The 254,636-nt window shown below is 40.8% G+C and overlaps 12 protein-coding genes and 3 long non-coding RNA genes across 38 annotated transcripts; 9 read left to right on the top strand and 6 right to left on the bottom strand.

The window, feature by feature from the left end:
• The first annotated feature begins 36,737 nt into the window (after positions 1-36,737).
• On the top strand, positions 36,738-102,044 carry fam222aa (family with sequence similarity 222 member Aa). Its single transcript, XM_058635597.1, has 3 exons — positions 36,738-37,795; positions 63,964-64,106; positions 98,502-102,044. Exons 2-3 carry the CDS (start codon positions 64,010-64,012, stop codon positions 99,974-99,976), a joined length of 1,572 nt encoding a protein of 523 aa, XP_058491580.1. The 5' UTR covers positions 36,738-37,795; positions 63,964-64,009; the 3' UTR covers positions 99,977-102,044.
• LOC131463705 (uncharacterized) lies at positions 78,018-79,608 on the top strand. The gene is made up of 3 exons (XR_009241106.1): positions 78,018-78,423; positions 79,398-79,513; positions 79,593-79,608. It is a non-coding gene; the product is annotated as an uncharacterized LOC131463705 (long non-coding RNA).
• Positions 87,416-94,327, top strand: LOC131463703 (uncharacterized). 2 transcript variants are annotated; one of them, XR_009241105.1, is made up of 8 exons: positions 87,416-87,501; positions 88,108-88,206; positions 88,829-88,978; positions 89,104-89,226; positions 92,174-92,215; positions 92,456-92,548; positions 92,893-93,006; positions 93,448-94,327. XR_009241105.1 is itself a non-coding variant. In XM_058635596.1 (5 exons), exons 1-5 carry the CDS (start codon positions 90,539-90,541, stop codon positions 93,657-93,659), a joined length of 1,818 nt encoding a protein of 605 aa, XP_058491579.1. In that variant the 5' UTR covers positions 90,320-90,538; the 3' UTR covers positions 93,660-94,327. The 2 variants fall into 2 exon arrangements, 1 of the variants encoding a protein (XP_058491579.1); XM_058635596.1 differs by lacking the exons at positions 87,416-87,501; positions 88,108-88,206; positions 88,829-88,978; positions 89,104-89,226 and adding an exon at positions 90,320-91,895.
• Positions 102,045-108,530: 6,486 nt separating the features above from the next.
• On the bottom strand, positions 108,531-153,779 carry trpv4 (transient receptor potential cation channel, subfamily V, member 4). The gene is made up of 17 exons (XM_058635065.1): positions 153,687-153,779; positions 152,342-152,422; positions 151,339-151,787; positions 150,742-150,917; positions 149,227-149,379; positions 148,300-148,440; positions 146,297-146,595; positions 146,030-146,209; positions 145,213-145,371; positions 144,449-144,541; positions 144,279-144,352; positions 143,830-143,995; positions 143,677-143,743; positions 141,552-141,856; positions 110,445-110,572; positions 110,096-110,208; positions 108,531-109,981 (listed from the first exon to the last, which is right to left on the bottom strand). The coding sequence occupies exons 2-17, from the start codon at positions 152,348-152,350 to the stop codon at positions 109,890-109,892; spliced, it is 2,604 nt and encodes an 867-aa protein (XP_058491048.1). The 5' UTR covers positions 152,351-152,422; positions 153,687-153,779; the 3' UTR covers positions 108,531-109,889.
• A 2,123-nt stretch (positions 153,780-155,902) lies between these two features.
• gltpa (glycolipid transfer protein a) lies at positions 155,903-159,629 on the bottom strand. The gene is made up of 5 exons (XM_058636832.1): positions 159,503-159,629; positions 157,248-157,306; positions 157,024-157,157; positions 156,789-156,939; positions 155,903-156,512 (listed from the first exon to the last, which is right to left on the bottom strand). The coding sequence occupies exons 1-5, from the start codon at positions 159,603-159,605 to the stop codon at positions 156,330-156,332; spliced, it is 630 nt and encodes a 209-aa protein (XP_058492815.1). The 5' UTR covers positions 159,606-159,629; the 3' UTR covers positions 155,903-156,329.
• Positions 159,630-160,668: 1,039 nt separating this feature from the next.
• Positions 160,669-165,178, top strand: tchp (trichoplein, keratin filament binding). 4 transcript variants are annotated; one of them, XM_058637115.1, is made up of 13 exons: positions 160,669-160,821; positions 161,088-161,236; positions 162,060-162,270; positions 162,366-162,422; positions 162,687-162,755; positions 163,096-163,269; positions 163,362-163,474; positions 163,577-163,643; positions 163,741-163,913; positions 164,002-164,083; positions 164,170-164,355; positions 164,493-164,636; positions 164,718-165,178. In XM_058637115.1, exons 2-13 carry the CDS (start codon positions 161,193-161,195, stop codon positions 164,748-164,750), a joined length of 1,353 nt encoding a protein of 450 aa, XP_058493098.1. In that variant the 5' UTR covers positions 160,669-160,821; positions 161,088-161,192; the 3' UTR covers positions 164,751-165,178. The 4 variants fall into 4 exon arrangements, with proteins under 4 accessions (XP_058493098.1, XP_058493096.1, XP_058493099.1 ...); XM_058637113.1 differs by having other exon boundaries at positions 161,088-161,282; XM_058637116.1 differs by having other exon boundaries at positions 160,682-161,236.
• Positions 165,179-165,274: 96 nt separating this feature from the next.
• git2a (G protein-coupled receptor kinase interacting ArfGAP 2a) lies at positions 165,275-180,706 on the bottom strand. 12 transcript variants are annotated; one of them, XM_058637097.1, is made up of 21 exons: positions 180,333-180,706; positions 177,533-177,666; positions 177,065-177,177; positions 176,820-176,925; positions 176,632-176,718; positions 176,416-176,546; positions 176,224-176,318; positions 175,929-175,974; positions 175,192-175,243; positions 175,035-175,107; positions 174,143-174,240; positions 173,944-174,055; positions 173,713-173,855; positions 173,473-173,622; positions 171,592-171,843; positions 170,203-170,292; positions 168,547-168,629; positions 168,273-168,467; positions 167,879-168,010; positions 166,738-166,801; positions 165,275-166,603 (listed from the first exon to the last, which is right to left on the bottom strand). In XM_058637097.1, the coding sequence occupies exons 1-21, from the start codon at positions 180,382-180,384 to the stop codon at positions 166,391-166,393; spliced, it is 2,421 nt and encodes an 806-aa protein (XP_058493080.1). In that variant the 5' UTR covers positions 180,385-180,706; the 3' UTR covers positions 165,275-166,390. The 12 variants fall into 12 exon arrangements, with proteins under 12 accessions (XP_058493080.1, XP_058493082.1, XP_058493081.1 ...); XM_058637099.1 differs by having other exon boundaries at positions 168,273-168,464; XM_058637098.1 differs by having other exon boundaries at positions 175,192-175,240.
• Positions 180,707-181,253: 547 nt separating this feature from the next.
• ankrd13a (ankyrin repeat domain 13A) lies at positions 181,254-188,608 on the top strand. 2 transcript variants are annotated; one of them, XM_058637111.1, is made up of 15 exons: positions 181,254-181,603; positions 183,120-183,255; positions 183,351-183,475; positions 183,564-183,609; positions 183,855-183,998; positions 184,102-184,291; positions 184,527-184,593; positions 184,705-184,786; positions 184,879-184,940; positions 185,017-185,147; positions 185,240-185,397; positions 185,481-185,607; positions 185,698-185,857; positions 185,950-186,014; positions 186,155-188,608. In XM_058637111.1, the coding sequence occupies exons 1-15, from the start codon at positions 181,496-181,498 to the stop codon at positions 186,357-186,359; spliced, it is 1,806 nt and encodes a 601-aa protein (XP_058493094.1). In that variant the 5' UTR covers positions 181,254-181,495; the 3' UTR covers positions 186,360-188,608. The 2 variants fall into 2 exon arrangements, with proteins under 2 accessions (XP_058493094.1, XP_058493093.1); XM_058637110.1 differs by having other exon boundaries at positions 181,257-181,603; positions 185,481-185,612; positions 185,697-185,857.
• A 441-nt stretch (positions 188,609-189,049) lies between these two features.
• Positions 189,050-190,639, bottom strand: LOC131464561 (uncharacterized). Its single transcript, XR_009241184.1, has 2 exons — positions 190,400-190,639; positions 189,050-190,258 (listed from the first exon to the last, which is right to left on the bottom strand). It is a non-coding gene; the product is annotated as an uncharacterized LOC131464561 (long non-coding RNA).
• A 3,306-nt stretch (positions 190,640-193,945) lies between these two features.
• On the bottom strand, positions 193,946-205,009 carry slc6a4b (solute carrier family 6 member 4b). The gene is made up of 14 exons (XM_058636348.1): positions 204,928-205,009; positions 202,477-202,706; positions 201,733-201,867; positions 200,855-201,074; positions 200,591-200,729; positions 200,358-200,492; positions 198,986-199,089; positions 197,791-197,918; positions 197,575-197,687; positions 196,934-197,065; positions 196,726-196,825; positions 196,549-196,649; positions 195,162-195,329; positions 193,946-195,061 (listed from the first exon to the last, which is right to left on the bottom strand). Exons 2-14 carry the CDS (start codon positions 202,700-202,702, stop codon positions 194,981-194,983), a joined length of 1,782 nt encoding a protein of 593 aa, XP_058492331.1. The 5' UTR covers positions 202,703-202,706; positions 204,928-205,009; the 3' UTR covers positions 193,946-194,980.
• Positions 205,010-205,735: 726 nt separating this feature from the next.
• Positions 205,736-241,550, bottom strand: LOC131463580 (uncharacterized). Of its 7 annotated transcripts, XR_009241069.1 has the most exons (15): positions 241,465-241,550; positions 238,694-238,906; positions 237,216-238,090; positions 233,368-233,599; positions 233,095-233,250; positions 232,671-232,768; positions 228,341-230,457; positions 220,850-221,049; positions 220,412-220,582; positions 216,213-219,252; positions 214,925-215,031; positions 212,331-212,391; positions 208,311-208,372; positions 207,442-207,548; positions 205,737-207,096 (listed from the first exon to the last, which is right to left on the bottom strand). It is a non-coding gene; the product is annotated as an uncharacterized LOC131463580 (long non-coding RNA). The 7 variants fall into 7 exon arrangements; XR_009241067.1 differs by having other exon boundaries at positions 205,736-207,096; positions 214,925-219,252; XR_009241064.1 differs by lacking the exon at positions 216,213-219,252 and having other exon boundaries at positions 206,535-207,096.
• Positions 209,371-238,863, top strand: sgsm1a (small G protein signaling modulator 1a). 2 transcript variants are annotated; one of them, XM_058635351.1, is made up of 25 exons: positions 209,371-209,586; positions 209,720-209,763; positions 219,624-219,699; positions 225,547-225,709; positions 225,987-226,139; positions 226,235-226,302; positions 227,159-227,304; positions 227,820-227,957; positions 229,178-229,302; positions 229,829-229,896; positions 230,274-230,437; positions 230,813-230,948; positions 231,656-231,785; positions 232,252-232,316; positions 232,562-232,707; positions 233,170-233,298; positions 233,387-233,557; positions 235,258-235,329; positions 235,499-236,587; positions 236,712-236,836; positions 237,030-237,112; positions 237,256-237,365; positions 237,450-237,546; positions 237,969-238,136; positions 238,724-238,863. In XM_058635351.1, the coding sequence occupies exons 1-25, from the start codon at positions 209,568-209,570 to the stop codon at positions 238,810-238,812; spliced, it is 3,774 nt and encodes a 1,257-aa protein (XP_058491334.1). In that variant the 5' UTR covers positions 209,371-209,567; the 3' UTR covers positions 238,813-238,863. The 2 variants fall into 2 exon arrangements, with proteins under 2 accessions (XP_058491334.1, XP_058491333.1); XM_058635350.1 differs by having other exon boundaries at positions 209,372-209,586; positions 233,387-233,569.
• gatc (glutamyl-tRNA amidotransferase subunit C) lies at positions 241,008-242,786 on the top strand. Its single transcript, XM_058635353.1, has 5 exons — positions 241,008-241,386; positions 241,481-241,531; positions 242,184-242,353; positions 242,449-242,552; positions 242,641-242,786. Exons 1-5 carry the CDS (start codon positions 241,207-241,209, stop codon positions 242,700-242,702), a joined length of 567 nt encoding a protein of 188 aa, XP_058491336.1. The 5' UTR covers positions 241,008-241,206; the 3' UTR covers positions 242,703-242,786.
• Positions 242,787-242,945: 159 nt separating this feature from the next.
• Positions 242,946-245,466, top strand: LOC131463578 (polyubiquitin-like). Its single transcript, XM_058635352.1, has 2 exons — positions 242,946-243,669; positions 244,052-245,466. The coding sequence occupies exon 2, from the start codon at positions 244,064-244,066 to the stop codon at positions 244,559-244,561; it is 498 nt and encodes a 165-aa protein (XP_058491335.1). The 5' UTR covers positions 242,946-243,669; positions 244,052-244,063; the 3' UTR covers positions 244,562-245,466.
• Positions 245,467-248,122: 2,656 nt separating this feature from the next.
• On the top strand, positions 248,123-250,287 carry isg15 (ISG15 ubiquitin like modifier). The gene is made up of 2 exons (XM_058635241.1): positions 248,123-248,620; positions 249,027-250,287. The coding sequence occupies exon 2, from the start codon at positions 249,039-249,041 to the stop codon at positions 249,534-249,536; it is 498 nt and encodes a 165-aa protein (XP_058491224.1). The 5' UTR covers positions 248,123-248,620; positions 249,027-249,038; the 3' UTR covers positions 249,537-250,287.
• Positions 250,288-254,636: the final 4,349 nt, after the last annotated feature.

Here is a 254,636-nt window from a genome sequence, read left to right as displayed (position 1 = left end):
TGCCATTCATCACTGCGCCGTGACAGGCAAATTCAACTGAGCAGGAAAGAGGAGCTGATCCTCTGGATCTGAGGCGGTGATAGCTCACCGCTTCACAGGACGGCTGCGGGAGCAATGAAATTAGGCTAAAACTGCTGTGGGGTTTCACAGGAAATTGGCCTTGCCAATCACACACTGCGACCCGGTGTGTACCAAAAGCCTTAAATTTAACGTCAATCCAAACTGCATCGGTTCATTTCCACTGCCGTATTTTCATAACGCGAATGTATCCAGCTCTGATTTTTGATTGCCCTCTCGCTGCAAAGTTATTGCTTTCTCTAATGTGATGAAACGGATGCAGAATGTTTCTGAATCCACAATCCGCGGCATCAGAGGTAAATGGCAGCCCTATGTGCATATTAGAGGATCAAGTATATATTATTTTAGATCTCTGCAGCCTAGTTCCAACCCATTTTACTGATGAGTGCCTCAGTTCTGACGCCCACATAGCTTGTCATAATCACAGTGGTCAGCATGTAAGTGGGCTCTCTACCGGCAACTCAGCGCTATTGGAAAGTGAAAATCTATTCATCAACATGTTTTTCCGTTAACTACATCTGATTGCAGAGTGGAATTCCCAATTGAGTTGAGTCATTACTTTCAGAAAAATAACTTGCATGCAGCCTCTACTTCTCCCCGAGCCGCAGTCCCTCCTGCTGTCTCCCACAGCTCTGGGTTCAGAAACACTAACACTCGCTGCCACTTCAGTTCTACATAGATTTGTGAGGAGACCAGAGGTGATTATTTCTTCTCCCCCCCTTTTCTCCCCTCAGGTGACACTCTGAAATATATTTTGTGTGCCCTTTCACTTCAGACGAGCTCAGTGTGGAGGAAGCCCAGAGGAGACTAATGAGAGAGTGCAGGGCCACGGCTTCGTCTGCCTCCATGCCTCATTTTTCTTGATTTCAGCCACTCTCGTGTCGGCATGGGCTCCTGCTGGTCAGGTGATGGTGGTGCCAGCTGGTGCATCCAGCTCGGACGGACAGCGATTCATTTCCCCGAGCTGGTGATTTATGGCACGGCAAAGCGGAGAGAAGCTGGTGTGCATGGCACCAGGCCGCCTGAGTTAGTGCACTGTCCGGCCCCGTCATGCTTTACCACACAGCGGGCTGGACTGCCTAATTTACGCTGGCAGACAGTCACATATATCACACCCCGTCTGGCCAATGAAGATTGGTGGTGTTTGAAAGGCTCTGTACACAGTCGATTTTACCCACATGTTACTCCCTTCCCAACGCTGCACCAAGGAATATTGTTTTTCTTTTCCGCTCCTTCTTTGTCTATTTGATCTTTCATGCTTCATTTCCACACCTCTTTTCGTTCCCCTCTCATCTCCGTCGCTCCGTCTTTCAGTGTGCGGACCTAATGTGAAGTGACTGTGTTGGAAGGGGGCCCTCTCTCACTGGACCGGTCTTCTGAGAGCTGTGCCCTTCTGCTCGGGGAAACTGGGGGAGGTCACAGTATGTAGCTCCCTCGAGCCGCGGCGTATTAATGCCCGGGCTGACCTCAGTGATAAGAAGGAAGCTTCGGGCACATGTTTGATTCATGAGTCCATCCTCAGTGGGCCCTGGGGGGCTTTTTTTTTTTTCCAATGCTGTCCTTTTACTGGCAGGGTGGAGGGCTGCTGCAGGGGAGATCAGTCCTGTCTGTCACAGCGAGGTTGGGTTGGGATAAAGGCACAAGGCTGGGAGTGGGCCATAGCACAGATTGGCCCCTATGTTGGACACCAGCGATGGCTTAATGGTGGGTGGTGACGCGACAGCCATGTGTTAAAGGAATATTAGAACGGATATCAGCAATGGGGCCAGACATCATGAGCAACCCTTTGCCTGGAGGAGGGTTTGTTCAGGAGTGGAAAGAGAAAGTGAGTCGAAGGGCACTCGGCGGCTTCACTTCTTCCACATTTGTTTTTTTCGGTTATCATGTCCATATTTTACATTTTCAAAAACGTTGGCCTCAGTGCTGACAAGACGGAGTGGAAGATGGGGTTTGTGAGCGTAAGCCGACACGGTTTCTAGCGCATATCTCCAAATTACATCCTCTGGAGTTTGGTTAGGGATTACTCTTGTCTAATACTGACAGACGCTGCAGAGTGAGACACATCTCTGACAGCGGAGTGACTACATGGTCTGCGATGACCGCGGTGATCAGTTGAAAGAAGCGTTGACTGCACAACACAAAAACCAGCTGGAACGAAAGAAGAAAATGGTCATTGCAACATTAAAATAATTCCGAATGGGATTATTCAGGATATGGGTGCATAAATTCATAATAAATTGTTTTAAAGAGAAGCTAAAATCAGAGTAATTTCAGTGCAAACACACAGCGCGCGCGCGTGAGAGAGAGAGAGAGACAGAGACAGAGAGACATCCTTGAACAACGCCAGTGCTCCTAATGCCAGCTGTTTAAATATGGATGTAATACATAATCCTGATTTGTGTTCCTTTCAGTCACAGAAAGATCTGTACATGCCTCAAAGAAACTTGTCAGGGCTTTTCAGCACACATTGCCTTCTCACAATCAAGTCAATGCTTGTCAAAGGCACTGCTATCAAAATAGTCACAGTAGGGAGGGCAATCCACTTTTCACATATCACATTGCTGTCACCTCCTTCTGCCCGTCACTAATCTTTAAAAGCTATTTGCAGTTTTAATATAGATCTCAAATCCCGTTTCCATTTCTCTCATTCCTCCTTGTTGTTGTTCCGCGGTTTACTGGAGAGCCGGGGTTTGATGGGTAGAGTGAGCCTCCTCATTCCTCCGTGTGTTCCCATGGTCTTGCTTTTGTTTTAGCTAAGCTGGTGCACTCGGATTAAAGGGAAAATAATCCTTCATTCATTGTTTGGTTGTTTGTTTTTTTTAAACCTACTGAAAAGCGATCTGTTGATTTTTCTCTCATCTTTCATGGATTAAGTTTAAATTAAGCGACGAAAGGGGAATTTTCTCTTAATGTCTGTTTACGTTTGTGTGCACCGAGGCGGAGGTAATGTTGACTTAGTTTTTTTTTTATTCCTAGTGTTTTGGTTTGAGCGTGGTTTAGAGAAGGAGCACTACAGCCCCCTTTTTCCACTTTTACAACCGTGTAGTGCACAATTGCTGCGAAATGCACCGTATGTTTAATTCATCCATTCCCTGATCCAGTTGAATTATTGTCTGACCCAGCAGCCAAGCTACCCATTTGTGTCAGATGGTAGACTAATGGTGATATTAATGAAGTCATTGCTTCAGTCAGAAAATCAATAGTCACTCGAAACAGTCAATGCAAGCGAGTGGGCTTGAATGGTGACCTAGTTCCCATGTAATGACAGCTTCAAACCTATTCTGTATTGTTTGATGCTCACAGCATCTGCTACCATGCTGCCATACAAACATATTTATGCAGCGACACACAGTAGCGCACAATGCACGGCAGTGCAAAGTATGAGTATGAGGAGGAATTGGGGCAACAGTAATTTCTTTATTTGTGTGTCACAATCAACACTGCCAAATACAAAAAAGGAAATTCCCAGTGCTCCACACGACCATTGAGAAGAATATTATTCCACATCATTAGCTGTGAAAAACAGGCTCGACGAAACATCAACCACATGGTATTTCTTTGGCCCCAGACTGTAGGGGACAAGCGGGGCCAGGAGGTCAACCTGGGTTTTGGCATTAAACAGCCTGCGTGTTGTTGTTGCATCTTCTGAGTCTGTAAGACACAGCGATGGTGGAGATTGAGTGGGGGGCCACGCAGAGGTCACCAGGCCTCAGTGGTCAACTGAGCAGCGAGGAGAAAGAAGGTAACGTGGCCTGCGTACCAGCACTGGGTCCTGCTCGCAGAGGCAGTCCTGCGCCTCACTGACATCAGTCAAAACTTATGAGTGTGTTATTACTGCGTTCTGTTGTGTGCTCTGAGATGAATAGGCTCTGCAGTCAGTCTAACAAAGAGCCTTGGCATGCATGCAGGAGCAGGAAGTGGGAATTCTAATACTGCTTTATCACAGGCAGTAAAAAGAGGACAATACAAGCTGTCCCCTCTGAACTGGCTCAGTGAATGCTCACGTCCCGATCTTCTGTTGAGAGACACTCCCTGCAAGTCATGTCACAGAGACACAGTTTCTTTCCCAAAGTGGTTTACAGTGGCATGACTGCATACCGTATGTGTTTCAGCACTGATATCTCCATTGGAAATCCGAGTTGGAAAGTTTCCTTTTGTATTAATGTAGAACGGGAATTTTTTGGATAATTTAGAGAAATAGACAAATATAAACATTTTGTTTTGTCATAGACTTGTATGCAAAATAGCTTTTTTTTTCTTTTTCTTTTTTTTTAGCCTATATTATGTTACAATATATTAGTCACTAACTATATTTAACTTCTCAACCTTCAGTCTTGAAAATTTCCATTAATTCCTGTTAATTCCTATGGAAAGTTCCCCCAAAATTCACTGCATACTAGGAGCAGGGTCATGCCTCATATAGGGATGGGTACCATTTAAATACAGTCTTCTGAATGTCAACTTTATAAGCCCTTTTGACCTTTTGTGGCGGCGTCAGTAATAATATTGATGTGACTCATGTGTCTTATTAAGTCACTACAGTGTGACAGTCAGAAAAAAACAACACCAGAGCCTTGACACTGAGGAAGAGAATTCCGCCATCATTCATTTGCTTTTCTGACTGTGTCTTCAGCTGCTTTATCCACACAGCATGGCCTCCAGTTTTTCAAAGATAATTCAGTCATTTGGTGTTTAGCCGAGAGTGCTCTCTGGCACACGCGTCTATTGGAGTGGCTGGTTGATTGCGGCGACTGCAAAGGGTATAGAATATGATTGACGTTATTGTGGGACTCATAACAAACATTGAAGTCAATGACTCCTCGCGCCCGCTTTATGGAAACGGATTTCCCGAGCTCTTCATGGTCATGTTTTTCATTGGTGCTGAAAAATGTATAATGTGAAATATGTATGGCGCCTCCTCACATTCTATAGAGCACTCTAAATGATATGTGCCGGCGTGTAGCTGCTCGCTGGGCAGCCCTCGCTCACGAGCTAGAATAGGTCAAATGCTAATCACAGGCTCGGTGGAGCCTCAACAGTCAATGAGTCAATATTTGGAGTCATGAAATGTGAAGAACATATTTAGCGTTTTAATTAAATGTATATAAACTCACTCTGTATATAAAACTGCCAAATTGATGAATAAATGCAACTAATCACCTGCTCACAATGTTGAAGTCTTGAAAAGTCAGAGTTATCTTTGAAGGAGTGAACAAAAGTTAAAGGTACCTCTCAAACTTCAAATGGGATCGATGTGTTAGAGACAGAATATCGCTTGACTTTAAGTTGTAACAGATTCACTTGCAAAGCTCAGGTGCTGGTTGGTGCTACACTTCTATCTCATACAAACTCATGCACTCATTTGTCTGTAGATTGTAGGTTTCATGGTTATTTTGATCATTAAACCTCCTACACTGAACAGTATAAATAACACAAATAACAAGTCTTTGTCTTTGTCTCAAAAAATGGAAACTGTGCACAGGTGTTTTTCCAACTCTTTCCTCTCTTGTGACAAAGACGCTGATTCGCCGGGGTTGTTTCTTGTACGTGATATACTTAGAAGCCATCTCTTCTTCCACTTTTCTGAGATTTCTCTCTAAATCCTCTATTCTAGTGAAAACTATGGGAACTGTGTTGAAGGGTAAAATTATTTCCAGGGTTTCACAATAAATTGCATCATAGTCATTTCACAGACTTCAGCTGTCACAAGTTCCAATGTTTTTGGTTTTATTTTGAAATGACCATGGGCGTGGTGACTACAGGACGCCGCTCTAATTAAATGAATCAGTAGGACTTGTAGTTTTGTTGAAGACGTTTCAGCTCTCAGCTCAAACAACCTAATGACCAGTGATAGATGTTTGAACTAAACCTCAGCCTCACCTGTGCTCCAGCAGGTGTTTCGATGAAAGTAACGCAAAAGTAACATAACTAAAACACAAGCAGTGAGTACTATGTAATATATCCTCCTCTACTAACCTTTCTTTTCCATTTTAAGGGATACAAACTGCCATATTTGTCCTTGAATGTGAGAAAAAAAAAACATTTACAGCCAGTATATGGTGGTATTGATTAAATACATTCAGCATTCTTGCTCAAGGCTTAACTGCGGTCAAAATGTTAAGAGCTTAATAACAATAATAATAATAATGACGATTGTTTGTGCACAGAGGGCCATCATCTGTGTTTGTAGGGCTAACTGCAGAAGAGTGGCGCAGGTCAGGGCCTCCTCTGTGGGCTGCAGAGCAGATGCAGCTAAAATGCTGTTACCAGAGACAAGCCTGGTCCTCGGGCTAAGCTCAAATACCCAAATGCTAACCCCCCCCCGCTCCTCTCTTCACATCCCCACCCCCTCACCCTTTCAGCAAAACTTCCACATTTAATCCAATAGTGTGCATAGAGCTCAGGGAAATGATATTTAGGAGACAATGAGTGCCCTGCAGAGAAAAAGAAGGGAGGGGGGATTAGAGTGTGTCTCTGAAGTGGCTTTGACTCCCCTACTGATGGAGAGTAATTAAAGCAGCCTACTGTGTTGTCGATGTTGCTGAAGGGGGATAATAATGAAACATCACAACTCGCAGAGTTTGAGCCTGCAGCACCTTATGTTAGCTTTGGAGCAGGGTTACTGTCTAAGTTGTTCCGAGACTTAATACTTAAAACAATGTGCAACGTGAAACTGCTTTGAAGATGCCGGGTCTTGGGTAGAGTTTTACAGTAAATCACTTTTTTTAAGCACGCGCAGATGGAGTGGCTGTGTTCTCATGTTGTCTCCTTGTGAAAATTAACGTTTTTTTAAACCAGATAATACCTCAGACACAGAGGCAGTGTCCAATTATAACGGAGTCGAGAGGGCATTTGTAAAATAAATAAAAAAAACAGTTACACACAAACCTGTGCTGAATCTGTGAGTCACCTTTTCAGACAACGAGGCTGTCAGACACCAGCTCTCCTCTGTCTCCTCTCTGCAGGTTAGTAAAGGTCACATCATCTGTGGGCCATAGAAACATTAAAGACATCAGAGCATTTTAAAATAACTTACTGTGTATGACAGTCATGTGGCTTTTTTATTTTTATTTTTTATTTTGGGATGTTAAGTTCACGTGGGTCTTTTGCTGTGTCACCATCATGGTTTGGTACGGTTTGGAATGGTGTGGGCTGTGCCCGATGGCTGCATAGCACGACGAACGAAGACGGTGAACAACTGCAACTTTTTGTCCTGCTCCGTTTGTGGCTGCTTGTTTCAACAAGACGTCAAACTTTGTATGAGAATAGACTGCGGGCCGTTTGCCTTGGATATTTACACTGATCGCAAGGGAGTGATGTTTTTCTGTCGTCCAATCTGTCTGTCGTGGGTGCAGTAAGTCTAACTGTACTCTACCATGTTACTCTGATACCCTAAGGGAAGGGTACCAAGGAGTGGAACAGTTGGGGCCGGTTATTTTGGTACTATTCCTGATGGAAAGGCAAAAAAAAAAGAAGTACCGTACCGCACTCGGCGAAAACACAACTTTATTGTCCATATTATGTTCACTTTTGGGATTTTTTTTAAAGGTATAATTTGTGACATCTAATGGGGAGACTGCAGATTATAACAAAAGGGAGACTCCTCCACACACCCTTCACTTTCCCAAAGACGTCAGGGAACAACCGTGGCCTTCACATACCAGAAAGGGTGTTGTTCCTCTTTATTTGTTTAGTGTGCTCCCATTTCAAAACGTAAACAGTTCCATGGAAACATGGCAGTGCAATGCAAGGCCTTCGCCTAAAGCACATTTAAAAAAACAGAACAGTATGGTAAGTATTATTTGGCTTTTCTATTGGGAATAATACCAAAATAACCGTCTCCAACCGTCCCATTCTTTGGTACCCTTCCTTTGGGACACCAGAGTGAAATGGTACGGTCACCCCCTTGTGATCTGTATAAATATCCCATGGAAGTCGAGGCAAACGCTTGCAGTCTATTCTCATACAGAGCTTGACGTCTCGTCTTGACAAACGCACAGTCCACACTCTCAGGCTTCACCATTCCAAACTGTACCGTACCCTGATGGAAACACAGCATAAGGCTAAGAAAACCAGGTGTCTTTCATTTTAAAGCAGTTCTACGGTTATACAAACACACTTGTGAGCAGTGCATATTCAAGTTCTATTGATAATCCCCCAAATGTTGTCATTGGACCTTAAATGGGAGACTCTGCAGTCTGCAGGTGAGACGTTTCACCTTTTCTATTTCTGCCAAGATCAACAATTGCCTTCTCATCAGCGCTTTGGTTTGGTTTGGACTCAGTTCAGGGTGTATTAAGGCAGACGTAGCAGTTCCAGGAAGAAACAGCTGGGATTGAACTCACTCGCTCCAGACACATGTTGATAATGGATCATTTTCATTCGAAGTCCCATGTGTTTGTACAAGTTAGGGGGTATAGAGCAAGGATTTGAAGTCAGCAGATGTTAAATTAGACATGTTGTGAATACATAATGAGCTATTAAGGCACAAAAACATGGTCTGAATATGACTGTATTTCGCATTTACATCCCAATTGGTCGAAGATGTTGATCTCAAAGATCTCATGGCAAGGAGAGAGTTGATGCTTTTTCAAGTGGGCAATTCTGGTGCTTTTTTTCCAAAAGAGAAATTTGGGATTTTAGCATTTAGGTCAAACTTTACCACAGTTCTTGCAACCATCTGCTCCTGGGATGCAGGCCAAGGCCACAGGGCAGAGTGCTGGTAGCAAAGAGGAAGCCAGCACCATCTATAAAGAGGCCTTATAGAACACAGCGTGTCCCTGTGATGTGCCCTCTCTCTACCCTGTGTTTCAGGTGTTTTCCCTTTTTAGCTGCATCCTCCAGGGAGGGAGCTTTAAAATGGATGATTGCCTGCGACCGTCGCATTAAAAGCATTAATCCCGCTCTTATCAAGCAGAGAATGATGAATTAGGAGTGTCAGCTCTGGACTCACCTTTGTTGTCATTTGAACAGAATCAAAGCTTTAAATCACAGGGCTGCACCGGGTAATAGGAGGGGGGATGGCGTTCTAATACTGCGTGTGACAGAGCCGCACTGCTTCCAGCTGATTTAATAACTCCAGAAGGAGGGGGTGGCACTGGGCTAAATGAAAATTTGAGCAAGGTTTTTTGGGAATATATGACTGGGGAGCGAAAAGCCATGCAGTTGTGCTCATTTCTCTTTTGTGGATACTCCTTTTCTTTGTTGTATAATACAGGTCAGAAGAGTCGTTTCGATGGGATGTGTAATGCAGCAGCGTGGCGCATGAAGCTCAGTGTGCAATATTTGTGTTAGTCTTTTTTCCTGCATGGGGCCACCGGGAATTCAAGTCCTCTTTTAATGACCAGACTGACTTGCTGATGTTTTTGACAGCTTCCCACCAGGGAGGGCTTTGTTATAATCAAGGTTGATTTGTTTAGAAATAGAGAATGTGTCATTACAGGAGCGGAGAACATGCATTACTGGGGCCAGGACATTCACTCCCCGTAGTGCTGAACCGCTGCAACACTATTTGCAACTGATAACAATAGCAGGTCATACTGTTCTTACAACACACACTAGTGAGCTGACTCAAAATTGCCATATTACTGACTGCATAATGAATGGTTGTGCAATTTAATCATTTTGAGCCTTTCAACGTCTTTTTGATATGGAGGGAGGTGCTGTGCAGCAAATAAACATCGCCAAACAAAAGGCCTCTACCTTTATTTGTACATTGTTTGCATATTGGAGTGAAACGGAATTGTTTAAGCAACATTAAAGCGGCTAACCTCTCCTCTTGTTTGTGAAGTGCTGCCAATAAAACCATGGCATGGAATTAAGCAACTCTTTTTAATGAGAAAAGACAATGTAACTCGATTATTTAAATTATTTCGCCACATTCATTTTCTGTAAATTCCCACATCAAAGCAACTCATTACGTCTTGTTAATTAGACCCAGAATAATTGAACCTTACTTCAAAATGCAGGAACAGGAGAGTACATTTCTGTTGTTCATTGAAATGGATTGGACTTCAGTCGCCTAGTTTTCCCCAACATCTGAGGCAGCTAAAGGTGATTTTCCACTTTCTAAATGATATTATCATTCCCCTGTCCCCAACGTCTATTCTCTTCCCATTGTTCCTTTTTTTTTTTCTCTCTCTGGCTCTGTCATTTCTTTTCCTGAACACCCAGAAGGCCTGTAAAGCTCAATCCATACTCTTCAAGTAGCGTGGAGACCATTCTCCTTTGAGTCTGTAAACGCTGCAAAGAAATATGTGAAAAGACAGTTCTGTTGCAGTGAATATTAATGGCTCTTTGAGTGCTTGCTCCCTGGTAAACAGAAGGATTGAGTTGACATGTAGCCAAAGACATAATTTAAATCTGGGGAGGTCACAGGAAACATTAGCAAATTATCTATCCCATGCCTCCCAAGATCTCGCTGCAGATAATGGAAAAGCCAATCTATTTGGCTGATCGGTATCTTATCGGAATAGGCCGAGAAAAGCTCACAGTAATTTCACTTGATATGATAGAAGATTTCCCTTCACTTTGAGATTAGGTCTGCCTCAGGGGCCTGTGCAATAATTGTAAGCTTCTAACAAGGTGAAACATTAGTGGAAGTCACTACAATTTCCAGGAAACTTGCAAAAAGCAGCAGCGCTGTGTGACATGTGCATGTAAGGCCACATCTGTATGTCCTGTGCTCATGAAATGAGGGAATGTTTACTCAGTGCTTTATTTTTTATATGTTTTATTGTGACTTGTAAACGCTCCTGTAACCTAAGTTGTGTTTGGTCGGTAAATATAATTCACATTTTGAGCTGAATGCTTAAACATTAGTGTTAGAAGCTAGAATGTTACATTGTCACTCGGATAATCCTTTAAACGTCGCACAGTGGGTACATTTACACATTTGCACTTTGGTATTTTACCATGTTAGCATATTAGCATGCTAGCATGTGCAAAGTAGTAGTAAAAAAAGGGAGTCACTGACTTAAGTATCAAATCTGAACTGATGATCATGAATAACCAATACATATTTAAGATATTTAACTAAAATATAACAGGATATAAATGAAGAGGACACAGGATTGAAGCTATAATGTTATATTGTCACTCGGATAATCCTTTAAACGTCGCACAATGGGTACATTTACACATTTGCATATAGGATATAAATGAAGAGGACACAGGATTGAACCGGGGAAGATACTGCACATGTATTGTTTTTATTTAAAGGACCAGAGATTTAAAGGAGACAAGGAATTCCCAAGCACACCAGGGAACTACGGTGGCCCTCACATACCAGAAAGGAAAACTCTCTCTAATCTCCCAACACTTTGCGGCCAATTACTCCTTCTTATTATTGGTTTATGCGTTAGGTTTCTGTGGGTCGAGCCCTTCTTCTTCAATTTGCATATAAACTTCTGTCTGTTGCAGCTGCCATAGACACATGGTGATGCAAGATGGTGGTCTCTGTAAAGCCCTTCCCTAAAGTACACATGAAAGGCTGACTCTAAAGCAGTGGCTCTCAAACTCTTTAGTACCACCCGAGAAAATATTGAGCTCTTGAAGTAACACCATTATCACCAACATTAAAATACAGTGGTGTAAATAAATAGGTCGAGCAAAGTCAGCGACAGACAGGAGGCCGACTTATTCCCAGTAAGATCATTTGCTCTCTCTCCATCCTCCTCTTCCTCACATAGACTGTACTATACCACACTGCTAAAATGACATTAGATTAAGATGGAGCGAGAGACTCTGGACTCTAATTAGTATTATTATTATTTATTCACATACCCTGGTATATACAGTAGAAGAGTGTATCTGATTTTCCTCCAAGTACCACCACAGAGGAAGCTCCCGTACCACTGGTGGTACCACATATCCCACACGCGGCTCTTTTGCTCGGCAGCAAAAAAAATTCAACAATATCATGTAACATAACATCTCATCATTCAGATTTAAAGGTGCTGGAAAAATGTCAAGAGGTCAGAAGAAGGCGGACGCACTAAGGAGATGCAAAACAACTGAGCCGTACCGCAGTTTCGAGAGCCGTGGGTTCTAAGGCTATGAAAACACAAACATGTTTGTATTTCTGCCATAAACCCTGCCAGATGTCACACACTGGATCTTTTACAAAACCTCTTAATTAGTCATAACGTAATGGCCGCAGTAACGCACCATCTGCATCTTCTAAACCGATGTTGTCTCACCATGACGTGGTCATTCGCGGTGATAAATGGTTGCACTTGGTGTTGGTGAAGCAGTTGTCTGTGACCTTTTAAAGATGTGGAAATGAACCGTCAGTGAACCTGAAGCCATCTGTTGCACATCTGCTGACTCCAGATCCGTCCACTTCCAGAGGAAGAGCAGAGGCGAGAGGGAGAGACAGATGGGCAGAGACAGACAGAGGAGAACTTTACCTTAATCTTCTGTCTATTCAGTCAGATTCCATCAGACTGTCCCAGATTACTCTGCCCTCTAAGGTTTTGTTTTAGTTAAGCCCAGCTGAGCTACCTTCAGAGACAGAGATCTGTCTTGATGGGAATGAGCTTTGACAGCTGTGGCTATAAAGTGGAAACCGATCTGTGGCCCTCTGTATGGCCTCTGGAATTCCACAGCTCTCTGGGGCCAAAGCAGTTGTCCTTTACACTGATCGATCTTGGATCATTGATTTCTCCGCCAATTTAATTTTCTTTCTTGTGTCTGATTAGTAGTGATTTACAGAGCCCTTTGTTCTCCCCCGCATAACCTTAAAACACTCATTTTGATGAAATATCTCTCTCCTTTTTTCTGTGCCCTTCCATGCATGAACCTTTAAAATACAAAGGTTCTGACCCTGCCACGGAGAGGGGAGCGTGTTCTGCCCTCTGGTGATCAGTGGGAATTGGAGGAGCTTGTTTTCACCTCAACACAGTAAATCAGGTGGCAAAGGTCATCAGCTCAGTAGATACTGTCATCAGAGGAAGAGCAGACAGGTTTCTGCTGTTTTCGCCCTCTAAACTTTTCACAAACTACCTCGGTTACATGTTTTTGAAGAAGTGATTCGTTGACTGGCTGTAGTATTTTATTTACTTTCTGTGGTGACTATATATTAGCACGGGGGTCAGCGACCTTTGAGTGAGCGTTATATATCCAGTAGTATGTTAGTCCAATGGCAGTAAGGACTGACATATTAACATGGATTTTAAAAGTCTGCTTTTCGTTGGAATAACACAATAATATCTTTTTTTTCTTCCTCTAATGTCATGTAAACGCGCTGATTTGCTTAAGTAGGATTACTTGGAGATGAAACAAAAAAATACAACGACTTATTTGATCCTTCCTTTATTTGTGGCAAATTAAGAAGATAAGAAGTAACATCCTTTTGGATCTTGTGTAGTTCATGCTGGAGAAAACCTGCTGGCATAAGTACGTGCGTCCATAAATGTACGTATACATGTCCTTAAATGGCATTCTTTTTCAGGTTTGTGGACGTTTTCTACATCACTCGCTCCTGGATTAGCAGCAAATACGTGGTGCTAATCAATTTCAATAGATTATAGAGGGGTATATGTAAGATTATTCATGCATAAGTCCTTTATTTGATGCCAGTGAATGAACAGACTCACGTTAAGCTCTTTTAATAGTGATATGATGAGAATGTTGATTATTTTAGAGGTGTTGATGGTTTTAACAAACACATTTGATGTTTACTTTGGGTTTACTCAGTCCCACGATCTGAACTTTAATACGTTTCAGAAACATTAGAGAGTCATACTGGTGACTGTGTGCAAAAGTAGTCTACTTTAGTTAAAGAGAAAACAACAATGCACGCCACGCTCTCCATTCAGTGTAACCTCCTCCCACCATGCGGTGCAGAGAGCTCTGAGGTCACAGCTGTAGTGTGCGGGGGATATCAGCGCAGGCCCGGGCGGAAACCTGGGCCTGAGAGGTTTTGTTGAAAGGAAGATTGAGAGAATCTCTCCCGCTGTCACCGTGGAGGGCAGGAAGTGAAACCTGTACCAAAGCAGCATCATATGCAGAGGCCACGGCAGAGGCCTGCGGGTAAATTGAGCTTCACAGCTGGAGAACCCTTCCTTCCTCCACCATGACCCAGTAACTCCTGCTGCAGGTTTCTCTGGTGTTTACATCTCAGGGATGAAATCCTGAGATGAGCTTTTATAGTGTTAGCACGGAGCTCGACAGTACAGGGACGTTTTGGCACAGTATCACTTTTTAATTTGCGTTGTAATTCAGAAATAATATTTTCACAGTTAAAATGTATTGTTCTCATATATCAAATATAGGGTCACATTTACTTGTGAACAAGTTTCTGGCTTATTTTTTTTTTTTAGACTTCATGAAAAGCTACGTTAATCACCCGTTTGGTCTTTAGCTTTATTGTTTTTGTACAAACAAACCCTCAGTGTGAAGTTGAGTAATTGTTTTAATTCACTGAAATATCTGCAGGCTTGCAACTGAAGCGCAAACATTACACTGGCATCACTTCTGACAAGTTTTTTTTTTTTTTTTTAAACCAAACAACTTTTATTTCTCAAAATTCATCGCTCAATGAAGTGATCACATAACTTTTACGTCACCATTAAACTCAGGTAGAACATCTACAATGTCGAATGACAGTTGCCGAACCCACAGGTATGTTTTGTATATAAGTGTATAATCACTTTCAAACATAAGGAATAACGTAGTCTGGTCTTTAGGAAAGCAAAGCCATCTTGTGCGACCATGATTCTTCAGCAGCCTAGATGGAGAAACTAGCCCCAGAGTGCGTTTTGCAAAGTAAATCATACACTTACTATGCAAACAAAGAAGAATGATGTTGTTTTTACTATGTAAAGGCCACTGTAGTTCCCAGGCTTGCTTTGAAAAGGCAAGGGTGAGTGGAGAAGTCCTCTCTTATCCACCCTTATCTCTTATTCTTACACACAGGATCTTTAAAATGATCTGTAAATATCAATCTTGTAAAGTCAGCATAGTCCAATAACATTGGTCTGAATATCAAAAAGTGTGGAAAATTATACATTTAACATCAATGCAAATGCAAAAAAACCCACAAAAACCACATAATAATAAAAATAATAGGTATATATAATAACATATTTTTACTAAGTTACTGCCCTTTAACTACGAGTGTGGATAAGACGAGCTCTTGACGTGGAATAGGGAAAGGCACGTAACCTCTGGTGTGTGAATGTGAATGTTTGCCCCCAAGTCATTTGCTTGCCAACAGACACGAACACTCGGGGGAAATGAGGTGTAACACACGGGCCCACACACACACAAGGTTGTGGCAGTTGTTGCTTTGATGCTGCTGCTGCTGCTGCAAGCTTATGGGTCTCCAGGTGAAACGCAGCTCCTTGTCCCAGACGTTGACTGTAAATATCCTCGTGTTGTCTACACCGCACGCGTAGGGGTTTGACTTTCCCTCCACGTCCTCTTGTGTTATTTCACTTTATGTGTTGTTCACAGTCTTCCCGAGTAACTTACCTCATTTGTTGCCTCACGCAGCAGCAACACAGTCGCCTTTTTACCCTTTGTTTTCTGCGTCCCGGACGGTCCGTGTGAACCAATACGGTGGAGGTCGTCTCCCGATATTTGAAGCTACTGATAATTGACTATGATATTTGAGCTCTGTCTGGGTTAGGGTTAGGCCACCGGATCGCAAGCTCTCCAACCAGCTTCACGATAACGCCACACCTGGCCTGATGGTGAGATAGAAACAAAAGGAGCCTTGATGAGCTCAAGATTCCCCGGCTTCAGTGGAACAGATGAGCAAAACAAACGTCTCAGAGATGAAAGCAGTCTATCTTTGCGCGTTCGCCAAAATCACAGACCACCTATGCCTCTTTGGAATGCGAGATCATGTGAGGTGACATCAATAATAAAATCCAGCTTGTTTTCAATCAGAGAGAACATCTTGTGCTGGGATTTTTCTGTGTTTTCAGATACAAGCCTTGATTATTGTTCTGTCCTTGCCTTCAAAGTAAGCTTCTATAACGCTGCCTCACTCACAGGTGTCAGAAGTACAAGGCTTCTGAATACACATCGCCACATTCCTGTCTTCTGTCAAATTATTCCACTCTGCCTCTGCACTTTGTTTTCCATCTCACACGCACACACACACACACACACACATCACAGGCAGGGCGGGGGGTTTCGTGTGTTGTTTTTTAAGGGTTTTGTTTGTGTTTGCATGTGACTGGGTGCATTTTATGTGCTCAGTAGTTGGGCACTCAAACACACAGTAAAGCCAATGATGGCCTATAATGGTGCCATTGATTTTTGTCCAAACTAAAGTTGCAGTGAAACCCTGAGACAGCAGGTGGAGATTTGTTTTATCCGGGGAGAGCGGCCCAGTCGCACTCCACTGACACACCTGGTGCGGGGAGAAAGCATTTTAAGGTCAGCGACCAAATCTGTGCATGTATGTAATTTGCATGTTGAACACACACACACACAAACAAGCCGAGTGGCCGGAGCACAGCACGAAGTGTTTTGTTCATTCCTTTGATAAGAGGATACAATTCTCTGCAGAGCCTTATCCAATAATAGCTTTATTTAAGGGTTTATCGATAGATAGATAGTCAACAATCTTCATCCAGCTAATTGTTTTTGTAATTTTTTTTGTGGTTTTTAGTAAAATGCTGACATAGGAACATGGATTTTTATGACATATTGCGATAATTAATATTATCAGTGAGTGGGTGTTGTTTTTGTGTGCGCTGTACAAATAATGTTGGAAATACACAAAATGCTGAATTTATAATATTTTTGTTACGACTTGAATGTCAGAGCCATGGTTTTCTTTTATGTTTAAACATTTTTGGAACACGGTGTGTCTCAACTAAAGGAACTGGAAGTTAACCTGGACTCACACCTTCACGGTGGAGGTGTTAACTGAAACACGTCTTGAATATGTGCCACCTGCTGCTGTAGACTGTGGATTTTCTGATTTCCCCTTTCAATGACAAATACAGAGGGAAATAGTTTCCTCTCATATATATATATACAGGAATATACATATGTGTATATATATATATATATAAATATATATATATATATATATATATATATATATATATATATACACATATATATATGTATGCTAGTCAGCTATCGTCGATGCGGTGCAACTTTTTGCACAGATTCACACAAACTGAGGCAGCTGGTCTTCGTTCTTTGCCGTTGGCTGGCTGTATGGACGATGTGTGCACGGGGCTTAAAATGCACCCATGTATTTATATAAATATAGAGGTGTCCTCAGTGTAGTGTTGAACAGCAGTGCATACATGCTCACAATTCACTTATGTAACTCGTGCCTTTGGCTCTGCATCGATCCTGCACTTAAGTTCTAAGTTTAAAAATGCGCTTTAGTCGAAGACATTTGTGTCTTTTCGGGGGCAGCTTCCTGCCTCCACACACACACACACACACACACACACACACACGTGCTTCTCCTCTTTCCTTTTCCTCTCCGTTGCTGTGGCTGTAGCGACATTGGTCGGGTGTCCTCTCACCCCCCCCCCCGCCCCCCCCCCCGCCCCCCCGAGGGCCCTCTCCCTAATTCGGTTCCTCCTTATCTGCCACATCAAAGGATTTCATTACGCACTGTGACACCAGCCCCACCCTGAGCCGACCTGTTCCAAGCATCACATTTAAATAGCATCACATTGTGTTCATAATAGGTAATGTCATGCACTGTGGTCTCTGATGTCTCAGATCCTACATTTTCCTCTCCTTTCCTTTTTTTTTGCAGCCTCTCTCTCTCTCTCATTCAATCCCACATGCACAGCAGCTGCCCCCTCTATAAAATTCTCTTTTATTTATAGCTTGTTTGCTTTTTATAAGGCAGCTGTGTAGACCAAAGTCACTCTTCTCATTTGATGTGTACGTCTCTCAACTGTGATTACGCAGTGAAGCTTTCAAAAAAAAGAAAAAAAACCCGGCACAGGCTGTTAAATGAAACGACTGGAGTGGAGCCGCCTTAGCAAAGATTATGCTACACACATTTTATCTGCCTTCTCTCCATCAACAGCACATAACTTGTGTGTGACATCCTTTCCCAAGAGTCTCAACAGTAGAGGGGCCGATAGTTGGATAACTACCTGGAACCTTCGCTGTCCCACACTCCCTCACGGTTCCCAAAGCTGCAGCCGAGGCCATGATTAACTTATTGCTTTCTATTTACCTTACTCTCATTTAGCCGTTTCATTTATTTACTTAACAGAGCGGTGGCGCTCATGTTCCCGGCAACACGCTCCGCCGTAGTAGCTGTAGGAAAGCGGAACGGAGCTTTCTGCGTGTGTCGTAAATAATCTCTGCTGAGGCCACTGAGCACAGCCAGAGATGAATCAGATTGTAATAGTGGATGGGGAGCGACCGTGAGCTGCATTTATCATGACCAGTGGGAACGAAAAAAAAGAATCAGCCATGACTGATGATGGATCTTTAACATTGTCTTCTCTTTGTGCTCACTGGTCTGACAGATATCACTCATTCTCCGTCTACAGGCAGCCAATTATACTGGTATATGGTCTAACCTTGGTGCTCTCACCTGACCAACACGGCTAGTATACAAGTGTGTGTCCAGCAGTGTGTGTGTGTGTGTGTGTGTGTGTGTGTGTGTGTGTGTGTTTGGCGTGGGCAGCTGCACGGTTTGAGGTAGAGAAAGCACAACCGCAAGGACAACTTCTCCATCTCTTCCAGACATTTATCTGACACTTGAGAGTAATAGATGAAGGTTGCAGCAATTTTGGAAGGGGATGCTAGAGTTTTATTTCACAGGATGTTTTGTTTTTCCCGTGGAGAATTTATTTTGGCAGGTCTGTTACTCAGAAGTGCTGCTCTTTCCTCCCTGCTCTCTTCCTCTCCATCTATCTCTGTCCTCTCTTCATCTCCATCCTTTATTTCTCTCCCAGGCACTGTCTCTTTCTTACAGCCTCCTCTCTGTTTGATAAACTTTTGAGATTTTGTTTAACAAAGCACAAAAGAAACAGCAGCCATGAGGAGGGGATGGGGGGGGGGAAAGGGCAATCACACTGTCAAGGTGCTTTGAAGAGCAGAGCACTGCAGCAGCAGATTAATGTCCTCATAAAGTGAGAGAGCTGATTTTGATGGAAGACTTTATAGATTTTGTAGGTGGACCACCTCCTTTGGGTGATATTTCTTTTCTCTTTTGTTCTACATACTTGAGGTAAAAGTGAGAGTGAGTGGAGAGAAGTAAGAGCGGGTGGCGCTGACGCTGACAATCCCCAGATCACCAGCGCAGTCCTGTACGTGAAATCTCTGTATTGTGGGTCTCAGTGATTATTACGTCTTAGGAACAATACACCCTACGCCTTTAGCCTCACACACACACACACACAGTTTTCAGACAGCTGCTACCGACGTTGCACCATTAGGAGGCAATTATGATTGGCCCTTACAAACAATAAATAGGTAGTTACTATGGAAATAGATTTAAAAAGGAACCGGCAGTGGCTATTGATGTGGGCAGGTAATGAAATGATGTTACCTCACGGATGGAACGGTTGTCAAGGAGTCATTGACCTTGATTCCGTCCTGAGTTTCACTCCACTCCACTCATGGTTGATAAAAGCAAACACAAACATGCAGGATCAAAAGATCTGTCAGGAAAAAAAACCAAAAAACAACAACGTGTCTCTCTCTACTCACCTTTGAAATATCTCAGGATTTTTACCCACGTCGTGAAAAATGTCCAAATTTGTTGAATACTGACAAAACAAAAGTCTTTTCTGCCAAAATGTTATTTTTTTAAATAGATAATTAAAAGCAAACAGGAACTTTTTTTTTGCACCGTATTGGAAGAAAGAAGATGGAAAGTCTGTGGCATACAAAAGCACAAAAGAAAGCCTTTTTGTTTTGTTGCGACCTTCTGATAAAATTCAATTTGATGACCCAAACAGGAGTAAAAAGAGAAGCTTGATGGAGGAGCGTTGAGCCCGAGCCACACAAGCCAGTGTAAGGAGACCTCCCTCTGGACCTGGCAGCCCAATTCAGTTTATTGATTTTCTGTCCTCTCCTTCAATATCTGGAATGCACCATACCCAATAGATTATGACAAACGTGCCCACCAGAGACCACTGATCCTCTAATTGAACTTGATGGAGTACAGCTCAGGATCAAAGGTTGGGAAAATCTGGTGACAGAGCAGATTCTCTCCAAACCTGCCAAAGACACATCCTCAGTTTATGTAGGTAAAAAAAAAAGTCTTCCTATTCTCCAGCCATTTCTCCTCTCTTGTCTTCTCCATGGTGGTGGACAGCTAGACTCTCAACGCACTGCTGAGCACAATGGAGTCAGTGCTTTACAATAACAACCTCCTGCCAAAAGCACAAAAAACAAGGCAGGAGAAAGCTCAGTGCTCTATTTTGATGAAAGTAACAAGCACAGCTTGTTGTAAATAGGCTCTCTGAAGCCTGAGGCAGCTTTTCTCCCCAGGGGACATGCTTTCTGCATATCTCTCAGGGTTGCTGTCGCCAAAAGGCTCTTTCTGTAAAGGGAAAAAGGAGACACAAACAAGAAGTTGCCTCAGCTCTTCTGGCAAGAAGAAATCAACCCTCAGTAGGGCACACTAGCTGGGATTTACCATCCATTCAGATCAGGAATAAGATGTTTGGGTTACAATACTCGATTGTGTGTGTGTGTGTGTGTGTGTGTGTGTGGACCTTTTTGTCAGCTGTATTGGTAGGATTACCATCCGGTGCACACAGAGGCACATTGTTAGCCGAGTGCGTCGAGGTGTTGAGCTACTGAGGGGGGGAAAGGTAGTAGCACCCAGCCTGTCTGTGAGATCTTCCTCCTGATCCCTGATAACTCGGATGTGTACCTATTCAAATGAGTTGTGCTCCGGGCACCCTCTTGCAAATCAGGTGCCATCCGCAGTGGCATTGTCACACAAATTAGGAACGGATGTTTTGGATAGAGTGCAGGGTGCAGAGTCTGTGGACAGAGTCGGCCCAGTGTTCACGTCTCTCTCTCTCTACACACAGGAAAGGCCCAACCTCCCTCACCCACTGTCTCCCTTAAAAGAGGGAAAGGGGAGCATAAAAGATGACTGTCTCCAACGTGCCACCCACATTTGAGAAGAGTACATTTTTCTTTTAATAAATCTCCTCAAACCTCTCTCTTCAGTTACCTTTCTCCCCAATGCTTATAAGCTCCTCTGATCCTTTCCAATAATAATGGCATTGCCAGCCAATCTCTCTGAAAATGGGTTCAGCGCATACCTAATCCCATTTAATTACTTAGACACACAGGGCTCAGGACACACTCCTCAGGCGGCGCCCCACCCCCCCCCCCCCCTCTCTGTAAGCATGCCCTGTTTGCACCCCATCCACCTTTTCTCATGAATTATGGATCCCTGGCTGCAAGGCGAGGGGTGATCATTCTGCCTGCTCTGTCATAAGGCTCAGGGAGAGCCTCAGCTCAGTGTAAATATGGTGGCTGTCTGGGGTTGAGGGACCCTATTGTGCTGCGTATTAAAAGCTCACCACTCTACCTCTCAGTGCCTCCATCGCTGCAGTGCTCGCAGCGGGGGGGGGGGGGGGGGGGGCAGGGGTAATCGCACAGCCTCTCCAGCACTCTGCAGTCCAGTCGGACTCACGCTGACCAGCATTATGGCTGGCAGTCATACAAGGGAGAGGAGAAATGAAAAGGAGTTGGAAGCTGAAAACTTGGAAAAAAAAAAAAAAAAAAAAAGGGCTGAATCAGGCCCCAGTTCTGCTGTTGATTTGTCAGCACAAATGCCTGTTTACACAGTGAGAAAGCATCAACACTTTCAGGGGGATCCAATGTCAGAGTCCGCCCGACCCTTGTGCTCCGGGTGATGTCATGCTGATAGGACTCGAACCGCCAGTTGCTGAATGATAAGGGGGTTTTAAATGCCAGGTCGAGGCGATTTGCTTTTTCAACAGGAGTCTCTCTCTGTGGTATCCTTGCACTCTGCGTCGGTGCTGTTCCATTTGCTTTGGTTTCCATTAGCCTTCACAGCTGAATAGAGCGGAGGGACAAGCAGGAACAAAACCTTCTGTCGGTTCCTGAGGACGATCACACCTCTCCTCACCAGCTACCATCGTCTCTGCGCCAGTTGTCTCCTGGTTGCTGTTTTGAAGCTTCGAGATTCAAAATGGGATTGGTGTCATGTCATGTTTCTAAAACAGGAAGTTGTCACAGAGAAACTGCTACTTCAGTCCTAAATGTGATGACACCTGTGTTGTAGAGAGAGGCCTGAACAGACTCTAGATCAACATGGTGTACATTCACAGAAACAGCCAAATAAAGAACAAAATGGCCACCTAAGGACTATAATTGGCAATGTCACAGTTCTCCCCTTGCCCTAGGAAAAGAAAAAGAAAGATGATGTCTGTGTCAGCTCTGAGATGGCTCGATGCTGTCTGTCAGGGCCCTGAGCACATTTCCCTGAGCTTGATACAGACAGGGCTTGTCTCGCTGCCCTCAGCAGCAGACAGACGTCTCATCTTTATCTCTCCAGATTTCTACCTAATCTGTTTCTCTCCCCTTGGCCTCTCTTCATGAATCTGTCATAAATCATTTTTGGATTCTGGCCCCGTTTGCACAGACGGTTTCATAAAGGGAGAGGAATGGGCATCAGATATCCAGACTAAATAGCGATCAAATTACACGGGATATGAAATGCTGTAGTTTGGAATCCATTATAATACTCAATAAGAGTCTTCCCACTGTAATATGTCAGCTCTGGCCCTGGAGGGACAAAAGCACAGATGGTACTGTATATGTGCAATATGCATATGACTGAGCAGTCTAATAACTATGGCTGACAGCTGAGTGAACAACATACAAGCTTAGTGCACACAAGTTGCTCCAAATGCGAGCCTGCCTCCGTCTTGGTCTTGTCACTTACACATCAAAGTTTGCCTTATTGTCGGTAATTTGGTATCTCATCCACAAAAAAGATGAAAATCACAATAGAACAGTTGGGAACCTTGAAAATTCATATGCAGTTATATTTGCAATTGCTTTCAAACCACCTGGGATCCCCGATGCTTAGCCTTCTCCACCAGTCACATTGATTCTGCAGGTTAATTGCAACATTTCTTTCGCTCCTTCTTTTTTTTTTAATTCCAAAGTTCACGTGAAAACCGCTAATTACATTCAATAACAAACCAAATTGATAATTGTGCTAAATGGACCGGACCTATCAGCTTCCATCTGTAAAAAAAAACACCGGCTATTTTCTCTCCTCTTCTTTTTTTTTTTTAAGAAGAGCTCTTCATTTTAAGTATCATTGAAAAATTCCATCACCATGGCAACGGCAGACTCATTACGTTTAATCCACTAATTGGTAACTAGCTCCACAATTGGCTGTAATTGCTTTGGGGACACAGTTAACCCCTTGGTTGGTATGCAGAGCAAGGCTACGTCTGCTGGCGTCGGACAAAGGCCAGAAATGAAAGATGGTGCAGCAAAAAAAAAAAAATAAAATAAAAAACCCAGTCCACAAAATCCTACCCCCACCCTGAGGCTCCTAAAAATCTGTGTGCACACTTTGTCCTTTCCCTCCACGCATTGCTAAATCTCCTAGTGCAATATTAATTAATGGGGATGGTTGCCATGGTGATTGATCACCATATTCTCTGTCAGCAGTATTTAGCCAAATGGGCCCTAATGTTTGTTTGTTAATGGGGCAGTAAACAATACTGCTTGAAGTCTTTTATTACCTCCTGAGCGGCTCTGCTAGCACCTGGGCCATTCAGCGGCGCGCCGTACGCCGCGGCATCAAATGAAAGAGAGGAAATACTCGTTCTGATAAATCATATTTCTTCTTGGCTCCTTCCGGTTTAAGATATTGTAAAATAGAGCACGCACAAAAGTCCCTGCCTCGCATAACAATATTTCTTTTGGTTGTGTTCATGATAGTTTCTGTTAAAATAACGCCAGGTATTATCGGATAACAGGGCTTTCTTTAGCATGTGTATGTAGAGATGTTATGTTTTAGGTGTGTATGTGTGTGTGTGTGTGTGTACGTGTGTGTGAGTCATGGCACTGAACAAACTCAGACCCCTTTGAAGAGTGAAAGGCTCAAAGGATGGAGAGGCAATCCGCAAACTTCACAGGCACACAGGGGAAATTGCCTTGAACCTTGAGGTGTATGAAAGTGCAATTTGTGTCCCATCTGTTCTGCTTCCCTTCCATTAGGAGGAAGGGTGCTCTAAGGCCACCGGGGAGAAAATGCCCCCGTGCAGGGTCTCTGGGTACACAGACGCTCTCAAAGATTTAATTTGCCAGACTAGTCATTCCTTTTAACTCTCTGTTTTTTATGAGAGCTTTGAATGTTATTACCTTGGTCCTCCCTTGTATTTTCTATTTAATGAAAGAACAATGTGTTTTTGTTTTAGACGTGAAAACTCACATGTACCTCACATAGGTGCCTTTTTGAATGTGTATCCGTGTGAGCCAATAAGCAAATTGGCCTGTAATATTTCCGTGCCATTTTTGCTGTCCAGAAGAAATGGGAACACCGCAGACAAGAGAGAGAGAGACATAAATGAAAGCGAGACAACCCTGCAGCTCTGCTGAGAGACGGGTCCCTCCACCTCCTCTGAATTCTGCCTCTGTCATTCCACTCTGCAAAGTGGCTGGAACCTGCTTCCTTAACTTTTTGTCCTTTCTTCCGAGGGATTTGCATGACAGAAGCCAGGGGTTTGTTGCCCGGGCAACGGATTGCCTCCATTTGCTGGAGCAAAGGTGTTACTGGAGGAGCTTGAAACCATGGCATCAGAGATTAGATGGGCCCAAAGGATACATATTTTTGTCAGGGTGAGGAGAGCAGAGTGCATACAATATTCAGAAAGATTGATTCCGATTAGGAATACACTGTAGGTTGCTGCTGGCGGGCGATCACGCAATCCCATCATGCAACACTCGGAACAAAAACAGCACCATTTTGGCAGGAAACAAGTTAGGGAAACTATCATTATATCATTACTATCTCCACTAATTTCCCCTTACCTTAGCTGCAAGTCTTTATTTTCTTACATTTTCTCAATTTGTTTATGCTTTTATTTTGACATGCAAGTGGAGTAAAATGAGGGAAAGTTTATCAGAAAGTTGAAGATGTCTTCATGCTGCAGGACTGGAATGACATATTTGGGCAAAGCATTGGCTGGCAGTGCAAGAGTAAGATATATTCAGTCTGTCAAATTCTGTGAGTTATTGCTCAATCTCTGTGGAGTTAAAGCGTCCAGTGAACGCTTAAACTTTGAAACCCACTCAGAAGCTTTTCCTGCCAACATGGCGGCGCGAGCAAACAGGGTCACATGACAGTGTTACCAGTGCTGATATGTCACATGCCGTAAAATCTTGCAAAGTGCAAAATTCAGCAGGTCATTTGTGTAAAAATCTGTGACGTCACAGTTTTACCTTCTACAAACAATGATTCAAACCACCGCTAATGTTACAGACAGTCACAACATAGTCGACGCTTTGGCTGAGACTTGTCGTGAGGATCTTAAAATGGATTGCACACCGTGAAGGGAGCAAAAGACACTATCTGTGTTTATTTTCGTCCCCCATAAATCGTGCTTTAATCACATTAGTCGTCTGGATAACAGGGTGCAGATAAAACACTTTTATGCGGCACAGAAATTGCGTTATTCTCTATCCAAAATAATAATGAAGGGAATTGCATTCACCTCATTTGGGGCTCACGACAGGGTTACTTATAATGTCACAACACCGGCTCTGAGGAAAAGTACCTGTGTTCCTATGGGCATTTATAATAAGAAAAAGATCTGTTTAAAGCCGTGTTTACACAGGTCGTTTTGACCTGAATGGGACAAAACACACCTGCAACCACCAAGGACTTCACACTCGTTTGCTGCCTCTTTAAAAACAGGCATGACTGTTGCATGTGTTATGAAAAACAGTGTGTTCTTACAGGCCCCTTCTCCCATTGCCTTAAAGAGCTTTAGTGGTCATAATTATTACTTTAAAGATCATTTTTCTTTACGTACTTGTTCGTATTCTTATATAATGCTCGACTATGCTCAGTGTTCATGAAGTATCCGTATGTCTTTTTTTACGTGCATCAACAGTGCATAGTTTTGCTGTGTGCTTTGTGGAGGGAACCTATTTACATAGTGTAAGGTCAGGGATGCAGACACCTCAACCTATTCCCTGCTGATTTGAGCAAATCCTTTCAGTGAAACGCTCCTCTCTCGACAAATTGATTTCCATGTGTGAAACACAGACTTGTCCCCGGTGATAACAGCTCCTAAAACCCTCTTCACACATCCCGTGCATGCCGCTAATTCAGGGGAAAGGACAGCAAATGAATGCGAAGAAGGAACGGGGGCTGCATTGTGACACAATATTAACAGTCGAAAGGGGGTGAGGTGGCTGCGTGCAGTTGGTGATTAGAGCCACAGTTTATGTAGAGGAGAGTGCACGCACTCCCTATTGCCAGCTGTGAAACAAATGGCATCTAAATTGAATAAATCAGTCTGGGGGAGAAAGATGTGGGATTTGCACACAAAGACTGACTGACAGATAGAGTGAGCGGAGAGGCAGCCAACCTTTAGTCGAGCTGCAGAGAAAAGACAGTAAATGGCAAGTTAGATTAATAGATTGGCAAGGTCTCGCTGAAGATGGGATAATAATTCACTAAGCAAAAGAAAGGCAGCTTTTCTGAGGTCAGAGTTGAGTGAGGAGGAACGACGAAGACGGAAATATGAATACTGAATGAAGCAGTTAAGATACTTTCTCGAAACAAAAAGGAAAGGAAGATTCCGAGCGGTGGAGAGAGTCAAAAGGCTAAAGCAGTTGTGGAGAAAGATTGAAATGAGTCAGGTGGGAGTAGCGTTGGGGGGGAGGGGGTGGAGGGGGGATTCAGGGAAGGAACTGAAGTGAGACACAGAACAGGTGGAGATCGAAGAGTGTGCAGCAGTGGGCAGAGGTCAAGGTGTTTTTCTGATCCACACCCAGCACCAACCGTCACGTCTGAACATTCGTCTGTGTGTGTGTGTGTGTGTGTGTGTGTGTGTGTGCGCGCCCTTTAACCTGCGGGCCGACGCACAGACATGTAAATGAACACCTGGATTCCCGTGAGCTTCTGTGGACCCCGCTCTCTTACACGGGGCGTTCTTTTTTTTTTTACGCTAAACATATACAAATCACTCCAAAAATCAATTTATGTACGAAAATGAGAATTTAACGGCATGCTGCTTAATCTCTACGGCTTCTCCTCCCTTGTGAGTTGACTGTGTGTTTCTTTGCTGCACTGTGGCTTCATGTATATATATCTATATATGTGAAAGAAAATAAAATTATGTATATATATGTATAACAACAGTGTTTTTTAGTACTGTGTCACCCTTTATGTCAACTTGTATTTATAATGTGAAATAGGTTTTTCTATTTCTCATTTCCTTTTGTATTACACAGTGTTTTGTGGATTCTAACTGCTTTGAGCTTTTCTGTTTTATTACTCTTATAACTCTCTCTTTTATCAGTATCATTTGAACAAAGAATGTGGGCTTCTTTTGTTGTTGTCGTTGTTGTTACTTTTTAAAGCAAAACACTCCAAAAGCCCACTTTGCACTCGTATGCCCAGAGCTAAACATAGTATTTATCATTTAGCAGCCTCGGAGAATGGAGAATGGAGAATGGTATGTCCCACAGGTGTTGGTGGAGACCAAAGCAGAGCTAAAATGAGAGAAAATCTGTATACATAAGGCAACTTTTCACCTCAAAACACTTAAATCATTAATAAGTCCCAATCAGCTGGTTGTACGCGACACAAGTTAAATGAAATGTAAGAAGAGTGTATTTTTTTTTATTCTCCCAATGAATGAATACATCTAACAATTTCCTCTAAAAACAACAAATGCAAACACAAAGGCTTGCAATAATAATAACTCAGGAAACAACGAGCTTAATATCATGGTAATCATGATTGTAATTGTTGTCATCATGTTTATGCCATTAGACCCCACGGCTTCAACTAGTGATCATTTAATTATCAATCCGGTTGCACAGAGGATGATTTGTTTGGAGTTAAGTAATTGGAGCGAGTCTTCACTGAGAGCTTCAGCGTGGCGACTGCAGACGGCGGAGCTCCAGCGTTGTGGAGAGGTTTGTCTTTAATGTGATTAGTTGTGTGTTTCAAATTAAGCACAAGCCGACGATTCAGCCAGGGACAACATAACCCATTGTCTTCGGCATCCCTACAGATATCTTCGCTTAAGATCCTTTCTTTTACTTTGACAGCCATTGTTCCACCTTTCATTCTCAGCCCTCGTCCTTTCAGGAGACAGACAGCGTAGAGGAGGTGAGTGTGTGTGAGTGTGTGTGTGTGTGTGTGTGTGTGTGTGTGTGTGTGTGCGGGGTGCAGGGTGGGTGAAAGGAGGGATCACTCAAAGCTCAGTGGCTCTGGGGAGCTGTCAGAACTGATAGTGCTCCATCCCTTGTGAACGGCGGCTGCAGAATCGGGGCTGAGCCGAGCACTGCGCAAAAAACAGAAGATGATCAACTCTCTGACCACTGGAGCTTGACTGACTGAGATGGAGAGACAGGGAAAGTGTTCAACCAGCTGCTGTCACAACTTGAAGTGAACAAGCCTAAGCAATTTAAAAATGCAATTGTGAATACACTAACTGGCAGCAGGGATGGAAAACCTCCTCCTGTAATTCCTTAAGTGCTTTATCCAGACATTTAGTTTGTTTTGAAGGTTTTTACAGAAGAGGATTAGGCAACATTGGAAAATTCTGAGACTTTTTCATTTTATTAATGTTGTTTCCAAAACAATTCACATTTGGCCTTATCCTCTTCCATAGTTTTCAAACTTTTAAATGTGAACAAATGTCCATTATGTTCATTTTCATTTTACTTTAGTTCAGCTAGTTCTGGACGGTATACCAGTTCATACCAAAAAGTATAATTTGAATATTTCGTATACCACAAGCCCCGTACATGTGCTTCAGACTTAGCTGAAGAAGTAACTGTGGTCGTGATTGCACGAATGATCAGTTTACTCCACCACCTAAGCAGAAAACACGTCTGAGAGATACTGCGCTATAGATTTTTTGGTCATACCGCCCATCAATGCTATCAGCTCAGCATGAATCTCCCTGTATTTCTCAGTATAGAGGTGTTTAGCTCTTGTGTCGCAGACACAGAGGAGCACCCACAAAAAATGTAATGCGTATATCGCGCCACAGGATCATATTGTTCACATGGATACGATGGGAGCACTGACTTGCGTCCGGTGTGAACACAGCATAAGAAGTGAATTCTGCTGAAAAGGCAGTTTGATGGGACAAATGCTTCTTGCTCACGTTCCGCCCCTGCACTGCTGGTGTATAAACACAAGAGCTCCCTCAGTCAGGTCTGATAGTATTGCTTGGCAGAGCCCAGTTTCAGATGAAGAATCCATTTCTGTTTACAAAGACTAAACAGAGGCAGAATAACAACATCAGCAACAATAACAAAAATTCACCAGGAGTTGCACACTGCAGCTTTAAGTTTGATGGTCCACACGTGTTTATGTGTCAACTCCACTTTTCTACTTCTTCACTGAGAAAAACAGAATTCTTGCTGCGCCAACATCACTCAGTGAGCCTCAGGTTAGGAAGAAGTTTGTTTTTGTTCTTTTTTTAAACACTGCACCTCTTTCATAAGTGTCCACAACATGTTTTCTTCAGCTAGAAGCAGCATCTCCTCCAGTCTGCATCACACTGTGCTACAAAATGTCCTTCAGTGCTACGAGATCATAGTATTCAATTTGCATACGAGCAGCACACTTTGCTGTGCTTAGTGTACTCACTTTTGTGAACAGAACATACTTGAAATATGCTTAGAATAGGTAACAAGACACGGTGAAGGACTTTCATCAACGTCTATTGAAATTACAGTCGCATTTACGGGAGATTAAGGTAACTGAAGCAGAGGTCACCGTAATCCTTCATCACCGAGCAGCGAGCAATAAGAACAGAAATCTGAACGGAAATGCACTTTCCTCTCACGTCGCGGGTTATTTTACACATAATATTCTCTCCACCTGATTTCCCGTGTTGTGGCGTTGTCGTCCCTGGTGCTTCTCTAAAAGTGGACCTCACCTCAGAAAGTGGCCCCTCACCTGTCACAGACACCAGTGCCACGCCGAGTCTGTTATGTATGGAGAGGGGGAGATGCAACATGTGAAACTCTCAGACAACGGGAAGAATAGCTGTGTTCTTGGCAGATCTGTCTCAACCAGCTGCTGCTTGGAAAAAGACAACAACAACATAAATGGGAACTGTATGTGTGGTCAAGGCAGCAGCCGAGCTGTTAATAATCTGCACATGTTGTGTCATATCATAATATATTATATTATCTTTCAGCATATTGTGATTTATTTGTAGCACATTTGGATTACGATTATGTTCTTGATTGATCGAGTACTTGTACTTTGAAAGTCTCGATCAGCGTTTACAAAAGCTGCAAATTGTGAAGTTCTCAAATGCCTTGTTTTGTAAATAATGATTCAATTTGAATGATTTCTTTGTTAAGTGGAGCAAAGAAACCAGGGACTATTCACCTTTAAGATGAATCAATTATCAAAATAGTTGACGTAATTGATTAATAATCCATTAATAGAATGCAGCCCTAGTATTATGTTATAATTAAAAGAGTATTGGTGTGTTTGAGCGTGTGTATTTTAGCAATATTATGTGCTGCTAGAAGATGCCCAAAGCACAAAGGTGCCGAGAAATATCATGAAAGCGGTTTTAAAATGAAGGTGATGTCAATTATATGTAATCATCTCCACTTCAAAGTGTTGCAGTTACTTTGAATAGTCTGCATGTCTGTCTACTCCTGTGTGTGTTTATGAGGAGGAAGAGCTGCCATGAGGCTTAACTGGTTTAACTGTGGCTAACCTCCCCACACTCGCTGTCACACTTCTACTTTAATGAAGACACTTAAACAAACAACCAAACGGTTTATGGCTCTGCTCACACCCGCTGATCTGGTCACATGTGGATAACACTCAAAAAGTGTTAAAAGTCCAATTTTAGTCGGACTGAGACAATCATTTGTTTTTTTTTCAGTGTCACGCAAACATGTTAGTCCGACTAAAATCGAGCTAGTCTTAGTCGGACTAACGTACATGGATAATGCGATTCATAGTCTGATTACTGCGCGCATACGCTTAGTCAGACTGGAGTTGGACTTGGCGTTCTGCACATGCACCAAAATTTCGGAAGTAGAAGGAGACGATGTATTAATGTATGTAATGTAATCAATTTTCTCCTCCGCATGTATACTCGGACTGTGCAAGTTGTCTGATTGTCTGTCTTAGTCAGACTATGGCCTTTGCGTGATTAAACTGTGCATGCAAACGTACTGACTATGTTCGGCTGTCCACGCGTGGTATTATAATTCAACCTGGATATGTCTCCTTTGACTACGTGAGATTAGATCTGGCTTCCCTGCCCAGTATTCAAATACACCGTGACATCATGTTTGTTTGCAAAAAACAAAAATGTTTTTAACGTACATATGAGTCTGATGTCAACGTGTTAATGTGTCTACATGAATGGCAGAGAGAGAATGAAAGCTTTACTCGTGCCGCTGTAACATTAAAATAAGAATTCAACCATTAGAAAAAAAGAAATCCTATCGGTGTTAATATTAGGATGTGGACTCAAAATACATCGACGCACAGTGTGTTTGCTGACTAGTGTAAACAATGACCGCCTCTGAGGACACATTCAGGATGACTCGGGAGCGTTCAGACTTCACTACTTACTGCAATCTGCTCGTAAATCTGAACGAGGTCTGCGCTTTTCCCTTGATGTCTGGACCTTTTCCTGACGTTTGTCAGCCCAGAGGGGCTTTAAGTGAGAATACAAATGTCTGCAAATCTCACTCCACGTATCATGTGGAACTTTTCATGCCAGGCCACTGGTCAGATTTCTACAGATAATAACTACGTTGTGAAAATGTTCTTACCCAGACGAGCTATTGTGTTTTTTTTTATTTGTACTACTATTTCAAAAACTACTGTCATCATGACCCATGATGAAACTTTTGGGGTGGACCAGATTAAGGGGACAGATTTGTACAACATTGCAACATCGGGTGTTGGCGGAGACATTTCCACTCTGAGCACATTCCAGTATTAAAAATGAGGAAACATTGATGGTTCTTGTTTATAATCCAATTTCTCCTTTTCACACGCTTCCACTGATCCTGCCATTTGATTTTGCAGATTATTTAAGCAACGATTCCGTCCGTGACTGTAGCTGCAGTCGTCACATTTATCCTCACGACACCACATAACCTCAACTCCATCTGTCTGCAAACGGCTTCCTGTGCGCAACCTGTGCTCGTATGTATACGGTTCATGAAGACGCCTCTGACAGGGTCACACACAGGAAACCAGATGCTTTCGAGGTTTGCACCAAAACGCAGTGTTGGGGAAAAACAGCCTGCTAAGACATAAACAGGTGACAATCTTTGTGTTGAGTCAAGTCGGCTTCTTTCAAACTGCAAACCTTGAATAAAAGAAAAAAGAAAAGAAGAAAATCAAGGTTACAAAGCACAGAGTGTCACTCAACACAAACAGTTCAGGAAGTGCTTGTTCTTTTTCAACACAAACAAGTGACAATCACATTTAACGGTCATACAGAGAACGTGACAAAGTTAAATTAAAGAAGCAAAAAAAAAAAAAAATGCTTAACACTAACCACAAACACTTTTTTCAAGGATTCTTCACAGCTGGGACCACAGTACATATACTTCTCCTCCAGTTTCTTTGTAGACACATGCTTTTTAACAGCCACAGAAGAGACAGAGGGATGGTGTAAAGATTCCAGAGTTCAGGACTAACACTTCTTCGTCTGGGTCTGTGTGGCTGCACTGGCCTCTGATCTCTGTCCTGACTTCCCCTCGACATTTGGCTGTCAGTGTGTAACGTCTCTGGGGAGACGTCCATTTGCCAATTGCTGAGACTTAAAATATTGCAAAAGATGCTTGTCTTGTCAAGCACTTGCAACAGTGGGATTTGATATATGCTTACTCAAATGGTGTTATTGCAGCCAGCAGTCTTTGACTTCACGCTGAATAAACTGGCGATGGCTGACACTGTTGTGCTTACAACAGTGAAAATAAGGGTCAGCAAAGTCTTGTTGACTTACGGTGTTGCTATTGTCAACAAGACGGGGAAGTCTTGCGTTTAACCAGTGAGTATGTTTCCATACACAGTTAAGTCAATCTACAGCTGTAGCTCAACTATGCTGGTTAACTGGACTACTGTCCTTTTCCCAGTACACTAGTGGGGAATCACTCGGTCACGGTCGGGGCGCTGGTGCCAATACAGTTATCCTACAGTTATTATTTGCAAATTAAATGTTCTATTTATATGTTTTTATTGTGAAGTATATATCATTGTATATCACAACAAGCACTTTTACTTTGAAATTCTGCCTAATATCATCATGAATATCAAATATTGCCCACCCTATACTGAAGAGTTGTTTTCTCTAGACCCGCCCCCACTTGACCAGACTAAATGCTTATTGGCCCCCAGGTCATTTGAGTTTGACACCCCTGACATAGAGTGTCCACTTTACCTCATCCCCATATTGCATTTTTTTGGACTGTGGGAGGAAACCAGAGAAACCAACGCACACATTCAAAAAGACCCTTGTCCAGACCAGGTCAAGAACCCGGGTCTTCTTGCTGCAAAGGCAAGAGTGCTAACCACAACACCAACCGCGTGGCCCTAGCGGGGAATGAAGTTATTAAATATAGTCATACAGTTATGTAATATAATATATGCACCCTTTCAGCTATTATCATTTTTTAATAAACTGTATTTGAAACTGTCCAAACATTGACAAAGGCACAGAAACCCTTCCACATCAACGGATCTGAACAAAGAAAGAACATTAGAAAGAAGAAAAGCATAAACTAAAGACTCAGAAGTAAATAGACAATAAAAGCCCCGTGGCAGACCCTGCCTTTCGCCCTATGTCAGCTGAGATTGGCACCAGCGCCACCTGTGACCCTCATGTGGAGGAGAAAGAAGACTAACATGTTTATATGTATCTTCAAAGTCCGGTTAGTCAGACAAACACAATAATTGTAGTTTTTCATTAGTATCATGTGAACTTGTATAGAGCATTTCAGCTTCAGGCTTCGTCCTCTTTCACCAAGCTCTCTGCTTTTAATGTAGATCTTCTCTTTCATCTGTCAAACACGTTTAAAGCAACTCTTTGGAGACTCAACCCGTCATCCGCGCAACATCATCCCCCTCTTATCCAACCTTTCGTCTCCTGTCTGACACTTCATGCCCTCACTCCCACTCCCGTCTGCTCTTCCTCTCCGACCACCTCTGGCTGCCCCCGATCTCATCCTCCACCACTGTGTCCTCTAACCACTTGACACCTTTTCAGATTCATCCCCATCAGTTGGCAGACAGCGTGCATTTCGCCCGGAGGGCACAATGCGGCGATTCTCAGGAATCAATGGCAGATAAATCAATGCTATCTCTTTTTTCCATGCCTCTGCTGCAATTGATTTTTTTTTTTTACTGTTACTTTGCTGTTTGTGGAGACTTAAACTTTGCTCAATTAAACAGAATCCACTTTCAGGAACAAATTGTAGCAGCATCAGGCTTCCCATTTGGAGGACAGTCATGATGTCGGCTCTGTACGGGTGGTATTTATTGGACGCCCATTTCAAAGAGAAGCTGCAGTGGCTTTTATCAAAGCCGTAGTTCTAATATCATGAGAGACGTGACAAAGGCTCACCTGGATGTCCAGGACTTTCATTTTGAAAAGGAGCTCATATCTGCAAAAAATATCCTTGCTTTGGTGTTTTAGTTAAATGCTCATATAGGTTTACTCGCAGGGAGTTATCTGTTATGACTTTATATCAAATCTCCAGGCTGTAGATTGATTTCTGGGGAAAACGCAGACGCATTGTTTTGAAAACTATATTTAATATATCCCACAGAAAATTATCCACTGTGATATTTCACTAGTCTCCCCCATAAATAATTCATTGTTTTTATGTGCCCTCATGCTGCCTTGGGGATTGGAACAGCTGAGTGTTTTCGCAACGTGTTTGTGTCCAATCTTCTGCGGATTGGGCGTACTCTAATCAAACCACAGTAAACATGCCTTGAATGTTTGTTGAGTCATCTGGTTATCAGCTAATCAAATGGCTTATTTGTCTGCCTGCCTCGCAGGAGCACAGCACAGCACAGCACAGCACAGCTCTGGTTGAGTATTTTTCAATTAATCGCCCATATGTTGGATTGTCTTGCGCAGCCACGTCGCGTAGGTGATATGATTGAACTCCACAAGCTTTAATATATGCTCTGTAGGCCCACTGCAGCGGGGAGAGGGGACGGCGTGATTGCAGCTAATACATTTAAGGGATTGACTAAGCCCGAGCGCTCGACTGTTCTGGAAATCTCTCTCGGAGAGCAACTGCACACTGTTTTATTATTTGCCATGTAGGTGGAAGATCATTTGAAGATCCCACACACATACAGACTGTTTGCCTCTGTATTTCTGTAAAAGGACTAGAAAGAAAGTGCAAGTCATAGAGAGTATTTCAAAGGCAGAGGCCAGGACAGCGACATGGAGCTGCCAGGGATTGGTGAGCAATCAGATAGGGCAGAATTGATGACCTGGCTCAGGATGGATTTCTTGGAGCGGGCTGCCAGACTGAGGTAATACTTTCAGGCTCTTATCAGCACTGGCATAAGCTGAGTGCTGCATCACCCACTTCCCAGCGTCAGCTTATTATGAGAGTCCATGATGTGTGATTGCTTGTACTGCCTTTGTGTATCCTGGGGTCTGTGTGCACTGGACACAGTTGGCAAAGACGATGAAGAAGAATACCAAGGTCCTATGTCAAAGTGAGCCTCCGACTTCCTCACTGTTGTCGTGACATTTTGCAAAAAAAAGAAAAGAAAGAAAGAAAGAAAGAAAGAGAAAGGTGTTTTGCAAGGTTTCCTGTGGCTCAAGGTGTCACCGACGGAATTGTGCAAAGTGAAGCAGCCACAGATATGTGGCACTTACGCTTAAGATACAATCTTGGTGAAGTGAATGTAACAGACGGGCGTGGAGTTCAGGAACATTAATTTAGAAGACAAAAGTGCCTCATATGCATCTTGATAGATCACTAAATACATCCGCGCTCATCAAACACAATAAACTTTGTCCCTGAGGTTGCCCCTTCATGATCACACCGCAGTCCGACTTTTCATATCATAAAAAGATTATTGCGAGGCTTATTATCTGCATGGGATATTTGTCCTGCAGGAGTTTCAAACTAATTAAGTTAAATAGCATTTTCAAGTCACCAATTCATAAACAGCGGATTCATTGTGCATGCTAATCACATTTAATTTTATGCAGGTTGCATAATTATACTTTATTTCTCCCTGCAGAGTCGCACTTGCAGCTAGAGGTGATTCAGTTTGTTGCTCAAAGGTTTGAGGTGTCCAAAACCTTCAACTAAGCTGCTGGGAAGAAAAAATAAAAGCCATAAAGGGATAAAAGAATGATTAAAGATCTCAATCTTTATTCTGCCACAGCAATTTATGTCCGTTTTCTCCTTTTCCGCGAATAAACAACGTGGTTTCAGACGCTTGGACGCATCTCTATGGAAACAGCCCTCAATTACCGATGATTGGTCAACCCGTGGGAATGTTTCTATTCCCTCAGTGCGGTGATTGGTCGGTGGGCGGTCTGTGCAGCCTGACAGTCTGCAGCGTTCCGGGTTATTGTCAGTCTCGGCAGCTCGGCACAAGGGCTGGACCGCATCCCGGAGCTGCCTGAAGCAGCTGGCTCGTTCTTCGCACTTAACCGTGTCCCATTTTGGTTAAAACACCAAAGAGAGCATCGCGCTGCTTTGCTCTGGACGCGACTCCACAGCCTCAGCGGGGAATCTGAGTCGGAATCTGGAGACGAGAGGCTGCCGACACCGCGGAGAAAGTGACGGACGGAGCAGAGCCTGGTCGCTGGGATTTTTTTTTTCTAATCGCGTCGCATCAGTTAAGGATATTTCAGGCAGCGGCTTTGGCCCTGCTTTGATTTCTTTCAGGGTACTTTTACACGATATTGCCTACATAATAACATTCTTCTAACAATTGCATGGTACAATTCCCATTCCCGTTCCCAGGCGGACCACTTTAAACCCGTGCGTAACGCCCGGGGATTTGGGGACACTGCGTAGCCGTCCAGTCGTCCACTGTTCCGATTATCAGCTCCGCTGATAGGGAATATATCCGCACGCAGGTCAAAATAAGAGCGATCACAGGAACAAGATCGCTTCTTATTTCTGTTCCGGAGGCTAAACGTCAGAAACCCCGACGCGTACTTGGTGCGCAATCCTTCCGAGGACGCTCCTGTAATTGTCGACCTGCGCTTTTGCACCCGACAAAAATTGGCAGGCGAATCCAGGGAGAAGAAAAGACGAAGCTTATTAACTTTGCATGCCAGAAGCGAGAGTGTGGAATCTAATTCGCGGGGTTACCGGCACATTTGCATACCTTCCGAAGAGGATAAACTTAATCAGCGTTTGACATCGACAAAGCGGCCGCTGCTGGATTTGGGGGGAACAGAATGAATCCGTTTTAATTTGGACCTCAGAAGTATCAGGCAGATTGATCAGTGAACACTACAATCTGCATGGAGTTCTAGTCTACACCACGGAGCAATTTATGGTAAATATATTTCACATTTCTTCTCCGACGTGTGTGTTGTGGGTGAATCCGTGTGTCCTGTGCGGCTCAATGAAACCTTCCGGGGGTGAAAAGTAGGAGAAGAGCAGAAAATCATGAATGAATGCCCTGTTTTTTTTCTCTCCCAGAATGCTGCTGCTGCTGCTGCTGCTGCTCACATAACGATGTCTCAGATTTAAAGCCTTTGTTTCCATGCGTGACCCACAATAAAGGAAGTGTTGTAAAAATCGACTTGTTAGAGAGCCACTCCCGAGTGGCTTTGGGAACTGCTTTGATGTGCGATGCTGGTCTTTTCAAGTGTGGGTAGCAATTAAGTGTATTGTCGAGAGCCCTGGCACCGCAGGCAGCGCAGACAGCGCAGCGCAGGCAGCGGCAGAAGTGCATGTGCCACTGGAGGAGTCGCGGCGCGGAGCAAAAGGTGCGAATGTCTCATCTGTAGGCCCCTTGCGTCACCGACTACAGCGTCTGCGGCAATTAGTGATTTCCACCCCGGATGTTAATGATATACTATCTCTTTTTATAGCGTGCCTGCATGTCGTGAGTGGCTTTTATCAAAGGACTCATAAAATTCACAGGCATATGTGTGTGTGTGTGTGTGTGTGCGTAACGCTGTAAAAGTTTCCCCTCTGGATGATGCTCTGTGCTGCAGTGAGGTCTGAAGGTAATTTGTCATCGCCCTGTGAAGACGGAGAATGCAACGCGAGAAATGTCGTAATATGTTTTATTGTAACGGAAGTTCATGTCTTTATATGGGAGGCTGCTGAAAGTTCACTCCGTTTCATTGAACTCCAAAGGCGCGCACAGACATGGGGGGGAAAAGGGCAACCCCCCCCCCCCTGAATGATACAGTGGCAGGATCTTTATTTATGTATTTATTTCAAATGCAGTTTTGGTTTATTGTTACATTGTTAATTAAGAACTGCTGCTATGGCCGACACAAAGCAATATAACATTAGAAAAGGAAAATGTTGAGAGGGTGCAACACAGGTAGCCAACTTACAGGAATGAAACTTTCTGCAGCAGAACATTTCTAGACTCTCACTCTCAGTGTCTCATTCTCAGTTTCTTCTCATTTAAATCATTCACACAGCCTTTTTTAAATATGGTTAAATATCTTTTTGCTATTTACCTGCTCAGAGAGCAAAAGGGCAGGTGCTTGAGCACCACCTGCAGTCTGTCTGTGCACATCCACGTCTGTTCACTTGGTGAACTTTGAACCCTCCTGCTTTGCAGTGCTCTCTGCCTCCTTGCTGACACTGTACCCAAATGAGCCTGGATTTTATGCTGACTGTGCAGGGGTGGAAAAGTAGAAGAAGTTTTATCATTAAGTATCCTCAAAATTGATCTTCCTCACCAGCTCCAGTCCTCTTTCTCCTCTTTCTCCTGCTGCTCACTGAATGTAATTCGGGCCCCTGCAGCAGGGCAGGCGCCCCCACAGTCAGGGCACCTGCCATAGAGCCTTCCTGGCTGTATTGAATAAAACATCCAGTGATGTATGAGGCAGGGGCTGCACCCGAGGGGGCAGAACTGCCTCATTTACTTCCTCCACTCTGCGCCTATGACCTGCTGAGCAAATTGTGCTCATATTAGCTCTGCGGCTGCTCCTCACCTAAACAAATAGTCTCCCCAGCATAATGCTTGCCTTAACTCAACATGATGGTTGGACAAGGCAGGGGAGAATGGAATGGCAGTAACGCTTTAATATCTAGGTCACTGAATTACCTTTTCAGAGTTTGTAGCGCTTGTTTTGTCTTTTTTTTTTCTTTCCTGGCGTGCTGTTAGATCTTTATTTTTTCTTGTAAGACTGGAACTTGACGTGTCCCGCTGCAGGCTGCTTAAAACTTAACTCATTTCTCTTCCTGTTGCTGTAACAAAAACAAAAGTCCACAGTATGGTCCTAAAAGGACAGTTAATTGTGATTGTATGAGGTTTTTGCTGCAGGTTTTTTTTACATAGTACTGACTTTGGTTAGTGTGCTGTCATCTCAGACGGACCCAGTCCGGCACACAGATGCAAACTCTCACTGAAAACATGGCAGGGACGCAAAGGAAAAACAGATTTTAGCCACTTATTTAAAGGCTCACCTTATATAACCTGCTGCCTAACCTACTTAAGTCTACAATATCTTAAGAATACCCTGTTTTATGGCATCGTTCGACGGCCCTCTCCAGCTGGAACCTGACGTTTGTAAACTGCCCACTCCTAAAATCAGTGGTTTAAACATGTGGGGACACAGGAGCTGCTGGTCCACTGCTGCCATGTTTGGAAAGTGTCACTCAGGTAAATCAGAATGACACATTTATGATGGAGGCGGCAGTGGATCAACTCCTGTGTGCTGTGATGTAAAATCGCTGGTTTTCTCTATGGAGTTTGGCGTGGGAGACACGTTTAAGAGAAAGTAGGAAACATATTCTTCAGATATCGTAGATTTAGGTCGACATACATTTTTATTTGGTGAGCGTTTCGTTAAGTAGCTAAAATCTCTTTTCCCCTGTGCACCTGCTGGCAGCCGTGTCCCAGGCTTGTGCCAATGCCTCAGTTAACCTTAAATATTTGTTAGAAATGCATCATATTTTTTGTCTCGGTTGAGATCTTGTGTCGCAGTTTTGCATATGTGTCGGTCATGCCAGCAAATTTAGCTCCCTGATAAAAGCAAGAAAACTGAAATGATGAAAGTAAAATCCAGACTGAGGCTGCCAAGAGTTACAGAGAGAGAGAGGAACACATTTTAGCATTGTGTTAATGAAAGTAATACCCTTAGAGAATAGTGGCATTTTATCAATTTGCAACTCAAATTGCATATCACTTTGATTGATTGATAGCTTTTGGGCTCCTTACTGTAATCTTTGCTTATTAAAGTGCCTGCTCCCAGTGAATAAGGGGCGCCCCACTCATGAATATTGTTAAAGTCACTGAAGTTTAATTTCCTGCTCTGTGTATTAATCTTTTTTAATCCCTGCATGGCTTGATTGTCTCAACACCTTCCCAGAGGCAGCAAAACTCATTTTGGCACTTAAGATGACTAAAATAGCAGATACACGTGTGTGTGTGTAGTTGTGTGCAACCAATGTGTCGCTTAAGATCTGCCGTCCCCTAAAGTGTCTCAGCTGTGCGTGTCCATTCTTGTGCAGACTGTGTTATTTGAATGTGTTAATCAAAAACATTCAGATTCCCTCTTCACAGTCTCCATTTATAGAACTATTGAGTACACATGTAAAAGACTGACAAAGAGAATAAAAGACAGTTTCCTCTCTCTAGATTTGCTGATGTGAGCGCACAAAGCTTTGTATGTGGAAATTCCACTGGACACTTCAAGGAACACGAGTGTTTCCTCTCAAAGCCGCGTCGACCCCGCAGCTCATTAGGAGCCTGATCAAAGTGTTTCACGCGAGTGGAAAAGTCTCTTCACTGTCCTCGTGTTAACAATTGTCAACGTGCAGGCAAACAAAAATGACACCGCCTTTCTTGTACGTTGCATTACAGCATGATTTTAATATAAACTCTGCTGTCCCCGCGCTGCAAGGCTTGTCTCACGCGTCATCGTCTCGGATCTAGAAGACGGAGCATGAAAAAGGCAACATAAGACAACAAGCACTACACTACACTACACTATGCACACACGCGTGCGTTACTGTGGGGGAAACAAACGCACCCTTCAGCCAGTCGGTGTGTGGAAGTGACAGATGTTGTGATGATGTTAATGAGAGTCAACGTTCAGTGTACATGCAGGGTCAGCGGGGAAGTGTTTTCTGAGTGTGCTTGCAGGTCGCGGCACATGCTTAATGCATCTGTTTCAGCACACATTCATGGACCCTCAGTCTTATAAACTCTACTCTGTAATGTCAGAGGAGCGGCTCTCCTGTTCTCCCCGCTCTGCTGGCGATGTCTTCACTTCAGCATCAAATACTTATTCACCAATCTGTGCAGACACAACACTGGTCATCAGGTGTGACTAGTTTGTTAGCGATATACTGGGTGAGGAAGAAATAAAAGAAAAAGAAGCTGTTGACCTTCTGCAATTTTCATTAGGTGTATACATCTTATGTATAAATGAGATTCTACTTGCGTTCTGTCATACCACAAAGGAAAAATGGATTTATTCTGACAGTAATTGTATGGAAATTTAAAATCTGCAGCCAGTGTAGTATATATTATTCTATAAACATGCTCTTAAGCACATTTTGTTTGATGTGAAGCGGCTTCACTCAAAAAAAGGTGACGGCTGCTGTGTTATTGCGAGGATACAGCAGTGTTTCTGATGACTGGTACTGGGCTGCAGGACTTAATCCACAAATGATTTCCTCTTACCTGACCACAGTGATGCCAGACGTTGGCAGCTCTTCATCAGGGTTATCTGCAGTGACTTAGTGCATGATTGACAGCCACGATCCTCCCTCGCCTCCCCTTTCACCCTCTGTCAGGTTGCATGGAAGTCACGTCTCGCCAGGCCTTGAGGTTAATGTATAGCCTTTAATTTGGAAAGGTTGACGCGCTTGGTCCATTTGAAGCTGCTCAGTAGAAACTGTGCCGTTTATATGTGGTGAATGAGTACTTTGGTATATGGAGAGCTTGACTGCTGTGTAGTTTACGGTTTGCTCCATAACCCAAGTCAAAAAAAAAAGAAGAAGGGAGAAGCCGAGGCATGCTCCTTCCAGAGTGTTCTTGGTGGAAGAAACAGAATAAAGCAAATCTGACAAGCTCTCCAACAGCAAATTTGCTCCCCTTAAAAACAATGCCGCTCTTGCCTTCCTCATGGTCACATTGATTTGTTCTGGGTGACAGTGCAGGCTGCTGTGAAATCACCCCAGCGCCATTGATCTCAAGAAGAGGAGGAGGAGAGGGAACGAGAGCCTGGCGACAGTGAGCAACATGGGAAAATCCTTAGCGTGTCCTCTTCAACCTCAGCCAGTAATAAAACCAAGGCCCTGGTTACTATCAGATCAGCCTCTGCTGTACTTCTCCAGCCACTGTAAAGTCTAGTCTGTGCTTTGATTTGTTTTGGACGCCCATACGTGCCGTTTGATTTGCTATTGTGCGTCGCCATGTTTCACATTATCAGCTGAACTCTTTATTGCCACTGTTTTCCATGCCAGAAGCGAGGCTGTTTTTATCTCACGCGGGCCTCTGATTAATCTCCCCCTCTATGCTGGTGCACTTTAATCTTGAATGGGAGATATCTGATTTTCCTCGGTTATTGAGGAAGATCAAACTTTAATGGAACAAGGAACTGCACATCATCCTAATCTCCATCTCCCCTGCATTTTGGTTGACTGTTCTCCCTCGGGCTTTGTAGCTTTCCGCAGAAGCAGGAAATACATCAGACAGATAAGATGTTTTCTCTTCATGCTTTGGTAATTTATTCCCTGTTGACAATGGCCACCACTTTACATCTGTGCCTTTTGATTACCTGGTTGAAGGAACAGCGGGTAATAGCAGGGGGGAGTTGATTGACACTTACAAATGGCTGTCCCGCATGACCTGAGCACGTGGAACTTTCCCAGAAGCTTTAATTGGGGTTTCTTCAAAGTTCAGCCTTATCGCGGGAGTATGTGCTAACTCTCTTTATTGACATGTGAGAGATGGGGCCATGTGTGACCCACGTCACCGGTCTATAACAGCCTGAGGAGAGATTCGCTATAGCTGCGCGGCTGTATCAAGGTTCAGTGCATTTGATTACACCACAGTCAATCCAGGAATTAGCTATTGACTCCTGTTTTCCTCCATTCAGCTCCTCCATCTCACTGAGTGCACGTTACGCTGACCAGCGTCTGCTCTGCGACTGACGAGAGACACGCCATAAGTGTTCCATCCATTTGCAGCGGCGTGTCTCTCGTCACGCCTCCCACAGACGGTTTGCGACTTTAACAAAAAGGGACCATTACCTAATTCTAAGGCGGCTGCTGCTGCTGTTGTTGTAAGGTAATGACATTTCCACCGACTGGAGAGAATAACGTTGTCTGCTCTCGATTGTAATTGCAGAGGCCACTTGGCCATTTTCCTGAGTTCAGCGTGAATGCAACACAATTTAATAAAACTCTGAGGATTTTTTATTATTATTTATTGCCGCCGACTGGCAGCTGCATCAGGGAGAGTGAGCCCGAGACTCGCGCAGACGAAACTCATTAAATGTACTTGTTGATTGTTTTTAACGGCGCCAGAGAGCGTTTACAAGAGAGCCGGCACATAGGGAGATGTTTACGTGTTAGTGTGTGAGTGTCAGGTCACACTGTGTTGTTAATATAAAGCCACCATTTCCCTTGATCTTGGAGGAAGAGTTGCCCGGAATTTCCGTCATTTTCTACCCCCTTATTATTTGTGTTGAGAAAAGGTTGGAAATCTGTGGGATATTAGGGCCCGAGGCCAAAGAGCTTCTATGTGCCTGCCTTCACTCACATACAAAAACATAGGCATACTGACATGAGGACATGTACGGGCACACACACACACACACACACACACACACACACACACACACACACTCCCAGCCCTGTTTTATTACCTCCTGCCTGCTGCTGGAATTGCTTTCCTCCCTCGAGTGAGCCAGGCAAAGCCGGCTTTATTGTGTTAACCTATTTGTGTGTCAAGAGCGATTGCAGCGTTCTTTATCTCTGTTTGTATTTGGACGGGGAGACGGCAGAAAGAGAGGGAGAGAGAAGAGCAAGCGAGGGAGCGAGCGAGAGGGAGAGTGGCGAAGGGAAGGAGCGAGGGGAGGGGAGGTGGTGGTGGGGCGGGGGGGGCGCGCTCTGCACAGGAGCCAGGCGAGCCACCGGAGTTAGACGGATGGCCGGTCACTGTGCTCCAGTCTGGAGGATAATGACTGGTTGCTTAGCAATAACCCACCCCCACCTATTTCCAGACTTGCATCCAGAGTAATCACTTTTTTTTTTTTTCCTCTAAAAGATTTTGTATGTAATTATAAGCCCACTGCCAGCTTTTGAAATCTGCCTAATGGGTCTTTTCATTTATTAAGCAGAGTGGGTAGAGGGTATGAGATTTTGGTGTGGGGGTGTAAACTCCTGGTTGTTGGAAGGTTACAGCACGATGCATGTGTGTGTGTGTGTGTGTGTGTGTGTGTTTGTGAGCATGTGCTTTGAGTCTGACCGGGATTACGATGAGGCCACAGCTATACTTCCTGCTCGATGGCTGCTGCTGTACAACCTTTGACCTCCGCCGGTGGTCAAGGATTGAAGAGTGCAGCAGTGCAGTGGTAACATTGTACTCAGACACTTGGCATCCACTGAACATTTTTATTTTCTGTGACCGGAGCCTTTGAGTGCTTGATTTTGTGAGCTCTTAGTTTTATTAACATTTTTATTGAGTTGAACAAATTGCTGACCTTTTGTGGCATAATGAATCACCCGTCTCGCTTAGGAAAAATGAACGTTTTGGCAGAAGTGACTGGCGTCAATCCAAGCTGTTTAACTCATGATTTGCTGCGTGTTTATTCAGCAGGTGAAAACATTTAATACTACTGAGTGTTTACCAACATATAAATTCCTTTTTTCAACTGTTTGTTTTTCCTCAAATCTCAGAGTTAGGGTGGTAATATATGGGTTTGCGTTTAATCACGCGGTTTCTCCTCCCGGTGACTATAATTTTAGGCAACTGTGTTTTTAAGTGGCAGAATAAAAGAATGATATCAGAACACGGCCCCACTTTTAACTGCCTTCCATCACCAGCGCATCGCTGATGTTGGCACCGAGTCCACAGTGGTTTTAATGTTCAGCCAATTATTCTCTCTGCTTTAAAAAAAAAAAAAGAAAAAGAAACACAGCCCCCTCCTCTCTTATTTTACCAAGAGGTAAAATATTAACTTGAAATTCCCTGTGAAGTTCACATTAAACTTTTATTTGTTTTGCTGATTTAGAAAAAGTCATGGCCACTCACAGAGCTCACTGATCAAATAAAAGGCCTTGATTCCTGCCAGTAGTAATCCAGCTGGTATTACATTAAACTCTGGAGATTTGGAGTGACAAATTACAAAAAAAATAATAATAAAAAAATCTGTTTTGGTACTGAAGTGTCTTTAAATAATGCACTTTATTTTATTTACCCATCCGTGCTCTCTCTCCATATCCTCTTTGATGCCGTCTTTCCTTATCCGGGCTCATGCACCACTGCTAAAAGTGACAGCTTTGCACGTCCTGGGAACTTCATACAGATAAACTAAACATACAGCATTAAACCCCCCCCCCCCACACACACACACACCCCCACCCTCATCTTCATGGCATGCTTCTGTGGCTGCATCTATAGGAACAGCTGTCCAGCTGTCACCGCAGCCAGCCAGTCAGCCGCTCTCCAAGGCAACATCTGCAGAGACTGAACGCACCGGGGCAGCCTGCCATCCTCGGCTCGTCCCCGAAGACGAGCGGAGCAGAGACGGAAGTGTGTCGGGCCTTTTGGCTGCACGTTATCACTGACCACATCAACCGTATCGCTGGGCTCTGATTGAACGTTATCTGCACCCGCGCCACATAAATAAGCTCAGCGAGGCACCGGGGCTGTTCCGCTTTGTCGCCAACTTAGAGCGATGTGTTACTGTAAGTGATTGTTATTATCACAAAAAATAAAAAAACGCAAAGAGAGAGAGAGACCGGATTCAAAAAAACACACATCATCGTATCCATTAATAGCCATCTGCCTCTGTATGGATGTGTGCGTGTGCCTGTGTGTAAACAAAATCCCAGCGAGCAAGGTGCAATGGCCTGGAACTGACGAGAACCCACTGGGAGAGTCTCTCCTTGATGTAGCCTCCCCCCCCTCCATCCCTCCCCACCATCTTTTCCTCCTGGCAGTGGAGTACAGTGAGGCAGAGCCATGCAGTGGGGGAGATGAGCAGAGCTGCGGTCCCCTCCGTCAGCCACAAACTAGGATCAGAGAGATCGCATGGGACTCTCTCCTGGGATGAGCAAAAGGAAGAGGAGAGAAAGCAGCTGTTCATAAGGTGTTTTTTTTTTGTACTTTTCCACCACCTCACTGTTGTTGTTTTTTTGTTTTTTTTACTTTTGCTGTCTCTGCTCTGGGGCTGTCATTAGCTTCTGTCATGCCTTTTTTTTTTTTATCTTTGAGTGCGAGGGCTTTTGAGTGTTTAAATTTACACTTTAAACGTGTTATAATCATTCCTGTGGCTCTTCTGCGATGCTTTTAGGAACTATTAAAGGAGTTGATTTCTTCATCAGTCCTCCTAATAACTAAAGGGGCTTCTCAGGCATACTGTTCTGCTCCCCACAGACAGCTGCAGAGTCATACAGGCTCTGGGCAAAGTTTGATGGATCCTGTTTACTGGAGCCGAGAGAATGTCTGGGTATTTCAAATTAAGTGTCACTTAAAGCTTGTCTTTTAGTCAGCTCTCCGTTTTTTGTTCCCCCCATCTCCTGTGACAGCACTGTGCTGCCAATTGTAACAGGGTTTGAGAGGAAGACATTTGGTGATTACACATGCTGTCATGATTGAGGGGTTCAGCCAGCAAATCGAGGCAAATCCAAAATTCCATATGGCTGCGGGGAAATCTCTCCGCCAACACTAAGTTACACTCAAGCAGCCTGTGTCCTGATGACAGGAAAGTCGCCCACTCAAAACTTATCGTTTTATCCTCACATTTACCCCATTGATGTTTCGCTGCTTTGATTGACAGCTGGACTTGAAAGCCATCGCTATCTCAGTGGCGCTGCAGCAGTGAGTAACCGTGACAATGGTCTCTCCTCTTTGCTCTGTGAGCACACCCTCTCGTGTCTTTCTGGGAACGTCGCGCCTTTATTCCACTTTGCCGTTTTTATATAAAGGGCACAACAGGGAATGGGAATCATTGTTGTTCTACCATCATGCCAGCAGTAAGGTAGTCAACGAGCTGGATCGATGTCTGCGTACAAGGGACGCCGACTCTGTTGTGTTACACGTCATGCCCCTCAGTTTGGAGCGCGGGCGTGCGACGTGAAATCACACATGGGGGAAGGCTTTATGTGGGCTCGTTTAGTTCAGTGTAAATAAGCAAAGGTGGCATAACGAGGGCTTTTCTTAACAGCAAGATAGCAGGATCTTTTTTATAATGGGGGCCGCAGAAACCCCGCGGACTGCTTCTCTGCCAAGACAGGATCCTATTAATCTTTTAAATAAGGGCTGCAGCCCAGCAGTGTTGTTTGCAGAAAAGTAAGAGGGCTACGGGAGACCACACTGAAAAGGGAGCGGAGTGGCAATTGGACCTGAATCCGTCTCATTGTTGCTGGGAAGCCTGAGCCTATGCAAAAACCAACATTAGAAATCTGCTGTGCTTTAGCGGTTGTGGAGATTACTCCTGCTTTCCACACAAACGCGACGTTAGAGCCCTTAAAATTAAAAAATGTTTAAGTCCGGGCAGGCAGACATGGAAAAACGTTGGAAGCAATGACGCATTGACCCATATTTACATCCTGATGGGTTCTCATGCGACACAACTGTGAACAAAAAGCTTCATTAACGTTTGTGTACACAATAGTTAGTTGCGTTAGTGTGGATGTAGAATTACGTCCGATATGGAGCTGAAAGTGTTGTTTGGACGCAGGCTGTTTGATGTGAAAACGCTGTTTTTTAGATGTCGTCGTATGGATGTAGCCTCAGTGTGTCCTCTTGCTCTGTGCCACACTCCAGGCATATTCTGTGTTTTTTTGATTATTTCGAGAAGACAGAAACATGAATAGAATAACTGTCCTTGCACAAATGTGTTTCTAACAACTCCGTAAAAATGGGCTTTTATCATGAAAAGGCTTTCTGATCTCTGATTTCATGGACTTGGCTTTTGCCTTTAATCGGATGTGATTTAGGAAGATATCCTAAGTGGTAAAAAGACTTCTTTTGAGTCTTTGTACTGTCTTGTCAAGTAGTTGTTAACGTAGAATTGCTGCAATGCTCTTGACACCTTCTGTTTTGTAACGGATGCTTTTCTCTGTGAAAAATCTCCCCATAAACCAAACTTTTGAAGGGCGGGCGAACATGTGGTGGCAGTATCTGGCTTTTCATCGGCGTATAAAGATAAAGGTTAAGGGATTATTGCATACCTTCCCTTCTTCATGTCTTTTTTCCGAACATTAAAACCAGCTCAGGATCACGAAGCCACCTGACATCGGACTTCACGGCTGCTGGTTCATAGAAACGGAGACACTTTCTCGTAAAAAGGGACAAGAACAATATAAGCCTTTTTCTTTAACACGGTTCTTTGTGGCACAAAATCGAGAGTCTGAGCAATATGAAAATGTCGATGGGAGACGTTCTCTTTGAAATGATGTGCTTTAATAACCACAAAGAATTGTCACTGAGTTTTGGAATAGTTTTCAATGTATCCACTTCAGTATTATTATAAAAGAAATGTCCTTGGGGCCCTGCAATTGTTTTGCAGGTGTAAAGGTTTTCTTTGGGTATAATTTCAATGTGGTGCTTTTATTTATTTATTTATTAATTTTAATCAACAACGGCCTTGTGTTTGCTTTTTGTGCAGTTTGAGTGAGTTTCTGTAGCGGATGGTCGTGTTAAACACGTGTATCGTAAGCACAGGGAGGCCCTTTTGTGCTTCATTGCTGGTTAAAGACAAAATTCTGCTGTCGTGGATTCGCACACTTCACCTGAGTGTGGCCTGCGACTCGCCGCGGGCCCCTCTCAGTTCTCTCAGCGCCTGCACTTTCAAAGTGCTCGCATAGCTCGACTGTGTCAAAGCATGTCCCGCCCTCCCTGACCCCCTCCTCTGAGAGACAGCACTCTTGACCTGCTGCCCCATTGTTTCCAGCGGGGATGGATGGGGAGCCGCCCCTGACGGCGTGATCCTTCACTCAATGGCGGCTCCATCTGTTGACTGCGTGACTCTGGGTTACAAGCGGGGATTTTGCTCCGTCTGTGAGGGGTGTGAAAGGAGCCATCTTGAGGGGGGGCGCTTCCTGAATAGGGTTTTCAAACTGCGGTAGCAAGGGTGTCGCAATTGCCCCACACAACCCACCCTTCTCCCCTCCACCCGTCATCAGCCCAGCACAGCCGGCTGGGTTTGTGCAGGATGAGAGGCTTTCATTGTGCCTGTTCACAGGCCCCTAGGCAACAGGGTCACCTTGTCCCCAAACAAATGCTGCCCTTAGAGGGATTGTTGGCACTGTGGGTCTGTGTTTCCATCTGTGTGTGTTTGTATCTGTGTGTATGTGCATGCATGTGTGCGTGCGTATAAAGGGGGTGTGAGGATTGGAGTATAAGAATGCTTCATCAGGCAGAGGGCAGAGGCCTTGGCTGTGAGGACATTTATCTAACATCGCTGCCTTTCACATCAAGGCCTATTCAGTGCAATCACTCTGCATCGCGCTTTCAAAGGACACCGCAGAGAGAGAAACACACATTTACAGGTCAAACTGATCACAGTGAGCATTTAGACCAACAAAGCTGCTGGTGTCATTTCTATTTGGCAAGAAAAGAGGCCGAGGGGAGAAGAAGAAAAAACTCTTTTGACATTATCTGTGTTCCAGTCTCTTAAAATGGTGGCAGAGAGCTTTGGGTTTTTGAGGCTGGTCTGTTCTGTGGTTCGACCTCTTAAGTTGAAAGTATTTGTGAACTAAAATTGAATCTATGGCTGTTTTTAACTTATGACAGAAGCGTTCTTCTGTCTGCATGGCATCGTCACATAGGAATTTTCTCTTAGGTGATACTAAGCAGAATTCATTTCCTCATTCCACAGAATAATCTTTTTCTGGTCTTTCTCCTGAGTAAAATTCCAAACATCCAAATAGTTGCAGATCCAATATTTCTAATGTTTAATCTCTAAAAAGGGGCTCGTCTCTCTCCCCAAGCATGAACTTTCTTTTGACGGTATCAAATAGCCAGCTGCTGTTTGATTCAGGTCTTTTGTTTGGAGCTCATCATACTTTTCCCCAAACACCCTCATCCCATCATTTCCTGTTCTTTTCCTATATCACGGGGCCACAGTCACAGAGCCCGCTTCACTGCGGGGGCCCAAACCCATGAGCTGTGAAATGATGTCCCCAACTAAGAGGCCGTACACACGAAAACAAGTTCAGGAGAATCTGCTAAAGGTTTTTTTTTTTCTTTATATCCACACTGAACTGGTGTTTTGGGAGCAGTGAAATGTTATTTTTTGAAAAACAGGTCCCAGTGTAGGAAAATCTGAAAATGCCATCCTTGCATTTTCATGTACACAACCAATAAGCTACATCGGGCTGTCGCTACCTTCGTCGTCTATGATAACTTTGTTATCATCTTTCCTTAGTCGCCCTGGCTTTCTTCCTTCTGTCTCTGTGACTCTGTGACTGTATGCATAGTGATGTATACTTTTCGAGTGGATGGAGACATTTTCGTGAAATGATGCCGTGTTTATGAAAAACTTTGTGAAAAGATCTCATCGGCGAAGTTGGCCGTACGCAGTCTTACCCGATTTCATGGGTTTTAAGCAAAGAAGCAGTGTTGCCTTCCTCGTGTCTTTTGCACATATTATTTCGCCTCCACCTTTCTCTTCAGTGTGAGAAAAAAACAAGTGAGTGAGCAACAGTATCAGACAGAAAAGCAGGTGGGCTGGTGCAGACAGAGTTAAAGGAGGAGCGGGTGTTGAGTGGAATGACTGAAGGTAGAAAACTGCAGTGACAGCAGAATGAATAAATTGAAAAATTCTCTCATTGTAAATTGTCTATCGCTCATGACAAACGATCTGATAGGCGAGCCGCCCGGGTTCCCGACGCATCCGTCCCAATAGAGCTGTGAATAACTGGTCTATCTCCACACTGCTTAGCACTGGCCCCACACTTAATAATTCATACAGTGTGAAATATTTTCCCCCAGTACAGAAATGCCAAAGAGCCGCCGCCAGCAGGCGCGGGGGGGGGGTTTGGTGGTGAGGGGAGGGGGGGTGTCCCTGCGGTGCTAATTTGGGGGATGGTGACGTGCATAGATTTCTAAGGGGGTTCTAGTTTACTGGAGATGCCTCAGACACATTTGCTCTCCTGTGCTGCTCTGCCTGTTGTTGGAAAGAGCTGAGCGGGAGACGCACAGTGAGGGAGAGTGCGGATGACATTTAACTCATGGCTGATCTGCCTGCAACTAGGAACACAGGCAGGGAAAAACATTTCCATTTAAGCTGACTGAACACAGTTATCAGCTGCCGTGGGGACAAAGGGAGGCTGTAAACCTGCTAAGTACTTTTTGCTGTTTTCCCGGGTGAGTGTTGTGACATCAGTGGCAGCAGGTGTGTGTGGACACCTGGTTGGTGTCTCCTGTTTCCATCAGGTGACTCCCTCCTGCCTCAGGGCTCCTTCAGGAGCACAGCAGTCAAAAGCAGCTCTCATGGTCCCTGACCTTATTGTCCCCTTCATTCACAGAGCTGAGTTCATGTCCCCTAATTCTCCACAGTAATGGACACGAGGCTGTAATGGCCTCTCTCTCTCGCTCTTACACACACACACACACACACATGCAGACGTGTGCCTATCTGGGATAATGTACTTTTTGTGCCGCTATCATGTGCAGTTATGCCTTGCTTATTCCGCAGCTCAGTCCAGTACAAACTGGGTTTTTATGATTCGCATTCAGGCCCTGATACCAATTATGCAAACTATTAAAAATTTAAGAGGGACAGTCTTTTATAATTTAATCCTAAAGTAATAGATTCTATTAAAAATGCATGAGAGGAGCTTTATAGATGGAGCTAGAATTAGTGTCTATCAAAGACTCCAGTCAAGGATGCTGGGGGACTGGGCAGAGGGAGTGGTGGTATTGCCTCATTATTCAAATAGGATATGATTACCATAGAGCAGGAGTCCCTCAGAGCTGTGGCAGAGCTCCATGACCACTGTGATCACTAACAGGAGGAGTCCAGTCGGGCTCCCCGGGGAGAAAGGGAGAGATCTTCCTTTTTTCGTGTGACTTGAAACCGGTTTTAGATTTCCCGTCTTAACTTTCTCAAATGGGATCCAAAGTGACATGTGATTTGTTGTGGTTTAAAGCATCCCGGCATTGCATTACTCCCTGTCCTCTTGGGTTTCTGCTCCCCGGTGTTTCACTTGAGATTGTTTAGTCTTGTCCTTGCTGAAAGCATGTAGAAGGTGTTCAAGCATGAAAACAGGAAGCCTGCAGTGTTGTAACTTAATGGCTTAGGCAGCGAGCGAGAGCGAGAAGCAGACCTCTTACTGGCCTCAGTGCTTCTTGGTTTACCCCATGGAGCTTCCTGAACAGGTGAAAAGCTGAGTAAAGAAGTCTGACTCTCTACAATATGTGGTCGTGGTTTTTTTTTTTATTTGCAAACACAACATTTGCACTTTTGTAACTTGAAAACTTTTTAGTCATTTAGTTCCTTGCTTTATCCGACACAGGCAGGCGAGAAAACTGTTTTTCTGCATCACAGGTTTGAAGTTTGAGTGCAGATCTCTGTTGTCTCCACTTCAATTCTCCTCAATAATTACAGATAGGTAACTGAAGTGATTCAGTTACCTAAACAGCTTCTGGGCAGGAAATGTGGTTGTTAATGTGCTGTAAGAGAGAGAGAGCGAGAGAGAGAAAATGCAGCTTATATGGATTTCAAGTTCTGCCTTGGAGGAAGTTTCCTTGCTTTTTTGGAGTTGTGGTTGCTTGTTTAATGGAATAAATCCAATGAGCTTAATCGATCACCATCGTGGAAAGGTCAAGAGGAGAAGCTGTGGTGTTTGGAGTGCTTATCCCGTGGAGGAGTGCCAGAAATGTGACACCTCCTTATGAGGGGTGGTGGCATGAAGATTAGTGACGGACACGGTGGCCCAGGGGATGATTTACGCAGATCAGCTCTAAATACTCTGTGTATATCAGACAGGAAGAGGAGGGAGCGAGAGAGAGAGTAAGAGTAAAACTTTAAGCCGCCTTCCTCCAATCCCTAATTCGACAAAATAAGCATATTAGTAGATTTAAACAAAAATGTTTAGAAAAAGGAAAGCGAGGGGTCACAGTCGGTGGTGAGAGGTGAACTAAAGTGTATTGATTTTAACCTTCAGCATTAGTCCACACTCTAAATATATTGTCACTCGTGGTCGGTGAGTATTCAGTGAGTTTTATCCCCCCTGTAGTCTAATCTAATCTGGAGTGGGTAGCTGTGGGTATAAACATCTGTGCTTCGAGTTGAAACGGGGCTTTCTTTCTGCCTAATCCTCTATCCAGGGATCACTCAGGAGGGTGAAGACAATTACCAGCCTGCTTTCTCATGCTAATGGAATCTCTAACTAGATCTTACAGAAAGAGGAAAAAATAGATGGAGGACGCAGAGAAGCAGGGACAATGGTGCAGAAAGATGACCCAACTAAAATGGGTTTTTAGATTACCATTTAATTATTGATGGAGGCCCAGTTGAGGATTTGGAAAGCGTTTTCTGGAAAGGCGATGGATTATCAAGTTATTTTGGCATGTGTGTGTGTGTGTGTGTGTGTGTGTGTGTGTGTGTGTGTGTGTGTGTGCGCATGCAGGTGTCACATGAGTAACTTGCTGAGACAGAACTGATGTCACTGACATATCAGCAGCTGTGTGCCTTTCACCTTTTTATCACCTGCCTACAGCAAGGTGTCTAGAGTGGTTTTAAATTGCATTAATATGCAGGAATTTATAGATTGCCTCTCTTGGCATTTCTGCAGGGAGGGGAAGAGAGTATTACAGTCTCCATCTGCACTAATTACTGGGTCTTGGCAGTATTACCTGTCTCTTGTGAAGGACAAACCAAGGCATGGAGCAGTAACACACGGAGCAGAAGGAGCTCATCTGCTGGGGAGTCTTCACGAAGACGGATGTCTCCGGGGGCATTTTTGCGCTGGTATGTTTGAAGTGCCAGGAGCCTCGACTAACATAAAATAATATCTGCGAGCAACATTGATAAACTAAATGATATTCGTCCAACAAGAGCTTAGGGGGGGAAAATCTAACGGGCTTTGCACCTGATTTCAGTGACGGTTGCATATCCACTCAAAGCGCTGCGTACATATACTGTATATCAGCATATATCTCGCGCTAATCCCGGTGGAACCTCAAAAGTGGCTGTCTCCAGGGTGTCGGAAGATTTAAAGTCATGGCGGCTCGAAAATAAATCTTAACAGGTGTACACCCGCTGCGTTCTCCTTGAAGTGTAGTCCTGAAACCTGAAGCAGAGCGCAAGTCTTTGTTCTACTAAATAAATCACAGGAGCACTGAGCAGGTATCAAAAATCCTTGGGAGGGAAGAGATAATCAGGCTCCACATATGCCGTTATCTCCATGATGACCTCGCTTCTTAATTCTCTCCTTGGCTGGACAAACTTGCTGATAACAGGAAGCTTTATCAGGTTGCCTTTGTCATGGAAAGCGTCTATTATTTTAAATCATTACGGCCTGCCCACTTTTCACCATCACCAATCACTGAGTGACACCCCGAGGCGTTGCCTGTTAACACAAGAGATCGATGCGTTAACTCTGTGCACTTCGGGCAGCTCGCTCACTCACAGGTTGCCAGGTTTCTGCATCCAATCTGCATGCGGTAATCCCCGCACTCGCTGTGGCTTTTCTCGGGTTCCTGTGTTTTGTCTGTCAGCCTGTCAGGAAGACTTCTCCAAATGCTGCTGCACAAACATCTTGCCGGTGTCTGTGCCATCTGTGCTTTTAGCCAGCAGGTGATTACCAAGCGAAGCCTCACCTCCCACTATGTCCAACTGGATTCCCTGTGCTGGCACGGTGTAGGCCAGCTTCAAGAGCGAGCGGGATGACAACAGCTGGATAGCACACATTATGGAGTCAAAGGAAAGACTGCTGAGCCTCGGTGACGGAAACTGCGGCGAGGAGGAAAATATGCAGGGAAAAATGTCTGCTTCCTTCCCAGTTAGCTTAGCTTTGAGCTGCTGTGTCATTCTGTCTTTTATAGTTCTTAATATCCAGCAGAGCAAAAATGGCTTTGTCTCACTTCAAATATATCAAATGAGATCAGTGTCAACATTTCGGCAGTGCACCGTTTGATTGCCTTGTGGGCTTCACGACACACTAATGTTATGCATGACTGACTATTGGATCGGTGACACCCTCCAGTGAAAGACGGCAGAGTTGTCCTTTGGACCATGGGAATTGGGGTCACCTTAGGCCCTGCAGAGAGCCATACTCGGAGTCAGGTTTCAGCAAGTGAGAAAAGAAATCACATTGTTGTGAATTTAATTATATTCCATTGATTTATTGAACGCCCATTAATAAGCATATATTTTGAGGCAGGGCCATTTAGCGTGAAGGTTTTCTCTGCTCCACTCTTTCCCTTTTTTTCCCCCTCTCGCCTGCTCACTCCATTTCATCATAAATTGACATAAGCCTTTTTCTTTGAAGTTCAGGAGCCAATCTGAGGAATGACAGCACAACAAACAATGAACAAAACACAAAAAGACAATGAACACTGTTTGAATATTCAAGTGAGCCACCATAGGATGGGTAGAGGGGGGGGGGAAGAGCCCTTGTTTTATTGTTGTTGTGTTAAGCTGTGAATGGACCTGTCTAGAACAATAAAGAATTGTGTCAGATTGGGATAAGACATTTTGCAATATCAACAATGCTTTAACAAATGGTGTGTAATAAGGTTTACTGAGGAAAATATAAATCCTAGCATGAAAACCAACAAAGCGCAGCTCATTTTTCACATTTGGCTGAAGTTAGTGTGGAGCGTTGGGTGATTTATGTTCTTAAGTCCTGCCTGGTGAGGCAGCATCTGCTGCAAAAATCTCACAAAGAATCAGTTTGATATTTTTTTTTTTAGGGCAAAATTTTGTTTTTAACATGGTTGTGTATCTGTGATCAACATCTGTGATGATCTCCGCGGCTGCCCTTCACATCTGTTCAGCATGTCACAGCGTTCGCAGGGTTTCTGCGTGAAAGCGGTAATAGATGACGACTGACGCTACAGCGGTGCAAAACAATACAACAAAGGTTGTGGCAATAAGAGGTGGAGAGGATGCGTTTCCCCTGTGGTTTGTCTGACAGTCTTCAGCCAAGCACTCATTGCTCAAAGTCAGTGGCTGGCATCCGCAGGAGCACAAAGACTGTGGTTGTACTGTGCTGAAAACGGGCAGATTTAAGTGAGGGGACTCTGCAGCTTGGGGACACAAACATGATATGGGTTTTAGGCTGGTGATTAGTGCACACAATACACCAATTTTTCTGTCAGGGCTTCTGTAATTAGTTTGGTGTAATTCTCTTTTACATTCACTTGAATTTTGGTCATTTTAGGACTAATTATATTTTTCCCTGTTGAAAGATAAATATGTTTAATGTTGGTTTTAATTAAATGTGGTCATTCTTGTTTAAATAGCCCTGACAGATTGCTATTGCCAGACCAATTAAACAGCTCGGGATATTTTACATCCCATCATCAACCCTGGCTCCGGCGGTGACCGATGGACAGATCACTGCTCACCATAGTTCCAAAGCCATGGTTGCTACTGGCTATTAGCACGGCTATCACTAAACTATAGGACAATGGCTATATTGACCCAGTTAAAGGCCACTGTAAACGTCCACATTGTGTTCAGTCTAGAGATGCATTCACTGAACCTCGTAAATGTAATTTCTCACGCAAAAACACATGCTGTCCACTTATCAAGTATTTGATGCTGCTGCCACCTAGTGTTAATAGATGCAATTCTAATAAGGTCGACTTTATGTCATTGGAGAAGTAAGGAAATATCCTTTTTTTTTTTTAATCTATTGCAGATTTTCTTGGATTACCTCAACATTGAGTGACATTTATTCATTTCTGATGTTTTTTTTTGTAGAAATGAGGGTGGGGCTTATCTGTGGATTAATCGGCTTTTATATGCTTTGACTTCTCATACGTCCATATAACACACATTTCCACCCAGTTAATATTACTCTTTCATTTAAAGAACATTTGCAAAATACTCGTCTAGGTTTCAGTTGACTGACTCATGTCCAGGTTTAGCTGATGAGGCTTGAGCTTTGCTGTTGTCTCTGTGCACTACTCACTTTTATTGCAGGGGTAAAAAAGAGCAGCACACTGAGACTTCTGTAGCTGGGACCTCAGGAAAATTGGTCACTTTGGTTGCTTCCAAGGATTGCAGTGAGCAGCAAATTGTTTCCTGTTGTAGAGGAACAAGCCCACAACAATGTTTTCTGATATATTTTTCTTTTTCATACCAGGGAGCAGAGTATGTCAGGAATCCAAGGTACTGGTGCAAAAAAAAAACCACTGAACAATGTGAGGTGTAATGTAGGAAACAATCCCAGAGCTCGCTCCATCTTAAGATGCCATAAAACATTTGTGCTTGAGTTGTGTGTTTTGTACACTGTGTCGTATGTACAATTATTATGGTTGAATCTTAAAATATGAACCTGTAAATGTCAACCACACGCAGGCTCGTATAAAACAAAACTCTCACGCTAATAATTTTCTGTGTTAAGTGACGGCTCAACACCGGCTCGTCCACAATTCATCGTGAGAGTGCATCCTGTGTGATGGCTGAAAACATATGCTTTAATACAACATAATAGCCTCTATTATTCATAGGACCGTCGACATTTGTCACTTCCAGCGTTTGTAACACATCCATCCAATCTGCGTCTGGTTATAGGTTCAAACTCACAGCCTCAGTATAAATCTATATCTACATTTCATGTTTGCTGTGTGTTTTGAGTGTGGTTGCCACATAGCAATAATGCTTTTTGAGCCTAGTAGTTACTATTGATGAAACCTAGCCCAGCACAAGGATGCAGCAGTTGGCTGTGAAGTCAATTAGTCTTTATTGCTATTACGGGGTTGACATTAGTCTAGGCAGGCGTGTTTTGATTAGATATGACAGACGACTCGTTTCCATTGGACCGCCAGACATTCCTCACCCTTCATCCCATGGGTGAAGATATTGAAGCTGACTGGAATATGGAAAGCAAACAGCTGAGTGTTTTTTTGCCAAGATGCCTTTCATCTGCACAGAAACCTCTTATAAATATGACTGCATACGGCGCACAAGGCTGCATATAAACCCCAATAACATCGTATATATAAGACTCAGCTGCCAATATGTTGCTCTGGCACTGTATATCATGGCAATAATGCCTAAACTGTAGGCTTTTACACACAATGGCCTTTTGTTGTGCAGGTTATTTATTGTGCTGGTGCGAGGTTGTGCCGAGCTGGTGGGTGAGTGCATCCAGGGGCTTGTATTGTGAGGGAATCAGTGGCTCTTGTTTGTGGAGCTGGGTGGGTTTATTAACAATGCCTTTTTTATGTCCCAGTGTGCGTGCCTGTCAGCAAACGTCCCCTCAGAATTTTTGTTTGTGTGTTGTTTTGTTAGTGTGTGTGTGTGTGTGAATCAGGGATGGCAAACATAACCCTTTCATTGTGTGTCATGTCCAAAGAGACCAGTCTTATCGGGCACATGTGAGCGTTTGGGTGTGTGTGTGTGTGTGTGTGTGTGTGTGTTTTGAATATACAGTATGAGTGCAAATTATTTAGTGTGGGTGTGTTGAAAGTGCCGAGCCGAGGGGGTTTACAGCCAGTCCTTCCTAATGGAGCTTTTCACTCTCCCTCCATTCATGTGACGGTATGGTGACGGAAAAGGGGGAGCTGGGGATTAAGGGGGTAGAGGCAGTGCCTTGTTAAAGAAAAAGAAAGGGTTTGAGTGTGTCGATTGGATTAACTTGTTTGGGCTTATTAAGAGGGGAGACACAGCAGCTTGTTAAAAGCACTGCATGGGGTGTCCCACAGTGAGACAGTAGGGTCACCATTCAATTAGACTGCAGCCCCACCCCTGCTCATTGTCGAGGCAGTCTGCCAGGCTCCCGGTCCATGGCTGATCCTACACGGCGAGGAGGAGTTTCACTGGAGACAGATGGGCCACATCCACACTACTCCATTTTCATACTATCCCAAAGATTTCCAGAGTTTTTTTCCAGGAAAGAAAACACAGCCGTGGCGTTTTCAATCTGAAACTGTGTCGGCAGCGTTTTAGTCTGGACGGGCTGAAACTGGAACCTGTGAAAACCATAATGGAGTTAACACGAAACACTCGTCTGGTAGTAACCCGAGTAGTTTCTGATGTAGCCTTAAACCTCCTCTGGATGAGGTAGAAAAGAAATCCGATTGCAACATTTATGACATTTATTTCACATCTTAGTAGGTTTTTTAAATGATTGCACTACTGCATGAGGGCAACGCTTGAGTGGAACTTGTTTATCTGGTAAAAAATTGCTGCAAAAATAGTTCAGGTGTAAGGGTTAGGCAACTAAAATACTTGATCACTAAGCAACTAAAGCACCCAGCCTACAGTTAATAAAAAGCATCGTTTTCAGGCTGAGTTGTGAGGTTCACTCACTTTTTTTAAACTTTCATTACTGTAAGAAATGCGACATGTCTGTCTCTCACCCCAATCCTCTTTCTCTCACAAAACCCAGTTTTAATTAATAAAATGGAAATGAAACTGGCATGATTTAGTTTGAACGCAGGAACTACCTGATGAATGAATGAGTCAAAATAACTTTAAATCTATCAACTATTGTTGATATTGCCTGCACTGCAAATGTACCGCGTTTCAAATATTCTGCTCTCTTTCGGCTATACCACATACATATAGCTCAAAACACACATGCACTCTGCTCATTCACCCTTGACCACCGTGTTACACTGCACACTTGGCAGGATGCTTATCTGAGCAGGCAGCTGTGGGCACGGGGAGCTTCTCTTCTGATCTCCCCTGAAGTTTAAGAACCTTTTAACTAAGAAAACAGCCCTCTGCCAAGCCCACCGCCTCTTGATTCTGCCTTATTCCCTCATCTCATGGGACTGATCTCCCGCCCCCGTTGCAAACCCTGCAGCAGCATTTGCAGAAAGAACCGATAGCCATCCTGGCTTTTGAGATATCCCGCACTGGTGTAATAGGAGACCTGTGAGTGGATTTGATGAGTGAGTGGAGTGCAGGTGTTTTTTCTTCAAATCATTTTTTTCTACGCGTGGTGTGTCGAGGGCAGCGTGTGTGTGTGTGTACTTATATTTATATGTGAGGTCCAAAAAAAACATACATTAATTTTAAGTGCTTTTTCAGGGTTAAGACCTGGTTTTATGGTTAGGTTTAGAATTAGGTTATGGTGAGGATAATGCATTATGGTGTCCTTAATGTGTGTGTGTGTGTGTGTGTGTGTCCTCACTCACACATTCTGCAGCACCTTCCCGGGGATTGACCTGGGCTTGACGGGCTGTTTTAGGGCAGCTGGATGATGGGTCACAGGGTTTTGGTTTGGAGATAATTTCCTGCCATTGAGAGACATCTGCTAAGTAGAACAATAACCTAATAGGAGGCGATGAGGGGGAAAAAGGGGGAACACGGCAAACAAGTCAAAGACTTGCTCCCTCTGCCTCGCTCTTAAAGGCAATAATAGGAGAAAATTGGTTCCTGAAATTGAATTGAAAAAAGCAGGTCTCTCTCAGTGAAGTATAATGCCTCAGAATACATTTGGTGAGCAGCAAATGGATAAAAATGGAGGGTAGTTACACGATTGTCTTTCATTTCAAAGATGGGGGGGAAACTGCAGAGGTATGCCCGCTTAAGACTAGCTTTTAGTCTCAATCTGCACCATGTGTCCCTTTTCTCTCTTTCAACCACTATCTTTTAACAAATGGGCTGTGAGGATGGACTTGTTGTGAAATTAGTATCCTCGCAGAGAGGACACAGAGAAAGGATTATGTGAATAGCCAGTAATGAGCTCAAAGTGCCAGTGTGTTTGGGCCAGGCCTGCCTGTGTGTGAGAGGAAATGGCACCGCGAGCGACCTTTTTCGCTCGAGCACCTGGTGAGAAATAGAGTGGCCCCTCTCTTCCATCTGCAATGTGAGTGTATGTATGTGTGCGTTTGTGTGGATAAGGGAGAGCTAACAAAAAACTGGCTATTAACTGCAAAGTCTTAGTCTGGAATTTGTATTTACTTTATTTTTATAGTAGGTTTTTTGACTATTTATTATCAACAGTTTTTTCACATCATCAGGTTTGTGTTAAAGGTGTTGTTTTGTGCCGTGTCTGACAGGTTTTTGTTTTTAAAAAAAAATACATGTGTTAAGTGTTTTGTACAAGCCCTCAGGGTCTGAGGTCACATTTAATGTCTTGGAAAAAAATGTTTTATTAAACAGGTTTTTTTTTTATGTATAAAAGACGAAATTCTTTGTCGGAATGATGCATTTTTCTGAAATGCCTGCTTCAAATCTTCAACTGCTCCGACAAGAAAAAAAATCATTTAACCTTAATTACAGGCAGCAAGATGGTTTATTATGCTTTCTTTTTTTCATTTTTAAATCCGTGCTTTTTTAATCAGCTTTTACTTTATCTGTGTGTGTGTGTGTGTGTGTTGGGGTGGGTGGAAGCATGTTTGTGAAACAGTAAATTAAAAACATGCACAGGCTCTAAGCTCTGTTGTTCACAATGTTCACAAATGCACCTGTGACATGAAAAGTGAGCGAGTTCGGATTTAAATTACAGGATGTGAAGATAGATAGATAGATAGATAGATAGATAGATGGACAAAATCAACTATTAAACATAAATAAGGTGCAGTACAATATGACACTAAATATAATATTCAACATCAAGTTTCCACCTTGGTAAATCCAACAAGAGCATTTTTCTCATTTGCAAAGGTTGTTGTTTTGATGTTTTTCCACTCATGATCTATATTGTCGCTTCAGTCTCTCAATGAGTTAAGAACAGGACCCGGTGCGTCATGCACTGACATTAATTTATGTTGTAATCATTGTAATTGCTTTCTTTCATATTAAAATGATAATCTATAAAGCTAAGTAATGGACTGATGGCAGGTGGCTAAATGTTCATTTAGTGATTCAGTGAGAAAATAAATAACAGGGGACAAGCCTGTGACAGGCACGTTAGAAATCATTTTTCAATAATCTGCCACGCATCGTGGCAGGAGACGCTGGCGCTGACGGCATAGATGAAATATTCGCTTCTGTTCTTTGTTTTAATATGGGAGGAGGCCCAGATGGAAGTAATAGTGTTTTTCCATCGATGCATTTCTTGGACAAGAGGCTCCGACACATAAGAGTCCAGATTAGAGTTGCTTTGGTTCGTGCATTTGAGGTGTGGGAGGGCTGCTCCGCTCTATTATCTTACTGTACAGTGTAACACGGTAAGAGCACATGTTCCAGGAAACCAAACGGCAGCCTCTAAGTGAACTATGGACGAGTGAATCTTGATCCTTATCATATAAAAGCACTTCATGGTCTGGACCTAAATGGTTTTGCTTTGGCTTTTCTCATTTGGCACATAATCCAAGTAGAAGACTTTGTAATCAGTCATCATTGTGCTGTGTGACATTGGTATCTTGCTGATGAATGATACCCTGCAAGCTCCTCGATTGCTGAAGGTTCATATATATATATAATTTCTTCTTTTTTTGAGAGGAAACTAGCAGCAACTGCCTCCCTTTTCCTGAGTGAAGGTGGAAAAGGGGGAGTGTAGAGCTAGAGATTTATGGCCTGGAGGGAGATTGATTAGTGCCGTCACTAGTCCTGATGTACGGTTGGCAGTCTCCCCCTCCCGAACCATCGCATTTGCTCTCGCACACACACACAACATTCACACACAACCATACAGTTCAGCACGCAGCTACACATACATCCAGACACCGCTCAGTCCCCCAGGCCTTTCCTGACAGTCCCCCAGAGCTGTTGCATGTTAAGTTGGAGTAGACAGACTGCTGTTTTCTCAGCATTACCATTTTTTCTTTCTGTCCATAGATAATGCCATCAATCACCACATACACACTGCCCTGGAAGGAATGTGCCAAAGTGTTGCTACTCTGTGTGTGTGTGTGTGTTTGTTTTGGGGGCCGTTTCATAGACAGGAGATGTGGTTGAATGGCTGTGTGGCTGTGCTGTTTGGGGCTGCAGAGTGACTGGCCTGGACTGTGCTCTGAACCCGTGTCAACTGTGTGGCTCCGGTGCAGGTGTGCGTTTATCATTCAGCACACAGAGCTGAGAGGCAGGCAGCTGTAGGCATACTTTCCCAATTAAATCCTGGGTGAGAAACCTTGCCCATCTAGCCCAGAGCCAGCTCCTGCCGGCTTACCAGACACAGCCATGGAGCTTTGACCTTGAGTCATTCTGCCTCGCTCACTGAACGCTCATATCTTTCTCTTTTTCTTGCTCTTTTTTTTCCCTGATCTAGGTTGGCCTTAGAACTCCCCCGGCTGTCGTACTGTGCCCACCTCGCCATGCTGGCCTGTCTGCAGAGGAGGCAAAACCCTCCACCCCAGCACCCGGTGTGTGTCAGCAAGACCCTGGAGCCTCCACAAGCCCTTGGACGGAAATGTAAGTGGACAAAGTGACATGTAGCGATGGAGTTCAGCATTGCTCACAGTGAGGAAACGAGCGGGGCTTGTGTTTGTCGTTTGTGTTTTATCTACTGGTCATGGTGAATGATGGAAACGGGTCGTTAACCCTGACTGTGAATAAGTAAAGGAAAACTGACTCTCCGGTTTCCGTTTGTCTCCGTGTTGCTTTTTCTACTCTGAGGAATTCTAAACAGCTTCATTCGCTCTGCACTTAGACCTTGTATTGCAGTGCTGTTTGGCTACTCATTGAGAGGAGGGCTGTTTAGCTGAGCTGATTGTGCAGTTGTGGCACACGGAGCTCGGCAGACAGTGTTTAACGTGCCTCGCTGGCCCTGCGTGACCCTGAGGGTCTGTAAACATTTACAGTGTCTGGCCCTGACTGTGCCGGCCGCCTGTAAAGCATGACAGCTGCTCTGTTTGCTCCCCGAGCACCACCCTCTCTGTCCACTCACAAAATGGTGTAAAGGGACATGAGATGAGCGAAGGTTGAAAACGCTCACAGAGCCGACAGAACTAGTTCGTACCAGTTTGGGATTAGAGAGAGTTGCTGCGGTCAGGAATATGGATAGGGAAGCGTTTCAACGCGCCGACCTCCAGTTTTTCTGGCACGAGAAAGAAACGTCGGTCCCCCTGACCTGAATGCTCATCAAGTCTTTGTTTACATGGAAAACATCCAGTTTAACTCAAGTGAATTAAATAGTCTGATGGATGGAGAGCAAGGGGGAGCACTAACCCATCAGTTTATACCTCAGCTTATAGAGAAGCTTACTGGGAATAGCACTGTACTTCTTCATCAGAGCGTTATTGACGCAGGCCTATAACCAGCCCACTGAAAGGCATTAAAGAGACTCTGATCGGCTCTGGGTGAAGAAATGAAACAACTGTGCTTGAGCGTGTTCTCGCTCAGCGCCTCACTGGCCAATTAGTTACTTCTCAGCCCAGAATCACACTCCAATTTCCTCGTACAAAGACAAAAAGAGTCAGAAACAGGCCAGGTGACTCGGTGCTACCTCCCTCCTCAGATCTGGAGTTGTTTTCGCTGGTCTGTATGGATGTTTCATCCTGAGTCTGTAGTTGTTTGTGAAACAGAGAGGCAGGCAGTGAGATAAACAGTGCTCCAGGTGCATCTGAAAGGGGCCACACTTCAGCTGAGTGGGGTTCAACAGGGCTCACTAATGAGGATTCTTAGAGTGCTGAAGTGAATGGGAGGACAAAGAGAAACAGTGCAAAATAGAATTAGAGAAGGTAAAGATGGAGAGGAATGGAGAGAAATGGAGGGAGTCTTCAGCAGTCTTAATCGATTCCCTCCTTCCAATTTCACAGGATTAGCCCACTTCCTCTCAGGGTTCTTTTATTGAGGAGCGACCAGTGGGAGTCAGGACTCGAATCAATAGATAAAAAGGACAGTCTTTTTACTTTCCTGCTGACCCTCTCTGTCTGACTCTCCAACTCCACCTGTTAAACCTTTGATTGACAGACTACCACAGTGACTGGCTTAAGGTGCATAATGAGGATATTTGAACATAATAGGCTCCTTTCTGTCCTTGGAAGCAAGAGGGGGGGAGCAAGTGTTGGATTTCTACCACGGTGCAACTTCTTGGCCTCAATAAGGCAATTGTTCATCCAGGCCCAGAAGCGGGGCAGATAGGCACACAGTGGGTGTGGCTGGGGAAGTGGGCACACTCAGGTCACCGTGCTGAGTGGGTCCCCATGATTGATTGTCCATGGCCCAGTTTGTGCCAACATGGAAGGGGGGTATGTGGGTAAGGTGACCTGGTCTCACAATAGGAGGCTGAATACCAGAATTCTCCCCCAGAAAGAGACGGAGCGAGTGAGGGCACAGAAAAAGGAATTACCTGGAAGTGAGTCTGTCATTTGCATGTACTGTCCTTTATCTGTGTGTGTGTGTGATGACTTGAGTGACAGAGAACATGAGTGGGCAAGTTTGGGGGTTTTTTTGTTTGATTTTTTTTTTTTTTTAGAAAAAAGCCCCTGCATGCAGATGCCAAGTGGCTGCACAGTTCATTGATGCGATTCCCATTAAAAATCCCTCATACCCTCAATAAAAAAGGACTTAACTGGCTCTACCATCAGCTGGAAGCGTTGAGATCGGCTCGCCAGACAATCAATTTCCCCCAAGCGCACAGAGCTTAGCAGGAGAAATGGGAGGCGGAGAGCGGGATGTTTCCATTATCACAGCCCGCTCTGTGTCTGGGCTCGAGGGGGTGGGGTGAGGTACTGTAGAGCGGAAAGTGCAGGGGAGAGAAGGAGGGAGCGGCAGAGGGAGATGGGGAGACGCAGACAAGTGAGGAGGGAGAGAGAGAGAGAGAAGCAGAAAGGGAGACGGAGAAGCTGGCTTTTCAAAAAGCCATTGACCGCCTGCCCTTAAAAATATCATATTGGATTAGCCTCACAGGGGCGGCCTTTTGATATTTTTTTCTTTGGCCGTAGAATTAAAAGGAGAGCAGAGCATTACTTGAATTATAAATCATAGGCACTTGCTTTCACTGTGCCCAAATTCTGCGCATATGTGGCTGCACTCTCCAGCGCCAGCCCCTGTCATTTTTAATTAAATCCCCCCTTATGGGTGACATTTGTAGCTTACCCTGGCCCCCCCCCCGCCTCCCCCCTCCGTCCTCGCCTTCACGTCTCTCTACCACTGCCCTAGATGGAGACATGAAAGGCAGAAATGGCAGTGGAGCCAGGGCCTCTCATCGTGTTGTTCCCCAAAGCGAGGGCACCCATCCAGACAGATGACAGAGAATGGCCCTGCAGGGGGAGAGGGGTGAATGGATGCCACTGACCCTGGCCACCCTCATCCAGCGACAAAGGCCCCCCCCCCCCCCTCCTCGATTGTCGCCCTCCACTATGTGTCTGAAAGTTCAGGGGTGAGTTTAACAGCCCTGCTCCTGGAGCAGAGAGGGAGGTGCACCAGTGCAGTTACGAGTAACACTGAGATGACAGGACAGGACTCACCACTCAACCTCCTTCCTTCTTGGCCCAGACTGTGAATCGTTTGCCTCCTATTAGCTGAGAAAGTTGCTGTGTCAAAATCCTTTAATTTGCCTGGTTGATGGCGATAATTCTGCTCGGATACGTTCCAAAACAATTTTGGATTTTTATTTGTTTATTCATTACTCAGCAGATACATTTGTGCCGGCTTGACATTTTCTAAAAATGCCACCGTGTCACTGCGTGTGCATGTCTGTGCTCTTTACTCGTTCCAGCTGCAGATACTGCGTTGGTAAACCACACAGACACCTGTGATTGGACCAGACTCTGGGCTTAACACAGGCGTTCCCTCAGTGCCTTATACACACCCATGATGATTTAACATACTTTTGGTCACATTGCAATGACTTTTGAACCCCGTAATTAAGACAGCAACGATTTTGCATCATGATTAATGCAACTGTGGTGAAATCAAATTTCAGAGACTGCTCGTGGCTCTGATTTACCGAGTGAAATACCTCAAGTCTGCTGGCGCGTGGACCGCAATTTGTCCTCGAATCTGGCTTGTAGCAGAGACGTGCACACATGTACGAACACATGCAGGTGAACACCTGCAGCCACAACCTCCTGTGACACCACCCAGGGGGCCCGAGGTGCCAATCAGGCAGGTGTAGATGAGGAGCTCTCAGAAGGCCTGCTATCCCGGGTTCATTCTGTGTCAGTCCTGTTTCAACCCTCGCCCAGCTTGATCGACAGAGACAACCTGGCCTTGTCACACACAGCCTCGGGACATGACATGTGCCTGTGCACACTGAGCTGCCAGAGCCATCAGTTTGCTTTGCTTTTAGTCTCCAACCTCTCTTCCTATGCTGCACCACCAGAATGAGGGAATATGCTCAGGTAATGACCTCCAGCCACCTCTCCTCCACTGCGGCGCTGTGAAACACTACAGTGGAATTAGCGCTCCATAGAAAACTTCCAGTGGCTTATATGTGTGTGTGTGTGTGGGGGGGGATTTTTAGTTTGAATATTAAATGGTCAGGGGCAGCAGCAGAAATAACAACCTTTACCCCTGATAGCTTCAGTACTCTAGAAGGAGGGGGTGCATAAAGTGGAACTAGGGGAATAGGAATGAAGACGGCGAGGGAGGGAGGGATGGAGGGAGGGAGGGAGGGAGGGAGAGAGAGATTCTGCATGCACTTGACCTTTTCCCACTGATTGAACTGCCTCTTTTTCTGACTACCATTTGGAATTCCACAGAGTGCCCACAGAGATTGTCATTATTCCACCGTCTGCAGCAGGGAAGCAGAGGTCATGAGGTATTCTTCACAGTGGAGGTTGATTGACAGCCATCCATACCTCCTTCATTGTCTGCTTATGAAATCTCCTCTTGGAGATCACTCGGTTTGCATAAGCATATTAAATGTGCCGTCCTCACCTCTCCGTCGCATTGCTGCCTTTACAAAAAAAAAAAACCCACGGTATTTGAAGAATTGCGGTGTCTCTCTGAGAGACAGGAATGTGATATGGGGCTGTTGGGTTTGTCTCTCCAGCATGCTACAGCCTCTTCTGTCAGCACTGGCACACAGAGGATCATTTCCGGCCCGTGGCGTCCAACAGAGCCATGCCTTCGCTCTGCCCTCTGCCTTCTGCTGTGAACACAGGGGGCCATGCAATCTTATTTCCTTAGGAGGTGAGCTTGAGGAAGAGGAGCTCAGCTTTAGTTTTTTTGGTCACAGCAGGACTTTGGTTCAAAAACAGGTTACTGGTTCCAAAGCCGCCGAGCTGGCATTTGGACATCCCAGGTGCAAGGCATCAACACCCTCTGTCTTCGCCTGCCAGAGACTGGGGGCGGGATGGTGGATGAGAGCGAGGCTAGCGAGAGAGAGAGAGAGTGTCCGCAGTCACTCGCTGTCCCACAGGAAATGACACGCAGCCTTGTGCCATCACAGCACTGAGCCCAGTACAGAGCGACCAAGAGAGCCATTGAGAAAGTGCTGCACGCTCCCTGTCGGATACTGGAGGAGTTTTTGAGTGGACTCTTCATTATAAAACTCAAAATGGAAATGAATTTTTATTATGCACACTCATGGTTCAGCGATTGTGCTTACAGGGTACATAATAAGTTTTCAAAAAGTTGTTCATTCAAATCACTAAAAAGTAATCTACATTTCAAAGTCAGTTCACAACCTTATGCAGTATTTGTTGGGACATAAATGACATGTGCTATGGAAGATATTTCCTGTGAAAAGATGAAAACCAAAGCTTTGACAGTATCATAGTTTGGTGTTAACTAGTTGTGAACTTTTTTCAGTCTGTGCTAATGGCACAGAGAGGGTTTGGCAAAATGGTAAAGTCATCGTTTTTCTGTGGTTTGATCCTTGATCTCATCTTCACATCATTTCAGGTCACAGAAATAGGTGTTTTGTTTGCTTTGTTTAGGGTTCTTCTGACATCTGAGACCGAACTTCCTCTACACCACACGGCCTTTGAACAGATTTCAATCAACCGACTTTTACCAAGTCTCGCTCAGCAGGAAATGCTACAAACCTAGGCCAGTGTGTGTACTGTGGTCAATCATGGAGCATTATCTAATTTGTAAAGTTGCTTTCATATTTCTGTTGTTGCTGGGCAGTGAAAACATTATTACCCTCTCAGGTAACTTAAAAGAAAAATGCTTTGTGAAGTTATTAAAAAAGTGTGTTGGACCCAATAAACCCCAAATACCTCAAGAGACTTAATACACATTAATGATTCACCACATGGATAAATGAATAGAATGATACAATATTCATTTATTGTCTGCCGCTTTATTCTCCACATGAGCGGCGCGGGGGCGAAAGGCGGGGTCACACCCTGGACGCGACACTAGTCCATCACAGGACCAACAACAGAGAGGAGAACAGGAGAACATGCAAACTCCACGCAGAAAAGCCCTTCTTAGGACCAGGTCTTTTTGCTGCAAGGCAACAGTTCTAGCCAATACTGTGGCCCTAATACCATATTAATAATTGAAGAAAAATTGCAGGTTTCATTTGTAAGAAATGCTTGAATTCAAACATGCTAAACCCCTGCCCCCTAAAGTCAGCTGACATTAATTCTTTAAAATTCTCATTTTATTCTGTTTCCTCTCCTCTCCTCTCCTCTCCTCTCCTCTCCTCTCCTCTCCTCTCCTCTCCTCTCCTCTCCTCTCCTCTCGTTGGCATGTGTACTGCAGTGGAGTGCCTTGTTGTCTGTACAGTGTTAAATATTAATTGGGAATCAGTGGAGGACTTGTCTTCTAAATGATAGAACAGAAGGGCCCAGGCTTGCCTCAGGCAGCCTGCAGGCGCCTTTCTTCTCCCATTTACCTGCAGGCCTGTGCACCAGCACTTCCTCCGGTCTGACAGGCCTGCCCAGGCGCCTCCAGCCTCCCCTCGTCTCTCCCACTCTCTGGCTTTTTTCTTTCCTCCCTGCTCTGGTTCCTTTTCTTATCTCTGTTCTTATCTCTGTGTGCACTTACAAACTCTACCTCTGGGGTCCTTCACTTTCAGCGCTGTGTGTGTTTTGTTACTGTGTCCGTTTGAGTTTATGCATGACCATGTGCACGCTGCTGGCTCTCGTCGCCTTCAGTGTAACAACACGGCATATTCTCCTTAAGACAGGAAGCGAAGGACCTGACATTAATCTTTCAGGTCAGGATTTTCGCTCGCTGTGTTTCTTTGTTAGCTCTTTGTCGCGGGTTGCTCGTCGTCTTTGTGACGTTTCCCCATAACTCGCCTCACAGTTTGTCTTTCTTTCCCCCATGAGCCGCTCTTTGTTCCTCTCTATCAGCCTTGTCATCTGCAGAAAGGCACTGAGACAAAACAATTTTGGCACCGACTGCTTCTTGGTTGAACTGGCTCGCTCTAACATGTGGATGACCCTCCTGCACGAGGTCAATTGAGCTGCAGAGATTTGTTTTGGAAATAAAACCAGTTTAACTTGTCGTATTTTGACGCGTTATCTGTTTCGTGGCAGAGCACAGGTCCGCTGTGGGCGCACTGTGAGATGACGCGGCTGAATGGAAAACGGAAAGACCTATAGGGAAAGATGAGAGGGCACCAGAGAGGATATATAAATGCAGGGGAGGAGGGGACGGGGGTCGACTTTGATGCCACAGGAATGAGTTCACGGGCTCATGAGCACAACCCTAATCGCACATGACAATATCAGCTGGTGTGCCAGTCGCAACGCATAACCACCCCGCTGCTTGTGCTGACTTGGGCTATTAGATGCTGATAAAGCTCTGCTTTCTAGACCATGTTGTATGCACAATGAGGGTGGCCCAGGCAGGCTGCAGGGCTGGCTCATCACAGTCCAGGGCCACAGTATATGGAACCATGCACTCCACTAAGCCCTTTGGCTAAACTTAACTATTAAACAGAGAGCAGTTCTGTGATATTTTATTCATTTTTATTATTATAATTTTATTTTTTTTGCATTTTGAATCGCTTATGTCAACATTGTGTTGCCAATAAGTTGTTGGAAATGGAAAAAGCCCTGTGAATTTTTAAAATCATTTCCTTGTCTCTGTTCCCAGTGTGAAAGTATACAACATTTTTCTGGTAGAATTCCATATTCAGAGGGCAAGTAGAGTGATTTCGTTAGTATGTTTTATGATGTTGACTATTAAAAAGAAACCAGAGTCAGAAATACTTCATTGATCCTCAGGGTGCGATTTACTTAAGAAATGACCGTCTTGGTCTGATGAAAATTGGAATTGTAAAATACATGTGAAAACCTTTCCCAGAGTGAAACTGTACCAAATCCAAAAAAGTCGCACTAAAACGCCAAGACAATGCAAGAGGGAGTCTAATTACTATTGCATGTATACATATGCTCGACAGTTCCCAGCCCCTGGCTTTGACCTGTAAATAATAGAAGAATCAAGTACACAATAGAAGATGAAAACACTGAGAAAAAAAAATGTCAAAATCCAGAGCAATGCATTTTGGGACTGACGTAGAATTTATGTTTTAGGTCAACTGGAAAATACCGAATACTAACAAGCTGAAAGGGGGCACGTCGCCACCTAGTGGAGTGGAGGCGGACACACTTTATTTAATTCCCCACTAGTGCTTTCACACTGACACAAGAACTGAAGTCTGCAACTGTAGCTTGATGTATCTGAGCATAGAAGTCATCCAATCCAATCCAACTTTATTTATAAGGCACTTTAAAAAACAACAACAGCTGAAACAAAGTGCATGTGCTTGTACATCAGAGATAAATAAGACAAATAAAATATAAACCTAACAACAAACAATAAAACAATAAAATACTGTAGAAAGTATAAATACAACACAAATGAACAAGTCATACAGTAAAACTATAAAAAAGTATGAAGCTGTGGTTTTCATGAAGCGTGTGTTGTGAGCTAAACATGTTACCCCAGTTTCTGTATTTGTTTGGTGCGTCAGTGGTGGTCAGTGGTGTTGTGTTGTGTTGTGTTGTGTTGTCTCAGCTCGGCTCAGCTGGGTCATCAGTAATTAACACATGCATTGGATTTTGGGGAAATCCTATACTGCATTTGTTTACTTTGTCTACTGATTCCTTACACTTAATATAAAAGACCGAGACTAAATATCTCCCCTTTTCATCACTTCATGAGCTACTTCACAAAGTGCAGTGCTGCTGCTGCTGCTGCTGCTGATGATGACGATGATGTTTTTAATTCCCCAGAGAGGCAGTAGGTCTGCTCTGCTGGTGCCAGTGGTGTTAATGGGCGAGGAATGCAGGACGAGTGCTTTCCCACGCTGTTAGTTTTCCTCTGCCGGGCGTGTTTGAGATGAGGCTCTGGGCCGGCTGGGCTCTGCTAATGCAGCCAGAGTGCAGACAAATGGAAAGTGACACTTGTGTGTGTAGAATGGTATTTGTGGTGACGCTTTGACTACAGATAATAAAGTGTTCGCCCCGAGGTGATTTTGCCCGGCAAGCACCCCAGATGAAACTCACTTACTCAGAGAGGGAGACAGAAGAGACAGAGAGGGGGATTGAAGGGGGAAGGAGGAGGGGGCGGGGAGTGGGATAGAGGTAGAGTAGAGGTAGAGAGGATGAAGAAGAGAGAAAGCAGTAAAAAATAAAACAAGAACAAGAAGGCACGCAGAGAGAAATTCATCCATTTTGAATGCAATGTTGTTGTTTCTGACGATTTTAGAGGCCGTAAAATCCTATATATGCTAGCTTTTTCAATATATGGTTTATTTAGATTATTAGATTTTAACAGATAGGAATTAATGTTGTGGATATTAAGAGAAAGGACGTCAGGTTTAACCTGAAGGGTAAAATGTTTGAATTAGTTGTTTTTAGCAGGTTTAAATGTCTCTCCCTGTCTCTCTCTGTCTCTGTCTCTCTGTCTGTGTGTGTGTGTGTGTGTGTGCGTGCGTGTGCGTGTGCATGTGCGTGCATGCGTGTGTGTGCGTGTGTGTGTGTGTGTGTGCACCTCTGTCTGCCAGGCCATGTGTACAGAGGAGTCCTTCAGGATCAATCAATTCTCTGTAATTTCCCCCACAGCCCATAAAAGCCAGGTCTGTCTGGAAGGAGCACAAGGTTGCCACATCAGACCAGCTAATTAATTTTCATGGCCGATTCAGTAACATCTGGCATTAGAGATAAATCCTAACGAGGAAATGTAAACATGACAGTGCTCTGGTGGCCGGATTTCACATTTCTCTGGGATGAAACTTTTATTATTGAAACCAAATTAGCTGTTTTGATTGGACCCATTGTCCGCCGTCACCATCAGACTGTAAAAGAATATTATTAATAAATAGTGTGGGGTTTTTTTTTTCTCCGTGTCAGCTGTCAGCTGTGGACCTTATCTCTGTTTCAGTGCACTGTATTAACCACACATGAATTATCTCACTACAGGCTCCTTCAGTGTCCTCCTGCTGCAGCCTGTGGTGAGAAGCAGGCGAGAAATGAGCTTCTCAATTTGGTATTTCATTCTATCTGCAGGAAGTAGAGAGATTAAAATCTTAAATGTGATTGACTTTGATGAAATGAAAGATTAGATTTGTCTATTTTCGGTCCATTTTCTGACTTTGAGCCATGTCTGCACGCCTTTGACAGATGAGTGGACTGTTTAGTGAAACCCGGTTGCAGTATTTTTACCCGTGTTGTCCAACACCGTATTTTGTTTTTAAACGTGTCATTTTCCAGCTTTCCATACTTTAGTCTGACGTTGATTCCAAAGCAAACCATGTGTGTATTTTTAACTTGTTTAAGCGTCATGTGTTTATCCAGTTTGTTGATTTATGTTACATTAAGAGTTAGATGTCTGATTAATAATACATAGAGTGACAGAGAGAAGCGGAGCGAAGAGCACATTTTCTCCGGCTGTCTTAGAATATGCATGTGTTTGATGATTGTGATGACACAAGCAGCTGTGAATTCAGACAGCTCTATCCTCTGAGAAATCAGTGCAGTTTGATTTTTATCTTTGCAATTATAGATAGCGAAGGCCTGACAAATAATTGCCTTGATTTTTTTCTTTCTCCCCTCGCTGTGTTGTTGCACAGAAAATCAACCATCAGAGGAACAGAGAGAGATGAGTGTTCCTAAAAATGGCTTTTCTGATATCAAGCAAGCAGCAGGGTTTCCTTTTCCCCCCCTCACATGCACTTGAATTGATTAGTACCCTGACTGAGGGCATATTCAACATGTCTGCCCCCCTGCGAGGCTCCACTACCCTGTTGATCACTGGCTCATACATGTGCTTCCTCTGCGCTCTCTCTCCTCAGGAAGCTCCTGTGGGGCACCGAGGCTTTGATTGACTGGCAGCCGAGTCCACATGACGCCTCTATTATTATCATCTCTACCTTGGCAGAGGGGCGGGGGGCTGCGTCCAGGGGGTCTGGCCGACAGCCCCTGCTTTGTGAGCCTGATAGTCAATTAGAGGCAGCGCACTGCCGGAGACGAGTGGGATGCAGGGTTAATTGCAGAGGACCAAACAGCTGGCTCTATCAGGGCCCATTGTGTTTGCAGCAGTTGTCACGGCAATTGAGGCCTGGCTGTAATCGCTGACTAATCAGCCCTGTGCCAGATGACACCTCCATTAGCACAAGGCAGGTATTGTTCAGGACGCAAAGCTGCTTCTGCGTCCCCCCCCCCCCCCCCTCCCCGTCATTGACCCCTTCCTTTTTTTTAGAGGGGACTTAACGGAGGTGGAGAGAGAGGATGTCATAGACCTTGATCCTATCTGTTAAAAACTAAACCATAGCCACAGGTCAAGGGTTCCTCTAGGGAACAATAAAGGCTGCAATGCATTTGACAGGTCAAACTTTCACCAAGCTAAATGGATTTGAAGAATCTTTGGATTAATAATTAGATTGATTTAATTACGGTAAAGGCAGAGGCGAAGTGTCCTTTGCTGGTGAAAGATTGGAAAGGAAGACCGGCCGGCCGGGTCTTAAATGTGTTAATTGAGGACTTAAAACTTGAGGAAGCACACATTTCTGCCAAGGGCGCACGGTTTCACACAGTGTCAGTACAATCACCTATCTACAGAAGTTTTAAAAAAGAATCCTGAATCCAAGACTTTGGCCAGATCATCACCAAAGTCATTTCTTTCTTGGACCATAACCTACATCCCTAGAAACCTTCCTCAAAATCCACCTCTTACTGCTCAAAGTCAGACAAACTAACAGAGACTGTGCAGTTTTCCACTCACGGAGTTGTTGTACCCAATAAAGCGGCCAATTTATTGGGTACAAAGGACACCAGGGTGGTCTCCTGTTGCCCCGTCCATGTCGAGGTTTGACATGTTGTGTTTTCAGAGATGGTCTTCTGCTTAACATGTGTCTTCATTTTCTTTATATAGTTTCCTATCTATATGATTTTTCCTTTGTTTTATACTAAATCAATTTGTGGATTTATTGATTTGTATGGTATTGATTCTTCTGTGTTAAATGTGAAGCCCTCACTGAATATTTCCTCTTTTTCTAAGCCATTCTCTTCCGTTTCTGGCATACACAGACCAGCCTGAGTGGCACCTATAACCAGGCCATGTTCAAAGTCACTTAAATCCCCTTTCTTTCCTGTTCTGGCGCTCAGTTTGAGCTTCAGCAGGTCACCTTGGCCATATGTATGTGGCTAAATTCATTAACTTGCTGCTTTGTGATCGTCTGATTAGATATTCGCTTTAACAAAGAGTTGAGCAGGTGTGTACCTAATAAAGCGCCTGGTGAGTGTACGTCCCCTGGCTTATACACATTTAACACCGTCACTCTCGGGGGAAACAGCTGTCAGACTGTGGCTTTGGCCTTGGACTGAAACTGACCCCGTATTTCCCTTCATCTCTGTGCTAATCTCATGCCTGATGTTGTTTTTGCCTCGACCTCACCGCAGTCTGCTCTCTTAGTTTGATCAGAGTTATTATGCATACGTTTTCTCTGAAAACTTAATTGCAGTTTCACTTCATCTCAACGAGCACTCATGAAAATGGTCCGAGGGAATCAAAAGCTCGCAGTAAATAAATGAACTTGCAGACGGGTGAGTGAGAAAAATGCTCGGGGATTTTTGTTGTGTCGGAGCATTTTCTCCACTAATAAGATAAAACCTCTCCAACCTGCTCATAATTTTTGCCTTGGAACACTAATAAATGGGTATTTCGGTCATTCCTCCCAGACTTTTTACTCTCCTTATTCATTTAAAGCTCTAATTAAAATGCAGAGCATTCTAATGGTCTTCTGGATTTGGTGCTGCACTCTCACATAGCTTCTGACCCCTTCTTTTCCCCTCTCAAGTCTCCTCCCCACCTATAACTCCCTCTTCTGTGTCTGCTTCTTGCTTCTAGTGATCAACACGATTTGACCTCTCACTTAGAAGAAGTGTACAAATTTAATGGATTTTTTTTTTTTTTTTTTTTTTACAGTCTAATCTAGCTACTTCCCTCTTTATTGCTGTTTCGTACCCAGTGGACCTCATCTTTACCAGAACACACACACACCAAGGAAATTAGTTCATCAGAATTCAAAATGTACTGCTGGCTAATTAAAGGAGTGTTAATTGAGTGTTCAGAATTGGGCACCCCCTTCACCACTAAATGTGCACAGATACACACACACACAGTCACAGTGACAGCAGTGGGTACACCAAGGACGTTGCGCTTGGGGAGTTTCATGCCAATCAAAAAAGGGAGAGAAAGAAGAGTGCCCATCCTCCAAGTGAAATGGGATTTCTAGATCATATCATGGTGCACTGCAGCTCAGTCCAGGCCTGTGCTGCCATGTTATCCTATCCCAGCCTCACTATCTCTGTCTGACCACTGGAGAGTGTAACAGCGCGCAGATAGCCTCTCTCACTGTGTTCATCGTGCTAATGAGGGGTGGCATTTAGAGATGTGCTCCTCTGACACACATGGGCATTGTGTGCCAGGCACTGGGTGATTAAGGACGAAGGTCAACCCATTAATTGCCTCCCTGCTATCTCCGCTCCCTGGCGCGTGATCTCTCAGAACTAATGCATGTGTTTGCCTCAGCTTTTATCTGATCTCTAATGCAGTTCAATCATATGCTTGGTTTGTTTACATTCCTTTCATGTGAAAGTTTTTTTTTCTTTTTTCTTCTTCTTCTTCTTCTTCTTCTTCTTGCCTGCAAAGAGCGGCGCTAGCCTCGGCTCCTCTGTTCATTTACTTTAAGCTGTTTCATGTGCTCGCGAGTGCTCATAGCCTCCTGCTCTCAGGAAGGGAAAAAGCATATTCTTCCATCCCCAGGGGAAATAATTAATCCTTACAAGGCTGTCGCATGTCGAAATGAAGCGAGTGTGAAGCATTTAGCCCAGGAGGCTCTGCAGGCTGTCGCCCGCACAGGCACCTGTTGTTGTCCCTGCCCTACATTTCATGAGAGAGCGCTGAGCAGAGGATAACAACATGCTTCACTGATGGCAAATGAGACACACAACTGCGTCTGTGTGTGTGTGTGTGTGTGTGTGTGTGTGTGTGTGTGTGTGTGTGTGTGCGTGCACTTACATTTCTTACTTCATGGGGTCCCACCGCAGGGAGCACACCAACCGCGGGGGGCCCACAACCGGTATGGGGCCCTAAATGGTGGGCCCCACACCGGTTTTCATTCAAAATGAGCTTTGCAGCCCCCCCTGATGCCCCTCTTGCTTTTTTTTCACTTGGCCCACAAGGTCAGAAAAACTGGAAATGTGTGTGTAAGTGTGTGTAAACTTTTTGCTCACTACCGCCCCCCGGAGCTTGTAAGGTGGAAGGTACGGACACACACACACCGGAAGTTTGTTTACACACTTCAGGAAGTGGGTAGGGTTTTAACAAGAAGAAGAGGAAGATCAAGCTCAAGATCGACAGCATGCAACAGGTAGGTGTGAATTTGTTGGATTTATATCGTTTATATCTTAGTTATGTTAATTAATTTATTACAGTAACTGTTAGCTGCTACTGTAAACTAGTTGTGTTTAGCTGCTGGCGTAAGCTATATAATACGCGTGCTAACATTAGCAGCTCGCGATTTTCTTTTACAGATTATTACAATAACTGTTTGCTGCTACCGTTAGCTACTCGCGGTTAGCTGCTAACTTAGCGATATAATGGGCGAGCTAACATTAGCGCTAACGTTAGCGATCGCTAGCTGCTAACATTAGCAGTTAGCGATCGCTAGCTGCTAACATTAGCAGCTAGCGATCTTTTTAAGACAATTATATAAGACAAATTATATAAGGCACAAAGTCTAATAGTCTAGAAATGTATAAATATAAATGAAATTATAAATCTATAAATTTGGACTAGCCTTTCGTCTAAGTTTATAAAAAAATACCCATCTTTACATGCTACTATAATGAAATTAAACTGTATATCAACTCCCTAAAATTGAAAATGAAATCCAAAAGTGCTTAAGAGCTTTATAAATTAACTCTTGAACTAATTAAGTGACCTCTTTTTTTATCTTTGCTTAAATTAGATAATTAATATCATTATTAATTCAAATTAAACATGGGAAAAGTGACCTGAAATTACATCTTTTGAAGTTTTTTGATAAATGAAATTAACTTGACATTCAGTATGGGAAAATAATGATGTTATTGATCTAATTAAAGCAAAGCTATTTCATTTTTACACACAAACAAACGCATAATCACACACACCTATAACCTGATAGAGAGAGAAGAGGACAACATGCCATAAACCCAGGGGAAACACTACTGTTTGTTTTCAATAATTGTTTTATGTATATCAGCAGTTAGCAATCTAGGCAACTCATGACAATATAAACTTGACTCACTGAACAAATCTCTTATATCGTATGTGTAGTAATAATTAAAAATATTTTCACAGAGCCATTATGTCCAAAAGGAGGAGAAGGATAAAGCCTGTAGATGATGCAAAGACATATATTCTGTCTTGCACTGACAAGTCTGGATTTATGTCAAGACTCATAGACAGTTTCAAAGGTAAGTTGTAGAAGGTTCCTTGACAGAACTTGTGCATTTCAAAAGCAAATTAATCGTTTTCTTTGTTATATTCTTCTAGGAAGAGGAGTGTTTGCGACGCAGCCCATTGAACCAGGGGACTTTGTTTTGGAGTACAGGGGTAAACTCCTCACACAGGAAGAATGCCGGTCACTACCGTACTCAGAGATTGACTCCACATTTCTCTTTGACTTTGAGTGGCAGAACCGTCACTTGTGGTGAGCATGTAAAGAGATGTTTTTTATAGATTAGAGAAATTAACCTTGAACCCTGAAATAAACTTTTAATAGTTAATGATTGAACTAAAGCACGAGTACTAAAATTATGTCTTCCAACAAAACTGATTTCTTGTACTTTTCAGCCTTGATGCATCTGAAGAAGATGGATCTCTTGGAAGATTAGTCAATGACAACCACAAAAATCCAAATTGTGTCATGAGAAAAATCATAGTAAACAACAAGCCGCACTTGTGCCTTTTTGCCCTGAAGAAAATAGATATAGGATCTGAAATTGACTACAGCTATGGTGATGCAAAATGGCCTTGGCGCAGTATGGTGAGTTGGTTAGATTCAGCATGAATATTTTTTTTGACAAATGAGTGTGTAAAAATGTGCCATCTTGTAAAAGCAAATTTTGTCCAATATTGTTTCCCATATGAGTTTATCTATGGGAATGCATGTGATCTTTGATCTGTGTGATATGATTTAACATCAGTTTGTTTGATTCTTGTTTAATTGAAATCCAGGTGAAGACTCCTGCAGCAACAGAGACAGAGACCAGCCCTCTACCTCAGATGTTCCACATGGAATCAAAGCCAGATGAGACTAACGCACAGGTAAAATGACATTGTAGACGCATCCATCACCAATATCTGTGGTGACTTGTATGAAGCTGTTCTACTTTCAAATGGGCCAATGTACACATTGTCAGATTTCCTTTTTGGGTGGTGTGATAATGGCCAGTTAATGTCCCACACACACGCATGTTTCCAGTCATGTCCTTATGGGGCCTTTTATGTCACAAACACACTTGTTCTCTTGTCTCTCCTCGATGAGACCAGGTAACATACTGTAACACACCACTCGTATGTTTCTAGTCTCACCCATGTGGGGCCCTTCCGTGTGGTTCTCACTCAAACTGTTCCTATGGCACTGTCCAGAACCTGGCATAATCTCAAGTTTGATTTTAACATTTGTAATTGCACACTGTCTGAGCTGTTATGAGTTTGAAAGCAAACTTTACAATGTGACCCACTGCAAATCCTTATCATAGGTTGTGAGAGGTGCCTACTACTTTTAGAAAGACTATGTTGTGCTCTCAGTTTGACGGTCTGTGCTGTTTCAGAAACAGTTTAACCATTAGGTAACCTTATTAGCCTGTAAATGTCTCCACATACAGTTGTGATTTCTGTCAGTTCTAATTGTCTTCTTGTCTGCTATCTAAATTTCAGGTGAAAGACCCTCAGACTCCTGCAGCAGCAGAGACAGAGACCAACCCTCTACTTCAGATGTTCCACATGGAATCAAAGCCAGATGAGACTAACGCACAGGTAAAATGACATTGTAGATGCATCCATCACCAATATCTGTGGTGACTTGTATGAAGCTGTTCTACTTTCAAAATGGGCCAATGTTCACATTGTCAGAATTACTTTTTGGGTGGTGTGATAATGGCCAGTTAATGTCACACACACACGCATGTTTCCAGTCATGTCCTTATGGGGCCTTTTATGTCACAAACACACTTGTTCTCTCGTCTCTCCTCGATGAGACCAGGTAACATACTGTAACACACCACTCGTATGTTTCTAGTCTCACCCATGTGGGGCCCTTCCGTGTGGTTCTCACTCAAACTGTTCCTATGGCACTGTCCAGAACCTAGCATAATCTCAAGTTTGATTTTAACATTTGTAATTGCACACTGTCTGAGCAAAGCAAACTTTACAATGTGACCCACTGCAAATCCTTATCATAGGTTATGAGAGGTGCCTACTACTTTTAGAAAGACTATGTTGTGCTCTCAGTTTGACGGTCTGTGCTGTTTCAGAAACAGTTTAACCATTAGGTAACCGTATTAGCCTGTAAATGTCTCCACATACAGTTGTGATTTCTGTCAGTTCTAATTGTCTTCTTGTCTGCTATCTAAATTTCAGGTGAAAGACCCTCAGACTCCTGCAGCAGCAGAGACAGAGACCAACCCTCTACCTCAGATGTTCCACATGGAATCAAAGCCAGATGAGACTAACGCACAGGTAAAATGACATTGTAGATGCATCCATCACCAATATCTGTGGTGACTTGTATGAAGCTGTTCTACTTTCAAATGGGCCAATGTTCACATTGTCAGAAGTACTTTTTGGGTGGTGTGATAATGGCCAGTTAATGTCACACACACACACGCATGTTTCCAGTCATGTCCTTATGGGGCCTTTTATGTCACAAACACACTTGTTCTCTTGTCTCTCCTCGATGAGACCAGGTAACATACTGTAACACACCACTCGTATGTTTCTAGTCTCACCCATGTGGGGCCCTTCCGTGTGGTTCTCACTCAAACTGTTCCTATGGCACTGTCCAGAACCTAGCATAATCTCAAGTTTGATTTTAACATTTGTAATTGCACACTGTCTGAGCTGTTATGAGTTTGAAAGCAAACTTTACAATGTGACCCACTGCAAATCCTTATCATAGGTTGTGAGAGGTGCCTACTACTTTTAGAAAGACTATGTTGTGCTCTCAGTTTGACGGTCTGTGCTTTCAGAAACAGTTTAACCATTAGGTAACCTTATTAGCCTGTAAATGTCTCCACATACAGTTGTGATTTCTGTCAGTTCTAATTGTCTTCTTGTCTGCTATCTAAATTTCAGGTGAAAGACCCTCAGACTCCTGCAGCAGCAGAGACAGAGACCAGCCCTCTACCTCAGATGTTCCACATGGAATCAAAGCCAGATGAGACTAACGCACAGGTAAAATGACATTGTAGATGCATCCATCACCAATATCTGTGGTGACTTGTATGAAGCTGTTCTACTTTCAAAATGGGCCAATGTTCACATTGTCAGAATTACTTTTTGGGTGGTGTGATAATGGCCAGTTAATGTCACACACACACACGCATGTTTCCAGTCATGTCCTTATGGGGCCTTTTATGTCACAAACACACTTGTTCTCTCGTCTCTCCTCGATGAGACCAGGTAACATACTGTAACACACCACTCGTATGTTTCTAGTCTCACCCATGTGGGGCCCTTCCGTGTGGTTCTCACTCAAACTGTTCCTATGGCACTGTCCAGAACCTAGCATAATCTCAAGTTTGATTTTAACATTTGTAATTGCACACTGTCTGAGCTGTTATGAGTTTGAAAGCAAACTTTACAATGTGACCCACTGCAAATCCTTATCATAGGTTATGAGAGGTGCCTACTACTTTTAGAAAGACTATGTTGTGCTCTCAGTTTGACGGTCTGTGCTGTTTCAGAAACAGTTTAACCATTAGGTAACCTTATTAGCCTGTAAATGTCTCCACATACAGTTGTGATTTCTGTCAGTTCTAATTGTCTTCTTGTCTGCTATCTAAATTTCAGGTGAAAGACCCTCAGACTCCTGCAGCAGCAGAGACAGAGACCAACCCTCTACCTCAGATGTTCCACATGGAATCAAAGCCAGATGAGACTAACGCACAGGTAAAATGACATTGTAGATGCATCCATCACCAATATCTGTGGTGACTTGTATGAAGCTGTTCTACTTTCAAAATGGGCCAATGTTCACATTGTCAGAATTACTTTTTGGGTGGTGTGATAATGGCCAGTTAATGTCACACACACACACACACACGCATGTTTCTAGTCATGTCCTTATGGGGCCTTTTATGTCACAAACACACTTGTTCTCTGGCCCTCCTTAATGAGACCAGGTAACATACTGTAACACACCACTCATGTTTCTAGTCTCACCCATGTGGGGCCCTTCCGTGTGGTTCTCACTCAAACTGTTCCTATGGCACTGTCCAGAACCTGACATAATCTCAAGTTCAATTTTAACATTTGTAATTGCACACTGTCTGAGCTGTTATGAGTTTGAAAGCAAACTTTACAATGTGACCCACTGCAAATCCTTATCATAGGTTATTAGAGGTGCCTACTACTTTTAGAAAGACTATGTTGTGCTCTCAGTTTGACGGTCTGTGCTGTTTCAGGAACAGTTTAACCATTAGGTAACCTTATTAGCCTGTAAATGTCTCCACATACAGTTGTGATTTCTGTCAGTTCTAATTGTCTTCTTGTCTGCTATCTAAATTTCAGGTGAAAGACCCTCAGACTCCTGCAGCAGCAGAGACAGAGACCAACCCTCTACCTCAGATGTTCCACATGGAATCAAAGCCAGATGAGACTAACGCACAGGTAAAATGACATTGTAGACTCATCCATCACCAATATCTGTGGTGACTTGTATGAAGCTGTTCTACTTTCAAAATGGGCCAATGTTCACATTGTCAGAATTACTTTTTGGGTGGTGTGATAATGGCCAGTTAATGTCACACACACACGCATGTTTCCAGTCATGTCCTTATGGGGCCTTTTATGTCACAAACACACTTGTTCTCTTGTCTCTCCTCGATGAGACCAGGTAACATACTGTAACACACCACTCGTATGTTTCCAGTCTCTCCCATGTGGGGCCCTTCCGTGTGGTTCTCACTCAAACTGTTCCTATGGCACTGTCCAGAACCTGGCATAATCTCAAGTTTGATTTTAACATTTGTAATTGCACACTGTCTGAGCAAAGCAAACTTTACAATGTGACCCACTGCAAATCCTTATCATAGGTTGTGAGAGGTGCCTACTACTTTTAGAAAGACTATGTTGTGCTCTCAGTTTGACGGTCTGTGCTGTTTCAGAAACAGTTTAACCATTAGGTAACCGTATTAGCCTGTAAATGTCTCCACATACAGTTGTGATTTCTGTCAGTTCTAATTGTCTTCTTGTCTGCTATCTAAATTTCAGGTGAAAGACCCTCAGACTCCTGCAGCAGCAGAGACAGAGACCAACCCTCTACCTCAGATGTTCCACATGGAATCAAAGCCAGATGAGACTAACGCACAGGTAAAATGACATTGTAGACTCATCCATCACCAATATCTGTGGTGACTTGTATGAAGCTGTTCTACTTTCAAAATGGACCAATGTTCACATTGTCAGAAGTACTTTTTGGGTGGTGTGATAATGGCCAGTTAATGTCACACACACACACACGCATGTTTCCAGTCATGTCCTTATGGGGCCTTTTATGTCACAAACACACTTGTTCTCTTGTCTCTCCTCGATGAGACCAGGTAACATACTGTAACACACCACTCATGTTTCTAGTCTCACCCATGTGGGGCCCTTCCGTGTGGTTCTCACTCAAACTGTTCCTATGGCACTGTCCAGAACCTGGCATAATCTCAAGTTTGATTTTAACATTTGTAATTGCACACTGTCTGAGCTGTTATGAGTTTGAAAGCAAACTTTACAATGTGACCCACTGCAAATCCTTATCATAGGTTATGAGAGGTGCCTACTACTTTTAGAAAGACCATGTTGTGCTCTCAGTTTGACGGTCTGTGCTGTTTCAGAAACAGTTTAACCATTAGGTAACCTTATTAGCCTGTAAATGTCTCCACATACAGTTGTGATTTCTGTCAGTTCTAATTGTCTTCTTGTCTGCTATCTAAATTTCAGGTGAAAGACCCTCAGACTCCTGCAGCAGCAGAGACAGAGACCAACCCTCTACCTCAGATGTTCCACATGGAATCAAAGCCAGATGAGACTAACGCACAGGTAAAATGACATTGTAGACTCATCCATCACCAATATCTGTGGTGACTTGTATGAAGCTGTTCTACTTTCAAAATGGACCAATGTTCACATTGTCAGAAGTACTTTTTGGGTGGTGTGATAATGGCCAGTTAATGTCACACACACACACACGCATGTTTCCAGTCATGTCCTTATGGGGCCTTTTATGTCACAAACACACTTGTTCTCTTGTCTCTCCTCGATGAGACCAGGTAACATACTGTAACACACCACTCATGTTTCTAGTCTCACCCATGTGGGGCCCTTCCGTGTGGTTCTCACTCAAACTGTTCCTATGGCACTGTCCAGAACCTGGCATAATCTCAAGTTTGATTTTAACATTTGTAATTGCACACCGTCTGAGCTGTTATGAGTTTGAAAGCAAACTTTACAATGTGACCCACTGCAAATCCTTATCATAGGTTATGAGAGGTGCCTACTACTTTTAGAAAGACCATGTTGTGCTCTCAGTTTGACGGTCTGTGCTGTTTCAGAAACAGTTTAACCATTAGGTAACCTTATTAGCCTGTAAATGTCTCCACATACAGTTGTGATTTCTGTCAGTTCTAATTGTCTTCTTGTCTGCTATCTAAATTTCAGGTGAAAGACCCTCAGACTCCTGCAGCAGCAGAGACAGAGACCAACCCTCTACCTCAGATGTTCCACATGGAATCAAAGCCAGATGAGACTAACGCACAGGTAAAATGACATTGTAGATGCATCCATCACCAATATCTGTGGTGACTTGTATGAAGCTGTTCTACTTTCAAAATGGGCCAATGTTCACATTGTCAGAATTACTTTTTGGGTGGTGTGATAATGGCCAGTTAATGTCACACACACACACACACGCATGTTTCTAGTCATGTCCTTATGGGGCCTTTTATGTCACAAACACACTTGTTCTCTTGTCTCTCCTCGATGAGACCAGGTAACATACTGTAACACACCACTCATGTTTCTAGTCTCACCCATGTGGGGCCCTTCCGTGTGGTTCTCACTCAAACTGTTCCTATGGCACTGTCCAGAACCTGGCATAATCTCAAGTTTGATTTTAACATTTGTAATTGCACACTGTCTGAGCTGTTATGAGTTTGAAAGCAAACTTTACAATGTGACCCACTGCAAATCCTTATCATAGGTTATGAGAGGTGCCTACTACTTTTAGAAAGACTATGTTGTGCTCTCAGTTTGACGGTCTGTGCTGTTTCAGAAACAGTTTAACCATTAGGTAACCTTATTAGCCTGTAAATGTCTCCACATACAGTTGTAATTTCTGTCAGTTCTAATTGTCTTCTTGTCTGCTATCTAAATTTCAGGTGAAAGACCCTCAGACTCCTGCAGCAGCAGAGACAGAGACCAACCCTCTACCTCAGATGTTCCACATGGAATCAAAGCCAGATGAGACTAACGCACAGGTAAAATGACATTGTAGATGCATCCATCACCAATATCTGTGGTGACTTGTATGAAGCTGTTCTACTTTCAAAATGGGCCAATGTTCACATTGTCAGAATTACTTTTTGTGTGGTGTGATAATGGCCAGTTAATGTCACACACGCACGCATGTTTCCAGTCATGTCCTTATGGGGCCTTTTATGTCACAAACACACTTGTTCTCTTGTCTCTCCTCGATGAGACCAGGTAACATACTGTAACACACCACTCATGTTTCTAGTCTCACCCATGTGGGGCCCTTCCGTGTGGTTCTCACTCAAACTGTTCCTATGGCACTGTCCAGAACCTGGCATAATCTCAAGTTTGATTTTAACATTTGTAATTGCACACTGTCTGAGCTGTTATGAGTTTGAAAGCAAACTTTACAATGTGACCCACTGCAAATCCTTATCATAGGTTATTAGAGGTGCCTACTACTTTTAGAAAGACCATGTTGTGCTCTCAGTTTGACGGTCTGTGCTGTTTCAGAAACAGTTTAACCATTAGGTAACCTTATTAGCCTGTAAATGTCTCCACATACAGTTGTGATTTCTGTCAGTTCTAATTGTCTTCTTGTCTGCTATCTAAATTTCAGGTGAAAGACCCTCAGACTCCTGCAGCAGCAGAGACAGAGACCAACCCTCTACCTCAGATGTTCCACATGGAATCAAAGCCAGATGAGACTAACGCACAGGTAAAATGACATTGTAGACGCATCCATCACCAATATCTGTGGTGACTTGTATGAAGCTGTTCTACTTTCAAAATGGGCCAATGTTCACATTGTCAGAAGTACTTTTTGGGTGGTGTGATAATGGCCAGTTAATGTCCCACACACACGCATGTTTCCAGTCATGTCCTTATGGGGCCTTTTATGTCACAAACACACTTGTTCTCTTGTCTCTCCTCGATGAGACCAGGTAACACACCACTCGTATGTTTCCAGTCTCTCCCATGTGGGGCCCTTCCGTGTGGTTCTCACTCAAACTGTTCCTATGGCACTGTCCAGAACCTGGCATAATCTCAAGTTTGATTTTAACATTTGTAATTGCACACTGTCTGAGCTGTTATGAGTTTGAAAGCAAACTTTACAATGTGACCCACTGCAAATCCTTATCATAGGTTATGAGAGGTGCCTACTACTTTTAGAAAGACTATGTTGTGCTCTCAGTTTGACGGTCTGTGCTGTTTCAGAAACAGTTTAACCATTAGGTAACCTTATTAGCCTGTAAATGTCTCCACATACAGTTGTGATTTCTGTCAGTTCTAATTGTCTTCTTGTCTGCTATCTAAATTTCAGGTGAAAGACCCTCAGACTCCTGCAGCAGCAGAGACAGAGACCAACCCTCTACCTCAGATGTTCCACATGGAATCAAAGCCAGATGAGACTAACGCACAGGTAAAATGACATTGTAGACTCATCCATCACCAATATCTGCGGTGACTTGTATGAAGCTGTTATACTTCCACTGTCTACTGGGCCACTGTTTACATTTCTTTACTGTATTTAGCTTTTTGGTCAGATCATGTCATGATCAAAACTACTTAACAATCCTAAAATCGTAGGTTAATAATCGCGATATGGCCTTTTATTAATACAGCGATATTTTTAGACCATGTCACGATACACGATATATATCTCGATATTTTGCCTTAGCCTTAGGTTGAAACCAAACCAACACCAGACGATGGATCCTGTGCTGTTTTTCTTCGGAATTAATTCGTCCTCCTCTGCTGGGCAAGGGCGTGTGAAGTTGCACGTATCAGACTGACGTATGTAACTAGGTGCGTTTGTTTTGTCTGTCTGTGAGAGGGAGAGACGAGAAAGCATTTGAGAGTCAGCGGCTAAAAGCAAATGCGTCACAACACTCGAGTTTCATGATGTAGTCATTTTCTACATCGCACAGACAACAAGCCGCGATATATCGAGTATATTCAATATATCGAGTATATTCAATATATCAAGTATATTCGATATATCGCCCAGCCCTACTTGACATACTTTTTTTTTTCTTTTGCAGATGGACAGTGGACCAGAGGTTTCTCGTCATTCGTGCGATTCAGATGAAACTGTTCTGAAAGAAACCTGTGATGAGGCTTCTCCAAACAACCATTCCAGAGAGCAATCAGATGATGAACTTCCACCTCTGAGACGCACAAAAAGCATTATGGTAAGCTCCTAAAATCTATTTAAAACAATATGAGTACATAGCTGATGGGCACTTTTCCCTGCAGTTTGTTTTTCTATCGTGTCAACAAAAAGGGAAAATCATATCTCCATGTTTTCCCTTTGCAGATGGATCGACTACAAGATTTTGCTGGCTGTCTCTACGATTCAAGTGATGACAGCACAGAGGGCACTTTGATTTCTAAGCCTGAAAGGGATTCACAGAGGCTGAGAAGAAGCTCTCGCCATCCTGTAAGTCTTTAATTGATTCTTGTATTTGTATCATTTTGAGGCTTTATTGTGTGTATATATGACATATTCAAATTGTTTCAAGGTTTTAATGAGGGATGGGCACAATTTAGATTTCACCAGCTATAGGCAATATTTGCTTTTTCTCACAACTTTATGCACAATGGTGTAGTACCGGGGCTTGGACTTTATGTACTCTAACCGGGTCGGATCGGGCCTTAATTTTCATGTCCGTTGATACTCTAACCCGTGCAATACATGCAATATGATCGTGTCTGACTGGAAACGCTGGCAGAACCAATGTTAACGGTCAGACAGACCTCCTGGTTCTTTTCATTTAAAGTAAATGAAAATGGCAATACCTAGTTTTTAGTAAAAGTTTTAGTCTAACATTAATTAGCAGTATGTCTTTCTATTTCTTTACACTTACTTGAACTTAAAATACTCAGTATAGAAGGCTCCATAGAGAATTTATCTTCACGCTGTATGCATATACAATTAAAGTGTACTCAGATTGTTTACACTTAATGTTACAAAATGAGTTACATTTTTTTTTTCTTTTTTTAAAGATTCAGATGCCTCTTGTGGAATCAGATAACTCTAACATTGGCAGTGAAGATGAGTACATTCCATGTCCCAAGGACGAAAGCACAGAAAGTGATAGCAGTTTGGAATTAACCCTGGAAGATAAAAAAAGGAACAAAGGTGCATCTAGTGAGAGCAGAAGAAAGTCTTCCAGTCGGAGCAAGTTTAAGCCCAGGGAGAGTGGAAGTGAGTCCTCCAAGCAGAAAAGAAGCAGGTCTTCCAGTCAGAGCCAGCTTGATTTTAGCCAGAAGAGACCCTTTAAAACAGGTCATGACCCCACACAAATATTTCCAAATAGCAGAGTTGATGGTAATGAAAAGAAAATAGTTGCAACATATTCTAAAAAGGATGTGAGTGTTTCAATGCCCCTGGAAGAAGAGCAGTCTATGTATATCAATCCAGTTTTAAAGAAGATGGATGGGTCTAGAAGCTACAACAAAAAACATTTCTGCTTTTATTGCAGAAAGTTTGTCCAGAAAATGTCAAGGCACTTGTGGCATAACACCAAGATGAAACAGATGTTGCAAAAGCATTCAGTTTGCCAAAGAACTCAAAAGAAAGGAAACTGCAGTTGGACTACATACGAAATAAGGGGAACTTTGAGCACAATAGTGAGGTTTTGGAGACACAGAAAGGCAAACTCATCCCATGGAAGCAACCACAGAAAAAATCTGAAGGACAGGAATTTGCACATTGTATTCACTGCTATGGTTTGTTCTCAAGAAGAGCAATGTGGCGGCATTTTCAGGTTTGCAACTTCAAACCTGAGAGTAGTAAACCCGGTAAAACTCGTGTTCTTTCTTTGTGTGCTTTCGCTGAACCTGCTCCACCTGGATTTAATGATGCTTATTGGAAGTTCTTAAGTGTTATGAATCAAGACAGGATTGCAGTTGCTATTAAAGAAGACCGCTGTATTCTTGAATATGGTTACAGACTGTTCAGGAAGAACGAGAAGGTGGTCAGTCAACACCAGTATATTCGGCAAAAACTGAGAGAGCTTGGCAGGCTGTTATTGAAAGCAAGACAAGTTACACATGTGAAGACCATCCAAGAACTCATAAAACCTGAACAGTACAGTCAGGTGGTCACTGCTGCAAAGAGCCTATCTGGATTCAGTGAGCAAACTGGCAAATACCAATGTCCGTCTCTTGCTCGCAAGGTTGGACACAGCTTGTATTCTTTGGCCATGTTTATCAAGTCCGAAGGCCTGAAAAAGAAAGATAAACAAGCTACTCAAGATGCTGAGGAGTTTGCGCTGCTTTATCAAGAAAGTTGGAGATTTGACATTGCAAGCCAAGCATTAACTCAACTTGACCAGACCAAATGGAATGCTCCTCTACTGTTACCTTTCACACAAGATATTCAAAAGTTTCATTGTCATCTAGCTGAGAAACAGCAGCAACATTTGAATGATCTGCAAAAACACCCATCACCATCAAACTGGAAGGAGCTTGCAAAAGTTACCCTCACACAAGTTGTACTGTTTAACCGGCGGAGAGGAGGGGAAGTGTCCAGGATGCTTCTGTCTGCGTATCTATCAAAGGACACATCAGACACACATGGTGACGTTAGCTTGGCCCTTACACCGCTTGAACAGAAGCTGTGCAAACATTTTGTAAGGATTACAATTGTAGGAAAGAGAGGAAGAAAGGTTCCAGTTCTTTTAACCCCAATCATGAGAGAGTCACTTGATGCTCTGACTGAGAAGAGAGAAGAATGTGGAGTGCTGTCTGAAAATGGATATCTGTTTGCATTACCTCACTCTGTCCATTACATAAGGGCTTGTGACTGCATAAGGCAGTTTGTGAAAGAATGTGATCACCTTGAAAATCCTAAAGCCTTAACATCAACAAGACTAAGGAAACATATCGCCACCCTCTCTACTGTATTGAACCTTAAGACCACAGAACTCGATCAGTTGGCAGACTTCCTTGGCCATAATATTGCTGTGCACCGAAAGCACTACCGCCTTCCGGAGGGCACCCTCCAGTTGGCCAAAATCAGCAAAGTGCTTCTGGCAATGGAACAGGGACGCCTAGGAGAATACAAAGGAAAGAGCCTGGATGAAATTCAAGTTGACGTGAATGGTACTAAGACTTATTATATTTTAAAGGTGCAATATATGATATTTAGTCTTCAGCATTCAGTAAGTGACTTAAACTGGATTTTTTAAGTAATTGAATTGTATGCAGGTAATTTGCAAGTTTAAAATCATATCCTCCTCTGTAAGACCATACATATGCAAAAATGCGTGTCAAACTTAGACATGCACACACAAACTGTATTTTTTTTCTGCTCTTGATTGCCAGATTGCCCACAGTCTCAGCTTTCCAACTCAATAATACTATATCAATTAATATTTTAGAGACCATTGGCATAGAGGGGCCTTCAGAAGAGGACATTGAAGGTATGTGATGAATGTTTTTAAATTTGTCATGGAGATTTATGAGCTTTGCATTTGTATTTTATTTTCAGGGTTCCCTGATTCACTATTTCCTGACATTATGTGAAGACAAGGATACAAAATATAGTACATTGTCTCGGGGGTGCAAGTCTGGTTCAGCAAGACAGGGGTCTGGGATTGAAATCTACTCTATGATGCACTGTATTGTCAAAGTATAGTAGTAATATTACATTTCTCTGCCAGGAGAACAGGGGTCAGAAGATGAGGAGAGCATGTCATCCCTGAACATCTGTACCTCAACATCACAAGTCCAAAACCAGGGAGTGTCTCCAACGGGTGAGCTTGAACGATGAAAGAAGATTGATCTTGAACACTCCTCTTTAAAGACCCCCTCCGATGAAAATTGTGTTTTTCATGTTGTTTATGTGGCATTTCTCTGATGCTACAGGACATATCAGCAGAAAAGTAAGTGTGACATTTTATTTCTGAGTATTTCTGCCTTCAAATTGCAGTGAACTAAAGGCAGACGCAAACTGGCAGTACAGATTGTAAAGCCCTCCAAGGCAAAATGTGATTTGTGAATTTGGGCTGTACAAATAGAATTTGATTTGATAAAATAATCACTGTACTGACTGTTTCTTCATATTTTATGTCTTTTAATAAAGTTCTTTCTGTTCTAGATGTCACTATGCCAGGACAACAGGGGTCAGAAGATGAGGTCAGCACGTCATCCCTGCAAGAATGTACCTCCACATCGCAAGTCCAAAACCAGAGTGTGTCTGCAAGAAAGAGAGGTAAGCTTTGGGACTTGCATCCTCTTTTGGGCCAGTGCCACTCAATTGCTTTTAACGTCTTTTACCTTGTTTTTAGTGAAAATGGTCTATTGGTTGCCTTAAAAAAAATAATGTTGATGGTTATATCATTGAATAAAAGCATGTCTCTGAATTCTTAATACACCTAACATAGCTTCCTACCCAGAAAGGGAATAAGACCCAATGTGTGACAATGGTTCGAAAATATATATGTGAAAAAGTATTTGCCCCCTTTCTGATTTCCTGAGTTAATTGCAAATTTGTCACACTTAAAAGTTTACGATCAGCAAACAAATTTGGAAGAATTTACTTTCAACAAAGAGTGGAAGCTAGTTTTGCGCAGTTAGTGGCCTTGTGAGCTACAGATCACAGCTCTGCAAATTGTCAATTTAATCAAAATGTGATCTCTTTCTGCCTACTTAGGTAAGCAAGCTCCTGTGAGACGTTGGACACCAGAGGAAATTGCTGCAGTAGAAAAACATCTGAAGAAGTTCATTGTGAGGCAAGATGTTCCAGGTAAAGCGGACTGTGAGCGCTGCATTGCTTCAGAACCGCAAGCGCTACAAAATAGAGACTGGAAAGCAGTCAAATATTTCATCAAAAATAGAATAACTACCATGAGAAGAAAATTATAATGAAAGCAGTTCAACGATCAGAGGTATGGACACACATTTTCAGTTTGGGTCCTATACTTTGTTTAAATGTTTTGAAATGTACTGTAGTTTAAAGTAGCTGCTGTGGTTTTAGCAGTCAACAACACATTAAACAAGTACATGTTTGGCAAAGTCAAATGTTTGATTATCTGGTTAACTTTGCAGTAATGATTGTTTTGTTTTCCTGTAATCATTAGTTGCAGCATTAGAGTCTCAATTTTGTCTCAAGCATGTTCTATGTTTTTTGTGAAACAATACACGGGCAGATGTGTACACAAATTATTCATATTTGATACACTGACCTTTGTGGTCCACATTATTTATTGGTACAGCAAACCTGCATTCATTCCATGCTAAAGACTGACAGGATGCTTCACAGCACTTATTTTTAGAGGATGGAGTCATAGAACTATCTCTTACCTGTGAAGGAATGCATAGCTGCAGCATGTATTGGTCACTGATGAGCCTCTGTGACAGGTCAGTATTAAAAACATCTTCATGTTGTGTGGACTAAAGTTTCATGGTTTAATTTTTTGATTGATTGTCACTGAAGACCTGAATGTTTGCAACCGGACACCAAGCAGATGGGTCATCCTGAGCACATATTAAAAATTTCTCTACCAAATATGAATGACAGTACGTTGTAGACTTCCGTGTTTCAGTTTGGCTATAAACAATCCTTGGTTTTTGTTCAATTTAAAGGTCCAGTGTAACAGACTTAGTAAGACTGCTGATTGTAACAAAAAGAGGACTTAAAGGATGTTGTTCTTCATAAACTATGTTTACATGGACACAAGCAATTGGAATAAAAGCCCGATCGGAATAAATATGTCATGTAAACATGTCAATCTAGAAACACTGATTCCAGTCCACAACACCACAGAGATGAAATCAGCATTAGAATACTCCTTTTTCTACCTTGTTTGTTTATCTGGTTAACTTTGCAGTAATGATTGTTTTGTTTTCCTGTAATCATTAGTTGCAGCATTAGAGTCTCAATTTTGTCTCAAGCATGTTTTATGTTTTTTATATACGGACAAAAAAACTTATTTTCGTTTTGTGTAAAAAGTAGTCAGATGACTGACTTGTTAGCAAAATAAATACATGTGCCTTCAGGATAACTTGTTGAAAGCATTTTATTTTATTGTTAGCATATAGCATATCTGTCTCAAGTCTTATTAAGTGCTGGTGCTAACGATCATCATTGATTACCATGCTACTACCCTGTCTTCCTGTTGATGTTGTAAGATGATAGCACATGCAGTAGTTAATGAGCTAACAAGGCATCGAAATTTGCACGTGTAAAGGGAAATGAGATGGAATGAAGGAAGAAGAGTATTTAATTTGAAATATAGATCCTTAATGCAGTCAGAGTCTATGTGCAGTAGAAACCATTAATGGGCCCCAGATAGTAACCTAACACCCCACAAAGATATAAAAACAAGAGAAGTGTATGTGTGTGTGACACTGGACCTCACAAGTACTGTATGTTAGAAACTGGGCCCACAAGTGACCAAAAAACTGGCATGGAGACAAAAGTTTAGAATCTTGGTACATTGAAGTGATTTTTGTGATTGGGATTTTTTTTTCATCTTACCTGATTTTTTACAGCAGTGTAGAACCACTGGAAAGGGTGGATCCCATAAATGACCAAAGAACTGGTGGGCCCCCTGAGGGGCAAACACCAGTATGCGTGCGCGCGCGTGTGTGGGTGTGTGTATATGCCTTATTTTGTGTTGTGTTTGCATGCGCCATCCACTCTGCAGAGTGTGCACAGGTGCAGGAAACCCCCTACTGTATGAGGAGGTGAGGGCTTGCACAAAGGGGGCAGTGCTGGCTGCCTGTGAGAGTGTTTATCAGCCAGCAGCATCTGTATGCTCCTGCTCTCAGCTATGATCTACTGCAGCCCAAACCAATAAGTCACAAAGTGTCAGCCTAAAAGAGACTATTTCCTTTAACCCCCATGTCCTCACTTATAGACTCGCTGCTCTGGAGGAGAGAGATGTGGAGACCCTGCACATCAAACACACACACAGAGAGAGGGTGAAATGTTGCCCCGTGTTGTGGCCGTACTTACTGTAATCAACTTTGCTATAAAATTTATACCATGAAACTTTTTTCAAGAAGAAGCTGGAATCAGAAGCATCCAGATGCTCATTTGCCTCCTCCTCCTCCTCTTCTTCCTTTATGCCTGTGGGTTCTAATAACCGGAAGCCTTTGTGGAGCTGAGATGGGTTTTGTAGGCCTGAAAGGCCTCTAATCCCTGTGGCCTGTGAAGTGTGAAACCCTTTGATGCCAGGTTGGTGTGCCAAAGGCTCTGCCTATTGACAAACAAGGGGCAAGCTGGGAAAAGACGGAGGGAGAAGGCTTCCTCCTCTCTCTCAGATGAAATGCAGGCTCAGGCATGAAAAATATGGACTCAGTCAGTGAGAAGGAATAGAATTAGCCACCCTTTAATGAATTTCCAGGCTGTTTTTATAGGCTTTTTTCTCATGTGGCAGTAATTAGGTGGAATGATGGGCATATTGCAGCTGGGAGCTTGTAGGGGCGGCAGGGCAGAGGGCCTTGATATGCCTGAAAGCCAAGTATCTTTTCTCATTTAGACCATATGATGATCAAACATGTTTTTTTTGTTGTTGTTGTTTTTTTGCCCTCGTGTAAAGAAGATCAGAAAAAATGCTGCCATTCCATTTGCATGAGGACCAGCAGTGTGCTTTGAAATTAGCATGTTTTTTTTTTTTTTTTCTTTTGAGCAAATGAAATAAGTCTTCTGTCAGTTTTCCAGAGCAAGTCAGAACATCAAAGCACATGGCACTGCCGTCACCAGGGGAGCAGAGCATTTGGTTAGATCTCAGATAGACTGGCCTGGCACACTCCGCATCAATACTGGGTTCCCTTTCTATGATTGATTGATTGATTGATATATTGATTGATTGATTGATATATTGTGTTATGCATAGAAAATATGCCCCTGCCCAAATGGAAATATGACACATTATTTAGAGATACAGACGATTAAGAAAGAGTAGTTTTTGTCAAGGCTTTAAACACATAGATTTCAGACTTATATACATTTTACTCAGAACAACAAAATACATTTAATCCAATACAGGTGTCCTCAATTCACCATAATGAGGACAATTCCAGAAAAAATCTCAATACATATTTGAATGGTAATATTTCCTATTTTGTAAGTAAAGTGTGCAGTCGCTCTTGCGCTAAATTTGGCTTGGGACAATCTGTGTCTCTTGTCTTAGCTATTAAATTCTCAATTTATTTCCTTTATGATATGAATCTTGTAGATTTAATCATGTTAACAGTGGGGGACCCATAGGGTTGTTGAAATGAACTCCCCGTGTTATCTGTAACGGGAGCAAGGCAATGAGAACTGTGACTACTTGGCTGTGGAGTCGCTTTAAAATGATTTTGCAATGGGAATGGAAATGGAGTGAGTCCTACTCACAGGCTGCACCCTGCAGACTCCTTAGGTCACCAGAACGTTTGCTGACAGCACAGTTAGAGCAGGGTTTGTTTGTGTGTGTGTGTGTGTGTGTGTGTGTGTGTGTGTGTGTGTGTGTGTGTGTGTGTGTGTTTTGTTATCTTTTGCATAAAAACTGTCTTTTTTGAAGGGGTTGCAAGTCATTTATGGCACCTGATATATTGCTTGTAAATTGAGTTCTTTTTCCAGCCCCCCACCCTTTTTGTTGCACTGAGCTAAGTAGGCATGAAATTGCCTGAATAATGTCGTTTAAATCCAATCTCGCCGCAGCCCCTCACCTCTATGCCCAGCCCCCAAACAATGACACATGGTAGGGTTTTTAGAAATTGCCATTTTCCTGTTTGCCACCTCAGTTCACAATGGCAAAGCGTTGGCTCATTGAGCGAACGCTCACATACCGCATGCGCTGCTGAATTGAATTTTTGGAATGGTGGTGGTTTTAAATGGCAAAAAAAGTGAAACGGAGCATTTACATGTAGATTAACAGTGAAGTCTTTGTGATCGTGGCGTGCATCAGCATTTTCTCTGTTCATTTAATTTATCATTTCATTTGAACAAGTTTGTCAACCATTTTTTTATCCTCATTAAGTTTTTCAAAGTAGCTTCTCTGATCTAGTTCAACTTAACCTGGCTAGTGATTCCCTGTAGATGTTTAATTGGTTTTTTGTGATGGTCTCCACGTTCTCCTGCGTTGTGTGAATGTGAAAAATCTATGGCCAAGGGTAAGACCCAGTAAGTGATACCACTTATAAATCTCAACTGTGCCACTGCAATTAAACAAGGTTTTATCCCCTCCCTTCATCCCTCCGTGCCTGGTATCCAAGGCTAACCCAATTCAATGCTAAAGAGAGTCAGAATTAATTTCAAAATGCACTGATATAACAGCGCCTAAGGTACCAGGCTTCAACAGAATGAGTTTTTAAAAAAGATCCATTTGTCTAGGGATGAACTTCCACGGGAGAGTGAAAATGAGATTGAAAGAAAGCTCAGATGGAGGAGGGGGAGTGAGGGAACATAAATGGTTGTCAGTCCAGATTTGCAAACTCTTCTCGGGGTTGTTCTGCTGTTTGTGTCTGTTTTCATTCACCTGCTCTTGTGCAGAAGGGGGACTGACGTTTTCTCTGTGTGCATTGTGATGTTGCCAGGTTTTACTGTTGCAGGAAAGTACAGGTTATGGCAATTGATTGATCTGCCTTTGTGGTTGCCACTGCTGCAGGCTCTTTAGATATTCCTCGTAATTAAACCTGGTGTGTTGCTTTGTTCCTTTATGTGTATTCCTGTATTTGTTCACTTCACTCATATTTTTCTCTCCGTGTGTCTTGCAGGTGAGCTTCTGGTGCCCACGCATTCCCCGCGCTACCCCACTGCGGCAGAACTTGATGCCTACGCTCAGAAGACGGCCAACAGCCCTCTGTCCATCAAGATCTTCCCCACTAACATCAGGGTTCCCCAGCACAAGCACCTTAACCGGACTGTGAATGGATATGACACCACAGGGCAACGCTATGCTCCCTACCCACATATCCACACGGGAGGCTCCCAGGGACTGCTCGCCATCCTCAAGGCCTCCTCCTCGTCATCGTCGTTATCATCGACTTCCACTTTTGTCCCTTCAAAAGGTGTTCTCAAGAATGCCGAAGGCAGACGGACTAAACTTTCTCCAGCCCACATAGCTATTGCCCCATACCCACCCCCTAATAATAGCACTTTAGCCAGTGGCCACGGCCAAATGGTTTACCACGCTGCGCCCTCAAAGCCTCCAGAAGGCTCTGGACTGTCGGTTCCCCCAAATGTCACTGTAGCTGGCTCAGTGATTCCTGTAACAGGGGGCCGAGGCCTTGCTCTGCCCGCACAGTCCAACCTCCCCTCAATCCAGAGCATCATCTACCAGATCAATCAGCATTGCCAAGCCCAGGCTCTGCAGCAGGTGTGTCAAGGGGCTACAGCTGCGCCATCAAATTCCAGCCCCTCCAAGCAGGGAACTACAACTATCATGGGGCTTTCTTCTAGCTCATCAGGTGGAGGCTATGTGGTAGGAATGGCTCCCCAGGCTAACATGGTGTATGCAGGGCCGGCGCTGCCAGCACAGAATGCTGAGGCAATGAAAACTGGTGTGTACACAGACAGTATGGACTATATCCTTTGGCAGAAACAGCAGCAACAACAACACCAACATCAACAGCAGCAGCAGCAGGCCATGCTCCGCATGTACAGTGGAGGCAGTGGAGGAGGGGCCGCCAACAGCAAGTCCCCAGAGTCTTGTGTTCCAGGTGGAGGGATCATGGCTGCCCAAGTGTCCTCCTCCTCCTCCAGACCTTATCACCTGACAGCCAGTGGCGGAGGCGGTCTAGACAAAGTCAGCTCTTCCCCTTTGAACTGTGTGGGTATGCATGGAAATTTCTCAGTGGGTCAGTACTTTGCTCCGCCGTGGAACAGTGTGCTGGTGACACCGGACAGTGACTGCTACAACCCCCAGGAGCTTTTGGGCACCTCCGCAGGAGGGCCAGCCACGGGGCACAGAGAAATGGGCTATCCCCACCACCATCACCACTACCACCACCCTCATCATCACCACCCTGCCATAGACAGTGGGGGAGGTTTGTGCTGCAGCCTGCCCAGCAAGAGCCTGTGCAACACGTCTGTGCTGAGCAGCAGCTTGCAGTCTCTGGAGTACCTGATCAACGACATCCACCCGCCCTGCATCAAGGAGCAGATGCTTGGCAAAGGCTACGAGACTGTGTCTGTGCCACGTCTGTTAGACCACCAGCATGCACACATCCGCCTCCCTGTTTACAGATAGAGGGGGCAGACGAAGAGGAAAAGAATCAAGGGTTGTGAATTTGTGAAGTAAACCATAAAAAACACAGATGTTTTTCGGTTGGGGTACAGAGTTGTTGTGAGTGGCACTGCTTTAACTAGTGTGGGGGCTTAGACAAGCACAGTTGTGCTGTGTGACTTTAGGTTTGGTGGTTTCAAGGCAGGCTGTGTGAATCCCAAATATGAAAAGTGTTAGTGAATACCAGAGGGAGAGAAAAGGGATTTCAAGATTCTCCAGATGTTCCTTTGTGTGGTTTGCCAATAGGAATTTTGGATTGATTATTATTTTTTTTCCTCATTTTATTTTTTTTTTTGTGTGTGTTTTTGTTTTGTTTTCTTGTTTTACTTGCTTGAACATTTTTGAGAATCATAGCTTGACATGAAGTGCATACGCCACTTGTACCCCCACCCCCCCCCTTTCCCCCCCCCCACCCCTTGCAAATACTAAGGATGAAGCTACTGTGTAGGTTGTCACTGAAATGGTCCTGAAAAGGTCCAAGTTTTAGGGCTGCTCTCAAAATCCAAAACTCTGTAACAGTGTACACATAAACACACACACACACACACACACACACACACACGCGTAAATTGACTTCTAGGAGAGGAGACAGACAACATAGGCAGTAACCGGGTGTTATGTACAAGGATCATAAGGTGGAATGAAAAGGTTAGTACAATATTAGATATTATTGCTGTTATAATTGATACATAAATTGCACTGCTTGAATCTTGTTAACTTTGAAGTTTGGAATTGGGTAGTTTGAATATGATATATTTAAGAACCTTGAAAAACTTGAACCTATTTTTTGTTGTTGTTTTATATATTTGTAGGTATATTATATGCATTGGCTGCTATGGGGAAATGTGACTCAAATGCTTTTTTTTTTTTCTTCTTCTTCTTTTTTTTCTTTCCACTTTTGTTTTTATGATTTAATAATTCCTCCTCAAGCTGATGTGCAGTCTCTTATGTCCCGCTGTGAGGCATAGTCGCTGCATTGGTTCTGTAAGAACCTGGTCGCAGAGTTCCGTTTTCCTAACCAACACTGGAATCTACAATAAATCTTGAAATACTTATTTAAAAGAGAAAAATGTCACAAAAAAACATACAAAAAAGAAATGTTACAATGAAGAATGTGATGGGGAGGGGGGCGGGGTTATCTACATAACCTTATGTGTATGTTAATCGTGTGTATGTGGCCGAGTGCATGTGCGTGTGTGCATTTCAATTTGTGTTCTTCAAAATCCTCAGACTTTTTTATGAAGTCATTACAAGATTTTTACCACCAAGACTGAACAAAAAAAAAAAACAACAACCCACAGATTCACCAGTCCCATGAACATCATATTCAAGTAATGTAAGGGAGATCTTTTATTGGAGGCTACAGGAAATCAAGCTCTAGTACAAAAGTAAAAGTACTCCAGCTCCTTCCTGTGCCAGGTGTTATCAGAATGACAGGGAGAGGCAGGTACAAATGAAAATCCTATTTTCGTGGCGGGGCGCTCTTCTGCAAACGAAAACAAAATTAAAACAATCATGCCCTGTCCTCCTATATAGTGTCAGATGAAATGAGACAATGCTCACTGCTTTTCCTTGTCCATTTCAGCCCCTGGATGGGATGCATTTAACCTGGGCCAGTCTTAACTTGATGATTCAGAGCAGTGAAATATTTATAATGACTGTGAGATTCCCTTGAATGTACTGCACTTAAATTACTGCGATGTTTCGTTGCCTTGTGGGACTTAAGTGAAAGAGAAAAATTGGATCAGTGCAGCAGTCCTCTGGTCTGAAATTAGCATTTCTTTTGTCAGTCAAAATTCACTAGAAAATTGAATTTATTAACTGAAGAGAGAGGGGGCTTTGTTGTTGGGGAAATACTGGCATCAGTCTAGATTTATGAAGTGCAATTATTATGACTGTATTAACATTTTTTTCTCTGAGCTTACACCAAAAAAATGTAAACTACAGTTGTCAATACATTCCCAATGTACCACATCCCTAATCCCTATTCTTTTTTTTGTTTTGAGGTGTAAAATAAATTTCTTTAAGACTATATTCAGAGGCCATATGTTGGCTTTGAAGTCTGTCATTATTTTTTTTAACCTGCAGTATGTCCTCCCAAAGAACGTGGGACATTTGGCCCTTGTTTAATTCATTCTGTGAGATCCAGGTTGAACTGTAACGTGTGATGATGCAAACCCCGCGATATTCAGTCCCTCATATTTTTAAATGTTTACACGTTTGGCCATCCAAAGATAAAGGACAGACAGCATTGTTGGAAGAATTAACATGTGATTTACACATTTTGTTTTGAAGGACAAGCATGAATTAATGTTCCCTAAGGATCCAGAAAAAGACATTTTTTGTCCTGCAGAAAACCTTCAGTCAATCTTAACGATGAGCCTTACATTTCTGAGTCAGTGGCGTTTCTCGACACGCCACTGTCTTTGAAGGCTGACAAAGATTGGAGTCTAAAGAAAACCAAGCCGCTTGGCTTAAATTTGCACAGTAAGCCTCCTTAACATTCCACTGAAAATTTCTCGTGTTGTTTCAACAGCTTAATACCCCAGTCACAGTCTGATTCCAGCATATTTTCTGTCTTGTAGAAATATTTTGACAGATCCACAGATACATATCTGTCCCTAAATCCCCCTCCATTTGGCTGCTGCGTCCAAAAATGAAAGCCTGTCACATGACATGGAAGGGAACACAAGATACTTGAGGCAGTGGAGTTTCTGGTGTCTGGCCTTTCCCACTGGTTGACGTCTCGGGCACCAGTCCTCTCTGCTAATGGGAATATTGGGTGACGCCTGCTGTTGGGCACTGCCAGTAGAGCGTATTCATTCACTCTAAAGGGGTTGAAATCAAACCCTTTTTAAACAACAAGGGATTTCCAATTAGGCTCCGAGAGGAATTTGGCCATTTTGAGCCAAGCACGCATGAGAAAGATTAAAACAAAAATTGAGATTTCAATGCCGTTCTATTAAATATAATGCCATCTTTTTAGTATGTTTGCTTTGTGGCCACGTTTCCTACTGTGCTGGCTCCAAACTGTCTGTCCTCATGGTCCTTTTCCACACATCACTGAGTACCTATTGATGGGACGCTTCGTAGACCTGTACCTCTGCTCCATTCCACTGTTACCGATTTGGACAATAGACGTTTAGCCCTTATTAGGATAATAGAATTAAATTTCAAATAGATTTGTGCCTGAGCCGATCCGTGCGTGGCTCACTCAGCTGCAGAGGCAGAGTGGCATATGGCATGTCATTATCCAAGCCCACCCTCCCCCTGTCCGGGGCCAACAGGGTTCATCGGTGCTTAAACAAACTGAAGGTTAGGACTGGCTGGCTGGCGTTGAAGGGGAGGACAGCAGGGTTTGTAGAGGGGGGGTTTGTGAAATCACAGCCTCCACAGCATCTCGGAGGGCCTCAGCACCGCACCATGGCGCCTGGGCTCAGAGACCTGCTTTAAAAGCTGGGCTGTGTTTGATCGAGGGGATTTGTTTTCTACTGGATTATACATGGCTGCTCCCTGCCTCGCTGAGGGGCCCTGTGCAATGTGACAGATCTCAGTGAAAAAAGAAAAAAAAAACAGAAAGAGAGAGAAAGATACGGGGAGGGATTTTGGGGTCAGAGAAGCCTCGAAGCATCAGTAATCAGGATAATTGCCATGTTCCTGGTACTGGTTTTAGCTTCCCCTCCTTGGCTCTGCAGTCACATATTCAAATTCAAGCTCTGGAGAGAAATCGCCTTTCATGCTGAAAGATGCATTGTGCCTCATTGTACTCAATTCTAACAAAAACAAAAAGTCCTTAATTTGGAATTCATTTTTAATGCTTGGGAAAATATTTTCCCTTTTTGTTGCCCAGGAAATGATAAACGACGCCGTTCGTTCAAAGCTGAATGAGGATGTTTAGATCTATCACTCTATGGGCTCTCTCTCTCTCTCTCTCTCTCTCTCTCCATCTCTCTGGCTACAGACTATTGACTGTTAACGTGTTTTCAAGGGCAACGAGACACTCACGAGGAAAGCCTGGGGGAAAAGTGGAAGGGGAACCGACTCGTGCTGGTTGTAAAAATCCCTTAGTAAATCCCAATAAGTCCATGAAGACCTTAACCTAGTGCAAAGGTCTTGTTGCGTGTTATGCACCTTAAATACTACTTAGGAGGAAGGCAACCACACGGACCTGTTCAAAGAAGGGTCGTCTCTTTCACTCTCAAAACAGGGATGGAGGGGGGGGGGAAGGCGGAGTGTTAGAATAAATAAAGACAGCTGCTTGCTCTGTAGAGTCTTGGCGCTGCTACTCTAACCTACAGATGACAGAGGGGGGGCAGAGAGGGTAGGGGTGGGGACGGACACCGCCTGCTTTGGTCTTGCTTTGGTCTTCCTCCTCGTCCCCTGGCTGCCCTTGGACCCTTGGGGGCTCTCATCTCAGAGCTCTTCCCAGCATCCCTTCTTAGTCATGAGGCCAGTCGTACCTAGGAAGAAGATACTTAAATCAATAATTCAGACGGTCACGAGGATGCTTGTCTAGTTAACCCACGAGCCTTATAGCTGTATTGCACAATAACATTGAAAGAGTTGCAGTATTTTTAGAGCACATTCTTTTGTGCTACTGAACAGAACGGTCAGCACCACCATACAATTGAAAGGTTTGTATTAAAACAGCATTTCTTAAATGCATCACAAAGCAAAACTAAATCAATCAGCACAGATAACACAGTGATTCAGGATTGTTTTCCAAAGGCACAGCCCAAAAGCTTCTTCTTTTTTTTTTTCCACGAAGGCAAAGCAGCAGGTTGTTATTCCAGGAGCTTAGAGCATTTCATTTCTTTAGAATCACAACGGTGTATGTTCAGCTGAAAAAGCTTATGGCTTCCAAATACTCGTCTGGTTTACGTGGTGGGGTATATTGCTGTATCCAATCTAAACACAAAAGTCTGGGGATTTTGCTTTTTCCTCTTCCTGTTTCCTTTCACTGTTTGTTTGGTTCTCAGAATGTTCCTGTGGACAAACAGGGCTGGTTTTTTTTTGTTTTGTTTTTTTTCCGCCCAAATGATCTTCAATGCACCAACGCTGCCAAAGTCTGAGGGTGCTGCAACCTTGAGAAAATAATATATATGGAAATGGGAAATCTATAAAGCATCTCTCTCATTGTTCTCCCTGCAGTGTTGTATTTACGTTTAAAAAAGAAAAAAAAAAAAGGTTTTGTCTCCTCAGGATGAAAAAATGTAAAGGATACCTTGCTTTTTTAAAATGACAATATATGAGTCTTAGATTTCGAGACGAGAAGTCTGAATATTAAAAAAAAAAAGAAGAAAAAAAAAAGCTGTAAAATCCTTTAGTTGTGGGGTTTGAAACTTTGAATGTGCCTACAGCCAAGCATCCCAGTGATTGCTTACCTTCTCCTCCCTCTGCAGAACTGCAGGCTCCCCCTAATCTCCCAACAACCATCATCTTCAATTTGCTGAAACTGCCACTGTCTCCCTTCCATCCCCATGACCACGGTAGATATTTTGTCTGTTCCCTACTTTTTGTCAATCTCAGGACTGAAATTTCTTTATTTTAATGTAGATGGTTGTTTTCATTTGACCTCTCCTCTCTTATGTATTATTGTTTGAAATAAGTAAATAAAGCAAATTACTTCTATACCTGACCTGTTTCTCTACTCCTCTGTAGTAAACTCCCTCTTTCTTTCTTTCTTTCTTACAAAGAACGTACTGTGAGGATGTGTTAAGCATATTATAGTCTAAGGATTCACTTTGCACACACAGCCATATGCCCGCCGCCTACAATCCTATTGTCGTGTTGTTCATCTGACCTGTTTCACCTCCCGCAGCAGTACAGTGTGGCATCACGACTTGGCCTCATAGTTAATTTAAAACATCCTCAACAATTCAAATGATCAAGGAATAATCATTTTTAAAACAAACCAAACTGGGATTGACATTTTTCCAGGATGAGGATTTGGAGAAACCGCTCCTAAGCTGAGGCTAAGACGAGCTGTCACTATGCACGCAATTTACCAAAGTGGCCCATGCAGCAAAGTGTCCTTTTCTGAGGCACTGATGTTTCAGCCATCACTTGTCCCATTTATCATCTTTTTGAACCTAATTTGTCAAAAAGAAAATCAAAGCACAGCCACTGATGTTACTCATATAATGCAGCTCACAACCAGCTCTCATAGAAACTATATTTCAACTTCATCTTTGCTCATCTATATTTTAATATCAAAACATAAGAAAAAAAAAAAGTACAACCTTTTATCAGTAGTATGTTGCCAGTCCTTCTACAAAGTCCAAATCTAAAGGTTGAACAACATGAGTACCTTGAAGAACTCAAGGCTGAGGGTTTTTTTTCTTCCCTCATTTTCTTTCCTCACTCCCAACCTCTCCACCCACCTAAAACATCAGATAAGCCGTAGACTGATGAGCCAGCCGCCTCCACCGGAGCGTGTGGTACTGGGAGACTACACACTGATTTCATACACACTCGCTGAGACAGAAAAAGAGCTCTGTGGAGCAGAAATGGCTCTCTTATTAGCAAAACTCATTCACCTGCACGCCACATTGAGTCCCCGGCAATTTCACAATAAATCATGAGAGATGCCTTCAGAGGCCACGGCGGCGGGGCCGGCGCTGTGCGGCGGCCGTGCCCTCGGCTGTCAGTTTAGACACTCTGAATCATTTCGGGTTCAGCGGCCTCGTTTCATCTTAGATGAACTGAAAGGTCATCTCGCACGCCACCCGACCAATATGTCTCTGGCTCCTCATCTCCCAGTGCTTCCAGTGATTGCTCATTCCATTTAGAAATACCACGCCTTGGTGAAATATTTCACTGGGGTTCATGGGGAGAGGCTTCAAGGAAGAGAATTAGCACGGGCCTGAAAACTCCTGGAATTCTCTGTCATGTCATGTCTGATTTTATCTTTCAGCCGCGCAGGAAATTATTTAGCGATGATCTTTCCACCTCTTGTGCAACACTTTGCTTGTGAAATGATTAAGCGAGAGTGTGAGCAATAGATAGCCAGGTTTCATCCTGTGTGTCAGGCTGCTGGACCTCAGGCAGACAGTGAATGTTGTGCTTGAAGCCATCAGACAGTCTGTGAGTGTTGTTTAGTGACTAAAGAATGAGTTGGCCCAAGTCCACGCCAGTATCCACTTGAGTCTCATCTGCCTAAACACATCGAAGCTTAACTGGCCCGGACAATAGCTGAACAATTTGTACCGCCAATATCTGAGCTCTAGTTGGTTCACTTAAGAGCTCTGAGACTTCGTCAACTTTCCCTTATGTGCTGTTAGGAAATGAAGGTCGTTACGGCGCGATGCTGCCTGGCTGTCACTCGGTTCGCTGTGACACATTTTGTGGCAGGGAGCACAAACGCACCGCAAGCAAGTGGGCCATTTTGTTAACAGCTCACACTTCCTGTGCAAGTGTGGGGTTCCAGAGTTGCTGACAGTGACTCTTGCAGGACCGAGCCCTGCCCTACTTAACAGGCTGCAGGGAGGAGGGCAGGCCAAGTTGTCAGCAGCGCTAGGTGCTCACTGCTTAGATAAACCTGGAGGATTAGTGGCCCAGTTAAAGTTGGGGCAAAGAGGATTAGCCTCTTCTCTGAGGTGGTGAGAGATTCCGTGTGTCCTTCAGCCCTGCTGGCCTTAGAGAGAGAGTGCGTGAGATGAGTGGGAGGCAGGTGGGATGTGAGAGGTGAGGCCCTGGTTATCGTGAGCAAAGAATCATCACGTTTTAAAAGGGAAATGAAAGGTGTGGCTTACTGATGAAAGGTGAAAAAGCAATGAAACACTTCAGAAACCGTGCGCTCGCTCGCTCGTGGTTTCATTACAAAGGCAAAAACCCATAATTATGCTGCTACAGGTCAACAAAGGCCCGAGAACCAGGGGGGGGGAAAAAAAAGTTAAGTGGACCACTTTCTACAAATGATATCCTAATATGGTAATAAGAGTTAACAGTGAAACTGCAGCATTCACAGCTGTAATAATAATAAAAATGAATTTGTGCCCAACAGCATCTGCAGGAGAGGACCAGACATGGCTTCTCCTGGTTTGTCCTCATCAAGGATGTGGAAGACAGAGGAAGTTAGGCCTCTGCCGCCATCAGCAGGCCGCAGGATGAACTGCAGGCGATCTTGTGCAGAAGACGAGTGGAGAGTCAGATAAAAGGACAAATATACTTATCGATGTATGGATCAATTAGAAAGGGACAGAATGTTTACACCTGTAATGGCATCAAAACCTCCTGGAAATTTTAATTGTTAACTTAATAATATGAGATGTATTTCTTCATATTCTGGCAATAGGGATTTTACGGTTTGTCCATTTATTCTAATGTTGCTTTTGTTAAAATGCAAATGAAAACAGAAGCAGGCAACATTTTATGATCCATTTTCCGTGTATATTACTAAAGCGGTCTGCTGCACACTTCCAGCAGACATTCTAGGACACAATGAGTCAACTGATTATTTAAGTATGCACTGAGTGGCAAACATCTACATTTTTGGGAATCACACGGCCGTGCTGTATAGAAATGAATTCAGTGTTTATTGTTCTGTGCGGCAATATACAAGTAACCATATAAAATGCATGGACATGTTCTCTTATAAAAGCAATGTAAACATGGTGAACAACGACCTGTGACCTTCATCTGTATCGCGTTAATCAAAAGGAAACTGAACGGTCTGTTTGCTGTTAATCAATCCCTGTCATGTAGCGCAACAGCACAAACACATGCACACATATACAGTAGAGACACAAAGAAAGGAGATGCTCTATAGGGGAATGAGCCAATTGCAACAAAAACCTTGCAGCAAATGTACATAATGGCAAGGCCAGAGAGATGATTATGCAAATACCCCAGCTGCAAAAGAACAATAACGGTGGAAATTCAAAGACAAGCCATAGCACACAAGGCTATTGTCTCATATTTGCACATTTGCTTGACAACTACAACCTGCTCATCATGCCCATCTTGTTCAAAACAATGTCTTTGTATTCATGTAATAATGCACACATCAGAAATTGGCACAGTGCATTGTTTCCGTTCGAATGAACGCGCCGCTGCCTGAGCCGACCGTCTAAGCCTGAGACTCTTTTTTTTTTAAACTATCTAATAGAACATAGAAAACAAAAGAGGAAAATATTTCAAATTAACGATTCTGTTTCTATACACTGAGCCTGGAAAGCTGAAAGCATTCAAATCAGCTTTAATATTCACGCACACATTATATACTGACCTCAATCTTAAATATAAACAAGCAACTAAAGCTCAGTTCTATAAATCTAGATTTATTGCAATGTTTTCTCTGGGAAAAAAAACAAAACAATCCTATAAATGGCCCTTTATTCACAACTGTTGTTCACACTGCTGATGCAGTGATGCAGTACATATGCTATATTTGTCACAACTGCAAAAAAACTGATAGTGAAATAAAGCGAGTGTGTAAGAGGGTAACAGTTCTGTGTTTGTGTTTCGACCTTTTCATTATATTCAAACTAGAAATGGAATGGAATATATTTTGACTTTGAAATCCCTGAGTGATCAGCTTCTGATGATGATGATGGTGATGATATGTGGAGATTCAGTAGCCTACATTTTCATGACAGCTCATCGTGTCATTAATGCCACTTTGTCATCAACGTGTTGTGTTTCTCCACACAGCACAGATCGTGTCAGCGTTATATCTGCGCGCTCTTAGTCCTCTGTGCCTTCACACCCCTTGATTGTAAAATTTATTATACATCCGTGTGAGAAAAAGGCATGTGACATTTGTGCAAATTAGTGCACTGATCGGCCAAATTGTCTCCAGCAGAGTCATGTCACTGACGCTGACGGCTCTCTGCGGCCTCTTAACAAGAAGGACAGCACTTGTCCTCTGCAGGCATTAGCGCCTGCGTGTCAGGGGCTCCATCTCTATCAAAGCCTCGCGCCCCTTACTCAGCTCCACCACCCGTGGGATAACTGTGGACCAGCGGTCTGGAAGGGGGTAAAAAGAGAAGAGGGAATTTCCTTAATATATGTGAATAAAACAGTGTGTGTTCGCAGTGTTTTAGTGTGCATTTATTCATGAGAGCGCAGTGAGAATCTCACCTCTCCTCAAGACTCCAACACCCTGCTGCAGCACATTGGTCTCACTCTTGCCTGGATCCTCGTTGATTATTGCCAGGTTTTGATTCCAGTGACACCAGTTAACCTCATCCACTCTAAGTAAAAAAAAAAAAAACACAGCACAGGGACAGTCAGTTTTTTTTGTTTTAGGTGGCATTAACCCTTAGTGCTCACACGGAACGGGTCTGTGCCGCAGGTGTCGTCCAATTTTTTTCATCAGATTGCCTATAGGTTGTCAAGACATTCTATGTTACACATTCTTATAGCCTCTGTATATACTGTACATACATAGCTCTGCAGAGTGGCCGCGATCATGAGTCACGAAAAATACCTGAAGCACCAGCGTCGGTCGGGCGTGTCATCCCAGTTCTTCCCCACAGTCACCATCTCGCCTGCTCGAAAGGATTTGCGGAGGCAAACTGGGAACGAGCGCTCGATGTCCAAGATGGTGGTTGCCCACTGTAAGTAAAAAAAAATGTAAACATGTTGTTATTCTATTCCACGTAGAGAGGATAAAACACCTCTTGTGGCATCTGGATATACAGAGATCTTTGCTCCTATTTGTCCAGGTAATGTAACATCATTAGGCTTAGATTTCTGTACCCACCAACAACAACAACCAATGGATGTGATTGAAATTTACTCAGAGGAAAGTTCAGACTTGTCTTTTTAAGGGAAATATAACAACATCTATTTAATACGTACAAAACGTTCACCGCACAGTACAAATTGTAAAAATATCTGTTTCCTTACTTTTTAATCTGGTAATGTTAAAGACTTCATTTGATTTCTGCATTCTGCATTGGACTCATGTTGATATGGTAATTATTTTTCATATCTGGGGTAGACTAACATTAGTTTTTGGCAAGGTGTGTAAAGTAAGGAGATTCTAGGAAGAGGAGGAAGAAGCCAACTGTTCTAACAGTTAACAAATCAACAAAAAGACATGAGCTTTGAATAAGACTAAAATGTGGGGGGGGGGTTTGGACATCATACTGTAGTATGAATTTTTGGTGACTTTTTCGACGACATACTAAAGTATGAATTTTTGGTGACATTTTGGACGACATAGTAAAGTATGAATTTTTTGTGACATTTTGGACGACATACTAAAGTATGAATTTTTGGTGACATTTTGGACGTCATACTAAAGTATACATTTTTGGTCACATTTTGGACGTCATACTAGAGTATGAATTTTTGATGACTTTTTCGACGACATACTAAAGTATGAATTTTTTGATGACTTTTTCAACGATATCCTAAGTTTGAAATTTTGGTGACTTTTTGGACGACATACTAAAGTACGAATTTTTGGCCCAATTTTGGACGACATACTAAAGTAGGAATTTTTAGCCCGAATTTTGGATACCATACGAAAGTAGGAATTTTTGGTGACTGTTTAGAAGACATACTAAAGTATGAGTTTTTGGCCCAATTTTGGACGACATACTAAAGTATGACGTTTTGGCCCAATTTTGGACGACATACTAAAGTATGAATTTTTGGACAAGATTTTGGACAACATATTAAAGTATGAATTTTTGGTGACTTTTTCGACAACATACAAAGTATGAATTTTTGGCCCGATTTTGGGTGACATACTAAAGTATGTATTTTTGATGACTTTTTCAACGACATACTAAACTATGAATTTTTAGTATGTTGTCCAAAATCGGGCCAAAAATTCATACTTTGTATGTTGTCGAAAAAGTCACCAAAAAATCATACTTTAATATGTTGTCCAAAATGTAAAATAAAAGTCATAGGCAAGTATGTCGTCCAAAATTTGACAAAAAAGTCATACTTTAGTATGTCGTCCAAAATTTGACAAAAAAGTCATACTTTAGTATGTCGTCCAATATCCCGCAAAAAAGTTATAGGTTAGTATGTCGTCCAAAATGTGACAAAAAAGTCATACTTTAGTATGTTGTCCAAAATGTGACAAAAAAGTCATAGGTTAGTATGTCGTCCAAAATGTGACAAAAAAGTCATACTTTAGTATGTCGTCCAAAATGTGACAAAAAAGTCATAGGTTAGTATGTCGTCCAAAATGTGACAAAAAAGTCATAGGTTAGTATGTCGTCCAAAATGTGACAAAAAAGTCATACTTTAGTATGTCGTCCAAAATGTGACAAAAAAGTCATACTTTAGTATGTTGTCCGAAATGTGACAAAAAGTTCATAGGTCAGTATGTCGTCCAAAATTTGACAAAAAAGTCATACTTAAGTATGTCGTCCAATATCCCTCAAAAAAGTCATAGGTTAGTATGTCGTCCAAAATGTGACAAAAAAGTCATAGGTTAGTATGTCGTCCAAAATGTGACAAAAAAGTCATAATTTAGTATGTCGTCAAAAATGTGACAAAAAAGTCATAATTTAGTATGTCGTCCAAAATGTGACCAAAAAGTTCATAGGTTAGTATGTCGTCCAAAATCACTCAAAAAAGTCATACTTTAGTATGTTGTCCGAAATGTGACAAAAAGTTCATAGGTCAGTATGTCGTCCAAAATTTGACAAAAAAGTCATACTTAAGTATGTCGTCCAATATCCCTCAAAAAAGTCATAGGTTAGTATGTCGTCCAAAATGTGACAAAAAAGTCATAGGTTAGTATGTCGTCCAAAATGTGAAAAAAAGTCATACTTTAGTATGTCGTCCAAAATCACTCAAAAAAGTCATAGGTTAGTATGTCGTCAAAAATGTGACAAAAAAGTCATAATTTAGTATGTTGTCCAAAATGTGTCAAAAAAGTCATGGGTTAGTATGTCGTCCAAAATGTGACAAAAAGGTCATAGGTTAGTATGTCGTCCAAAATTTGTCAAAAAAGTCATACTTTAGTATGTCGTTCAAAATTTGACAAAAAGTCATACTTTAGTGTGTCGTCCAAAATGTGACAAAAAAAGTCATGGGTTAGTATGGCGTCAAAATTAGACAAAAAAGTCATATGTTAGTATGTCGTCAAAATTAGACAAAAAAGTCATAGGTTAGTATGTCGTCAAAAATCACTCAAAAAAATCATAGATTAGTTTGTCGTCCAAAATGTGACAAAAAAGTGATAGGTTAGTATGTCGTCCAAAATGTGACAAAAAAGTCATAGGTTAGTATGTCCTCGAAAATTTGACAAAAAAGTCATACTTTAGTATGTCGTCCAAAATCACTCAAAAAAGTCATAGGTTAGTATGTCGTCAAAAATGTGACAAAAAAGTCATAATTTAGTAGGTCGTCCAAAATGTGACCAAAAAGTTCATAGGTTAGTATGTCGTCCAAAATCACTCAAAAAAGTCATAGGTTAGTATGTCGTCAAAAATGTGACAAAAAAGTCAATGGTTAGTATGTCGTCCAAAATGTGACAAAAAAGTCATAGGTTAGTATGTCGTCCAAAATCACTCAAAAAAGTCATAGGTTAGTATGTCGTCCAAAATGTGACAAAAAAAGTCATGGGTTAGTATGGCGTCAAAATTAGACAAAAAAGTCATAGGTTAGTATGTCGTCAAAATTAGACAAAAAAGTCATAGGTTAGTATGTCTTCAAAAATCACTCAAAAAAATCATAGATTAGTTTGTCGTCCAAAATGTGACAAAAAAGTCAAACTTTAGTATGTCGTCCAAAATTTGACAAAAAAGTCATATTTTAGTATGTTGTCCAAAATCACTCAAAAAAGTCATAGGTTAGTATGTCGTCCAAAAATGTGAAAAAAAGTCATAGGTTAGTATGACTTTTCGTCATTCTTTTCGTCCTTTTCGTCCAAAATGTGACAAAAAAGTCATAATTTAGTATGTCGTCCAAAATGTGACAAAAAAGTCATAGGTTAGTATGTCGTCCAAAATCACTCAAAAAAGTCATACTTTAGTATGTTGTCCGAAATGTGACAAAAAGTTCAAAGGTCAGTATGTCGTCCAAAATCCCTCAAAAAAGTCATAGGTTAATATGTCGTCCAAAATGTGACAAAAAAGTCATAGGTTAGTATGTCGTCCAAAATGTGACAAAAAAGTCATAGGTTAGTATGTCGTCCAAAATCACTCAAAAAAGTCATACTTTAGTATGTCGTCCAAAATTTGACAAAAAAGTCATATTTTAGTATGTCGTCCAAAATATGACAAATAAGTCATATTTTAGTATGTCGTCCAAAATATGACAAATAAGTCATAGATTAGTTTGTCGTCCAAAATCTGACAAAAAAGTCATACTTTAGTTTGTCGTCCAAAATTTGACAAAAAAGTCATATTTTAGTATGTTGTCCAAAATCACTCAAAAAAGTCATAGGTTAGTATGTCGTCCAAAAATGTGAAAAAAAAGTCATAGGTTAGTATGTCGTCCAAAATGTGACAAAAAAGTCATAATTTAGTATGTCGTCCAAAATGTGAAAAAAAGTCATAGGTTAGTATGTCGTCCAAAATCACTCAAAAAAGTCATACTTTAGTATGTTGTCCGAAATGTGACAAAAAGTTCATAGGTCAGTATGTCGTCCAAAATTTGACAAAAAAGTCATACTTAAGTATGTCGTCCAATATCCCTCAAAAAAGTCATAGGTTAGTATGTCGTCCAAAATGTGACAAAAAAGTCATAGGTTAGTATGTCGTCCAAAATGTGACAAAAAAGTCATAGGTTAGTATGTCGTCAAAAATGTGACAAAAAAGTCATAATTTAGTATGTTGTCCAAAATGTGTCAAAAAAGTCATAGGTTAGTATGTCGTCCAAAATGTGACAAAAAAGTCATGGGTTAGTATGGCGTCAAAATTAGACAAAAAAGTCATATGTTAGTATGTCGTCAAAATTAGACAAAAAAGTCATAGGTTAGTATGTCGTCAAAAATCACTCAAAAAAATCATAGATTAGTTTGTCGTCCAAAATCACTCAAAAAAGTCATACTTTAGTATGTTGTCCGAAATGTGACAAAAAGTTCATAGGTCAGTATGTCGTCCAAAATGTGACAAAAAAGTCATAGGTTAGTATGTCGTCCAAAATGTGACCAAAAAGTCATAGGTTAGTATGTCGTCCAAAATGTGACAAAAAAGTCATAGGTTTATATGTCGTCCAAAATTTGACAAAAAAGTCATAATATAGTATGTCGTCCAAAATCACTCAAAAAAGTCATAGGTTAGTATGTCGTCAAAAATGTGACAAAAAAGTCATAATTTACTATGTCGTCCAAAATGTGACAAAAAAGTTATAATTTAGTATGTCGTCCAAAATGACTAAAAAAAGTCATACTTTAGTATGTTGTCCGAAATGTGACAAAAAGTTCATAGGTCAGTATGTCGTCCAAAATTTGACAAAAAAGTCATAGGTTAGTATGTCGTCCAATATCCCTCAAAAAAGTCATAGGTTAGTATGTCGTCCAAAATGTGACAAAAAAGTCAATGGTTAGTATGTCGTCCAAAATGTGACAAAAAAGTCATAGGTTAGTATGTCGTCCAAAATCACTCAAAAAAGTCATAGGTTAGTATGTCGTCCAAAATGTGACAAAAAAAGTCATGGGTTAGTATGGCGTCAAAATTAGACAAAAAAGTCATAGGTTAGTATGTCGTCAAAATTAGACAAAAAAGTCATAGGTTAGTATGTCTTCAAAAATCACTCAAAAAAATCATAGATTAGTTTGTCGTCCAAAATGTGACAAAAAAGTCAAACTTTAGTATGTCGTCCAAAATTTGACCAAAAAGTCATAGGTTAGTATGTCGTCCAAAATTTGACAAAAAAGTCATATTTTAGTATGTTGTCCAAAATCACTCAAAAAAGTCATAGGTTAGTATGTCGTCCAAAAATGTGAAAAAAAGTCATAGGTTAGTATGTCGAAATTGTTGGTGTTACGACCATACTCGTCGCTACAGATCGTTTGAGTCATTTTTGTTGGTGTGTGTTTTTGTATTTGTTTATATTTATTTGTTTTTGTGTTTTCCCTTTCCGTGTTGTGTTACCGGGTTTGTAGTTTGTACAGTGTGAATGTATTTGTGGGGATGCCACCTGGATGGGGGGTGGGGGGTGGGGGGCAGTGTTAACAACTTGTGTAATAAATGCTTGTATAAATACTTTTGATATGGAAAAATTATAAATAAAGTGGGGATAAAAAAGTCATAGGTTAGTATGTCGTCCAAAATGTGACAAAAAAGTCATACTTTAGTATGTTGTCCAAAATGTGACAAAAAAGTGATAGGTTAGTATGTCGTCCAAAATGTGACAAAAAAGTCATACTTTAGTATGTTGTCCAAAATGTGACAAAAAAGTCATAGGTTAGTATGTCGTCCAATATCCCTCAAAAAAGTCATAGGTTAGTATGTCGTCCAAAATGTGACAAAAAAGTCATACTTTAGTATGTTGTCCAAAATGTGACAAAAAAGTCATAGGTTAGTATGTCGTCCAAAATGTGACAAAAAAGTCATACTTTAGTATGTTGTCCAAAATGTGACAAAAAAGTCATACTTTAGTATGTCGTCCAATATCCCTCAAAAAAGTCATAGGTTAGTATGTCGTCCAAAATGTGACCAAAAAGTCATAGGTTAGTATGTCGTCCAAAATGTGACAAAAAAGTCATAGGTAAGTATGTCGTCCAAAATGTGACAAAAAAGTCATAGGTTAGTATGTCGTCCAAAATGAGACAAAAAAGTCATAGGTTAGTATGTCGTCCAAACTTTGACAAAAAAGTCATACTTAAGTATGTCGTCCAAAATCACTCAAAAAAGTCATAGGTTAGTATGTCGTCAAAAATGTGACAAATAAGTCATAATTTAGTATGTCGTCCAAAATGTGACAAAAAAGTCATAGGTTAGTATGTCGTCCAAAATGTGACCAAAAAGTCATAGGTTAGTATGTCGTCCAAAATGTGACAAAAAAGTCATAGGTAAGTATGTCGTCCAAAATGTGACAAAAAAGTCATAGGTTAGTATGTCGTCCAAAATGTGACAAAAAAGTCATACTTTAGTATGTCGTCCAAAATCACTCAAAAAAGTCATAGGTTAGTATGTCGTCCAAAATGTGACAAAAAAGTCATAATTAAGTATGTTGTCCAAAATGTGTCAAAAAAGTCATAGGTTAGTTTGTTGTCCAAAATGTGACAAAAAAGTCATAGGTTAGTATGTCGTCCAAAATTTGTCAAAAAAGTCATACTTTAGTATGTCGTTCAAAATTTGACAAAAAGTCATACTTTAGTGTGTCGTCCAAAATGTGACAAAAAAGTCATAGGTTAGTATGTCGTCCAAAATTTGACAAAAAAGTCATAGTATAGTATGTCGTCCAATATCCCTCAAAAAAGTAATAGGTTAGTATGTCGTCCAAAATGTATCAAAAAAGTCATACTTTAGTATGTTGTCCAAAATGTGACAAAAAAGTCATAGGTTAGTATGTCGTCCAAAATGTGACAAAAAAGTCATACTTTAGTATGTTGTCCAAAATGTGACAAAAAAGTCATACTTTAGTATGTCGTCCAATATCCCTCAAAAAAGTCATAGGTTAGTATGTCGTCCAAAATGTGACCAAAAAGTCATAGGTTTGTATGTCGTCCAAAATGTGACAAAAAAGTCATAGGTTAGTATGTCGTCCAAAATCACTCAAAAAAGTCATAGTATAGTATGTCGTGCAAAATCACTCAAAAAAGTCATAGGTAAGTATGTCGTCCAAAATGTGACAAAAAAGTCATAGGTTAGTATGTTGTCCAAAATGAGACAAAAAACTCATAGGTTAGTATGTCGTCCAAAATCACTCAAAAAAGTCATACTTTAGTATGTCGTCCAAAATCACTCAAAAAGTCATAGGTTTTTATGTCGTCCAAAATGTGACAAAAAAGTCATAGGTTAGTATGTCGTCCAAAATTTGACAAAAAAAAGTCATAGTATGTCGTCCAAAATGTGACAAAAAATTCATAGGTTAGTTTGTCGTCCAAAATCACCAAAAAAAGTCATAGTTACTGTCAGGGGTGGGATTCGAACCAGTGCTCTCTGGGGAAGGATGGCATCCAAAAGGGTACGTCATAGAACACTAGGCCAATTGAAACTACATACATCATAAGGCACGGTATTCATTTGAAACAAAAAAACACTATGTCGTCCAAAATCACACAAAAAGTCATACTTTAGTATGTCGTCCAAAATCACTCAAAAAAGTCATAGTATGGTATGTCATCCAAAATTTGACAAAAAAGTCATAGGTTAGTATGTTGTCCAAAATCACTCAAAAAAGTCATAATATGGTATGTCATCCAAAATTTGACAAAAAAGTCATAGGTTAGTATGTCGTCCAAAATGTGACAAAAAAGTCATAGGTTTGTATGTCATCCAAAATGTGACAAAAAAGTCATAGGTTAGTATGTCGTCCAAAATCACTTTAAAAAGTCATAGGTTAGTATGTCGTCCAAAATGTGACAAAAAAGTCATACTTTAGTATGACGTCCAAAATGAGACAAAAAAGTCATAGGTTAGTATGCCGTCCAAAATTTGAGTAAAAAGTCATAGGTTAGTATGTCGTCCAAAATGTGACAAAAAAGTCATAGGTTAGTATGTCGTGCAAAATCACTCAAAAAAGTCATAGGTAAGCATGTCGTCCAAAATCATTTTAAAAAGTCATAGGTTAGTATGTTGTCCAAAAAGACAAAAAAGTCATAGGTTAGTATGTCGTCCAAAATTTGACAAAAAAGTCATACTTTAGTATGTCGTCCAAAATGTGACAAAAAAGTCATAGGTTAGTATGTCGTCCAAAATCACTTTAAAAAGTCATAGGTTAGTATGTCGTCCAAAATGTGACAAAAAAGTCATACTTTAGTATGACGTCCAAAATGAGACAAAAAAGTCATAGGTTAGTATGCCGTCCAAAATTTGAGAAAAAAGTCATAGGTTAGTATGTCGTCCAAAATGTGACAAAAAAGTCATAGGTTAGTATGTCGTGCAAAATCACTCAAAAAAGTCATAGGTAAGCATGTCGTCCAAAATCATTTTAAAAAGTCATAGGTTAGTATGTTGTCCAAAAAGACAAAAAAGTCATAGGTTAGTATGTCGTCCAAAATTTGACAAAGAAGTCATACTTTAGTATGTTGTCCAAAATGTGACAAAAAAGTCATAGGTTAGGATGCCGTCCAAAATTTGAGAAAAAAGTCATACTTTAGTATGCCGTCCAAAATGAGACAAAAAAGTCATAGGTTAGTATGCCGTCCAAAATTTGACAAAAAAGTCATACTTTAGTATGTCGTCCAAAATCACTCAAAAAAGTCATAGGTTAGTATGCCGTCCAAAATTTGAGTAAAAAGTCATAGGTTAGTATGTCGTCCAAAATGTGACAAAAAAGTCATAGGTTAGTATGTCGTGCAAAATCACTCAAAAAAGTCATAGGTAAGCATGTCGTCCAAAATCATTTTAAAAAGTCATAGGTTAGTATGTTGTCCAAAAAGACAAAAAAGTCATAGGTTAGTATGTCGTCCAAAATTTGACAAAAAAGTCATACTTTAGTATGTCGTCCAAAATGTGACAAAAAAGTCATAGGTTAGTATGTCGTCCAAAATCACTTTAAAAAGTCATAGGTTAGTATGTCGTCCAAAATGTGACAAAAAAGTCATACTTTAGTATGACGTCCAAAATGAGACAAAAAAGTCATAGGTTAGTATGCCGTCCAAAATTTGAGAAAAAAGTCATAGGTTAGTATGTCGTCCAAAATGTGACAAAAAAGTCATAGGTTAGTATGTCGTGCAAAATCACTCAAAAAAGTCATAGGTAAGCATGTCGTCCAAAATCATTTTAAAAAGTCATAGGTTAGTATGTTGTCCAAAAAGACAAAAAAGTCATAGGTTAGTATGTCGTCCAAAATTTGACAAAGAAGTCATACTTTAGTATGTTGTCCAAAATGTGACAAAAAAGTCATAGGTTAGGATGCCGTCCAAAATTTGAGAAAAAAGTCATACTTTAGTATGCCGTCCAAAATGAGACAAAAAAGTCATAGGTTAGTATGCCGTCCAAAATTTGACAAAAAAGTCATACTTTAGTATGTCGTCCAAAATCACTCAAAAAAGTCATACTTTAGTATGTCGTCCAAAATCACTCAAAAAAGTCATAGTATAGTATGTCGTGCAAAATCACTCAAAAAAGTCATAGGTAAGTATGTCGTCCAAAATGTGACAAAAAAGTCATAGGTTAGTATGTCGTCCAAAATGAGACAAAAAAGTCATAGGTTAGTATGTCGTCCAAAATTTGACAAAAAAGTCATACTTTAGTATGTCGTCCAAAATCATTTAAAAAAAGTCATACTTTAGTATGTCGTCCAAAATCACTCAAAAAGTCATAGGTTTGTATGTCGTCCAAAATGTGACAAAAAAGTCATAGGTTAGTATGTCGTCCAAAATTTGACAAAAAAAAGTCATAGTATAGTATGTCGTCCAAAATGTGACAAAAAATTCATAGGTTAGTTTGTCGTCCAAAATCACCTAAAAAAAGTCATAGTTACTGTCAGGGGTGGGATTCGAACCAGTGCTCTCTGGGGAAGGATGGCATCCAAAAAGGCACGTCATAGACTACTAGGCCAATTGAAACTACATACATTACAAGGCACGGTATTCATTTGAAACAAAAAAACACTATGTCGTCCAAAATCACACAAAAAGTCATACTTTAGTATGTCGTCCAAAATCACTCAAAAAAGTCATAATATGGTATGTCATCCAAAATTTGACAAAAAAGTCATAGGTTAGTATGTCGTCCAAAATGTGATAAAAAAGTCATAGGTTTGTATGTCATCCAAAATGTGACAAAAAAGTCATAGGTTAGTATGTCGTCCAAAATCACTTTAAAAAGTCATAGGTTAGTATGTCGTCCAAAATTTGAGAAAAAAGTCATAGGTTAGTATGTCGTCCAAAATCACTCAAAAAAGTCATAGGTTAGTATGTCGTCCAAAATCACTCAAAAAAGTCATAGGTTAGTATGTCGTCCAAAATCACTCCAAAAAGTCATAGGTTAGTATGTCGTCCAAAATGTGACAAAAAAGTCATAGGTTAGTATGTCGTCCAAAATCACTCCAAAAAGTCATAGGTTAGTATGTCGTCCAAAATGTGACAAAAAAGTCATACTTTAGTATGCCGTCCAAAATGAGACAAAAAAGTCATAGGTTAGCATGCCGTCCAAAATTTGAGAAAAAAGTCATAGGTTAGTATGTCGTCCAAAATGTGACAAAAAAGTCATAGGTTAGTATGTCGTCCAAAATCACTCCAAAAAGTCATAGGTTAGTATGTCGTCCAAAATGTGACAAAAAAGTCATAGGTTAGTATGTCGTCCAAAATCACTCCAAAAAGTCATAGGTTAGTATGTCGTCCAAAATGTGACAAAAAAGTCATACTTTAGTATGCCGTCCAAAATGAGACAAAAAAGTCATAGGTTAGTATGCCGTCCAAAATTTGAGAAAAAAGTCATAGGTTAGTATGTCGTCCAAAATGTGACAAAAAAGTCATAGGTTAGTATGTCGTGCAAAATCACTCAAAAAAGTCATAGGTAAGCATGTCGTCCAAAATCATTTTAAAAAGTCATATGTTAGTATGTCGTCCAAAATGAGACAAAAAAGTCATAGGTTAGTATGTCGTCCAAAATTTGACAAAAAAGTCATACTTTAGTATGTCGTCCAAAATGTGACAAAAAAGTCATAGGTTAGTATGTCGTCCAAATGTGACCAAAAGTCATAGGTTTGTATGTCGTCCAAAATGTGACATAAAAGTCATAGGTTAGTATGTCGTCCAAAATCACTCAAAAAAGTCATAGTATAGTATGTCGTGCAAAATCACTCAAAAAAGTCATAGGTAAGTATGTCGTCCAAAATGTGACAAAAAAGTCATAGGTTAGTATGTCGTCCAAAATGAGACAAAAAAGTCATCGGTTAGTATGTCGTCCAAAATTTGACAAAAAAGTCATACTTTAGTATGTCGTCCAAAATCACTCAAAAAAGTCATACTTTAGTATGTCGTCCAAAATCACTCAAAAAGTCATAGGTTTGTATGTCGTCCAAAATGTGACAAAAAAGTCATAGGTTAGTATGTCGTCCAAAATTTGACAAAAAAAAGTCATAGTACAGTATGTCGTCCAAAATGTGACAACAAATTCATAGGTTAGTTTGTCTTCCAAAATCACCTAAAAAAAGTCATAGTTACTGTCAGGGGTGGGATTCGAACCAGTGCTCTCTGGGGAAGGATGGCATCCAAAAGGGCACATCATAGACCACTAGGCCAATTGAAACGACATACATTACAAGGCACGGTATTCATTTGAAACAAAAAAACACTATGTCGTCCAAAATCACACAAAAAGTCATACTTTAGTATGTCGTCCAAAATCACTCAAAAAAGTCATAATATGGTATGTCATCCAAAATTTGACAAAAAAGTCATAGGTTAGTATGTCGTCCAAAATGTGACAAAAAAGTCATAGGTTAGTATGTCGTCCAAAATGTGACAAAAAAGTCATAGGTTTGTATGTCATCCAAAATGTGACAAAAAAGTCATAGGTTAGTATGTCGTCCAAAATCACTTTAAAAAGTCATAGGTTAGTATGTCGTCCAAAATGTGACAAAAAAGTCATAGGTTAGTATGTCGTCCAAAATCACTCCAAAAAGTCATAGGTTAGTATGTCGTCCAAAATGTGACAAAAAAGTCATAGGTTAGTATGTCGTCCAAAATCACTCCAAAAAGTCATAGGTTAGTATGTCGTCCAAAATGTGACAAAAAAGTCATACTTTAGTATGCCGTCCAAAATGAGACAAAAAAGTCATAGGTTAGTATGCCGTCCAAAATTTGAGAAAAAAGTCATAGGTTAGTATGTCGTCCAAAATTTGAGAAAAAAGTCATAGGTTAGTATGTCGTCCAAAATGTGACAAAAAAGTCATAGGTTAGTATGTCGTGCAAAATCACTCAAAAAAGTCATAGGTAAGCATGTCGTCCAAAATCATTTTAAAAAGTCATATGTTAGTATGTCGTCCAAAATGAGACAAAAAAGTCATAGGTTAGTATGTCGTCCAAATGTGACCAAAAAGTCATAGGTTTGTATGTCGTCCAAAATGTGACAAAAAAGTCATAGGTTAGTATGTCGTCCAAAATCACTCAAAAAAGTCATAGTATAGTATGTCGTGCAAAATCACTCAAAAAAGTCATAGGTTAGTATGTCGTCAAAAATGTGACAAAAAAGTCATAATTTAGTATGTTGTCCAAAATGTGTCAAAAAAGTCATGGGTTAGTATGTCGTCCAAAATGTGACAAAAAGGTCATAGGTTAGTATGTCGTCCAAAATTTGTCAAAAAAGTCATACTTTAGTATGTCGTTCAAAATTTGACAAAAAGTCATACTTTAGTGTGTCGTCCAAAATGTGACAAAAAAAGTCATGGGTTAGTATGGCGTCAAAATTAGACAAAAAAGTCATATGTTAGTATGTCGTCAAAATTAGACAAAAAAGTCATAGGTTAGTATGTCGTCAAAAATCACTCAAAAAAATCATAGATTAGTTTGTCGTCCAAAATGTGACAAAAAAGTGATAGGTTAGTATGTCGTCCAAAATGTGACAAAAAAGTCATAGGTTAGTATGTCCTCGAAAATTTGACAAAAAAGTCATACTTTAGTATGTCGTCCAAAATCACTCAAAAAAGTCATAGGTTAGTATGTCGTCAAAAATGTGACAAAAAAGTCATAATTTAGTAGGTCGTCCAAAATGTGACCAAAAAGTTCATAGGTTAGTATGTCGTCCAAAATCACTCAAAAAAGTCATAGGTTAGTATGTCGTCAAAAATGTGACAAAAAAGTCAATGGTTAGTATGTCGTCCAAAATGTGACAAAAAAGTCATAGGTTAGTATGTCGTCCAAAATCACTCAAAAAAGTCATAGGTTAGTATGTCGTCCAAAATGTGACAAAAAAAGTCATGGGTTAGTATGGCGTCAAAATTAGACAAAAAAGTCATAGGTTAGTATGTCGTCAAAATTAGACAAAAAAGTCATAGGTTAGTATGTCTTCAAAAATCACTCAAAAAAATCATAGATTAGTTTGTCGTCCAAAATGTGACAAAAAAGTCAAACTTTAGTATGTCGTCCAAAATTTGACAAAAAAGTCATATTTTAGTATGTTGTCCAAAATCACTCAAAAAAGTCATAGGTTAGTATGTCGTCCAAAAATGTGAAAAAAAGTCATAGGTTAGTATGACTTTTCGTCATTCTTTTCGTCCTTTTCGTCCAAAATGTGACAAAAAAGTCATAATTTAGTATGTCGTCCAAAATGTGACAAAAAAGTCATAGGTTAGTATGTCGTCCAAAATCACTCAAAAAAGTCATACTTTAGTATGTTGTCCGAAATGTGACAAAAAGTTCAAAGGTCAGTATGTCGTCCAAAATCCCTCAAAAAAGTCATAGGTTAATATGTCGTCCAAAATGTGACAAAAAAGTCATAGGTTAGTATGTCGTCCAAAATGTGACAAAAAAGTCATAGGTTAGTATGTCGTCCAAAATCACTCAAAAAAGTCATACTTTAGTATGTCGTCCAAAATTTGACAAAAAAGTCATATTTTAGTATGTCGTCCAAAATATGACAAATAAGTCATATTTTAGTATGTCGTCCAAAATATGACAAATAAGTCATAGATTAGTTTGTCGTCCAAAATCTGACAAAAAAGTCATACTTTAGTTTGTCGTCCAAAATTTGACAAAAAAGTCATATTTTAGTATGTTGTCCAAAATCACTCAAAAAAGTCATAGGTTAGTATGTCGTCCAAAAATGTGAAAAAAAAGTCATAGGTTAGTATGTCGTCCAAAATGTGACAAAAAAGTCATAATTTAGTATGTCGTCCAAAATGTGAAAAAAAGTCATAGGTTAGTATGTCGTCCAAAATCACTCAAAAAAGTCATACTTTAGTATGTTGTCCGAAATGTGACAAAAAGTTCATAGGTCAGTATGTCGTCCAAAATTTGACAAAAAAGTCATACTTAAGTATGTCGTCCAATATCCCTCAAAAAAGTCATAGGTTAGTATGTCGTCCAAAATGTGACAAAAAAGTCATAGGTTAGTATGTCGTCCAAAATGTGACAAAAAAGTCATAGGTTAGTATGTCGTCAAAAATGTGACAAAAAAGTCATAATTTAGTATGTTGTCCAAAATGTGTCAAAAAAGTCATAGGTTAGTATGTCGTCCAAAATGTGACAAAAAAGTCATGGGTTAGTATGGCGTCAAAATTAGACAAAAAAGTCATATGTTAGTATGTCGTCAAAATTAGACAAAAAAGTCATAGGTTAGTATGTCGTCAAAAATCACTCAAAAAAATCATAGATTAGTTTGTCGTCCAAAATCACTCAAAAAAGTCATACTTTAGTATGTTGTCCGAAATGTGACAAAAAGTTCATAGGTCAGTATGTCGTCCAAAATGTGACAAAAAAGTCATAGGTTAGTATGTCGTCCAAAATGTGACCAAAAAGTCATAGGTTAGTATGTCGTCCAAAATGTGACAAAAAAGTCATAGGTTTATATGTCGTCCAAAATTTGACAAAAAAGTCATAATATAGTATGTCGTCCAAAATCACTCAAAAAAGTCATAGGTTAGTATGTCGTCAAAAATGTGACAAAAAAGTCATAATTTACTATGTCGTCCAAAATGTGACAAAAAAGTTATAATTTAGTATGTCGTCCAAAATGACTAAAAAAAGTCATACTTTAGTATGTTGTCCGAAATGTGACAAAAAGTTCATAGGTCAGTATGTCGTCCAAAATTTGACAAAAAAGTCATAGGTTAGTATGTCGTCCAATATCCCTCAAAAAAGTCATAGGTTAGTATGTCGTCCAAAATGTGACAAAAAAGTCAATGGTTAGTATGTCGTCCAAAATGTGACAAAAAAGTCATAGGTTAGTATGTCGTCCAAAATCACTCAAAAAAGTCATAGGTTAGTATGTCGTCCAAAATGTGACAAAAAAAGTCATGGGTTAGTATGGCGTCAAAATTAGACAAAAAAGTCATAGGTTAGTATGTCGTCAAAATTAGACAAAAAAGTCATAGGTTAGTATGTCTTCAAAAATCACTCAAAAAAATCATAGATTAGTTTGTCGTCCAAAATGTGACAAAAAAGTCAAACTTTAGTATGTCGTCCAAAATTTGACCAAAAAGTCATAGGTTAGTATGTCGTCCAAAATTTGACAAAAAAGTCATATTTTAGTATGTTGTCCAAAATCACTCAAAAAAGTCATAGGTTAGTATGTCGTCCAAAAATGTGAAAAAAAGTCATAGGTTAGTATGTCGAAATTGTTGGTGTTACGACCATACTCGTCGCTACAGATCGTTTGAGTCATTTTTGTTGGTGTGTGTTTTTGTATTTGTTTATATTTATTTGTTTTTGTGTTTTCCCTTTCCGTGTTGTGTTACCGGGTTTGTAGTTTGTACAGTGTGAATGTATTTGTGGGGATGCCACCTGGATGGGGGGTGGGGGGTGGGGGGCAGTGTTAACAACTTGTGTAATAAATGCTTGTATAAATACTTTTGATATGGAAAAATTATAAATAAAGTGGGGATAAAAAAGTCATAGGTTAGTATGTCGTCCAAAATGTGACAAAAAAGTCATACTTTAGTATGTTGTCCAAAATGTGACAAAAAAGTGATAGGTTAGTATGTCGTCCAAAATGTGACAAAAAAGTCATACTTTAGTATGTTGTCCAAAATGTGACAAAAAAGTCATAGGTTAGTATGTCGTCCAATATCCCTCAAAAAAGTCATAGGTTAGTATGTCGTCCAAAATGTGACAAAAAAGTCATACTTTAGTATGTTGTCCAAAATGTGACAAAAAAGTCATAGGTTAGTATGTCGTCCAAAATGTGACAAAAAAGTCATACTTTAGTATGTTGTCCAAAATGTGACAAAAAAGTCATACTTTAGTATGTCGTCCAATATCCCTCAAAAAAGTCATAGGTTAGTATGTCGTCCAAAATGTGACCAAAAAGTCATAGGTTAGTATGTCGTCCAAAATGTGACAAAAAAGTCATAGGTAAGTATGTCGTCCAAAATGTGACAAAAAAGTCATAGGTTAGTATGTCGTCCAAAATGAGACAAAAAAGTCATAGGTTAGTATGTCGTCCAAACTTTGACAAAAAAGTCATACTTAAGTATGTCGTCCAAAATCACTCAAAAAAGTCATAGGTTAGTATGTCGTCAAAAATGTGACAAATAAGTCATAATTTAGTATGTCGTCCAAAATGTGACAAAAAAGTCATAGGTTAGTATGTCGTCCAAAATGTGACCAAAAAGTCATAGGTTAGTATGTCGTCCAAAATGTGACAAAAAAGTCATAGGTAAGTATGTCGTCCAAAATGTGACAAAAAAGTCATAGGTTAGTATGTCGTCCAAAATGTGACAAAAAAGTCATACTTTAGTATGTCGTCCAAAATCACTCAAAAAAGTCATAGGTTAGTATGTCGTCCAAAATGTGACAAAAAAGTCATAATTAAGTATGTTGTCCAAAATGTGTCAAAAAAGTCATAGGTTAGTTTGTTGTCCAAAATGTGACAAAAAAGTCATAGGTTAGTATGTCGTCCAAAATTTGTCAAAAAAGTCATACTTTAGTATGTCGTTCAAAATTTGACAAAAAGTCATACTTTAGTGTGTCGTCCAAAATGTGACAAAAAAGTCATAGGTTAGTATGTCGTCCAAAATTTGACAAAAAAGTCATAGTATAGTATGTCGTCCAATATCCCTCAAAAAAGTAATAGGTTAGTATGTCGTCCAAAATGTATCAAAAAAGTCATACTTTAGTATGTTGTCCAAAATGTGACAAAAAAGTCATAGGTTAGTATGTCGTCCAAAATGTGACAAAAAAGTCATACTTTAGTATGTTGTCCAAAATGTGACAAAAAAGTCATACTTTAGTATGTCGTCCAATATCCCTCAAAAAAGTCATAGGTTAGTATGTCGTCCAAAATGTGACCAAAAAGTCATAGGTTTGTATGTCGTCCAAAATGTGACAAAAAAGTCATAGGTTAGTATGTCGTCCAAAATCACTCAAAAAAGTCATAGTATAGTATGTCGTGCAAAATCACTCAAAAAAGTCATAGGTAAGTATGTCGTCCAAAATGTGACAAAAAAGTCATAGGTTAGTATGTTGTCCAAAATGAGACAAAAAACTCATAGGTTAGTATGTCGTCCAAAATCACTCAAAAAAGTCATACTTTAGTATGTCGTCCAAAATCACTCAAAAAGTCATAGGTTTTTATGTCGTCCAAAATGTGACAAAAAAGTCATAGGTTAGTATGTCGTCCAAAATTTGACAAAAAAAAGTCATAGTATGTCGTCCAAAATGTGACAAAAAATTCATAGGTTAGTTTGTCGTCCAAAATCACCAAAAAAAGTCATAGTTACTGTCAGGGGTGGGATTCGAACCAGTGCTCTCTGGGGAAGGATGGCATCCAAAAGGGTACGTCATAGAACACTAGGCCAATTGAAACTACATACATCATAAGGCACGGTATTCATTTGAAACAAAAAAACACTATGTCGTCCAAAATCACACAAAAAGTCATACTTTAGTATGTCGTCCAAAATCACTCAAAAAAGTCATAGTATGGTATGTCATCCAAAATTTGACAAAAAAGTCATAGGTTAGTATGTTGTCCAAAATCACTCAAAAAAGTCATAATATGGTATGTCATCCAAAATTTGACAAAAAAGTCATAGGTTAGTATGTCGTCCAAAATGTGACAAAAAAGTCATAGGTTTGTATGTCATCCAAAATGTGACAAAAAAGTCATAGGTTAGTATGTCGTCCAAAATCACTTTAAAAAGTCATAGGTTAGTATGTCGTCCAAAATGTGACAAAAAAGTCATACTTTAGTATGACGTCCAAAATGAGACAAAAAAGTCATAGGTTAGTATGCCGTCCAAAATTTGAGTAAAAAGTCATAGGTTAGTATGTCGTCCAAAATGTGACAAAAAAGTCATAGGTTAGTATGTCGTGCAAAATCACTCAAAAAAGTCATAGGTAAGCATGTCGTCCAAAATCATTTTAAAAAGTCATAGGTTAGTATGTTGTCCAAAAAGACAAAAAAGTCATAGGTTAGTATGTCGTCCAAAATTTGACAAAAAAGTCATACTTTAGTATGTCGTCCAAAATGTGACAAAAAAGTCATAGGTTAGTATGTCGTCCAAAATCACTTTAAAAAGTCATAGGTTAGTATGTCGTCCAAAATGTGACAAAAAAGTCATACTTTAGTATGACGTCCAAAATGAGACAAAAAAGTCATAGGTTAGTATGCCGTCCAAAATTTGAGAAAAAAGTCATAGGTTAGTATGTCGTCCAAAATGTGACAAAAAAGTCATAGGTTAGTATGTCGTGCAAAATCACTCAAAAAAGTCATAGGTAAGCATGTCGTCCAAAATCATTTTAAAAAGTCATAGGTTAGTATGTTGTCCAAAAAGACAAAAAAGTCATAGGTTAGTATGTCGTCCAAAATTTGACAAAGAAGTCATACTTTAGTATGTTGTCCAAAATGTGACAAAAAAGTCATAGGTTAGGATGCCGTCCAAAATTTGAGAAAAAAGTCATACTTTAGTATGCCGTCCAAAATGAGACAAAAAAGTCATAGGTTAGTATGCCGTCCAAAATTTGACAAAAAAGTCATACTTTAGTATGTCGTCCAAAATCACTCAAAAAAGTCATACTTTAGTATGTCGTCCAAAATCACTCAAAAAAGTCATAGTATAGTATGTCGTGCAAAATCACTCAAAAAAGTCATAGGTAAGTATGTCGTCCAAAATGTGACAAAAAATTCATAGGTTAGTTTGTCGTCCAAAATCACCTAAAAAAAGTCATAGTTACTGTCAGGGGTGGGATTCGAACCAGTGCTCTCTGGGGAAGGATGGCATCCAAAAAGGCACGTCATAGACTACTAGGCCAATTGAAACTACATACATTACAAGGCACGGTATTCATTTGAAACAAAAAAACACTATGTCGTCCAAAATCACACAAAAAGTCATACTTTAGTATGTCGTCCAAAATCACTCAAAAAAGTCATAATATGGTATGTCATCCAAAATTTGACAAAAAAGTCATAGGTTAGTATGTCGTCCAAAATGTGATAAAAAAGTCATAGGTTTGTATGTCATCCAAAATGTGACAAAAAAGTCATAGGTTAGTATGTCGTCCAAAATCACTTTAAAAAGTCATAGGTTAGTATGTCGTCCAAAATTTGAGAAAAAAGTCATAGGTTAGTATGTCGTCCAAAATCACTCAAAAAAGTCATAGGTTAGTATGTCGTCCAAAATCACTCAAAAAAGTCATAGGTTAGTATGTCGTCCAAAATCACTCCAAAAAGTCATAGGTTAGTATGTCGTCCAAAATGTGACAAAAAAGTCATAGGTTAGTATGTCGTCCAAAATCACTCCAAAAAGTCATAGGTTAGTATGTCGTCCAAAATGTGACAAAAAAGTCATACTTTAGTATGCCGTCCAAAATGAGACAAAAAAGTCATAGGTTAGCATGCCGTCCAAAATTTGAGAAAAAAGTCATAGGTTAGTATGTCGTCCAAAATGTGACAAAAAAGTCATAGGTTAGTATGTCGTCCAAAATCACTCCAAAAAGTCATAGGTTAGTATGTCGTCCAAAATGTGACAAAAAAGTCATAGGTTAGTATGTCGTCCAAAATCACTCCAAAAAGTCATAGGTTAGTATGTCGTCCAAAATGTGACAAAAAAGTCATACTTTAGTATGCCGTCCAAAATGAGACAAAAAAGTCATAGGTTAGTATGCCGTCCAAAATTTGAGAAAAAAGTCATAGGTTAGTATGTCGTCCAAAATGTGACAAAAAAGTCATAGGTTAGTATGTCGTGCAAAATCACTCAAAAAAGTCATAGGTAAGCATGTCGTCCAAAATCATTTTAAAAAGTCATATGTTAGTATGTCGTCCAAAATGAGACAAAAAAGTCATAGGTTAGTATGTCGTCCAAAATTTGACAAAAAAGTCATACTTTAGTATGTCGTCCAAAATGTGACAAAAAAGTCATAGGTTAGTATGTCGTCCAAATGTGACCAAAAGTCATAGGTTTGTATGTCGTCCAAAATGTGACATAAAAGTCATAGGTTAGTATGTCGTCCAAAATCACTCAAAAAAGTCATAGTATAGTATGTCGTGCAAAATCACTCAAAAAAGTCATAGGTAAGTATGTCGTCCAAAATGTGACAAAAAAGTCATAGGTTAGTATGTCGTCCAAAATGAGACAAAAAAGTCATCGGTTAGTATGTCGTCCAAAATTTGACAAAAAAGTCATACTTTAGTATGTCGTCCAAAATCACTCAAAAAAGTCATACTTTAGTATGTCGTCCAAAATCACTCAAAAAGTCATAGGTTTGTATGTCGTCCAAAATGTGACAAAAAAGTCATAGGTTAGTATGTCGTCCAAAATTTGACAAAAAAAAGTCATAGTACAGTATGTCGTCCAAAATGTGACAACAAATTCATAGGTTAGTTTGTCTTCCAAAATCACCTAAAAAAAGTCATAGTTACTGTCAGGGGTGGGATTCGAACCAGTGCTCTCTGGGGAAGGATGGCATCCAAAAGGGCACATCATAGACCACTAGGCCAATTGAAACGACATACATTACAAGGCACGGTATTCATTTGAAACAAAAAAACACTATGTCGTCCAAAATCACACAAAAAGTCATACTTTAGTATGTCGTCCAAAATCACTCAAAAAAGTCATAATATGGTATGTCATCCAAAATTTGACAAAAAAGTCATAGGTTAGTATGTCGTCCAAAATGTGACAAAAAAGTCATAGGTTAGTATGTCGTCCAAAATGTGACAAAAAAGTCATAGGTTTGTATGTCATCCAAAATGTGACAAAAAAGTCATAGGTTAGTATGTCGTCCAAAATCACTTTAAAAAGTCATAGGTTAGTATGTCGTCCAAAATGTGACAAAAAAGTCATAGGTTAGTATGTCGTCCAAAATCACTCCAAAAAGTCATAGGTTAGTATGTCGTCCAAAATGTGACAAAAAAGTCATAGGTTAGTATGTCGTCCAAAATCACTCCAAAAAGTCATAGGTTAGTATGTCGTCCAAAATGTGACAAAAAAGTCATACTTTAGTATGCCGTCCAAAATGAGACAAAAAAGTCATAGGTTAGTATGCCGTCCAAAATTTGAGAAAAAAGTCATAGGTTAGTATGTCGTCCAAAATTTGAGAAAAAAGTCATAGGTTAGTATGTCGTCCAAAATGTGACAAAAAAGTCATAGGTTAGTATGTCGTGCAAAATCACTCAAAAAAGTCATAGGTAAGCATGTCGTCCAAAATCATTTTAAAAAGTCATATGTTAGTATGTCGTCCAAAATGAGACAAAAAAGTCATAGGTTAGTATGTCGTCCAAATGTGACCAAAAAGTCATAGGTTTGTATGTCGTCCAAAATGTGACAAAAAAGTCATAGGTTAGTATGTCGTCCAAAATCACTCAAAAAAGTCATAGTATAGTATGTCGTGCAAAATCACTCAAAAAAGTCATAGGTTAGTATGTCGTCCAAAATGTGACAAAAAAGTCATAGGTTAGTATGTCGTCCAAAATGAGACAAAAAAGTCATCGGTTAGTATGTCGTCCAAAATTTGACAAAAAAGTCATACTTTAGTATGTCGTCCAAAATCACTCAAAAAAGTCATACTTTAGTATGTCGTCCAAAATCACTCAAAAAGTCATAGGTAAGTATGTCGTCCAAAATGTGACAAAAAAGTCATAGGTTAGTATGTCGTCCAAAATGAGACAAAAAAGTCATCGGTTAGTATGTCGTCCAAAATTTGACAAAAAAGTCATAATTTTAGTATGTCGTCCAAAATCACTCAAAAAAGTCATACTTTAGTATGTCGTCCAAAATCACTCAAAAAGTCATAGGTTTGTATGTCGTCCAAAATGTGACAAAAAAGTCATAGGTTAGTATGTCGTCCAAAATTTGACAAAAAAAAGTCATAGTACAGTATGTCGCCCAAAATGTGACAAAAAATTCATAGGTTAGTTTGTCTTCCAAAATCACCTAAAAAAAGTCATAGTTACTGTCAGGGGTGGGATTCGAACCAGTGCTCTCTGGGGAAGGATGGCATCCAAAAGGGCACATCATAGACCACTAGGCCAATTGAAACGACATACATTACAAGGCACGGTATTCATTTGAAACAAAAAAACACTATGTCGTCCAAAATCACACAAAAAGTCATACTTTAGTATGTCGTCCAAAATCACTCAAAAAAGTCATAATATGGTATGTCATCCAAAATTTGACAAAAAAGTCATAGGTTAGTATGTCGTCCAAAATGTGACAAAAAAGTCATAGGTTTGTATGTCATCCAAAATGTGACAAAAAAGTCATAGGTTAGTATGTCGTCCAAAATCACTTTAAAAAGTCATAGGTTAGTATGTCGTCCAAAATGTGACAAAAAAGTCATAGGTTAGTATGTCGTCCAAAATCACTCCAAAAAGTCATAGGTTAGTATGTCGTCCAAAATGTGACAAAAAAGTCATAGGTTAGTATGTCGTCCAAAATCACTCCAAAAAGTCATAGGTTAGTATGTCGTCCAAAATGTGACAAAAAAGTCATACTTTAGTATGCCGTCCAAAATGAGACAAAAAAGTCATAGGTTAGTATGCCGTCCAAAATTTGAGAAAAAAGTCATAGGTTAGTATGTCGTCCAAAATGTGACAAAAAAGTCATAGGTTAGTATGTCGTGCAAAATCACTCAAAAAAGTCATAGGTAAGCATGTCGTCCAAAATCATTTTAAAAAGTCATATGTTAGTATGTCGTCCAAAATGAGACAAAAAAGTCATAGGTTAGTATGTCGTCCAAATGTGACCAAAAAGTCATAGGTTTGTATGTCGTCCAAAATGTGACAAAAAAGTCATAGGTTAGTATGTCGTCCAAAATCACTCAAAAAAGTCATAGTATAGTATGTCGTGCAAAATCACTCAAAAAAGTCATAGGTTAGTATGTCGTCCAAAATGTGACAAAAAAGTCATAGGTTAGTATGTCGTCCAAAATGAGACAAAAAAGTCATCGGTTAGTATGTCGTCCAAAATTTGACAAAAAAGTCATACTTTAGTATGTCGTCCAAAATCACTCAAAAAAGTCATACTTTAGTATGTCGTCCAAAATCACTCAAAAAGTCATAGGTTTGTATGTCGTCCAAAATGTGACAAAAAAGTCATAGGTTAGTATGTCGTCCAAAATTTGACAAAAAAAAGTCATAGTACAGTATGTCGTCCAAAATGTGACAAAAAAGTCATAGGTTAGTATGTCGTCCAAAATCACTTTAAAAAGTCATAGGTTAGTATGTCGTCCAAAATGTGACAAAAAAGTCATAGGTTAGTATGTCGTCCAAAATCACTCCAAAAAGTCATAGGTTAGTATGTCGTCCAAAATGTGACAAAAAAGTCATAGGTTAGTATGTCGTCCAAAATCACTCCAAAAAGTCATAGGTTAGTATGTCGTCCAAAATGTGACAAAAAAGTCATACTTTAGTATGCCGTCCAAAATGAGACAAAAAAGTCATAGGTTAGTATGCCGTCCAAAATTTGAGAAAAAAGTCATAGGTTAGTATGTCGTCCAAAATGTGACAAAAAAGTCATAGGTTAGTATGTCGTGCAAAATCACTCAAAAAAGTCATAGGTAAGCATGTCGTCCAAAATCATTTTAAAAAGTCATATGTTAGTATGTCGTCCAAAATGAGACAAAAAAGTCATAGGTTAGTATGTCGTCCAAAATTTGACAAAAAAGTCATACTTTAGTATGTCGTCCAAAATGTGACAAAAAAGTCATAGGATAGTATGCCGTCCAAAATTTGAGAAAAAAGTCATAGGTTAGTATGTCGTCCAAATGTGACCAAAAAGTCATAGGTTTGTATGTCGTCCAAAATGTGACAAAAAAGTCATAGGTTAGTATGTCGTCCAAAATCACTCAAAAAAGTCATAGGTTAGTATGTCGTCCAAAATGTGACAAAAAAGTCATAGGTTAGTATGTCGTCCAAAATGAGACAAAAAAGTCATCGGTTAGTATGTCGTCCAAAATTTGACAAAAAAGTCATACTTTAGTATGTCGTCCAAAATCACTCAAAAAAGTCATACTTTAGTATGTCGTCCAAAATCACTCAAAAAGTCATAGGTTTGTATGTCGTCCAAAATGTGACAAAAAAGTCATAGGTTAGTATGTCGTCCAAAATTTGACAAAAAAAAGTCATAGTACAGTATGTCGTCCAAAATGTGACAAAAAATTCATAGGTTAGTTTGTCGTCCAAAATCACCTAAAAAAAGTCATAGTTACTGTCAGGGGTGGGATTCGAACCAGTGCTCTCTGGGGAAGGATGGCATCCAAAAGGGCACGTCATAGACCACTAGGCCAATTGAAACTACATACATTACAAGGCACGGTATTCATTTGAAACAAAAAAACACTATGTCGTCCAAAATCACACAAAAAGTCATACTTTAGTATGTCGTCCAAAATCACTCAAAAAAGTCATAATATGGTATGTCATCCAAAATTTGACAAAAAAGTCATAGGTTAGTATGTCGTCCAAAATGTGACAAAAAAGTCATAGGTTTGTATGTCGTCCAAAATCACTCAAAAAAGTCATACTTTAGTATGTCGTCCAAAATTTGAGAAAAAAGTCATAAGTTAGTATGTTGTCCAAAATGTGACAAAAAAGTCATAGGTTAGTATGTCGTCCAAAATCACTCAAAAAAGTCATAGGTTAGTATGTCGTCCAAAATGTGACAAAAAAGTCATAGGTTAGTATGTCGTCCAAAATTTGACAAAAAAGTCATACTTTAGTATGTCGTCCAAAATGTGACAAAAAAGTCACAGTATAGTATGTCGTCCAAAATCACTCAAAAAAGTCATAGGTAAGTATGTCGTCCAAAATCATTTTAAAAAGTCATAGGTTAGTATGTCGTCCAAAATGAGACAAAAAAGTCATAGGTTAGTATGTCGTCCAAAATGTGACAAAAAAGTCATACTTTAGTATGCCGTCCAAAATGAGACAAAAAAGTCATAGGTTAGTATGCCGTCCAAAATTTGAGAAAAAAGTCATAGGTTAGTATGTCCTCCAAAATGTGACCAAAAAGTCATAGGTTTGTATGTCGTCCAAAATGTGACAAAAAAGTCATAGGTTAGTATGTCGTCCAAAATCACTTTAAAAAGTCATAGGTTAGTATGTCGTCCAAAATCACTCAAAAAAGTCATAGGTTAGTATGTCGTCCAAAATCACTCAAAAAAGTCATAGGTTAGTATGTCGTCCAAAATGAGACAAAAAAGTCATAGGTTAGAATGCCGTCCAAAATTTGAGAAAAAAGTCATAAGTTAGTATGTTGTCCAAAATGTGACAAAAAAGTCATAGGTTAGTATGTCGTCCAAAATGTGACAAAAAAGTCATAGGTTAGTATGTCGTCCAAAATCACTCAAGAAAGTCATAGGTTAGTATGTCGTCCAAAATGTGACAAAAAAGTCATAGGTTAGTATGTCGTCCAAAATCACTCAAAAAAGTCATAGGTTAGTATGTCGTCCAAAATGTGACAAAAAAGTCATAGGTTAGTATGTTGTCCAAAATTTGACAAAAAAGTCATACTTTAGTATGTCGTCCAAAATGTGACAAAAAAGTCATACTTTAGTATGTCGTCCAAAATGAGACAAAAAAGTCATAGGTTAGTATGCCGTCCAAAATTTGAGAAAAAAGTCATAGGTTAGTATGTCCTCCAAAATGTGACAAAAAAGTCATAGGTTAGTATGTCCTCCAAAATGTGACAAAAAAGTCATAATATGGTATGTTATCCAAAATTTGACAAAAAAGTCATAGGTTAGTATGTTGTCCAAAATCACTCAAAAAAGTCATAATATGGTATGTCATCCAAAATTTGACAAAAAAGTCATAGGTTAGTATGTCGTCCAAAATGTGACAAAAAAGTCATAGGTTTGTATGTCATCCAAAATGTGAAAAAAAAGTCATAGGTTAGTATGTCGTCCAAAATGTGACAAAAAAGTCATAGGTTAGTATGTCGTCCAAAATGTGACAAAAAAGTCATAGGTTAGTATGTCGTCCAAAATCACTCCAAAAAGTCATAGGTTAGTATGTTGTCCAAAATCACTCAAAAAAGTCATACTTTAGTATGTCGTCCAAAATCACTCAAAAAAGTCATAGTCGTCCAAAATCACTTTAAAAAGTCATAGGTTAGTATGTCGTCCAAAATGAGACAAAAAAGTCATAGGTTAGTATGTCGTCCAAAATGTGACAAAAAAGTCATACTTTAGTATGTCGTCCAAAATCACTCAAAAAAGGCAAAGTATGGTATATCATCCAAAATTTGACAAAAAAGTCATAGGTTAGTATGTTGTCCAAAATGTGACAAAAAAGTCATAGGTTAGTATGTCGTCCAAAATGTTACAAAAAAGTCAAAGTATGGTATATCATCCAAAATTTGACAAAAAAGTCATAGGTTAGTATGTTGTCCAAAATGTGACAAAAAAGTCATAGGTTAGTATGTCGTCCAAAATGTGACAAAAAAGTCATAGGTTAGTATGTCGTCCAAAATCACTCAAAAAAGTCATAGGTTAGTATGTCGTCCAAAATTTGACAAAAAAGTCATAGGTTAGTATGTCGTCCAAAATGTGACAAAAAAGTCATAGGTTAGTATGTCGTCCAAAATCACTCAAAAAAAGTCATAGGTTAGTATGTCGTCCAAAATGTGACAAAAAAGTCATAGGTTAGTATGTCGTCCAAAATTTGAGAAAAAAGTCATACTTTAGTATTTCGTCCAAAATGTGACAAAAAAGTCATAGGTTAGTATGTCGTCCAAAATCACTCAAAAAAAGTCATAGGTTAGTATGTCGTCCAAAATGTGACAAAAAAGTCATAGGTTAGTATGTCGTCCAAAATTTGAGAAAAAAGTCATACTTTAGTATTTCGTCCAAAATGTGACAAAAAAGTCATAGGTTAGTATGTCGTCCAAAATCACTCAAAAAAGTCATAGGTTAGTATGTCGTCCAAAATGTGACAAAAAAGTCATAGGTTAGTATGTTGTCCAAAATGTGACAAAAAAGTCATAGGTTAGTATGTCGTCCAAAATGTTACAAAAAAGTCAAAGTATGGTATATCATCCAAAATTTGACAAAAAAGTCATAGGTTAGTATGTTGTCCAAAATGTGACAAAAAAGTCATAGGTTAGTATGTCGTCCAAAATGTGACAAAAAAGTCATAGGTTAGTATGTCGTCCAAAATCACTCAAAAAAGTCATAGGTTAGTATGTCGTCCAAAATTTGACAAAAAAGTCATAGGTTAGTATGTCGTCCAAAATGTGACAAAAAAGTCATAGGTTAGTATGTCGTCCAAAATCACTCAAAAAAAGTCATAGGTTAGTATGTCGTCCAAAATGTGACAAAAAAGTCATAGGTTAGTATGTCGTCCAAAATTTGAGAAAAAAGTCATACTTTAGTATTTCGTCCAAAATGTGACAAAAAAGTCATAGGTTAGTATGTCGTCCAAAATCACTCAAAAAAGTCATAGGTTAGTATGTCGTCCAAAATGTGACAAAAAAGTCATAGGTTAGTATGTCGTCCAAAATTTGACAAAAAAGTCATACTTTAGTATGTCGTCCAAAATGTGACAAAAAAGTCACAGTATAGTATGTCGTCCAAAATCACTCAAAAAAGTCATAGGTAAGTATGTCGTCCAAAATCATTTTAAAAAGTCATAGGTTAGTATGTCGTCCAAAATGAGACAAAAAAGTCATAGGTTAGTATGTCGTCCAAAATGTGACAAAAAAGTCATACTTTAGTATGCCGTCCAAAATGAGACAAAAAAGTCATAGGTTAGTATGCCGTCCAAAATTTGAGAAAAAAGTCATAGGTTAGTATGTCCTCCAAAATGTGACCAAAAAGTCATAGGTTTGTATGTCGTCCAAAATGTGACAAAAAAGTCATAGGTTAGTATGTCGTCCAAAATCACTTTAAAAAGTCATAGGTTAGTATGTCGTCCAAAATTTGAGAAAAAAGTCATAAGTTAGTATGTTGTCCAAAATGTGACAAAAAAGTCATAGGTTAGTATGTCGTCCAAAATGAGACAAAAAAGTCATAGGTTAGAATGCCGTCCAAAATTTGAGAAAAAAGTCATAAGTTAGTATGTTGTCCAAAATGTGACAAAAAAGTCATAGGTTAGTATGTCGTCCAAAATGTGACAAAAAAGTCATAGGTTAGTATGTCGTCCAAAATCACTCAAAAAAGTCATAGGTTAGTATGTCGTCCAAAATCACTCAAAAAAGTCATAGGTTAGTATGTCGTCCAAAATCACTCAAAAAAGTCATAGGTTAGTATGTCGTCCAAAATCACTCAAAAAAGTCATAGGTTAGTATGTCGTCCAAAATGAGACAAAAAAGTCATAGGTTAGAATGCCGTCCAAAATTTGAGAAAAAAGTCATAAGTTAGTATGTTGTCCAAAATGTGACAAAAAAGTCATAGGTTAGTATGTCGTCCAAAATCACTCAAAAAAGTCATAGGTTAGTATGTCGTCCAAAATGTGACAAAAAAGTCATAGGTTAGTATGTCGTCCAAAATCACTCAAAAAAGTCATAGGTTAGTATGTCGTCCAAAATGTGACAAAAAAGTCATAGGTTAGTATGTCGTCCAAAATTTGACAAAAAAGTCATACTTTAGTATGTCGTCCAAAATGTGACAAAAAAGTCATACTTTAGTATGTCGTCCAAAATGAGACAAAAAAGTCATAGGTTAGTATGCCGTCCAAAATTTGAGAAAAAAGTCATAGGTTAGTATGTCCTCCAAAATGTGACAAAAAAGTCATAGGTTAGTATGTCCTCCAAAATGTGACAAAAAAGTCATAATATGGTATGTTATCCAAAATTTGACAAAAAAGTCATAGGTTAGTATGTTGTCCAAAATCACTCAAAAAAGTCATAATATGGTATGTCATCCAAAATTTGACAAAAAAGTCATAGGTTAGTATGTCGTCCAAAATGTGACAAAAAAGTCATAGGTTTGTATGTCATCCAAAATGTGAAAAAAAAGTCATAGGTTAGTATGTCGTCCAAAATGTGACAAAAAAGTCATAGGTTAGTATGTCGTCCAAAATGTGACAAAAAAGTCATAGGTTAGTATGTCGTCCAAAATCACTCCAAAAAGTCATAGGTTAGTATGTTGTCCAAAATCACTCAAAAAAGTCATACTTTAGTATGTCGTCCAAAATCACTCAAAAAAGTCATAGTCGTCCAAAATCACTTTAAAAAGTCATAGGTTAGTATGTCGTCCAAAATGAGACAAAAAAGTCATAGGTTAGTATGTCGTCCAAAATGTGACAAAAAAGTCATACTTTAGTATGTCGTCCAAAATCACTCAAAAAAGGCAAAGTATGGTATATCATCCAAAATTTGACAAAAAAGTCATAGGTTAGTATGTTGTCCAAAATGTGACAAAAAAGTCATAGGTTAGTATGTCGTCCAAAATGTTACAAAAAAGTCAAAGTATGGTATATCATCCAAAATTTGACAAAAAAGTCATAGGTTAGTATGTTGTCCAAAATGTGACAAAAAAGTCATAGGTTAGTATGTCGTCCAAAATGTGACAAAAAAGTCATAGGTTAGTATGTCGTCCAAAATCACTCAAAAAAGTCATAGGTTAGTATGTCGTCCAAAATTTGACAAAAAAGTCATAGGTTAGTATGTCGTCCAAAATGTGACAAAAAAGTCATAGGTTAGTATGTCGTCCAAAATCACTCAAAAAAGTCATAGGTTAGTATGTCGTCCAAAATGTGACAAAAAAGTCATAGGTTAGTATGTCGTCCAAAATTTGAGAAAAAAGTCATACTTTAGTATTTCGTCCAAAATGTGACAAAAAAGTCATAGGTTAGTATGTCGTCCAAATTTGAGAAAAAAGTCATACTTTAGTATTTCGTCCAAAATGTGACAAAAAAGTTATAGGTAAGTATGTCGTCCAAAATCATTTTAAAAAGTCATAGGTTAGTATGTCGTCCAAAATGAGACAAAAAAGTCATAGGTTAGTATGTCGTCCAAAATTTGACAAAAAACGTCATAGGTTTGTATGTCGTTGGTGACATTTTTGATGACTTTTTCGACGACGTACTAATCTATGACTTTTTAGCCCGAATTTCGACGACATACTAAAGTATGAATTTTTGGTGACTTTTTGGAAGACATACTCAAGTATACATTTTTGGCCCGATTTTGGACGACATACTAAAGTATGAATTTTTGGTGACTTTTTGGACGACATACTAAAGTATGAATTTTTGGTGACTTTTTGGACGACATACTAAATATGAATATTTGGCCCGATTTTGGACGACATACTATACTATGAATTGCTACCAGTGGAGGAGCAGGAATAGAAGTTGTTCCTGCTGTAGTTGTTCTGGTTGCCCTTCCCAAAGGGGAGTTTATTGAGCTGCAGTGAGCAGTTTAGTAAACACAACATACACCACATCACCTGAAGCTTCCAGATCTTCTTGCTTTCCTTCGACACCTGTCCCACCGTCTCCCCCATCAGAGCGATCAACATGTTGAGCAGCAGCACAAATGTCAGGATAATATAAGTCACCAACAGGATGAGGAAGACTGCAGGATACTGTGCGCCATGGATCATATCCAGCTCTCCCATCCCAATGGTGAGTTTGAAAAGGTCCAGCAGGAAGGTGCTAAAAGTGTCCGGCTCCCTGCACTTGGGGTAGGTAGGACAGTCCCCGTCACACTCGGTTCCTGGTGGAGGACACTCCATCAGCAGGGACACCAGAGCTGTGAGGGGAGGACAGAGGAGGCAGGGTTATGCATCTGTGACCAGTGAATGGAAAAGAGAAGATATAGTTCAACATTCTGTAAATCACAGGAATACACCGTGTAACTGAGAGTTAGATGCAGAAATCCACACAACTCTCATATTCATTTTAAAGCCAGTCAGGCACAAGGACTATTAGCAGGTCGAAACAGCCACATAACACCACAGCCCCACATGACACAGTTTCTCTATGAATCCACAAAGTGTTTTTCAATAATTGAAACAAGTTTTCAGAGTTTTCAGCTTCTAAAATTCAATCATTAAAATTGAATAGTTTTGGTTTGTGAACAAAAGAAGACATTTGAGAACATCATAATTTTCAGGTTTGGGAAACACTGATCAACATTGTTTGGGAAAATAATGGACAGATGAATCGACTATGAAAATAATTGCTAGTATGGGTGGTTTGCATTAACACTGGAAACACATTATTTACACACTATTTACTTTAAGTAAAGACATTTAGCTTGGATTAAAAGAATTGAAACTTCTTCTTCTTCTACTACTACAGCTTCAATACATCCATAATGTAATGGTGCATAATTCCCTCCTTCTCATTCCTTTGCACAGGTTATTTATGTGTGAGCAAGGGCTGATGACTGGTTTCAAGGTATAGTGGTGGTATTGAAAAGTCAAGGTATCAAAACCACTAAAATGTTCTGTCATTCTGTGCCTAGGGGCCGTTCTTAATGACTCGTCAAAAAGAGAGTGTTAAGAGTCCGTCAGGTTGTGTGCAGCACTGAGTAACACAATCTCTCCGCCTCCAGATTCGATTCCAGACTCGGTTAGTACGAAGGCCAAAGGAGGTGACATTTTAGAAAACTGTGATCATTTTTCTTAAGGTTATTTAACACTGTATAAGTATTGAATTCAGGTGTTTCAATCAGGCTTTGCCCCTTATCCCCAAATAAGAATAATCTTAACACTTCAGCATACAAAGACATTTTGGCTTCCAACTTCGTGGCAAGAGTTTCGAAGAAGGTCCTTTTCTATTCTAACATGTCCCAGTGCACAAAGCAACGACTATAAAGACGAGGTTTGACTTGACACTTGACACAAATTCACATAGAAACACATAATCATAATGTTGAGGAAAGTCTTCCAAGAAGAAGTGTGGAAGCTGCAAAAGAGGGACCAACTCCATATTATAGTCCTGTATATGTATTTAAATATGTCATTACAGGTCAGGTGTCCAAATGCTTTTGTCAACATAGTGTCCCATCAGGATTAAAGATAAACGATATTATCGTCACGATATTTGCTTTAAAATGTATCGTCGGATATCGGCAAACACACCAAGATCTGACAACAATATACCCTAAATAGGTCAATAGGTTTTTACGTTTATTTATTTTGATCAATGAAGACAATTTATATATTCTACCTATCAGAAGAGACTAATGACCTCTGCAGTTAGGTGCAGGGAAACCCGTGTATCGGTTATTGACCCAAGCACTCCTTAGATATCGGCAAAATGTCCAAATTGTGCATCACTGATCAAAATCTCATATGTCTTCATCATCTTTTCTTTTCCCTCTGTGATTTACCACAGTTGATAATCAATATTCTGCTTGTGTGTTGATACAATCAAATGTTAGATGTTGTTTCTGTCCACTTCTTCTTCTCAAACACCCTGTTTGCTTAACGCTTAGCTCGGTCAACCATGTCTGAGCTGAACCTTAATAACCTCTCAGCGAGAGAGCAATTCGGGAAATGTCCCATAATGCGTTCCTTGACATCATGACACAGATCTGTAAAAATGAGATGGACATAAGCCTACCTGATGCATATCCAATCATGAAGAGCACATACACCAGCAGGAATCTGAAAAGGTCTTTGAAAAGAATCTGAAAATAATAATCATAATAAAAAAGGGTTACGATTTATCAACAGTGATATTCAGCACTGACTCATTTTCTGCCACGTGTCTCACCTTCTGTATCATTATACTGTAGGTGCCAGTGAGCTTTAGGCCTCTGGTGAAGTAAAGTGTGTTCATCCAGCCCAGCACAAGTGCAAACACCATCACTGACACGTAGGCTTTAATGCCAGACAGGTAGAGAGCAGCTGTGACTACGATCAGTACAGAGTAGATGAAACTAGAGAGGACACAAATGGGGAAAAAAAAACACACGTTGTTGATTTAAAGTGAGACGGTTCAGAGAGGCACTTGACATTATCTGCTCTTTGTTTGGATCACGGGTTTAATTAAAGATGCAAAACTATTAAAACATGCCAGGGAGGAGGCTGAGATATCAATTAGAGGACTCAATTGAGAGGAGGCAAACATTTGCCTTGGGTAAAAGTTGTCAAGATGCAGCAGATGAGGAGGAGGAAGTGGAGGAGGAAGGATGAAGGATGGGGGGGGGGGGGGGGACTTACTACAGCAGCTGAAAGGATCCATCAATAAATAAAGACTTCACCCCAGGACACTTCTTCAGGAAAACGTCTTTAATCTGCAAAGAGCAGGAGACATTTTTCAACAATGACAACTCAGCTTAAAACAGCCAACGAGCAATCCACCGAAAAAGTGTGGGCGCGCCGTGACTCACGTTGGTGAGGAAAAAGAAGATTCCTGACGCCAAGGTGACGATCTCGCCCGCCATCCGCAGGTAATCAGAGGAGGAGATGTAGGGGTACGGAGGCTAGAGGGTAGGAAGGAAGGAAGGAAATAACAAATGAATTACATTATTTTTTTATATAATTAAGTATATAAAAACTTATATTATTATATATATAAATATTTAATTTAACATTCATACATTGAACAATGCAAATATAATTTGTCAATTTGAGAAAAACAAATAATGAATGCTTCTATTCATAGAGGATCTGAACTAAGGACGCAATGGCCAGTGTTTTGCAATATTCAAATCAAACACACACAACGAAACAAAACATCATTGGAATGAAAGTCTGCAGTGCTGGAGGAATTAAAACAGCCCAAAAATCTTGTTTGTGTTTGGTTTGTTGACAGGCTCCAAAAATGTCAAATCCTAATGATTTTCATCATATTTTCTTTTATGAAAATGACGAGACGCAGCTGCAGACGGTCGTTTTTACTATATTTACTTCACATGAGGGTTGTATTAATGTTAATCTCATCCTGCAGAATATACATTTTTTTTGTTCTGGTACGATGTATGATGTTAGTGCTGCATAACCATTTTGTGTGCAAACACTATAGAGCTCTAAAAAACCACAGCATATTGTGTATACTTTATATGTATATAAATATATATATATATATATATATATATATGTGTGTGTGCATGTGTGAAGATTCTACAGCGGTTTTCAGCAGTTTCACACCCACCGTGCCGTGTGTCGGGTGGTAATAAGCCACGAGTGTGAAGATGATCATGGTGATGAGGTAGGAAACAACGCTGATGTAAAAGGTGACAGCGGCAAACTTCTGCCACTTGGCTCGCAGCAGCTCATTGATGGGCTCCACTGCCAGCATCTCGTGGCGGTTCTGACGACAAGACCACAGACACAAAAAAGCAGCAACGTCGTTAAAACACACATGTAATCTTTAATTTTTGATATTTTTTTTTTCCATCAAGGAGGACATCTTTCTGTTTGAGAGCGACACATTTTCATGAGGTTTTGACCTGGACGTGGATCAGTATTCAAGATTTAGGGGAGTGTTTGAAATGAACCATACCTTTTTTTTTTTTTTTTAATAATGTAATAGTACTTCATACAGATCTGTGCCTGAATTTTGATGTCTATGAAATTGTAATAAAATGTCACTCAACCAAAAATTGTGTGAATACTTTATCGCCCATGTTGATGGAACGATGCTTTTCAGTGTACTAACAATATAAGAAAGAAAACTAAATGGGTTTGTGCTGTCTGAGTGCTTTCTCTAAAGTACTATATATCCATCCATCTTCTACGGCTTTATACTCCACACGAGGGGGCGCTTGTGCCAATCCCAGCTGACATCCACTCTCACGCTCACACCTGTGGTCACCAGGTGTCCAATTTCCCTAATCCCCAAATCTGCATGTTTTTGGACTGTGAGAGAAAACCCAGACACACACGGGAGGAACATGCAAACTCCAGGAAGAAAGATTTGAAGACAAACTACGTTTCATTTCAGGAGTTGATAAAAAAAAAAAATCCACCTCATTTCGACTGTTGTAGACAAGGATTTCCAGCACTGATGGTTCCTCTCCACATGTGTCCAGTGAAGACAGATCATAGAGAGATGAGTAAACTGGACCATAAGCCCAGTCCTTAAACTTCCGTGACAGGTGACGGACCTCCTCATCTTTGATCTCCCGCCGGATGATGTGCTGAAAAACCTGGAGGAACATGGAGAAGCTGAGTAAACGTATAAACGTGGCCATAAAAATCTGTGCTTGACACACTGACGTGACCTATATCTTTACCCCTATTTTGCCCAGTTTGGCCGCCATCATGAGCGGTGACATGCCGTCACTGTTGAGCACCGTCTCCAGGCTGCATTCTGGGTAGAGCTTTGCGCTCTTGATGAGCAGCACGTCGTACATCTTGGTGAGGAAGCGCGTGTTGTCCTTGGTGTTGTCGGCGATGTGCACCAGAGCGTGCAGCACTGTGTTTCCACGTGAGTCCTGGCGCCGCAGGTCAGCTTTCTTGTGCGGATTCTCGGTCAGGTAGTGCACTATGTCGGGCTGGTTCGTGCATGCAGCCAGCGACAGAGGCAGCTCACCTGGGCAAAGCAAGAAAGAGAGAGAGAGAGAGAGAACTCTTCACAATAAAAATAAGCCTGTCAACAAGAGGGTTATTTAAGAACTGTAGATGATGTATGTTTTTGCAAAGCGTACTAAACACGGATCAAAGGTTTGACTTAAACCCCTTGCTATAAAATCTGCACAATTAGCAGTTGTTTGAGGGCGGGGCGCAATAAGGCCGGAGTGCCAGAAGCAGCTGCTGAAAATGAGCCGTTGCCATGGGTGACAGATTACTTTGTCACCTCACAGAGAAACGCTCCTCTTCATGGATTTGCACGGGTGCATGCAGAGTGTTAGCGTGAGTCTAAATCCCATTAGCCATCGGCTCTGCCAGGTTCCTGTTCACCTCGCTGCAAAGCTCCGCGGCAAATTACTCACACTGTGCCCGGACACGCTGGGATTGGAGAATGACAACCGTGTTAAGTGCAAATAGAAATCATCTCCTCAGTGATGAGTGGGGAATATAATGCTTGAATGTAATCAAACAAATAATTCCCAAAGCAGGTTGTCTAAAAATAAAGAAAAAAAAAACTACCTTTAATGTGTTTGGGAGAATGATAATTCAAATCAATTATATCTTAAGATATAAGATGGCATACTGTCAAACGCTGCAACACTTGTAGTATGGTAATAATCTTGTATTAGGGAGTTAATATTATGGGGATAACATCTTATTTCTATTGCAATTTCCAATTTTTTCATTAATAAGGAGATATTATTACAGCAATGCAATGTTATTTCCAAAGATAATAAACTACAAACTTCATTTTAGTCCAAGTAATGAATTTTCTTACATAAAAAATACATTTTAGAATTAAAAGTAAAACACAAAAATTGAGTTTAAAATCCCAGATCTTAAATATCCAGGTTTTCACTCATCAGTGTAATAACTTCAATAACTGAAATGTTTGTGAATCAAAAAATCAAATTTCCTCATTAAAATAGATATTTATCCTCCCTTATGTCCCACACACACTTTCCATTGTTCCTACCATTATTGCAAATTATTACCATAATGTAAAATGTTGCCGGAGATTTCTCTGGGTATAACCCTGAAGCGATGGAGCGGGTAGGACCTTTTAAATTAGCCAGCAGAGGGCAGTGTTGAGTGTATTTATCATACTTGGTGTGGAGGTCACAGTGAGATCCTTCCCACCAGCACAGGGTGATGTTTACTTTTTTTTCACTGCAGAACACAGACACCTTTCACTGGAGGCAAGTCTTGAACAGATGCCGTAATGCTTTCTTTGCTTTTCATGTGTTTTTGAAGCGTTACTATTCATGGTTAAACATGCAAACATTTGGGTGTAAGGTGGAGTTCACCACTTAGACCACAGCAGCATCCTGAACTCAAAGACTGTGCCACGTTACAAACTAAAGAAGGTGTGGGCTCTCGTTTATTTTCCAGGAAAGTGTGCAGTGGCGTGGGTGAGCTACTTAATCTTGGCAGCCGCTCTGATAGACATCAAAAACTGTGACGTATACTCATGAGAAAAGCAGACACTTACAGCCAACTTGGAAGCAGAAAAAAGTGACCATGATGTCACAAAAAAGACACCACATCATTACAAAAGCATGGGGCAGAGCAGAGTGAAAACAGCTTTCCTCAGTCATTTGCATCATTTGAGGTCAGAGTATAAAGAGGACAAAAACGCCATCGTGCTGACAGAGGGCGTCATTACCAAAGTAGAAGTAGCCTCCTTCATCTTTAGGCTGGAAGAAGCGTCCTCGTGCCTGGGCATGAACATCAGCTCCCTTCTCCACCAGCAGCTCCACGTACTGTTTGCAGCGTCGCTCTATAGCGATGTGGAGCGCCGTCTGGCCTGAGAGAAGGCAACAGAACAGGACACAGACATTATTTCATACCACAGCGCTGTGGGCTGTGTGGGAGACATGGGGGTAATTATGATGTTAGTGTAAAAGGCATTCTGAGGAGGAAAGCCACTCTACATAGAGAGTGTTTAAACAGAAGTTTATCCTACCAATTAAGCGACAGAGTGTGAAAGCTAAATGTACATGCAGGTTGCTTCTCACAGGAAATGAGTCCTTAACACAAATGTATTGTTTTTTGTTTCCTGAACGCAAGAAAAAAACGTCAAACTGACAACCATGAAAGCTACAGGGATGAAGTGAACATGTAGAAGGATTTTCATGAATATAAAAACAGAACAGAATAAACAGAATCCAAATTAAGCTATATATTGTTACAATATAGTCTCTCGCAATGATATAAGCTACATGTGAATTATTAAAATAAAGACAACACTGTGGAGGCTCTGTTGTCCCGCAGACATGTTTTATCTTTGTTGACATGGTGATTCTCCGGTGACATTTATCAATGTTTACTCTTTTACAGTGTTTTCTACACCTGCTGGTTTGATTGATTGGTGCTTTAACTGTGTTTGGTGAACATAAGAAGGAGCTTTCAGTGGACTTTCTAACGGCTCTGTGGGTATGCAGCATGTCTGTGTTTGTAAAGGTTAGACGTGGCAGCTTCATGACGTGTTGGTTGCTACGTGTTACGACGGTTAACAATTACACTTAAACCTCCTTTAATCCTTCATGAATACGTTGGCATTAACCTTGTCATTATTGGGTGATTTCCATACCTCTGTAGTAGAGATCCCTGAATGGTGAATTCATGAACTCTCGGAGGTTTCCAGTCTTCTCCGCGATGTGCACCATCAGCGGGATGGTGTCGTTCCGACCACCGTAAAGGTTCATCAGGGCTTTAGGCAGACACGTCTTACCCGTGGATGGTTCTGGTGGAAAAAGTTAGATGAAAAATATCATTTGGAATTTTAGTTTAAAGTCAACACTTAACTTAACTAATTAACATTAAATGTGTTTGGCAAAGTTTGCATTTGTGGCCTAAAAACTAGACATTTATCACCGTGAACTCATCTGTTTGTATTTTTAAAAGAGCTTTTCCATTTGATAAATTATGTTGATATGTTTTTAATCAACATTAATGCACTCTTAAATGCAAATGACTCAGTATTGTTTGGTTTTTTCAAATCAAGTAATCATTTGTTTTCATTTGTGAGGTTACTTCACAACCTGTTCATGTGTCCGCTGCTAAAATGTGACTTCCTGTTCATCTGAATATACTGAGTTAATAATTGAATATGGCCAGAGCTTTGGGAAATTGTTGCAGGGAGTATTCATGGTTCTTAAAAAAATAAAGTGTAAAAGACAGGGGTCAAGTGAGCCATTCACTATTTTAAGTCTCTGTTGGAGAGAAAGTGGGAGCCTTGTTTAAGTCTCCAACAGTTTGCTGTGATTTTTCTCAGCTCCTTGTTAAAAGCCTAAAAAAAGAAAAAACCCAGAACCCCCGAGAGACAAAGAAGCTTTCCATCTGCCTTTGGCAGGACAAAGACTCTGACATCACTCCACCTTTCCTTCTCACATCCTCTTGAGGAAGAAACAGCAGCGATTACAAAAGGTCAAAGGTAAATACAGTACAGCCAAGCTGAATTTCTACTTTTGAACAAAAGCAAGAGTGAAGAGTGGGGGCGGTATTTCAACCCAGTGCCCAGAGAAGTGAGTGAGCTGTAGATTGTGAAGGAAACAGCGTCACAACACAGAAACACCACATTAGCGCACTCAATCGGGCCAAACATTGTTTTGGCAAGAACACGGGATGATTGCTCACATAATGCTGCGAGCATCACAATGAGGCGGCAGTTCATGTCACTAAGAACCTTTTTTGGAACTTACATTTAGCTCATTTAAGAGTTCATTTGGTGACATGACGTATAAAATGGTGTAAAACAGAGAAACTTTTTGTATATTACTGACATCTTAATCGCTTTTTTTTGGCGAGGTTTGAGTGTTTTTTTTTTTTTTTGTTTTTTTTAATAATTAGAAGAAGCTCTCTGATTTTTCAACTTGTTAAATGTGAACATTCACTGGTATCTTTGCTCCATATAACAAAGAAATAACTTTGGTTTGTGGACAAAACAAGACATGAACATTGTTATTTCCAGGTTTGGGAAACACTGATCAACATTTTCTGACATTTTACAGAACAAATCAAGTGTTGATCATCATAACATCATCATATCATCATTTATTGGTTGCTTTGGACTGAATCGGAGAATCGCTACACATGTCAGTCTCACCTCTGAACTCCTCGTCAGTCAGCCTCTTGTCGTGACTCTGCAGGTACTCCAGCAGGCCGTCGAGCGCCGCCGGGTCTCCACGCGAGACACAGTCAAAGAGGACAGAGCGGTTGAATGTCTTCACGACCTTCGGCGGATCTGAGCTTTGATCGTCTTCACCGGATGTCGCCGTTTTACTGAGGATATTAAAAAATGAATTTCTTATTTTCCATCCCCCACACCCACTTTGATAAATGGACCTCTGTATATGTGTACAGTATTGGACAGGTAAGGCAGCCAGAAACAGAACGCAGCCTAAATATTACCTCAACGGCTGCAGTGGAACCAACAACACGCTCTCTGTTGGATCAGTGAATGGACTGTGTGTTCCTGTGTGTACACATACTTCCTAATGTGGCACACCTCTGTCTACAGAGAGGTAGTTGTGGGAGATTTTTTTCTTTTAATGACAGCACTTTTCCCAACCAGCCCTTTTGTTTCTGGTAAAAAAAAAAAAAAAAAAAGTCCAGTCTAGGTTTGCTACTGCCTGGATGAATAAAAGAAACCCCTTAAGTGAGAAGATAAAAGAAGCAAACATGAGTTTTGAGATCTTCTTACCCTCTGGGAAGCTTCTTCCTGCGTCTCTTTTGGTTGCTCATGTGACCATAGGTGCCATAGTCAAAGAGTGAGTCCATGGGTGCTTTCTTGGGGCCTGGAACCACGTTTGACTCGTATATGGTGGACTCCAGTAGGTCCATGGGATTGGAAATGCCCTTCTTGAAAGCACCCTGGAACTTCATCCGCAGGTTCTGTCGACCGTCGGCCACCTGGCCGGGCTGAACCACCTCCAGGGCAGAGTCCTGACTCGTGTCCTGGGTCGACGGGGCGGCATCCTCACTCTCAAACAAGTGCGAGAGCTCAGAGAGGGGGAACGCCGCCTCGCTCTCCAGCTGAGCGGACCCACCATCGCCCGCGTCCACAGAGAGCTCGGCTTTGGCCGGAGCAGAGGTGAGGGTGTCTGCCTTGGACAAGGCAAGGTGGCACCTCCTGAAGAGAGCAGAACGACCCTGGAATAAAAACAAAATGACAAAATGTCAGTAATTCAAACAAGTTTCCTAAAATAAATCCTTTTAACGAGAAGCTTAAAACTTTTAAGATCTTCTGTCATCTCAAATACTTGAGTTTTACTTTATTTAATTCTCTTTTTTTCTTAATTGGACACTCTAAATTGACCGTAGGTGTGAGTTTGAGAGTGAATGATTGTCCATCTCTGTATGTTGGGCCTGCCATGGACTGGTGACCTGTCCCCCTATGTCAGCTGAGACTGGCTCCAGTGACCCCGCAACCCTCATGTGGAGGATAATACAGTAGATGAAGAATGAATATTAAATATCTGTGTAGTTAATGAATGTCAAGTTTTAAAACACTTGTCACTCATTAACTTCTTTGTCATTTGCTGTGTAAAATAGTTTTATTCATCTCAATTTACCATCATTGCTGTTTTAGAATAATTCAGTGTATAACTTAAATGCTAAGGTTAAGGCTACAGCTGACGAATGGACTGTGAAGGTGTGACACACATTTATCTAAAGTATACTACTGACATTTAACCTCTTTGTACCTCATTCATCCCTTTTATCACAATGATGTGTCAAATTCCTCTTCAGGGAATCCAGGGAAATGATGCTGAAGCATGTGGACACTGAAACAGAAGCAGAAGAGAAGAAGCCATCGCATGAATTACTGACACAGAGTCATTCAGACAAAAACAACCAGAGCTGTCGTTTATGGGGGGAAAATAAAAACACAGAAAAAGGACTGGTGCCAAAACTAATGAGAGCTCTTATTGGTCAGAAAAACCTGGTCAGTGTGGGACGTAGAATGGTACCACCTCTTTCAGACAGGACACGTGGAAAGACTCAATCTATGCCCTTTTTTATTTACTCATTACAGAGGATGTGTAGTGTTATATTTCAAAGCCTCTCAGAGTCCACAAACACACATCCTCACATCCCTCCACCACTTCCTTTTTCAAGGCTGCTCTTTCCTGAGTTTGTTCATGACATTGACAACTTATCTAGAGCAGACAGGAGCAACACAAACAGGGGAGTTGCTGGGGTCCTGCTCAGGGAGAGGAATGACTCATAGCCCAATCTGACACATGGGATTATCATACCCTTACACTTCAGCAGGCATTTGGAGAGTAAAAAAAAAGGTAGCGCCAGCCCTTTCTAAACTATTATAATAGAACAAAAACAAAGCATTAAGTTGTTCAGTGGAGAGAGAGAGACAGAGAGGTGGTCCAGAGTGTTTTAAAACTGTCGGGGTGATAGAATGGGATCATAAAAGACCACATAGTGTAGACCCAACGTCCCCATATTTCCCCTTATTGGTTCAGAAAGTCAAAATCCACTTGTTAACGTTTCTAACTGTGAGTGACTCTAAGCTGTGGGAACTTCCTGTGCAGTTACTGATGTGACTTTACCCAGACCAACAGAGACCAGAGGGTCTGGGGCCCAATATCTGCTTTACACTCTCTGTGTGTGTGTGTGTGTGTGTGTGTGTGTATGTATATCTTTGTGAAGTCCATAAAACATACAAACCTATCTTTATGAGGACATTTTGGCCATGTGGGGACACTTTTCCTGGGCCCCACAACTTTAAATAGCTTTTTAAGGGTTAAGACCTGGTTTTAGGGTTAGGGTTAAAGTTAATGGTTAAAGTTAGGGTAAAGGGCTAGAGAATACATTATGTCTATGAAGTGTCCTCACTAAGATATGAAAACAAGTTTGTGTGTGTACAATCTTAATAAAATGTTACTTTTGAATCTCTCTTACTAATTATTGTTATTAAAATAAGACTAGAGTAAAATACAACAATATCTATCTATCTATCGGGATAAATATGTTTAAACAAAAAGCTGCATAGAGAAACCAGAAAACACGAGAATCAGAAACGTTACTTACCTTGCTACAATGAGTTGACCTTTGCTTTCTTTTAAAACACTTTAAGGTGTCGTCTTTTCCATCGTTTAGAAAACGCTCAAACTAACTGAGTCTCTGCTCTGGTCCCTCCTCAGCGGGTCTAACGTGACTCCTCTCAGAGCGTTGACTTCACTGCGGCTTTGCTTTGCTCCATGTGTCCGGTAAAGTCCAGCAGAACAACGGATGCTTTCACAGGCTTTGGGTGGGACAAGTTTGCCTGGAGAGCTGCAGCCAAGAGCAGAGTAAGATGCAGTTCTGCTGGCGGCCGCTAGGTGGTACAGAACTGTATTGATCTATTCATCAAGGTGTGGGTGTGGGCTTCTCTGAGGCCCCCTCATAGATCCATGAGTCTTCCTATATGGAAGTATATAATCCATGATCCTCACCAGTGTGTAGCTACAGTTTATATGTCTTCACATATTATAGTCTGTAAAATGTGCTATATCACAGCTGTCGGCTGTGACAGGCTGGGAACTGATGAATGATTAGTAAAAACACTGTTAATGTTCTTTTTGTGTGTTGTGCTCCTCAGAGCCCTGTTGTTTGAATCACTTAATCTGGATTAAATGCATACAAATACAAACTTTATTTGTATAGCACCTTTCATACAAGCGTTGCAGCTCAAAGTGCTTCACAATACAGGGAAAATAAAATTTAAAAAGCAAATACAACAAAGTTTTAACTTTGAACTAAAACAATAGATTGCAAATAAAACAGTAAAATACAACACAGGGTGGGATAAAATGGGAAAAGGGCTAGAGACAAGAGGTTAAAACCCTATTTTAACTTTAAAATGAACTAAAAAATGCAAATAAAACAACACAGGCTGGAATATCTAAGGGTAGATTGTGTTCCAAAGTTTAGTGGCATTTAGAAATCGTATGTCTGGTTACTTATGTGCCACCTTTAGAGAGTGACATTTGGGCTGATCATTGACCTTTGCCCTTACACAGTAAAATATGCAGGTGTCAAAGTATGAATCAGTTTAACACCGTTTCAGATTACAGATACAGGTTACAGTTACATACACTCTATAATAGTTATAAAACAAAAACATTCTGTGTTAAAATGACGTCAAAATTGCAAATTGACACGGCAAAATGAACTGTGTATACTGTGGGTGGATGCAGTAAGTAATATTTGACAAATTCTCGGTTATTCAACATAACACAATGGAGTGGACAACTCTATTGTGTTATGTTCTTTTTTGTGTGGAAGCAGGGTGTGGTGAATCAAAGAGCCACGCACAAAGAAACATAAGCCTCCCTGTTACTTATTGTTAATACTCAAAAGTCCCAGTGAGGAAAATTTTAATATTCCATCTGTTCAAGATGACGAGCGTCAAACTTTAGTTTAACTCATTACAAAGCATCATACAGAAAATGTGCCAATTAATATTAAAGTGTCTAGTGCCATTATTTATGTTTAATGTCAAATAGAATGGTAAAAATTCAATTAACCAAAACTCAAATAGTGTAAAATCACAAATATATAGTTTATATATTCATATAGTTTAATGTGCTTCATGGATGTAATGAAAAATAGTATAAAGCGGCAACAAATAAGTAACTGTAAACAGTAAAGGTAAAGAACTGGATATAAATGCATTAACCCAGTGGTTCTCAATTATTTTCTGTTTTCTGTATAAATAAATAAAATAAATAAAGGTCAGTGTACATGCATATTTAAAGTGTGGGGTAAAAATAAATACAAGATCCAATGAGGGGGAAATCAAACAATGTAAGCAATAACAATAATTGATCAACTGGCTATGTTTTAACTTGTAGTAAATATTTTAAATACTTTCAGTCAAAGTAATACATTTAATTTAATTCAAAAGTTGAAAATACCATGGACAAATGTTCAGTACAATACAGCAAATTGATTCATTTGAAATAAAAGCCATAGCCCTATATTGTGGTGGGATATTTTAATATTTTAAAATACTGCTGAACAGTACAACAGTGGAGGGAAAATCAAATACATTCAGGAAATACATTTTCATGTAATACTCTGATTACAAAATAATACAGACTCTTTGTCTTTAAAGTATACACATAAAAAGTTACACTATACAAACACAACTTATATACTATATATACTATACTGCTATTATTATATTATTATTTATATTTTTATACTGTAAATAATGTATATTTTGAATTGTGCTTTGTAGTTGTATGATTTAGTAAAATCTGTCCATATTAGACACGTGTTTACTGTATTTGTAACAATCCTATAGCTTTTGCTTGTTTGTTTGTTGCATATTCATACATTTAAATAAATATGCCACTTGGGTCCTGTTCTCATCAATAAATAAATACAGAAATAATTGTAAATTGCATTAAACATAGCATGTTTTTTTTCTGAAAAACACATGCAAGGACATTAAGTTTAAACATGCATATGTTTTGGAAAATAGGAATTAAAAGATTAAAAGTGCTGATGTGTAAGTGATGTGCCTTCTAAATGCACTCCCACTGAGCTGTCAGGTGACCTGAAGTGAGCCGAGTCAACCTGTAGACAAGCACAAGTGTTGTCTGCATAATGCATCATGACTTTGTAAACTAAGTCGATCACGGGAGGACAGCGGTGCGTCCGTCCGTCCGGCAGTCGTTCAGTCAGTCACACAGTGTATTCAAGGTCAGCATTCATCTTACTGTACATATCATAGATAGAGTCAACAGTGGCGGAGAAGTTGATGAGGAACTTCTTGATTTTCTCCAAGCATTCCTCGTCCTTCACGTCTCGACCTTTGGAGAGGGCCTTCAGGAAATCGGACTTGTATGGAGCCGCAAACAGAGCTGCCTGAAAGAAAGCACATGTACAGTACAACACTACATTTTAACATCTACACAGACCAAGCCAGGATCTCTGAAACACAAATCTCTAATCTGTCTTTGAATACTGAATATTATTGTATACATTTATTATTATACATGGCTCACTTTTTTAAGAGGGTAGTAATCTAAAGTGAAGCCTGAGGATAAAATGAATTGGACTGGATTTAATTTGTTCATGTTAATGTTGTCTGTGAACCCTAGCATCCAGGGTTGTAAATAGATAAATATACAAATATCTTACCTTGAAAAGCTGCTGCACAAACCAGCCGTGGTACCTCTTCAGTGCTACTTCATAGGCTTTGGAAACGTTGACTCGAATGAGGTTTGGGTTGCTGTCGTCCTTCTCACCGTCCACCAGGCTCTGAAGAAAGACTTGGATGAATCGCAGAGCCCTGTTGAAAAAGAAAACAGACATGCAGTATACATACTTGTTTATGGATACTGAGTTTGCCAAAAACATGTAAAGTTACTCAAACCTTTTCAGCCACATGAGAGCGAAAGTGGCTCCCACTTTGGGCCACTCAGCTCCATGCATTTCCTTCTCTGCCTCCACCATTTGCTGCAGAGTCTTGAAGCGTCCTGGGTTGGTGTCATAAACGGCCTTGATTTTCTGATGGTTAAAACAATATATTGTTTATGAATGAATGAGTTTTTTACGACTTTACTGAACCCCTACACGTTTAAGAATAAACATACTTACTGTGATGTTGCCGGATATGTCAGCTTTAATTGGTGCAAAAATGGTAGAGCCAAGGCAGTCTAAAGAGAAATGTTTACACAGGGTGTGAGTGAGGATTGAGAGTGGAAAACTACATGGAACACAGGTGAAGAAAAATGATTGTTAGTGATCGCTGTGGCTGTCAAAGCTTGACTGTATCGTACATGACTTTATCATCAGGGAAGTTTGGATTTCTGCTATTAATTGGCAAATAGGAAACATATTTATACATGTCAGTGACTCAGGCATATTCCACGGCACCACTAAAAAAATGTTACATTTACAGTAATTTTCCCTTCATGAATTTTTGCTGCGTCTGTCGTTAAAATCCTGAGTGACGCTTGAACTCCACTGCTTCAGAGAATCATCACACAGTAAAGGCTACAGTAAATGAGGAATGTTGGAAATGATGTGCACAATCTGTGCTATTTATTGCAGTTGTGTAATTTAATGTAATTCTGTTCTATTACTGTAGTACTGCAGTACCAACTTTTGGAGATTATTTGTTAATGTTATTGTTGTTATTCTGTTACAGCATTATTCACATACTGTTTCCTTCATCTTCCTATCAGACCTGAGCATTTGTGTGAATACACCAGCAGTGGAAGACGGGTGGTGTCGAGAAACATTTACCCCATCAAACTGGATTTTTTTGAGTAGTAGTGGATTTTCTTAGGCACTTCTTTGTGTTTCCAGTCTTACTCCAACCTGTTTGCTTTATTAGTACAATGTCGCTGACATCCCCTTCTGTCTAGACATAAAAAAGACGAGAAAGACGTTGGGCAACACCAGATCTAAATGCCACTATATAACACGGAGAGAGTCGTGTGGAGTTTTTCAGCTAAATCATCATTGTGTGAACTCATTTGACAACACTTTTGAATGTAACAGACATTTGTTTATGTTTAAAATGTATGCACTCCAGGTTTTAATGACTTGAAGTTAAACACTGCTGCCCACAATGACACCGGAAGGCACAGCTAATTACTTTATTATGCCATATTAGGCAAATCATGACAGTACTATCATCAAGTGTCTTTTTAATTGCGCTGCTGAAAAGACCTGCGTACAATAGGACATCTCGAGTCCCGACCACACACGGCTCCTGGCAGATCCACTGACACTACAGACAGCTTTCAGCCCCTGAGCTGTTAGTGGAAACTACTCATGACAAAGTCCACTCTTTTGTGCGGACGTGATGCATCGTCACAAGTCTGATGGCATCATATCTTGTTTCAGAGACACCTGCATCTTCTGCGGCTCTGTCTGCAGTTATTATTGGATTATGCATAAACTACTAATTCTATTATAAATAGTTGGATGCAGCCACAGTGAGCGATGGTGCACAGTTGCAACAACACGAGGAGGAGAGTGTTGGAGTTGTCAGTCAAGTCCTGTCCACACACTCCAGACACAATCATTTAAAATACACAGTGAGACTGTGCAGTACTTTAATGGCTTGTAGGAAAGTTGGCTAAGACATTTCTAGGTCAGAAAACACAATGGTGTCAAGGAGGAAAAGCTTAATATCGGCATCAGACTTGGTTCCTCTCAAGGGTTTCACATGGCAAATTCAATAGAGGACCTTTAACATATTAATACAAAATGAAGCTGCACAAAGATGCCCTGGCGCACCATGCCACCAGTGAATGGGCATGGGGAACTCAACACCGTACTAATCAATTTTCACAACTTAAAATCCAGGCCAGTGGATTAAATTATGCATGCTAAAGGATTGTGGACAACTTGATGGAGAGAAATACGATCCCAAAAAAAGATTATGTTTTGGAAAGAGCAAAGTCGTTTATTACAGGCTTAGCAAAAGTGATGTGACAGATTTCCCTGATGGCAATTTTGTGTCAGTTAATCAAAGTTGAACAAATCCCATTTAAAATATTAACAGTGTGTGAAAATGGTAATTTGCACAGGACTTCTTTCGAAAAATAAAAACCTCTTTTTCAAGCATTCTCATGCCTATTCAGCTTCTGTATAATCCATACAAATCCACATGCTTGAACCTTATCAATTTCACTTGTACAACAATGCTTGTACAAACTACCAGCCTCTGACATTTCAAACATTATAATAACCTGACTAGAAATAAACTTGTGTCTAAAGGAGCATCAGTTCTCTGCAGGCAGTGACAACTGAGAACTTTCACATTTATTTCCCTTTGTATCCAGGAAATGTCACCATATAGTCTCTACTGTGTGTCACACTGTGGAAAATTAACTTACCAAAGAACGGTGGAAGGTATGACACAGCCTCCAGAAATGGTCTTGTTTCCACCTGTCTGTCGGCTGGCAGCTGCCTGAACTGGTGCTCCATTAGCAGAGCCATCTCTTGGGTTCAGACACACACTTGCCTCTGAAATGATAGCAACAGGCTGTCAAGGCTGCACTGCACATTTACAGTGACACCAGGGGGACACCAGGAGAGAGGAGAGGCTGTGTGTGTGTGTGTGTGTGTGTGTGTGTGTGTGTGTGTGTGTGTTACCTGTTTAGGACCTTTTCTGGCATACACACATTAACCTTGTCAGGACCATTAGAGAGCAACCCCTGGTCCTAATGAGGCTGAACATAATAATTGGAATAATTGAATAAATGGAAACAAGAGATAATATTTGGATTTATGTTGTGGTTATGGTTAAGGTTAGGGATAACACTTTGTTTAGGCTGTCTAAATGAATGGAAGTCAATGAGAGCCCATAAAAAGAAAGCTGTAGAAATTTCTGTGTGTTTGTGTGCATGTGTTATTTATTTTTGTTACCTCCTTATATAATGATAATAATATAATGTTGCTATTTTCATTATTATTATTGTTGTTGCTGTTGATAGCGGTGGCAGTGTTGCTGGGGTTGTTATTGTTATCTTCATTAGTAGAAGTAGTAATAGACTATTACTACTTCTACTAATAGTAGTAATAGACTATTACTACTTCTACTAATGATGATAAATGACTTCTTAATATTAGTAGTAACATTAGCAGTAATAGAATTAGTAGTAGTTATGGTTAAAACATTTAGGAAATACATTACATGTCACTCATCAATATTGATATTAATTATCCAAGAAGATTACTGTTTGGGATTCTATTAATTCATATAATAATAATAATAATAATAATAATAATAATAACAACAATAATAATAATAGTATAAATACCAATATTAATAATTATTATAATAATTGTAACAAACCTTATTATTATTATTATTTTTTATTATCATTATTATTGTTATTATTATTATTATTATTATTAGTAGTAGTAGTAGTAGTTTTGTTATTATTGTTAGTCGTTGTAGTAGTAGTAGTAGTTGTATTCCAAATGAGGTAATTCCTTTTATGACGCTATACTACTAATTTCGCGCTTTGTTTTCCCGGTTCTCTGTTAAGTTTGACCGTTACGTCGTCCCGTAGCGTGCGAGTAACCAGGAAGTGTAGATCGGTAACTAAGGGACACTAGGTGGTTTAGTCGTTTCTGCGTAAAAAGATAGAAATAACGGCTGAATTCAACAAACGTCGATAAAAGAGGCAGCCACTCCTCAACCGTTAAGGTAAATACGTGACATTTATCGAGCTATAACGACTCTAAACTAAGATACGCGCTTGTTATCGGCTGGATATCAGGGGCTGAAACTCTTGACTCGTTTGTTTCCGAGTAAAAACTTAGCATGTAACAAACATAATATTCTGGATACTTTGTTTAAATTAATGCTCTTTAGCGTTAGAAAACCACTGTTTGGCTGAGGCATGATTAAGTTGACCAGATAACTGAAGTGAGGATTATAGGTTAAGGTCGTTAATAATAATGAATATTTAGGTATATGGCTTTGCCGAATCTCTCGGCCCATGCACCCAGCCGGTCCCGGGTCCTGGCCAGACAGTTGGTTCGGCAGCGGGAGCAGGAGGCCCGGTGTCGGCAGCAATGGGACCTGCATGCTCGATACTTCAAAGAGCAGACTATCTGCGGTAAGAAACAGGAGGTGTGGAGCTCCCAACAGTCCTACAACCAGAGGTAACTCCCCCCTGCAAGCAGCACACATGATCATAACACACAAACATGCACATCTTGACACTTATTTGTAGACTGGTTGATCTACGGTTGTGTACAGTGATTTAGTTAGGTACCAAGGTTGGTTCACATAAAGGCTACCTTTCTTTCTAAAATACTGTGTCCATTTTATCTCTGTCAGATTTTCTTGTTTCAATACAAATCTTTACTTAAACAGTACAGCGTACATATAATTCTCCAGGTTCTCCAGTTCCACCCACAGTGCAAAAACATGCAGATTTGGGGATTAGGGAAAATTAATCATAGGTGAGATTGTGAGAATGAACCAGTGACCCCTCATCATGTGGAGGATAAAGCAGCAGTAGAAGATGAGTGAGTGTACAAAGAAATACAGGTTATCCTTAGCTGGGATGGATTATGAGCCACTGGGCCCCTGGGCACAGACTGGAAAAGGGCCCCCCCTGCTAATATAGAGATCAAATTAAGATTGTACAAGTCTTTATTTAATGTCCTTGAATAGGAAGCCATTGTATTTATCCCCCTATATAAAATCATATAAAGTAGTATAATGCATAGTGTTATAAGTTGTAGATGAGAACAACATTTGAATACCTAGTTTTTGTCATTATCAACCAGTTTCTTTAGAAACGGTTTATGAAGTCATTAATTGGATGAAAGAACCCACAGAGAAGGTGTCACTTTGGGCTCATTCACAATCAATGTCTGTCTACTCTGTCTGTTAAATCAACTATGTAACGGAAGACTTCACTGTTGTGTCAGTATGACGTCATACCATAGACAGAGAATGAAGGAGGAAGACAAGGCCAGGCTGGAGGAGCGCAGAAATCGTCTCAGGGCCATGCTTCAAGAGGAGCAACAACAACTGGAGGCGGAGCTCAGGGGCGTGGTTCCTGACAACAGAACATTGGAGAGGCAGTTGGTGCAAAAAACTGACGAACTCCGTACAGCAAGAGAGGAAAGAAGAAAAAAGGTAGCGACATTGACATAAGTGCATGTGTTTTTGTTTGCAATGAAATGTGCAGTGTTTGATTCCTGTCGTTTCTGTTTTTTTCCGTTTCTCCTCAGCTTGCACAAGAGCTGCTGAAGGAGCACTGGAAGAAAAACAACTCAGAGTTGCGAGAGGTAGCCCAGTTTTAAGTACTAATGCAAATCTAACAGGTTGTTTATCGCTGTTGACAAAGTGATAAATAGCTGAAGAGGAAACTGACACTTATTGACAAGACGTCCAATTGATCTGGAAACAAATATTGACTGGATACTCCATGACGTTCTGTTTTCAGTGCAGTGTTGACTTGAGATAATGAAATATTCCGGAACAGTGGTCAGGTTCATCAATATCCCTCTATCTCACCTATAACAGAACTTGTTCTGCTAATCCGTCCACAGGTTGAGTCGACATTACATCAAGACCATGTTGTCGGTCAGTGGCAGGAGCAGATATCTGAGAAGAAACAGGTAAGAAATTCACCAGCGTTCTAGAAAAATAATACAAGGATAAGAAGTGTTTTTTACCTGCAGGAGTTAGTGCACAGTAACCAGACCGTAGAAAAATGCCTCCTTGTTGCTTTTACGTATTACTTTCCCTCAGGCCAGTGTGGTCAACCACAAGTCATTAAACTTTGTCATGTGACTAATTATTTATGTAAGGAATACATTTTTAATTGAGCAGCACTGGTGTCATCTGTGACCACAGTATCAAGTCTGAAATGCTCTCGCGGTAATCCTCTCAACGTTGTCACATCACTTTGAAAGTTGAGACACCCGCTGTAAATGACCCTTCTCTTCAAACATGCAGCAAGAAGAGGCCGAGCAGGAGGAGAAGAGGCACTTTGAAAACGAGTACGAAAGGACCCGGAGGGAGGCTCTGGAGAGGATGAAGCAGACGGAGGAGAAAAGGAAAGCAGAGGAGCGCACGCGAGCACAGGAACTCTGCAAACAGATGGAAGAACTGAACCTAAGAGAAAGAGAGGTACACATTTTGGATTAAATATTGTATATCTGTGAAAACATTGCTGATTTAATTATTTATATAAATATATTTTTTTCCCTTTTTTCTCCCAGGCTGCTCGTTTAAAGAAGGAGCAGGAGGATCTGTTGTTGCAGCAGTGGGAGCTAGAGAAGATAGAGGAGGAGAGAATGAAGGTGGAGGAAAGGCAGCAAAAGTCTGAGATGGGGTAAAGGAAACTCTTTCTGCTGATAATAGTGTTCTATTATATTTAGAATGATGATGATGACGTGGGTAGATAACTGGAATCAACTCGTTTGTTGTATTACAGGAAATTCCTGATCCGCCAATATAGGACTCAGTTGAAGAGAAGAGCCCAGCAAGTGCAGGAAGAACTGGTTCGTCTGCTTTACCTGTAGATACTGGAGTATATTCCAGAAAGAATCCATAATTTTGTTTTTGATGGGATGCTTGAATTTCCTTTGTGTCCACCAGGAGGCGGACCGTAAGATTCTGGCAGCCTTGGTGGAGGGAGAGGAGGAGGACAGGTGGTTGGAGACGGCACGGAGGGAAAGGGCTGTTGCTGATGCTGCCTGGATGAAACAAGTGATTGAAGAGCAACTTCAGTTAGAGCGAGAACGTGAGGCTGAGTTCGACATCTTACACAGGTGGGCATCAGGATTCAAGCACCGACTCTGCGGGAGGAGACTCCCATCTTCTCTTAAAATGTAAACCAACGTATCTCATCCATTTTAGAGAAGAAGCTCAGCAGGTATGGGAGAAACGAGAAGCTTTGTGGGAGAAAGAGAGAAAAGCCAGGGAACGACTCATGCATGAGGTAAGTTTCTTTTGAATACTTTGATGCTTCGAGTGAAATGAAAAGATTTAATTAGAGAGAAATGTGTGTCTTGTTTTCTTGCTAAGGTTCTCGCTGGGCGACAGCAGCAGCTGGAGCAGAAGATGCAGAAGAACCACGAGGCTCAGGCAGAGTCGCTGAGGAGGCGAGAGGAGTTGATCCAGGAGCTGGAGCAGGAGAAGGAGATCAGACGGCGGGAGAAGGAGCACGAGGAGGGGCGCAAGACAGCACGTGTACAAGAGTTAGATGCTCAGGTCAGGACATGCTTCAATGGTTTACTTTTTGAGAAATTAAATTATTTCATGCTGCCATAACAAAAGCTTACTTATGAGAAAAAACTATTTAATAGCACAAAATCAGGCCTAATGCTGTTTGCATTTATGCCCTGTAGGTGGCGCAGCAGCATCAAGAATATTGGGAGGAGCAGCGTTGGAAGAATCAGGAAGAGGAGCAGGAAAGAGAGGCCATGCAAATCCAAGAGGAAGAGCTGAGGTCAGAGGTGCAGAGGATGGCCAAGAAAGGACACCAGGAGAAGGTACAAAGATGAGTAATTATTCTCAAAGCTCAAATTTACAACGGTCAATAATCAATAATAAAATGTGCTTGAAACTTTCAGATTCACAGCAGACCTCGATCCGCCTGGACATGAGCATTCTGCAAGAAAACAAGCATAAGTGTTTCTTAAAAACAACTTCCACATGGCGATTGCAAAACCTCATGAGTCATCACAGGCTCCAGTTCAACAGATAATATTTAAATTTAATAGGTTTGATTCTCGAGATGTGCCTCTTTTCTCCAGATATTTCAAACAAGTGCCAAATAGATTCTTTTTAAGCTAGATATTATTGTTGGTTCATTTTTCAAAATATTTCTGCATAGAGCATAGAACAGAGAAGATTCTCATTGATGGACGTGTGTATAAAAAGAATGTTAATTTGCCCTTTAATATATTTGATTCATTTGAGTCATAAGGCTTGATGATAATTCAGTGCTGGGTGTTCATATGAAGTGTTTTGTGTTTTTTTACTTTATGTTTTAATATCCTGAAATAAGATTTTTGATAAACAATAAAAAGATACTAAAAAAATGTTTCAGTCAAATAAACTCAGTGTTTTATATCGACGCAACACAGATGAAAAACCATAAATACAAACTATGGCAAACCACTGCAGATTGTAGTTATAAATTAAGTTTATTTAGAAAATAATTTTTCCCCCCCCCCAAAAAACAACTTAGGAGTCGCACTCAATTACAGCACCTCGATCAGATTTCGAAAAGGTTTGTGCTCCGTTTGGTGAGGACGAACATTGGGAAGCACAATAACAACAGGAGCGGTCCACAGGTTTGTCCCACACGTTGCAATTTAAATACAAAACCAGCAGCAATGGAACCGAGCACTCAACACATGAATGGATGCACAGTCTGGCTCTTCAATAAATATCACCAACACTGCAACGACACACGACTCCAGAATACAATTTGAGCCCGTTTGAAACAAATCATTACGACATCTTAGTGCTGGTGATGAATAGAACTCGACACCCAAACTAGTGTTTGTTTTTTTTTCTCCCCCTCATTCATTGACATTGCAAATGGACACGGGACATAAACGGCTGTAATAGGTGCACTGCAGATTGGATCCCACCGGGGAAAAGGAGACAAACCATATCAATAGCTTATTCTTTTTTTTTTTTGATGCAACAAACATTAGCAATGAGCAGAGCTTCAACGTGTGCACAAATGAAGTTTCCCAACATGTAATGGTAGTTACCTAACTGGTCAGTTTGTTTGTTTTTAAATGCAGTATTATGGTTATATAGTGTTAGTAATGAGAGGAAGCTCCATTTGCTAAATTAGTGTCAACTAAAGCGTTCAATGACAGATTTCATTCATGGCTTCTTTTGTTTATATCTTGACTTTGGACAGAAAAACAGCCGTTTCATTCAAATGGTTGACTGTACTGTGCTTAAATCCTAAGTTTGAGTAACTTACTTAAGTTGGAGTACATTATTACTCCAATTTGTGCAGATTAAAGGAGAGAGAATCGTATTTCTCTGGCCTTCTGCATGTCGTCTTTGCCTGAAGAGAAATTGTGCTACTGCGACAGCTGGGCATCTTCAAGTAAAGCTGCCGACTTTAAATTTTGTCAATACTTTGTCATAAATTTAAAAAAAACCCAAATGCATGCATATACCACAAATACAAAAAACAACAACAACAAAAAAAAACATTAAAAAAATATAAGAACGACGTTGAGATGCTCAGGGCTTTGCAGTCCTGTAAGTGCTACTAGTTGGTATTCTCCTTTGTGGTGATGGTGACAAGCTGCTTGGCAGCCTTGGCAATGTCATAAGCACATTGGATGACCTGCTGAGTGACCAGCTGCATGTCCGGTCCCGGGCAGCCCTCTGAGGGCGCTGCCTTCCTACACTCGCTCTGAAGTCGGTACGCACTGGAGGTCAACAGACGCAGAGAGCCTCTCACAGTCTCCGAGCGTGGCTTCTGCAGAGGAAGGTGAAATTATTCCAACGTTATCTTGATGCTGTCCGTTTAAAATCAGCAGATAGTTCACATTTAAAATAATAAATAAACTAGCTGATTAATCCACATTCTAAAGGATGTGGTTGTTTTCATACCTTGGGAAAGAGGGCAGCCATTTCCGTCACAGCCACATGTATTCTTTCCGAGCAGGGTATGAAGCTGTGAGGAGAAGAACTTTGTCAGTGAGTTCAACATAAAGATGCCACATCAACAGATATTGATGAAAGACAATTTTACCCCAAGTTATTACATGCAAGTCAACTCACAGAGCAAGGTATTTTTTGTTGTGTTCAAAAGACATCATGCATGCTCTAAGTGCAGCTAGAAACATGTTATAGAACAGGTTACACACGTAAACACGCACTATGTAACAAACTAAAACTGCCTTTTAACATGAAATACACTGTTCAGTTACTGCATGTTTTGAAACTTTTATCTTTTCAGCAAATACATGGAGTGAATTTAGAGTTAATTGTTTTAGTTTTAACTGCACTAGGGCTGGGGGCAATAGTTCAGTAACAATATATATCATTTTCTTCACTTTCAACATAAAACGATTCCACATATATCAACAGAATCGGAACTTCCTGTGAAGTCTCCAGAATTGCAATAAATAAAAGTTCAGAGGCATCACCTGCAACCAGGCTCTTATTGGACCCTACAAACTGTCAATCACACTGGTGTCAACTCATACTTTATCTGTCTATTTTCCTCTAAATGGCAACATAATTTACAAAATTGACATCATGTGTTATTACAGAAGACCTTAAACTGGTGATTAAGACTTCTTGGGCATTATATCACATTATAAATCAAGTGAGACCTCCCCTAGACCTCCATGTAAACAGTTATTTTAGCAAACAGAGGCGCCCCCTGTTGGCTATTCAATATATTCTCATTTTCTGGTCAAATGGGGCCTTCATTTTTATATACAGACTATGATATCCATACTATATTTATGCATTGTGCAAACACACACCTGATATGTTTTGCCTCAGATTTGCAAGATGTATCTGTTCAACGTGTAATTGTCCTTTTCTGTCTAATTATAAGAATCATAGTCACTTTTTGGCCATATCAGTTTCCCGAAAATGATTAGTTTCAAGCTTTCATCAGCACATGAGAGAAAAGGAGTGAGCTTGTTAGAAGGTGAGAGAGCAGAAAGGATGAAGCAGAAACAGTGATGGAGAGGAGAATGAAACTGTGCCTGGGAGGCAGGGACAGAAGCCAGAGTACCAGGAGGAGGGGTCAGGGGACCGGAGGCTGAGTGGCTGAAGGGGAGGAGAAGCTTTCTCAGCCCAGGGAACCAGAGTGCTGAAACATCCCAGACTGTGCCTGAGCCGACGCACACCTTCACGTTCACATGGTCTGCTCACAGGAGTCAAGTGGGTGGGTGGGGACGGGGGGGGGGGGGGGCATCGCAACACCAAAACAACATCACAACAGCACAGTGAAAGTAGAATGAGGAGGGAAGTGACATTTGCAGAAAAAAATGAGGAAATTATAGAGAGTAAACTTAACGGAATACACAAAAATGAGAAAGGAACTTAAAGTTTTAAATGGAAGCAAGGAAATGAAAGCTAAACACCACGTCCTAACTTCATATGTAAGACTTTTGTAAGATTCTGACCTGTCGTGTTTGTTCTCCTGAGCTGCTCGAAGCAGCTCCTGGATATTCTTGGTGATCTGCTCAGTTTTGCGGATGACGTCTTCAGTGCTGGGAAGTGTGGGGTCCGACTCCGTCTCCAGATTGTCCAGCTCCGGGATAGAACTGCCCTCCCCCAGCCAGCCACTGCTCCTCAGCCTCCCTCTCCTGCACAAACTGCTGGAGGAAAATCAAAATGACATCTACTGCCAAATCTCCTGCGTTTTGTTTTTACACCAATTTAAAAATGTACTCTTACCTCGAATCATCTATCTCAGAGTCATAGAAAGTGTTGTCATAGTCACTTTCTGGCATGCTGCTTTGCTTCTCTAACTTTGAGGCCTAGAATAAAGAGAGACAAGACAAAAAAAAAAAAAGAATCTGATGATGTGTCTCATACATCACAAATGAGAAACAGCTGCAGTGAAATCACAATTTGACACTGAAAAATCAGGTCCACAGCAAAAACATATGCTGTAGTTGTTCCCTTTTTCCGTTTGTGACAACGATGGACTGGAATATAAACGTGTAAAAGTGGCGCAGATGTTCGGCACAAGTCAATAAAGCTGTGAAGCAAGACAAGAACACATAATACATTTACAGCATCAACAATGGGATTAGTTAGAGAGAATTGGCAGCGCCCAGATACTTTACCGATGACCTGATCTTCTTTAAACACTCAACATGTTAATTTGTGCATGACAAATTACAGTTGACTGGTGGACCATGATTAAAACTGTTACGACTAGTTCTCAGCAACGTGTGCCTGAACCATGTCCCACTAATCACTAAAGTAAACATGAAAGGGGATTTTATTTGGGAACAGGATGTGAATGTTGTAAGAATGAGTGTATGAAAACTAAACACATGCAACACAAATACTAAGTGTATCACAGAAAATGGGATTGCATCATTGTCCTCCACTAGATACACTGTGGCCTGAGCTGTTCATTGTCAGTGATCAACAGCTACAAGCAGATTAAACTACACTCATGAACAATGTTAGAAATAGGCTTTAAAAACCGTTAACATGTCACTGACTGAACCTTCCACTCTGGTTTGAAACTATTCAAATTTCCAGAGAACTTTTTTAAAGACTCTTATCTCTGAGAATTATAAATCATAATGTCCTGAAATGACTGGAAAGATGAAGTTGAAGTACAACACTCATGTCTCATAACCCAAACATATACATATTACCATCTTTCAATCTTTGTCCAAGTATCATAACAAAACTCTCCACTTGCTGCACATATTAGCTCGTCTCAGGAAAAGTGATTTGTTTACTCATGTTTGGATAATTCTTTGTTTTGCCTGAAGAGATGATGTGTGTGTGTGTGTGTGTGTGTGTGGAGGGGGGGGTCCTGGACAGTGATGAGGCCATGCTGCTGGAAGCTCACAGTGCAAAATGGGACAAGCAGTTGTTAGAGACAGAGTAAAGGAGACTTTTCTGTGTAGCCAGTGTTTGAAATGAGAAATTTATATACTGTATATATAAATGTATATATTAACTTGGCTGGAGTTCAAAAATGAACAAAAATCCTTACAATCAAACCCTTTCAACATCATTTGCTACACAGGTTTCCATGGCGTTGACAGGAAGCTATAAAATTTAAAGATGCTACGTAGCAAAACACAACTTTTTTTTTGCTCAGTGTTCAGCATTCAGGCAGGTTTTGTCTTTCCAAAGCCACACAATTCCACTTGTGCGTAGCTGCAAAATGAGGACGATGCTGGTGAAGAAAGGCTTCTGGTGATTACAGCAGCCCATTCTGGCTCATGCAGCAGCAGCAGCAGTGCACATGGAGAGCAGAGGAGGGTGAGAGAGGAGGAAGAAGAGGTGGAGATGGTAAAAGGCTCCATGGTAGGTTGGGCGTGTCCCACAAGGTGTGGAACAAGTGAGGATGTACTTAACCTTGTGAGCACTTTCGTCCTTCGACCAAGACAGGGTTGATGGAAATGAGGGGAGGGATGAAGAGGTGGTCACAAAAGTGCCTCTTTCGCTCTGAGGACAGGGTTCAAATCACATTTTAAGGAAACATCTCTTAAATTAAGAGTTAACACAAACCAACGATTTTGATTTGATTATACTTGACGTCCAACAAACCTCCTCAAGTCAGCTGTTGCGTTATCAGATAGTGTGTATTGAGAATGGAACTGAAAGAAACCATTACCTGTGACCGATGTCAGGGTTAGACAGTCCTAATATTTCAGAGATGTTAGCAGTAGTTAATAAATGTTATGTGGAAAGATCTTAGTTGTTTTTACAGAAAATCCTCCTAGATTTACTCCCCGAGTATCAAGAAAATAAAAGGAGGATTGATTTCATCAAGAGAAACAATTCATAAATTCAAGTTTAACTGGAAAGAAATATTATCCGAACCAAAGACAGCAGTTAAACTAGGGATGGGCATTTCTAGCAAAAGTGCTATACAAATATGCAAAGGTATTTATATTCATCTAATAGTTGAATATTCTTAACTCCAGCGCATGAGAGCTAGTGAAAGTACTGCATGGGTCACAGCTAACGAGATGCATTCAAGGACCCTAGTATATTCCATGACTTCTGCGGGATGTACATTGGGTTGAGCTTGCTTCAAGGTGCATTCAAGAAACCTCATAAATTTTATCACTTCTGCAAAGACACATGCTGCCACCTTGTGATAATAGACACACTAAAAATGAGGTACTCATTGGGTTATAGATATTTGTTTTTGTGAATGCAATCACTGATAAAACCTTTGTTTTTTAAATATATTGCCAATAGTCACAGGAACTGATCAACTTTTTATGATGGAGCGAATAATCCGGTGCTCAAGCCCATCCCTAATTTAAACAGGTGACAAGGAAAAGTGAGAAAGTGTGTGAATTTATCATGCATTACAAAAACACAGAGTATTTGTATGGTAGTTTTAATGCTTCATCAACATAAAACACAGTACAAACGTTCAAAAAAATAACATTAAAAACAGCATCACCTTGCTTGTACAGCTACGTTTTGAAGTTGGGTCTCTTGCTAATGAACAAGCAGCACTCCAGCACAGCTACATACATACAACGGTGTCGTGTATAACGAAATGCAACGTGACTGGCTCATCTCTAAATGCACGGCATTGTGATTTTTGAATGACTCTGGACGTTACAGATATATACCCAGTGATGAATGAAAACAGAAAAAACAAGGTGGAGAGAAACGTTTTGCAGACAAGGTGGAAACAGGAGGAGAAGTCATGGAAAAAGGAGGCAGTGGAGAGGAAAGAGCAGAGGAGAGCAGGGAACAGGTCTTACTTACATTCTTACTTACATGAGTTGGGAAGGGTTGCAGGGTGGGGATGATTTTCTCCTCAGGGTAAGAAGTTTCCCCTTTAGGGAGATAGGGCTTCAGGCCTGAGCCGGTCTCATACATAGACATGGGCCGACTGGCCTGCGCAGACTGCCGGCGTTTCAGGGCAGAGGGGCTGGAGGGGTCAGGGTAGTCTGAACCGCTGGGGGTCTGATAGATAGTGGTTGTGACCTGCCGCTTGAGAGAGGTGTTCTCGCTTTGCAGAGTTTGCAGCTGGAAGAGACGCAGCAACACACTAAGAGGTGCACTCAGCAAAGCAAGCTTTTTTCCCCTGCCTTTAGCTCCCTTTATTCCTATAAATATTTATGTTATTTATTCCCAGGGTAGAAAAAAATTCAGTCAATATCTAGAAATGTTTACCAAAAAAAAACATTTGCTTGTATTATGTTTATTATATTTCTGTTATATTTAGCTGAGGATGTTCTATTATTCTATTCTATCCTGAAAGAATAAACGTGAATAGTGCTACGATAGGTATACGTTTTTACAGAAAAATTATCCTCTATTCTTGTTTGGGCATAAAATCCACTCAAACTAATTGATATCACCATAGTTTCATCTGAACGACCTATATCCACACAAGAATAACAATTTCTTTTTGCCATGGTCTAAAAATGCAAAGCAGGTGACAAGCAAGCAAAAGGTCGTTTCACAGGTAAGCAACACAGATGCAGTTAAAGTCAAGGTGCAGCTACAGTACAGACAGACTGAGAGGCGTTCAGGAATGAACAAAATCAAGATGATTTTGTCAGAGATACACTGGCGTTAATCTGTGCAACTAAGACCCTGGTTCCAATTCAACGAGAAGACTGCGTAATGTTGAAATGTTGCGTACCTCTATTATGTGAAATGACAATCTATTAGGACTACGTCAAAATGTCATGTCCATATGTTGTTGTGTCCACAGTCAGGAGCGAAACAGTGACCTCAAGTGCAACCAAGAGAGTTGCTCCAAAACAAGATGAGATGCATAATCGGCATCCATCATCCAAATCAAAACACTTTTACCAAACATGTCACTATAACATTTGTGGACAACATCGTCTAAATGTGTCATATGAATCAGCAGTTTGGTTGAAGCAGAGAAACAACATTTTAGACTTTTGTCAGCTACTGTAAAAGAAGTATGATCACCACCTATCAAATGTAAACAAGTCAAAAATGAACAGCTAAAAACATTCTATTCCATAAAAACACAGCATCTGTGATGAAGCAAGGTGCACACACATAATTTAAATGAATCACTATGAACAATAAAAGGGATTAAAAAAACAGTCATTTGACGTCATGCTCTTAATACATGCTTGTTAGTAACATTAGACAAAATTACTTCCATCTGAAGTGCGCAACTTTTGGAGATTTTTGTGCACAGTGACACAATATCTCAACACCGTTATGCACAGAGAGAGTCGTGTGGAGCAGAGAGGCTTAACCAGCACTGACAATGGTTTGAATAAAACAGACATTTGTTTATATTTCAAAGTTACGCACTACAGTTTGGACTAGAATTTATATATTACAAAAAAACTGGCGCAAGGGTGCTTTTTTTTTTTTTTTTCTCAAACCAACAAAACAAACAATACTCTCCAGGTTACATTCAAGCTTTGAAATTGGACATGCTGGCCAAAACAGAGGGTGGACCAGCAGGGTGTTACAGCAGCCTTATGTTGCAACAGAGCATCCTTATATAAGTCGCTCTGCCATCATTATAAACCACAAGCTGGGCCTGCACACCAGAGAGTGAACACACTGGGTAGGAAATGAGCTCTGCTGACCACTGTGGTCCCCCCCTCAGGCTGGCCCCCGGTGTTAGTGATCTTACAGGTGGAGCTCGGTGGATACCTTTTTCTGCATCAGTCTCAGCTCATCACTCAGGTTGTTGTTGGCTTTCATGAGCTGCTGGATCTTGCTTTCGGAAGCAGACAACGCATTTTTCACCTCCATGTATTCTTGCATAGTAATAGGGCCGTCTGAGAGGTCAGAGTCCAGGCTCTGTGGTATTCAAAACAGAACAGGAATGGCACCAACACACAACTATCGAGTCTAATGTGGTTTTAGTTTGTCAAAGTGGCGCTGCGATACCTTGGTTCTATCGCCTTTGCTCGATGGGAGCTCCTGATCTGTATCCTCATCGGATGCCACACTATCATAGTCGGGCTGGTCATTATCCTGGCTATCACTACAATGCCTGACAGCTGCACTCTTCAGGATCAGTTCAACATTGTCTGAAAAATAAATTTAAAAAACAACTTAAAATCAAGAAACCTTCAGTGCCAGTAAGAACTTGGAGCAAAGTAACAATTAGACACTAACCTTTGGGACTAGATATGGAGTTGCCTTGTTGTCTGCGCTTCGCATCACTTAGTATGTCGATCACGAGCGTTGCAAATTCATGTGCGTTAAATCTTGCAAGCTTCTGTCTTCCCTATTAATAAAAAACACAAAATGAATATGTGCAGTATAAGAAGAAAAGACAGAGTAACTGCGTGTGAGTTCTGTTGAGCTGACTCGCCTGGTTCCGTGTGGATGAATACTCCGGATTCACCGGGAGGAAAGGCACCACCGTTGTCTCCGTCACCAGGGTGCTGTGATTCTGTGTGGCCAACCACACTACAGGAAACACAATCAGCTTTAACGGATGAAGAACTGGACACTGAAGGTTTTTGTGGTTTTTGCCATTATTATTATTTTGCAACTTCCCATTTTTTAAGCTTAAACTGTTTGGACCCCATTGTGAGTTTAGAATAGAACATTTGCAATAACAGGCCACATTTACTACAACACACTAACAAGACCAAATTTACCTTAGTGTGCAACCATGGGTATTGTTTTAGCAATTGTGGCGGACAGTAGCACTTCCTCAGTGGATTTCTCACCTGCACTTCTGTGTTTGTTTCTGTCTAAAACAGTCATCTCTCATTGGCACTTCCTCTCCACTAGCCTCCACTTCTTTTTCCTCTGTTTATTTAATCACTAGCTAATAACCTTTTAATACCCAGAATACAGAAACTGTTAAATTGATTTTTGTTCAAGTCATCATGATAAAAACGTGCATAATCGCATTATTGACATCCTTCTGCAATCAATGCTGCATTTAAATGATAACATTATTATATCTTTAAGTATCACTAGTCTTATTGTCATGTCTGCCAGGACATAAATAAAACAGTCACACAACGGTTACTCAAAGTACAGACTGGAAGAGTGCAGGAAGTGAGGAAGAAACTACTACCACTCGACCATGACAGTTAATGCAGTATCCATGCTGGACGTTCAATAAAACAGTCTAATTATCAGAAATGCAACCATGTGAATTTTGCCAACTCTCAGAAAATAGCTCTGTATGTTGATTTTGGTCTGGAGCCCCCGTGTAAGGATACAAGACGACACGCGTAGACTTTTACCTGCATCGGTCTCTCGTCGGTCCACCTCATCATACACGTCCATGGCTAGCTCCTCGAATAAATGATTACTGAGCTGCATTTAAATGAGAAAACGATGATTAAGACACAGAAAGAAACAACATTCAGTACAAGAAAAGAACAATGTTTCATGACTTACAGACTGCAGTTTCTTCCTTGCAGCTTTGGCCAGTTCTGATATATCTAAACTGCTATAAACAGAGAAATAACACCGATTATTATAGCCGGGCTGAAAGGTGAACACGACCCATAATTCATTCTCATGAATACTTACATGTTCCTTATTCATCACAAGTAAGCAGTGAAAAACATCAAACATGACATTTCAGTTGTAAGTGGAACAGGGGGTTACTTTGTCACAGTGTAATGGTTTGACATTAGAGTTGTTTCATTAATTAGCAACTACACAGCTTTTGGGTAAATCTACCAGTTCACTGGGTTTGTTGCTATCAACTCAGAGAACAGATGTAGCAGGGACCTCGAGTCGACAGCATGTCAGAACAGGCCTCAAAGCAACAATCGTAACATTACTTGTATGCTCTGTCCTTGCTGTGACTAGTCATGCAATGCAATCAGACTTTGACTGAGGGAGGACTTGTCTGTAAACAGCATGAGTGCAAGAAACTGCTGAATGACTGCCTCACTTCACTAGCACAGTGTCGCTGTCCCCGCCGTCTGTCTCTCGACATAGAAACAAATCACTTCCTGTGTGCAGAGCGGGAAAGTCTCTGGGTGACACAAGATCTAAACACTGCTATATATTGAGAAACACAGAGAGAACTGTGTGGAGCCGATTTGACAATAGCTTGTATGTAACAGACATTTCTTTATGTTTAAAAGTTAAGCCTTTCAGTTTTAAAGCTTATGATTCCTTACCTGTCGGCCATTTGTGGAACAATAAAGTGCTGGCCATTTTTATGATCTGAAAGGAACAAGAACATTCTGAATGAAAATACATACAAAATGTCATCAGTGGTAGTTTTTTATCTGACTGCAGTTTTACATAGATTAAATTTTACATTCGATTTCAACCAAACATGACACATTAAATGGGAGTAGAGCCAAAACTACCTCTCTCCTCAACTAAGCAGAATAATCACACAAAATTACGTGCACATATTATTTCTATGTATTTTACACACATATACCTTTCAACTCTCTCACAACATACCTGGTTTCCTCCCACACAAGTAGAAAGCCAGGCGATCAGTCAACTCATACTGAATCTCCACCAGTCTTTCAGCCAGGTCGTGGTGGTTGGCATCCCTACAACAATGCATTTTTTTTTTTTTTTTTAACATTTCAGAAGGGGGGAAAAAAAACATTCAGTTTGCATAGTAAAATATGTTAGCAAATAGCTTACCTTGCTAAGTCGATAGGTGTTTTGCCACTGCTGTCAGGGGCTCCAGGATCTGCCCCATAAACAGTTAATAGTTCAGCCTGAGATACTTGCCCTGCCTTTGCAGCTACATGCAAGGGTGTGTTACCTTTTTCCTACAGAAGAAGCAGACTTCAACTCAGCAGAACAGCCAGAGCACAGATGAACGTTAAGTTTTTATATAAAGTGGATGAATCTTACTGGGTGAAAAAAATTAGCTTGTGCTCCCAGGGATAACAACCTTAAACATGTCTCCAGATTCCCAGTGCGTACACTCGAGTGAAGTTGCTGTGGTAATAAAAACAGAAAAATTGTCGATAAAGCTTTTTTATAAAAGGTTTTTTTTTTCAGTTTTCTTCTCATCACTGAGGGTAGCTTTTTCTCCTCACCTTACTTAAATCTTTAGCTGTCAAGCTGTCATCCTCTCGACAAGGCATACGGTGGACGAATGCCAACATTTGATATTTGGCTCTTATAAACTCGGATTTGTTTGGGCTTGTGGGGCGATGTGAAATTCAGGGGTTCAAAAAGAAAACAGAGAGACAGTGGTTGATAATGCAGCACATATTGACAAGGTTTATTATAATTATTATTATCAGAATTATTAGTATTAGTAGTTTTTTTTTTTACTCACTGCACTTTGTCCTGAGGGTTGGCCTTGCGTTTTCCGCTCATCACAGACGCAGGGTCCAGAAGGGAGTGCTCCCATATTGAATTTGCACCATTGCTGTATAATGTCTGAACCATCTGAGCGAAAACAAACAGAAACCTTTAAAATGCAGCCCATTGATTTAGCCTGTAAAATGCAGGCTGGCTGTTCCTGAATAAACACCTTCTATATTTGGATTAAAATCAATACAGCTTAGTGGGATCTGATGCACAACTGTTTATTTACAACACAAATGATTTATCTTGGGGGGAAAAAGGGACGGGGTTGCTGAATTTAAAACTACAGTAACACAGACTGTGTCCAAGGGCAACATGACCTCAAGGCATTTCAGGAGAAATTCAGCCTCAACAACAACAGCGTCTCCGCTCAAATTATACAGAAATGCATCTGAATCAAATGTAAGTCTTCAGAGTAAGAGAGTGGGAATTTTACCTGCAGCTGTGTATGAGGCCATGGTGTGTGTGTCAGGTGGCGGACTTGAGAGCTATGCCTTCCCAGACTTCGATGCACGCTGCAGCATTCGTCACAAATCAACACGCCCCTGTTCACAGAGGCCCAGCGAGGTTCTGAGAGGTAAGAAAACAAACATATCACAAGTCTGCTTCTCTTTTAACATGTAGTGCCATCATTCTAATCACATATGTGCTAATCTAATTTAAAGTGAGTGTCACTTCTCCATTTTCTTTGAAACAGCGCCAGTCTTAACCAACCATTCCTAACCAACCATTACAGACTGGTAATAAAAGCTTAAGAATACATCCAAGTGTCAACAGATTCTTTACCATAGACCTAAATAGTTCTCTAGAAATCATTTTAAAAAAGCAACAGTGAGCCACCCCATTGTACATTGCCACATTACCTCATTACATAGCTGATTTTGAATCTATCCCGCAAACACCACCATGGTCCCAAATAACTACTAACTCAAGAACCAAATGTGCATAAACACATGGCTACAAACAGTACCAAAGAAAATAAGTTAAGATTTGAAAAACTTATCTTCAATAAGATCATAAGAGGTTAAGAGCAAGAGACCAGAAAATAAACTATTGGGAGATGGATTGTTTTGATAAGAAAATAAAAATAAAATAAAAAATCAGAAGAAGAAGAAGTGCCTGGCTACATACAACCATAAGCAACATCATTCAGGCTAATGATACATACAAATACTAGACACAAATTAGACACACATGCAGCATATTTAAAGAAGAAAGTAACAATAGACATTTGAGGCCTTTTTGAACCCAGTTACAGCTGCAGCCTTGCACTGTGAGAAAAGGAAGTGTAGGCTGGAGCACCACATCAACTGTATGGTTGAGAAATCAAGCAGCTTCCTCTTTCAAAACATTGTAAAAAAAAAAAACACCCACAGATATCCGTTATATACATATATATGGCAGGTAATGCCTGGTGTTAGAAATTGATTGCAAACGATAAAGTATACACTGTGACCAAAATAAATGTGTACTTAACCTTGACCAATTAAGCACACTTTTTATTTTTGTGAGATTGTGTTGTCTTTTATCTAATCTCTCCTATGACTCTGATGGCAGCAAATATCGCAAGACCAAAACAACAACAAATTCATTAGGCACACCGGTAACCAATCAACTATTAAGCAGACTGAAAGTCTGGCACAGTGACGCCACGGACAGTGAAGATGGTAAATATCTTAGCAGCAGCTGAGGAGTGGGAGGAACAGCTGAATGGTTTGCTGGTCAGATTCTAGCACATGAGTTTTCTCCAAAACATACTTACTGCCAAGACGTGTTAGAGCTGACATGCCTCTTTTACCCTTTCCTCGACAAGTGCTGCTAAATTTAATACCACATCTTTGAAACTCTAAAAATATTCACAGCCAACAACTGGCAACAGTTGTCTGGAAGAGCAATCCGGTCCAGCTGCTGTGTAGACCTGGGGGTAGGGGAGTTGGGGGGGGGGTTAACTAGTTTGACATGACATGATGAGAAACAAGGTACTAAAACCTGAGTATTCCTGAATACTTGGCATGCTATTGCTTTCCTTCATTTTCCTTTACAGTGCAATGAATGAGTAGTTTTATATTGTTTAAACAATCACCGCTTCTGATTAAAAAATGTCTGATTTACTCACACGTTACACTACATGGTGCCAACAAGGAGAAAAAAAATCTTTTGCATTGAATGCCTGCAGTCAATTCACTCAGCATCCTGTTTTGCTTCCTGTGCCTGCCGAAAAACATCACGTCATTTCTATATAAACAGGACCTAGACACAATGCAGCCATTACTTGTTCAACTTTCACAGAAACAATTTTACTAATTTTATTTCCCAAGCTCAACTCAATTTTTTTCCATCTCATTTAAAAGGAGCCGATGTAGCTCTGATGACACATGTTGAACACATATTATTAGGTTGAGTCTAATATTTCAGATAGAGATATCAGTCTAAATAAAAATCTGCTGCCAACTACCACAGAAACAGAACAGATACTACATACACACCACAGTCCAATCTGACACAAATAAGAGATTTGGATTAAGGAAGTAAAAATGTATTTATGTACAATAAATCTTAACTTATGTAACTTATTGAGTCCGTAGTTCTCCTTAACATAGCAGAGAGAACGTGGTTGATACTAGTCGAATTATCAGTAAATGTTGAATAATTCAAGACAGAAACCAGCTGAGCAGTTTCATTCTACTTTTTGGACAGACATCAACAAACACTTGTGGCTCAAAGGCATTTGACAAATCCAAGGTAAAACTTCCAGAGTCATTTTATGTTAATGGTTGTGTTTTCAAAATACATACACATTACGGTATTTCTATCTATCCACCTATCTAAATACATATTTACTAGTATTTGACACAATACAGAGATCTGGTAGTGCAGTTTCCTGATGATCTGGTTTCAACGATAGACACATTCTAATGTGCTACTTAAAACAAAACTACGTTAAAAGCAGCTACACGCATCGAAACGGATCACAAATCAAGCAACAGTGGATGGAAACGGTTAAAGAGACAGCTGCTGCAGGTCTGATTGCAATCCAGAGCCCCCGTGATAATCCGATCTGACAACTACACCGACAACTTGCCCAGTCAGTAACTAAGCCGACTGAGCCAGCACCGATTTTTAACTTTATAGTAAGAAAAGTGAAGAGAGCGAGGCTTTGGCTTATCTTGAAATACAACACCTCTGGACATAAATAATGTCAAAAAAGACTGCATGGATTGTGTAAATTCGCTTACCTGGGACACTACAATCGGCGCAGACCTCGGTGTTTCGCAGCCGTTTTGACATCCTTATTGAGCAGAATATGCCCTCAATATGAGCAGAGTGGGCTGCTGGGCGTTAAGCTAATCATTGATTATTCTGTGCGGGTGCCTTCCGCATTAGCAACACCTAAGTTAGCAAATTTAAAAAAAAAACTGCTGCTGCTTCGTTTAACCGTGGACTAACGTTTGCGTTACGAACATTATTACGTTGCACCACTTGGACGAGGTGGTACAGCACTGCTGCCCTTTAACTTAGCACCTGACTTACTAACTAGTCCTTCGTCCGTTAGTTGAGTTTATGGCCAAGTCTTTAGTCCACCACGGCCCAGAGCTACAGCAGTGACAGGCAGCCAGCTTATAGGTGCAGTACCGCCACCTACTGGGCTGGAGGGTTGGGACAAGGGATTTAGCTCTTATTCAAGATGTCAGTAACTCTTTCTGAAAATGTGTACACCTATAGGGAGATTAAAAAAAATGTTTCAAACCATAAAATATCAGTTTAAACTGTGTGACATATAATGGTATTATAAGACAAAAGTTGACAAAAAAGATACAATATTATCACGATATTTAAGTCACTATACATATATATATTATATTATATTATATTATATTATATTATATTATATTATGACATTTTTAACTTTTTTCCCATGGAGAATGATAGGAGACGAAATCCCCCAGACACCCCGCGGCTGTAATGAATGGTTGCGTCCAAAGCTGGCTATTCTTTTATCTTTTCTTTTGAAAGGCGGTTGTTTTCATGAGATATCTACGTATGTAACTGTGCACGATCTTGCACACATATATACATATGTAGGTATATATTAGTAAACTGTCTCAATAATATGTAAATAATATGTTAATGATTAGGTTGTGACAGTCCCCCTGTCATTAGTGGTTTGTTCTGCTCGCACTTCCTTGTTCAAAAGTTTTGTTTAGGTGAGGGCTTTAGCAACCGGTCACCGGTTTTTGGGTGATTTTCATGCCGTTATTTTGTAAATATTAAGCGCATGGATCACACTTGTTGTATGATTTGGTAACAACAACAGCGCGCAGCTACTGCAGTTTCTTCACATGGCTGGAACCACCAGAGGTTGGCTAACGTTGCTCTGAGAGGGACCGTAGAGAGGAAGATGTCCACGGCTAACATTAGCGAGGACATCCGAGTGCAGTTTCCCCTGCACTCCGCGGTGTGGGAGAACGATTACAGGAAACTAGAAAACGAGATCACGACGACACAGGTTGGTCAACACACCGAATATCACGTCGCTAACACCGCAGCTGTGGTGCTGCTTGTCAGCTAGCTAAAATTAGCCGACAAATCTACGTAGCATCCAGTGAAACAAGGCCAGTCCTGTTGACAGATGCACTACTACTGTCTCACTCTCACACACACACACACACACACACACACAGTCAGCTGATGTCTGAAATACCATTGAAGACTAAACAAACTGTCACACAATCAACAGGTTTGTAAGTTAACTTGGTTGGCAGTTTTACAGCTGTTACATAATCTAACAACATCTAGGAACAAGGTGTCGATGACCTAGATAATCTTAAAACGAAAGGGAAAGGGGAAAGGAAATAATTGAGAAGTAAAAAATGATGGATTATTCAACCTAAAAGAAGGCAATAAGTGTGATAAAACTGATAAAGTGGTGAATAATTCTTCAATATAAATATTACAAAGGTTCAGCATACGGCAATATACAAAACACATAATTGCTGTAAAAGGTTTGGTTCAGATTTGAGGATTATTTTATGTTTAACAAGTGTTTATTGTTTTCTGTCTATCAAGAAGTGTAAAACCACAAATAATTGGTTTGTTCTACTTTCACACCAGAGGAAAAACCTTGTATTTTATGATATGACAGTTTTGTGCAATATTTATTGGTATAGACCAGTGTATCTCAAACTTTGTCAGACCAAGGACCACTTAACCCATAAAAAAACACTCACGGACCACCTAACTCAAAACAGCCCTAAAACAATACAACCTCCTAAAATGAACTAGTTAATTTGATATTGAAAACAACATATATGTCGCAGGCAGTTTGAGAAACACTGAAATTAAAACACTGACATTTTAAATTTTAAAACATGATATGTTACTTGCTTTGGTCATATTTTCCTGACCTTATTACAGATGCAAGATACTCATTGATCACATTGTAACAATGTGCTTCGTCACCACACTCAACATTTACATTACATTAAAAAAACAAACAAATGCAATGGTCTATGGTCTAAATATATGTTATACTTGGATCTCCTGAGCGTCACATATACGGATTAGGATTAAATCACATGCCACTGAAACTTCCGATGTGTTTTCACACATCTAAAGTTTTAGAGGCTCTTATGTCATTGTTTTTTCTTCAAGCAACTCTGTGAGGAAAGTATAATTTACTATGATCAAGTCGTAACTATCCCACAATGATCAGTAACACATTTACGGCAGCAGCATGACTGCATGACATGCGGCATGACATGATGAAGGCCAGACATGCTATTCAGCCATGACACAGTGCTGCTGGTCCACAATCGTGATCAGTGCTTAACCAAATAAAAATGTGGTTAAACTGTGAGTTACAATGTGAAGAACCTCAGTTACAAGTGAAGAAAAACAACACTGTCATTTGTTCATGTAACTACTTGCCATGTCTTTACCACAGTATTGAGTCTGACGAGGGCTTAGATTATGTTACACTACAAAAAGAAGCATTTGTTAACGTTTTCCTGTGATTGTCTCAGAATGATATTGAGGCAGTGGATCCCAGAGGTCGGACAGCTCTGCACTTGGCTGTGTCACTCGGGCACCTAGAGTCGGTGAGAGTCCTTCTGAGACATGGCGGTCAAGTCACTACGGAAAATGCCAATAACTGGACAGGTTGGTTTCAACATTTAGAACAAATAAACATGCTGTCGTGCTGTTCTGTAAATAGGGTTTAAATAATAAAACATTTCACGTGTGTCTGTGTGTAGTACTGCAGGAGGCTGTCAGCACTGGCGACCCAGAGATGGTTCAGTTAGTACTTCAACGCAGAGACTACCTCAAAGCCTCCACTGCTCTGGGAGGAGTGCCTGAGCTGCTGTCAAAGATCAGAGAGGTTTTATTGTGCTTGTCTTATCCATTTATACCATTTGTATATGGAAATATTTATCAGCAAAAAACTATAATGGCAATTTCATCTACAGTCTCCAGACTTCTATATGGAAATGAAGTGGGAATTCACCAGTTGGAGTAAGTATACGTCTGTGTGTCTTAAGCACAATATAAAAGTAAAGTGTGTATGCACATTAAGATGATCAGTGTTTCAGTTTTTAAAAAGAGATAATATCTGCAAGTGCCCTCTAATGCAGGACCTTAAATATCTACACTGAGTCAGGTGTTTCATCAGGTCATACAGGAAAAACTACATACTGTAGTTTCCTCTTGGCAAGTCACAGTTTTTTTTATCTGTGGATACTTTTGCTGTTGCTTCACAGTCCCTCTTCTGTCCCGGGTTTGTCCAAGTGATGTTTGTCGCATCTGGAAAAGTGGCGCCAGCCTGCGAGTGGATGCCACTCTGCTTGGCTTTGAAAACATGACCTGGATCCGAGGACGCAGAAGCTACATTTTCAGAGGAGACGGTGCGTTGTAGTTGTTGTTTTTTTCCAACTCCTAGCTCTCCCAGTGCTATGATTTGTACTAGTGTCTAAGTCTTGCCTCTGACTTTTATTTAAATTTTTTTAGATTCACATGCAGAGCTGATGGAGGTGAACCATGACGATAAAATAGTGGAAACTGAGCGCTTCAACATCTCCCAAGAAATGGAGGAGGTCACACTGGAGTCCATGCAACCAGCTGAAAGAGACGTTGCCAAAAGGTTGACAACATCAATTGTCAACACCTACTTGGACACCAAGGACATTGCATTTGTCAGGTAAGAGTTGTATTTTCTGTTGTTTTTGTTTCTCTTCTTCTAAGAATCTCTGGCAGCCTGTACACTGAAAGGTGCAATGCTGCCCGACACGGTTCGAAGTTCTTAATCATAGTTGATGTTTTTAATCTTAGTTCCTTTTTGTTCCTGTATTTTGACTCGGATATATCTTTGTGACTTATCCAACACATTGAGCTATGACTGCAGTCTGTGTCTGAAAAGCTTTTACTCTTCACAGGAACAAGTCTGGGGTCTGGGGCTGGAGAAGTGACAGATGTGAAATGGTCAACGGATTCGAAGCAAAGGTTCACAGTACTTGTAGATTTACTCTGTTATAACGTACGCGTTTGTCGCTGTAAACATTCCAGGCTGTGTAATGATAGTAATTAACCTTAGATTTGTGGTTTTGCCCTCAGGTTTTCAGTGTGAACAATGTAAACGTGGTGATCAGGACAAGGACAGAGCATCTTACAGACGAAGAGAAAGCCAGGATAAAAAGTCAGTCAGTGCATAATAACCTTTCTGTTTTTTGTTAAAATGACTGCTCTAAATAAATAATATTTCAACTTACTGCGTCGTTTTCTTCTAAGGTGAGAGGAACATCCTGGAGTCTTTGCTGGGGACTGTGGAGCAGCACATTAATGCACAGGGGGTAAGACATGCATTCAGTAATTACAGTGAAATCATGCATTTTGCAGCTCATTTGTAACGTTTACTTAACATCATAGGACCTCACGCTTGAGTACGCAACTGCCACCAATCCCACTGCCATCACCCCGGAGGAATACTTTGATCCTGACTTTGACCTCGGGAACAGGGACATTGGCCGACCCATTGAACTGAGCATTCGAACACAGAAGTAAGTCTCGTGACATCCAGTGGTGAAGCTGCAGAAAAGGGAAGACTTTTTTTTTGAAGAATTTTTTTCTTTGTAATCCCCGTCTTGTGTAGATTCAAAGGTACATTGTGGATGAGTGAGGAACATCCCTTGTCCCTGGTGGAGCAGGTCACCCCCATCATTGACCTCATGGCGCGAACAAGTTCCCATTTTGCACGGTTACGAGACTTTGTAACCCTAAAGTTTCCTCCCGGATTCCCTGTAAAAATAGGTAAGTGAGGTTTTCAACGAGAAGCATTTTCAATCCTCTCACGTTGTCTTCTTTTTAACACTTTTTTGTGTTATTGCTTTTAGAAATTCCCCTGTTTCATGTACTGAATGCCAAGATTACATTTGGTAATGTAAATGAATGCAGTACTGCAGAAGAAGCAAGCACAACACCAGCAGCCACGCCAACATCCTCAGGGGAAGATGAAGAAGCTGCAGGTAGGAGCGCAGCCAGCTTGAACCACTGCATCAAAATACGTCGTCAGAGTCTGCAACTCATTGTTTTTCTCAACTCTCACCCAGCACTGCCGCCTTTCAAGGTGTGTCCCTCAGTGTTTGTGGTGCCCGTCAGTTACCACCGTCGAGGGGGCAGCCGCCACACACCCGTGACGAACAATGACGAGGAGCTTTTGCAGTATGCCATCCATCAGAGTATCCTGGAGTCTCACCAAGTCCCCGACCAGGTCAGAACATCTCATATCATTCACAGATCGTTTCTTTTGCAATCGATTGTGTCACTTATTTGCCTCCCCCTGTTATGTTTGTGTCATTGTAGGAGGAGACGTGGGACGATGTAAATGGAGAATTCGCCGATGAAATCCCAAGAAGCCAGAGTGACAGGTAGGATGCTAGCCTAGTCAGTGCATTACCCACATGTCATTAAAGCAACAGTCCTCGGTACTTCAGTTTAGTTGGCACCGTCAGAAAAAGCCACAGAGCAGTGATGGATCTCTCTTCTCCCCCCTGTCATGTCGTTCCAGGAGTATCCCAGAGGGGGTGCTAGTGGATTATGGCGACACATCTAGTCCGACCAGCTCCGTCTCCGTCTCCGTCTCCAGCCCCGACTCGGACCTCCGCCTGGCCATGGAGCTCTCTGCACAAACTCAGGAGGAAGAGGAGAAAATGAGGAAGCAGGAGGAAGAGGAGCTGGAGAGGATATTGCAGTTATCGCTCACTGAGAAGTAAAAGGAATAAGAGGGAATGATGATGATAATAATAATAATAATAATGATGATAGTAACACAACTTTTTCAGATCCAGAAACAAACACCACACCTCAGTTTTCCTTCCTAACCACTGACTATGCAACGGCAGATTACTTTCTGTAACAGTTCCTTCTTGCACATGCAATAACTCTCAGTATCCAAGGTTTTCTAAGAGGTCGTTTTTTTGGTAAGCGCATATTCCTTTTTATATTTCTATATCAGCATTGTCTCTTTGCTTAAGCGCCATTTTTGGACATTGATAATTATACGTGGGTTCCACTTTTAATTTATTTGTTTTCTTTTCCATTTTAAAATAATTGCAGGACTGTTTTGATCGTATTTTTATCCGGAGTACGGTCAACACAAATGATTAAGGTCATGGTGACTTCATAAAGTGTTGCCGCGCAGACGTGGCGCTATTATTTCTTTTCTTGGTACCTACTGTGGACATAAAGGGACAGATTTAAGTGTTTTCCTCGGAAGGTCTCTCTGCAGAGTTGCTTATCATGGGCTTACTGAATAACTAGAAATCTCAGGGTTCTAATTTTACACTTTCCCCCATCATGTCTGAAAGTGTGGGTCGTTAATCACTTCTGAAGAACTTTTGGAATTTGTTGCCTGGTAAATGTTTCTGTGGTGAAAAATGGTGTTTTTCCTCAAATACCACTCTGTGCCATATACCAATATTCATTTAGGAAACTCTGTTTATTGAGCCACAAGTTAAGAAGTAAATACACAGTTGTTTTTTGTACACTCTGCAGATGGATAAACAAAAGCATGAGAAAAACCTGATGCATAGAAGTGACATAATACCTTTGCTGCAACAAACTAACTTTCCTTTTTTGTTTTTGTGGTGTGAGAGGACACATTTGTCGTCACTGTCCATAGAAAGCAACCTCGAGCGTTATCACCTCAGTTCCAAATGCAATAGCAGAGACCAGTCTGTCTGTCTGTCTGTCTGTCTGTCTGTGGATTCACAGCCGTCTGCCTGTTGCAGTCATGAACAACTTCAGAGCAGAAGAAGGTTCAAAGGTCAGACACATGTGCGTCTAGTTTCTTTGCTGTGGTGATTCTCGGTGCGGGTGAGGCGTGGTAACAGTTTTTTTACGTGGTGCCTCTGAGACTTAACTTTCTAAACCGTCTTTTTATTTTGTTTGAGGTTTTGTAACTTTAAAAACAGGATGGAAACATGTTGCTGAGTAACAAACATTAACCACTATACGTACTGACAGAAAGCCACTCATAAATAATCACAAGAAAAGGATGTGAACTCTTTGGAACGACCTCAATTTCTGTCCCATTTTCACAAAAACCCGACCTGATCTTCATCTTAGTTACGTTATAGTCAAACTTAAGTGTTCTTAAGCCAATAACACACAGTTACATTCTGACTTCAAATGTTTTCTGTAGCTTTAGATCAAGCGTCGACAACTCAGGAGAAAGTTTTGCCTTTTCTTCTCACAGAACTGCTTCATATCAGATGTTTTCTTAAGATTTCTGTGTTGTACAGCTCTTATTTCTCTTCTCAGTTGATCTCTGGACTCTGACATCCTTGTTTGACTTTGTGTATTTGATTCATTTTCAATAGTTAGAGTCTTTCCTGTTGTAATACTGCGACTGAGCTTCAGCTGAAGAGCCACCCTGGTGTCATCCTCTGTGATTCCTCCATAAACCCTGAGAATCACTTTCTTATTTGATGATGATCCAGGTGTCGGCGGCATCGAAGCAGTCTGAACTCACAACGCTCTCTCCACTTGACATGACTGTTGGGTTGATGTCTTCCATTGTGTTACATGCAGCTGTGTTTTTTGTGTGATAGACATACAAATCCTTTAAGCATTTGCCTGTAGCTCTGAGGTCATTTCTGTCGTTCGGGTACCTTGGTGCCTCTTCTCCGGAGAGTAGCCACTGAATCAAAATCAAGCATAAAATCACTAAATCATGTCCATTAGAGACTTTTATTGATTCCAAAGGGTTCACCCACTTTTCCGCACCTCTTTTTAAACGTCCGGCTGCGTCTGACTTTCAGCGGCTGCAGCTGGAAACTACTATTTATAATGATGGACTTGCCAAACTGCTGAACAGTTGCCTAAAAACACTTGCTTTGGTTAATTCAATCCAGATCTTTGTAATGCAGTGCTCATGCTGCAGGTTTTTTTAACATGTTAAGATTTTAGGAAAATGTGTTTTTGAATTGTTTTTAAAAAATAAAGCACTTTATTTCCATGAGTACGCAATGTGACTTTGTTGATTCTTATTGTAGTTTTCCATTATGTCAAGTGTTTTTTTTTTTTTTCATGGTTATAATTTCAGGTTACACAGCTACAGTGTCGGGAGCGTTCAGCCATTAAAACAAAATGGTATTTTCAATGATGGATTTCATTTTCTTTATTACAAAATGGGGGCCAATACCAACATGTTTGACGTGTCTGTGAAGATTCTCAGTCGTTTAGTTAAATATGTTCCTTCTCTCATTCAAGAGGCTTCTTCAGGTCTGTACTATATTAAAGAACTTTGATTTTTCACATTTAGGAGACGCTTTCATATTTGACTCAGTCTCCTCACATGACAAGTCTCCTGCAAATAAGTTTTATTAATAAAATAGGTGGTGTTGTCACATAAGCAGTTCAGTAAAGAAAACTAGAATGACACTCGGGGCACAAGGCCAAAAAAAGTCTGTGAACGATTGTGTAATTTTAAAATGGAAATAAAAAAGGAAGTCTGATTGAGAATTTATGTCAAACACTACCAATGGTGGTCTGGGAAAAGCTTCCAGATTCATCCTTTAAAATGATCATGATAGAAACATTTGGGCTGCTACTCAATCATTATTGATTAATCTATCATTTTCTTGAACAGTTGATTATTTTAGTTTGGTCCATAAAATGTCAAAAAACCTGTCAAAATGTCGACGTCATCAAACAAAACAATATTCAATTTATTGTCACATTCACATTTTAAAAGCTGAAATCACATTTCTTATAAAAAAAATTAAAACATTAAAAAAATGATCAACCTAGAGAGCTTCATTTAGTAATCAAATCACTGAATGATTAATTAGTAGGTCAATTTAATTTCATTTTGGACTCTGAAATAGTTTATAAATTGCAAATCTAATCAACTTATAATCAAATTATTCCGAGGGAAACACGAGGGTTACCTTGCAGGAAGTCCTTGGCTGAGAAAAAAGAAAGAGAACCTCAGAGAAATTCGAAATCAGGTGGTTCACAAATGCCCAAAATGTGCATTTGTGTGAGACTGCAGTCATGTGTGTTGATTATAGGCCTATTAAACATCTCTATTCATGTATGGTTCATATGGTGTGTTTCAATAAGCCTACTTTTATGGTTTTTATGTCAGAGGGAGGTGGAAAAGTTGGTGTTTCAATATAAAACAAAGTAGATATAGAAACAACTTCAGTGAATTCAAGAAGAGGTTAAGAAATCACATGATGAAATGTCCCTCCCTTCCACTTCTGCACGTTGCTGTATTGGCAAGAGAAGTGACAATTACACCAAAACATTTCTCCACTTAGTGACAGAAGCAAACATTTCTACAGTAACGGATCGAAGCAGCGACAAAACGCGACCGTTGATCAACAGCTACGAGCGTCTTTTACGCCATCAATGGAACTCCCAATGGAATAAATGTGGAAGTATGTATGATATTTTCTGCTGTAATATGACTATTTTTCCAATTATAAAGCCCCCCCCCCCTCCACCCCTGAAAAGTCTGTGCACGCCACTGCTCTTTGGTTGTCCAGGATTCTCCTCCAGGTTTGAGGACAGTCTCATCTTTGACGAGTGAGCGGCTTGTAGACACAGACAGCCATGATGACCATGAACAGCAGCAGGATAGCGAGGACACTGCACAGTGTGACTGAGGACAAAAACACACACACACACACACACACAGCACTGGATGTAAGTCATCATTCTCATCATCATCAGCAGCAGCAGCAGCAGCAGTTCATTGTCCTCTCTGTGAGGCCTCATCATGCATCACGTGACACATTCTTACCTAAATTCTGCTTCTCTAAAACCACATAAGCTCTGTCCCTCAGTCTGGAGTCTGTGTCTGTTTGTCCACTGACCAACACAATGAGAGACATCATCAGAGCTGGATGAGGGACAAGCTGCAGCAGCATCATCGCAACGATGAGGAAGAAGATGGTGAAGATGATGGCGAGAGGAGGGAGTGGTCTCTCGCTCTCCCTCTCTCTCTCTCTCTCTCTCTTCTTCCGCTGTGAATTCTGGGTCCTAAAGCCCTTGGATTAAGTGGCAGTAAAAGCCTTGTCTGAACAGAACACAAAAATGTAGAGAGATATCATCAAATAAAAAGTTGATACAAACAAATGACGTGCAAAATAATAGTAGTAATAATACATTTCACTGTTAAACATGGATGAAGTTACTTTGATCTTTTGCGGCGATAACTTTGCCCTTTATGTCTGAAACAAAGTGACGTTGATAAAAAATCACCACACGGTGTCTTTTATTCAGGTATTTCTTGTGAGTAGTACAACTTACGTCAAAACATGACTACGTGTTGACTACAGCATGGAACACTGCAATGGTTTCGCACCTGTTTACGTCGAGACAATGCAAAACCGAGTAACAGCTCAGTTTTTCCGGTTCATTTTGCACACAAAAATATTATAAATAGCAGGCTTTCCCTTAAAAAGAAACACAATAAAGAAGGAAACAAAAAGACTAAAGCTTTTCTAATTTGTGCATGTGTCACATTATTATACTAATGTATGGACGTTCTAGCAGAGTCAGAAAAACGTGTTTTTTTAAGGTGATCTGATGATGTAAATACAAAGGCTGTGAAATGTCCTCGTTCAGCGGAAACCATCAAACAAGTGTGAGGCCTCCATCGCATTCCCCATTTTCTTTAAATGTCAAAGAGCGAGGAAGAAGAGCTATAAAGGTCAAGTTCCTTGAGGATATATCCTTATATAATTGCTGTGCATGACTGATGTATATGGCCTTTACTGTCAGCCTATACTTAAGAGTACACGCCAACAACTTACAGCTAATTATAAGTCAGAGAAGCTTAATGAGTGTCGGGAAATGTCACTCACGGTGGCCGGGAATTAAAACTGGAGGCTTCTTTGAGGAGTTTATCACAACAGCCTTTCATTACAGCATGTGCTGACAACCTTTAAAGTGAATTTGTATTTCTTATAGACTCTCTTAATGTTGTCTTAATAATGGTATTAGCTGCATTATATATGTCCTTGTTTCCCACTGACACACCAGTTCATTTGAACACTGTCGTGACAGCAGATATAAGGAAATGTTAAGTAACTAGTTGTGTTGTATAACTGTGCGTCGAAGCAGTCTAACAATTAAACCTCCAAGTCTTATCATCATTTTATTTATATACACTATAGAAAATAAGTGGTCTTTGGTCTTTGGTCTTAGGTCATCAGGTCAGCAGCTACTAGTGGCTCCCCAACTCTCAAAGTTTAAAACAAGATCATTCCAGACTGTGGAATGATTACCTTTTACATTATGCTGCTTAAATTGTGTAGATGCTTTTAAAAATATCTTTTTTTTTGTTTGGTTTACTTCAAATGCACACTTCTCATGTTTGAAATGGAGTGAGAAGAAGTTTAAAACCTATTTAATCTTACCCCTTTCTCCTTGAAATGTGAATTAATTAATAAGCGCAGCAGGAGGGTGTATATTAACAAAGGCTCCCTCAGTCAGGTTTGATAGTATTGCTTGACAGAGCCCGTTGTCAGATGAATGACGCAGCATAGAAAATACATTTATATCATTTCTGTTCACAAAGACCAAAAAGAACAACCAACAAAATTGCAAAAAATAGTTCAAAAAGACTCTTATGTCCTAATTCAGGGGTCGCAACCTCAAATGACCTAGTTTGTTCAGTAGGGGGCCACCTTTTTGAGAAAAAGACATCAAAATAATAACATTTATGATGATATTTCATAGAATTTCAAAATAAAAGTGTTTGTTTTGATATGGATAAAAACATCTTTATGATAACGGGCTGTATGTGGCCCGTGAGCCGCAAGTTTGAGACCTCTGTCCTAATTGAACGGCTGATGAAAATGATTGAATTTCTTGTCAAATATTGCCACATTTTGTCAAATTGACATGTACATGCACGACAATACAAAACAAATAACAAATACAGTCTCACATTGTTCCACGATATTCTGTAAGTCTATTCACATTCATTCAAGCACATTCACCCAGTCATTCTATATGTAATCACTCCTGCATTTATACACCATACACGTCCTTTTGTCAAACATCTCTCTTCCTCAGTTATGTCCCTGCAGGTTTTCTAGTCCCTTTTCAATCTGAAAAAGCACGGAGCTGTGCTCGTGTTGGGTAAGAAGAGAAAGCGGCCGTGTCTCTTTTATGTGTGGCCAGTGTTTGCCTGTTGTCTACTTCAATGGCAGTCAGTGACACAAAGGGCCTTTGATCTCGCTGCATATGTCTATCACGCTCGCAGCTCGGTGAGGAAGGAATCACATGTTTCAAATCACCGGCTCCTCTCGTATACGTTCATACCTGTCGTCCTTGAAGTGGTCCAGCCTTAACCAGGAATATTAAAAAAAAAACAACAATAAACAACAGCTGAATAAGTAAAGATCTGAAGGGTGTTAGCGGCATTTGAAGATGGAGGCTGCTCCATTTCCTCCGATGCTGATGGATTCTGGATATTGCAAATTAGGTTGTTAATTAGAAAATCTAATGGAGGTGAACAACAACAGCCAACAACATACAAAGACATCACTGTATGGAGATTTACAGGCGCATAATGCACTTCTGCAGATAGGATTCTACATTTTTAAATGCTGTATGTTTTAAACGGGAAGCATACATTTGAAATAGGGCATTTATACTGTAATTAAACTTATACACAAAATGTCCAGCCACAGAAATCAAACCACAATCATCACCTTGTTCTCTGAGTAAAAAAAATATGAATTATACTTTAATCTATATCTTAATCTTTTCTCAGAGACTGAAAAACGTCTGGAGAGGCACTGTCATATTAATAAATATCAATGTTTGTACATACAGTGTTGTATTTAGGTGAGTTAAGGCAGAACAGGCCGCCTGGAGTTTAATGAAGCATCAGATGAAGATAAAATACGTCACTCATAGTTAGTTACATATCAAACAATCTACACACAATTACATTATGTCAGCATGGTCTTCGTCTGAGAGCCTCAATCACCTCCATTACAAACACTTATGGGGGAAAACAAAACTCTTTTTTTGCAGATCTATATATTTTATTACAGGTCTTTGCAATAAAATACTGACATAACATAAATTAGGAACTAGTGAACCACTAGTTGGGTCTAATGTGATGTCTCCTTATAGGCTGAGAGGAACAATACGTGAAAAACATGAGCCGACAAAACCATGTTGTTCATGGAAACACACAGAAAACCTATAAGAATACATTTAAAGTGAGGCAGAGTTTCTCCGTTCAGTTTATCTCTAGTTTTCTATTCAGAACAACACAAGCTGGAATGATATGAAAAGCCACAACGCACTTTTTCAGTGGTTTACCTGTTCAATTGTAACAATATGTCTCACCTTGATGCAACAACATGTAGAAGAACCTCTGGCACTTTATTTAAAATTCTTTCAGATGAGGAAATGAAATAAAGAGGGAGAGAGAAAGCAGGAGTGTACTGTAGTTAAAGCAGCCCTCTGTTTGTGCACAACATGTTATTATTAAACCAAAACCATGAAAATGTTGCTTCTCTAGATGATTGTTGAACATGAGATTTGAGATTATGGAATGAGTTGCCACTGTTTCGGCGCAGTCTTTCAAAGAGTAGATTAAGACTCTTTTAGTTAGGTGTGGGTTTTACTACAATCTGTTTTTATCTTTTTATATCTGTGAGTGTTGTATTTGCTGTGTATTATATATATTATATTTTTATTTACTGTGAAGCACTGTGAAAAGTATTTATAAATAAACTTGACTTAGTTACTTTGATACATGTATATTCTGTACAGAATTCAGATTTTTCTACAAGGTGGTTAGAAACACAATTTCCTGTGTCGGACAAACTTAAAAGAGATATTTTTTGAATCGCTTCACACGCACTTTAATTAATGTCATTTCATGCAAAAGACTTGATTTAACCAGTACATTTCACAATGTACAGAAAATAATGGAATTGATACAAACAACGGTCCAATGCAATAGAAATGAGGTGCTGAACATCGTTTACATACAGAAATACATGTTGTTTTTATTTGTCCTTGGCATCGTGTTTGTGTCAGATACATACAGTCGGTTAAGGGGAGAGACGGAACATTGACTTCATTGTCTACAAATGTGACTCCGACAACCATGAGAATGCAAAACTTGAAATCTGGCAACACGTGGTTATTAGCGAGAAACTACCATCAATAAATCTGAATCCTACAGGTCGACCAAACTTTCTCAGCTGCCCTTACCAGCTGTTATAAATTGAGCAGCATTTACAGAGAGTTTGAATGTGCTGTGAAAGTGGACATGATTGACAGGTACAAACAGTCATGACAGACCACGCTCGAGTATCTACGAGTAAGTGTGTTTTTTTCTCTCTTTCTATGGCACGGTGACCATGTTGAAGCTGTCAGTGTGGATTTCTGGTATGGTCCGCTCGGGTCTCAGACACACTGCCAACCTCTGTGGAGAATCACACGGTCATGAATGCAACACATATTCAAAGGGATATTCAATTTTATTCAAACGTTATGTTTTACACACAAATCCCTCCCTCTCTGACCTGCTTGAGTGATCCAGGAGTCCACACCAGCTTGTAGACCATGTAGATGGGGATCCACATGAAGGACGACAAACCAACCATGTATCCCACTATCATGCTCCAGTCTGGGTACTTGTAATCAAACAGTGTGAGGGGCTGCGCCTTCATCAGGGAGCTCACTATGATGTACTGAGAACATGTGGGAAATTATGAAAGAAATATATGATGGAAGGAAGTCAGGAGGTTATCATTCAAAATGTCAACTGGAGCACAACAAGGAAGATGAATGCATATAAGAGCCTTGGATATTAGGCTGAATGTAGAGGAGGGAAATTGACATTTGGCCTAGTGTTTTGCGATATTAGTGCAAAAGGGAAAGACTTTTCATGTCGTAGATTTGTGAGGGTCAGGTCTTTGGTGTTTGGTACACCTTTAAAGGACACAAGGAAGGTCCAGTGGTTTGGTCGTTCATTTATATCTTAGTCCAAATGTGGAGGATTTCAATAGATTACATTTATTTAGTAGTGTGTGTGAAAGGAACCAATGTTTGAATAAACACAGAGCTTTGAGGACCTTAAACATCTGGCCAAAATGCCCACATTTGTACATCAGCATGAATGTAGCATAACATCAAAGTTTGACTGATTTGTCCCAAATAAAAAAGTGTTTTTGTCGTTATTGATCATAAGGTCAATATTGATCTATTGATATATACACGCTGACAATATGGGTCCCAAGTGGGTTTGTATGTGGTTTCCATGGTGGTTCCACCTGTGTTTGCCCCATGTTACTGAAAGCCCATGTCCACTTAGTACCCACTTAGTACCCAGGTAGCCTGGGAATGGTATTAAGTGGGCATGGACTTGAAGTGGACAGGTAAGCCAACATGGGAACAATGGACAAACCCAAATAAATGATACGAATAATATACATTTCTAATAATTTACTCTGAGGCCCACCTGTAATACCTCCAAGGCTCAGCAGTGGGTTGCGCCCCACACTTTAAGAAAATGTCAACATTGTAAATATTAACCGTAAATGTAACCTTAAAGATGTTATTTCGAGACTGTCCTCCATCATATATGTTGTAATGCACAAATTATGACCTATATTATGAGCCAGAACAGCCATCTGGTATCGTGGATGTGTCGTCATCCAGTAGATTCACTGAGGTTTCCACTGGAGGTTCGCTTAGTGGTTAGTCTTAGCTTAGTGGTTAAAGGATTGTACTTTGGTGTGGCACATTAATTTTTACGGATTTTCATTTTAATTTTTACTGCCCAACCCTGTGTTTTTTGGCCTAACCCTAACCTCACTAACACCTGTGCGTAGTTGACCGGTGTGTTGGAGTCGGCCAAAACGACCCATATTTAGGTTTCAGTTGGAGGTGAGGTTGCTTCTTTCTTACCGCCAGGAATGCTGGACTGATGGCGACCCAGCACACCCTCCAGTATAAACCTGGAGCTTTTCCCAACATGGCCTGAACGTCACTGCTAAATCGTTTGATGCCTGAAAACAGCAAAGGTACAATAAGACAGGATTTTGCAAATGTATTTGATTCTGCTGCTAATAATCTCTTGTTTACCGTAGAACCATGAAACCGCAATGGCCTCGAGAAAACCCACAGCGATGATAGAGCATCCGACTCCAAACTCCTCCAGAAGCTGCACCACGTACGCACCACCCTGTGAAGAAAGTGTCACCCTGATGTATAACATGATCGCTCAACAGGCTGCATTTTTCACTTTTTTAATTCACTGTTTTCATTTCATATACAAAGTGGCTCGACTTACATGTGTAAGGGTGCCTAGAGAGCCCAAAAAGCAGACAACTACCAAGCCCAGCACAAAGAGTTCACGTCTCTGCGATAACTGGTCGGGATATTCATCCAACACAGCGGTGATGATCGCCTCCAGACCACCAAACTGGGAACACACAGACAGGGATTAGGAAATCAAGCTGGATTTTTATTAACTGCATGAACATACATCATAAGATATTTAAATCTTCCATTAAAAGTACAGTGGGTAAAATTTAGCAACATTTACAGGTCAAGTTGCATGTTGCAGCTGATTATCCCTCACCTTTAACCTTTAACCTTTCACCTTTCACCAGGTGTGGGACAAAACCTATGTAGCCTTCATTTTGGGGTAGTAAAAAACAACAACTTCAATTTCTATTTTCAATTACATTTTACACACTGGACCTTTAAACTGATTGGTTTAAGCCTTACAGATTAACAAAGAAATTTAAATGAAATATTAAGCTACTCAGGACAGATTACAGAACATTATTTAACCCAAATCTAATCTGATATACATGTGACGTAAGGAAGTGACTGTTAAGGCGTAAAATAATCAAATGTAAATATCATGTCATCTGCATCACATAACGTGACCCTGTGGTTGTCACATGTTCATGTCACAGCACGTACAGTGCTGTCCAGTCCCAGTGTGATCATCATGACGAAGAAGATGATTGCAAAGAAGGTGGAGCCCATCATGTTCGCGATGGCTTCTGGGTAAGTGATGAACAGTAAACTTGGTCCTGTAAAGCAGGAACACACAAGGGTCAGTATGTGATTTAACTAAAGTGTTTTTTTTTTCTTATGATGATCAACATTTGAATGATTTTTTTTCCCCTTGCTGACCTTTATCCCTAGCTACGTCCTCGACCTCCACCTGCCTCATCTCTGCCATGTAGCCGAGCACTGTGAAGATGACGAACCCTGACATGAAGCTCGTCAGACAGTTCACCAAACTTGTCACGATGGCGTCACTGTTGGAGGAAAAATAACACTTATTGAAACCTTACCATTTATTATATTATCACTCACTCACTCACTCACTTTCTACCACTTTATCCTCCACATGAGGGTCACAGGGTCGCTGGTGCCAATCCCAGCTGACCCAGGACAGGTCACCAGTCCATCACAGGGCCACATATAGATACAAACAACCATTCACTCTCACTCTTACACCTACAGTCAATTTAGAGGGACCAATTTGCCTAATCCCCAAATCTGCATGTTTTTGGACTGTGGGAGGGAAAACCCACGCACACACGGGGAGAACATGCAAACTCCATGCAGAAAGACCCTTGTTCTGACCGGGTTGCGAATTTTACAAATGTGGCAGGAGTGATGAAAATGTACATAGTAGCAAAAAAACGAATTGGCCACGCCTCTGAAACTACAGCCTCACTTGCTCAAACAAAAATCGACAAACAACACATGGATCATTTCAATATGTACAAAAAGCCTCTTGGAGCAAAGCACTAAGGCCAATAGGAAGTCAGCCATTTGAACCACCACCAGTGTGACTGGTGACATGTACATGCACATGTTGAATATGTGCTTGGCCCTTGTGTGTAAAGTGTAGAAAGTGTGTCAGAGATACATGAGTACTGCAGTGTAGTGAGGTCTGCATTGTAAAGCCAGTCTCAGCTCTGTGTTGACCCTTTTGAACAAGGTTTAAAAGGCTTGGGCTCCTTTATGAACTCTTGTGCGCTTTGTTATCACTCTGTGACATGGAGATACTCATGACTAGCAACCATAGACTCCCTGTAACAACACTAATGAGGCTGAATAATGTGCTTTTATAACATTCACCAAGGAGGTTTTTGTTACTCAAAAAAGTAACAAACATATTTGGATTCAATCTAGTGGGGATGGAGTTTATATCCCAAGGAATACATTATTCAATTTTGGTGGTGTGCTGAATATAATATATAATATATATAATATAATACTAAAAAGGATATTTCTAATAATTTTCTCATGGATAATTTTACGCTACTATCTTTTATTTTCATGGATTAGTGTCTGATAGATTCATCAATCTTACCGATAGCAGTTATTTGTGAAAGGGTTGTAGCTGGACAGAGCCAGGAGGACTCCGAAGCCTGGACCCAGAGAGAAGAATATCTGAGCAGCGGCATCGACCCACACCTGAAAAAGACACAAAGCTTCAGAGTAAAGACTCTGTCAGGGACAGAAACTGTGCATCTTCACAGATCAAGTGTGTAAGAAAAAGTGACTTCTAGTGGTCAGACTACAGATCCTTTCCCAAGAGCACTAGGGAACTACGCTTGCTTTTAGTGTGACCAGGGTGTCCATGATGCTTTGGATCTCCATAAGATAGTGGTCTCCATAAAACATGGTCCTTGCCTATATCACATACCATACATACGTCTTACTCTAAGGCTATGAAAAACAAACACTTAACATTTCAAAGTGATAACACACGTGTGTACATGCTTTATTTATAGGGAGAATATTCAATTTCTGCCCCAAAAAAAACCCACTGGACCTTTATATATCTCTTTGTAACAACACAGAAATATACATGTTCTAAATTTCCTTTTTTCTGTCATTCATCGTCCTTTTCCTATATATTTTTTTTTACTATTGCTCTGAACACTTGAGCCTTATTTAGCAAACAGCACTAGTTGCTGCACAGCTGTACACAGGGAGATCTGAAGAGCACCTCGCACTTGGCATGAAAAAGAAGGGGACAGCGCTGGTTTATTGGTGTGTGTGTGAGACAGAAAGGTGGTGGTGGTGGGGTGGGGGGGTTCTTTGTTAATGGGCAGCAAATCTAAACCAATTATGCATCTTATTATGCCGCTCTGTGGCTTATTTATGCATCTCATTTCATCTCATCCATATTCCTTTCAAACTTGAGCACTCGCAGTGTTCAACAAACGCGGAGACAATGTGGACGTTTCATTGACCGAAAATCTTCATATATATAGATATATATGTAGGTCAATTCTGAAGGGACTAGTGGAGAAGAAATTGATAAAGGTAAATTAAATTAAGACATGTTGGTCATTAGAATTAGATTGACCCATATTATTCAATTACCCAACTGTAAATCCATAACTCTGTGACAGATAAGGTTTTAGAGAAGAGATAATATATAGTAATATATATAGTATATGATATAAGTAATAATATTTATCTTTATATCTGTGGGATAAGGAACATGCAAAAGCAGAATTTGCACTGATAAAGTTTATCACTTTTACTTGGAGCTTATTTATACAGTTATGTCTGTGTATATGAATTTTCTCAATTAAGCTTCTAAGCATTTTTTGTTTGTTCTGTCTTCTTTCCCTTTACTTTGAAGGAACATTGAAGATCTGTGAATTATTTCAATTACAAATGAGTGAATATAGGATTCTGTCCTGACCAACCAACCAGGTCTTACTCACTCTGGTGTCCAGCAGTTTGTTCCATTGTGGTTTCAGGTAGAAGACCACGCCTCTCCAGGCTCCTGGCAGAGTGGCACCACGGATCAGGAGGATGAAAAGCACAATGTAGGGTAAGGTCGCAGTCACCCACACCACCTGGTGTATTAAGAAAAAAAAGAAAAGAAAGTCAATCAGGAATAGATGATAAATACGACTGAAATAAACCAGGTTGTAAAGCAGCTGTTATTGTCCACCTTCCCTGATGTCTTCACTCCCTTCCACAGGCTGAAGTACACGATAGTGAAGATGAGAAAAAGGCAGAGCATCAGCTGCCAGCGGACACCGCCGACGTCTCTCAGCCCTGATGACTTGTGGATCTCAAGAACATTCCTCCTGTTCATAAAACATGAAACATCAGAACTTCAGAAGACAAAGTAACATTTCTCACGGAGAAAACATCTAACTGAGTCTAACTGTAAAGCTATTTATATATGTTACTCACACTTACATGCACTTACGTGTAAAACTCCTCTGCCGGAGACCTGGAGGAATTTGTCCAGGTGACGTTGTCCATACCAAAATAGTTGGTACAGTCCGGGGTGTTCCACACATTGTCGCAGTTGGTCCAGGGCAAGATGCTGGAGAAAGAGGAGTAGAAGTAGAAGAGCGCCCAGGCGATGATGGTGTTGTAGTAGAAAGACACATACAGAGCGATGATACAAATGGCATATCCTATACCTGCAACAGAAAAGAGAGAGTCACTGTAATCATTTAAAGTAATAAAAAATGGGTTAGGGTTAATGATAATAATAAAATTCTATAGCACTTTTAACAGAAAAAACAGGAATAAATCTCTGACAGAACCAAACTCAAATATATGCAGCGTCTGCCTCGACAGGTTGGGGTGAGAGGAAATAAGGGAAAGGAGGAGGAGGGGCGGGGGAGCAGGAGTAACAAGGAGAGATGAGAGATGGATCCTTGGCCTATTTGACACAGTGTGAGCTGTTGGTGATGTGCAGAACTCCGTTTTTATAGCTTTGTCAATCTGAGATGTTGTGTCACTTTTTTCAAATTTATTTTTATTTATGTATTTACTTACAATTGGATAGTTGACAAATCAATCTCTCAACAATCAAAAAATATGTTAATAAAAATAAAATATGAGGAAAGGGAGATAACAAGAGAAGGAGGGAGCATAAACCAACAGCAAAGAACAAAACAAAACAGTAAAACACAAACAACAAGAACCAAACAATACAACAATAAAATAGGTCACCTAGACCCAAAAAGGTAAAAAATGGCACAAGGAAAGATGGGCCACAAAAAAAGGAGTGGAGGACAGAAAGAGGACAGGACAGCACAGCACAGCACACTACAGCACAGGTTGAGGCCTTACCTTTGAAAATAGGACAGATGTGCTTCCATATAGAAATGGCTCCAGTTCTGTGGAACTGCCCCAGAGCCAGCTCCATGTAGAAGAGCGGCACGCCACCAAAGATGGCCATCAGAATGTACGGAATAAGGAAAGCACCTGCGTAGAGATGCATCGGTTACATACAATCTCATATGTGCAAGAATGAGGACTTCTGAATTAAAGAGTGAACATTTGAAAGTGAGCGTCATCACCTGTTGATCAATTTCTACCACTATTTTTTGCTAACATGATATTTACATTTTTCTTATTTTTTTAGGTCACTTTTAAGAGACCAAAAACAAAACTGACTCAGTTCTGCAAAAATGACTCAACATTCTTTATATATAGTTAATAAAAGTATATACAACCATCTATTATTTTTTTCCCTATCCGTGTTTTTACAGGGTTATTATATAATTTCAATCCCCTTTTTTGTATATTCTAAAAACCATTGTTTAAACACAGTTAAAGGAAAATATAGACGGGAAATGTCGAATAAGAAATGTGTAAAAACTTTTTAGTGATATGTGGAGGCTTCGGTTGCGCACTTCAGCACCATGGACAGCTACCGCAAGAACCTTATTTAAAAAATAATTTTATGAGTAAATTCAAAGCAGACCGTCTGATATTTGACCGATTTGAAGACTCTTAAAGAAAATGTTTTCGGATTTTCTTAATTTATAAAGTTACATCTAAATTGAGCGCGAGTTTAAACTAGGTACTTACCGCCGCCGTTTTGGTAACATATGTACGGAAATCTCCAAACGTTCCCCAGATCCACCGCAAAACCAACAACAGACAAGAGAAAATCCATCTTTTTGGTCCATTTGTCCCTGGACTCAGTCTGCGTGACGACGTGCACCGGTAGAGCGTTGTTGGAGCTGTAGCCCGGATTGGGGGAGCCGTGCTGGGTCAGACTGCCGGCCATGACCGCTGAGTCCCGCTGGAGCATCGGACTGAAAAAAAAAGTCAGTCAGAGGAGAAGATCCTCACAGGAGGACGGTGTCTCTCTGTCTCTCTGTGGTGATGACATCGCTGAGGGGGAGGAGTTGGTGGAAGAGAATCACACGCAGAACCTGAATGTGGACCAGGCCCAGCGCCACGAGGGGCCATGCAGGGGTCAGAACCGCTTAGATTTATTTGTTGACCGCTAATATAACACAACATGTTAAATGGAAATAATGGTTTTGCATCACTCACCACCAAACAGCTCACAGCACTACACAGGCTACAGCTATGGGTTAAAAACGTTAGCAAATTTAAAAAGCCTCACCTCCCAAAAACATCTTAACCAGAGGAGAAGAAAGTCAAGGCCCTGCAGTGGAGATATAGTCACATATAAATTACTGAGAATAAATTCCTAATAATATGAGAATAAAGTCGTAATTATTATCCAAGCAACAGCTCAGATGATCAGCTGTGACCTGTGTCAAGATGAGGAACAAGGAGCATTTTGTGAAGTTATGTTTTGGTTCGGACTTCACAAATAAGGAAATACATCATCTTTAACGTTTACTATTTTTTAAAATTAAATAATGATAAAATAAATCTCATTATATTGCGATTTTATTCTCGTAATATTACTTTTTTTCTCTTTTTGGTCACTCTGTCGCAATATAAAGTTTTGGGAACCCTTTAACATGAAATCTACCTTCTGAGATATAGATTTTGTTGAAGAAACAGTGAGGTACATAGCATTGCTACATGAATACTGACCAACATTCAAGTCTACTGTTCTTCATACTTAAATAACCATCAATATTCATAGCCTAGATTAAAGAATAAAACAGTGGTAGTTGATGAACAGCTACATGATGAAGAAATAAAATGTCACACTGGTCTCAGGCCACTGCCTGGTTCAAACTGCCACAAGTTTGGCACAGCAGGTTATAAATAGCACCTTGGATCATCTTGACTTCCTGTTTCTACGGTTAATAAAGTTTGGTGAAGACTGCAGAAGAGAATCACAGCAGCTAAACTGCACTCATTAGGAAAACCTAATAGAAAGACTTTGTAATCAAATCCATGGCTTTTAGTGCATAGCATTTTGAAACGGCTGCTAACTGGATCTTCAGAGGGGAGCAGCGGTGCAGACACAAGAGCGGGAAGGGTGTATCAAACCAAGTTAATCTGGGAAATGGATATGACAGCAAGATGGGACAAGGGATATCCAGCACCATGATGAAACTGTCACTTAAAGCAGCCAAACTGTCTGGCCTGCTGTCACATGACCTTTAATTTCTGTTTGAGAGGTGGGAATTTCTACAGTGATTCACCCCTTACACCACAATGTTTCTTTTTTTATATAATACTTTATGGACATTTTTGCCTGCCAACATTTCCTTTATTAAAGACTCTTTTGTTCATTTTGTATTCTGCATTCAGTGTATTTTCACTCTACTCATTTTAAGCTGAACAAATCAGAGTCAGAGTTTTCTTCCTGTTAAAGGGAAGTTTTTTTTCCTCTACACCGATGCAGAGTTGTTTTCTCATTGTGTGAACTGTTGGGTTTCTCATCTCTTCTCTCTATAAGATTGTAAATGTTTTGCCTTACTATGTGCAGTGCCTTGAGATAATGTACGTTGTGATTTGGCACTATACAAATAAAAATTAAATGAATGAAACTAGAATTGAATGAACAAATATGAATGCACAAAATTATGGTTTAAAAAATGACATTAACAGACATAGTGCTGCCTCTTGCCCAGGTCGTCATTGTGAATGAGAATTGTTTCTCAACTGACTTACCTGGTTAAATAAAGGTACAATAAATAAAATAAACATAGTAACAAAAGGCTGTTGCATAAAAAGACAAAAAGACTAGAACACAGAATATTAAGTTGGAGCTGTATATTAAATTGATTTGAGTATTCTGAGTCTAAAGTTTAAGGAGCTGCAACCCTTCTTTCAGCCACTGAGTCCAGCTCGTGAATTAGTCTCTGTGCTAAGAAAGTGACACATTTTGTAATTTTAAGTTTTGTTCCGGAACATTTTTTATTGTTCTCTCCCACTACACCAAAAATGGCTATTATGGGATCTGGCTGAATCACCATTTTGAAAATCGTCCGATAATGTATTGAAAGTTGAGCTCCAATAAGTGTGCACATTGGGAGAAATAAAGAGTCCACATCTGTCACACACTGGATCTATGTTCAGGAACATTCTACAGAGTCTAACCTTGGAGAAATGAAGGTGATGTAGCCATGTCCGACTCAGATCGCCACTGCTCCACTGTCAGAGCCACCCCACAATCGTCTTCCCATGCAGACTTTATAAATTCTAGTGATAAATAAGTAGAGTTAATGTACATAACAAAACAAATCAAAAAACAAATATAAAGCGAATGAAAGAAAAGAAAAAAAACATAAATCAAAGACACATACAAACATGATACAAACTTAAATCAACAGGTCAGCTTCATATACATGGTATCATGTTACATGATGTGTAATATTATGCAAAAAAAGTTATCAAGAAAAGCCCCATGGCATGATGACAGAAATATCTGGATCAAAAAATGTTATAATGTAAATAATTTGAACGGGCGTGTCGATAAAATGATGTGTGGTTTTTTTTTCTTTTTCATAGTTCAGATTCCTTCAGTTTCAGCATGTCTTCTCATTGCCACAGCTGGTGCAGAGTAAACAAACTGCTGCAGGGAAAAGACTGTGGTTGCTCAGCTGAGGTGCAGTGGGGGGGCCCCCAGGAGCCAAAAGCATGACAACATAATAACAAACCATATAGCACTGGCCTTCTCTAACACACAAGCCTGTCAGTGTGCATTGGCACACACGGGCAGAAGAACATCAGACTGACAGGAGCGTCTATCATGAGCCCCGGTGCCTGATAGAGCACGTCGACTCGAATCACACACGGACATGTGCACGTGGTCAGACACAGAAACTCTGCTGACAGACCAACAGACATAGATATCACATACTCACTCACTGCTGTTGCTGCTGCTGCTGCTGCTGCTGCTGCTGCTGTTTCCAAATCACTGGCCAGTTTAACAGAAAAAGGAGTGATATTATGTGATGTAGAGTGAAGAAAAACATCTTGTGGTGCAGGTGTGACATATGTTCAACATAGGTTTGAAAACCAAACACTTTTGCTGTGGAAAAGTTAAAAAAGCCTCTATTAGTACAGCTAATGAATGAATATATAATGAATATATGGACCAGGGGCCTGAAACTCAAAATGAGCTGTGTGCCAGCGAACTTCTAGGCTGGTCAAGAGAAGAAAGTTTGGGGAAAAGATTATCTATCTGTTTAGTGCTAAGAAATGAAAATGATATCCTGATAATCCATCATGATGTTGCAAAAAGAAAGTATTTAGGATGATATTGCACAGCATTTCGAAGTAAAAGTGTTTGTTGTGATACATCGTTCACATAAAAGAAGTAATTTTTCGGAAAGATATTTTGAAACTGACTAACTGCTAGAGGTGGGAATCACCAGAGACAGCACGATACGATATTATTTGCATATTTGCAAAATCGTAATATTTTGCGATAAACTCACACGACAGCTCTAGTGAGAGTGAGCATCTAGTGGACTGAAATGTAAATTTAAATTCTAATCAACAAAAATGTTATGTTTATTTATTAGTAACATCAGTTAAACAATTATATAATGCAAAGAAAGTCGATGTCTCAAAAGCGAGATATAATATTGCCTCACAAAATATCGCAATATTTCACTGTATCGATTCCCAATCTGACAATAAAGATTAGAGAAGACAATAAAGGACAATAATAAAAGCAGATTAAATCAAGAAAACTAAAGCCTTTAGCAGAAGATGAAACAAATGAAAGCTTAATTCCACAATTATTTTATGTCCAATTACACTTTTACCATAAAATGGAAACAAAGTGATTAGACATAAAAAACATAAAAAGCACATGTACAGTACAATATTTATAATAAAATGATGGCGCAGATTGTGTGTATATAATAATACAATGCATATCGTTCATGAATGGGATCAGAATCTAGTCTTATTGATAAAACGTGAGGCAGAGGAGATGGAACTGTTCTTGTGGCTTAAGGTTTTATTCCAGATGAACCACAAACTTCTTTATCACTTCAAATAATCATGTTTCTTTTAATGCTGGATGTTGTGTCTCTGCCGCAGATAAAGTCTCACGGACAAAATCGAGAGACACACGTCATGTCGATTTGCTTTCAACACATAAGCACCGTGAAGCTGGTGATGTTCTCTGCTGCTTACTCGAGCAGAAGTCCTGGTGTGGCGTTTGACACGACATGCTATTACCTCATATTATCTAAAGCCTTTGTGAAGAGTGAGTCATGGCAATGAGGGGGAATCCTGGCGTCAAAAGAGCAACTGTGGGGAAAATACAGGGAGAAAAAAAATGAACCAAAGCACAGCCATTACACTGAAGCCGAGAGTGTCTCCTCCTCTCAGACACTCACATTATCATATTATGTATATTATATATGTTGTTATACAAGTGGTGACACAACTGATTGTCTCAACAGGCCAGTGACTGTTGTTTGTTTTGGTTTCTATTATGTAAAAAAAACAATGAGATTACAGAGATCATGTGTTCACATGTCGATTCACTGAAGGAACCTGAGGATGTTTGTCAGTGCTGAAGCTTTGTGAAGCTGTGCTCCTCTCACTCTGTCATCTTGTGTTATCACTCCAACCTCACACCACCTGATCTACCTGACAGCTCCGTCCTCCGGGGCAGCAGGGCTGCACTTAACGCTCCCAAAGACTGTGGTGAAGCGAAGCCCACGCCGACTTCCTGCAGCTCATTGTCTGACTTCTCCCTGAACAGGAGCACACGCACAAAAACGGATGTTGTAATGGAACAAAGTACAGATACTTTGTTACTCTACGAAGGTACAACATTGGTTTATCTGTACTTCACTTTGTTATTTATATTTCTCATCACTACATTTCCTCTAACTATCTTTGTTACTCATTACTACCAAATAAAATCAGAAGAAGAAGAGTTGGTAATGGTCTGTATTTATATAGAGCCTTTCTAGTCTCGATGAGCTGCTTTACACTACAGTTTTGTCATTCACACGCTTCAACATGACGTTAAGTGTCTTGCTCAAGGACATATGTAGACTAGAAGGGGCAGGAATTTAACCCACAACCTTCCTGTTGAAAGACTACTCACCCTGCCACTGATCTACCATGGCTAAAATTTAAGTACATTTTATATCAGAAATTTAAGTACAGCAAATGTCATATACTTTAAGACTTACTTAAGTAATATTATAAAAAAAAGTGACTTCAACTTCTACCAAAGTCATTTCTGGTAAAGATACTTGTACTCAATTATCACTTCTAGATACTTTATACAACAAATGTGTGGAACTGTACTTCAATGAAACCTGAAAGGTTGTAATCATGTACATGGCGCATGTACAGGGCGGCAAAGATGACACCGACGCCATCTTCTGGACAGAGGGAATTACAGCTGCATGACAGCATTACATGTTTATTGTAGATTTGTTTTATATACTTTATAATATATATATATATAGACGTAGCTACAAATCAAAGGATTCACAACTCACTCGCTCTGATGTTTGTTCATCATTCAGGCTGTTGTAGAAACATGGAGGTGGAAGATGGCGGTCTGTGTAAAGCGAAACAGTACACAAAAAAGGCTTATTTAAAAAGAAATTAAACACATATACACAGATATTTATGAGTAGAATACACACAACATTTTTGTTTTCCTTTCCAGCACTGGTGATTTTGACACTTTTTTTTAAAATAATGTTTTCCCGAATATAACAGGCAACCAGTTTAATGTCTTTGGTTTTTAAATATTAGAACAGATGTGCCAATGTGCACTAAATGAGCAAATCTTCAACTACAAAATAAAACCAAACGACTTAAGCTCAACACTATTTAGATATCTAAAGATATCTAGATCTTTTTTTTAATATATTAAAAATGTTCACACACTTCTGGGGACCCCAAGCAGCTGCTTTGTTTGCTTATGTTAAACTTGCCAAATTTATAATAACATCAACAAAAAAATAACAAGCCTTCCTGCGCTGCCACCCCACATCTGTGGAATGCCCTTCCGGAAACCTCAAGCAGGGCTTTTGATTATGTTATGATTGTGATTTTTAACCCTGTAGCACTTTGAGTTTTATATAATATAAAGTGCATTATAAATAAAATGTACAATTATTATCATTATTACTATTATTATTCCTTAGGCCGGCTGTGTTTCAAGTTATTAGTTATTTCTGTATAGATTAATTTTGCATAAATACATTTATATTGTGAACTATTTATCGTTTCATATCAAAACAAACGCTTTTTTTTCTCAAATTACGTAAAATATCATGATAAATATTATTACTTCGACACTTGTTAGAGGCCCCCAGGTCATTTGAGTTTGACCCCTGCCACACAGCTTTATGTCTTTAACAGGCTTTCTTCATGTTGGCCACAAGATGGCGCGATGACAAAACATTTCCATTGTCAGAGAAAATGACAAACACGAACTCCGCGTATCCTGTGTGACTGTTTGTTTTAAGCTCAGCAACACAAAGGGTTTTTCTTTCATCTATGCTACACTGATTTTTTTATTTTTTTTACTAAATGTGTAAACAGGCTGTTATTCTTCAGAGATGATGAACGCTCATGAGATATTACATTAGTGCGTGGCCATGGAACAGACGGAGTGAAGCTCAGTGTGTCTTTAAGAGGCGTGCGTAAAGAGGAGGTGTAGTCTGGTGGAGTCGTGCGCCTCGTCTCTCACAGCTGATGGGAGGAGAGCTCACTGTGCTGCTTACAGGCAGGAGACAGGATCCATGGCAACAATCATGGCAGGTGGGAACAGTGTGTCTGTGTCTTTCTAAATCGCGTTTATGCTGTTGCATCATAGTAAAGTGCAAACCTAACAAGTTCAGTTGTGTTTATATAATAAGTGTTTCGTTTTTTTGTGGACTGTGTTGTGTTTCAGAGGCAGAGACTCGTCAGAAGCTGCTGCGCACCGTCAAGAAGGAGGTGGGTGTTTTTCAGCTCAGCAGTTATTCAGTTGGAAAAACAAACACTTTGGTTTCTATGAACCAGTCCAGTGAGATAGTCTACTCTCAGATATCTATCACAACCACCCGCATAAGAAAAACAACCAAAGATTTATTAAATATACAAGAAAGTAATATGTGATTATTAGTCATGTTCTTATAATATGCATTATGTTCTCATTGTTCTGTGTGAGAGTGTCAGTGATGCTGCTGCTGCAGCTCAGTTATTCATCAGGTGGAGAAGCAGCATGAATGAAACACATTGTGTTTTAGAACAAACTGTATCTTACACTCTTGTCTTTCTGTGTCTGTGTGGACACATTTTGACACTAAACAGTTGACATTTTGGCTTAGACTTGGTCTTAGGGTTGGGTTTGGAAGTGGAGACAAGGTTTAGGCTTAGGTCAGGTTTGGTTTAGTAAGGTTAAATGAGGGGGGCAGTCCTGGGGTTTGACCTTTTGCCTTCTCCTCCTGCTTTGGTTTGTTTATTATTATATTGTTAGTTTGCCTTTTTGTTTACCTTTTCAACCTGGGTCCTATTTTTATATATATGTGTGTGTGTGTGTATATAAATATATATATAAATAACAATGGCAATTTTCAAGCCCATAGATATTTTTTTCAGCAATCATATTGTAATGAAACCACATTTGCCTTGAAACACTGAGGGACTCTGGTTCACATTCTGGTTCCAAACCTGGTCAGTTTTTCTGCAAATACTTGCGAATGAGGTTTATTTTGTGGTGAAATGTCCCGTCTACATAAAGGGACATAAGGGGGTGTGGTAAAAATGTATGCTGATTTCTTTTGGTTGAATAATTAGGAAAAACTCAGCATGTTCAGGAGTTTAGATACAGACAAATCCACATGTAAATATCAAAAGTCCTGGTGATGCAATGACCTGGATGACTGAGATGGTTACATGTCAACAAATATATGGTAAAGCATTATGGTCAGGGGTGGGTCAAAACTACTGCATTAAAAATAAACAGCATCTTAACTGAATCATTTGTCGGCTGTTTCTTCTTAATGAGAGCAGAATTTGTCAGACGGTTTGGGGATTGTCTTTTTTAAAATGGCTGGTTATGCATGAGCACAAATGTGTTGTGAACAGCTTAGTAGTATCATGTCAAATGACTGTTTTAGATAATTATCAGTAATAGCAGATACAGTTTGTTGCAGTAACAGTTTCAAACCTGTGAAGGATCTATGTTATTGACATGATAGAAAAATGATGCTCAAATCAGATTCAAAACTCACAATTTAGGGATCATCCATGTGAAGGAAGAAGAAGAATGATGATGGGATGGGATATTGTTTGAAGTGATGTTTGTTTTTCTTCCTCACAAGTTCAGTTTTACTGCTGGCAAGAGTCACTGCAGCACAACCAGCAGCGCAGCGACATTAAATCAAATATGCAGTCAGTTCACGTAACATGTACGCACTTTTTATTCACTTTCATTGATTAACACATGCACAGTCAGTTCGGTAAGTCTACCTTGAGTATTTTAGCACTGATGGGAGTCTCCCTGTAATAACTCATCTGCACGTTCTGCATGAATGTAGTATTGTCCCTGAACAATTATTTAAGCAAAAGAGAGAGTCCCTGTAGCACCAATAGCTTGCATAGAAAATATTTTTGCAGGTACAAGAGATACTATATGATCGTTGGATTATTTTTTTCCTGCCATGCACAAAATAGTTCAACCTTCATGGGTTTAAGAAACACATACAACTACGGTTGCTGTGTTTCATCCATTATTTCAGTACATTTCAAAAGATTATTTCATTGCTTAGTTTTTCCCTAAACGTTGAACCGAAAGAAATCAGCATACATGAAGACATTTTACCACAAAATGGACCTCATTCTCAGTTTCCCTGTGTTTGAAGGCAAATGTGATTCAAGGAGTTGAATGTGTGTATTTATTTATTTTCACATTTACATAAGGTAAAATATAAAAATATGAAGGAGAATTGTTTAAAACCCATCTATGGGCTCGAATATTGCCATTATGCCATTTTCTTCTCTTTTTCTTTTTACAAAAATCAGAACCTAAAGGCAGATTGAAATGAACTTAAACACAATTAAGTAAAGTAGCAAAAAATAGTCTTCAATAAACAAACTAGCAAAAAGTAAAAAAACACAAACCTTAAACACAGCAAACATGAGCACAATCAAGTGATCAAACCGCATGAAGAAAAAAAAGACACCTGACCCACTAAATACACTGGGGATAATCAAACACAGTGAAACACATTAGGGCGGGGCAGACAGGGCGGGAAGTAAAACTTGACAAGGAAATACCACAAAATAAAACAGGAAACAAGGAACTGAAAACCGGACACAAAGAACTAAAAACCCCAAGAAAATAGAACAACAAAGAGTCCAAACAGAATAATCCCAACGAAAATCCAAAGCATAGTAAAGATTCAATCAAATCTCATTCGTATAGTAAAGCAGTAACCTTTACAATAATATAGAGAGAAGAGAAACACAACAGTTTACACAGTGAGCAAACAGTGAAACAGTGGAGAGAATAAACTCACTTTTAAGAGGAAGAACTCTCTGACAGAACCAGACTCAAAGATGTGCAGCCATCTGCCTCGACTGATTGGGGTGAAAGGAATAATGGGGAGACGTGGGGGGGAGAGAGGGAGTTGAGGTACAGACATGTTTATAGTACTACAATGTCAAGCAGTAGAATAGCGTGTTGAGGAAAAATATTATACTGATATCAGTTTAAATCATAGCATAATAATAATGACCATACTACTACTGCTAATGATAATTATAATAATAGCCTCACAACTGGATCTGGATCTGGATCCTGCAGCCCAGGGGTCACCTGTATGTGTGAGAGACAGTTCTAGCATGACTCTACTTTTTCCATTCGTGATAGTACCCGATATGCTTTTTTTTTAGTAGCTGCTCTGGCGATTGTTCCAAATGAGGTGAGCCGATACTGAGATGTGACGTCGACAGACTGCCGGCCACTGATTGGTCAGATTGGTGTCGCCACAGGAAGAGTCATGAGTGTCATGTCCGACACAGGAATCAAACCAAAAAATGCTGAAGTGTAGGTCAGTTAAAAAGACTGAAAACTTGCGTTAATCTCCAACATTTAGCAAGGAAATGTCTAAAATCTTAATATTTAACAAAGGAGTCTGGTGTGTTTAGAGACAAAACTGCTGAAAGCTGGCGATCATGAGCCAAATCACAACCCATTCAGTCGTGGATCAGTTCAGTGACTGCGTCAGACGGAGTCTGCGCTCCGGTCATACAGGAAGTACTGAAATAATCTTTTTAATGAACTGATTCCAAACCGAGTAGAGGAGAGCCGTGCCGAGTCGTGCTTGAACTGTGTAGTGGAAAAGCGCTAATAGTATTCTGTGGGGAAAACAATGACAGTCTGTTACTCTAATCAACAAGTAAAATCATAAGGTTTAGTCACACACTGAAAGAAATACTGAATTAATACTGAATTACTTATTAATGAATGTGTTTGGTAGCTTTTCTTGTGAAATCTCAGCATGATATTCAAATAGGAGCGTTGTATTAGACTGTCAGAAAACAACAGAAACTCTGGAAAACCTCTCTAACATAAGCAGACTCCTTCACTGTTGTTGACTTTGGTGAAGCTCAAGTGAAGCACAGGAACAATGATTGTAGAGAGAGAACATTGCTCGTTCCTGTTTCATGACCAGATTCCTCTCAGACCACTTTTATAACCTGAGACAACTTTCTTTATTAGTTTCACCTCTGATTGCCTCATAAATAACAAAGCTTTAATATCGGCAAACAATGATAAACATCACCGTCTGGATCTTGTGAAAAAGGAGGAATGCAGAGACTGTTTTACCCTCAGTGCTGTTTGCAACCTTATCAGCAGAGACCAGGCCCTTTTCATGACTAAACCTACTTCCTGTGCACAGATATGGCCTCACTGAGATTCACAGTGGCTCTTTCACTGTTTACCACAAATGCAGTCTAATGGACTCTGACGATGAACCAAGAGCACAGTTCTTCAGTGTGACATCTCTCTGGATTGAATGAAAATCAACATTTAGCTAAAGTAAAGTGGATGTTTTTGGATATATATATGTATATATATATATATATACATATATATATACATATATAAAAAGATGGTGATGTTTGTACAGTTATTATTATTATTGTTATTACCAGGTTATAAGATATGGTGTCTCACGCTGTGTGTTGTCACCCTGCCTGTAATGTACTTGGATGAAGGTGATTATCTGCAGAGAGCAGGAGGTCTGTGGCAGCAGAATTACCTTCTGGTGCAAAATTGGTTTGAATTAAATCTCCTCTATTTTGCCTGAGCTTTACAGAACCCCTCTCTGTCTGCCTCCATCTGTCTGTTCATCTTGCTTTGATTGTGCTCCTCCCTCTGTCTTTTTTTGTACTGTTCGTGCACTCAAATGCAAATACACGTCTGTGTTTGCCGAAGGAGAGGGGCAGACTGCTAGAAAACACACACGGGCCACACAGATCAGACAGTTTCCCTTCCTTCCTCACAGTGTTTGAGGCTTAGATAGGAGGTTATGCTTCAGGGGACTGTGCTTTTTAGTTTGCAGTAACATGTTGATTGTAAACTTGAACACAGTGATGGTGGAGTGTTTTCTTTTTGTTTACTTCAGATACTGCGCTGAAAATGTGTGGTTTATCTGTGTCTTTATTGCCTAATGTGGCAACCGGCCGTGACATCACATATAAGAATCTGAACTCCCTTGAAATTTGTGATTTGACTGGTGCCACATTGAGGTTATGCAATAAATTACAGACTTCACCTGCAGCCATTGGACAATGGACCAGCTGTCAACCCCCGCTGGTGTCTACTCATATGTGTCGTGCTTTATCATCTATTTTCCTCTTAATGGCAAAACAATTTACAAACACTTACAGCATGTTATTGAAGAAGACCTGAAACTTGCGACTGAGACTATTAACTCCTCAGGAAAATATTTAATAGCTTTATAAATCAAGAGAGAAATAGGCTCATTCAGACTGTGGAGTCACTTCCTGGTGGGCATTTACTACATACTTACTTCTGATTATCTTCAACCGGCAAACCATAAGGCAAGGCAGCTTTATCTGTATAGCACATATGCATATATACCGCATATAGTCCGGGCAGCGCTGGCAGGTTGGTAAAAGCTGGCGTGGGAGTGGATCCAATGGTCCAGGAGCAGTGGCAGGGATGTAAAGTTCGTCAGAGGGTTCACACTGAAGCAGACGGAGAAGAGAATTGTTTGTAAGAGGAAAAAAACAAAACAAGAATACTCAGACTTAGCACTAGGGAAAACTACTTAAGAGAACCAACTATAATAGACAAGCTGATGAGCCACGAAGACCCAGGTTCCCGCCCTGGTTGCAACTCTGGTTTCCTCCCACAGTCCAAAAACATGCAGATTTGGGGATTAGGCTAATCGGACACTCTAAATTGACCGTAGGAGTGTGAGAGTGGATGGTTGTTTGTGTCCCTGTGATGGACTGGTGACCTGTCCAGTGTGTACCCCTCCTTTTACCCTATGTCAGCTGGGATTGGCACCAGCGACCTCCGCAATCCTTATGTGGAGGATAAAGCGGTAGATCTCAGAGACCTATGGGGTAAATTATTTTAATACGTCATTAATGTACAAGTATGTCTGCTTTTGATATGCCTTCTTTAGTCAAGGCTAAACGTTAACAAAAGAGTCTCACCACAAGTTAAACCGCAAACCACAATTCCTCAGTGTTTCAAAGAGAGAGAGAGAGAGAGTACATTTGAACATCCACATTTCCATGAAAAGTGGCCGAGTTCAATCAGTGACGACGGTCATGTGACATAATCAAAAGGTCTAGAGGTTCAGGTTGCATGTTGATTGCACTGATTTTTGTGTTTCCTTTCCTTTTTAATAGTATGTTCAGTCTGCTCATACATTATTTAAGTATAATAATAATGCACGTACAAATTGTATTTGTGTGTGTGTGTGCATGGATTACCATGAATAACGGTGATGAATTTTTATTTATTACTTTCCACTGTGTGCTCCCTCCGTTCAGCAGTGTCCACAGAGATGATGAATAATGAAGGGTGGAAGTTAATGGATGTGGCTTTTTCTCTTGCTCTTATTTCTTGCCTCTGCTGTTGCAAGATTTAATTGGAATTACTCTGAAGATCTTTTATCACTCTGGCTTGTGTCTTCAAGCTACAGCGGTTAAATTCATCAGGCATCGCTGCTGCAGCGGGAGCACAGGCGACTAAATGACTTGTTACATCACGCACGTTTCTAAATCCCCCCTGAAAATGCATGTTGCCGTGGCATTGATGGATGAAGATTTGAGCACAAACAATCTCTAATCAACACAAATGATGCGTCTATGAGGCTGCGAGTCCCTTTTGAAATGATAACGGCACAGTTTACCTGGATCCTGCCGTTGACGCAGTTAAGGAGCCGTGAATGTTTCGGTTTATTCCAGATTTGATTGAGTGTTGTTGAAGCATCCTCTAAGGCAGAAGTCATCCACTGTGCAACACGTGCTATCTCCATGGAAACCTGCAGGTCATCTGTGCTTTGACACCTCACTGTATAAATTCTTCAGACGCCTGATCTGTAGCCCAAACTAGATGAAAATGGAGTCTTTAAAAACATAATGTGTGAGATTTCTTCCATCTAACAGTTTTAAAAATCCATAGAAATCCACATTTATGTACAACATAAATGTGTTTTTCAACAGTTTAATTTTGGTCACCTTTTAATGACATCGTCCACTTTATGGAGGGTTTATTTATTCAGGGGAGAACTTTGACTAAATGTGTTGAAGGTCAGAACAACATATACAGCATTCACACACTCCACACTCCTACATACTCCTACGACTTTCCTGCTGTGGCGATAACAAGTGAAGCTTCCTCTAGAATGTGGTCAAATATGTACTGTGTTGCATTTACTTTTCAATACTAAACATGCGCTAGAACGCGATTAGACCTTGATCGTGATAAGAACGTGATGTTCCTATTACTGTAGCAGCCTCCGAATTAAAACCACTTGAAGCTCAGCTTTAACTGTACTCTATGCGACGACACAGAATAGGTTTTTTTCCACTGCGGTGAGCTCGACAGTGATTGGACAAATACGCGTCAAAAACATCACTTCCAGGGAAGCTCAGCTTCTCTGGGAGTCAATGGAGCAGCGGGCAGGTGTGTACGCTAGGCTTCTGCATGATGATTGGAGTAGGTGTCTGAAAGGGTTAGGGTTAGGGTTCCAGCATTGCAGGAACAAATTTTGGAGCGACAGCTCAATGGACCGGAAGTAGTCACGGACTTGGAGTCGTCGTCTGTCTGGAACTCGTTTCCCGTCAACAAAATAATTGTAAGTATCTGTTTATTATCTGACAAAACATTAGATATTCACAACTATTTTGTCGGATGTCAACTGGGAAAACTTGGGGACAGCGACTTCCGGTCCATTGAGCCATCGCTCCAAAACTCAGTAGCCAATCAGCAGGCAGCGTCCTAAGGCCCACCCGCAAAAAAAAAAATCATGGCACAAAGAATAAATTAGGGAGCGCAAAGAACAAGATAGGGAGTGCAAAGAACAAATCAGGGAGCACAAGGAACAAGTATATAAATTGATATTTTATTTGTTCTTAAAAAGTGTTTTAATTTTCTAATTCCATACTATTATAACGTTTCAGTTATAATCATCGCGTTTCCTTATTCTAGTTGTTCGTTTGTAGAATTTCTGTTAAATGTATGTTTAAATAAATGGACCTGAAATGAGCTTCCCCTATTTCAAAGACAAACAACCACCACTGCTCTCCTTTATATTACATAGCACTAGATGCACGGCTGTAAGCTCCTGGACAAACCTCTCCTGTGAAACATCAGAGTGAGGAAGGACATATTCAGTGTGTTGTCGTGTGTTATTTTTCTTTTCATTTTATTGTGTGCATTTGTCACTCGTGGATTATTACGACTACTCATTGCCATTTGCTGCACATTCTGTTCTCTCCGTGATTCAGCAAAGCTTCACAACAGTCGTGTGCTATTGTTTCTGATTGAAAGACCCCTAGTGACAGAAATGACATGCTGTGTGTTGAAATTGGCAAATCAGTCAGATCTCTGTATGTCAGATGAAAGAAGTTCTGTGTGTTTTCTGTGCGTGTGCTCTTGTATGGGTATTTTTGTGAAGACCAAAAAAAACGTAAAAACCACAGACTGACGACATTTTGAGAAAGTGAGGATATTTTGGCAGCTCCTCACATTCTGTGACGTCTTCAACTTTTGAGGATTAAGACTTGCTTTTAGGGTTAGGCATTCATTTGTGATGTTTAAGGTTAGGGTAAGGGGCTTGGGAATGCATTATTATCTATGGAGTTTCCTCACTATTAATGCTGTGCAGACATGCGTTTGTATCTGTGAGTTTGCTGTATATGGGTGTGATTGTGAGTAGAGTTGAGTGCCACAGTCTCCGTGGTGATGGCAGCATGAATCCCTTCTGTTGATGCCGAGGAGCAGGGTTATGCTGCGTTTATATGCTTTATAATATAAGCCAATGCTACTAATTACATGTTAATACAAACCTACAGCTAATGAAAGCTGACATACCGTATATTTAAGTGCCCAATAGAATATACAGTAAAGTGGATTAATATGGCTCCATGTTCAGGAGCCATATTAAGTGATAATTTAAGGGGGTAAAAAACACTGGGACTTGGACTCATTTTCTTCTTGATGATCATCTGCAGTCAAAATACACTTCAGTGCTTCTGTTATGATTGCATTATTCATAAAAATCATTTATGCAATTTTATATCATCTGTTGCTGTTCATAAAACTAAGCCAGAGCAGTGGAAAATGAAACCTGAAGGCACAATTTTATCTCCCGGAAGAGTTTATGATGAAGTTGTAAATATCAAACCATGAAAAATAATACTGTTTGACAGCTGGCTCATCATGACCTCTGAGCTGCCTCACAGGGGTAAAAGGATCTGCTTATGCCGCAAAACCATTCAGTGAATGTGTAGATTTGGAGGTGGGGGGGGGGGGCAATTGATTGAAAATAAATGTATTTAAAATTGAGCAAAGGGAAAAACCACTGAGAATACTGTGTGTGTGTGTGTGTGTGTGTTTACTTATATCCGTTACCTCTTTATAAACACTGAACTTGTCAGGACCAGTAACCCTCATGGAGACAAAAACCTGGACCTAACATGTACATGAACTGTACATGTTCAGCGCTGTGTGTGTGTGTGTGTGTGTGTGTATGTGTGTGTGTGTGTTTGTGTTGTGGAGATACTCATCTCAGCAGGAAATTAAAGCTGTCTGCATGACTGTGTCCGGAGGTTGGTACCGTATATTCCCCATGCAGGTTGCAGAGCAGTTGCCAACACAGGGGGATGTCTCCACAGACACATGAGGGATTGATTCGTCAGTCATCTTTAACTATTAGTTTGTAGCTGCTGTCAGGTCAGAGGGAAGAAGCCGTGACAATCCTCCCCCCTCCTCCAATGTACCACCTCCATTAATTCCCAGTGGAGGTACTTGGTATGAGAGCTAGTGACTCATCTACCAACGTAACATGCACTCTTCTCACTTTTGTTCTTCTCCCTCTCAACTTTTTTACCCCCAGTCCTCCCACCAGCCCTGCTACACAGATGTGCATTCGTTTTTATAAATAATCATTCTCTGAAATACATGTATCAAACTCAACAAGCCTCCCTCAGACTGTGTGTGTGTGTGTGTGTGTGTGTGTGAGACAGACAGACAGACAGACAGACAGACTTTGCATATTAATGAATGAGTCATGCAGCATCTGCTGTGTTGTTGACAGGTGAAACAGATTATGGAGGAAGCTGTCACCAGGAAATTTGTTCATGAAGACAGCAGCCACATCGTGTCCTTTTGTGGTAAGTAGCCTGTGTGTGTGTGTGTGTGTGTGTACACTTGTGTTTATATGCAGTGTTGTAATGTAACAAAGTACAAATACTTACTACGTTACTACCAAATCAAATCAGAAGAATAAGAGTTGGTATTATGGTCTGTATTTATATAGAGCTTTTCTAGTCTTGATGAGCTGCTTTACACTATAGCTTTGTCATTCACACGCTGCAACATGTGATTAAGTGTCTTGTGGTTAGAGTAAAGTAAAGTTTGTGTGTGTGTGTTCTTGAATGGGACCAAAAAACCTACAAACCATAGGGAGTGAGGACATTTAGGCTGGTCCTCACATTCTTTCAACCCTTAAATGAACTTTTTGAGGGTTAAGACTTGGTTTTAGGGTTCGGGTTGGAATTAGGTTTAGGTTAGGGTAAGGGGCTAAGGAATGCATTATATCTTGCGAGTGTCCTCACTACTATACAGATTGAAAAATCCAAATCAAATCAACATTTGGTGTGACCACCTTTTCCTTTGAAACAGCATCAATTCTCAGAGTTATACTTGTACAGTTTTTTTTTTTTGTTTTTTTTTTAAAAAGGAACTTGGCAGGTAGGTAGGTTGCTCTCGACATCCTGGAAACTAACCACAGATCTCGTGGATGTGTGCTGTCTTAAATCGTTCCATTTCTTCATATAATCCACACTAAATGATGTTGAGGTCAGAGATATGTGTGTGACGTACCATCACTTTCAGGAGTCCTTGTTCTTCTTTACGGTGAAGATAGTTCTTAATGGCGTTGTCTCCATGTTTGGGATCTGCTTGTATCTGTCTCAGCTTAAAAGGACTCCGACCAAATGCCCAACTCCTTTTCCAGAAATGCAGCAAGGAACCTCCACCGTGTTTCACCATTGCCTGCAAAAACAACAGCAACAACTGAAAGAAAAATCACAAAAATAGTGTCATAGAGTCAGGGAGAAGCAGGGAATGTCTCCCTCTTCATGTATTGATGAAAAATGAAAGGCATCCATTTTATAATTCAATGGGAATATTGCACATTAATGAACATTTAGTCCAAAATATAGCCACTGGCTAATTTACAACTTTTCAGGCACGAAAATAAAATAATCAACAAGAAATACATAAACATGATAAAAAACTATTTCATGTGTTAAGGCAAACCTGGAGTTAAGACCAGAAGTTGGTGTTAAGGCGAGGTGGTGCTGGACCCAAGAGCAGGCAGGCGAAGCCAGTACGCAGTTTAACAGTTTACTGAAGAATGGGTTAATGGATGAAGGGATAAACAAAGCAGGAACGGGAGGGGAAGGCGGAGTTCTGGGAGATGGTAGGCGTCAATGGCAGCATGCACGTGGGAAGAAGTTCTGAGCACAAGAGTGAGTTAACAAATAGCAGATTATAAGCACATAAAGAGCACTAGAGAACTAAGATATATCTTCTAGAGAGCCGAGACGGTTTCCACAGAAAGGTCTGTAACAATCTTGCGACGAGAGGCTGGAGAACCAGGAAAGAAGTAGATGATTGATGATTAGATTGGGAGCAGGTGTGCTCCTGCCCACAGGTGAACTGATTGCATGCCCAGGTGAGACAAAGGCGGAGCATGACAGTAAGTGGTCCTTACTGATAACAGTGTCAATCTTCATCAAACAGCAAGAATATATTTGCTAAATTATTAATCAAGTTAAGATTTGATCCCTGGCATTAAATCTTATACCTTTTGTTCAACACTGACAAAGTGTACAATTAGTGCAATATTGAAATAAAGGACATTGTAAAGTCAAATCATTTCTAATTACCAAAACGCTATTGTTCTTTCCTCCGAGTGCAGCGGGATTATTGTGAGAGAAACACTGCCCACATGCACTCATCATGTCTGGCAAGCTGTAATCAATTTTGGGGATTTCGGCGTGTGAACAAAATGACTCTCAGCTCGCACGAAAAGCAATATTTTTTTACGAGTTGGAAGCCGTCCGTGCAGACACAGATGGGTTGTTAACTCATACGATAATAGAGGACAATGTACTTTATCTGTGATATGAACATGTGAGATGTTATTGTGTTAAAAGGAGTGTTCAAGAATGTGTCATTTTCATCACATCGCCGTGGAAACTAAAAGTATAGAGAAACTGTTTCTATAAACCAACCGAGTCTCTGGTTGCACAGACTTGGGTGACACTACTTTAATTGGTCAGAAAGTGAAAAAAAAAAAGTGAGTCACCATTTTACTGTGTTGTCAGGGTAACAGTTAATATTGTGGCAACAGATACATTAACCTTTAACTGAACATCATCGATTCAGACACCTACAGTATGAGCTGAAACTAACTTAAGACAAATAACACAATAAAAGGAAAAATCACACAAAGACGATGAAAATCCCTATACATTTTGCAGCAGTCAAGAATAAAGGGGGGATGCATGTAAAAAATATGTACAACAGCAAATATGTATGTTTAATATCCACCAATAAACTTTCACGCGTTAGCCCTTGGATGTCCAAGATAAAATTATCCACACAGGTGTATCCGTTTTCAGTTTCCTCTCCATTGAGAGGTATTTTAAGGCTTTTTTAGGTTTGGTAACATTCGGCATTTACAAGCCGTAGCTGCTGTGTATGAGTAACTGCTGGCAAATAGGGTGAGTGGCAGTGGGTGGCGCAACAGACATAAAACAAAAACACTTGAGTGAATCATAAAACTGGCTGTTAGTGAAGCCAGTATTTCACTTAAATGTTTCCTTAATATCTGATGACACATCATGGTCATTTAATGACTAAATACAGTGGTTCTCAAACCTTTTCATACCAAGTACCACCTGAGAAAATATTGAGTTCTTAAAGTAATTATCACCAACGTTAAAATACAGTGGTGTAAATCAAAAGGGGCGAGCCAAGTCAGCTACAGACTTTTCACAGGACGCAGATTGACCACTTCCTCATAATGTGATTTAAAGTAGAGCTAAACTGTTTTCTGCATTGTGAAAAAGAGGATGATGGATGTTTCATTCTACCCTCTAATCATCTCTACAGTTTTATTTTTCTCTTGGAGGGTCATTAAAAGAGCACAGATTGTGATATTTGGACGAGTCCTTCTCTCAACAACTATCATACACCTCAGTGGACTTGTTGCCACTGTGGATGACCCTCTCATCTCTCAGCTCTGTTGACAGTCAGCGTCCTCCTCCACCTGACTTCTGCTGTGATCCCTATAGTGGCTATTGTTACCTCACGTCCTCTTTCAGCTGTGGTCTGTTCAGACACAAGCGTGAGTGGAGGAGGATGGGAGATGAGCTCGGGCAGCTCACCAGGGAACAATTAGCCTCCACCATGCTGGCTACTTTGATAAGCTGCCCAGGCAAGATCTTCAAGTTTCTGATACACGGAGAACGCTTAGACATTGCAATAAAACCGTGTATAAATGAACTAGATATTAAAGTTACTAAGCAGTGGATTATGTGCCTGATATTGAGTGATCACTATACAAGTGGAATTTGTTGCCTGTGGGTTCCCATGGTTTCGCCCTCTGTGCTCGCTCTTAATGTTTTGGGGGTTTTTTATGGCAGTAATTCAACTCTGTTGCCTCTCAGGATCATTGGTGATCTGGTAAACGTTTTGTTTTGGTTTTCCAGGGCACAACAACTATCCACCATCTTCACTATTTTATGCACAAAGAGAAGAGTTACCTGTTATATTGTTTGGTTAAATGCCAATATACATGTATGGATTTTAACAGCATGGCTTACGGCTAAAATAGCATTGTTTTGATTACGAAAGTTGCATGACTTCAACAAGTTGGAAGATCCGGCCATTTCTTTAACTGCATTTTTTAGTCCTTACTCTACTCGTCCTCACTTCTTATAATCTACCAGGTCAAAACAATTCTCCTTCCATGGACAAATGTTGTAACCCTGAACCAATTTTATACAATTTGAATATGATGTAATGAGCTTGATAAAGACATTAAAAACTGTGAATTATTCAAAGCTAATGGCTGCTGACATAACTGAATATCCTTTACGGATCAAATAGAAAAATATACATATAAATTTGCGGATTACAGCTTCTCTCCTATTTGCTTTTGTTTCAGTAGAGTTTTGTCTTTACTTGTAGACTTTTGAAGCATTCAATAATTTAAAAACATTCAGAGACAACAAAACAAACGCTAAATTGCAAAAGGGATCTCCGAATAATCAGTAACCTATTGATGTATTGATTAATCCTTTCAGAGCTGTTCCACGTCCACCGTGATGGTGCCTTTTGCTGGTCTCACTGAAGTGTTGGTCAGCTTTGTGTGACTGTGGCTTTGTGTTAATGCACTCAGTTGCCACAGATACAGGGTGATTAGAGGCAATTTAGTGTGTTGGCTGTTTTTTACCAGGAGGGACTGCACAAAGGGCTGATGCCACAGATATAATGAGCATTTTCTGCACACAACATTTGCTGCTGTTTGTGATTGATAAATCATTAAATTATGTTGATGGTCTTTAATGTAAATGTCTCCAGCCAATGTCTCGTACTAAAAATTTCCTTTTTTTTAACCCATACAAGGAAATAAAACTATTTTTCAAGACATGTGATAAACTAATGACGTGTTGGTGTTGTTGCTCATTTAAAATGCAGATTGTTATGCAGAATATGACGTTGCTATTGACAGAGCCTCTTTAAAAAGTGTAACGATCTGGGATCTGCTTCCTTTGCATCCTTTTGGACCATTTAAGACAAGCCAGTGGTGATAATGAGGGAGTAAAGAGGGTGAATTATATCTGGAGACCTTTTAATAGTAGCCTTTGTCATGACATTTAGCCTCTTGCTCTCGTACACTGTGGTGCATCAGGGAACAGCAGCACAGAAAGGAGCCAAATGTAGGAAAAAGATGAAGAAAAGATACTAAAAATTTGTGAAAGACGATGGTTGTGATGACCCTTTAGTATAAAACACTGCGAACAGTATGTGTATGGTCGTAAGAGCAGTGACAGGTTAACAGGGCGACAGGACGGAGACGGGCCAGAGTGTTGCGAAGGAGTAACGATGATGGAAAGACAGATATTGTGATGCTGTTTGTCGCGACAGCCCTCCCTCCCTCCACTCATCTCTCCCAGAGCTCGTTCTCTCCATCAACAGGAGTTGCCATGGCAACCCCAACCTTCCCCCTGACCCCATGTGAGCAGAGAAGAGCCACAGGATTAATCCTGAAAGAGAACTCAAATGTCAACACAGCTCCAGGCCCTGCCACGTAGGCCTGAGAGGAGAGGAGAGGAGAGAGAACGTGCTAGAGAGCAGAGGGGTCTATGTTTTTCTGCAAATCTGTGTCATCATGCCATTGGCTTGTGTGTCTACTACCGCTTATTGAATAAACAATAAAAAATAATTATGTGAAGGCGTGATTTAATTGAAGGGGTTGTTATGTACCAGTAGAAACCATCTACGAAATTTGCCAGATACTTCCTAAAATATAGTTGTGGTCACACTGCTGTATATTTTACTCATATTATCCTCCATTATACAGTAAACCTCCCCAAATCACTGCCAGAATCTTGCGAAATCTATGTATGAACATGTGAAATCGCTCTTTTGTATGTAATGAAAAAAGGTCCCTGCAGCATTTTGGTGGTTTGGTCTTGTTTTGGCTCTAAATCCTGAAAATGTTTAGTATTAAAAGCTGGTTTTTCTGGTGGAGACCAAAACAGAGCTTAAAGGAGAAGAAAGTTTCAGGTGCTCAGACACACAACTCCAAATTAATTCTAATGTAAATATGTTAAATATAAAGATAACGCTAATAAAATAATTCCTTATCTTAATTCCTAATTCCTTACAACTGTATGAATGTTTTCTTTTCCTAAATGTGTGTGTTTGTCTCCAAACAGCTGCAGTGGAGGCCTGTGTTCTGCACGGGTTGAAGCGACGAGCAGCCGGCTTTCTGCGTAGCAACAAGATAGCGGCACTGTTCATGAAGGTGGGGAAAAGCTTTGCCCCTGCTGAGGAGCTGTGCAGGAAGGCCCAGGAGCACGAGCAGATCATCGAGACAAAGTGAGGGATGCGCACATCAGAGTGGACTTCAAAGCTTTTAATCAAAGCTGGTTCATTTGTACCGGCGAAAGCACTACAAACAAATGGCCCTCTGCTTATGTGAAGGACTATTCCTCATTTTTAAAACACTTCTAAATAATTCAGGTTGATAATATCCCTCATGAATGATGAATCATTGATGCCGTTAGCTTCAAACACATGCAGTTTTACTGAACGGAATTGTATAATCATTCCTTACTTGTGTTTCTTAAATTAAGCAAAATCTTTCCTACTGCAGACGGAGTCAGAGTTTACAAAGTCAGGACAGCTTTCGCAAAATGCCCCGACTGCCCAGCCTCACCCCACAGGGAGTCAAGAACTTGTGGATCCGGACGGCTCTGTTTGAGAAGGTGCTGGACAAGATCGTCCTCTATCTGGTGGAGAACAGCAGGTATGTTGAGAAGAAGCCGGTGAAATGACATCCAGCTGTCGTGTTACGAGAACTCTTTGTGCTTTCAAAATTCCCCTTTCCCATTTGTCTTCCAGTAAATACTATGAGAAAGAGGCTTTTCTCATGGACCCTGTGGATGGACATATCCTTGCCTCTTTGTTAGGTATTTATTTCTGACTTTTTAAGTATTTATGCGACGCTGGGTTTTTGTTCCCATGGAAAAGGTCTGTTGCAAGAACACTGTACTCCACAACACTTTGTGTGCCCCAATTTAATATGGTAAATAATTATTGTACATTTCTTTGTTTTCTTCTAATGTATGCAGATGATCAGTTCTGCCTGTAACGTCGAATTAGTTGCGGTTAACCGCCACTCTTGAGGGAGTTGAAGACTGAAATTCAATAGCAAAAAATGTCCTAATTGTCAACCAGGTGGTTTTTTTCTAGAAACAGTTGTGGTAACACTTTCTGCTACTTGTCATTTTGTCAATCCCAGCAGCCAGTGTTTATTCAAACTGGAAGTGTGTGCCCGTGCACACTCTCTGTATCACACAGTAGGCTGAAGCAAATGCCAGGAGCGTCACTGCTCACTGATGTGGGTCTCTATGTCTCAGGAATAACAGGGAAAACAATTTAACTTAAGTTCTAAAGGCTCTCTTAAACATATATTTAACTATTGTTCATAGTAAATGACTACATTTAACCTGCGTGATGAGGAGTAGGATTTACAGACCCAATAATGCAGGGGAAGAAGGAGGAGTGACAGTCAACAGGTACAGTGAGCTACTGTATGTGACCTGTTCCTTTTAAACTAGACCTTCTTCATATATTTATGCCATAAATCCAGGAGTGTGTCAAAACAAATTCAGGATTGACTGTTTATCAATAGAAGAATGCAGGAATTCTCAAAACAGAAATTTTGAGAACCAAAACCCTAAGTACTTATACTTTACTAATCACATCCTGATCATTGTTTAGCCAGTGTCTGCTGTATGTAACTGTTGCCCTTGGTTCTCACAGTTGGACCATGTGCTTTGGAGTACACAAAGATGAAGACGGCCGACCACTTCTGGACTGACCCGTCTGCCGACGAGTTGGTGCAAAGGCATCGCATCCATGGCGGCTTCTGTAGGCAAGATTCTCCCACTAAAAGGCCTGCGCTTTGTGTAAGTAACAATTTAGTACTTCACCAGGCAGGTTTTTAAGATTTAAAAGTATGTGTACAGTTTTTTTTTAGAGTTTTAATTGTGCATCTAACCCAGTGGTTATTTGTTCTTCTGCGTCTTTCCTGCTCAGATTATGGCATTAGGTGAAGCACACTGTGTCCCAAGTAAAGACACGTGAAGAGAACAGAGTGTATCTGAGACTATCACACTTCTGAGTCTTCAGGTTATCTGTAAAAATAGGTCAGCTGGGAACATCTTAAAATACTGCAGTACTCCTGACAGTACAGTTATATAGTAATTGGTTATTAAATGTGCATTTCCACATAAAACATTACTGGTCTTGAAAGTGAAAGGAAGGATGCAGTGGTGCACATGATGAATAAACGGTAATTTGTTTAATTAATGTAAAATGGCTGTCCTGTGACTGGCCAGCAGTGATTAATTCTCCATAGATGGCTATTAGTTCCGAGCGGGTTTATGATGTTGGTTATCTGATATGATGTATTGTGTGTCAGATCCAGAAACGGAACTCCAGCAGCAGCATGGACGAACGCCCTTCCCCCTCGCCATCCGCTCGTGAATATGTGGAATCACTGCATCAAAACAACAGGGCGACTTTGCTGTTCGGCAAAAACAACGTACTTGTACAACCGGTAAATGATCCTTTTTATATGTCATTGTGTAGCTATAAATAATATCTCAGTTAAAAGCTGTGCAGCATAATGTTGCTGAGCATCTGAAATCAGGTTCCGTCAAGCAATACTATCAGACCTGGCCAAGGCAACACAGGGAATCAAGAATCATTTATACTGTTAAACTGCATTAAGTACTGAAACTTTGCACCAGACTTGCTTTACTAGTGCAATGTTGCTCCAACTGTATGAGACAGAAAACAAATCACTTCCTGTGTGCTGTATGGGCACGTTGCTAGGTGACACAATTATCTAAACAAGGCTATACTAAGCAACACAGAGGGTCATGTGGAGCTGAAAGAGACAAACAGAGTGGTAGAGGTGCAAAAGTAATCTCGGCTCACGTGATGGATGTGAAGGCAGAGTCATGAGTCAGGGCTGGCAGGTGGAGTTTAGACCACGATCTGGCACGGAGTTGATTGTGGATCTGGTTCAAGAAGAGATGGGCTGCATCCGCTTGCTCGGCCGTGGCTCCAGCTCACCCAAAGAAAAACAGATAAGAGTCACTCAGCAGTGTTTGGTGTGACAATGACTTGAATGTAACATCCATTTGTTTATATTCAAACATTTCTCTCGACTGTTTTAAATGGGGGTTTTCATAGTCTGTATGCCAATGTGTCCTTGGCCAAGACACCTTACCCCACGTTGTACCCGACAGCTGTGTCAGCACTGTGTGAATGGTTACAGAAAATGTGCGTGTGAATGGTAATGTAAAGCAGCTTTGAGTGGTCACCAAGACTAGAAAAGCGCTATATAAACATTACAAACATACATACATATTTATACAGACCATTTACCTTTGGATACATCGATGAACATCATACTATTTTTTGTCAAATTTATCAAAAATCCTGTTATTACAAGAATAAATGTATTGCATGTGTGCTCACAAATGATTCACTTTAACTTCCACCTCACACATTTCACATACCAACTATAATTTATGTCACAAAACAAAAGAATACTTTCAACATTACATATGTCAGATAACACCAGCCTGCCCTAAAATAGCGACATTCCCTTTCTCTTGATTTTTTTCTCTTTCATGATCAAAGAAGCTATTTCTGTGTCAGCACACGTCTAACTTCTCCACCAGCACAGTCTGCACAACTAGTTTTATGATTCATATCCATGCTGTTCTCGTGTCAAATGAAAATCATCCATCCTGGTGGTTGTTTCAGAGGGACGACATGGAGGCGATACCAGGTTACCTCTCTCTGCACCAAACCGCTGACATCATGACCCTGAAGTGGACGCCCAATCAGCTCATGAACGGCTCTGTTGGAGACTTGGACTACGAACGCAGGTGCAAAATTGTCCAGCCACAAATGGATTATGATTGTGGTGATTGTGTCTGCCTGCAGAGTCTGCATTTGATAACAATAATCCATCTCAAACCAAGAAAATCTGTGCTTCCTCAAAGATGTTTGTCTAGCACTGTGATGTTGCTGAATAATGCAGTGCGTTTGTTTGTGTGTGGGGGGCTCTGTGTATTTAGAGCAAGTGCTGCTGATCTGATGAGGCTTATTTTGAGCTCACCAGCAGTCGGCAGATGGTTTATTGACTGAGACGCTGTCAGACATCTCTCAACCCTAGCAAACCATGTTATGTTCCTTTGTGTGTGTGTGTGTGCCTGGATCCTCTCTCCAAAAAAAAATTGATTACTCACTGCAGCTCTGCGCCTGCATAATCTGTATGCATGCTCTCCAATGCTTTCTTCATTAGCCGTAAAATGAATGGTCCTTGAAATCTTTATTCATACTGATGAATTTGAATTGTACCGTTAAGTTTGTGAAGTCTAGTAAGAGGTTGTTTCTGATTTTGTTTTTCAGTGTGTACTGGGACTATGCTATGACTATCCCTCTAGAGGAGATAGTGTACCTGCACTGTCATCAACAAGGTGGGTCCACAACAAACTTGTGTCCTGAAACTAATATTTTACATTCAACTTCAATGACCGACTATATTATTCCTGTCTTTTCATGCTGATACTGTGTATCTCTCAAACAAAATTCCATCATGAATATATTCATGGTTTGAATTACAGAGGAGCTAATTGGAGCTTGGCTTCTCTGAAAAGGACACAATTTCTCCTGAAAGCCTCCCCTGAGTCATTTAGGCAGAGTGTCATGTTATATTAATTTTCCTAAAGTAAAATTAAGGAAAATTAATATAACATATTATTATTATTATTTTTTAAGTAAAAAAAATAATAAAAACATATATATATGTATATGTGTGTGTATATATATATATTTTCCTGTTAATCCTCTGCAGTGGACAGTGGAGGGACAGTGGTGTTGGTCAGTCAGGATGGAATTCAAAGACCTCCAATTCGCTTCCCCAGAGGAGGCCATCTGCTCCAGTTCCTCTCCTGCTTGGAGAACGGCCTCCTTCCTCACGGCCAGCTGGACCCTCCGCTCTGGTCCCAGAGGGGAAAGGTCAGAGCAGGAGGTCTTTGCTATGGATTCAGATCCAGAACACAATAAATCAATAAATCCATTGCTCTTAAATATATTTGCACTGGCTCTTTGGCTACATTGGTGAGAGTGATACTGATGAATCGTGGCTTAATGTTTTCTCTCTGCACCACCACACAGAGAGTGCATACTTTAGTGGATGAATGTTTTAATTACACTGTATCTACAGCTCAACTAAATAAAGAATCCACCCACACATGCTCAGGCACTATTAATGGGCTTAAGCACACAGACGCTCATCATCTTTAATGCACATGGATGGCTTAGCTGGGCTCTAATGGTTTAGCTATTTCTCTTGTTGGCATTAGTTTAATTAGATTAATATTCTCCTTGCAGGGAAAGGTGTTTCCTAAGCTGCGGAATAGGGTTCCTCAGGGATCGGGTTCCTCAGACTCAGTTTCAGATAAGGAGGACGACGAGGCCACAGACTACGTCTTCCGCATCCTCTTTCCAAACAGCCAATCAGAGTTTGGTGAGTTTCGCCCCAGAGAAGCAAATTAACATGAGTGACTCCCGAGGGGCTTTTAGGATTATGTTTATGAAGATGTTGTTTGTTACAGTGACTGTAACTCATCCTCCTTGTCTGACTTCCTCCGCTTCCCCCCAACTGAGTGGACAGTGCTCCTCCACAGCAGGGACGCTTGTTGACCCCCAGAGGTCCTGCAGCTGTCCTGAAGAATCCCCCTCACTCATAGGAGGCAGCTATAACACTGTCACACCTCGGCTTGTCTGTCTATCTGTCAGCTTGCCTTGTCTAAATTCCCTGCATCTAATATCCTCGTGGCCTCTCTAGCACCTCTGGCAAAGTTTATTGATGCGTCTCCTTATTAAATTCCCTGCTCACTCCCTTGTGTCACGCCTTTTTTTACTGCCGTACGACTCGGTAGCCATGGAGAGACGACTGATTGATCAAATTAACCCCATTAATTCTCTAGGTAATTAAGTAATTGGATATGATGGCTTTACACTTCCAAATTGTGTTTTAATTCCAGTTTGCATGCCTGATCTTCTCTCTAACAGGAATCAGCACTTTCACTAGTACACAGCTGATCACCCTAATCCTGCTCATGCAAAAGTGCTTCCAGCTGAGTTTCAATAGCCTGAAAAAAAAAAGGAATTGGAGCATCATTCAAGATGATAATGCTAGTTTCTTTTCTTTTTTTCCTGGGGATTCTGCAGTGCCACCCCCAGACTTGATGGATCAGGGAGCTACAATGTGGCATCCCACTCTCAGGAAGTCGTCATGTTCCTCTTGTTCTCAGGGGAGCTTTTCTGACGGCGTGACACCCAGGGGGTGTAACCATGAGAGGTGCGAGATAAACACACTCCTAGTTAGAAACACATTGAGATGGATCATGACAGGGAACCTCTAAAGTTTGTACAGAAACACCCTCTCACTTTGCCATCCCTCAGTGCCATGCTACAGCTTCTCAACAGTAAAAGGGGGAAACTGGGAAAATGAGCAAAAAGAAGCAAGAACAGAGCAATTACCCAGAGGACAATTATGTGACATTTACTACATCGCTGGCATGAGAATGTGTTGAGGAAAACGAGGTGATAAGCAAGACGGATAAAAACGCGTTAACATTTAAGAAAGGTTAGCCACAGCGGTGTAATAAACTCTAGATATAATTCATATATTCAGGATACAATTAAAAACTAGACGTTATAAATATGCACTCAATGTACTGAAAATGACCTTTTTAGAATAGAGAATAGTCATGTTGCATTATTTTTGTAATTTCATCAGTAAATTGTGCTGTATCTTCCTGCAGGGCTCCTCTGAAGCTGCTCTGCGACAACATGAAGTATCAGATCATCTCTCGGGCATTTTATGGCTGTATGTAATGACTTTTTGTATTCACTTGAAGGTCCAGTGTATAAGAAACAGTGACATCTAATGGTCAGACTGCAGATCGTAACAGAGGACTCTTTCACTCACCCTTTCCTTTTGCAAATAAGTTAGGATATTCATAGTATGCATAGTATATTTAATTTCACACTGGACCTTTAAATATTAGTATCTATTTCTTTATCTCTAGCTTCTTCAGAGGCATCATTTAATTCCCTGTGTTGTTGAACTAGGGCTAGCGTACTGCCGTCACCTCTCCACTGTGCGTACACATCTCTCGGCCCTCGTCAATCACACCATTGTGGCGCCTGACGCTCCGTGTGATGCTTACAAAGGACTCACCGCAGAAGTGTGGCAGACGTTCCTCCAGGACTGCAGAGTAAGCATCCCTGATGGCACTCCCACACACACTCCAACGCTTCACATTCACTGACAGTATGCTGAAAAAACAAACACACACACACACACACACACACACGTCCACTTGCAGCATGGCTTTGCCACTCTTCTGTGTCATCCATATTCATCATCTGCTAATCATGCGGCTCACACCATTAGTCTCACAACAGTGTGTGCATGAGACACATCTAATGGCCCCATCTGTCCACATCTACAGTTTATATGGACATCAGACATATTGGCTTAATTAGTTTTATGAGTCAAATTTACCTGGAGTCATGTTTGACAAAGTAGTTATTATTCATTATAATTATTTTATACATATGTATAACTAAATGAAGATGAAAATCTTCTCTATCATAATTACTTTTCATTCATTGCTCCATCTTCCACTCGAGGAAAAAGTGACCGAAGTGACTGAAGACGAGTCTTGTTTCCTCAGTCTGACGAGGAACAGGAGCTGCTTCGTCTGGTCTACTTTGGCGGTGTGGAGCCCTCTCTGCGCAAAGAGGTGTGGCCTTTCCTGCTCGGTCATTACCAATTTGGAATGTCAGAAACCGAGAGGAAGGAGGTTTGTTATATCCACATTTTTGCTTCCAAAGCATTTTTACAACAGAACCACTCACCCCTGACTCCTCACCTTTCACCCTTCACCCCAGGTGGACGAACAGGTCCGAGTGTGCTACCAACAGACCATGCAGGAGTGGCTAGGCTGCGAGGAGATTGTCCGCCAGCGGGAGAAGGAGCAGCACGCTGCAGCTTTGGCAAAGTGCTCCTCTGTTGCGAGCACAGACAGTTCCAGTCAGAAGATGATCCATCACGACTCCACTGTGAGCAATGAGGTGAAGCAGGAGCACGCACCGACAGTCACACTGGAATGATAATTCACAGATTAGCCGGGCACTCTGAGAAAGAGGGTTGTTGTGTTATGAATTCAATTCAATTCAATTCAAGGGCTCTAAGAGAAGTCATAAAAACATTTTAAAAACAGTTAATTGGTTATTTTATATCTATATATATTTATAATAGGCCAGTATAGCAGCACTATTACAGAGTTTGGGGTTGGTGAAAGGGGGGAATCAGTCAGTCATTAACTACAGAAAAATAACAGTATATACACGTATAAGCCTGAATATTGACAATATTACAAATCAAAAATGATTAGCTCTTGAAAGGTTGTGAAAACATACATATAACGTGTGACATGATCTTCACAATTTATAAATAAAAGGGCCCTTATTTCACTTGCTACTAGAAGATCCTAAGAAAAATGACTTGTTGCTTCATGATATGCTTGATAAATCTGTCCTGACAGATCCAATCCCAAGTGGACAGTCCACTCTAACCACCTGTAATGTGATTTCACTTTCCTACTCCATATGCAAATATACATTCACATTGCCTAAATTTGATTTTTTGTGCTCCCATGTGGCACAAATCAGATATGACTCAAGACGGCATAAGCAAGGGGGGGAGGGGCACATGGATTCAGATCATCAGATCAGTTTCAGGCCTGTATCTGGAAATAAATCAGATATGAATCGGACGTGTGCCTTTGTGTCTGCAATCTCAGCGGACAGATCAGATAGTTCCCTGTCGATGTGACTTGTGACGTAAACACAGGTGTTCACTACCTATGATCACCCTACTTCAACCGGTGCAGTGGAGGACGAGGGCTCAAGCCACTGGACTCCGGCTAAGGTGTCATGCCTTTTAAGGCTTTCAGGCGAGGATTTCAAAATGTTATAGTAACTCTGCTTTCACTTCCATTTTGGCCTACTAACCATTTTTAGGTCAGTTATCTCTTCTCCAAGGAACCTAAAGCAATCCAGAGGGATCTGATATCAGTGTCTAGTGGAGCAAGGAGGGCATGAAATAAGTGAAAACTATTTTTTTTTTTTTTTTTTAAATCAATATGTGACGTTTAGTGTTAACGTTGTGGCTGTATATTTGAGTGTAGAGAAAACACTGAGAAGTGAGAGAAATTAGACTTGAGTGCATCCTCCCCAGGTAGTACATTTTTATAGCCCAGACTCTAATACGTGACACTTTCATCTGGCCTGTGAAACGATGGCATCTGGGCTCCCGTTTGTCAGATCTGGGCCCAAAGCTGACCACTGCATGACCATGTGTCGCCACACAGCAGTGGCCCACATTTGTCTGAAGATATTCAGACCATAAAAACCACCAGATTTCAAATTGCCAAGAGCACTGCATATTTGCCAAAAAAAGATTTTATCCATGGAGCACATCCATTTTGTCTGGGCCAGATCGAATCCAGAAGTGCCAGAAGTGTCACCTCCGGAAGCTATCTAAGTCAAAGCATATGTGGTACATTCACACCTGTACCCAGAGCTGTACACTTGTGATTGGATCAATCAGAACAACACCAGATCTGTAAGGGGTCAGTACATCTCAGCCTCTTCTGCGTTCATTTAATGTGAACACAACATACAAGGCACAGTAGTAAGACTATTAAACAATGTTCTATATTAAAAACCATAACCACTGAATATATTTTATTATTTAGTCCCACTCCTCCCAGAGCTCAGACAGGCAGAGTCTGGCTCATCTGCACAGCAACTCCAGCAGCAGCACACAGGTAAATAAAAGTTCTCCATAACACCATCCGCAAGGAGTTTGAAATCATTATATGACAACGGTAATGCACGTGATCATGCTCATCCCTCCATCCTGTCCCCTGCTAGTTCTTCACATCCTCCCATCCTTTCCCCTGGAGTAGCCTGCTATCGTTTGGCTTGTTCTTTCAGGTGTTTGAGTCCGTAGAGGAGGTGGACCAGATTGAGACGGAGCCCAAGACGGAAGAGGCCAAACAGGCGCCAAAGATGCCCAACGGAGCCCTGCAGAACGGAACATGCTCTCCTGACTCTGGACACCCCTCGTCCCGCAACTTCTCCGTCACCTCTGGCCTTTCTGATGGTTCGCTCAGCACAGAGGATGCCACTGCACCTGATACATCACTGAAATATGCTGCAGGTCCCCAGACATCACAGGGCATGGTCAAAGCTGCAGGGCCAGAGGGTGAAGGTGTTGTAGAGGAAAAGCTCAGTCACGAGAAAGTTGAAGTGAAAGACAAAGAGGAGGAGGAGGGAAACGCATTTGATGTGACCAAAACGGCAGAAAATACCAAGACTGAGGTGGTAGATGATGAAATGATTCAACCGCTGGAAGACGAGCAGGCGATGGCCAACAAAGAGACACGTTTGTTCAATAAAAACCAGGAAAATGCTCAAGAGTCAGAACATAATAAAACAGAGAGAACTAAGATGGAAGATAAAGGCCTGGATACAGACATTAAAAGATCTTTAGAGTCAGGAGAAACTGGAGGAGTGATACCCAATCAGGATACCGTGATAGTATCAGCAGCTGCTACACCAGCCAGGGGAGAACCTGTGGAACAAAGTCTCCAAAAGGTGGTACAAGTGAGTGAGTCAGCAGAGGTTAAAGAGAAAATCATCCAGCATCCTGTGGCTCCCCTGGACACAAACCTTTTCTCAGATGCCAGAGCAAGAGGAGCCTGCTGCGCCTCTCAGAAAGAGGAGGCTCAAGTCATGACTGAATCGGACGAGTCTCCTTCAGCCATAGAGATGGAAGAAATCCCCAAAGCCAAAGTTTCCATGGTGCCTTGGAGCAGAAAGGGCCGTTGTGAAACCCCGTCTTCCTTTGAGGAACTCAGGCAGGGGGAGGAGCGGGAAAAGCCTAGTCCAGAGGGGACCGAGTCCATGCTGTCTGAGGAGCCAGAGATGGAGAGCCTGTACCCCCACTGTGATTCTCTGCCTGGATCTGTTGACCCCCAAAATGGAGGGGCGTCTCTACAACCTGCTGGGAGTAGCTTCTCTGTATGCTCACATCATTATTATTATTATTATTTTTTTTTTTTTTAAATCCAATTCATGTACATTCATGTAAACCAACTGTATTATAAGATTGTTGTGTTCCTTGTCATCATTTTGTTTGTTTTAGCAAGAGCTTTTGGACTTGTACACATTAAATCTGCACCGCATTGAGAAAGACGTCCAACGCTGTGACAGGAACTACTGGTACTTCACTCCTGCAAACCTTGAAAAGTTGCGCAACATTATGTGCAGGTAAAGGCAAAATTCATGGGTTTTTTTTGGAAATGCTTTGATGATTGGATTATATTTAAATGACAGAGAAAGTGTATTATATAAACTTCAACATATATAAAAATAAGAGTTGCTTTAGTCTAAATCAAAAGTATGACTCAGATTCACAAAGAGCAACATTCAAGTTCACCTCTCTGTCTTTGTTCATTCACAGCTATATCTGGAGGCACCTTGACATCGGTTACGTACAGGGCATGTGTGATCTGCTGGCTCCACTTCTAGTCATTCTGGACGATGGTGACCCAACACACTGATTCATTTCTCATTTTCCACCCTCTCTTGACATGTGGTGTATTTTTAGTTATGGATAAAAACATCTTAGGAGTGTTCTCCTACTCACCTTTTCACTCAGGCTTCCTCTCTCTGCTTCCTTCTTTCAGAGGCCATGGCCTTCAGCTGCTTCACTGAGCTCATGAAGAGAATGAATCAAAACTTCCCACATGGAGGAGCCATGGACACTCACTTCGCCAACATGCGTTCCCTAATCCAGGTAAGACAGCAACAGTGAACACACACACAGTAACAGTCAAGTAATACATTATTTACATAACATATTTTTCCCATCACTCTTTAGATCCTGGATTCTGAGCTGTTTGAGCTAATGCACCAAAACGGAGACTACACCCACTTCTACTTCTGCTACCGCTGGTTTCTCCTCGATTTCAAGCGAGGTAAATTGGGGGTACAGACCAGGAGACGTTGTGCCAATTAGAGGAAGCAGAGACACACGCCTTTCTTCTTTTTTGGATAAAATGCCAAATCTCTCACCCGCTCGTTAACGGCTCCTGCAGTTATTTAAACTCTGGAAGGATTTGTCCTTCCAGAGTTTAATTGGCATATTCAAAGGTAGAACTACAAAATAGCACAGTTGCCTCACAGCAAGGTGGTTGCTAGTTTGCATGTTATCCCTGTGTGGGGAATGCAGAAGTTAATTGTACACTGACGTAGCTGTAGGTGTGAGTAAGTAGTTGTTTGTCTCTATAAGTTGGCCCTGCGATGGACTGGCGACCTTCATGTGGAGGATAAAGCAGTAGACAGTGGATGTGGTTATACTGCACATCCCTAAGTGGCCGTTTTGTTCTTTGTTTTCCAGAGCTGGTATATGAGGATGTGTTTTCCATCTGGGAAACAATATGGGCGGCTAAGTACGTGTCCTCCAGTCATTTTGTCCTCTTCATTGCCCTGGCGCTGGTGGAGATCTACAGGGACATCATCCTGGAGAACAACATGGACTTCACTGATATCATCAAGTTCTTTAATGGTGAAACAGACCACATCACACACATTTTGTTAAAATGGTCCAGTGTGTCAGCAAAAAATGTTATATACTACACATAGGTATGTTTGTATGAGTGTATATTGCTTAGCATAAGCCTTCTATGTAATTTAGGAAAGGGCCTTGCTTTATGGAGGCCACCACTCTCTTACAGAAGAGGATTAGGGCCACATATTAATTTTTTTGAAAACAAAATTTAAAATGTAAAAATGCCAGACTGACTTTAATCTCAGAATGCCAGAATTCAGAAGAAGTCAGGCTGTTTTCCAATTATTATTTTTTTACACTTGGCCCTAATCCGTATGAATGTCCTGGATTTTTCTTCACAAACTTTTCATTCAAACATGCTCAATTGCTCAATCAAAGACGCATCCAACTTTGACGAACAGTTATAAATTATTAACATTAACATTTGATTTGTGTAAAGCTGTAGAGTCATCAGCTCAATTACCAGTCTGCTAAAGGACTGTCGCATCACTACAGATGTAAACAGTCACATTAGAAGTATTTTGCTTTTTGGTATGACTGAGGCCATTTTTCACCTTCGCTGTTCTTCTTCTTCTGTCTTTCAGAAATGGCAGAGCATCACAACATAAAGCAGATTTTGACCCAGGCCAGAGATCTGGTGTGTAAGGTGCAGATGCTGATTGAGAACAAGTGATGGTGCTGTTTCTCTTCTTTCGTTCATCCAAGCAACGCGGGAGGACCGGCTGTAGCAGCACAAAAGTCAAATCCAGAACATCTGCTTGCACCCACTGCGACACACACGCACACACATCACACAAAGCCTTTTACAATCAGTTTTGCTGCTATGAGCCTTATTGACCATATCCACTTTGTTAAATGTGTTGTCAACAGGTGTCTGAGAATATTACACTTAATAATTGTCAGTATGTTCAAGTAAAAACAAATGTAATAGGGAAAAAAACTGTTTCATTTCAAAAATTTTGTCTAGCTTCCCTTAAGTGTTGATCTTGGTCCGAGTGCACTTACTATTTTCAGATGAAGATGGAGATTTTAGTTGCATATTTCAAAACCAAAATGCAGAGCCGAATTAAACCAGAGACTATATTTATGATAAATACTATGTTGTGATAATAGTTTATATCAATTATTTTAATAATCAAAGCCTACAAGATTAAATATTAGCTACATCAGCAAGTTACCTCCTTATCCTCATCCCTTAATAAAGGAAAGAACATAAACAGGAACTTTTTTTTAAGTGAACTCCCCTAAATTAAATCAACTCTCACAGATGACCCAATCTCATGTTGTGTTCATAATAATCCATCTTTCAGCACCATGCCAGTGATTTTAGCATCCAAAGGTGTTATTAATGCTCTTGAGCTGCCTTGTCTACCAAATAGTATGTCTTAATATGTCATGTGTGAATTGTACTAGACTAAGAGAAAAATGTGTTGTTAAATTATGAGGATTATATTGTGTTATCAGCTGTTGAATCATAACCTGATTATCTAAGTGACTTAGGGATGTCTGGTCAGAGAGTGGACAGATGTATATTTTGTCAACTGTGCAGTTTACTGACCCCTTTTTGTATTGTCTGGCACCTGTTTGTTAAATCAAAAGTTTATTTCAGTTTGAGAATTACTATAAATAGGAAGATCACATACAATCAGGTGCTAATCAGTCACAAGGATCAAATTAAAAGTTTTGTTGTTCCACGCATTATTCTGGTTCAAGGCAAGAGCAAACAAGAAAATGAAAGGTGAAGTATGACAGATTGTCAAAAATGAAATTTGAAGTTTATGCTTTTAAACCCCTTAAATTAGTTGGAATTGCTCTCAGTTACCGATGTTAGTTACCGCTTGTGTGATTCATTAAGACGTGTTCTTTACTGAATGTGGTGAAGTGAAATACATTTAATATTGGTGTTCTTTTCCCTGACGTGAATGCTAACTGCTGTAGGAAAAAAATCCATTGTAAAATGTATTGACCAATTTATTTATTTATTTATACTTTCATCAATTTCTTTTTTTTTCCCCTTCCAGATGCTGCCTTGTTTGTAGCTAATATTTTTTTATTTTGTGGCCAGCTCAACATATGTATTGTTACAGAGTCAAATTCTATACTGAGAGTTAATTCTATATGTATATGGTTATATGTTCTTATAATAAAAAAATAAAAATGGAATGATTATTATTTTTCCAAAAACAGAGTGTGAATTTTACTGTATTTGATCAAAGATATTAAATAATGAATGAGTAGTGATGTGAGCAGTGGAGTTGGGTGAAGTTAGCTTCAGGCAGTGGTATTTTCTGTCATGCTCCCCCCAGAGGACAGAAATGTTTTCACGCCCCCCTGAATTTAAATACTATTGAGAAACTCATCATTTGTATTTATTTATCTGTATAAACCACTGTATGAGTTGTCCTGCCCTGCCTCTCACGCCCCCTCTGACACCTCACCGGGCACCCCCAGAGGGGGCCCGTCCCACTATTTGAGAATACAAGATTCACTAAGGGACCGTAAATAAATACCCCCGTTTTAGTGGGACAGCGGTGACCTTTTCTTTGAGATTCTTTGAAAGAATGCCCACACATTATATTAAGACAACACAATTTTTATTGATATGGAAACTACAAAAATAACGCAAATGGCGCCAATTTGTTTATAGTTTATGCAATTTGGAGGTCTGTGTATCCAACTAGGGCTGTAACGATTATTGTGCCCCAAACAAAGAAATCATTCAAACTGAATCATTTTTGATTTTTGGACAAATCAAGACATTCGAGAACATCATTTCCAGGTTTGGTAAACACTGATCAACATTTTCGACAACACTTGCAAACCAACCCAAAACATACTTCACCGCGGTTACGTACTGGCACAGAAGCGAAGGCGGAAGTACGTTGGAGTCAGACATCTCGCTTTAGTTTGCTACACGAGTTAGCCACTGCAGTTCGTTAGCTTCAGTCACGAGTAGATAAATTAAACCCCAGCGTTGACTTATATCGGGTTTCTAATAAAGAAGAGGAAAATGTAGCACTCGTTTCTGCACATGTGAAACTCAGCTGTTTTTGTGACGTTGGTGGAAATGTCGGCGGTTAGCCTCGGCGCCGCGACAGCATATCGTGGCTTGTTATTGAAAAGTGCCAGGTCTTCATTTGACCTGCTTAAAAGCGAAGGACACTTCAACTTTACTAGGAGAAGGTTCCTTCAGAGCCGCGTCATTAATGTAAAGCGTCTGTTCTGCTCTTCACCCCATAATTCTAAGGTTAGCATCTGTTGTTTCAGTGGTGGAGGTCAGTTTATTCAGCAGACAGTGTACACATGTATTAAATCTTGTTGTTACCTCGTCTTTGCTGCAGGTACCAGAGGTTGCGACATGGGAACCAGTACCAGAGCACCAACTTCCCCCGGTAATGTCCTCCGCCTGACTGTGACGTCACGCCTCACCTGGCTTTAATGTTTGTCGCGTTGTACACTCATTGCCACTTTATTAGGTACACCTGTTCAACCGCTTTGTAACGTAAATATCTAATCAAACAAACACATGGCAGTAACGTAAATCATAGAAGGAGAACCATGACGTCACTAGCTGGGTCTCAAATCAGACAACATTGACACTTTCTGGCTTTTTTTGCCACAGTTTGAGAAACATGGAGAAGGAAAAAATAGCTCATTGCTCATTGACATTAACCATTTCAATGAGTAGATACCAAAAGGCCACTACCGTCACAGAACTTTCCAACACTTCTCTCAGATCACATCTCAGCACCTTGAAGCAGATGAACTACAGCAGCTCTGTGTACTTATTTGAGGAGCTGCTCTGTGTATAATAAAACAGTGTAGACAATAAAAGGTCAGATGCGTCATGGTAGACTAATGGTGCGTTCCATTTATGTCAGAACGAGGAGTGACGTCACCTCCAAGGAAACAGTGCTCCAGTTGCACTATGTGAAATAAGACAGAAATTCCACCTTGGAATCTCATGTTGGGTCTTGTGAGGTTGTGTTGACTTGGAAATCTTTTTCGTTGTCTTTTCTCACCCATACCTCTTTGATTTGACAGCCAACAGAAATCCCTGCAGACCTGGTGGACAAACTGGAGCGACTGGCCTTGGTGGATTTCCGAACCAAACAGGGACTGGAGTGTTTGGAGAAAGCCATTCGATTTGCAGATCAGCTTCACGTTGTTGACACAACCGGTATTGAGCCAATGGATTCAGTTCTAGAGGACAGGTATGATGGTGCAGCTTGCTTAAAAGAAGTGAGTGAGTGAGAAACAACCACAAGCTCTTGTGAAGCCCACTGTGGTTATGTTATGTTCATTTCAGGGCGTTATACCTGAGGGACGATGCAGTGACTGATGGGAACTGTGCTGAAAAACTGCTTCACCTCTCCAAAAACACAGTTGAAGAATATTTTGTGGCACCACCAGGTGAGAATTGACCTTCAAACCATTCTTGAATTCACCAAAATGTTATAAAATCTTAAATGTTCATTATTATATTTTTTCTTTTCTACAGGAAATATTCCTCTACCAAAGAGAGAAGAGAGGGCTGCCCTCCTGAAACACTCAGAGTTCTGATATTTATGCACTTGTCCTTGATATTTATGAGTAAATGAATGTGTCTTAGTGCCAAGAAATAAATTACGTAAAATACTCTGTCAATTCCTGCTCATCTGCAGCCAAAAAAAACATCCGCCGTGTTTGGTAAACGTCATTTCATCATGTCCTGGAGCAGAACAGAAAAAAACAAAAGCTGCTGGTCATTTTCACCTCTTAAGTTTCAGTATCAGTTCATACTAAATGGTGAGTGAACAGTGTGTTAGGTCAGAGGGTGTATCTCCTTTAAAATGTATTTATGTCATTTACAATGCAGTCAAATCATCATGTGTCAGCACTTTTACTGTTTTATTACTAGAAACCCCGCTCAATTTGAGCTGATAATGCTCTGGCCCGCCTGGTTGTTAAACCTGTCATATTCATGTTAAATTAAAATTATCATCATGTATCAGCACATCTAGTATTTTATTACTAGAAAACCTCTCAATCGAGTTGAGCATTTGTTTGTTAAAACAGTTTTATTAGGTGTAAACTCACAGAATGGCCTTCCAGATTGTGATAATGTCTCCCTGTTCATTTAAAACCCTCAGCACCTGGATAGCAGAGCAGATGATTTTTACTTAAAATGTATTCTCAATATATGTATTTCCTGTTTTTATATTGCACACACTGTAAAGCCCGAGGCAAACTTCCCACTTGGACAATTTAGTCTATCCTATAACAACAACATTCCTAGCTTCCACTACAGCTTAGTTTGTTGGAGAGAATGGAAACCGAAAGTTAACTCAGGCAGACAGAGGGGGAAAACGAAACTTATGAAAAGAAGGGAGGGTGCAGATCAGCTGATGCTGAGCTTGTATATAAACAGTGATCTGTGTTCCCACTTTGTCAGAGGTTCAATCCTTTGCTGTTGTGCATCATATTTGAACATTTTCTCAACTGAAATCTTCAAAGTTTTCCACAGGAATTTACTCTCAAGTGTCAGAAGGTAAGAAATGTTCAATTTTTTTAAAGCTGCAATGGTTTTATTGCTACTTTTTAAAAATCAGATTTCCTCTAGAGCATTCAGTTTACAATTACAACAAAAGTCCTTTGGTAATTGTGGACTTCATCTCTAGAGCAGCCTCATTTCAGACCTGAGAGTAACAGAATATGAATGTGTCTTATTTCATTGTTTCATTTTGTACTGACTGAATCTATTTAAATCTCATTTCTTTTATCAGTTTTATTTATTTATTATATTACTACCATTGTATATGTATTTTCCTCTTATTTCATTCCTTCTTTTCAGTGGATTTTTAGTTTGTTTATGTTGTTTCCTCCATGGAAACTCATTTTCTCAGCTTGATTATTTGAATTCTGTCTTTCAGAGCTCTTCGATCATGGAGATAATCATCACTATGTTGAACGGGACATCCCGCTCACTGATGGTGGAGCCTCAGCAGACTGTGGGATTTCTGAAGCAGCTCATCCAAGAGAAGCTGCAGATTCCCATTGTGAGGCAGAGGCTGGTGTTTGTGAACGGTCAGAGGACAGATCTCAGCGACGACAACAAGACCATCTGCTCCTACGGCCTGCAGTCTGGCTCCAGGTTGTCCCTGCTGGTGACCGAGCCGGTCTCCATCCAGGTGTTCCTGAGGAACGAAAAGAACCAGCTGAGCACCTATGACATCACACCTGACGAGACGGTGAGCGACTTCAAGCGCAGGGTGCAATGCAGAGAGGGGGTGGCAGAGAGTCAACAGAGGCTCGTCTTCCAAAGCAGAGAGATGACTAAAGGAAAACTGTCCGATTACAATGTTGAAGCTTTGAGCACCATTGACCTGCTGCTGCGTCTGAGAGGAGGCAGAGGAGACACTGTGGACACAGCAGGGATCTAGTCATTCCCAGAGACTGGGTCAACAACCACAATACATTTAGATCATTCATTCCAGCCTTTAAGTTAAAGTTCCAGTGTGTTAAGTTTATTTAAAATGATTCCCATTAGGCAGAAATGGAACATAGAATAATTATCAATTTTTTGCCTTTTACTTTTACAGCAGGAGCTGGTTCTTCTCCATGTTGGACCATCATGTTTTTAATTGACAAACTTAATACCTTAACCCCTACCGTAGGTTCCCCTACGTGCTTGAATGGGAAGAGCAACCTCACTGATCGACGTTGCAATGTCCTACACACTGTACCTTTTAAGATGTATGTGTTTTAAATAGCATGCTTAAAATAAAAGTTGAGATGTGTCCATCATCTATCTTGGAAATGTCTAATTTGCCGTGTACAAAATCATTTGGAAAACATTGATAATAATCATCAAATAACCTTAAATGACCTGTATGCATTCCTAAATGTGTCATCCTCCAAATGAATTACATTTTTGAGGGCCTGAACATACTCTAAAACTCACAGACCTGCAACCGCGTCAATCCTGGTGAAAATGTACGCGTGGAAAAGGGTCAAAAATTTGAAGTGGGTCCTACAGGAAGACCAATCTTGAAACTTGGTGAGGTCACTGTGAACCAGTTGAGGATCTAAAGTTATTGAAGGTTTTTTTTTTAAAATGTCGCATGGCGTACGAGATAGGGGACGCCAAAGTTGTAATGTATTATTGTTATTTGTTTTTGGCTATAACCTGCAACTTTGTCATGTACACAGCATGACCATATTTTATTTTAATAAAACCATGCAAACTATTTTAGTAGGTATAGTTTGATTGATTTACCTTCAATGTCTTATTCGTGCATTAAAAAAAAATGAATTTTGAAATGTACATTAAACTGAGTTAATAATACATTTTCATCACTGTCTTCCTTTATTTACACAAAATGGTTTTAACACTACATCAGTTTTAAATGACTGGAAATGAACAGTATGGAACGTCTATCGCCCCCTGTGGACATCAAAGTAATTACCAAAACACAATCTACATGAGCAACCTTTGTTCCTCCGCCCCTCCCCATTCTCACACATAAAGAGAGAGAGGAAGAGGTGTTGTATTTTGTGCAAACCATCAGATTTGGTCTAGTTTTGTGGCTGAACGCTTTGGAGATAAAGTAAGAGAGTCAAGGTTGAGATGATGATGGAGGAATATATTGGAAAAAGGTTGTTGGAAGATGGAGCTGCCGGCAAGGAGGAAAAGAGGAAGACCACAGAGAAGGTCCATGGGTGTCGTGAAGGAGGGCATGAGGACAGTTGGTATAACAGAAGAGGACACACACTTGCCCAGACTTCAACCCTGAAACTTGGAGCTGTGTGGCGCAGGAACAGCCATGTTTGTGAAACATAAAAAATCGTGGTTGTGATTAAAGTGCGATAGCGCAGTCCCACTGAACATCCCCGTTTGTTTGGTGTAGATACTGTTAGGGGACAAAGTGTTAAAGCAGTCAAAGCAAACTAAACGGTAAACTGAGGTAAAACGATTCAGAGTTGAGAGTGAGATTTTTTCCCTCCAGTTCTTTTTAAGAAGCCGCACAGTCGTCTCCTCACAGACCCCTTCTTTTCCCTTTTGCTCTGGACCTCTTGAATCGTGCTCTCCAAACTTGCAATTCTCTTCATCATTTTCTCTGTAAACTTCTCAGCCTTCTCCTCTGTGTCTCATAGAGCTTGGTTGTTGGTGTTCAAAGAGTCCAGGAGAGTGGACATCTCACTCTGCCACTTCAGTCTCTCCTTCCTTCCCTCTTCTTTAATGTGAAGAAAAGCAGCCTTCAGTTCAGAGGTTTCCTTGGCGTGTTCTTCCTGCAGTTGGGACTTGTCCTGCTCCCACTGGGAACTGAACTCTTCCAGGTTGTTTTGGGCTTGGGTCAGTGCGGCAGTGAGATCGGATTTCAGTTTCATCTGTGTGGCTAGACGATCCTCCACCACATGTTTCTTTGTCACGTCTTGAAGAGCCTTCTCTAGTTCTTTGGTCTTCAGAACAACAGCCTGCTCCAGCTTCATCATTGCAGACAGTTCTTTAACAAGGGTGGATTTCTCCTGACTCACTGTTGTGAAGTGGCTCCTCAGGCTCTCAAGCTCATTTGTCAGGTTATTGTACTTTTGTTCCTCATCATTGAGCCTCATCTGCTGCTCATGCAGCAGTTGATTTAATTCAAACTCAGACATCTGAATTAAAGCCTGTTGAGACAGATCAGTCTCCACTGCAGCCAAAGGTTTCCCTGTCTCCACCTTCAGGACAGTCTGATCTCCAGGTGTCTCTTTCACCACATTTGCGGAAGATAGACGTGTCTCTGGAATCGGGGCACGTTGTTTTTTAGGTGGAGACGGACGTGTCTTTGAAGTCAGTACAGTTTGGTTGTCAGGTAACTCTTCCTCCACATGTGCTGAAGACAAACACATTTCTGTAGTCAGGGCAGTCTGGGCTTCAGGTGTCTCCTCTTTCACAGGCGATGGACATGTATTTAGTATCAGTACAGTTTGGTCCTCAGGTAACTCTTCCTCCACAAGTGCTGGAAACAGGCATGACTCTGGAGTCAGGACAGTCTGCGCTTCAGGTGTGTCTTCATCCACAGGTGGTGGAGACAGACATGTCTCTTGGGACAGGACAGTTTGCTCCTCAGGTGTCTCTTGCTCTACACATGAGGGAGACAGACATGTTTGGTCCTCAGGTGTTTCTTCTTCCACAGGAGATGGGCTCTTCTCTGGTGATGGGCTAGTTTGGTGCTGAGGAGTCTCTTCTTCCACCTTTGACAAAGACATACATGTCTCTGATGACAGGAGACATATCTTTGGTGTCAGGACAGTTTGGTCCCCAGGTATCTCTTCTTCCTCAGGAGATAGGCACTTCTCTGGTGAGTAGACAGCCTGGCCTTCACATGTCTCTTCCTCCACAAGTGTTGGAGAAAGACACATCTTTGGTGAGAGGACAGTCTGGCCTTCACGTGTCTCTTCCTCCACAAGTGTTGGAGAAAGACACATCTTTGGGGAGAGGACAGTCTGGCCTTCATGTGTCTCTTTCTCCACAAGTGTTGGAGATTGACATGTCTTTGGTGTCAGTACAGTTGGGTGATCAGGTGTTTCTTCCTCTGTGGGTGATGGAGATAGACACATCTTTGGTGAGAGGACAGTCTGGCCTTCACATGTCTCTTCCTCCACAAGTGTTGGAGATAGACATGTCTTTGGTGTCAGTACAGTTGGGTGATCAGGTGTTTCTTCCTCTGTGGGTGATGGAGATAGACACATCTTTGGTGAGAGCCCAGTCTGGCCTTCACATGTCTCTTCCTCCACAAGTGTTGGAGATAGACATGTCTTTGGTGTCAGTACAGTTGGGTGATCAGGTGTTTCTTCCTCTGTGGGTGATGGAGATAGACACATCTTTGGTGAGAGCCCAGTCTGGCCTTCACATGTCTCTTCCTCCACAAGTGTTCGAGATAGACACGTCTTTGGTGTCAGTACAGTTGGGTGATCAGGTGTCTCCTCTGCAGGTAATGGACACACCTCTGGTGAGAGGACAGTCTGCCCATCACGTATCTCTTCCTCCACAGATGTTGGAGATAGACTGTGCACAATCCAGATTGTGATAATGTCTCCCTGTTCATTTAAAACCCTCAGCACCTGGATAGCAGAGCAGATGATTTTTACTTAAGATGTATTGTCAGTATATGTATTTCCTGTTTTTATATTGCACACACTGTAAAGCCCGAGGCAAACTTCCCACTTGGACAATTTAGTCTATCCTATAACAACAACATTCCTAGCTTCCACTACAGCTTAGTTTGTTGGAGAGAATGGTAACCGAAAGTTAACTCAGGCAGACAGAGGGGGAAAACGAAACTTATGAAAAGAAGGGAGGGTGCAGATCAGCTGATGCTGAGCTTGTATATAAACAGTGATCTGTGTTCCCACTTTGTCAGAGGTTCAATCTTTTGCTGTTGTGCATCATATTTGAACATTTTCTCAACTGAAATCTTCAAAGTTTTCCACAGGAATTTACTCTCAAGTGTCAGAAGGTAAGAAATGTTCAATTTTTTTAAAGCTGCAATGGTTTTATTGCTACTTTTTAAAAATCAGATTTCCTCTAGAGCATTCAGTTTACAATTACAACAAAAGTCCTTTGGTAATTGTGGACTTCATCTCTAGAGCAGCCTTATTTCAGACCTGAGAGTAACAGAATATGAATGTGTCTTATTTCATTGTTTCATTTTGTACTGACTGAATCTATTTAAATGTTCAATTTCATTGTTCCATCAACTCGTTTTTCCTTATCAGTTTTATTTATTTATTATATTACTACCATTGTATATGTATTTTCCTCTTATTTCATTCCTTCTTTTCAGTGGATGTTTAGTTTGTTTATGTTGTTTCCTCCATGGAAACTCATTTTCTCAGCTTGATTATTTGAATTCTGTCTTTCAGAGCTCTTCGATCATGGAGATAATCATCACTATGTTGAACGGGACGTCCCGCTCACTGATGGTGGAGCCTCAGCAGACTGTGGGATTTCTGAAGCAGCTCATCCAAGAGAAGCTGCAGATTCCCATTGTGAGGCAGAGGCTGGTGTTTGTGAACGGTCAGAGGACAGATCTGAGCGACGACACCAAGACCATCTGCTCCTACGGCCTGCAGTCTGGCTCCAGGTTGTCCCTGCTGGTGACCGAGCCGGTCTCCATCCAGGTGTTCCTGAGGAACGAAAAGAACCAGCTGAGCACCTATGACATCACACCTGACGAGACAGTGAGCGACTTCAAGCGCAGGGTGCAGTGCAGAGAGGGGGTGGCAGAGAGTCAACAGAGGCTCGTCTTCCAAAGCAGAGAGATGACTGAAGGAAAACTGTCCGATTACAACGTTAAATCTTTGAGCACCATTGACCTGAATCTACGTCTGAGAGGAGGCAGAGGAGACACTGTGGACACAGCAGGGATTTAGTCATTCCCAGAGACTGGGTCAACACCCACAATACATTTACATCATTCATTCCAGCCTTTAAGTTAAAGTTCCAGTGTATTAAGTTTATTTAAAATGATTTCCATTAGGCAGAAATGGAACATAGAATAATTATCAATTTTTTGCCTTTTACACACTGTACCTTTTAAGATGTATGTGTTTTAAATAGCATGCTTAAAATAAAAGTTGAGATTTGTCCATCATATATCTTGGAAATGTCTAATTTGCCGTGTACAAAATCATTTGGAAAACATTGATAATAATCATCAAATAACCTTAAATGACCTAAATGGGTCATCCTCCAAATGAATTGCATTTTTGAGGGCCTGAACATACTCCAAAACTCACAGACCTGCAACCGCGTCAATCCTGGTGAAAATGTACGCGTGGAAAAGGGTCAAAAATTGGAAGTGGGTCCTACAGGAAGACCAATCTTGAAACTTGGTGAGGTCACTGTGAACCAGTTGAGGATCTAAAGTTATTGAAGGGTTTTTTTTTTTAAATGTCGCATGGCGTACGAGATAGGGGACGCCAAAGTTGTAATGTATTATTGTTATTTGTTTTTGGCTATAACCTGCAACTTTGTCATGTACACAGCATGACCATATTTTATTTTAATAAAACCATGCAAACTATTTTAGTAGGAAAAGTTTGATTTATTTACCTTCAGTGTCTCATTCGTGCATTAAAAAAATGAATTTTGAAATGTACATTAAACTGAGTTAATAATACATTTTCATCACTGTCTTCCTTTATTTACACAAAATGGTTTTAACACTACATCAGTTTCAAATGACTGGAAATTAACAGTATGGAACGTCTATCGCCCCCTGTGGACATCAAAGTAATAACCAAAACACAATCTACATGAGCAACCTTTGTTCCTCCGCCCCTCCCCATTCTCACACATAAAGAGAGAGAGGAAGAGGTGTTGTATTTTGTGCAAACCTTCAGATTTGGTCAAGTTTTGTGGCTGAACGCTTTGGAGATAAAGTAAGAGAGTCAAGGTTGAGATGATGATGGAGGAATATATTGGACAAAGGTTGTTGGAAGATGGAGCTGCCGGCAAGGAGGAAAAGAGGAAGACCACAGAGAAGGTCCATGGGTGTCGTGAAGGAGGGCATGAGGACAGTTGGTATAACAGAAGAGGACACACACTTGCCCAGACTTCAACCCTGAAACTTGGAGCCGTGTGGCGCAGGAACAGCCATGTTTGTGAAACATAAAAAATCGTGATTGTGATTAAAGTGCGATAGCGCAGTCCCACTGAACATCCCTGTTTGTTTGGTGTAGATACTGTTAGGGGAGAAAGTGTAAAAGCAGTCAAAGCAAACTAAACGGTAAACTGAGGTAAAGCGATTCAGAGTTGAGAGTGAGATTTTTTCCCTCCAGTTCTTTTTAAGAAGCCGCACAGTCGTCTCCTCACAGACCCCTTCTTTTCCCTTTTGCTCTGGACCTCTTGAATCGTGCTCTCCAAACTTGCAATTCTCTTCATCATTTTCTCTGTAAACTTCTCAGCCTTCTCCTCTGTGTCTCGTAGAGCTTGGTTGTTGGTGTTCAAAGAGTCCAGGAGAGTGGACATCTCACTCTGCCACTTCAGTCTCTCCTTCCTTCCCTCTTCTTTAATGTGAAGAAAAGCAGCCTTCAGTTCAGAGGTTTCCTTGGCGTGTTCTTCCTGCAGTTGGGACTTGTCCTGCTCCCACTGGGAACTGAACTCTTCCAGGTTGTTTTGGGCTTGGGTCAGTGCGGCAGTGAGATCGGATTTCAGTTTCATCTGTGTGGCTAGACGATCCTCCACCACATGTTTCTTTGTCACGTCTTGAAGAGCCTTCTCTAGTTCTTTGGTCTTCAGAACAACAGCCTGCTCCAGCTTCATCATTGCAGACAGTTCATTAACAAGGGTGGATTTCTCCTGACTCACTGTTGTGAAGTGGCTCCTCAGGCTCTCGAGCTCATTTGTCAGGTTATTGTACTTTTGTTCCTCATCATTGAGCCTCATCTGCTGCTCATGCAGCAGTTGATTTAATTCAAACTCAGACATCTGAATTAAAGCCTGTTGAGACAGATCAGTCTCCACTGCAGCCAAAGGTTTCCCTGTCTCCACCTTCAGGACAGTCTGATCCCCAGGTGTCTCTTTCACCACATTTGCGGAAGATAGACGTGTCTCTGGAATCGGGGCAGGTTGGTTTTTAGGTGGAGACGGACGTGTCTTTGAAGTCAGTACAGTTTGGTCCTCAGATAACTCTTCCTCCAAATGTGCTGAAGACAAACATGTTTCTGTAGTCAGGACAGTCTGGGCTACAGGTGTCTCCTCTTTTACAGGTGATGGAGACGGACTTGTCTTTAGTGTCAGAACAGTTTGGTCCTCAGGCAATTCTCCATCCACATGTGCTGAAGACAAACACATTTCTGTAGTCAGGGCAGTCTGGGCTTCAGGTGTCTCCTCTTTCACAGGCGATGGACATGTCTTTAGTATCAGTACAGTTTGGTCCTCAGGTAACTCTTCCTCCACAAGTGCTGGAAACAGGCATGACTCTGGAGTCAGGACAGTCTGCGCTTCAGGTGTCTCTTCATCCACAGGTGGTGGAGACAGACATATCTCTTGGGACAGGACAGTTTGCTCCTCAGGTGTCTCTTGCTCTACACATGAGGGAGACAGACATGTTTGGTCCTCAGGTGTTTCTTCTTCCACAGGAGATGGGCTCTTCTCTGGTGATAGGATAGTTTGGTGCTGAGGAGTCTCTTCTTCCACCTTTGACGGAGACATACATGTCTCTGATGACAGGAGACATATCTTTGGTGTCAGGACAGTTTGGTCCCCAGGTATCTCTTCTTCCTCAGGAGATAGGCACTTCTCTGGTGAGAGGACAGCCTGGCCTTCACATGTCTCTTCCTCCACAAGTGTTGGAGAAAGACACATCTTTGGTGAGAGGACAGTCTGTCCTTCACATGTCTCTTCCTCCACAAGTGTTGGAGAAAGACACATCTTTGGTGAGAGGACAGTCTGGCCTTCATGTGTCTCTTCCTCCACAAGGGTTGGAGACAGACACATCTTTGGGGAGAGTACAGTCTGGCCTTCACGTGTCTCTTCTTCCACAAGTGTTGGAGATAGACACATCTTTGGTGAGAGCACAGTCTGGCCTTCATGTGTCTCTTCCTCCACATGTGTTGGAGATAGACATGTCTTTGGTGTTAGTACAGTTGGGTGATCAGGTGTCTCTTCTTCTGCGGGTGATGGAGATAGACACATCTTTAGTGAGAGGACAGTCTGGCCTTCACGTGTCTCTTCCTCCACATGTGTTGGAGATAGACATGTCTTTGGTGTCAGTACAGTTGGGTGATCAGGTGTTTCTTCCTCTGTGGGTGATGGAGATAGACACATCTTTGGTGAGAGGACAGTCTGGCCTTCACATGTCTCTTCCTCCACAAGTTTTCGAGATAGACACATCTTTGGTGAGAGCACAGTCTGGCCTTCACGTGTCTCTTCCTCCATAGGTGTTGGAGATAGACACGTCTTTGGTGTCAGTACAGTGGGGTGATCAGGTGTCTCCTCTGCAGGTAATGGACACACCTCTGGTGAGAGGACAGTCTGCCCATCACGTCTCTCTTCCTCCACAGATGTTGGCGATAGACATGTCTTCGGTGTCAGTACAGTTGGGTGATCAGGTGTCTCCTCTGCAGGTAATGGACACACCTCTGGTGAGAGGACAGTCTGCCCATCACGTATCTCTTCCTCCACAGATGTTGGAGATAGACATGTCTTTGGTGTCAGTACAGTTGGCTGATCAGGTGTTTCTTCCACTGCAGGTGATGGAGATAGACATGTCTTTGGTGAGAGCACAGTCTGGCCTTCATGTGTCTCTCCCTCCACGGGTGTTGGAGATAGACATGTCTTTGGTGTCAGTACAGTTGGGTGATCAGGTGTCTCTTCCTCTGCGGGTGATGGAGATGGACACATCTTTGGTGAGAGGACAGTCTGGCCTTCATGTGTCTCTTCTTTCACAGGTGTTGGAGATAGACATGTCTTTAGTGTCAGTACAGTTGGGTGATCAGGTGTCTCCTCTGCAGGTAATGGACACACCTCTGGTGACAGGACAGTCTTCCCATCACGTGTCTCTTTCTTCATGGGTGTTAGATATAGACATGTCTTTGGTGTCAGGACAGTTTGGTCCTCAGGTTTCTCTGGTGAAAGGACAGTCTCTGCAGACTTCACAGGTATGGGATGTTCTGGTCCCTGAGGAAACGTCCTCTTGTACATCCTTCACTTCTGTACTTTACCATTGAGTCAGGATCACTGACTCGCATTAAGGGAAAAAAAACATCATGACATCAAAGTCACAGTAAATGATGTCATCACAGAGACAGACCACAGAACAGGAGGTTTATTTTACAATGATTTGTTTTATTTTGGAGCAATTGTATCACCACTCGGCTAATTTCAAGACAATTTAAATTAAAATGTAATTTACCAGAGGTGGAAAGTAATGAATTACTAAATAAGTCATTTTACTTTACTTAAGTATGTTTTTATTTAGGAAAACTGTACATTACATTTTAAATCACATCCGCTGCTGTGTAAAAAAAATCACAGTGACAGGTAATTTGGGGCTAATTAAGGTCTGAGTGAGAAGGTTAAAGATTTGTGACCTTTGACCCATTTTGACTGATACAGTATGTGTTTACATTTACAATTTAAAGCACTTTAATTTGTATTTTTTTTTTCAATTAACAACAATTAATGTGAGATTTGTATCCCCTTGTCATTTTTGCACGACACAAGAAAGAACCCCAACCTTGTTAAAAAGGTAACTTTTACTTTGAGTACATTTTAAACAAGCTACTTTTTTACTTCAACTTGAGTACAGTTTTAGAACAGTACTTTTTACTTTAGCACATTAGCACAAACATCTACTTACAGTATTCACTGCTCCATGTTGTTTTTCCGAGGCGTGTTGGGAAATCCCCAAACACGCCTTGGAGCATCGTTAAAGATAAAAGTATTACAAACCCACACCTTAGTGGAGTAATGATGGGAGAATGGAAACCGAAAAGGAAATCTGGTGATTCACATCTCAGCTGCTG

The sequence above is a fragment of the Solea solea genome, chromosome 8, assembly GCF_958295425.1.
Source record: "Solea solea chromosome 8, fSolSol10.1, whole genome shotgun sequence".
NCBI lineage: Eukaryota > Metazoa > Chordata > Actinopteri > Pleuronectiformes > Soleidae > Solea > Solea solea.
Note: the sequence above shows the minus strand (reverse complement) of the source record. Positions and strands in the feature narration are given on the sequence as shown.

Excerpts from the sequence above, each read along its gene's own strand:
- sgsm1a (XM_058635350.1), top strand. Across the intron at positions 225,710-225,986 it reads GAGCAGATCATCGAGACAAA|ACGGAGTCAGAGTTTACAAA; the intron begins GTGAGGGATGCG and ends TTCCTACTGCAG. Across the intron at positions 237,547-237,968 it reads TCTCCTCGATTTCAAGCGAG|AGCTGGTATATGAGGATGTG; the intron begins GTAAATTGGGGG and ends TTTGTTTTCCAG.
- LOC131463578 (XM_058635352.1), top strand. The coding sequence starts at position 244,064 with ATGGAGATAATCATCACTATGTTGAACGGGACATCCCGCTCACTGATG.
- ankrd13a (XM_058637110.1), top strand. The coding sequence starts at position 181,496 with ATGTCCACGGCTAACATTAGCGAGGACATCCGAGTGCAGTTTCCCCTG. Across the intron at positions 183,476-183,563 it reads TGCTGTCAAAGATCAGAGAG|TCTCCAGACTTCTATATGGA; the intron begins GTTTTATTGTGC and ends TTTCATCTACAG. Across the intron at positions 185,398-185,480 it reads CGGATTCCCTGTAAAAATAG|AAATTCCCCTGTTTCATGTA; the intron begins GTAAGTGAGGTT and ends TATTGCTTTTAG.
- tchp (XM_058637113.1), top strand. The coding sequence starts at position 161,092 with ATGGCTTTGCCGAATCTCTCGGCCCATGCACCCAGCCGGTCCCGGGTC. Across the intron at positions 163,475-163,576 it reads CAGCAAAAGTCTGAGATGGG|GAAATTCCTGATCCGCCAAT; the intron begins GTAAAGGAAACT and ends GTTGTATTACAG. Across the intron at positions 164,637-164,717 it reads AGAAAGGACACCAGGAGAAG|ATTCACAGCAGACCTCGATC; the intron begins GTACAAAGATGA and ends TGAAACTTTCAG.
- trpv4 (XM_058635065.1), bottom strand. Across the intron at positions 150,918-151,338 it reads AGGAAGAAGCTTCCCAGAGG|TAAAACGGCGACATCCGGTG; the intron begins GTAAGAAGATCT and ends TAATATCCTCAG. Across the intron at positions 146,596-148,299 it reads AGGAGGCTACTTCTACTTTG|GTGAGCTGCCTCTGTCGCTG; the intron begins GTAATGACGCCC and ends TGCTTTGCCCAG.
- git2a (XM_058637097.1), bottom strand. The coding sequence starts at position 180,384 with ATGTCAAAACGGCTGCGAAACACCGAGGTCTGCGCCGATTGTAGTGTC. Across the intron at positions 176,926-177,064 it reads AACCCTCAGGACAAAGTGCA|CCCAAACAAATCCGAGTTTA; the intron begins GTGAGTAAAAAA and ends TCGCCCCACAAG. Across the intron at positions 173,856-173,943 it reads CTCCATATCTAGTCCCAAAG|ACAATGTTGAACTGATCCTG; the intron begins GTTAGTGTCTAA and ends TTTATTTTTCAG.
- isg15 (XM_058635241.1), top strand. The coding sequence starts at position 249,039 with ATGGAGATAATCATCACTATGTTGAACGGGACGTCCCGCTCACTGATG.
- LOC131463703 (XM_058635596.1), top strand. The coding sequence starts at position 90,539 with ATGTGGCGGCATTTTCAGGTTTGCAACTTCAAACCTGAGAGTAGTAAA. Across the intron at positions 92,216-92,455 it reads TTCAGAAGAGGACATTGAAG|GAGAACAGGGGTCAGAAGAT; the intron begins GTATGTGATGAA and ends TTTCTCTGCCAG. Across the intron at positions 92,549-92,892 it reads CCAGGGAGTGTCTCCAACGG|ATGTCACTATGCCAGGACAA; the intron begins GTGAGCTTGAAC and ends TTTCTGTTCTAG.
- fam222aa (XM_058635597.1), top strand. The coding sequence starts at position 64,010 with ATGCTGGCCTGTCTGCAGAGGAGGCAAAACCCTCCACCCCAGCACCCG. Across the intron at positions 64,107-98,501 it reads ACAAGCCCTTGGACGGAAAT|GTGAGCTTCTGGTGCCCACG; the intron begins GTAAGTGGACAA and ends TGTGTCTTGCAG.
- gltpa (XM_058636832.1), bottom strand. The coding sequence starts at position 159,605 with ATGGCTCTGCTAATGGAGCACCAGTTCAGGCAGCTGCCAGCCGACAGA. Across the intron at positions 157,158-157,247 it reads ACATATCCGGCAACATCACA|AAAATCAAGGCCGTTTATGA; the intron begins GTAAGTATGTTT and ends TTTAACCATCAG. Across the intron at positions 156,940-157,023 it reads GCTCTCATGTGGCTGAAAAG|GGCTCTGCGATTCATCCAAG; the intron begins GTTTGAGTAACT and ends CTTTTTCAACAG.
- slc6a4b (XM_058636348.1), bottom strand. The coding sequence starts at position 202,702 with ATGCTCCAGCGGGACTCAGCGGTCATGGCCGGCAGTCTGACCCAGCAC. Across the intron at positions 197,688-197,790 it reads GGACGTAGCTAGGGATAAAG|GACCAAGTTTACTGTTCATC; the intron begins GTCAGCAAGGGG and ends CCTGCTTTACAG. Across the intron at positions 195,062-195,161 it reads CTCCTGGATCACTCAAGCAG|AGGTTGGCAGTGTGTCTGAG; the intron begins GTCAGAGAGGGA and ends GATTCTCCACAG.
- gatc (XM_058635353.1), top strand. The coding sequence starts at position 241,207 with ATGTCGGCGGTTAGCCTCGGCGCCGCGACAGCATATCGTGGCTTGTTA. Across the intron at positions 241,532-242,183 it reads CAGAGCACCAACTTCCCCCG|CCAACAGAAATCCCTGCAGA; the intron begins GTAATGTCCTCC and ends TTGATTTGACAG. Across the intron at positions 242,354-242,448 it reads GATTCAGTTCTAGAGGACAG|GGCGTTATACCTGAGGGACG; the intron begins GTATGATGGTGC and ends TGTTCATTTCAG.